We start from the raw sequence: 288358 nt of genomic DNA, 5'->3' as shown, positions 1-288358 counted from the left end.
GGAAGTATTATACTTGTCCCCTTTCACATTCCATATGCATTTGTTCCCCTTCCTATTTCACACAGGATGAGACAACCAGAGCAGCTGAAGCAAAGCTGAGCACCGCAGAGCTGCAGGCTCCGCAGGGCCGGCACAGACAACGACCTCTGTGTGACACAAGGCAGACGGGAGCAGCTAAGAGCGTGACCAGTAGTGATTTATATTACCTCTCTGTAGGTGTCCCGGGTTACCATGGGGCCTTCAAATGGCATGTTTGTTCCTGTACTTTAACCTGCTGCCTAGCTCATGTTTTTCAACGACTGTTCTCCAGTTTCCTGTCCTGGCTCTTATCCACAGGGTTCCATTTCTTCTTTTGAAACACATAAACCTGACACTTGAACTGAATTTAGCAGTTCTTGTAATTATGCAACACTTTTTAACATCCTCTTATTTTTTGTCTGAAACCCTTGAAAGCAATGCTTAGTTTGAAGGCATCAGTTAGTCATGCCTTACTGAGAGGGTTAACGTTTGGATAAGCTGTCTCTGTCCCCATTCAGCTAGAATATTTTGTTTTCCGTGATCCTTCTCTGGAGCTTTCCTATACCTAACCCCACATGTCTCCACTGCTTGTTTTCCAGCAGAGTGATTAGGGGTCAATGATGTGAGGGTTGTTGTCTGTGATGTTGAAATAGCTCTCTTTTCAGCTGTTGCCACGGGGAGACGGTGCATGCAGAGAGGCCTTCCGGCACCCGCAGGGGATGGACGAGGCCTTTCGGCAGCCAGGGCCCAGCAGCGAGTACAAGCACACCCTGCGCACAGGTGTATCTCAGCCTGCAGCTCCCAGGCTTGACTCCCAGTGGGGTGAAGGAAACAAGCTGCCGTCCCCAGGTCGTGCTGACAGCCCAGACTGCCTTGCCGTCCCTGCACGGCTCCAACAGAAAGCAGGATGGGGCCTCTTGTCCTGCTCTACAGCATATATCCCCTACAGCTGGTGCCTGCCTGGAGGATGAATACGTGTCTCATGGTACAGAAGGAGACCAAACAGTGACCCGGTGTCACATCTGTCCTCGCCGGGGCACCTCGTGGATGGACTTGGCCCATGGCTGAGGACACCAGTAAGTTACGCATGAAACAGGGCCTCAGCCTGCAGTGGCAGAATCGGTGCAGGAGGGGAGGGAACGTCTTCAAAACCAGCGTTTGCCTTCAGCAACGGGTTTTGCTGCCTGCAGGGAGCAGCCATGGGAGGAGCATGGGAGTCCCAGCTGCCAGCAGCAGCCTCTGTGCAGCCAAGGTTGGGGATGGCCGGGGGAGTGGAGCAGGGACATCCTGGCCAGGCTCCTTGCTCCTGCGACACCCACGGTATCTCAGGGAAGGAGCTTTGGCCCCAGGAACCCCTGCACACAGCGAGCTCCCCTGGGCACTCCCACAGAGGAGCATTTGAGGAGGGCAGCTCCAGCCTCTGTGTCAAGCAGCTGTTTGTTCACTCTGTTTCGGTGATGCCAAGCATCCGGCTGTACCGCTGCGCCTGCTTGTGTCTTGGTTGCCTGCCCCTGCAGGCAGATCCTCATTGGGAGCTGCCGTGATGCTCGGCCACTCTGAAGCGGCGAGGTCCAATGTCACCTCTCGGTTTGCCATGGTGCAGGCTGGGCACTGAGGCCAGGAGCTCCTGCTCGAGCAAGAGCTGTGTCCTCCCGGCTGCAATGCTGCGGCCGCTTCCTCATGAGGGTTTTTTTCAGCACAGGCAATGGTGCAGGGGAGCAGCCAAGCAGCAGAAAGGCTCAGCCTGGGCCAGGGTGAGGAGCACAGCCCTGACAAGGGGCAGCAGCGGGGCATGCCGACACAGGAAGAAGCGTCCGGTGAGTGCTCTGAAGTGGGCGGGCAGCCGTGCTGTGGTCTGGGGGCATCTGGTAGGGTCAGGCACGCAGGAACACCCCAAACGCATGTGAGCTGAGGACGCCATGCCTGGCTGTCGCTGAGGAGGAAAACATGCCTTGCTTGTGGCCCCTGGTGCTGGTACTAGTCCTGTTGCGAGGCAGATTGGGGCTGGCTCCGCTCCCAAGCTGCAGTGAGGTCTGGGTTGCGGCTGCGCCTCACATCTCCGATGCGCTTGGCTGTTGCTTGGGAAGAAAATGTTTTTGCCTACGGCTTCTGGTTGTGTTGAGTGTCCTGCTGCAGGGCAGCGCAGGGGTGCACCAGCAGCGCTTCTGGGCAGGGACCCAGCTGTGGTGGGGCCAGGCCGGGGCTCGGGGCTGTGCCCCACGGTTCGGGGACCGGTCGCTGCGGGGGGAGCTGAGGGAAGCTCCGGCGTCTCCAACCCACCCACCCAAAGTCCACCCGAAGCCTCTATTTTGGGGGCTGAAAACAGCTGACTGAACCTCTGTTTCCAAGTCCCAAAAAGGCAGCACTTGGGTTTTTTTTCTGAGCCTCAGAAACACAGGACTTAGCCTGCATTTTCAAGCGCTGAAAATGCACGACCTAGTCTTTTTCTGAGTCACAGAAAGGCAGCGCTCACCCTCTGCTTTTGAGTCCCAAAAACACAGGACTTGGTCTTTTTCTGAGCTTCAGAAAGAAATTACTTGGCCTCCCTTTTCAAGCTCCAAAAACGCAGCACTTAAATCTTTTTCTAAGCCCCAAAACACACAGGACTACCCTCCATTCTCAAGCACTGAACATGCAGGTCTCAGTTTTTGTAGAGCTCCAGAATCACAGCATGTAGCCTCTGGTTTCAAGGCCCCAACCAAACCCACTGAGCTTCTTTCAAGCCCAGAAAACACTGCGCTTCAACTGTTTCTCAGGGCTCAGAAAGAAACACCTCTTTAACCCATCCCTGCATGAAATGTCTGGTGGACAGGGGCAAGGAAGAACCACCACCCCCCAACCCTGTGCCTTTGAGACCCTGCGGGCAAGTGGTCAGGCACCGGGGTTAGGGGCAAACCTGGCAGAAGGCACAGCCCTGGTGCTGTGCGGCAGGTCAAGGGTATCACAGCCCTCTGGCCATTCCAGCTTTATTTCTCCTGTGCCACCCGTGACTTTCACCCCACACCCCCTACGAGCCAGGGGCAGCACATGCTTTACCCCTTCCTCCTGAAGCCATGTCCAAAGTATCTGGGGAACAGCGCCTGGCTCAGCAGGACAAGTTCTTAATCCTCCAGCAGCTTGCCCCAACCTCGACCAATGGGACAAGGTCCGCAGATCAACACAGAAACTGCAGCAGGGCCAGACTCAAGTTTCTGGCACAAACTGGGCACACCAGGTCTTGTCAAGGGGGAAGAACACGGACAGTACGTGTTAACTGCACATGCCGCTTACCGGAACTACGCTCTGCCTCAAAGAGGAGCTTTGAAGGCCAACACCACACTTCATGTTTTAAATCACATGTGCTTCAAATTTCCTTCATGTAGCTCCCTACCTTCAATATTTAGAGGTACTTTTAAAGGACAAGAAGGATCTCAGCAGGCTTTTAGTCTCTATTTACTAACTGCTATTGAAAGCAAACATCTTCTGAAATTGAGGTTGTGTTTTATGGAAGTATTTTTTGTGATTTGGTTTCCACTAGCCCACAGCTATTACACAGTTTATTTCCCCCAACACACTTTTTTTAGTGGAAGTGAGCAAAATGCCCAAATAAATGCTTGCACTGATGCTTCACCTCGGCCACCGTTTGTTTAGGTCATGATTTAGACATGTACGCCACTAGAAAATCCTGTAGAAGGGCAGCTCCCAATCGACATGAGATGGCTCTGACTAATGACTTTGGCTGGTTATCTTCAAAATGGTTTAGCACTATCTAGAAATACTGTCAGGCTTTTGGACTATTAATTCCACAAAGCCCTTTTCTTGCCCATTCTCTTTGCCTTCCTCCTTTGTCTTCAGGAATTAATTCTATGAATCTCTGCTTCGGAGAAGCACTAGTAGCACATGGTTGGAGCTTGACCTCACACAGACTTCATACTAACACTGTCGCGCCCTCTCCAAAAGGCACTTCGCTTCATCCCAACTCAGCATTACTCCAGCACAACTCTCATGCTCCAACCTCCCGTGTGCCCAGCTCGGACCACGGGCACCACCAGTTCACACCTCCGCACAATCACTGTGCTGGCACAGTCCCAGCAGCAGGTAGCCCCTGCCTGGAGAAGCACAAAACAGCTGTCGAGAAACAGGGAGTATGTTCTTCACTTTGCCAGAACAAGAAAGCAAACTGAAACACTGGCTCAAGTGATTAGGATTTATGTTAGATTCTATCCATCTTACTACTGATTGCATCATTTTAATTCACTTACACTAAAGCAATGATGTAATATACAAGACAATTTCATTTAAGTCATAATTTAAGCACATACCTCCCCAGCATCACTCTAGTGCTTCTACATCAAGAACACACAGTATCTCAAACAAAACAAGTTTAACCAATTACAACAACAAAACAGTTCTCAACTACAACCAAATCCCGACTTCTGTCAAGCCACTACCCCATCACTCTGCTTGTGAAGAGTGTCAGTAAGCCTACTCATCCAAGTACTCTGAAGGGAAGTCAACACCCCACCAATACAAGGAGATGTCTGCCAGGGACCATACTGTATTTTTAAGAGGCCAGGTGCCTCGCTCCAAGAAAATAATTTCTGAAGCAAAACCCAATGACAAACCCTTGGATGATGCCTAAGTAGTCACCACCTCAATGATCCTCCTGTTTGCTACTATTTTTATTTGATAAACAGACCTTTATCCTCGGGTCTAACAAGTTGAGAAGCCATCAGCAGCGATTCATGGTTTCAAGGCAAGGGGCCCTCTCAGCCAGGCTGGCTCTTGCTAGCATTTCTTCAGCAGCAGCACTGTAGATGCTTTCCATCAGGTGAAAAACAGAACCTCCAGAGAGCAAAGCTTTAACCCAAGTAAAACCCCTCCTGAATATATTCCCCCCACCCCCTGGCAGGAAAGTGGCTGAGACAGCTGCTGCCCACCAGTGGTCATCCATGCAGTCAGTTACACTGAACAACTACTGTCATCACTGCAGCTTTCACCTATCAGCACTCTTTGTCACTCCAACAACTCCTTATCAAATCCTCACGTGCAGGTACCATATAAACACCTCGGGGAGAGCACAGGGCCCGTAGCAGGTGCAGTTGGGAACAAATTATACAAGTGACAGGGGAATAGGAATAGAGACAGAAGAGAAGGCAAAACTAACCCCGGCTCAAGAAAAACAATAGAATATCCTTTGTTGACTCTCCCCTGTGTTAAAAAACTCTCAGCCCCCTCTCATGAGTGGAGTCCTTGCCCTCAGCCAAAGGGCACACATAGACAATCTCTACCAAAGGTTTTGTTGACTAGTAACCAAACACCACCACCACCTGATAGACAAGCTGTTAGGCACCAGCCCAGGAGCAGCTGTGTTCAGCTCACCAACGAGCCCTCCAAAGAGTGGTACAGCCAGCCTCCTCTTCCCCACCACCCCACCCCATGAGTGCCAGGCCCACCTCAACCATTACCTGGAGCACCACAGCTGGGCACTGAGCTGGAGAAAGGTTGGGGAAGAGCCCTTCATCCAGCTCCAGACTTCACAGGAGGATGCTCCCCTGTGCAGGCAGCTCTGTGCTCCACCCTGGAGCTGGCAGAACTCAGCTGCAGAGAGGGCAGGGGGAAGCAGGGGAGGTTTGCTCACAAGCTGGAGACAAACCTTTGCTGTAAGTGGTTCTACCACATACCAAACAGGGGCAAAGTACTCACAATTAGTGTCCTGCACAAAAAAAGCAGCTGAGTGCAGTTGGTTGGGTTTTCTTGGGGGTAGGAATCAAGTTGCCCAGGACTTATGCTTTACTGATGCATGCATTGGCTAGAGCCTCCTTTGGGGTGTAACCCCAAAACCTCAGTCAACTTCACAATTCATTTGTCACAAACTTGCAAACATGTGTCCTTTTGTATAGAGGAGTAAACAGGCCAACTGCCAAGTTTCACCCTTCACCTTCCCCCAGTGCTGACAACAACTACACACAGTAGCAGGTAAGGCTCAAGAAGTGCATGTCCAAGTTCAAGTGACTTACCGCAAGTTAAGCAGAAAATCAGCAAAAGCATCAGACTGGGACATTTTCTTGCTTCCCAGGCAAGACAGATCATCCCTCGAGGAAAAGGGAAAGAGGCAAGCGTTACTCAAGCAATTAACTAATTACCAAGTTTCTTTAGCAAATACCATCATGTTTTGTGCACAGAGGAAAAAAAAAACCCATGTTTATTAATAGTTAAAGTACCAATGGAAGTATTACTGGCTGGTTACAGCAGTGAGCTTCATACAGCCTCACATACTTACGGATTTATCACAAGAAGCAGTTTCGGGTTCATTCATCTGCTCCAAACACTTGGGAAAGCCATTTTTCACCAAAGTCATTGGCAATTTCCTCCTAAGAATAAAAGCAACCACCGGTAATGACCCACAAGTAATCAAAGATTTAAGCAAGCCAGCTGTTTTCTGGGTACATAGAGCAAATTCTGGAGCTGGGCAGCACTCAGTTCTTTCTCTCCACAAGCAATGTTGCACGCTTTTGCTAACACATACTTGTCATAAATAAAGCAATCTCCTGACCAAAGGCCCTAAGTGCTCTCATGCCTGTAATACTACGAAAACTGGTCACAGACCCTGGACTCACAGCTTTAGGCTTCCGCTCCACTGATGGCAGAAAGAGGAATAAACCATCCTCTACTCTATGATGTACTCATCACACCAATACAGCAGGAGAGGGGAAAAAAGCTTAACGCCCACACCCACTCCAAATCAAATCAAGAAGCACTCATGCTTTTAGGCTCTCTAGGATCACCATAAGCACAGCTAGCCAAAAAGCAGACTCCTGACTTCAGTATTTCAAAGCTTCACAGACTCAAAGTGTCATCTAAAAAGCATGAAGACGTAGGTGTACAAGGTTGGATTGGCATTCCCCTGAAAATACTTAAAACTCATTTCAAGCACTTGATGTTCCTGAACACATCGAGAACATCACAAGCTTGCTTCTTTTCCTTGCAGCATTTTGTCTCTTACTTCCCCCTCCCTCCCCAATTCAGTAAGTAAAAGAAAAAAGTTTTTATTTCCCCTGTAGTAGCACTAGTACTGTGCAATGGTAGCTTCTTATTTCATCTCAGAAAAAGATCGGACAAGCACATTTAGGTCTAGCGTCCTGGTTTCGGCTGGGACAGAGTTAACCGTTGTCTTAGTACCTGATACAGCGCTGTGTTTTGGATTTAGTGTGAGAATCATGTTGATAACACGCTGATGTCTGGCTGCTGACTGGGGTTAAACCACAACATCTAGACTCAAACCCACACCATGGGAAAAGCTTTTAATAACCCTATCGACAAAACTTCCTCTATCCCTCTTCCATCAGTGGAGGCAGTGAGATATCAGGCCAACAGCAGGACAGAGGAAGAAGGCTAAGAGAGCCTTTTCAAGAATGGGCAGGACAAAATGCATAGTGTAGACAGACACAGGAGAGACTGCATTACATGGAAAGCACAACCCCAGTCTAAGGGCAGAAGGGCCACCTCACATTGCCATGTCTCAGGCAAAGCAACTTCCATTTATAAATGCCTCTTTTCATGACACACACCTGCTAGGTACGGTTTCTGCCATCCTGCCCTTGTTCCTACGAGGCCACTACCTCTCTCCCCATCTCCCCGACGGTTGACTGCCTGTGCACATGTTCAACCCAAGGGCTGTGCAGGTCCTGCCTCGCCAACTGCTAGTGCGGACATCGCCAACTCTGCACTGCCTCACCTTCTTAGTCCTTACTAGCTCTCAGCACGTGCACTCAGCAGAACTATGATCTGATCCTTGCAGTTGCGATACCCTTACACATTTACAACTCGCTGAGCCTGTAACACCTTCTATGTCTGGTACCGAACAGGGCTGTGAACAGCTAACAAACCTCTCGTGTTGGGCAGTTTCCCCGCAGCGGGGTTGGCAATTCACACACTGCAAACTGTGTGGCAGAGCCGGGCAGGTCCTTCAGCCTGGTCTGCAGGCACGGCCCCCTTCATTCACCTCCGGAAGCCTCCTGGTAGTTCTTCCTCTCACAGGAGCTCCCTTTTGCCTCTTCCTAGTTATTATCCCTCATCTCTCTAGCCAGGTGCCTGTCCAACTAGCCACCTCTCTCACCTCAGTTACCACCTCAAAACATCCTTCAGCTCCTTCCCACAGCCCTCGCACAGCGGTTCTCTGTGTATGTTATTTCCAACACCGATTCTTTTACAGTGGCTGCTCAAATGAATGAAGGCATTTCACTCCGGGAATGGAATTACCTGGATCAGAGACATCCTAGCCAGCAATGCCTCCAGCGCTTCAAAATGTTCAAATAAAAAGTGCTCCAGGATTCCAAGGTATTATTGCTACTGTCATCACGTAGTTGCAGTGCTACCCGAGACAGAGCAGACATCTTCCTGTTCCAGTCCTCGGACATTGGCACACATGGGTGCCGTGACTCCTCGAGAGCCTTTCTCTGGGGTTGCACTGGCTGTGCTTGTACTCTAGTCCAAGCTCTGCAAGCAAGTCCTGCACATCCGCACTGTGCCTACAACAGGGAGCACAGGCCAGTGCCATGCTTTCATTTTCCTCTTGGCCACAAGCCTCTCTCCAGGGTCATTCACTCCCAGCGGGGAGCCGGCCTGGAACCCAGCAGGCCTGTCCTTGCAGGCACAAAGGCCCCACCAACTTGCCGCTGAGATACCGGCCTGGGGAGACACTCTCTGCTCTGCCCCTGTCGCGGCAGCGGAGGAACTCTGCCAGCTCCTGAGCCTCCATCCGCATCCCTGGAGCAGAGAGACCACCCATAACCCTGTGGGACAGGCTACCTCAGCTGCCTGACTGCAGAGAGGGGCTTCCTCCCATGCCAGGGAGCACGAACCTCTCTTTCCTCATCCCTGTAACTTCCAGAGGCAAAGCAGCCACTTCCAGGCTACCTGCTTCAGCCCCAGTGCTCCTCTAGCTGAACCCTCCTCTGCCTCCCCTCCTGCCTTTCTGACAAAACCCCATTCCCAGTCCCCTCTGAAACACAACAGGTGGGGCTTCAGGAACCACAGCTCTTCCTCAGGGCAAATGTTCACAGCTTTTTAGTAGGAAAGAGGAGGGTGTTATCATCTAACACACCCTGATCAAGAGAAACTGGGATAAATGGGTTCTGAGGGCAGCCTAAGAAACTCAGCACACAAAGCAGTAAGATGTGCTGCCCAAAGAGAAAATTTATTCCTACAAGCCTTCAAAAACTACAACACACCGTTGACCCCAGCCACCTACTCTGTAACGATGAAAGTAAAGAACACTTGTTATCAAGGGGCTGCAGCAAATGGATCACCTCTTTCTTTATTGCTCTCCTGCCTTTTTTTGTTCAAGCTGATGGGTTTCACCACTGTGCAGAAAATATCTGGCTAGATTTACATGGACAACTGGAAACAGTCATACAACCTAGAAAGAAGTTCACAGCACAAGTATACCACATGAGGAGCTAAAGCATTTGTTACACAGTCACAACCATGCACTAAACAAAGGCTTTCCAACACAAAAGGCCTAGAATAGATATACATTAACACAAAAGCACAAGGGGCTCTGTAACCCTGCACAAACATCCTCATACCTTCACACGCACACTCTCAGAAATTATCTACCAGAAAATGCTGGAGCAAGCCATTCACCACAGTTATGAAACACACCACATGATAACATGATATGACACGAGGTAGGCTGAGAGTTTTAAGGCAAGAAATACCTTCCCCCCCCGCCAAGATCTTTCAGTTTACAGATCTGCCGTCTCTCCACACGACATGCACCCGGCCAAAACGTTCTCACGCAGCCTGAAGCACGGAACGCTGAAAATGACCAGGGAGAGACCTGCATTTGTCAGCTGTTTGGGAAACTGAACGATTCCTGACCAGGGCTTCTCTGACGAGCACACACACCCCGCCGGCAGGTAACCCCACGATTACCTGTGTCACCATGTGTGCCACACCGCTCTGCCACACAGCGGTCCAGGACAGCCGGCTGGCCAAAACGCTGTGTCTTCAGCAGGACCCCGACAACGCTCCTCCCGCCGTCCCCTCCAGCTTCCCCAGGCCGAAACCAGCCTGTTCTCCCAACGCCGGCCCAGGAACAAAGCAACGCCCTCCCACTCTCTGCTATTCTTTAAGCGAAATAAGGGACAACCCCACACAGCTGTGACCCGTCACCCCCGGGCAGGGGCTCACCCACAGGCAGCCGCCGGCCCGCGGCCACCGCTGCGCTGCTCTCCGAGGCGGCTGCCGCAGGCGCGGCTCGGGCACCGCGAGGCCTCGAGGCGTCCCCAGGGGCTGACGGCCACCGCTGCCATGGGGACGGCTACCGACGGCCGGGCCGTGGCAGCTTCCCGCGGCCGCCCCGGCTCTCCCAGCCCAGCCCCGAGCCGGCTCCGTCAGCCGCAGCGCCTTGGAGCGAGGGGCGGGCTTCGGCCACCAGACTGCCGAGGGGCGCCGGGACCGCAAAGAGACGCCTCACCACCCGTCCTCATCCCGCGGCGGCAGCGCCGGCTCCGGCTCCACAGCGACCGCCGCCGTCCCCGCCCCACGCCCCGCCGGAAATTGCTTGCTCGCGGGGCGGCCGTTAAACGGCGGCGGGAAGGACCGCCCCCCCCCGCCGGCCCCACCCGCCGCGCGGGAACCGCCCCCGCACCCAGCGGTGGAGCGCCAGCGCCCCCTGCTGGCCAATTCTAGCCATGGAGCGTCCGCGGCGCCCCGCCCCGCCCCGCCCCGCCCCGCCTGCCGCCAGCCGGTCCCAAGGGCCGTCTGTGAGGGGCCGGGGCCGCTGAGGTAGCCGGGGGGGCCGCTGAGGTGGCCCCGGCCCCTCGTCTCAGCCTGGCCCGCTCCTTTCATGGTAAACTAGCGGGAGAACGTTGCGGGTCCTGTTCGCGTCCAGGCAGATCTGCTGCGTACCCTCAGAGAGCTGCTGAATAGGACCGCCGTGTGTGACAAACGCTGAGCCGCCGGGGAAGGGAGGGAGCAGAAGAGAAAGGAGCCCGTGGCCGCTGGCCCCCGGCCTCATGCAGGGGAGCTCAGGCCTGTGAGGCCGCCCTGGTGGGTCACTGCCCTGTGCCACGCCAGTCTGTCGGCTGGGGGGCTGACCAGTGCCTGGGGCTAGCTGCAGTCTGCTAAAAAAAAAATCTGAGGCATGAGACATATTGATCTGAAGGCCAATGTATTCCTTGGAAATGTAGGTGTCTGGCCTTGGCCTCCACCTTGCCCGTGCTGGGTCTGTGTGTCATTCTAGGGAAATGCCACTCTCCTTGTGTGGAATGTAGACTGTCCATTTAGCTGTGCCCCCAGCAGTTACTGATATTTCCAAAGGCGCTCAGAGGCTCTAGTTGATTACTGCTGTGATGCCTCACAGTACCAGAAAGAAAAGGTGGTGTATTTTCTCACAAAAGCCCTCCTATGGTCATCTGAAAAAATAACATCTTTCCACGGGACTGAGACTTTTCCTACAGTCCATAGCCAGCTTTTGTCTCTACAGCATTCAGTTTGCCTTCTGTCAAGCTTCCTACCTGCTGTAAAACATTTTGATGTTTTTTTCCTACTTGCTCCACAACTCCCACCCCAGCCACCCGACGCAGCTCCCCTTTCAGCCCCCAGACCTGGGACGGCCCTTACATGACGGCCGAGTTGTTCCAGCTCTCACCCTGTCCGTACCCAGCTGAGGACATCTCTGTCCCTTGGGCGACACCCAGAAACTCCTCCTGCGGTGTGCCAGTCCCCCGCCCCTTCAGTGAAATTTGCTGCAGTATGGGCCAAGTTAAAATGCGTCGGCAGAAGTTGCAGAATACGTAAATAAAGCAGTTGCTGGCGGCTGAGTAGGGGCACAATACAAACGCGTTTTGTCCTACAGGCCTTCATTCCTATGCGGCGTTGAACGGCACCTCGGCCCACCGACCCCGGGGCTCACCGGACTCGGAGAAGGGTCTCTCCAAGGGCACGACGTAAGACAGCACAGGAAGCCCGGCCGCCACACTCACAGTCAGTGCAGGACACTTTCTTACGGTTACACTGACAAGGGTGCGGATAAGGCTGGAAGTAGTGGAAACGCTGACTTTTCTGGCCCTTTTTTTGTGTAAGGTATAGTGCCCAAGACTCAGCAGCTCACAGGAGAAGCATGCAGTGCTGCTTGACTTCTATTTTCAGTTCACATTAAGACTCTCTTCAAAGCTCCTGCCCTGCGCTGTGCCAGATGCCAGCTGATGTGGGCACCTGAACACCTGAGGGAACCGGTTGTTCCGAGAGTGATAAGCATTCACTTTCCTTTGCATGAGGCTTGTAGGAGATTTCCTGCAATTTTTAAGACCTGTATCAAATGTGGCAGACTCAAAATAGGGCATTTAAAAAGGCAGAGTTTTTTTAACTTTACCATCTATAGCCTGGCAAAGAGCACCGTTTCAGTGTCAGTTGCTTGGCTTTCTCCCCTACCGACGAGGTCCCAGCCTCCCGGTGAGATCTCACCGAAGCTATTTCCCTCAAGGACGTGGCTGCAACAGCCCAAGGCCAGTGAATAAGCTGACTCTGCCGTGCCTGAGTCAGCAACACGTACGGCGCGCGGCTTGCAGAGCCCAGGGAGCCCTTGTAAACGGGTCTCTGTGTGTGTGTGGAGTCGCGTCTGCTGCATCAGCCGTGGGAAAGCCACAGTGCAGTAAAACAGGCGGGTGAAACTGCGGTACACGCCGATACATACTGGCGCATGGGGCATCGCTTTGGCTGCAAGTCAATTCAAATGCTCTGTGTAACAGTCAGTTGGAGTAAAGGCAGTAGAAGACTTTCCACTGATTTTAATGGAGGCTGGACGGAGCCCGTAGAGGAAGACACTACGTGTTTTGCTAGTTTTGTTTCCCTGCCTTGTTGTAAGCTGTTGCGGAAACTTGCAGCTAGCGAAGCCTGTGCAAACTGATGACAGCCATACACAGTTGAAGAGGCAGCAGGCTGTGAAAGCAGAGGCTTGCGCTTCAGGCTGTGCACTGGAAGCTGATACTATTTTGCGGCATTAGAGAGTGGATTTTCTTTTCAGGGTTTAGGTGAGCGCTAAACATTATATGTATGTGTGGGCGGGTCTCGCACAGGTTTTTGTCATACCCCTCCTCCCCCCCCAACCATACTCCACGGTTTAGATAATAGTGTTTTTCCATTTTATTTATGAGTACTTACATAGTTTTTTAAAATGCAGAAATAGCAATATGATAGATTTCATACAGCTAGGAAATAAAACATGTGCATCTTTCGAGTGTTGCTTGTTTACAAAGCAACCGTACACCTTAACTCACAGTTTAAACAAATAAACTTCCAGTGCATCGCACGCACTTTGTACAATTACGTTCCATACAGCAGTCCAGATTCTTCGCCCTGCATTGTACTTGCTGTCCCCACGATTCCGACAGGGCTGAGACAGAAGAGGCCATCCTGGGGACAAAGCTGCTCTCTTGCAGCTGAGTCGCTTGCCTGGATGCCCCCACAGAAAAACGATGATTTCCCCACTGAAACTTTTCTCAAATATTTTCCTGTTTCTGCAGGCCCCATGTACTTTGGTTCATTTTATTTCCAGGCTGTATGCACAGGACTGAGGATTTCCAGAAACAGAAGCAGAATCGGATTCAGTCCAGCCTAAACAGTCTTTGAACTAAACTGAACTGCCTGTAATAGATAGCTGTACTTTAGACACCACCTCAGAACCAGAGAAGTTACGCTGTCATGAAAAAAAGGGGGGGAAACAAGGCATTCAGGCTGAGGGGGTTGAACAGCGTGCTGCAGACGGTGGAAGGTTGGAACAAAACAGTTAAGATTATTAGACTGTGCTTAGTGTTGCAAATTGTGCTATTATTTTTAATTTTGAGATCAGTAGAAAATAGATTCTGACATTCATTTCTTGCGTGCTGTGTGAGTTCTCTTCTCAGCATTCCTATGCACCGTCATACCTTTGTGTCGTGTCAGCTTTGCTTTTGTTTTGTAGCTCTCCGAGAAATCCAGTTCTAACTGCGCTCTCCCCCGCCCTCATTGCTCTCTAACAAACTCAGCTCTAACCATGCCTTTTTTTTTCTTTTGTTTTCTTTGTGTCTGCGTGTGTCTGTGTGTGCGTGTGCATCCGCACAGGGAAAAGCCAATACTTTTGCCACTAGAGAACATGCCTCAGGAGGCAGGAGAGACGACGACGCTTCCTGACAGAGGACAGATCTGAGGAGCGGGCCGCCTGGGCTGGGTAGATGGCAGCGCCTTTCCTCAACTCCCGCGTCAGAGCAGAGATGCAGGCGAGCACTGAGGAGAGACAAGCAGGCAGGAGCAGCAGCAGCAGCGTGAGACAGAAAATTCCCAGATGTCCGCTACTTACATCTAGTTATTAGTGCAAGTGATGAATTTTCACCACATCCTTGCAGCTGCCGCTTCGGGACTTACAGAGAAGGGGGAGGCTGGCCACCCAGTGCAGCCCAGCTCTGCTCCTCTGAATTGTTGTACTGTTCAGTTGCTGCCCTGATCTGGCTGGTATCCCTGCAAAGACTTTGGGATTTCTGCTGCCTCTCCCTGCCAGCCACAGACCCTGACGGCATTCATCAGAGCAGTTGCTGAGTCACGTCCCACTGCCTTCCCTGCAGAAACGGTGACCCTTTTTCAGCCCTCGCCCTATTTTCTCAGCTCGTTGGCCATTCATTTATCAGTGCCAGCACTGACCCTGACTCCAGCTCACCCGGTCTCCCGCTGTGAGCACCCAACAGTAGCTAAATGTCTCCTCAAGTATGGGTGGAAGAGACACACAAGTAACCCGGCACAGGCCCTCTGGAAGCATCTTCCATTTTTTTTTCCTCTCCTGACATGAATAGATGACTTAGGATAAATCTTCTCTTCCTACGGCCCCGCTGCATTTCTTCTGTTCTTTCTTAAAACTAGATGCTGCTTTTGGTAAAAGGAGCTGGAAAAGCGTTTGATATGAAACTCATCATTCTTCAGGAACTGCTGACTCTGGAAACACCTGGACTGTCTTTGATAGGTGAAAGAGATAAGGGTACCTTGGCACAGGGAATTTCTCTTCTGTGGGGCTCGCTGAGGACTGAGTAGTTGGAAAGAAAGTAGCTGAGTTATTGAGGCTAATAATATTTATTTTTAAAAATTGCAAGCAAACTAGTGACAATCAGCATGGTATAAAGTTGCCTGAATCACCTGTTAATCACAATCATCTGCCCATAAAAAGGGGAAGAAGTAACCTCAGTGCCCCAAAGGTTTGAATTCCTACATAAAGGGGTGCGGATGTTATAATGCGTCAGCCTGCAAGTTTTTTGTATTGAATGAGAGGAAACAGCCGTCCTGACACGTAGAGACTCCCTGTGATTGCAGGCAGGTCGGATTCAGCCAGATGCAGAGGCGGCGTTTCTCTGTCCAACAGGCTCTGTCTCCCTCCCCAGGCTAATAGCTGCTCTCCCGCTGGAGAGGCCAGCGGGGTCCTGGCAACTTACTCTTGACTGGGGGAAGCAGCAGCAAGCAGATGGGCACCTGTGCTGTGCAGCGGGTGAAATGGGACTGGGTTTCAGGTACACCTCCCCTCCATGACTTCTGCCCGCATGCTGGGGTAGCGTGAGGAAACATCGCCTCCCTTCCTCCCAGATTAGTCCCCCGCTTTCAAGACTAAGGTCAGGTCTTCATCCCGGAAAAGAAATGGATGGGCTTCTCTGTCCATAAACTGCCAACAACATCCAGAGGTAGCTCAGGATTTGACAGGTCTCATTTGCAACAAAAAGCAGCCAAGATCGCTTTCTCCTCCCACTATGCAACAACCTCTCTCCGAACAGACACGGCTTTCCCCTGCTGTGGTCCCCAAGCACCTTGCGGTGGAGGGGGCAGAAGAATTTTTATCGTTACGTGACAAAGCGGGAGCTGAAGTCCCGAGAGATTTAAGCCCCTTGGTGATTTTTGCAGGCTCTCTGGAGAGCTGCGTGTAGCTTTGGGTTTAGACACCTCTGACAGTTCGACAATTTGAGTTCCTCCAGGTGATGCAGCAAGTGTGGGAAGGAAGAGACAAGTAAAGGCAGCCTTCTCAGCTGTAGCGTAGCGCGCTGCTCTAAATTCACCCTCCCTTCCCATTTTTTGCAAGGCAGCACAAGGCTGGCGCTCTGTATCTCTTGAGTTCCCTGTGCTTCAATGTTGTCGCACAGTTATTTTGCTTCCTGACACGGGTTTGAGCATTTCTGATTGACTTCTTTACTTCTTGATCTAGGGCGGAACCAGCAGGAGCAAATCGAGAGATACAGACGGACGCGCACAGCTCAGCATGCCTGTTACCGAGCGTCGCTTCCCAGTTTTGTTTCTCGCCACTGAAGTGGCTGCACATCCGTGCTCAGATAAATGGTTCCTATGGATGTGGTGCTCCTTAAGCGTGTAAGATCTGTTGAGGTGAAAGACCAAGGAAAATGGATTTGCACCCCATTATAATTAACATATTTTGCGCGTGGTGCAGTTTTACAGAGAGAGGGGAGACAGTGCTAAAGAGGTAGAATGCGGCGTGACTAAAACGAGGTAATTCCTCCCAAAGGTGGAAAGCAAGGAGGAGGCTGTGCAGAAAGCAGATGTGAAGATGTGAAGTTAATGATAAAAATCTGACATTGTGGAAAGCTTAAAAAAAAAAAAAAAAAAAATTCTAAATTAGATCCAGCTCTCTGCTCCCTATGTTGTTTCAAAATCCCTTGGAAGTCAGGATAAGCTGGGGCTCTCTAAAAAGGCTCATTTATGAGAATGGGATTCTCTGGTCTGCGTTGCAGGAAGAGAACCTCAAAGTGAAATAGGAAGCTGAAAAGAGGGAAGCATCTTTTCATAAAGACCTCATGAAAATTCCACGTGGCAAGAAAAAACGTGGGGTTGGGGTTTTTTGTGTGCAAGCTTCGTACATCAAAGTCCTATTTCTCCGCATCCTTTGAAACACACGTGTGACCTCCTCGCGTGAGGCAAGACCTAAATTCAAGCTTTCTGGGAAAAGATTGTTCCTCCTGAGAACAAGCATGTAAAATCCTGAGCTTTGCTCAAAAGGAGGAAGTTAGCGATTTTGTATGGAAAGTTTGATTTGTGAAGGATTACCAGTAAGCAACCCCTGCTCGGGTGTTCTCACATGCAACCGTGCTTTCTTGTTGTTCTGCGTAGTGATGGAGTTCAGGTTTACCAGGGGCTGTAAGCCTCTCTTCATTAATAACTAACTAACATCCCTCTAACAGGCAGCAATCAAAACACAAGGTAGGCCTGGAGCAGCTCCCCGAGCTGCAGAAGAAGAAAGCGCACGTGCAAAGCTCAGGCACAAGTACTAATCCTCAAGGCCCTCGGCACCTCTTTCTTTAAGTGCAGCTCGGGGGTGGAGAAAGCAGGGAAGGATGCGCGGGATCGCCGCGCCCGAGACAGGGTCTCCTTCGGGCCGATGTCGCGAGCTCGTGCATCCGTAATCGTGCGCAGCCGCGACCTGCCTTCCTTGAAGCGTTATGTCCCTGTGGCTTGGGAACCTGGGTCACCTCCAGGCGAGAGGGCAGGGTGTTACTCTGAGACCCAGCGCAAAGTTACTTGCGGGGTTGGGCCGGCAGGGAATGCGATCGAGCAGTCGGAAGCATCCAAAAACCCCTCGGGAGTCAGAGTCCCCACTCTTGTCATCAAGAGGCGAGAGGTTATTTCAAGCAGGAGGGCTCTTGCTGCGGCAAGTAATGCCACAACTCGGGGGCAGGTGCCTGCCCAGTGACGCCTTTGGGCCTTGGATCAGGTCCACTAACCTCGGTAGCTTCTTACTGTCATACTAGCTAACCTGTAACTGAATCCATAGCACCCGCTCCCCAGCCACTCTCTACTTTGCTCTATAAAGCCAATCGCTGTTTGAAAGGCCTTTGCAAACAAGCACTTGAGATGGACCCGTTTCCAGAGTGCTGAACACAGAAAGCAGTGAAAACTTTAATGTTCCTGGAAAGACCTGAATACCATGCAGAAAAAAATGGATTTTCATGTAAAAAGTGATTTTATTTTATATTTTCTCCAGAGTTCCTAGTGAAACTTTCCTATTATTGAAGGGAAAAAAATACAAGTCAGGCAAGCTTATGCATCAGTAGTGAAACATGCCCTTCACAGCGTGGCTGCGACCTGTCCTTGCAAACTTGACTACGGTCCTAGCATTTCATCTTTGCAACGACAGAGAAAATTGTATTGTTTAAAGAGCACCGAGATAAAGAAGGAAACATTAAGAGGACAAGATGGCCACAGATATAAAATAAATTAAAAGCATCTGCAAAAGTTTCTTTCCATATACAAAATAACTTCTCTTTTGGGGGGGTAATTTTAATTTTTTTAAATTGACATCGTCTGTACAAAGATTAACCTTTCAACAGAAATGATTTAAAAAGGCTGTTTTTACAAGGAGAAACGTGTCGCTAAACAAAACATCAGTCTCCTGCAGACTGCTGAGCCTCTCCTCGGAGATGAGCATGCAAAGCTTTTGGGCCAGCCCTGCGGCGCAGCACGGTGATTTGCAACCCCAGGGCTGCTCGGCACCTCGTGAAAGGCGCTCTGCTCCTTGCAAGCTGAGGGCCCCCAGACAAAGGAGAAAGCAGAGCCTGCCTTGTGACCCTCCTCAGGGCAACAGCATCATTGCTTCTAGCAGGCGATTCTCCTGGGCCAAGGTACCGCACTGCAGGATAAGCAAGTTTTGTTGTGCACTCTGTATTTTGCACACTTACCACGAGACTCCCTGTTCGGCCTCCGAGAGCGGGATTTTCAAGAGCTTTCTGCAGCGGCCTCCTCACAGTCTGCTCCTCACTGGGGACTTTGCTCCCAGAAAAGCCTATCTGAAGAGAGAGCTTGCATAGCTAGGGACATTCTCCTGCCCATCTTTTGAGCCAGCCATAAAAATAGTGCGCAGGCATCAGATACTACATAATTAGATGGGAAGCAGAGACATTTATCGATCGATAGGATTTCAAAAAACAGAACAGGTGGGAAAAGCCCCCCGTACTGATCTGAGATTAAAATGGTGATTAATAACATGAGTTGGAAATTATTTTGAGGTCCCTACGAATACAAAGTTATATACAGAAATCGTTGCCTGTGTGATTAATACATTACTGATGCTAGACATGGCTTTATGTAGAAAGTTTCCTTTACAGATACAAATGCAAAACGAGTCGTGGGCATAAAATGTCTCACTTCTATATGGCTACCTGAAGAGAAGACTCTTAGCGTAGAGCTGGAAGAGGCAGATCACATTTTACTTGGAAGACTGTACCTATTCTACATGATACGGTTCATGACAAAGTCTGGCTGTATCCCAGTGAAAACGAAGCGTAACACTCACGCTCGTTTTCGGGGGACGCTTTTCAGGTCACTTCCAGGCTGTCTCATCACAGCACTGGGAAGCGTTGCCTATAGCCTGGAACTCGGCTTCAGTCCCAAAGAGCGACTCAGAGCATGGCTGCCCCAGACTGCTGTGCTGGGGAAACACCTCGATTTCGTTAGCGCCTCTGTTCTGGAGCGCAAAAGTTGGGGAGCTTGGCTGCCAGTGCCCTGTTCTGAGCTGGGTAACCCCGCTACCCTCCAAGGGGTGGGCCGGGGCGCGCCTGACCTCTGCGTTTCCCTCTGAGGAGCCCTGTTCCTGGCGCCGCTTGTGCCAGACACCGTTCGCAGACTGAGCTGGGCTCGGCTCGGTCCCGACCTTCTGCGCAAGAGCCAGCCGCTCCAATTCATCCCCAGCAAGCGGGAGGCAGGCGCTCAGCGACTCCTCGCCTTGCGGGGTCCCCGTTCCCCCAGCGTTTTCCTGGAGGACTGACTGGCCTTCTCCGAGGCAGCAGTCTCGTTTGCAGCGGGATGACCCCCCAGCCCTCCCGTGGGGAGTTAGAAAGCCGCGAGGTACTTTCTCCTCTGTGCTGTGTTTGGGAAGGCGCAGTCTGGTGCTATTCTAAGGAAGGAACGCGCTGTAATCCTAGCACAGGGCGACACGAGGAGAAATCCAGCCCTCGAGGGCTACTGAGCAGCTCCCACCTTTCTACTATCTACGGGGATAAGATGTGCGCACCTCGAGAGCCTCAAAAATACTGTGAAGGAAAAGGTTTTGGACATAAGAGCGTTACTCGTCACCAGCCAGCTCACCTTGAACAAAGAAATGGGACATACTAGCACAAAGCTGAGGTTGCCTCGTCAAGCCCTATGAGATCTATTTTGCCACAAGCTCTCTACAAATCGAAGATTAGATTTAGTTAGGTTTATTGTTTCAGCTTGTGTGTTTTTTAACAGTAGCCATTGTCACGCTGAATTGTATGAACGAAGGACTTATCCGTGCATCTCTAAGAAAAAACAGCTATCGGAAACCACTGCATCTGTTTTTGCTTGCAGGGCCTGATGTCTACTGAAAATCCGGGCCTGCTTCCAGCTTAGCCAGCGGAATCCCCCACGTCTCCTAATGACACTGCGCCCAGGAGCGGAGCAGTGGATTAAAAGATGAGCCCTATGGTACGGGCAGCCCGTGCACATCACTACTTCTGCCTGTCCTTGAAGTCAAGACAGGAGCCCACGCAGCTCCGCACCAGAGAGACCGGCTCTTTTTCATTACCAAGACACAGCCGTGAAAAGCTCTTGGTTGTCTGCAACTGTCTGTCTGTTCAGCCAGGAGAAAAGCACAGCTTTTTTCCTCCTGGTTTTAAGTCCATCTGATTTGCACACAGAATGTCTGACTTCTCTCCTGCATATGGAAGCGGATCAAATGAACCTCGGTCTGAGTGTACACAGCTTCACACTTAGCGCTTGGTTTCAATGGCAGTTCTGCTCCTATATGCTGAAGACGGCACGTGGTCTCTAGAAATGAAGACTTTTCTCCTCCAGTTCCAGGGAACAGATCCTTCCAGGCAATATGCTGCTACAGAGCTCTTGGAATCCTAACATACAGCGATCAGGTCGGATAGTTGTGCTAATTAGTGTTGCTTAATTGGAGCCAATAAACCTGTATCCGGTGGCATTTTGGGAATCTGACTGCAGGGGTGTGCTGTTCAAGTAGGGTAAGGGAAGGGCCGCAAGCATACCTTGCATCTGGGACTAATCGGTGGTTCTTTTTTTCTTTTTTTTTTTTCCCCCTGAAGTTAAACTCCTGTCAGTTTCCACCGAGACTTTGTGCAGGTAAGAACCGATTGCCGAAAGGATCCCTAGGCTACCTATTCCACCTCCACACCTCTCTCACCCTTGCACGTGCACATTACTCAGGTTGGTAAACGTGACGGCACCGGTGACCAAATACAGAAATCGACGATGGAGCATTTAAACTAGCCCCAAATAGCTGTGAAGCTGCAAAAAGGCACGGACATAGGAAAACTGTTGTCACCTTTGATACGCTGAGGAATTGCTGACTCCAAAGTAGAAAAAAGTGCTTTAAAAAGCATCATCCTCCATAGGTCGTGCTGCTGGAAATGGAACCGGCGTTCTGTCTGTAGTACTCCTGTGAACATTTACTCCGTAACAGAACAAACTTTTTGCAGCTGTGCCTGAGATTCATTAGATGTTTTCTTTCCCCCTTGTAGTTTCTCAAATGAATTTTTTGGCGGATAAACTCATTGAAACAATGTTTTGTGTTTTTATTGTGCAAAACCTGCTAGTAAGAAATCTTAAATTGACACCATAGGTACAACAAATTTGATTTTCAGAGTAGAAGTGAACTGAGATAAGAAAAAAAAAAAATCTACTATCTGATTAACAAACTCACCAACCAGAGGCAGTTTTGATCAAATAATCATAGTGAAGGCCTACAGATAAGAATTATGCACCAAATAATTTCACGTCAGGTATCAACTACCATGATTTACTCATAGATTATTTGCAACTATGTTCTAGAATATGTTTTGTGAACAAGTCGCTCAGCCGCTTCACTGAGCGTGATACTTTCATACCCTTGGCCTGCTGAGTTTCCATAGTGGCATGAAAGAAAAGTCTTTGCTTTCGATACCACAATTACGCACACAGCAGTAATGTGCTTTGTGTTCTTCTGACCGAGGGCACTGACATCTAATAAGCTGAATTACAAAGACTATGTCAATGGAAATGAATACGCACATGCAGTCGGTGACATGTCATACCAAGGAGATATATGTCTAAGTTGGATTATCTAAGGCTCTTAGGACGTCAGATTTGTTTTTCTTCCTTGCTGCACTACTCAATAACCTAAAGGCAGAAAGCTTAGCTTTAAAATGAAGTATAGTATATATCTAATCTCCCTCCCCAGCAGTCACCATAAGAACGGAGACAAAAAATAACAGCTACTGTTGCTTCCAAAATCTTGTACAAAAATAGATCAGTATGTCCTTCTGGCAGTCTCAAAAATCTTGAAGAGTCTTCTGCAAATTCCTCTTTCATCTCTTGATTTCAACAGAAACAGTCAGTCTCCATTACCGAGACTCGTGTCTTGGTCAAATTCAGAGACGAAGGAAGTTCGTATTCTCTTTCCTTGGAATTGCTATTCAGAATCCATTCCGTTTCCATCCTCGTTGTTTGGATTTGTTTACATTTTTTTTCTTTTTTTGTCCAAAGGAAATGCATTGGCAGTGCAAACAAAAAGTAGATATCATGAAACAGCCACCCCCCCCTCCCCCCCAAACAGCAAGTGATCACCTCAGCATTTCAAAAGGGTCTCCCGAGATGTTATCTGCACGCACAGGATTCCACTGTCATGTTGGGGTACACCTTAAGAACTACGTTCTTATTTTCATCGAAGAATAAGATACTAAGAGAAGACATTTTGTCAGGAACGCAGCAAGGCTCGGGAATGCCCGGGACGACCCCGACGGCTCTCACTATGCTCTGGATGGTGGCATGGTTGGATGGCTTCAAGGCCTGCAAGAGAAAGATACAGCGGAAAATGTAACTGCACCCACGTTAGAATGGACACACATACTCTAGAACAAAACTGGTTTCTTGAAGCAGGGCCCTGTGGAGACCCCGCAGCTGACTAGCTGTAAAACCTGTCTTCTACTCGACCGTTTCCAGTTGTCACCACAGCTGCCCCGAGCCAGCAGCTGGGAACACGAATCTGGTCTGGTTCTTCTGGCCACGGGATGCGAGTGTCACTCCCTCGCTTTCACCTCGAGCGTCCCACTGGGGACAGGGCCTCGGGATCTCCGAGGGACCTGCCTTCCCAGGAAAACACCCAGGCAGCAGACAATGCAGCAAGGCGTACCTATAGGTCAAGGCAGTCTCTTCTGAGTGAATTAAGTAACACGTGGGCTGCAATTCAGTCACAAAACTTGTTCGGCTGGGAGGGAGGCAGTCGACGTGCTAGCAGGCTGATTCATTAGGGGACCAAAAGAAACGTAAGTTGTAGGCTGGGAAGTTTGACTGGTGGAACGCGAGTGTGTCAGGAAAAACAAAAGCTGATAAAACGTGTACAGATGAGAGAACCGAAGTACTTTACGCCACGATGCTAATTGATCCGGTTTGCTCTCCTGCAAGGTTCGGTTGTTTTGCTCATTCTTCCACGCCAAATCACTTCTCGTCTGTAGTATACATAATCACCAGTGACGCTGCTGAGTAACTGAGCCCCCAAATCCCATGCCAGCTGTACCTCACATGAAGATGACATTTTTCTCCACAGGGCAAAGCTTCCTGGATTTATCTCATGTAAACAGGAACACATTTGGGTTTGATAGCAACAAAAACCAAATCTGACCAGTGAGATGACTGTATTTGTTCACAAAACCAGAATACATTAATACACTCATAAAAATAAAAAAGAACGTATTCACAGAAATGAAAAATACTAAGTTTTACCTCTGAACCCCCAAACCCTTCCAAATCCAAATACCTGTACGAAAGATAGGCGAGCACGAAAAATGCCCAAGATGCAGTTTTTAGCCAAAGACTTTTGGTTTTGTAAGAGTGAAACTTTAACAATGCTTTTTAGAGCTTTTCTTACACGTACAACCTGGGAATCACACGGTTCAACATGCTCAGTCAGATGCCACTGAGAAATACATGGAACAAGATCATTTGGGCCAAATGTGCAATTGGCAGTTTTGCTGCGACGAGAGATGATTTGGTTTTGGAAACATCGGTCTTAAGGGTTAGATATCTACCTACCTGAGGTGCAAGTCTTAACGGCCTTGCATGCAAAAAGCACAGGAATAACTGAGATTCTGGCTCATCGTATCGTTTGTGTAGCATGTTAGTACATTGAGGGGTAACTGCTTCCAGTTCTGCTGGCAATACACACGGATATCTCACCTGTCCCTACTTATGGCAATGTAGCTTACGACTAATGCCAGCTGTATTTTCCTTCTTTCTCATGGAGACAGCTGTTCCTTGAATTCCAACAGAAACGGATCAGAAAGGACTTTTTCCGTATCATGTTGTTGAAACTAGTCTCAAGGGAGAACTGGAACCATTTGACACAGAATTGAAAAGGATTCACTGGGGAGCACTCAGCTATTCTTTACGTACACGTTAGACATAATTTGAATGTTTTTTCTTCTTCTCATGAGGAACCTATTTTGCCTGCAGGAAGGCTGAGCAACAAACGGTGCCAATCCTGCACATCCCTTGCTTCTGTTTATCCTCCGAGAGACTCGGAATTTTCTCAAGTATACTCAGGATCCAAGTCCCTTTTTAACACAGACGTTATACGGAGCCTGATCTCTTTCCCCTGTTGCTGTTCAAGTTTACTATCATAGCTTATCAGATGTCGTGGTTTAACCCCAGTCAGCAACTCAGCACCACGCAGCCGTTTCCCCCTCCCCCTCCCAGTGGGGTGAGGAGGAGGAAAGCAAAGGAAAAAAAAAGTAAAACTCGTGGGTTGAGATAAGAACAGTTTAATAACTAAAGTAAAATATAATACTAACAATAGTAATAATGAAATATAATAATAATAGTAATGAAAAGGGATGCAACAAAAAGAAGGGGGGGGAAGGAAAAAAAACCAGTGATGCACAATGCAACTGCTCACCACCCGCTGACCGATGCTCAGTTAGTTCCCGAACCGCGATCCGCCCCTCCCGGCCAGCTCCCCCCCGTTTATATACTGGGCATGACGTTCCATGGTATGGAATATCCCTTTGGCTAGTTCAGGTCAGCTGTCCCAGCTCTGCTCCCTCCCAGCTCCTTGCACACCTGCTTGCTGGCAGAGCATGGGAAACTGAAAAGTCCTTGGCTTAAGATAAGCGCTACTTAGCAACAACTAAAACATCAGAGTGTTATCAACATCATTCTCACACTAAATCTAAAACACAGCACTGTACCAGCTACTAAAAAGAAAGTTAACTCTGTCCCAGCCGAAACCAGGACATCAGATGAATGAGATGCAGGGGTGTGGTGATATTCTGTTTGAAATACAAATGCAAAGCTTGTTGCACCATCCTCTTAATGGCCGTAGGTTTCCCAGCATGGTTACAAAGACATTACTCTCCATCTAGGTAGCTGATCTCAAGAAAGACATTTGTGGTTTTTTGTTTGTTTTGTATTCAAGAGTACCTATACTCCTCAGCAGTAGTTGATGGGGATTTCAAAAACGTCTTAGATTAGTATACAATTCAGATTTCTGTATCATTTCTGCCTGCAAAAGGAAGCGAAAGCTCTGGTAGCGTTCAGGCTTCTTTCCTTACTCAGCCGCAGTGCAGCATTCTCCACAAAAATAACTGGGAGCCAAACAGATCTCCTGAGCCTGCTGATGAGACGTCAAAAGGTAAAACATCTATTGAGACCCTATTTCCCCTTGCCAGTCGTACTGGAATTAAAAACAGGTCTCCGAATATGCCATGTTAAGGTCTCATCGGAAACCCTTCCTTTCAGATGCAGAATCTGTATCACTGAAATACTAAATTGTACACAACTGATTTCAAGTATTGCCTCGGCTGTCAGTAGGAATAGCCCGGATACATTCTGTCATTGTACGACAGAAGAAGTATCTCTATTTGACACGGGTATCGTACAACACCAAACGTCCTCCGTACTGACTTGAAGTCTGTCTTGAATACAATACCCCCGGCCCTCAAGGTGCACTCTTGAGGATAACCAGCTTTGGCATAACTCTGCTTCTGCCAGCGGGAATTTAACTGTCACTGCAGTAAAATCCAAAGGCGTGTGCTTCTCAGAAAACCGAAATCCCCCTCGGAGCACTGAACTGGCATAACGCCCTGCAAGAGGAGGGTGAGTTAGGCCATTGCCTGCGGGCCTCCTACGCTCCGTCCAGCACAGTCACGAACAGCAGGCAGAGATTTTCTTTTAGGAGGGGAGAAGCAGGGGAGGCCGAGAGGAGCAGCGGGAGGAAAAAAATGCCGAGCTGACTCCAAACTGCCAGCTCTGTGAATGAGTCCAGCTGTGGCTCAGGCTGCACCTGCTAAGCTGCACGCATCCCTGGGAGACGTGCTGCCCCGCTGAATTTCATTAGAGATGTATTATGAGCAGGGCAAACGATGTCAGTTAAAAGCTTTCATTCCTGACCTGGGAGAGGGTCCGCCTGGCCTGCGTGCTCTGCGGCATTACGCAAGCCCACCACACGTGGGTTTGACAGCAGTCAAACCGGCTAATGGAAGGAAGGGAAGGGGTAAGGCCAGACAACTTGGAGGTGGAAGGGCGGGCGGGGGGGGAAGAGGCACATCTGCTCTTAATTACCCAACAGGTTGTCAACTTGAGGAGCTTGCCCTCAGCAAGGGAACATTATATACCCATAGGCACAGATTAGTTTGTTAGTGCCTGACGGTTATAGTATCATTTTGCAAACACGGTCTTCTTAGTAGCACGAGATATTACGCATGGCTCAAGAATAACACATGGCTCTAGAAGATGCTCGCTTCACCTTTTTATATAATTTAGCTTTTCATTCTCTTTGGAAAACAAGGTCGCTTTGGTTTTTGCGATTAAAAAAGCTCACAAAAGGAACAATTTGAATTCCAACGTGGACAGAAATCTACCAATTGCTTTCAGGGAACCAGACTCAGAATGGGTTTCAGTAACCTGCTCTCTTAACGAACTAGCTCTCTCTGCAGTACATGGCAGCAAATACTCGGCTTCACAGCATCTAAGTAACTGTAATGCTCTGCTGCTGTAATTTTTCACCCAACCGAGTCTAGAGAGTTTCATGCAGAAAGGCAGGATTAGGCCTTTTAGTAGGAATTTGTAGAAGAAAACTGGTGTCCTAGTTATGGCCTTGCAGGCCTGCGCGACAGGCTTAATTCATCGCAATCAGACCTTCCGCTTCGTGTCAGCAAAGCCATTTAAACTCTGTGCTTTATGTGCCTACCCATCTCTCCTGTTTATTTCTCACCTTTTTTCCACTGCAAGCTTTTTCCAGGGCAGGGACCGCTTCTGACAGTGCGTACGTGCCTATCCCAGGCAGAGCACAGGGGTGAAGAGGAGGAGGAAGAACGCTCCTTTGAGACCGCTAGACTTGGTTACCGTGACAATAGCAGCCAACGCTGCAAGTCTACTTATTGGAGAAGATGGAGCTAAACTACGACATCTCAGAGGCTGATGCTACTATCTGCAGGAAAGCAGAACCCGAATTTGGCAGAAAAAAAATTTGGCTCTACGTTAGAAATTTTTTGATGCCTGAAGTAATACCTCAGGGGAATTACCCAAGACGGACAACTCGCAGACAAAGCTGGAACTCCTCTTTCACCCAAGCGATACCTGTTAACTACCCTTCAGCCGTGTGCACTGTTTGTAGCTTCCTCTCGCGCCTCAGAGTGTCAAACACAAGTTTAAACTTCAATTAAATTTCATTTTGCCGCTTCAGAACCACTGGTACTAAACTCATCTTGGCATGTTTTAGCTGCAGGAGCATTTGTATGGCTCATCGTGTTTCTTTCCAGAGGTTTGAAGTTACTCTGGGAATTAAGCCCTGAGGTTATGGAGCAGGTTAGGGATTTTTCGGTTGCAGGTGCTAACAAAGGCTCTGTGCAAGGAATAGGAACCTTTTTATTACAGTGCTTCTTTATCGTTACTCTACTTTTGGTTTCTGAGAGTTTCTTTATCTCCATGAAGATACATCACGCTTTTTGCTGCTGGAGAACCTGCGTTCTCAAAGTCTCACCTCGACTCTTAAAGAGAGACTTGCTTTCTGTCTTAAATCCGTTATTTCCCATCAGCTCTCGGCAGGATTAGATTTCAGTCGGAGCAAGGAGAGACCAGTAACAAGGGCTTCTAAAACGGCTACATCCAAAACTGTTTTTGAGAAAGCCTCGTTTGCTCTTGAGCGTGCACATTATTGAGCAATCTGAGGTTTGATCCAGACTCTCCTACAGGCAAAGGGGGGTTCTTCCCAGTCTGCATCAGGCATCGGCTAACCCTGAAATATATGCTATGTACTGACTATTAAAAGAGAGCTTTTCTGCCTCAGAGGGTAGAAACCTATTTTGCATGTCTGCCACATGTTTTTAAAAAAAAAAAAAAAAAAGAGATTTCTAGTGACTGGGTTGAAACGGTTATTCTCTAGGCAGCGCTAGATCCTGGCAGTTCATCAGCACCTCGACTGTCATTTACTTCTTTGAGAGCCAAAAGAGCCAGACCCGGTGTCCTGGTTTCGGCTGGGACAGAGTTAATTTTCTTCTTGGTAGCTGGTACAGTGCTGTGTTTTGGATTTAGTGTGAGAATGATGTTGATAACACTCCGATGTTTAGTTGTTGCTAAGTAGCGCTTATCTTCAGCCAAGGACTTTTCAGTTTCCCGTGCTCTGCCAGCAAGCAGGTGTGCAAGGAGCTGGGAGGGAGCAGAGCCGGGGCAGCTGACCTGAACTCGCCAAAGGGGTGTTCCATACCATGGAACGTCATGCCCAGTATATAAACTGGGGGGAGTTGGCCGGGCGGCGCGGATTGTGGCTCCGGAACTAACTGGGCATCGGTCAGCGGGTGGTGAGCAATTGCATTGTGCATCACTGGTGGGTTTTTTTTGTTTGTTGGTTGGTTTTTTTTTCCCTTCCTCCCCCTCCTTTTTGTTATATTCCTTTTCATTACTATTATTATTATATATTTCATTATTACTATTGTTAGTATTATATTTTACTTTAGTTATTAAACTGTTCTTATCTCAACTCACGAGTTTTACTTTTCCTCCCCCCCCCCGCCCTTTCCTCCTCCTCACCCCACTGGGAGGTGGAAGGGGGAAGCAGCTGCGTGGTGCTTAGTTGCTGGCTGCGGTTAAACCACGACACCCAGTAACCTTAGGAAACGGGAACCTAAACACTTTTGGACTTATGACGAGACACCTTTAAGCCTTTCCAAGAAGCTGCTACACATTTCCCCCCCCCCCCCCCATCATCAGAAATACAGAGGAACTTAACTGAAATTGCCCTCCAGTAGAATCACTGATTGTCCGATGCGTCCTTGACTCTTTGCTTTGCTTCTTTTGTAATACTGATGGTAGCCCATAGCAGGCATCTCATTTTAAAGGAAGAATATTTTAGGGGCCAGGATCAGCTGAGCTATAGACACTATATTTTTGTACTCCTTTGAACTGACGTACTTGAACTCTTCTGGTTTAAGTATCACGTACCATTTTCTCCTAAACAAAAATCAGAGCAACACTCTTTTATGGTTGGGATGACGTTTTCGTAACTAAAGCAGCAACTGGAAATGCTAACCCAGTCTTAAGCGGAGGGATACAGCAGGCACTTTTATAACTTATTTGTCCTTCAAGTTAGAATGGAAGTAGTCCAGGTCCGGCGCTTTTAAAATTTCTCACCTGTATGCTGAGTTACTCGTTTGACAGAGCACGGTTCCCATCAACAATAAAGTAAAAGGCCCAGTGCAACGTGTTCAAAAGATAATGACTCTCTCTCCTCCTGTTCCCTTTCATTTTTTCCTTTGATCCGAAATCTGAAAGCCTGCCATTGCCGTTGGAGGTAGCCAGGTAAGTCACCTCCTCCTTCCGAGAGAGACTCCTGCCTTCCTCAGCTTGCCTCCTCTGGGCTCCATCCCCTTCGGTACGTCGCTCCACCTGTCATTTTCACAGGGTGACTCCCTCGGGTCCTTAAGCCACTGGAACGCCACATAAATTTCGGAACTAACTGCTAAGGCTTCACTGTGGCAGGAACAAAGACTCTTGAACGTGAGGTTACAGCGGGACCAAAAGCCCCGCCTTCACTGACATTTCCTGTCGGCGTTATTGGTGCGTACGCCTCGTTTCAGGCCAGCCTCGAATACCGCGTCCCACTTTCAGGTTTCGGTAAAGTCCGGGGGGGTCCATGCTGCTAATAATGCTATCGGGCATTCGATTTTAAGGAGCTGAGTTCACCCACCTAAGTCACAGGGCTAGGAGCGCATCACCCTTTCTTGCTACTCGCATGCAACAATCTCACAAAAACCAGAGGACATTTCAAAAGTCAGTTGGCCAGGATCCATCGCTTTTGGAGCCACTCGGTCTGTCACAGAAGTGATTCATTTCACTCTCCTGCTTATGCTTGGAGCGTCCCAACCGCTCCTACAGCTCCACAGAGCCTCTCTGTCATTGTGACAGTCACGCCTCACGAGGCACCCATTTCTCCTAGAGCGTGCTATGCTGACTGACCCCAGCGTGGGTCTGGCAGCAGAGACTCCTTCGAGGCCTAACGACTACTGTCTAATAAGCAATTTTCTGGATCTGGCTTGTATTATGTTTATTAAACAGGTTAATAACAAGTTCACACATCATAAGCACTATTCAGGAAATGTTTTATGGCGATTTGGGTTCTGGACAAAAAACTAATACCATGTAATATTTTTTTAATTACATTTACAAGCCTGTCTTTTTACTAGCTGTTCTAACCATTACTCCTTGCAGAACGAGCCAAAGATATCACTTATTTACTAGATCCGAACATGTAACAGGTGACCAGCTGCCTTTTACTGACGCAGGAAAGAAAATGCAGAGTTTACGGTAACAGACAGCGCAAAAGAATCAATAAAGACCGTACCTTTGGAATTGGGAACTGGCATTCCCCTGAGCAGTAATAGGCGTCAAAGGATTTAGGGGAAATAATCCACTCGCTCCAGCCAATGTCTGCAAAATCCACCTTGAGATAGCGCCGGGCGCAATACCTTGGCTCATTCCACTGCTTCCTCCTCGCCTTCTTCAGCGTTTGCTCATCGAACTGGAGAGTCTGGCTCTTCTGGTGATGACTCTTCCTCTGCTTTTTCTTACTCTTTGCCCTCTCTGCTAACCGTGGCTGGAAGGTTTTGTAGGGCTTTCTGTCTTCCCATCTCTCATCCTCATTGTACTGGTACTCGGCTCCTGGAAGCTCGTTATTCTGCAACGGCAACAGGACGTTTACGGAGCGTTTTCGCCGCCGCTTCCCGAGGCCGGTCCTCACGTGGTTTTCTGGCCTGGGAAAGACCCTTGCCAGAGGATGACGGTGCCCTTGCAAACTAGAGACAACACTCTCTGGCTCTGAAATAGCAGAATCATTGGCATAAATCAGAATGTAGGGTTCGTAGCGAGAAGGTGCCCTTTTCCAGGGGTGATGGCTGGTCAGATCCATTTTGACACTGATCAGGAGTTCATTGTTTTGTTTTGCTTCGTGCAGGAGCTGAGTGATATCCTTCCACTGCCAGGAAAGGACATCCTGGTAAGCAGTGGAGACGTTTATGAGGAAATGTCCCAGGCTCCGAGTCTGGTTCCCAACAGAAGGAAAGGTCCAAACTGAAAGATGTATCTGAATTTCGGGTTTCCTGTGCCCGTGACGAGAACAGCCTCTGGACTGGGAACAGTTCCACTTAGCATGCAGCAAATCACCAATATAATAATACACCGAAGCTGACAAGACGTTTTCAGACTCGGTGAGTGACGTCAAGTTAAAAACGTACATCTCCTGGCTTTCAGGGCTCCCTAGAAGAAGAAATACTTAGATAAGAATATGGGCATTTCAAAACGTTATAGAGAAAGGACCGAGCGCATTGCTTTCTAGGTTACACATTAAGTTCACGGGAAGGTTTCACTCGGTGCTGCGGGAACAGGTTTAGGCCACCATTCAGAAAAATAACCAAGCCGGTAAACCGGTGACCGTAAATCACACGCTTTCCATCTGGTTTCCTTGTAATACCTATCTCCATCCAGAAATACTCACACGTTTCCTACTGCTCTTCTGACTTCAGGAAACAAACTAGGTCACAGGAAAACAGCTCGGTAACAGATGCGCTAAAGACTTTATCTATCATCCAGAAATCTGAGCAACGCCATAGTAAGGTTTTGCTCTTTTGTAACGTTTGCAACCCCGTCCCTCTCAAATTGCACTTAGGTGACTATGGCTGCCGTGTCGTGACTAAAGAACTGTCCTTCTTTGTCCAAGACAATGGGGACATCAATGGGACATCAGTGGCACTGAACCATGCCTTAGCCCAGACCTAGCTGAAGCTGGAGAAAGGCTCCCACAGGCTTCACTAGGCACTGGCTTGTCTGTAAACTTCCATTATCCTGTCGAGCCACAGCCTCAGCGGGAACGAAAACATTTGCTTCCCTACTAGTAGAGGCTCAACGTGGCAGTGAGGAAGAGGAAAAGCCTGGATTCAAACGGGGCGTGATTCCCAGTGTTGCCACAGGCTTTCAAGTGTACTGCCAGGTAAGTCACTTAAGCTCCGATTACCAAGCCGTTCAATGCAAAAAAAGCCTAGCCGGTTCCTTTAAATCTTCCGCTCCGCTCCACTGTGATCTGGGCCTCACCTACAAGACAGGGGCTTTGGGGCCTGGGTGGCATTTACTCTTAGCTTCTAAAGATGTCAAAGAGACTATTAAAGAGGGTCCCAAAACCATGTAACATTTGGTACAGCTACCTATGTATCTCAGGATGCAAAACAGGTAAGCAAACATAGAAAGCGCTGCACGTTTCAAAAGCTAAACGAGAAGACAAACTGGCATCCTGTGTTACAAAGGATGTTTCCTCTCGATATTAACCATTCCTCCATTACAGTAAGACCAATTTATTGGCCCCTCAAGTGGTCAGCGACCTCTGCAAGCACAGCCGGGTCTTCGTGACCTAGAGCCCTTCACGACGGCAAGGTTAGAGTCGGGCACAGAAGGAAGTATAAAGTTATCGGTAACAGCCTTGCCACAAAGAAGGAATGTGGCTCGCCTCTAAAGACACGGGGAGAAGAAACACCAGGATAGAATCACTGTTTAATCATTTTTAAGGCTTGGATGTCAGCTCTCGAGAAGGAGACGATTCACCATTCATAATGAGCTAAAGACACACAGCAGGTCTGACAGCCTTTTGGCTAAGTCAAAAGGCTAATCGCAACCAAAGTCTCCCTCTAGAATAATCAGGCCCAGGACTGCTTCAACTACACTGGGTAAATTTAGTCATTGCACCTAGGACGCTTCATCAGGTTTCATGCCAGTCACAGTTAGAAAGTATTTACTAGTGTAGCTGAAGGTAGGTGGACAGTACTAGAGCAACCCCAATAAACACAAGAAAGCCAACGCAAAATGTCTTGCTTTTGGGGGGGGTGGGGGGGGTGGCGATGGCGAAACGCACCCGCTTGCCTCTGTGCAGAGGGAAACAAGCCAAGGACAATCCTTCTTCCTGGTCGGGATGTTACTGTAGCGATGAGGAGGGATGTGGGGAACAGTGGGGTTTCCGCAGCTGTGAAATTAGAGAAGTCAACCTAACCGCAGGTATCTTGCACCAACCCAAAGATGCACTCCTAACTCAGGCTGATCTGTGAAAACAGATGGCTGACTGCTTTAATCCCCTGTAGGGTGCAATAGAAAGGCTTGAGGGTAAGGTTTAATTTTTGTTTTAAAATTTCCTGCTTGGACTGCAGCTACATCTGTCCTTCAGAGCGAGAGACGCATAGATCCAAATGTTAAGGTGCTATTGAGAGCTATAAAACCAGGCTGTACGGAAAAGTCAAATACAGTAAAGCAAAGGTATGGTCTGCAGCCTCCCAAAAGGCTGGAAACAACCCAACCCATTTGGAAAACAAGGGCACACAGAGTTAAATGCTTCTTTGACATCACGGCATGCCAAAACCCTCTCCGGAGGCTGACGAGAAGTTGTAGTTTACAGAATTTTGCAAGAGTTTTGCTCTTTCTGATTTTTTTATTCCAAGCAATGACAAGCATAGAGATGCCCGGGGACTAGGGAAGAACAGCCTCCCCGCGTCCACCCTCAAAACACTGTACTATGTCCCCTGCCCAAGCAAGCGAAAACATCAGTTCCAGTACTGATCTTTCACAGATTTTGACAGCTTGACGTCCTGGGTGACATTCTGTAGTACCAGCCGGCATATCCCAACTGCTAACGCCTTTCAGATAAGTCCAGCAAAAGATCGTATTCTCCCTCTGCCTCCCCATCCCCACCTCAACAATCTAAGCGGCTTCTTCTTCTAAACTTTTTTTTCTCATCAATATTCTAACCGATACATTAAAAAAAACAGGAATCGGTCTCACTAGAAAGACAGAACCCTTCTCCCCAATATATCACGTGCATTGCTTCATGAAATTAGAGGAAAAACAACGTACACTTTTCTCATTGAAACAGGGGAAATAAAGGCCAAATCATTTTATGGAAGACACCCTTGTTTACACATTCAGCCCAACCTCACGGTGGATCACATAGTTAAGTTCCCAATAGCTGAAAACTAACGTACCAAACCCATCCAATTTCTAGCTATGACTTATGCCTGGGGAACTAGATTTCCTTTGAATTCGATCCTACTTTTAATTCCTCAAGCCAAAACCGGCTGTTTATTACACTTGTACTAAACACACACAAGGACCCGACCTCCGCTCGGTTTGTAATCACCAATATAATAAGGTTAATATGTAATTTGGCAGCGCACTAAGTACATCAGTCTTAGGAACCAGAATTTACGATGTCTCATGAGCGCCTGTTAAAGAAGTTATTCTTTCAATCTCTGTTGTATGTTGAATGACAAGTTTTGATTTTAATTTTTAATAAGAATTCCACTTAACAAATACTGCCTGTTCTAAATTGGCATATTGTAGCGGAACACAAAACAAGCTGCTTTTGTTTGTAAAGAAACCCTAGATGGCGTGAAACAGACACAGGAGGGATATATAGTTTTGATTAAAAGCAAAACTCAAGAAGCCACTCTGGGTATTTAACTCTACCCCCACGACTAAGTACTTGCAGCAGGTGGTGCTATTTTCTTACTGAATGACCTCCAAGCTCAAACAGCTCTGAGGAGTCTTCCGATCATTCACTCGGCAAAATCATCTTGAAACCAGTCACGAGCGGCCAGCGCAGATGTCTATGGATTTGCTGGCTTCCGGCTCAGAAAAACCTAACTGTGTGACCAGGGTTTCTGTCACAACTTAGGAACACCGTGTCAAATACATCCGTTGTGTGACAGCGATACCTGACTCCCAGATGCGAGCCGAAATAAGCATTCCCCAGGCTAGCCATTACCCTTAAAAACGACAGACACGTCAAGGAAGATTCAGCTTTAAAATATCGACAAACGCACCTTTTCCTCTGGAAAACTTCATTTCACTTAAACGAAACTTCGTCCTTAAACCAAAGAGGACAGAAACCGCTGAAAAGCTGTCCCCACAATAACGTACTTTAAACTATTAGCCAAGGTCAGGAGCATAGTTTAAACTTTTCACCAATGTCAGGAGGTATCGAGTAGCATCTAACCAAATTTCACTGTGATGCAAGAAGCTTTCCATGAGCTTCATCCAGCTTGCTCTACTGACACCAGTGAAGTTTTACTGACTGATGTGAGCTGAGACTTTGGTCTTTGCAATGACTTACACTGGTAACACCTCTCACATAAACAGTTCGATAGACTGATTTCCCCCTTTGCTAATCCCAAAGAACCCCGAACAAAACCCCGAGCCAAATCTAAGTAGGGCTTTAATTCTAATACCTTGTCAACGTTCAGTAAATGGTTTTTCCTAGGATGCTGCCATCAAGAGCTCCACGTTAAACGGAGGGGAGGAGGGGGCCAAACCGCAGGCTGAAGTCCATCAACAATTGCTCAGCAGCCAGCGGACAGAGGCAGACTGACTAAGCCCAGCTAAGGCCTCTGGCCAGTCTGTCCTCTGTAACAAGACCTTTAAGGTCTCAAAGGCAACAAGATCTCCCTGCAACAAAGCCCTCTATTGCTCTAGAAGGATAAAGTCAGCTTTGCAGCTGAAAGCAAGTTAAACACAGGCCCAGACACCTATGCCCTAGAAGATCGTGGCATCACAGTAGCTTTTTTCTTATGTTTTCAATATCAAACAAAAACGGTGAAAACAGCAGCTTGCTTTGTGCTAGCTGCCCAGACAAGAAACGGTCTGTTGCAGACATAGGCAAGGATCTGACGCTGAAGTACGACCCTTCAGAGGGATGCTGGACAGAAGGTGCCCCTCTGCCTGGGCTGGCTCTTAGGATACGGGAGTGGTGGGAAGATCTTTGCGAACCCTGGGTGTCCCTGCACTGCAGGCAGCTGCTGGAGCAAACTCGCAGTCGGGTCCACCGCCTTACTGCCTGGCAAGATTCCGTCTGCTATCTCTGAGCAGCTGTACTTAGTAAACCTCGCACTCATTTGCAGCAGTATACAGCGCTATTCACTGGCAACTCAGTATTATTTGAGCAGCAGTATCTTCCGTGGCTCACTTGATACGCTTCCCAACTCTGCGAGCAGCAGATTTCTATCCGAGCACCACTACTGGAGCTAAGTCTTTTAGTTCCTTCTTACTTGAAGTAAGTTCTGCTAACTCAGAACTTTCCTCTTTTGTAGCACAAAATAGGAAGCGCAGAAGAGTTCTCAGCAACAAAGCATGTAAGGAGGAGAAGATTTAAGAGGAAACAAGCAAAGGAAAAACAGGTGCAACAGAGCTATACGCAAGGTATACACTGCTACCTTCCAGATACTCCGAGGCCAGATTTTAACGGCAACCTCTGCTCCCCTTCAAGGGATCGCCATACGTTGCTGCCAGCCCGATGAGGAATTTTCAAGATCAAGCTCTGCATGACAGACCTCTTCTGAATTGCAATAGGTAAGACATAGCATCGCTGCACTGTTAGCATTGCTCGCTTCTACGGCGTAGAGCTTTGGAGCGGCAGCCACGAGCTGGGCAGAAAGGTACGTGACGAGGAGAACGTCTCCTTGTTTGTATTCACGTAGAATATAATTTGGAAGGGGCATGCAGTTAAATGGACAGGCTACAGATTCATTGGCCTCCTCAGCCCACATGCAAGTCATTATTCACCTGCACGCTCTCCCCTTGCTCGAATGAAACCCAGACCCCAGTAGCACCACGGCAAAGCTTGTACTGGGCCAGCGTCGCTTCCCCAGTCTCCCGCACAAGCGACCACAGAGCTCTCTGGGGTGCGGGGAGAGGGGAGGTACAGTCTCTCCAGGCCTAAAGCAGAAAAGCCTTACACTGCCACACAGGCGGTTGTCGCCCAGATGCCAAGTCAGGGTGTGCCATCGCTCGCCGTTTGGACTACCAGCGATGCCGGCTTATTTACCGATAGCTCAGATGAGAAAGCAACCCAGCTCATAGCACTGCAGCTGGAGTACTTGCACCCGCTGAATCTTCAGAGGCATGGCCTGTGCTTCCTCACCTTCCTGCAATAACCCGCAGCTGTATGGATTGCCTGTTACTGGCATTAAAAAGGTATTTTAAGAAAAAAGCAGTAGGTCTGTGGAGACTGACATCACCGGCATGAACATATTCATGTTACAAGGGGCATTTCCAGGCATCAGTAAGCTGGAATGAGTCCACTAACATGTGGTGTGTTTACCTTTATAGAGGATGCACTGACATTTTTATGGACTGCCAAATCTATCCCACGGGTGAAAAAGGATGCAATAACGAGGACTATTTAGTTATATAGTCATCATTAGCCATCATTTAAATGAGGTATTAAAGCGGTGCCCTTGTGCCAGTGCACAGTTAAGAATGTATCAGTGTTTCCATTGTAAAACTTTGTTTTCATGGGTTCATAGCCCAGCTACAAAAGTTCGCTCAGAGCTGCAAATGGGAACAAGTTCCACAACAGGAACACAAATTTGGAAGCCACATTTCTTCTTTTCTCCCACCTTTGCTCTTACTTGATCGCTGCTTCCCCCTTACCCACTTGAGGATTTTGCAAAAGAAAAACACAGGATCCGGTTCTCTCTTTTTAAAGAGCATAGGACTTGGCACCAAACCGATTTTATTAATTCTTTCAAATTTATTAATTCTTTCTATCAAAGCAGATAAGGTCATAGCAGCTAGTAACTCGATATAAAAAAAGTCCACCGCTCTGATTAAAGCTATCAGCTACTTCAGTAAAGAACTCCAAGAAGCAGCGATGGTGCATGCTCAGGATCTAACTTACATGTGGATTTTATGATATGAAAACCACAAGTATGCACATTGCATACCATAAATGTGCTGCGCAGTGGTCAAATGATCTCTCTTCTATGCATTTTAAGCAGAAAGACCACAGCAGGTCTGAAAACTAAACACAATATCGAACTCGAAGCTAGCACAAGCTAAGCAAGTAAGGAGGTTGCAGCAATGAAGTACACAAAACTGGGAAGGGGAACACGAAAAGCCGACTCTACTCCTTCTCACAGTCACGATTAATTCCGCTTCAGCCGGCGGCAGTAGGTCGGCTGTATGAAAACCAAATCGCGCACAGTCTGTCCCCTCGAGGCCAGAACTCCTCACATTTGAAGTGACGTGCTCTAGAAACTGTGACCGCCTGGGGACTGTGAGCACAGGTCATCCACGTGCATGACAGCACAGCGAGACTGGTGGTAACACAAGCCAGAAAATTCAAATTCCGAGTCTGGTCCCGAGAGGCCGAACCTACAGGTCCTGCCCATTTGCCTTAGAGAAGGTTTGCAGATTTGGGCCCAGCCTGCCCAAATCGTAGCTTAACGGTTTTCAAGTTCCTTCTGCCTAAAAACTACCAGAATGCCGGTGCTTCCATTTTATTTATAAGGGTACAGCAGAAAAAAAAAAACCCAAACCAACCAAAACCCAACAAACAAAAGACCTCCAAAACCAAAACCCCCCCCACTCTCACCGTCTCCTGCCTGAATGTTTTTAACACCCTCATTACAAAAGACCCTTAACGTTACCAGCGCTCAAAAAGGCTAGAATTTGGCCCGTACTGGTTTTCGCAGGCTGATGGCGGCCGGTGACTAGCTGGTTTCCCTATGCAGTACTCGGTTTCCCCTCTTTGCGTGGGCAGTTCATACCACAACAAAGGAAAGAAAGGCGTTTTGAAAAGGAGGAGAACATAGTTCTTAAACCACAAAAATTGGCCTAGGGGCAGGTGTAATACCTAAAATTACTTGAAATTCAGTCAATAAAAAAGAGTTTAAAGTAATTTCTGACTGTATAGCTTTACTATAACATCATTAGAGGGACCCTCCAATTAAAGTCGAGTTTTTTAAATGACTCATTTGCAAGACATGTTCCTTTAGCGATGCTGTGATTAAAAGCGCTTTCAAAAGCAAACTGAAAGTCTTGCGTTCGAGGCTTTTATCTTTCCGCTGTCTTTTATTTAGTCCGCGCTGTATCTTTCCTCCAGATCCTGAGCCTCGGCAGCTGCAGATCAGCACACCTCTACGGGAAGCACTGAAGGTAAGCAGATTTGTGTCAGCTGGAGGTCTGGCCATCCAGCGGTTTCGCTAACCGGCAGCAGAAAGGAACGGTCGCGTGCAGAAACCGACGCACAGACTCGACCATAGTTTAAGAGCACGCTTGCCAGAACTGTCAAAGCGTTCGGCTCTAACTCGCGTATTGTCTGACCTTCCTCCTAGCTGTCTTTTTAGACTCACAAGGGATGGAAAACCACTCACTGTCGTGGTACCCGCAGCTAAACAACTGGAAAAGGCTCCGCCTTAGGATTCTGACTGAAGCTGAGCTCGCTCCGAGGCCTGGCCTAAGCACGACAAGGGCTGCTAGTGTCATCCCAGAAACATCCCACAACAATGACACAGCTGCCACGGAAATCACGGGCTGAACATCCTTTGACTCAAATACATCGAAATAAATTAGAGCAGTTAAGTCAATGAGAGAGAACAGTGCTGGAATGTGACTAGATATACTGTGAACGATGTACATCCTTACTTGACTTGCAAGGGATTTGGGGCCCGGGGTTTCTTTCAGCTTTGTCACGGGCATCAAAGGTTCCTTTTTTGAGTGAGTCAAATGGAACAATTATGTTTTGAGATAATTTAGCAAGATTAATGCAAAACAAATTTGCCTGAATAGCAGATCATATGAACATTCATCAAAATCAAAGGCCAAAACTCCCAGCCCAAACAACAAAACCACTAACAATCCAGCCTAGTCGTGAAATCTGGTGCGCGCGAGAGATTTCAGGGCAGCGTAGGATGAAAACTTCAGAGGTGCCCACGCAGGGCTGAAGCTCTCGTCCTATCCCCTCGGAGGACTGAGCCACAGAAAAAGAAACTTGCATTTAGCACTTGTTAGGACGCTTCTTTTGATTAATCACGTCTTAGTTCTTTCTTGTTGGCTGTCCATCGCAAGACCACAGCTGCCATACGCAACACCGCTTTTCTCGGACTAGAAACAGGGACGAGTTTCGACAAATCCTACCAGTTCCTGGTCTCACCACGCAACACACTGCCTTACAGGGTCTCAAAAATTTGTCTGGCGGGTTATCTGGGCGATCTGGGAAAGGCCTTTCCCGTGTGCTGCAGAAGAGCCAGAAGCCCTCCAGTGGAAAAGCAAGGACAGAAAGGTTTCACAGCCACGTTTGAAAGTCGTGTTTGAGAAAAGAAACAGTTTCTCTCCTGAAAATATACGATTAAATTGCAAAATGTACGGTTAAACTGCAAATGAAATCACTAAAGGTTTCCTTCAAGGCCTCTTGCTGTTGATGCAGGAAAAACAGGCGGATTCTTAGGGAAGTTCTGCTCATCGCAGACAAAAAGCTGTCTCCTGAAGGGGTTGCCAGCAGGGATGGTAAAATGTGCTGAAGGAGTAACGGCAACATAATTTATTAATTTAACTGATGCAGCCACATTAAGGACAAGGGGAAGCCTGCGGGAGACTGAAATTTGCAGCCGAGGAGTGCAACAGTCAGAGCAGAGGATCTGGAAACAAACTACCTCGAAAGGGAAACGCTGTGGATGTGCCGTTTCCAGAGAAAGCCTTTTCACTCCCCCCACCGCCCCAAGGAACATTTGATCTAAGGGCTTTCTGGAAATGCACTTTTTTGCCATCAATAACCACACAAAATGAGGTGCTGCCCCTGCCTACAGCGAGAGAACGACAACAGCTAACTAGTTAAATATTTTGCATAAATACTTATAAAAGTGTCAAAAAACTTATAACCACTTCCAATTTATTGCTTTGGCACTTGAACTGTGGAAGTATTGGAGAAGGAGGAAAGGGATTAGTGAATAGTGTGTTTATAGGACTGCTGCCACCCAATGTCAAGTGAGAGTATAAATATAATCAGAAAGGCCACAGAGATGGGATTTCAACCAAAGGCCTTCTAGGTTTAGAACAATAAATATCTTTAATCACATATGCTTAAAGGAGCAAATATCACTCTGCTGGGATAATACCCTCCCCCCCGCTTTCAGTGAGGGAACTGCTTATTGCAGAACAAAGCAACGTACGTTAGACTTCATATTGCAAAAAAACGGTCACGTTAGAAAGACAAGAGAGTTCCTCTGCAGGAGCGGCACCTGGGGACTCCCAGCTCTCCATCCTCCAAACGCAGGGTATTTATGCCTCTAGCCTCTAAAGCCTCTCTTGCGGACAGAAACACTTGCACTAACATACGATGGAGAGCATTTGTAGGGCTGAATCCCAAGACACCAAAGCCATTCAATTATTCATTGTATTTGATCTCTGCGCAGAGCTATCGTATAATAGACATTGTTGCCTTTGAAGAATCAGAAATAATGACTCCAAAGAAACCTAAGGAAAGTCTGGCACCCAGCTCTCAGTTTTCTGGGAGAGGAAGGAATCAGTGCAGGTCACTGAAGCTCCCAGACAACGCTCGGTTTTACTGACAGATGCTCGTCCGTGAAAAAGCTGCTCGGTCAAACCGCTAGTGCAATGTAAAATAAGAGACTGGCAAATCAGGCTGCTATGTATGTCGTTGCTACACAGGACAGCTGTCATACAAACAGCAAGTTTTTGGGATGCAGTGGATTTGGGAAGCATATCCCAGTGAAGGTCATGTTTGGGTTCTGGCACTTCCATTTAGCCCTGGCAGAGGTCAGATGCACAAAAAGCACAAGAGTGGAATCGGGGGATGCAGCGCCAAGACAATGCCATCTTCTCTTTCTGCTAGGACAGACTTCTTTTGGGATGCTGCCATGTTAAATACATGCCCCCCCCTTAATGAAAAAATGACTTTACATTTTCATGAATCTACCTGTGCACGCCAGTATGTAATCATGGAGAGATCTAAGTGCCGCTGCCAAAAATGCTGAGATTCAGTATTTACCATGCACCAATTACGCTTCAACTAAACTCATTTGCTACTGCCCCTAACTGCCGCTACTGTCACCAACGTCTCAAAATGAGTACTCTGCAGGTAGTCTAAAGGATTGCCAAACCACGTTATTGCTCTGCCACATGCAAATCAGCCCTTGGTTCCAACAGAAGCTACGCATGCAAAACACCGATAAAAGGAGACTCCAGAGAGGATATGTTAATTACTCCACTTCCCTCATATGGTACTCAGTTATCACACGGCAGAGACGCCGCGTACAGAGTTGAAGAGATAAACCCGTAATTAAAACACAGGACTGCTGCTGCAGGAAGCATCACTTTTGTGATCCTTTTCTCATCTTCTTCCCTACATCGCGTTCCCCGGGCACTAAAGCGGATACACTGCTCGATGAGAGGGCTGCCGCGCAGGACTAGCGCTCCTCACAGGGCTACGACCGGACCGTTACCTTCCTTCTCGCAGAACTGAAGCCCGTCCGCCTGCACAGCGTCCCCCGCACACCGAGCTGCCTCGGCGGCCGGGTTAGCCTGCACAGCGGCCGAGCTCCCGCAGCAGAGAGCCCTTCCCTTCCCCTCCCCTCGGCTCCGCGGTGGCGGCGCGCCCGCAGCCGGCTCTGCGGGCCGCGAGGGGAGCGGAGCGGCCGGGGCAGCCCTGCGCCAGCCCCCCGCCGCGCCCCCGGGGCTCCACCGCCGCCCGGCCGGGAAAGCTCGGCGGCGGCCGCCCCCCCCCCCCCCCCCCGCGCAAGGGGCTCGCACGCCCGCGGCGAAGCGTGCGGGGTCCCGCGGGCAGCCCCCTCCTCACCCGCGGGGCCCCGCGCAGCGCGGCGCGGCGCAGCCCCGCCACTCACCTGCCGCCAGCGGGCGGAACCCGCGCACCGTGTTGCCCTGGCGGGGGTGCGGCCCGGGCCAGGCCGGCGGGTCCCGGGGCCGCGCCGCCGCCCGCCCGCCGCTGTACTGGTCGTAGAGCCGCAGCATGTGCTCCGAGACCTTGTCCCCCGGCTGCAGCCGCTCCGGCCGCCGCCGCTCCGCCTGCTCCTGCCGCTGCCCCAGGCCGTAGTCACCTGCCGCGGCTCTCGCCCGGCCGCCCCGCGCTCCTCCCGGGGCAGCCCGCCGCCGCAGCCCGACCCAGCGAGCCTTCAGCACGTCCCCCAGCGCCAGGCACAGGCAGCCCCAGCCCAGGCACAAGCACAGCACCCAGCGGGTCGGCGCCGCCATCCTGCCCCTCCGAGCCGGCTGGGCGGGCTCCGGCGTCCCCCTCGTCCCGGCTGCCCCGGCCAGCAGGCGGGCGAGACCGACACCCCCAGCCAAGTTTGTTTCGGCCAGATGCGACCCTCGGCGGCGACGGGTGCGGACGGGGCTGCGCTAAAAATCGCAGACGGGGTTTCCTCTTTTGCGGGGGGGAAAGAAAAAAAGAAAAAAAAGGAAAAAAGGAGGAAAAAAAGCGGGGTGGAGGAAAGCGCCACGGTATCAACCGCCCGTCCTTCCCGGCGCTGGCAGCGAAGGTGTTTATTCCTCTTGCTGCGCAGGTTGTTTTTTGGCGAGAGGTGGAGGCGTTGCTCTCCCGTGCAGCTGGATGCTCCTTCCCCGCTGTGACCGGTGCAGGCGCAGCCCGGGTGAGTTGTCGTGGGGTGTGCGCGCCTGTGTGCGTGTGCGAGTGAGTGTGAGTGTGAGTCCCGGCGCGCGGGGCTGATCTGTGTAATCGGCAGCCAATCACACCGCCCTCTCCTTCGGCTCCGGCTGCAAGCAAGAGGCAAAGCAAAGGGGAAACCACCACGCAGAGGAGAGCGGACACACACACACACACAGACACACAGACACAGACACACACACACACAGACAGACACACACACACACACGCGGAGACGGAGGCAGACTTGACTCTGGAAATGCAATCACTGGCACTGCTCGCGTCCCTGAGGGCAGCCGGGGAACGGGGTGGTGGGATGTTCCCCTTCCCACCTCCACCCAGCCTCTTCCAAAGGCAGTAAAACAACATGATTGCAATACAACCAAAATCACGAGTCAAACCGCACTCAGCCTTCTCCCCTTGAAAATCTCAAGGCTTGCCTGGACTCGGAGCACAGTCCGTGGCAGGCAGGTGGAAGGGATGCTAACCGGGCTGGGCTGGGGTTCAGCCCACCTCTCCCGAGGGCCAGCCACGCTCAGTGGCACTCTGCTTCCTCCTCTGTCACCCTCTAACCCGGCCAGGGCTGGCAGAGGTGTCCCCAGCAGCCTGGAGCCCACGGGAAGGGACATGCACCATGTCCAGGTGAAAGGAGGACAAGCCCTTTAAGGCACGTAACCCTTCTGCGAGCTGTATGGGATCCGGCAGGGAAATCCTGCCCGTCAGGCCTCATCCACTACAGCAGGGCACAGCAAGGTGTTCCTCGCTCGGCTGAGAGGATTTCACACGCCTCCTGCCTTCGCTGCTTTTCACCACCAGAAGGACAGAGATGTCTCACCCCCCTTGCCCGTGCCAGAGCATCAGACAACACCCCATCGGACACGTAACGTCGTCCCTTCCGAAACAGGCTTTGCAACACAAAGGGTGCCCTACCTCATACCTCTGGTGGGGGAAAACACAGGAGATGGAAGAGAAGCCTCGTTGCATTTTCACGGCTTATAAATATGTTGGTTCACAAGAATGACTTTAGTTCTAACCTGAGGAAGGGAAATAAGAAAATTGGCTTGCAGATTAGTATACGGAGCTTAGCACACATTATTTCCAGCCCAGGGCATTCACATTGTCAGTGGGCTACAGAAAGTGTATCATTATCAAGCACTAAATGTAACACTGAAATACATCACGTATTGAACGTGAGGGTGAACTTGCCTTTCAGATTCCACTGAGTTTGGGATCGGTAACAAATATTGTTATGCAGTTTTCGTAAGCCCATCTGTAACTACAAGAGGCAAGTGCCTACTGGCACGTAGGAAGGAAAGCGAAGGTTTTCAAAAGCAGAGTAATGATTTTCATATGCTTCTATATTCGAGTGCCCAAATACAACCCCTGGCAGTGTCTCATTTTCAAACAGTTTTGAGGCATCGAATTTGCCATATGCATTTAAAAATATTATCCATGTATGTACAAACACGCACAATTTCAATATCAATGCTAACAGCAAGATTAACTACACTTTTCACTTCCCCGTGTAAGAAACTTACATTAGTGCAATATAAAAACAAACTGTACAAGTGAACATACGTAATTAAAACATTAAGGCATGATCGAGTTTTTGGACACGAATAATAAAACCAATGCAGATCTCTGCAGGAAGAAAACAAAATGATTTAAACCGATAGCTAAAAAATTCAGCACAAGCAGCAATCTCTGGCTTATATCCATAGCAAAACTGTCAATCCCAAAGAAGAATCTTTAGGCAACTGAAATACTGGAATTGCTATTTCAGCTTCAGTCATGTTATCTTCTACCGGCGAGAGATGCGATTTAAAAAAAAAACCCAACACCACACCACAACTCTTTAAATAAAACAAGCACAACTGAATCCTCTTTTAAACCTACAGCGCCAAATAACTGGCCACAAGAATGTGATGTTTTGCACATCCAACACATGTTCCAAACTGTGGCCTGACTCTTGAGATTGGACCACTGTAAATCAAGAGCGACTTCAGTTAAAAAAAAAACCAAACTCAGAGACAGCATGTATCCAACACCATACTCAAGCAAAGGAGGATTAGACAAGAACCAACTTAAGTTCAACATAGAAGTTCACGCACCCTATTGCTGAGTTTTTATTTAAGATCTTTTAAGTGTTAGCAGAAAGCCCTGTTTATGCAAAATTAATTCAGCATTTGGCTCCCAGAGCCTTGCCCCGCCACTTGACTGCGGTTGTTTAAGTTAAGTGTCTAAAATAGAAAGTTAGCCCTAAGTAATCCTATTACAGCCAGTAAGGAGAGAGAAGGAGGACACCCGGTGTCACGCAGAAAGGAAAAAGTGACTTCTCGGGGCATTAGGTGCCTTCTCTGAATCCCCCTTTTTAGACGGCCGTTGCAGTTTTTTGAGCGCGCTGCAGAAGAACACGTTGGGTTTCAAGTACCCCTCGCTTTATGGATTGTCCCTGTGACATGGTGGGATGCTCATTACACGCAGTTCTGTGGCTCCCAAAGTTAAAAAATATCCCTAGCTCAAACTGGACGTGAGATTTTTAAACGCCAGAGCGCTGTGACTGCACAAACCAAACCAAACGAGCACATGTAAGGAGTTACTCCTCATTAGTAAATAACGGCTGGCAAACTCTCAGACCTGACTTCTGAGATAACAGTGCTTTTGCGCTTGTCTATTATTTCTTCTCCACTTCTTCCATGGACGCGCTGCAAATCGCTAGCAAGTTTAGCATTGTTCAGAGAACCAAACTTTGACTGTGTCCCAGAGAGCTTACAGTTTAACCCCACAGGTTTCAGAAGAGTTTTGCTGATTTCCAAGAGAAGAAAGAGGCCCCCTGAAGCCGTATATATAACTGTATCGGTACCACACGCAACGGTGAAGCTGTGTTCCTAGCCTGGACAGAGGGGCATGGTGCTTCCGTTATAAACATCACGGAGGTAGAAGCACGCGCAGGCTCGCCCTCAAAACAACGCTTCTGACAGTAAACCTTTTTAACTGCGAGCGTCAGCGAGTGCCACTGAAACGACCCCTTCGTCTTACAGATGCGGTATTTCCAACCAGGAGGCACACTCCGCTTTTTGGCTTTGCTAAAAGAATCTGAAAGATCAAATTCAATCGGTTATTTAGATAATGGTCAGATTCCAGCTGCTTCTACAACCCTATAATAATGTGTTTGCACATAGCATTTGTGGGACAGGACGGGAAGTGGAAAGAAGTAATTCACAAGTGGACTGGGACAGCGATCTAACAGGAAAAGGACACGCTGTGATAAATGTCCAGGCTGCCTAGCTCACCCAGCACCCTTAGACAGAATGCCCCGGGTGGAAAGGACGGTGCAACGAGTATTGCCAAACATGGGTGCGTTACACTGTTGTCCTACCCAACCTTGGTAGGAAAGAGGGACAAGGACCCAGAACCAGTTAAAATAGATCAAGAACATTAAGAATGAGACCCTGGCTTCCATTTAATCTTTCTCTAAATTCTCCATTAATGAGGGACAGCTCAATGACTTGTTATCTCTGCACTCCGTTGGGTGGGGATGCTAATACACGTGACCTCGCTTTGCGTCTTTCAGTGGCGCACCGCTGCTAACTTGCAGCGAGACAGGCCCCGAGTCAGTGTTAGCTTGCTGGGGCTCTGGCAGGAGGGAAGGGGGCTATAAGCTTTACAGCTTCCCACCGCACAATGCGGACAGCAGGGAAGTTCCTTTAGGCACCCTGCCAAACAGGGGGGAGCTGCTCCCCCCAGCTTCGCAGGAGAGAGCTCCCCTCCCTGCAGGTAATCCTCCACCCCTTTATGTTGCTGTCATGGGGCACTGCGGGGCAGATGTCACTGAAGAATCCGCCCTTGTTCCAGTCTTCAGTGACTGTTTTCACAGTGGATGAGATATTCCCTTGTGCAATATTCCTGTCCCCATGGAACCCAGCAGGATGGTTTAGCGCTCATATCAGTATAAGCAGAGTCCAAGCTTGTAATTCCATCCTGCTCCCTCATGCATGCTAAAATTACTCCATAATTCTACTAATAATAAATATCAGGCTTACCATGCAGCACTTCAGCAATGTACTACGTAAAACCAGAGCTTACCCTGAATTGAAAGGACTATCTGTCTTTTTGGGATGGTTTAATCTTCATGACCCCTCTTTTCTGTAAGCTGTCTGCTGTGGCTGACCAACAAGAAACCAGCTAATCCCAGCTGTCATGGTCATTTTGCTGGTATGACTGCCTCAGAACTGGGAACTGTCCCAGTATTACTGACTGAGAGAACATTACTGTTTCTGTTAGGACAATGCACGCCCAGTAAGTGTACTACAGACGTAAGCTTGGACAGCGATGCTGCACGGAAAGGACCCTGTCTACTTTAAAACCCTCAGCCTCACCATTCTGTGTAAGAGACCGGGAAACATGCAGTCTACCAGTCCTGATCTAGCAAGCGAACCAAGTTTTGGCAGGAAAAAGCTGTGCTTAATTGAAACTAAGCAGCTCAAAATCCACGAGGGTGATTGTCTATCCATCTTCGTTTGCAGTTTTCGAAGCACATGTTAAATGCGCGCTCAGCACCGTGCAGAAAATATTGCTGGCTACGACCTCGCATCGCGACTCTTAGTTCACACAGCCAGTACACGGCAAATACGGAAGGAAGTACCAGTCTTCAGTGCAAATCGAGGCATTATTTAAGCAGAGTAAGATTTTTTTCCCCAGCTCCTCTGAACTACTACAGCAGAAGGGCAGGGCGATGTGCCGAAATGGCAGTCAGTGGACCTGCTATTCTCAACCGCTTCAGGTACTTCTGGAATTCTAACAGGGGACTACCAGAAGCACTCCCTATTACGAACGGTGCGTATTTGCGGAGATCGAGACACCTAGCTTTCGGTGTCTGTTTTCTAGCTGGGTGTCCATGACGCCCTTCTCAAGGATCTAAAGAGCTATTCACCTCACTCGACCGTAGGCTTGCAGTCAGCCAGTTCGCTGTCCGTGCAACCGCAGAGAGACTCTTGGAGTTGTACCGCTGTGACTTTCAACTTCAAAGGTCAAAACAGTATTCCTGAGTTCGATCGTGAGCCCCCAAGATGATTCTGTAGCCTTCCCCTTCAGGGGCAGCCAGGTGAATACGTGGAAAAGAGGCTCTCCAGATTAGTGCCCGCTTTTGAAAATATGCATCGTGGCACACAAACAGCAGTCTCTGCATCTGAAAGCAGTGTCTGAATTTGCTGATTGTGGAGAGAACATCTTCTTTCATCAGTTGATGAATATTCATCACTACTGGTTTGCACACTTAATGGCCTTTGATGAGTTGGCAGAAGCAACTCTGCTATCCTGTCAGCCATGGTTTGTTTTCTTTCTACCTATCAATGTTTATTGCTCAGATATGGATGTATTAAAACACTGAGAGGTAGGCAAGGGGATCTGGCAAAGGGAGAAAATGGTTTCATTTAAAATGAAGTATTTCGATTGAAATAAATTGCGGTTGGTTAGTTTGGATTCTGACTGTCCCCATCTGAAATTCTCCACGAGCGTCTTTTCAGCTCAGTTGCTTTAACATTTTACAAACAGCAATGAGGGCTATGGAAAGAACCTGTGGTTTGGTTTTCAGTAGATATTTTGACACTGGCGCTACTTCCAGAATGGAAATGTAGTTCTGCAGTTTTTCTTAATATACTTTGTGGCCTGAGTCCTGCTGCAAGTGAAGGGGATGGGTGCTCTAGCCTGGTTGCACTGATTGGCCAAGTTTCATAGGGCCAAAATACTTAACAACACGATGAAGTCAGCAGTTACTGACACATTTTACTACTGCGCTTCATTCTCTGACAAAATTAATATTAATTTTAATTGAGGCAGCAATTTCATGTGCTTCCAGTCTAGTTCTTCGTTAAAAAAGGAACAAGTTAAACATCTATCTTTCACAAAGCAAAGGGCGAGCTCCTTGCAAGAGACTCCGCTAGCTCTGTTTTGGAAAGAAGGAAAAAATAGCATGGCCATGGTGCTGCTCTGACATTTTAATCTTTTCTATCAAAATGGCCAAGGGAAAAGGTCAGATCTGAATCTCTTCCCAGAATAACGGGAAGTCCAGACTCAGTTTCACCCAGTATGACCTCAGTCTACGCAACAGATCACCGAGTATCGAAACCGATCACCGTCGCCTGTCGGCACAAAGCAGCTCCCTAACGGCTGAACGGTGCCCTTGTATAAAAAAGACAAGGGACTGCCGGGGCACAGGAGGAAAAAAAGTCTCCTCCACTGGATCTGTCAGAGTTACACGGTCAAGAGGACGCGTACCAACAGTTGAGTACCAGACAGTCTCACTTCGGTCTCTGGGAAAATCATGGAGCGTGTCCTCTCCGGACACATTTCTGGGCACGTGAGGGAGAAAAAAGTGACTGGGAACAGTCAGCACGGATTTGCCAAGCGCAAATCACATCTGACCCACCTGATAGCTTTTTGTGATAAATTGATTGGACTTGCAGATGACGGAGACCGGTGCATGACATTTACTTCAACTTTAACCAGGGTTTTGCCACCGTCCCCGACAAAATCACCGTATCCAAGTTAGGACATGACCATCTGGACGGCTGAAAAACTATTTAAATGATCAGGCTCACAGGGTCGACATGAATAGGACATATTCCACTTGGAGACCAGTAAGAAGTGGACACACCTCTTGGCGGCTGACTGATACGAGCCAAAAGCTTGCGTTTGCTTTGTATCGATACGCAGTCGAATCCTGAGGTCTTTTCTTTGGGCCAAATCCTCAGCAGACACAAACTACAGGGCTTCACCGATTTCAATGTTACATGCACAGCCAAGATGCGCCGTATCGTAGTAGTCATGCTTAAAAGATTGGCAGTGTTTTTTTCCCCGAGACTCTTAAGAAGATACTTATTCGCTAAATAAACCAGTATTACTTCACTGACTTAAACTGTAATGATTTTCCTCATGTAACCTTTTGACCTAGGAAGTACAGAAATTGTTAATAACAGTTCTTAAATTTAACATCTCGGCTTTTCAGCTGTCAGCAGAACTGGTCCCAATTATGCCTGAGGAGCAACTCAGGGGACTGAAACACCCGAACTCGTCCCTGAACGTGGGTCCACCTGGTGACAGCTGATGTGCACCCTGATCAGCTTTTTGAGTCTCCTATTGATAAAGGCAAAACAAGTCATTTAGAAAGCTAAGAAGGGTTAAACAACGCGTTGAACCCTAATGTTGATGCAACAGCAGTCAAAATGATTTGTGCAGAATGAGATCCAGTCTGAACTTGGTGCAGAAACACTCTACGTATTTTGCATTTTTAATGGAGATGACTAAATGTGGTGTTAATTTCTTATTTTTCTCCCTCCCCCTTTTTTCTGTCTTGGTTTGCCAAACGTAGCAGCTCAATGGCATAATCATCAAAGCAAATGTGGAATAAAACCTTACCTACCTTTCCTGTGTTTATAAAAACAAGGCAAACATTTCAGTATGATATACTGACAGGCTCCACATCTCAAAACACTGTCCAACTTCCTAAATCACTTCTTTGGAATATCCATATAAACTCATCTGCCTTTCTGCACAGCACACAAATCATTTTGGTACAAGTGTACAAATCAGGTCTTAGTCGGTCTGGAGAGCAGGTCTCTACACAAAACAGCTGCAGGGGCACGAAAAGCTACAAAACATGCAGACAGACAAAAAGAATAACCATCACCACATGGGACAAATTCTGCGTACACACTGGTGTGATTATGGAGCGACTCCATCCTATCCAGTGCAGTCGCTCCAGATTTCCATCTGCGGAGCTGAGATAACCATTTGGACCGCTACAAATAATCTGTATAAATTTTTTTTTTTTTGTTTCTTCCTGGCTCCCCCCTTCTATTAAGAAACAGGAAAAACGCAAAGCGGTTGAATAATGCTGCTCTGGAAGTAGGCACCAAACTCCAGCTGGACCGTGGCTGTGCACGTGTCTGTGTCTCCAGAGGCACTTGCAGGTAGATAGTTGAGGCAAAATCAAACTGACGCTGCCTGAAATTCTAGCTATGCGTAAGACAGCCCACTTGTCTTTCTCCCCTTTAGTGACACAAAAATTACTTGTCTTATAGTCGGACAGGACTGGACTTTCCAAGCTAATCACCCACCGATACTTATTCTACCACGGTACTACAGAAAGAGAGGGTCAGTGGGTGCTTCTCATTTGTTCTCGCCTGCGTCACCGAGGATAAGTTATCCGCAAACATCATCCTTCCGAGCTACAGCCAGTGCAGCTCCAGTCGGGTCTGCAGAGCCCGCTCCCTCCCTGCTGGGCCCTAGCAGCTCCTTGCTAGTACAGCTCCATCACAATCCACCACAGAGTCTCCAGTGTGTGAGGCAACCAAGCCTTTTTATTCCTTAGCCCCGGGCACACAGTAGGCTTCAATCTTAATTAAGTTTATTTAAATGATGAGCAACTCCTGTGCCATTGTCAGGGCCAGCCTCACCACCCTCCAGCAGCCCCTTTGAAAAGCGCTATTTAAAACCTCCACCAAAAACTTCCAGGTTTCCACTTTTTCAGAGCTTGCCATGTAATGCGCATACCTGGTAACTTGACAGTTATTTGTTCCCTCCGCACGAGCATTCGGAAGTCCGGGGGAAGAGGAAACCACAAATACTCCTTCTGGGGGAAATGAAATAATTACCTATTTGCATAACAAAGTGATATTAGCAAAATCTGTTCAGCATGTGAAGGCCAATCCCACACTCCCACTTAGTAGTTGCCTGGCTTTCAGGCTTTCCAGAACTTACTGACGAAAGCAATCTCCGCTGCTGCGGCTCCTACGTTCAGCTCTCCTCGCTGTCGTCTGGTGAATGCCCCCCTGCAGCTTCACCTTGGCTGGCTCGCACCGGCCCTCTGCGCCACCGGTGTGCCTCGGATGGGCTTCTGTGTGTTCTGCTCTGACAGGGCTCCTGCCACCAAGGCGCTGGGTCAGTGACACCACCTTTGCTCCCAGCAGCATGTCTCCGACCCCACAAAGTCACCCCCGCTCTTACTAGACCCATAATCTCTGGCTCAGGCGTGTCATCGCACCCCCCAAGAAGCCGTCGCTCCAGAGAAGCCTCGTCTCTTCTCACCGGATTTGGCCTCGTGACCCAGTCAGCAGAGTCCTCCGCTCGCAGTCAGCTCTGAACGACTCGCTTATCCTAAGCCGTATCATTCCCCTACATCCCTTACCTACACACATTCCCACGTACAACACCGTGAAGTTCATACCCGGCACAGGAGAACGCTAAACAGCACATCAGCCAGCAGCGCTTGGAATCGCACCACACAAACTGCAACGTGCAGAGCCGGCTCGCCCCTTTTCTTTGGGGAGCAAAGCGGCGCTTGCTCTCTTTGAATCTCCTTGCTCTCGGTCTTAGAGATGTGCACAGAAAATAGCCTTTCGCTAGGCAGGGTCATGGTGAGAAACTTGTACCAAACCGCTCCTGCGTACAGCCATTACATATACCCATTATGCTTGCTTTTTTACGCTCGCTAGACTGGGTGTTTGCTCAGGTGGCCAGCATCAGCCTTCCCGCTGGAGGTGCCTTCCCAGCATAATTTCTTCTCTAGGGCCCGGAGATCACATGTTTCTCTCATCACAGAGAACTTCTGCTGTGGGATCTGTAATAACTCTGCTTGGAGTTGAGCTGAAATAAAACATGCCTCAAGCGAACAATAGCCAAATAACAAGAGTGATGTTTTTTCTTCTTGTAAAGAGCGTGTACTGCATACAGGGCTAATCTGCATGGCTTCAGTACATTCAGCACCTGTGTTTTTGTTTTCTTTGCAGTGGGAACAGTGGCTTGGCCTGCACTGCTTGTCCCTGCCTGCCTTGCAGAGAATTGCCCAGAGGTTTTATTCATTTTTAATCTGATTTCTTTTCTCTGTGTGGGGAGTTGGAATTCATAGAGGATCTTCCCCTACAACCTCTTTTGCTGATGGCCAAAAGGAGAACATCTAATGACCAAGTTGTATGCTGCTTGGAGATCTTCTTGTTCTTTACGTGAGATAGGGGTCAGTGATTAAGGTGGCGCTGCCATCCCCCACTGCCTTCTTTCACCTTCGAAGACGCAGCTAGATCGGCAAGGCTGCTGCTGGAATCACGAACTTAGAGTTCAGGAAGCACTGCTGTGTTTTCTGAGCCGATACCTTACTGTACAGCTACCAAATTCGAAAGTGGGGCTTAATTACCGCCATGGCTTGGGTTCCTCAGACAGCTGGCCTTCCACAAAACCACTTTTGGTCAGAGCATGCAAAGCTGCTGATGCCTCTCCATAAAATCACACTGAACTCACCAGAATTTCATTTCACGTAACACAGAAAGTTTCCACCTAGTCAAAGCATGCTGTTGTGACAGTTCAAGAAGAAAGAACTTCAGATTTTGGTGTAAAATGACTTTTAAAAGCATTGTATTTTGTACTAAATAATAAGTCTTCCTGTGATTCTGCTTGTGGCTCAGGACGGAGCTGTTCCCCCCCAATCTCGTGCTACTTTTCAGCTTCGCTCTCTTATCCAAAATAACAACAACAGTTCCGAACGTTGTTGCAAGACCAAAGATCCAGACTCCACATAAAAAGAACAAAACTATGATTTTGGCGGGGAGGTAAAGACATATAAAAGAATCCAAAACATATACAGGCTAATAAATCTGTAGACCGTAACTCATGTACGCAGTTTAAACATGCTTGGAAAAAACACACAAAACCCCCCACTGGTATAAAATCTAGAGTTCTGGGGATCCTTTGCGAGGATGCACTTTCCCATCAATACCTAAAATCAGTTCTCTTATGGCAGCGTGCAAACTCTGTACCTGCAGTAAACGTCATGATGAGCAACGATATCAGAGTCTCTTTTCAGAACAGAGAAATTTCCATTCACCTTACATTTATAGCAGGCAATAATTTCAGGCTGGACAGTGCGCGTTTGTTTCTGCTAAAAAGTCACAGAGCGTAAGAACATAGGCAGAAAGCTTTCACACGGTTATCGGTCCTCGGAAAGCTTCTCTCTCGATCACCGTATGTTTTGCACGTCCACTTCACTGTGTGTCTACCCAGGGCTGAACAGTGACAAGATGTCGGGGAAAAAAACACCGCTGACATTTTAGGGACATGGAGTGTAACAGCACATAGTTGCTTTTAGGCACTACCCCGTTCGCCTAAGAAAACTAACCTTTTCTTCAAAATGCAAGCCAGATGACAGAAGTGTTTGGGGACAGATTTTCACTTACAGCAGAAGCTAGAGTTTCTTCCAGTTAGGATTGGCAAAGGACTGTAACGTGTAACTCGGGAGCTTTCATTTATGGTAACGCTCTGGGGTCCCAGTTTTGAATGTCAGAAGACACAGAACACCAGGAGATTCGCTCATAGGCAAGGATGGGTGGGAAGGAATCAAATGACTTTACTGAGCAGCCAGTAATTCTGTGAATTACTCACTGAATACCATCCTTTCATTGCAGATATTGCAGTTTACTTTTTGTCGCAAATGAGGTTTATCGCCCGAGTCAGAAATAGCGTGAAATTACAATTCCATGGGAGGTCAGCACCAAGCGCAAAAGATGAGGCTTCCGACATCTCTGCAGCCTTTCAGTTACCTCTCTTTAGAGATATACAGCGCGTTGGTGCACTCGCTGACCTGAAAACACGTGAAGCCCACTTAGAGCCAAATTTCCTTCCATTTTCCTGCAGAGGTAGACATAGGATTCTCCCAGACTTCCTGCTGCTCTTTCGAGTCAAGAGCGTTGGTGAATAAGATGAAAACAAAGGAAGCTGAATTCGTGGAAATAACTTCTAAAGTTGAAAATTTACTTCTATTAAGGTCTACTTCGTATTATTTATTTATTTATTTATTATTATTCTGAGATAATGTTCTCCAAACTCCAGGGACCACTTTCCAACTTAGGTTTTTTAACATTACTTTAAAATCCAACTAGATTGAGAAAGAAAAATGACAATTCATTTCTCGAGAGGAATGAAAAACATAATTCATACCCTTTCCACCAATCGTCCCTTCTACCAGCCTTCATAATGAGGGTTTCTCCCTCTCCAGTGCTCCAGAAGGGCAAAACCTCATGTTTTCAAAATGGCTCAGGGGTTCTGATCTTTTTCTTGAAAAAAATATATCCCAAATGCTAAGCTGTACTATACAGGCAGTTTTGCTTTAACGCTACAAAAATATTTGTGAGTCAGTATCTAGCCCTTCCCTTGAGCTGCCTCAAGACACAGAGGCAGTAAAGCAAAGCTGAGTCAAGGACAGAAGCCTAGTTTTCAGGTAGGATTCGAGGAACGATGGAAATCTTTATGTTCGGTACCGCTAAACGAGGGAAACACCTAGAAGCACCAAGGTCAGGAGAAGCCTGCCCCAACAGCGCAAGGTCTTCCCTTTGGAGACCAACGCAGGGCCCTCTGCAAAATCAAAGAGTTACCGCAGTCTTGGGCTTTTGTTCTTTCCATTAATAGCCCTGGGAAGAGGCATCATTTGTCTCTGCCTGTTTGTTCTCCGAGCAGGCTTTTGGCTTGGTATTTCCACCCGCTTTGATGTGAAGGGCTCCAGCGGGTGCTGGGTTTCTCTCTGCCCGCAGCAGGCAGGGAAGCTCCGTCTACGCTAGAGGGCTCTGCTGACCCGGCTATAGAGGCAGAGGCAGAGGCTCGGTGGAGGAGACGAGGCCGAAAGCCTTGGGCAGCCTCCCCATGCTCTGGGTGCTTCCTCCGCAACCTGGCCGCAGTTCAGGGACGAGTCAACTAACCTCCAGTTTGCATACCTGCTGCAAAAATTTCAGGGTGCCATGGGATGAAGTGCTCTGCATGAAAGCAAGATGTTACGGCGAAAGATTTTATTGTATTTTGGAAATAGCAGACCTTCATAACATCGAAAGTTTTATGGGAAAGAAAACAAGGCTTCCAAGTCTCTCCCAAATTACTGCAGCTTTGAAGTAACAACTTTCACTTTGTAATTGTTGGAACACTCCCTCTCCTTGCAGTAAAGGGATCTTTAATGCGCCAACTGCTAAGACGGAGGCTCTCAGCCTTTTCCAAAGGGAACATGCTTGCGATGAGGCTGGCAGATAAACCCCACCCTATAGTAAGCCTAGCAGCGCTGCTACCATCTTTTTTCTCGTCTGAGTTGCCTCACTTGTCCTTTTCACAAATTCACAGTACCGAGGCCAGAAAAGATCATTAAGATCTTCCAGTCCCTTAAAGAATAAGGTCCAGGGAATTTTATCCAGCCGCTTTCTGCCTTTGTTTCCTCTGCCTTCACCTCCACATCCTTTTTCTTTTCTCTGTAATTATTGCTTTTGTTGCCTGCTAGTTCTTTCTGCTGCTTAGCTTTGTGCCGTTTTCCAGTTCTCCGGTAAGCAGACAGCTACGTTGGTGGTTATACCAGCTGGGTCATGTAAGTACGGGCAACTTCAGCAAGTGCCCTGGGAATGGAAGAGAGTCCCTTGGGCCATTGCGTTGCTGCCTGAACTTCTGGCAAGTTGCTACTAGAACAGCAGCGAGAGCAGGAATGGATGAAAAGTGGCCTTCAAGGAACCACTAATGCCATCAAAATGCTGCAGGTTTCTTTACACTTACCAGTCTATTTGGCACAGCTTCTCCCTGCTACCCTGTGAATGGCTTGGTGCACATTACATGGTGTTAGCTGCTCGACAGAGGTCCACACCTACCTGAAAAAGAGTCTCCCCGGAAGAATTTAAAACATCCTGTTGCTGGGGAACTACGGGACAGTAGTTTCTTTTCTTTACTGCAGGAAAGAATGCGGCACCTCTGTCCCAGCCGCCCTGCTGCCTTAGGAGTAGTGGGAAAAGTTGGGTCCAAACCTTCTGTCTTCCCTTTAGGTGCTTTTGCAATTCACATACCCCATGGACTTCACAAGGGGCCCAGATACATGGACGCTACAGCCACTATGGGGTCTTCCTTCCACTTCACTTCCCTCAAGGAGCGAGGCGCAAACCAACTCTAAACCAGTATAAAAATCCCCCTTCCTACCCCTGAACACAAGGTAAAGATCTTTCAACTGTTTTTCTTGCAGAAGACTTTAAAATAGCTAAACAAATCATTGGGAGAAGAGCCACACAGGTGGACCTTAGGTCCCTCTTCTGACGATATGGTCATAGATAACAACATGGAGATAGAGATCTGTTTCAACAGGCGTCCGTGTTGTGTTGTCTCCTGGGTAGGCCTGAAACACAGAATATTACACATAATCAGTCAAGAGAGAGAAAAGGCATGGTTTTTAACGTCATGAATTTTCTTCTTCTTCCCTTGGAACATAAAGTTTGATAAATGCAACTAGCTCTGAGGGTGGGGATTTCTCACTGAAGATTAATATCCTGGTACTGGGCAGTTCGTTTCTCCTGCAATGCTTTTAGCAGACGCAAAGACAGGGATACAGTTCTTTTAGCTAAATACAACTAGGAACAAGCGGACCATCAACTGGTCAAAGAGAAGGCCCGCTTGAAAAGATCAGGCAGCTGGTACTAAGTCTGTTCAAGCTGAACCCCATGAGAGAGAACTCGTGCTGATTTCCGTTTGGCCCATAGCAAGCACTTCTCAAAAGCTTGTTCTCCATCAGTGAGTGTAGCAGAAAAGCCCAAGCCAGATGGATCTCATGGGGACTCACGGGCCTGTGCCCTGCAACCTGTGGGGACACACAACGTACACGCACAAACGCTTCTTAGTGTGGCTCTTGGCACGCGAGAATCTTTCACGTAGACCCTACAGAGCTGGTTATTTGTTACAGATGTTCTGCAGCTGCGGGAAGCTGGATTGGTGGCCCACTTTCAATGCAACCAAACGCATCTTTAGGTATGCATTTTTGAATTTCTAACAAACCAATGCACTTATTTTGAAATGCATATAATGTGATATTTTGTACTGTTACTATTCATATGTGACCATCTTCCATGGGAAGCACATCAAACAAACCATCATCCTAGATCAGTTCTGCAGAAACCCGAACAAATTATTGCCCAGCTTAGTTCATGTTGGTTTTGAGAGTAACCAAAGCCTGGGTGTGTTTGTCACATCCAATCTATAGTCCAAGAACTTCAGCTGTAAAGTTTAAAAAACATGTGGTTGGCACCAGAGGAACACAGTCTGTTTCTTACAGAGGGAAGCTGTCTATAATGTTATTACCCATTCAGCTCTCAACATGAAAGATAAAATACCCATGGCAATTTAATCGGCTTTCAACTATGGCTGAAAATGGGATGTCCCGGTACGACTCAAGCATTTGCTTTGTTTGGATTCAAATGCTATGTAAATAAATGATAGAGACCAATCAACTTCAGCAATAATAGGATCAGAGCCGTTTTTAGGTGAAAGCAAAGCATACGTTTGCGCTGTCAATCATCTATAAGAGACACAGAGTCCACAGTGTTCATCCAGTCTATAGCACGACTGAGGCACAAGTATTTTCATTTCTTATATTCAATTGTAAATCCTTCTGAACCATGTACTGCGTGCCGGAGAAACCCAGCTCTCCACAAGAAGATGCATCTAGCGTCAAACTTCTCTTCTGTGAGGGACAGGGTTTAAAATCCAAGTTTGACCCTTCTGCCAGTGACAATCTCAATCTGCTACAAGAACTAAATGACCTTAATGGGGCCGCTTTCCTTAGGACTTCTCAAATCTTTTGTATCAAGGGGGAAGAATAAGGATTGTGTGCGGTTGGGAAAGGAATTCTGCCAGTTTCAGTTCACCGCTGCGAAAGCGCGGGGGTAGAAGACGGCCCACGCTTCAGACGCAGGAACTGATTCTGCTTTCTGGATTTGCTGGTGTTCAGCAGGCCCTGCCAGAATCTGGGATATTACAGTTCCTGCAAGTTGGACCTTCTTTGTTTCAAAGTAGCCTAATATTTATTTATTTTTATCCAATATTACTTATTTTTATCCACCTGCAGGCATGTTTCATAATAGAGATTTGATTTTTAAGAGGAGATGAATACAGGAACCACCAGCCCCAGGATGTGTCGCCAACATTTTAGCAGTTTTTCCTTTTAGCGAGAGGCACATGTGTCATCCTCCGAGTAAAACACAGCGTCTTTCCACACCAGATGTACCTGCTCATACGCTCCCATGCTTCCGTCCTCACATCTTCCAGTCAGTCCCGCTTTCCTCCTCAGCCTGTTCCCTCTCCCATGCTTCCCTTCCTTAGCACTTCTCAGCAATTCAATGAACAGGACGCAGCCTCAGCCTGCAGCCTATCCGGGCAGTAACGGCGACACTTTCTCCTTCTGGGTGGAAGGAAAAAGGGCAGGGAAAGGGGCAGGGTAGGAGAGAAACCCTGCTTCGGAAATCTTCCCCTTTCATCGGTCAGTTCAACTTCTGATTTTTGTCATCACAAGGGAAAGGCCCAGACACGCTCAGTCATAAACAAGGTAGGCTAAGTTTATCCTGACAGGGACCAGAGCAGCTGCGTTAACAAGGGGAATAGCATGTCTGAGTAAGCCTGAAATATTAGGTGTGTATTGATAAAGAGGCTATTTGCAATCAGACTCAACAGTTTAGCAGTCAAACTCCATTGCATAAAGGCAATTTAGAATACTGAGGGAAAAAAAAAAAAAAGAAAAAAAAAGACATTTACCTTGGGATCCACATTTATTATTTTCCTATCACTTTTGTTCTTGAAGAGCAGTCCACAGGCGTTTTCTGCAATCACTTGGTAATTTGGGCTGGAATTTGAAGTGCTGACATTTCTATCCCAGTTGTAAAAGCTGTGAAAATGTGAAACAGAAATGCTGTACTTTTAATGGATGTCATTCTTTCAGCTTAAAGGGCAGATTCTGACCTCCTTATTCATGCTGAGTAGTTCCTGATTCCACAACAGCCCCTCTGAAAGCCAGACAGATTCACTGAGGAGCAGAAGTCTACTAAATATTAGAAAACCTGTCCAAATGTGGCCCTGCATACCTGATCTCTGGCAAACCAAAGCTGAGGCCCCTAGCTGTCTCCTCATCCATTCAGTACTAGTGTTACTAACAGACTCGGAGCCCGGGTTATAACTAGTGGGAAGTGGTAGAGCTTGAGAACTACTACTGTGACGGAAACAGCTCTGGAGACCACCTGAAAGTGCTTCCCAGACCACCACAGATCTGCAAACCAGATGTGGGAACCGACCGTTTCCCCTTAGGATCTCACTGGAACTCTCTTGCTGCCTTACTGTTTTCCTTTCTCTTGTTTTTAATATAGTTCTGGTAGTAGGGAGTTTCTGGAAGTCTCCTCGCGGGCAAGATGCAGCGGGAGGGGCTGAACTCCAGCTCCCCAAGGAAAAGTCCCAGCTCCCCAGAGAGCTGTAGGTGTCAGCCTGCGATCAACTCTGGAGCAAACCATTCGATCGGCTGACTGTGCTCGCCAGTTTCCAAAATGCCCAGCGCTATACAAAAGTCAAAAGGAATCAGCCTGCCATGTCAAATACAAAATGGACACAGGAGGGTTTCAGCAGTTTATCAGTCCTTCTCCCAGGTCGGAGGTGCTGGAATTCCCCGAGCCTTCTCACACTTTGTTTGTTGACTTCTCAAACTTTTTATCACCCGACTTCAGCCCTTTGGGGCTTTGTGCTCGCCACGCAGCCAGCTAACAGGCTGTCATTTGCACGCTCGCTGTTAGTATTTGCTTAGAAACCTTTTCAGCTCGGATGTACCTACAAATTGCACAATGCGAGGGCGCTGCTACGCGTACCTCGCTGGGATGCTCATTTGATCGCTGAAGTGGCACATTGCATTTCTGCTGCCGATCGGATGAGCCTATCTTTTGCAAAAGACGGAGGAGACGGCCGGAAGCCAGGAAAGCATTCTGTCTGCATGGAGGATTCAAGAAATTTAAAAAGTACCTTTTAATTTTCCTGCCTTCTGCAAGGATACTCCAGTCCTACCAGATACATGGTTCTAGTTTTTAAAGCGCCTTGATTTCTTCCTCGCTTTGAAAAAGCGCAAAACAATAGGCCTCACTGTTACGTACGCTAAACCTTTTTCCATCCTGAACACCTCTGGTAGGAATGGAGCAACGTATGATGACTTGGAGATGAATTCACAACGCCCTTACAGAATCCATCCTGGCATCACTGAAGTCAGTGGGTGATTTGCCACTGGAGTCGATAGCCTTGGATTACAGCCAGATCACGTAAAATGGTGTGCTCAGCACGAAGTTATGTCCTTGAGCAAGCGAGTTGGCGCAAGCAGAAGCTGCCCTCTGGAACTCTGTGCAGCCTAATGCTTAGATGCCTGCAGAAAATGAGTGAAAGGTGGGTGGACACAACTCATTCAGCTTAGTAGTAATAACTGCTTTGCTTTGATATGCTAATTGGTCACATTAATTTGTCATCTATAGAATTCTTTAATGCTCCCGAGTACCCACGTTAAGTGGTAAACAGAAGATTTTTTTCATTCATTGTTTAAATCGAAGGATAAGAATATGCACAAACTTATATACAAATTAAATACGCAGATTCTTTTAAGTCTCTACTCAGTTACCTTATTTCATCCCGACAGCTTTTCCCTGTCCCCCAGGACACAACTTGGTTAACGACTCCAACTGCACAAATAGAGATTGTTTCTGCTGGAAAACCACTACCAGATTACGAAGGAATTGCTCTACATTATCTCGGGGGGTGTGTGTGTATATATGTCTCTCTGCAAAGACTTCCCCACATTCATTAAAAAGAAATTAAAGATCTGAAGGCGGAAATAGTCAATTAGCTGTCGGATAATAACTTCCTGCATTTTGCCAAGTTTCCAACCCCATTCCTTCCATACTTCCCCATTTAAGCCAGTGAAGACAAGATGAAGCTCGGACAGCCTTTCTGCTGGGAAATCAACATCTAGTGCAAACAGTTTTGTCAGGGACTCTTTCACTCCACGACAAATTAGTTTCCAACGTGTGCTTAGATGTGAGACATAAACCCCGCGTCCACCGGCAAAACAAAGGGAATCTCTCTGAACGCTGTACCGAGGGCTAAGAGAACGGGGCAGTGCCCCGTGCAACTCCCCGGCTGCCCTTCCCACCTATAAGCCCCGAGCTTCTCGGCATTCCCACGTTCTCTAAAACAAAGACCAGCAGACAGCGAGATGGCGGCTGCTTTGAGGAAGCTTAGATGTCTGGCCACGGAAGGAAATTTCCCCTGCATACCTTTATTCGTGTTCTTCACTGAAAACTGATGACATCAAGAGATTCAAGCAAGCCTCACGCCCACCTTCGGCAGGTAGGATGAGAAGGGCCGCCGCACCTAGAGGACAGTATTACTGGGAGGACAAAGTAATATATGCTAGCAGGAAATACTCCTAACACTGCCTAAATAGGCAGGAGGTCAGAAGAACATTGTGACCAGAGGAGCAAGGGGTTGCAGAAGGCTTCTCTGGAGCAGCCTCTCCCCTGCCAGTTACTGTTAAGGTGAAACTTGCTCACTGTAATCAATGCATTCTACCACGAGGCTGCTGCAAGAAGAGGGGGCTGGAAGTCAGCACCACGGGAATCCCATCTCATCTGTGTTTCTTTCTCTAGAACAAATACTGAACTAAACTTCAGCAGTAAGTGCTATTTAGGAGTTACTGTAATCCCAATCTAATCAAACTCATTTTTGTTAGCAGAACTCCACGTGGCTTTAAATATTTAGCTTATCCTGAGATGAAAACATCCTATCAGATGAACGTGATCAAATGCCAAAGCAAAAAATTTCAGCGTACGTTTTTTCCATTATTATTTTTTTTGATTACCATGTGTTTTGGAACAAATGTAACAGTTTTCAGCACGGCACTTCAGTACGTGGAGTATGAGAGACTTAGCAGTGCCCGTAGTACAGCTGCAATAAGAATGCATCTTGGGTTTTTGTTAATATTTTTTTTGTTGTCGATTTTTTTTGTTAATTTTTTTTTTTTTTAGACAATGACTTGTTGGTGCAGTGCTATACAACAAGTAGCACACTGTGTCTGGGAATACAGACTAAAATATGTGAGGCGGGTTTTTTTTCATTCATCAGCCAATTCTGGTCTGAGCAGATTTTCATTCTGCAGGCAGGCAGATGCCCTCCCAGAACACAAGATTCTGAATACAGGTTTTTGTATCCTTAAAGTTATCCTTCGGGTACCAAGATGGCAGCACATCAAACCACATGGTGCTTATAGAAAATCTTTCATCCAAAACTCTCTGGGTCCTTTTGTAAACACGCATTAAACCACTTGACATTCTTGTGAGATGTAAGGCAGGCTTTATTGCAGCTCATCCGTGGCCCGGGGAGCCAGGGCACAAAAAATGTTGGAGATTTTTCCCTGGGATACGCGGGCCGATGGCAGAGCAGCGAAGAGCCCCAGTTGCCAGCTCCAGCCAGGAGACGGGGCGCTTTGGTTGGAGTCCTGTGGCTGCTCACCTTCAGGGAGCTGGACAACTGTTCTCTTAGAGGCAAATCCTTAGCAAGGTTACAAACTGGATTTTGAGGCCTCAGTGTGTGACTGTCCCCCTTGTTCCCTTATTCCGCAGTGGGAAATGAGCTGTGATGGACGAACTTCTTACACAGCTTATTCCGGGGGTTGAAATGCCGTGGTGCATCAGGCCTGGGCAGACCGGAGAGCGCTTCAGACCCTAAACAAACTGAGGGTTGCCAATCACCATCTGACCAAAAGAAAAGAAGGTGTGCATCTGCCGGCTGAGAGCTTTGTTGTCCCAACGTACTATTTACTATTTAAACCAGGAAAATCGGGGAGACAGAACATAGTGTAGAGGTGTTTATGTCTGTGTTGGCCCCACCTTTGATCCCATGGGCTTAGATTATACTACCCTATTCTTTCTTCCCCTCAGGATAAGGATTGGTTCCTTGATTCAGTTCTCTACTTTTCTCTTCCCACCCACACATACACAAAGATAAAACCATTCCCTATAGCAGACTGGGACTTCAGTCAAAAACTAATTATAAACAATGATGGCTCAACAGCTTTTTTCAGTTTGTGGTTCTATGAATTTGCGATGCAAACTATCTGGCTTCAGACCCCCTCCTGGTAATTTACAGACCAGCTCGCTTTAGCTGGGCAGCAGCAGAAGGGTGCAGACAAGGGAGATAGGGGCATGCAGGACAACAAAGGAGACTAAAACAGGGAAGAAAAAGAAGCAGCAGCTCCTTTATCCCGGCGTTCTCTTTCTTTCTGCCCTCTGGTAGGAGTGCGCTGGTAATCATTTTAATGGGGGGAAACTGGCATTCTGCATGCGGTTGCCAAATATGACAAAGTAGCAACATACTCGGATGGGATTTGCCCCGTCAGTCCTTCCGCAGCTTTCTGGTGCGAACGAGGTCAATGCCTCGGTGGGACATGACACGGTGTAATACAGCACGTATGCCAGACTCCACGCCAACCGCTGTTTCATAAGACGACGCATGTCACAGACCTCTGGTTAAACAAGAACAAGCTACTGTTTCCACCTAAGAAATTTAAAGATGCCGAGTTTTGCTTTTCTTTTTCATCTTGAAGCAGCTTTGACTGAAACAATTATATTTACCAAATGATTGCTAGGGTAGGGTGAGATATGTTACAGTACTTTGGAAAACCAAGGCAGTTCGATTTGTCCACAGCTACTGTGCACACTAGCTATTTTGGTGATTTTTTCCTGCTTACCTGTGCTATATTGTCGCTACTGAATTAAAACCCTGTAGTATTTAGCTAAACTCACGTGGCTGACTATCTTGCAAACTGGTTGTAAATCAGGAGTAACTCCAATGAACTCTTGTATAAAATTGGTAGAAATGAGCATTTGGGCCATAGGACCAATTCATGCCTTGGTTTCCTAGAGGCAGTGGAAAAGCACAGGACTGCCTGCTGCACATGCAGTTACAAAGCAGGAGTCACCACAGTAGACAGTGAGTGTCTGACACGTCCTCTTTATGCTGCTGGCACTGGGAGTAATGGCGATCTCTGCCTCTAATCTGTGGTCAAGCTTCCCTGCTCAGAACTGGCACGGTGAGAGGATGCTTAGCACTACAGCCAGAAATAATCTTTAAGACGGTTTTGGCCTTGCCTTTGCCATTTAGCTAACGTGTAGTTCACTGCATCTCACTACTGAACTTGGGAAACAGCCCCATCAGCACCGGGGTCAGCAATGACGTTTCATCGTCGCCAGGCAGTTTTACGGACGAACACTGCGCCAGCTAGCACCGGGCGCATCTGAACCTAGCAGAGATGCAACTTCTCCCTCTTGCTCAAATCTGGACAGCTCCTACAGCAGCGCTCTGCGGCCAGCACCAGCACCTTCTCTCTGCAGTTCCTGAACGCAGCCTTTCCTTTGCATCTCTCCCAAGCGATAGTAGAAACCCCGAAATTCAGCGCAACAGAGAACAGCGGCAAAGGTGCCGCCGGTTGCAGGAGGGCTGATGCTCGCCCAGTACGTTCAACAAGCACAGGACAAGAACTAATGCATCACTGCTAGTCATTGGGACTACAACTACTCCATGGCCATGAAGCTTATGAATAGCAAGAGTTTGAAAACACCTCCCTGAGCTGTTGACTCGCCCCTTTTTGTATGGCTTCAAAAACAAACAGTTTTTTCTTTTTCCTTTCCTCCACTTTTTAAAATTTTTTTTAAACATAGGTGACACTCAGCAGGAAGAGCTCTGAAAGGAGCACATCCACGCCGCTTCCCGTTCACTTGTGATTCCACAGCAAAAGGGCGATGACCTCAGCACTCCGTGGGAGGGCCGAGATCCTGACCTGACACCACAAAACCAGCGCTGCGAGGACGCGCAGACAACCGAGCCCCCTGCACCGGAGACCCTGCCACGAAGACCGATGACAAGTGCTACGCACAGCGAGTGCAGGGAAATGTCCAGGGGGGCAGGGAGCCTGGCTTCAGGCCTGCTTTCATTTAACATCGCCAGTGGCGTGCCGGAGCAACTCTGAGATCAAAGGGCTTGCAGAGCTCCTCTCGGCACTGTAACCCTTTGATCTCACCCTCTCCTCCTGATAACCCCCCAAGCCACACGGCTGCTCCACCTCCCGCCCGGGATCTGCCTCTACGATCGCCCGTTTTTCCCCGCATCAAGGAGGAAAAAGGAGTGCGATACGCAAAAACGATGAGCAGCTGCAGCTTCCATTGACCTGATGTCAAACTGTATGCCCGCTCAGCAAGCCTGTCAGCCAGCTCTCATGAGTTCGTGGGCGTACCGTGAAGGGCAACGCACTGAAAGGAGGTGAAGATAAATGCGAGGTGGCTAATGGGAGCGGCACACTAGCAATGAGCTTCACTGAACTATAAACCCACACGGCCTGGGAAACGTACGTCTGGACTGGACAAGAGCATAACACAAATCTCAGTCCTGTGATGTTGGCTACAAGTGCCTCAAGGATGCCATATGTCTGAAGCTTTCCTACTGTATGCAGCTTTTATCGAAGCATTAACTAAATGGTGCATTTGGAGTTTATCATGCCTTGGCATATTTCTCAGTCAGAACAGCAGCAACACCAAGAGGACTTGGAAAGCAATTCTGTTACACAAGAGAGTTGGAATTCCCACGGCCAAAAGATGCTATCATCCTCTAATTCTGTTCTTCAGCCTTTTTCTTGACAGAATAATAAGAACCTCTAATCTTCATATAAAATAGTCATTTTTATATTGAAAAACACAGTTCTATCTATGTTCTCAGCTACTGCCAGTGCGCACCTCTCCTGCCTGTCCCCATTAACAGCTGCTGTACAGTTCATCTTGTTGGTCTGTCTACCAGCATCTAAAACGGTTAGATTTTTCTTCCTCTGTTTCACACACACACAGAGCTGTTAAACAACTTGCTGCACAGAGTTTACTCATCAGATAAGTTTTCTTCTGGTCATGAATTATCTATGAATCAAAGATGACTTCAAATATGCATAACACAACGAGCACATGATACATCTACTCTATCTACATACACACCCCCACATGGGTATTCTACATGCAGCAATGGGATCCAGATGATCATCCTATGCGTCTCTGCGCTGTCTCACCAACTGCCCGCTCTCCCGTCTCGTTATCCTGTTATGTCACAAGCCATTGCACTTCACCTTCCATCAAAGCCAAAGGACTTCAATCGGGCCACATACTTCAGTCCTCATAATCTAGGTGTGTGCCTCAAGTTTGCTGCCTCGGGAGGATGTCACTAAAATCACCAAACCCTTAACTCCTACACTAAGTTTCCCTTTTAATTTCCAACGTTTAGGATTCTTCCTTCTTCCCAAACTCTCCTCACCTCTGGGCAGAACGGTTCTCTACGGGACCTTAACAAGTGCAAAGAAACGTTTCAAAAATCAGCAGGGAAAGAAAGGACCCTGCCTTTGCTCCCAGGACAGGAAGGTACAGATTTTGACAACGTACCATCGTTGATACCACATAGCGTATCGTTGACTGAACGTACCTTTGAGTGCAAAAGATTTCCTTTCCTTTGTCGAGTTTGGACTGAGAACGACAAATGGGAAATTAAACAAGAGAATCGCTACCTGTTTTTTAAAAATACTTTAAAATAACCCACAGAATCCTCCTGCAAAATGTCATTATGGAGAGACTACGGTACTGCCTGTCTGGGACGACCTGTGTAATTCAGGTGGTTTCAGATTTTGGGAATGGTGCGGTTTCCTCAAACTCTGGCCGAACTTTCTATGATAACTGGTGCTGCATATATTTATACTGTATCTCCAGACACTGGACTGCTGCCACGCACTGGAGTTTACAGCACTGATTTGCCCCTGCTGTATGCTGCTGTGTGCTTCTGTGCAAATAGGTACACAACCAAACGAGCCTTTTCATCAGACAGAAAACACGAGGTGAAAGTGAAACCATTAGCTGTGTCGCTCTATCTCTTAAACCCACTCCCACTTCTGTGAGTTGTGTGTCATGGAAGCCCAGGCACTGCCAGACACAGGTTTGCAACCGGTGTCACGGGAAGCGGCTGACGTCCTTTTCGTAACCACTGCCAGGGGGGCTTTTACTCACTCTGTCTCCCCGTGCGCCATGGCCCGTCGCCACCCAGCAGCCTAGGGGCTGTGCCCAGGGCACGCCGTGGGATGCAGCGCCAGCGGGAAGGTGCAGGCGGCTGCGGGCTGGGCGGCAGGACCGTCCCAACCCGACCCCCTCCGGCCCCTGCGCTGAGCTCGGGCCTTCCCTTCGGCACGTCACCCTGGCTCTCCACCGCTGCCGGAGCTCCACTTGCAGGTCCGTCTGCTTTTGCTTTCAGTGGGTGTTCGCGGTCACCCTCGGCGCTGGGGAACTTGGAAACGTTTCTCGCAGCCAAGATGGCTTTTGTGTTATCTGCTCGGTACTCCCAGCGTTGTTTGAACTTTGGCTGGGTACACCTTTTGCATTTCAGGATGAAGGCTAAGATTAATACGAAAAAGAGAAGAAATAAAAGCAATAAAAGGAAAAGAAATTAAAGTCCTCGGGGTTATAGGCCCGATCCCAAGAAATTATGAAACTACTGTCAGGCTCCAGAAGTTGTGCAGTAATCACTCAGAATGTATTATCTTATTAGTTCTCTCTCTCTTTAAATAATAAAACCACCCAACACATTAGGATTTATAGACAACAAAAAGAAAAAGTTTTATCTTGAAGCTACAACAAGGAAGATAAAAGAGAGGCATGTAATTGTTGAAGGAACAACAGGTTGAATAGCTTATACATATTGTGCAATTAATAATCACCAAAGACCTGTTGGAAGTTGCATGTAGCTGATAGATCAACGTACAAAACTAGAGTCCCTGTTCTGTTGCATACCAGTACATGGTGATCGCAATAGCAGTCAGCCAATCAAGTAATTTCTCTTTTTTCCTAATGTGCCTTTTCAAAGTGCGTTCAGATGGGAGCCAAAAAACCCACCCTATAAAAATAAAAATCTCAGTCATAAAAGTTTCCCTCCCAGCCAGGCCTTGGGTGTTAAAACAAAACCAAACCAAACAAACAGAGCAAGCGCCATTTACAAAAATACGCACGCAGCGGTCACTCCGTCCCTGTTCACACCCAGCGGTGTGCCAGCTCAGGTTCTGAACCACAGTCTCTGGAGAACAGGGGACCCCAAGTTCATTCACTACGGATTTACTGAAACCGGTTCCTCGCCGGCAGACAAAGGAGTATGTCATGATCAGCGGTGAGACGGGAGAAGAGAGCACTGAATCTTCCTCAGAAGAGAATCACATCTTAGGGAAAGATTTATTACCTGATTATCTGAGGGGAATTTCTAGCAAAGGCCGACCTAGAAATGCAGAAAGGCATCACAGTAGAGCACTTGTCTGGTTGTCACATAGGTTCACTTATTAGCTTTCCTCTTCCGTTAACGAAAAGCCAGAGTATGATGAACAACTGCAGCCCTGTGATATCACTCAACTAATTGCTTCAGGTGCCAAAGATGCAGGTAAGTGCCAAGACAGATTTCCAAAGCCTGACGGTTTCTTGTAGTAGGCGGGGTGCATTGCAGGGAGCTTCCACGGGTGTTTCAAAATCCCCTCGGGCACCTGCCTACACCTTTAACACTTTTAAAAACATGACCTTCAGATGTGCCGAAGTTGCACTGAAAACAATGCTTAGGTGCTTTGTTGGATCAGAGTCATAGTAAGACGTGACGAGCAGGAAGACCTGGAGGAACTAAATGGCAACTAGACAGGTTGGCGAGCTAGTAAAGGTAATGTCAAAGTATCGTTGCATGTCGATTTGGATATGTGTATTTGTGGAGCTGCGCCAGCTTCTCCAACGTCTTCCCTTCTGAAGGAAGCGGGGTTAACATCCATGAATAAATTAGCCTCTTGATCAAAGTTTGATTAAGCATCTGAGATGAAATGATGGATTTTTCTGAAGGCATGTATTCAAAGCATGCTTAATGTATGCATGTATCTCTCTGTCTTTCTTCCTGTGGTTTCTTTCAAAGGGTCTTCTTCCTTTCCAGCTGTAATCTCCTTAGGCAAAGAGTTGAGTCCAGAAAGAATTCATCTAGAAAACCACGTGCTAACACTTCTGTTTGTCAGCTGAACTGATGAAAAACAATATTTTTATGAAAAATGAACACTTCTTTTTCCTAGTATTTTACTTCAGTGGTGTGAGGTAAAGCCAGGGGAGAGAGCCAACCTTCAAGGCTTGGAAAGGGTTCTTTCCTCCTTCCCAGACCTCACTAATGCAAATCCTTTGAAATTCTAATGGCTTGTGTACTGAGGGAATCCTCAGAGCAACCAGTCTGCTCAATGAGCGAGGCTGCAATTTCCAAGCGACCTGGGGACATTTAGATGCATCTTTCCCACTGGAGCCGGAAAATGGCACATGGAAAATCTCAGCCCCTGAGAAGAGCTCGGTTCCCCTCGCACCTTAGTCTAGAAGACTGTGAAATTGCTGGGTGCTACCTCAGGCGCCGGGGAGCTGGGGCACTGGCCTGCCTTGCTGTTTTTTGCAAGCTGTTGCATAACAAGTCTCATATCCTCCAAACTCTGCCAACTATACAAACATTTAGAACACAAATCTTAAATATTTAGGCACATTTTCAAAACATTGCTCTACAACTCCCTCCTGCCCCTCCCCCCCCACCTTGCTGCAATACGCTCAGGATTTTATCTACATCAGACTGACCTCAAGCTTTTAAACAGACAGGAATAGGAGAGATTAGAATGCATCAGGAGTTTCCAACCTGAGCAACTTAACTTCCCTTCAAGTGGCAAAAATGCCAGCTCTTCAGGAAAGGACTACCCTGTCTTGAGGAAAAACGTCTTTGGCAGAATCACTCCTAAGCTTATTAGATCCGAAGGGCTGTTGTAAAACACACCCTCAGAAAACCTCTGCATTACAAAGTCTGGGTTCAGGATGTAAAAATCGCTGCAAAATGGGCTTTGCAGTTTCCAGCTTGCCAATACTAGTTAAGAAAAAGATGTGTTTCGCTAGGATTTGGTGGGACCAGAGCCCCCGGGAGACTGCTAGATCTGGGGAGAATTACTAACAGCTATTAGTGCAAAACCAAACTCTTAAAAAGTACTTAGTTACTTCAAAAACAGTAGGTTTAACTCCAGGCACCGCATCTTGCAAACACTGGCCTTGGTACGATCCATTAGTTTCTTACGGTTGAATATTTGGTACAGGAAAAGGCAGTGCCTATTCTCTTTGCTGCTAAAAAAACTGATACAACCCATTAATACACACATTTCAACTATTGGTGTGACGCACAGCAATGTATAGCTTGAATGGCTCAAATCAACAGAACTATTGAAAACATTGGTTTTTTAATGCTTTCAAATCACAAACGTACTATCGATCTGGGAGACTGACATACCTAATTTAAATGTACATTTAGCAACAGAGCAAAGAGATGACAGGGTATCAGGCAGGCAGCTTTTCTATTTCAATCCAAACAAGGTGGCAGAGCTGTGATATTAATGAAGCAAAATGGCATATGTAGTATTGACATTCCTTATCTCTTCTCTGCAATAGACTGGTAGCTTGTAATCTGACTGCAAGGCTTAGGCACATGAGACACACACATGTAAAACTAGATAGTCAAACTCTGTCATCTACTTGCACATTAAAATGAGAAACAGTCTATAACCAGAATCTCTTTGAAATCCGGAGGAATAAAAAGGATGGAGGCCCCAGTTCCTCAAACTACATGAAACACATTGAATACAACAGGATTACACAGTGCACTGAAAGCTCTGCACGTGCTCGCGTCAGAAGAGCCATTCCAGGAAGAGGCTGCCTGAACAGGAGGAGGTTGTACATGTTACAGGAGACAGTAGGAAAAGTAGGAAAAAAGACAGAAGTCGAAGGAGAACTTCACGTGGCTGAAGGGGCGCTGCCTACGTGAGGACACAGGGCAAGCGGTTTGAAAGCACTGGCTGGGTCTTGCAGGTGAGGACACAGATCACGGATCTGATGCGACAGAGAGAGGATGCCCATCACGTGTCACGGAGGGAGGGAGTTGGCCGCGGTATTTGTTACTCACAGGAGCTGCAAACCACCTGAGGTTATTTCAATCGCAGGAAGCAAACAAAGTACATGTCCTTATGCAGAATGATAGAATCTGTTCAAAGCAGGATAAACTGATGCGTAGGACTACTGGGGCTGTAGTTACTACAACTGGTCCCAAAAAGACCGTTTAGATAAACAGCTGACAATGTGAACGTTACACCTTTCCGTAAGATTTGAAGACTCAGATATCCAGAAGGTGTACGCTTAATACGGCAGTTTCAACGACTGCGTAATCTGTAGCCCTATAAGGAACAAACCTACTGAACAAACCAAATCAGCAATACAGTTTTTAAGAAAATCACTCTCCCTGTTTGTCTTCAATATGCAGATTTAAAGAGGATATTACTGCATACTATAGATAAAGAACAACTGCAACAACCTCCTCAGCAAGCTACAACTTAGAAACAATTTTTTTCTAGCTTACATTGATGAACCTTTTCTGCTTACTACTCGCAGACCGCAACAGGGGTGCGCTTTACTCCTTGTGCATATATGTCCACCACAATGCATGAACATGCAGTATCAAGGGTATCATAACACTGAAGATGTGAAACTACCTAAAACATCCCAGGCAAAAGGAGGAACAGCGGCACTATGGCTGAGATGCTCCAGTCCTGCAGCTTTAATTGGACTTCCCTGTGTGACGTTGCTGACTTTCAGATTTTTACACTGCCTAATTTCACTAACTTTCTGACAGAGTATCAGGTTGGAAGCTTGAAAATTCCCATCTTTTCCGTGAGATGTTCACCCCAGGACATAACATGAGAAGATTATCACAAATAATGTCAAACAAACAGATTTTGTGATCTGCTTCAAAACCTGCCGAGTCTGATACCACCAGCGTGGCTCCCGTTGAAGCTGTAAATTTAGTCCCACTGGAATCAAGGGGGAGATCTTCTCCCAAGGCTGCTGCGCTCCTCGTTAAGGTCTGACATGGTTTCAAAGGAGGATGAAAAGTTCTTTCCCTATAGTCTTTCACATACGGTTGGGATGTTTACAGCTACTTGAAACACAAAAGTTTAACGGTGTTTGTTAAAAAATAAATCAGCAATCATTGGCATAGATGGTAACGAACGCTCAGGAAAAAAGCCAAAGCAATTTAACTCATGGGTATGGGAAATAAAACCCGAGAATTTCATTAATGCTACGACGGCAAATTGGGTCTGAGGCATCTGGCTGAGACACTGCTCAGTGTCGAACATCAGTGCTGTTAGGAAAACAGATCTGACAGAATTTAGATGCAAGTGCAATGATGAAAAGCCAGAGATGGAAAAAAATACAGAAATAATCACCCGAGTTCTTCACTAACATACAGATGATTTTCACAGGTCAAAAGATCATTTTTAGTGTTAGTTCCAAATGAAGGCATTTTAAGTGAGGAGTGTCAAGCCAATGAACAAGTTTGAATGTTTGAACAAGTTCAAACCATAGCAAGAAAAAAAAACAAACCAGAATAATTATTAGGGAAAACGTTCGCACAGTAATAAGGAGAAGTAAATATCCCATAAAGCCTGAAGTGTAGATGAAGGCTTCCTGGAAACTGGTTCAGTGCCCTCATCAGTTTGATAGTAGAAAAAAAACTGTTGTTTTGAACTTTTGTCCCATGTTTATCGCTTTCACATATTTTAAGAAATACTCTAAAGAACAGAGCGGATTTTGCAGTATTCTGAGAATGGGAGTGGATCGGGAGTGGATCCCATCTCCTGTGCATCATCCAGGACCAAGATGCTTTCATGTCTGAAAAAGACTGTGATTCTAAGAGAAAGAAAAGAAGAAATTAGATAGCCTTGACCTCTGTCAGGTCTAGGACAAAGCTCCAGCGAGAGCAGCCTCACGTGCCTTTTACATATCTGCACACTACACATGAATAAAACCCCGTTCCAGAGAGGTGAATGCAAACACTCCCTTTTAGGCCAAAGCTGCTGCTGCTTTTTGAAAGAAGGATATTCAGAATCATCATTTGCAAAGCCTGGGAAGTTCTCTCTCACTTAGGAACATTGTAAGAACAACTGTCATTTAAGTATGCGTAGCGTTTCACAGCGTAAAAACAGAGACAGCAAAGTCTTTTACATACTTTGCAAAAGAACATATCCATAAAGTCCCTTGACAGCTACGGTGAGATTATTCCGATTTTAACTAACGGGTAGGTAACAACAGTTGTAAGACTGCAAGAAAACACAACCATTGTCATCTAACATAGAAAGGGATCAAGGGACGGGGGGGAAGCAAAAACACGACAACGATGGGGAACGTCCGCCTACCAGGCGGCACAGACAGCAACGTTACAAACTGCGACGGACAAAAGAGAGAGACCAGAACTTAGCAAAACAATTACAAATATAGTTTGCAAGAAACATCTCTCTTTGAAGACAGTACCTGCGGGACGTACACAAGAAAAAATGAAGATTCATTGCTTCCCAAAACACTTGAATAGGACAATGGTTTAACAATGGGAAAATTTGACTTATAGCAGATTAATAACTTTCTAACAGTTTTAAATTAAAAAACATAGATAAGTTGTTCCCCTCCCTAATGTTTTGAGCTGGATTCTCAAATACTGTGATTTAGAACTGACGTAATAATTGTTTTTCCACATCTGCTTAATGTCGTTGAATGTTTTAGAGTACTGGAAATACGATATGTGTCGTATATAGAACAGAATATTGCCATGTGCAACAGTAAGATGCAAAGGGATATTCTCAACCAACAGTTGAGAAAACTTGCCAGTTCCTATGCATCCCAGTAGAGCTATCCGCTACCACACCTCCTACACATTTGTTTTAAAATCTGTCACCCATCTTCTTCAAGACAGAATTTCACAAGTACAGAACACAAGATAATGCATGTTATCCTTCCATATTTCATGTAAAGTTATCATTTTGCACGAAACACACACATCAAAAGGTATTTTTGCAGGCATGTATCAGCGTTTAAGTGGAAACGTGAACATAGTGGAACATTACCGTAGAATTAAAGAAGGAAACCTATCAACACCCGTCTATTAAACATATGCAAACACGCTCTGGCAAAACTGCAGACACCCTGGCAAATCACGGCCCGAAACAGCTCCCAGCTTCCACCGCGCCCCGCTGCCGGCGTGCTTGGAAGCCAAGGGCTGTCACCGTTCCTCTGCCCTGCAGACGAGGGAAGGGGCTTCCAGGGCAAACAGCCTCCACCGGAACGCCCTCCCCGTCCTTCCCCATCCGCGCGCGCGGGGCCATCTGACGCAACGCCAGCGAGACAAACCTCACGCTCTCACACGGAGACTGCGTCTCTTCCTCTCAGACAGGTAGGTCTGAAGCCACACAGGAACTGATAGATCAGAACTAGCACTCCCATTCTTTATCCCTGCTTTGGTGTTCAGTGTAGCATTACTTAAACAAATAAGAGGGCTTCCATTATCAAAACATTTTCTGTTTCCGTGTTTATTTTAGCAGATGTGAAAGGTCTGATTAATCAATTGTGGGTTTTTCATTAAAAGTCTCAAACGCTGTGAAAATTCTGACTTCTGTATCAGGTTTGGGCTGAAAAGCTTGGGATTATATGTTGTAACATTATATGATATATGTGGGATTATACGATGTGAGAAATAATTTGAATGTTCCACTGCAAAAAAAAAAAAAAAAAGCGTCTCTCCTTACCTCACTAATTCTTGTAAGTGCTTTAAATGGTATCATTAGCTCCAAAGAGCATTAAGAACAGAAAAATTACCTTTCCTTCCCCATCTTAAACGCTAGCCCATGCTTCTCCCACCCTCTCTCCTGCTGGTCTTCAGGAAATATTTTCAGTGTGGTTACAACATGTGTGATCTGCCTGTGCACAGAAGGCCATAAATCCATATTACCGAATGTTTATCCGAGCTTTTGAACGTCTTGGAAAGCGTGGTATCAGTATCCCACAAACCTCAGGGTATACCAGCGCAGGAGAGGGAGCTAGCCAGATACCATGTCGTTACAAAGCCCATTTTGATCTGGGGATGTAATGAGAAGCAGGATTGCAGGGAGGTTTCCTCGGTGGCAGCTCCAGCGCGTAGGTGCAGGTGCACTGCCCAGACAGAGTGCTGAAACAATGCATTTCTGGCATAGCGAGGACTCCGGCTTGGCTCGACGCGCGCAGCTTTCACATCCAAACCTTGTTACTAGATCAGCCTGGAATGTCATTCTAAATCCATAGTCTCCAGGCATTAATCAAAACGGGGGCCGGCAGGAGGGGGGATAGCCTATTTAAAAATCATAGCAGAGGAAAAACATACCCTCCAAAAATGCCCTATCAGTGAAAGGAGTTAAGTCACTTTCCTAGCTTGTGGTCATTTTCAGAGACATAATAAAAATAACCTGTGGGACCCATAGAGTACCTGCAGTTAAGTTGTCATCGCGTGCAGATGTATGGTATCTTTACTATTGCAGCGCATTACATTATTTCCTTAAATTGGTCTCATACTTCAGCCCCTGGAAAAGCACCAGAAGAATTTACTGGGGCTGCGAGACTCGGATTGTGCTGAACAAGCCCCACTGGGCTCACTTGGAAAAGCTTGGGAACTCCCTGCCACTCAACCATTAAGCCTGGGATAAAAGGGGAAATGAAAAGCTCCGAGAGTCGTGCCGAGCGGCCACCATGACCCGAGCTGCAAGCTCTGAAACCAGGGAGGGCTGCTCCTACGCTGCCGAAACGACACCGCGGCAGCCCCGGGCAAGAGTCGCACCACAGCCCGGACCAGAGAGCACGCGATGGCGCTTTGACCGCGAGAGGTTCTCGTTTCCATGAAAAACACAGACGCAAAGAATTGTTACGAGGCTTCCCAGAGGAACGTCCAATTTTGTGAGCTCTCGGTAAGCATCTGTGAGCGAGAGGGGAAAAGGAGGCAGGCGGAATTTAGGAAATTCAGAGACCAAGAAAACTGAGAAGAGATTTCAAGCAGAACTAAAGACGAGGAAAAGAAAGTCATACACTTACGTCATGGAGGAAGAGATGGGAGGTGTATGTTGGATGACACGGAAAAAAAAAAAGTCAAAAAGGGCATGACACACTTTTTAACATTCACAGTATTTCACATCTGAGACACATGACTCCTGCTTGGCATACCCCCTGTTGGCATTAAGCAAGCTGCCCTGTCTCGAAGTAGATGAGGCTGAAATGCAACCCTCAGGCTTTCTGCTGAAGGCTTACCAACTCACGAACCAGACTTCCATCTGCTCTCCGTAAGCACAGGTGCCTTCAGGATATTTTGAAAATAAAATCACTATTGTGTATCATATAAAGATTTTCACAAACATAAATATGAACTCTGTAGTGCAAACAAACAACACAGGATCGTCTCCCCACCCCCTTTTTTTTAAGTAATCAAGAGAAGCACAGAGAAATATATTATTTATCCACGCAGATCTCTGCTAGAGGCCAGGAGTTTGGTTTCTTTACCTCCCTAATACCCCTCAAGAGATGCAGATTTGAAGCTTGTAAGTACTGCGATACGGTGGCATGAAGAAGTGATACAGTGAGTGTACGTTGCTTATAAAGTGTGTGCTCCTTTTTAAGAATACTTGTAGAAGCAAACTGAGAATGACTGCAATTACACTGACTTGGTTTTGATGCAGTATCTTTGACGTGACCATTGCGGCCAGAAAAGAAGATCCTACAAGATGCTGTTGATTTTTATGGACATACTTACTTTTCACTGATGTGGTCTAAGGACAAGCAGTGAAATGATTAGAAGCATAAGACATTTCCATACAAAGAAAGATTAAGTGTTATCACAGAGGAGAAAAGTCAAGTACGTGGCATCACAATAATCCAAAAATAAGGGAAAACACAGTGATACTGAACAAGAACTTCTGACTGGAAATACTTTTTTGTACATGATCAAATTACTTGCAGACCTCTGCTGCAGCACAGGAGATAAGTAGATTCAGTTCGGGGTACTGAGGAATTTTTCAACCAAATGTTTATTTCAAGGCCCTGATTGCTCAGACCTCACCAAGGATGTGGGAAATCCAGTTGCATATCCATCCTTCACTGGATCTTTAATTATTGACATAGCTCAGACAGGAGAGCTTGAAAAACGCAGCCACAAACGCCAGTAATTGCCGAGTTATCCTGAGCTCATTAGGGGTCGTTCTCTGTCTCTCCCTGCTCCTTTCCCCCTCTCTTCCCCCCATTCCCCCCGAACATTTTAGAGATACTGGGTTGTTTCCAAATAATAGTCTTGGAAGTTTTAGGGTAAGTTTTTCCAAGGAGTTAAAACAGATCCCTCCCTCGGTATTCATTCTGGTTCCCAGAAGTTAATCATCAAGAACAACCTCTGGTCTCTTAGGCCAGGCGCAGGTACGGGCTATCTATCACAGGGGCCGGGGCTTCACCCTGCCAAGCATTAGGGAGGAATTCTGTTTATGGCAAGACGTAGCGATTCTCCAGTTAAACTTCAACGTTGTCTGCCACAAATGCACAGCTTTACCTACAGCAGCCGGCAACCAAAGCAATGCCATTACTTACCAACACAGCGCAGGAGAATTTTGCCATCATTTTCACTAGGATAGAGCTGGCAACTAAAGAAAGTACTAGTTATTTCATACAACCGTCCATTAAAAAATCTGGACATACCGACTTCAGCCACAGCTATTTCCTGGTCTAACTAGAAGGAAAAAGTGGTTTCTCAGACTCCCGTGTGTGGCAGAAATCACACGCTGCCTCAGGATCACCACACAGTGCTCTGACTGACGTTTATATCTGCGGACAACAAACCAAAAGCACAACGTTTCCAGAAAAGTACTCGCAAAACTATGGGACGCTGCAGCTTCGTTATAAACACCCCTTTGATGTCCATTACTGACGAGCAATACCCAGGTCAGCCACCACAACGCAAACTAAAGCTACGCTTGCAGAGTCAGAGCAGATGTGTTCAGGTGATGCTGTGCTGGCCAGGCCTGCTGCCCTAGATGGGTGACATGCTGCACTTGGCTCTGTGCTGCCTCAGCTCCTCTCTCTCCACAGTTCACACGCTCATTCTTTCTAACAGAAATTTTAAATAGACAGTGCAACTAATCATGGTGCACCGCATTTTAACTTAGGTGCTGCTTAACGTTTTATGTGCAAACACATTCAGTAATGAAAGCCCCAATCTAGGGTCCTTATTCAGTTTTCTTGCTTGGAAAAGCATGTAAATACATGCTTTAAGTGTTTCTCTAAATACGGAAGCAGTTAAGTGAATGCCTGATTAGGTCCCTTGTTTGGGACCTCACCCATTAGATGTTATTGTTTTTAATATTATTAATTACACTGCAGCTATGCCAGGAAGCCCATCCTGGCAGGCACCTTAAAGGGGCCTTTAAAAATGCAGCTTGAGAGGGTTAGGCATGTTCTCCGTACGTGAGACGCGGCTGGGCTTGTGGCACATTGACTGGCAGATCTTACGCAAACAATGGGACGATTCAGAAGAGCCTGATAAAAGCCAGCCCGACAGCACCAGCACACATCTCTTGTCAGCATTGCAAAGATTAATTCAGTATCATTTCTGGTCCACATTAAGAGAGAACTGAGGCTGGTGGGAAGAGACGCGGCTATCTAGTGAGGCAAGAGATATAGGATTTGATCTCGTGGCCTGCAGAGCTCCCCGGGAATGAGTGAACGCACAGGGAAGTACTGCAAAATTGTTCCCTTTATTTTCAGGGAATCAGCACGAGGAGAAAGAGCTATCGTGTTTAGGTCCGCTTGCCTTACGCATCTGTCTGTGCATCATAACGCTGTCTTCATGCGTAAACAGCCGTGAATCATTTCTGATTCTCAAATTGCACACAGAAGCTTCAACCCAAATCACATTCCAGACGAGCGCTTGGCCAATTTCTATTTTCTGAGACGTTTTTCCTACTGTTCTGTTCTTTCCGGTGATAGTACGAGTGATAGTACGACTGCACTGACAAAGAGGGCAAGAGAGCCTTTCCCCTACGTTACAGTTTTTTGTCTCCTAAGATTTTAGCGATTTGTAGTTTCCGTTTTCCCTATTTCAAATGTATACAGTCAGTTTGTTCAAAGCTGTGAAAAGCCAATCTTTCCTCTTAAGAGAGACTTTATCTTTCTTACAAGATTGAAGTTTGAATTGAAAAAAAAGAGAGAAATTAAAAGTGAAAAGTAATATTTGCTGTATTTAAATACAAGCCAGATGTGGAAGCGTACATCTCCAAATTAAACATTTACTGAGTTGGCAGCAATGGAATTTTCTTCTCACACATGCAAACGTCAAGTCTGAATGTACTCTCCTTTCTACCTACGCGTCTATCTGCCACTCGCTCTCCGTTGCCTCGCATACTTAAGCGGCGGTTAAGAATTATCCCCTGGACTTCGGCGCTGCCACTCCTCCTGTCGGCACAACGGCATCGCTTCATCTCCAAAAGATGTGAAGACTATGACGAAAAATCTTGGATGCCAAACGCGAGACAGCGACACGCATCAGTAGGAACCTAACGGGTGACTGGCTAAGCCATAAATACTGCTGAAAGCAACACTAGCGTAGGTACGGAAAATCTTCAAAAATCAGGCCACGCTATCTGTGTGTTCGGACACTAAGTCTGATATATGATGAATACCTTTATACAAGGAAAGGACTCTGGAGTCACAGATAAACAGCGAGAAGAACGTTTCCCCCCCCCATATATATGGCTAGAGAGGGGCTCCAGCCGACACGCCTGGAGTGACACCAGCCTTCACTGGCTTCGCTCTCATCCGGGCTCCCTAGTTTCACGCCCTTTGCCACCCATTTCCCCAAAGTGTCAACAGCAACTGGCTCGGTATTATTGGGATATTGGTCAACAAACACAGAACACAGTTGTAACCAAAGACCCAGATGGTTTTGTAATCATTAAGTATGATGACGAACAACTGAAAAAAACCCCATATCTACTTTTTGTGAACTATAAAACTAAGGATTGCTCTCGTCAAACTGTTTGAAAGCAGTACGTCTTTTCTAAGAGATCCAATGAAATTTACTGTATCAGTCATGGCAAAGTCCTTATGAAATTGGGGTGCTGAAGAGAGGTATTTTTTTCTCAATCCTGAATTCTTTCACACTGTAATATTACTAGCGGTACGGTAATCCCTGCAAATTAGGGGGCGGAGTCTGTCTAAACCTCTCCAAGAGCGGAGATTGCACATTCTGGAAACTCAGGATGTTTCTCCTTTTTTCCTGAAATGAAGCTTGGACTTAACTCGTGGTCTATATCCATAGCGTCCGATCGTTAGAGACACTAATAAGCTTCCGATTCGCAGGCGTTCAACACTACTGAGAAACTGACTTCTCTTGCGTTAGCTGGGGAGTGACACGGCGACAGATGATGAATGAGGTCCGCAGATGTACACCACGAGTGAGCTACCAGAGGGTTTCCCTTTCAGAGCCAACTGAAGTAACACCACCAGGGCAACTGGAGAAATGGCTAACTGTGGATCTTTCAACACAAGGACAACCTCCTGTGATATTTGCAAAAAAATCCCTCCTGATCAACAAAACAGAAAAGACCGAAACAAATGCAGCCTGTCTTCCTCTAACACCCATTCGACGTCCTGCGCTCTGAAAGCTGGAAGGAGATGCACAGTAACGGGTGTCACCCAGTACGGGCTCACGCCGCCTGTCGTAGGTGACCCGCTCCTACCTCTAGCTGCCGTCATCGATTAATTTACAGAGTGTGCCCTGGCTGGGGAGAAACAATTTCCAGAGGCTTTGGGCTGGATTCTGGGATTACCACCACCTCTGCACGTGGGTCGCTGCTGCCTCGCTGTTCCCGGTGCGCAGCTGGGGCGCAGCTGGAGTTCAGTTTGGCTCCTGCTGCCGGCGCCTCGAGGGAGGAGAAGTTCCCCGCACATCTTCTGCCTGGCATGGCGGGACCGCCCCGGCTGCAAAGCGCGAAAACGCGACTTCTTCCCTCTCAGCTCTCGCCTGGGTAAGCGGGGTCGGAGCAGCGCTCTTCTGTGAATTGCTCTCACATCTGCGGGGCACGGGGTACAGCAGGGAAGGGAGAAGTTGCCTCATGCCCCACGCTTGGGAAGGTACTGCTGGCCATGATTTGGCCTACAGGTCTTTACAGATTAACAGATGGTATCTTAGAATATACCTGACAATAAAATGGGAGGGAATTCCAACCCCAGTTAATGAATGACTGCCAAATGCTGCGCCCACTTGCAGCCAAAACAGACCACAGCTGAACTACAAGAGGAGAAGGGCAGAATCTGATGGGATGGTTCTTGCCAATAACAAAGAACAACATGCCGTGTCTGAAAGCGCCCGTGTGTCATGATGCACTTCTATCGCAGACGAGGTGCGTTACCACAAAGCCCTGAATGCCGGACCTCCCATGCTCAGACTGATGCGTGCCGGGGCCAAAACCAAACGAGTTTCACTGCTGATGAGATAAGTCAGTGATTTCAGACCATTAATTAAGGGGAAAATCTAGGACCCGTGTTCTACAGTAAACGGCTCCTTACCTGGCTCTGTTTTAGAGAAGAATGTGCACGCTAGTAAGAAGAAATGAAAACACTGCAACCGCAAGCCAAGTGTGAGGATAAAACGCTACAGTGTACAGTATCAAAAATACCATATCTAGCACGCTGCCATAGAAAACTCATGAAAAACCAGGGCAGGAGTTCAAACAAAATCGAAATAGTACAATTGTACTGCAAGACGTTCATTTCATCCTCCTTCACTAGGCGAGACGCTCAAAGTACGGCTGATCAGATCGAAGGCAGCCTAAACTTCGTCTTTTGCTGTGCTGCTTCATTCAGAGAACTTTTTTGGTATGGTTCCATAGAGTGAACATTCTCCATTTTCTTTGAACAAATTGTATTACACTTGTTTCTCATCAGATTACATAAATTAGCTGAGAGGGAATGGATTCAATTACAGTCCAGATTCCAGACCTCTTAAGAACTGACTGCCTAACACATTCCTTTCATTTAATAAACTGGAACCAAATGAGGATTATATCATATAAACAATACTCCCTCGATAGGGCAATGCAATAAAACGGCAAAAATACTCAGAGGAACCACGTAGATCAAATACAAGAGCCTCTGATATTACCCACCAGATTTAAAGTATGAATATCACATAAACTTAATTGTTCAGTATTTTTACTTTGTATTGTGAACAAGAGTCTGATTCAGAGGGTACATAAGACCAAGTTTAACATCTCCCGACAGCCTCAGACAGCTAAGGAAGAAAATGTCTTGCAGCAAAGTATGGCTTTCCATATTTAAAAGATAATTTGATAGCTCTGCACAAGATACTAACCTCTCCCGCAAAATCCAAGATTTACAATCTCCCAAGGAACTAAGAATAAATATGACGAAGAGTAAGGGCTTCGTAAAGCTCTGAGTGAGGAAGTTTCCCAAACCGACTTATTCTTGAAGAAGGCACCATTTTGGAATAACTTAAACCGACATGACAACTTTCCAGAACAACCACTTTTGACAAAAACACTCACCCAGTCTTTCAGCCTGAGAAGCAGATATGCCGTCTATAGTCGGACGTTTTTATACCTGCCTAAATGTGTAAGTATCCAGGGAAGAAAAATGCGATGAAAAGACTTAGATTCTGAGCTCGACAAGAGATTCAAAGCTGAAGGCACAAAATTATACGTACAGTCAAATTATCCCCATTCACAAACAGCATTCTTGACGCATTTTGAAGAACCTGGATAGAATACAAAGAGGCAGAGGAACAACAATGACAAGATGAGGGATGACCATTACATGTACAATTACCTGAAAGAAAATTCTTTTTAGATTACTGAAGAATGGCTGAAGACAGTTTTGATGACAGCCTAGGTAATTACAACTTGTCTAATCCTAAAGCTGTATTTAACCTGGCATGCAACTACAAATACAGGATCCAGCAGGTGAAGTTCAAATTTAAGACTCCAACCAAGAAACAGGATGTTTTTCATCTACTCAGTAAAAAGGTTTTCAGGGGACATGGTAAGTTCTCTGCCAACGAGAATCTTTAAATCAGTACAGTACTAGCCAAGTCTTTCTTCCTGGGCTTCTTCATACCTGTCCTCCATCTGTCCAATACCATGCTCAGTGTTAACCGTGAGAGACACGGTGGGCATGAAACGCGCTGCTCTGAAGACTCCTAACTGATGCGAAATGGGGCGCTCGACAACTCCAGCGGACCACGGGATACATAAATGCGGTTAGAGATTTTCTGTGACGTGATGGGGCTTTTACGAAAAGCCAGTTTGTACATGTGACGCATCAAGAACCACATCATTTAACATCAAGTGAAGGTTTTTTCTTTAGCCAGTGTACGATGTCCTAAGACTTCAGTGTACGTATAGGTAGAGTTACATATATATTTTTATATATCTGTATATAAACCTCATTACAGTGCATATATATAAATAAAACTAGCCTTCGTGGCACTGCGTATGCTTTATCTTAACTTCCCTTGATGTTCAGCTGGAAAGTTCAAATGCAGTTCTGCATGGGTTACATTCTAGTTATAAACCCCCCTATATCAGTAATGCTCTATTCCCGCCCCCCCCCCCTTTTTTTTTTTAAACAAAGAGGTTAAATGAAACATCACCTGAAGCTATATTCTACCACTAGAAGGAATGAACATACTGAGCTGTCCATGAGGTTCGCAGTGTATCCTAGTTTTGACACAAGGGAAGAAAAAAGAGGTTGAAGCATACATTAAATGAGACTTTTTCAACTCAGAATAACCAGGACTAAGCAGACCCGCTGGACACAACAATGACATTTCTTATTGGATATGACAACAGTGATTTAAAAAGGCTTATCTATGAGTCACTAATAAAATCCTAATACGTAGAAAGGACATAATATGCCAAGCAGACGCAATGTTACGTTCGCCGCTGTTCTTAATCCAGTCATGAACAGCAACTGTCTGTTCGTCCCGTAATGTAAAAGCGTAAAATCCGGATTTTTGCTTCCCACCTCGGGTAGTCCTGAGAGATTTCAGTATCTCTGCCTCATTACTGACATCTGCTGTCCCGGGAACGAATAACACAAAACCTTCACCAGCCCACTCGTCCCCTCCAACACGCATTCCCGCTGTCTCGCTCTGTAACACACACCAGAGTTTGACTGAACAGTATTCGCAGCCATTTGCGTTACAGAAAACCACTCTCAGAAAATGGAGAAAAATGCATTGACTCCTTTGTACTGGACACCTTTCCACCAGCAGTCAGTAACTGCGCGTGACGTCGCAGCTAGTTGTTGGCAGTTCTTACCTTCTAACACGTGGGACGAGGAGAGTCCCATAATGATTCACAACGCCAGCCCACTGAAATTTTTACCACCTCTTCCCCCGTGCCCGACGGCGCCTGCCTGCCGTATCACATACTGCTTCAGCGCTAAGCACGGTCCCAGGCCTCCCTCAGGCTGCAAGCTTTGCTGCACCAAGCCTCTTCCACCTGACCTTCACCAACAGAAGCGCGCAAACATCTCTCGTACATATGTCTCCGGGCACTCAGGCACAGGATGTATTTTAATGAAAACGCATTCTTCGGTGAAAAAGCTCATTGACGATGTTTCTCGTTAGTCGCAGGTAACACGCCATCTTACTTGCCACCAGAGGACCTCTGCAGGCGGCCCGCTTTCAGAGCAAAGCATCCTCCCACGGACTCTGTGGAGAGCGGGCAAAGCTAGATATGTTTTGGCAATTGCTGACTGCAGCTACGTGGCCTGTGGCATCTCCAGAAGCGTGCTCTTACCGATCAAAGCGTGCCGCTATTTACAGTCTCCTCAGGGTAATGAGAGATGCACAGACTGGCGATGGTTGTCACGTCCTGGTTAAGTTTTATGCTCTGGACTAAACAAATCTGAAAGGGAGCCTTCTTAAAGCCATTCGCCACAACTAATTCTGATCCATGGCGTTTGCCTTTCAGCGAAAAACACTTTCATAAGCTATCTTCCTACTCAAAAACATTTAATTCTTTCTCTACGTATTGCCTAAATGCAAATAAATGAAAACAAAGTCAAGATAAATACCTCAGATCAGTATTGCGAGGGAAAAGTCTCTTCTTCCCACTGAAGTAAACTTCAAAATCATCTGTTGTCAGTCTGTGTGCATAGTCGATGTATGCGGACACCTCCTGGCAACGAGAATTTCGGTCACGAATGAAGATTATGGACTGGAAAACACAAAGGCGGCCACAAATGAAGAACAGAAACATACATACGGGCACAGATTTCCATATAAAAACATATTTAGAGAGTATATGAACATTTTCAACTTCACCTGGGCCAGGCTTCTGTTAGGAGTTAAGACATTTAAATTATGGCATATTCCGGCATATTCTTGACGCAAGCTTGGCAGCATTACAGTAAAAATAAATATAAATGCCGTGTCACGCAACATGCCCTCCTGTATTCCCCACGTCTCGTGTCGTCACTTCGGAGGGGTTTTCCCACAGGTCCCGGGCCGTATCTGCCAGCCCCATGCACACAATCCTAAAGCAGTCTAACGCCCTTGGACACCTATTTTTAAGCAAAGGTGGTTTTGTTTGGCCATTCTACAATGCTGCTGTCCATGCACTAATTACTGGGCCGAAGTAGGAAGGGTGAGAATGTTATTTTATTTGGGATGCACGTCTACAGCCAAAGCAAAACTTATTCAACTTAATATTCACAGCAGACTTTTAGCTTTCCAGAAAGATGACGGACTGGAAACTGGTTACCATACACCTCTCTCTCCTGTGCTATGACCAGGGACCAGAGCAGACTTCACCAGCCCTCTCTCTTGCAAGACAACCCCTGTACTGTTTCATTCCTAACATCTAATGAGTTCCAGAACAAAAATCTGATAATTTAAATCCAAGCAAACAAACAGCAAAACGAAATCTCTGCCTAGAAATAAAGCTGACTAAAGCAGGGTGGCTACAAGTAGGAGAACAAATTACCCATTTAGCTGCTGTAGCTCCATGTGTCAGAGCCGAATTGAAGGTGGCATCGAGGCCCCTGGAGGACAGTGACACCTTCAGCAGCGGTTCTGGCTGCAAGGGATGGCTTTGTGCCTGAGGGCTGTAACACTCGGAACACCTCTGCTGCTGCCGACACGCACGTGACGGACAAAGGCGCCGATGGGATGGCTTTCTATACCGCTCATTTACTCTCTGCTCCTTCTCTGCTCCTTTACCTTTTATTTGCTTTATTTTCCAGCTGAACAGAGAATAGGTTGGTAGAAGGCAATTCTTTTTCACACACTACCAACAACACAAAAAGCAAAAAGAACTGGTAGGATGAGTGTGAACTTGCGAGACAGAAGGGTTCTTGCATCCTGGGATCCACATAAGAAAAACTAAACGCTAAGCGCAGAGGTTATGAGGGAGGTGAGGTACAACAGTATTTGTTAGCTGTACACACGTTTGTTTTTACTCAACTGAAATCAAGTGATATTTCTTTCTTGAATGTGGGGGAAATGGAAACAATACCACATGGAACTCTTTCAAAAAACATTTTTTATTTTAACAGCAGCAGGTTTCTAGAGTGTAATGGTTTATCTGGCAAGCCTTTGTTATACTTGAGACATGTTTCCTTTTCCAATTTCATATTTAATTCCATCAAAACATGTGTTTCTCATTTTGCAATTCTGTACCATCAACATTGTTGATAGGAAGAGCCAGAAGAATCTCCTGCAATACATCTGACCATCTTGAAATACGTCTCCTCCCTATCCCCAGCATCCCCGGTTTTGAACAACGGATTTACGTGTCTGGAGAGCCAGGTAAGGGCAGATGTGAGGCAATGAGAAAAATAAAGACTGTCCCTACCACGCAGCAAGGCGACTGTACGCTGCACCCACGCTTAGATACAAGACTAGGCGTATGTCATGCGTCTGATAAAAGGATTCAGCGTCCTTCAGAAAAGCTAGTTTTAAATGAATGCCTTGACTTGCGCAGTACGATCCAATCATTTTAAGAAGCTGGCAGATATTACAGTATTATTTGCAATGTTAAACAGAGGGCTACCTTTCAAGGCTCTTCTGCTTATAAAAGTCATCTCCTAAAATAACATTCACATATTATCAGCTGTAAATCAACACGGAACTACAGACAAGCACAGAGACTACCATCAAAACTGCTTTACGAACTCTAAGAGAGCAACCAGAATAGCTAAACAAAAATGTTCTATGTTAAAGGTACGCTTTTGAGGCCTCCTTCTCATAACTAAAGGCCTTTGATCCTTCTCATCTGTCAACATTCTCTTCTTTCCTCATCCGTGATTCACTTCTAACCACCTATAAGCATTCATTCATTAAACTATGAATCAGCTTGAATTTTCTTAAGTTACTTGAAACTTTCCAGTTTTGTCGCACCTTTTTGCCCCCGAGACGACTTGTACAAATTTTACTCTTTCCTCCCAAAACGATAAAGCTCCTGACTGAAAAGTAACTCAAAGAGAGAATAAAAACACCATAATGCCCACGAACAGGAAAACCTTCTCCTAAAAGTCTCTTCATTACTCTTCTGATTTGTCTCTAACAGAACAAATTCTGTTAAGCACAGAGTTTGTGCTTTATACCCACCTATGAGTTTTCAGGAACATATATGGCGAAAGGTGAAAAAGCTGTCATTTAAGATGGGGTTTGCAAGGTACGCTTACATCTAGCTTTTGGGCCTAACAACTGAACCTACATACAACTGGGGCAAATTGACTTACAATTGCTACAGTTTAGAGCAAAGTAGAATAGAAAAGAACAGAATAGAATAGAACAGAACAGAACAGAACAGTTGGAAGGGACCTACAACGACCATCTCGCAACGTGGAGTTCCTTTTCCCACTTTTCTGGTCAGATGCTAGAGGCACGCCAAAGCAGGGTTTCACGAAGGACCGAGCAGTTCTTGTAGTTTCAATGGCGTAAACACCAGCAGCGCTGGCATGCAAAGGTGTGAGTTTGCTAAAAGCCATGGAGTTGTGCCTAACTGCTTCAGCCGTAACTTTGGCCCGTAAAACCCCGCACAACCGCACAGCAAACAACCAGTGGCACTGATGCTTCCGAGAGCCCCACAGGGAACTCATCTCTCTTGCTGGAGATGAATCCCGTATTTTCCCCGTCAGGAAATGCATACAAGGACATGTTCCTTAGCTATGTGCAACAGTGACACAAACCAATGGATTCGGAAAGCCTTAGCTGTATTCAAGGACTTCGACTCACCCAAGAGAACAAGCAATACGTATTTTCTTCTGAAGTTTAGACACGTCTCAAAAACGCGGCCACGGCACTTGGAGTGAGGTCAGATGTTACGCTCCTTCCAGTACTGATGTTGGAGGAGGCAGTGGGAGAGGCACGCTTAAGGCCAGGGCTTCGGGGAGTGTTAGCAGGTGAGAGGACAGCTACTGGAAATGCTTTGAGAGCCACCTCTTACCAGCTAGGGTTTTACCGAATTCACATCCCGCACATCCAAGTTCAAGGAGGTTATACGAAAAAAGCTCTAACTCTTCACAGGTGGCACAAAGGGAGGTTTAAACCCACAGAGAAGGAAGATGTAGTATTTATAGGTAGGGGATAAATATAAATGTCTCCATATATTTACATTTATTTATTTATATAAATATAAATCTCTCCATGGGGGAGAGGCCGAGGCAGTGGATAAAGTTCAAGATCGGCAAACCACCATTTGGAACAGAATAGGATCCTACATTTCCCTGCTTATCTGTCTCACTTCCATCTCCAGTGATATGTTTTTACAGTAGACAAATATTGTGGGATGCCAATGCTCTGACTATTCCAAAACCATCTGCAGCTGCTGCTTCCTATAGACAAAAGCAGAACATTTTTAAGGAGCTGCACTTGGCTATGCTAAATACGGGGGCACTTTCTTCAGGAGTCTATGTATGTGATCCTTGGAAAAGACTAATACCAACCTGTCATACTTCAAACCAGATTAAAGAAACCCAGCAAACCACTGTGAATAACCAATTCATCCAGGCATTTATTGATCTTCTTAACTACATGGAATATTTGTACAATTCTATTGCCATCACTGTTTGCCTTTTAACGCGCAGCCCCACCAGAGCATTCCAGTAAGCGTGCTTCTCCCACCCAGCGACCATCAAAATCAAGTAAAATTGGCACTGGCTTCACCCAGCCCAAAATCAGGTCCTATGCTATCAATTAGAAACATTGGAAATAGGACAGTTAGATGGGGACAAACATGGAAAGAAGATCAACTTCTGAGTACTTCCAGCACAGGTAGAAACCTGAAGCACTGAGGCATTTGTTTTTGAGTTCAATGCTTATATTCCACCCCCCCCCCCCCCCCCCCCCCCCCCCCCCAAATACTAGAGGTTCAGTTAATTTGGATAATATTTGGGGAATTTTTCTGTACGAAACCTAAACTACAAAACTTTTGCAAGTTGTACACCATGGTACACGCTGCTTCCTATAAATCCATATATTGACAAATATTGTATGTCCTGGGTGGGCCTTGTTCATGGCACACACCCGGTCAGTCATGAAGATCCACTCCAGCCTCCTGCACGCACTTCTAATTTGCACAGCAACCTGAGGGCTGTTTCATCAGGCTCATTCAAACCAGTGAAACAGAAGTGTGTGATCTTTGTGTCATGCTCCAAATCCGTGAAAGGAAAAAAGGAAAGCCAGAAAAGCTGTTCAGGCAGGAAAAATACAAACACAGCTTTCCTTTGGCCATCGTTTGTAAATACTGCGGACTCGATTCTCACATATATTAGTGCCATTATATACAGTTGAGGGAGTATAAAAGGATCTTAGAAGAGGCATGAATTCCATTTACCTCCTGATTACAGTTTGCTTATACATCGCTAGCATTAGGCTGGGTAAGACTCCGGCCCACAACCGGACTGCTTTGGGTATTGGGTTTTCCCGGGTTTTGAAGCACGCTCTTCAAGCTGTGCTTCAAAGGCTACTAAAATAATCTCCTTAAAAGGCAGGATTGTGCAACCACAAAGGCCTTCCACCTTTATCTTTAAAGGAAACAAACTATTCTGTGCACAATTTCCACACGATATCTGAAAAAATATTGTCTATTTTGGGGTCTAGTTCCATTTATGAACTTGTAAGAATAAAAACAACCACCACCTGCCAATGATTCACTCCTATATATGTTACTTCATGCATTGAAACATGTTTCCTAAAACTGGTTTTGACTCCCAACAAGACCTTACCACGGACGACTAAATGCCAGGACTTGCCCATCATTTGGGGTATATTTGTATGCATCGGGAGACAGGTTCAATGTTCATCAAAGACAGAAGACCTACTTCCACTGACACTGGCGAGTGCTGATCAGACTTGCCGGGTTGGAGGAGAATTTGTTTGCATTTTTTCCTGTTTTGTTAACACTACCAGAAAGAATTACATTCCTCACATTAAGCTAAATCTGCCTCTTTGAAATATTCCACACCTGAAGGATCATTTCTCTCTGGTTAGAGCACTAGGGTGGATCCAAGGGACCTGCCAAACACATCGCTCCTCCGTGCCCCACTCTTCTCTTGGAGGAATAAGTACGAGTATCTGCCCCGCGCTGACGTGCTGTGGGGTTAGTCAGGTCCCGTGGTCTTAGTCTGCTGCCGAGTAACGCTGCTTATGAAAGAAAAGCTAGTGATACAGATAAGTCTTCTGAGAAAGACCTCAAATTTGTGATAATTCCCACGTACCAGAAGGCTGTCTTCATTTTTCCATAAGGTGATGCTGCAAATAAGCTCTCCGGAGCTCAGACCTTTTTTCTATCCTAGCAAAGTGTACAGCAAGGGCTAACGTTGTTTGTAAGACTAATGAACATCCCTGGGAGGGGGAACAACAACATATGCTTTTTAGGGATTAGAGGGTATGGGTGTCAATTATCTTACGAAAACGTTTAGCTCTCCCAAAACCCTTGCCTTTCCTCTATCCTTAGAGCAGAACATTCCTACTCTGAAAGAAAACATTTTAATACGGGCTTTTCTTTCAGCACCTCCTCAGCACAGTTTGTGGGCACGTCCTACGCACTAATTACAGCCGGTTTTTAACTGCATCCAAGGGCTTTGCTGGCCTGGGACCTACGAGGTGGCAAACGAACCGGAGCGTGCCATGATTCAGCTTTCTTTGAAATTATTGCAACGCAGACGTGTTCAAGTGCAGCGTAGCTGGGGAGAGAGAATATATGGGAGTATAAAGAGACCAGCCCTGCTGTCTGGTGAAACAGTCTCATAATGTGAGTCCTTTAATAGCATGCCAAACTGAAGGTAGATGATGGGAAAGTAAAGACAGACAACATTTAAGAGTCAATTACGAATTCACTGAGGAAGCTCTTTTCATGTGGACAATATCACAGGTGGGGACCCGGGGGAACAAGCACAACTAGGCTGAAAGGGACAGGTGTAAAATACATTACCAGTTGAAATATATTTTTAATGAGTAGCAATTTATTTTTGTTGCATAGTGTTTGGCCTTATTTGCCACCTGCAGATCATGTTACATCTAATAGAAATACCAGCGGGCAACAGTAGCCAGAGAAAGGACCTCACCTCTGTATCTTTAAACCAGATGCTATTACCATTTCTGCTTTGCAAGGAGGAATAACTTGCTGACCTGTTCTTTTGGCTAGCTGGGAGTGAAAACAGCATAAAACATAGGCGTACAGGCCGGGATTTTACCTTCTGCACAATTTCATTCTGGGTGCAGGGGGCGGGGTACAGCAGAAATATGTTGTCCTTGTCGTAGAGAGACTGAACCACCGCTAAAGCAAGCCTAGAATGCGCTCCGCGTGCATTCCCTTATTTTCATCTGGAAATACCATTCTCTTACTCATGCTAACTTTGAAACGTTTCTAAATCTTGTAATATGTCTGAAATTACTTCAGTTTCCTCCTCCTATGCTCAAAAATGCCAAGCGGGCTTTTGAAGAACACACATCTTTTACCTGCCTATTACTGTACAGAAGAAGAAAAAGCAAGGACCTTGAGAGTCAGCACAGGGTCACAGCAGCCTTTAGTCTGCTTTCTTCTCATCTATCCAAAAGAAGCAGGATGTGGACTAAAGGTAAATGCAAATTAAAAAAAAAAAAAAGAAAAGAAAAGAAGAGATCCTTACACATGCTCACACAAATATAAAATTTATGTTTGCCTCGGGTTTTTTTCCTTACTTAAAGTGTCTTCAAGCTCTGACCATAGGAGTTAGATAGCATCTCTATGCGCGTTCCCTGTTCAGCACCTAAATGCTGGATTCCAGCCCCAGAGAGCGCTGCCTGGTGCTAACCTGGGACACCAGGGCACGCAGAAGTACTCTTGGATATTTGATTTAGTTAGCAGAAACACAGAGACAAAAACTCTGCCGTAATAGAAAGCAAGACATGCTGCACCTTGTACCAAACAGTAAAACTCTTCTGTGGTTCACAGAGACCTAGTTCACGCTGGTGTTGCGGAAATAAGATTGAGAGGAGACCACACAGCTGCTGACATTCTTGCTCAAGGCCCAACACCTCAGTTGTCAGATAAGGCGTAGCTTTCCCTGGGATACGCAGAAGACTGCCGTGCTGAAGGACTTCACGGCTTTCGTTAGCGACCGTCTGTATTCTGTGCATTTATGTGCCAGGCAAAGGGCATCAGATGCAGCATTCAGGGGACGTTTTCGAGGCAGAGGCACCTCAGAAAGATCCTGGGAGTGGGGCTGCTCTCACCTGCCAGGTACTCAGCTCTAGATTCAACCCTAGCTCTGCCGCGCACAGCCTGTACCGTGGTTTGTTTTGGTTTTTTTTTTCCAAAGACCTTTGCAGGTTGAGGATGTAAGAAAAGCAGCCCACTTACCACAATAATTTAAATAAGCAACCGAGATACAGAAAATGTGTTTCTCTGTCACTGGGGACACATTCTTCGAGAAGTCGACTGTGAGCGCCCACTATTTTCATCCACCTAACCGGGCACCTTCACATTTATGCCCTGAGAGCAGCCCCTGACTATTCAAGGCTGCGGAGCCTTTGCACAAACGGGTAGGTACCCTGTCTCACCGAACTCCAGCCTGCGGCCGGTGCAGCAGCACCGCAGAACAGCCAGCGGAAGAGCAGCCCAGCTGCTGCGGTGACGGTCCCCGGGGCTGGCCACGCGGCACGGCTCCGCAGCAGCGGCCGCGGCGCCAGTCACAGGTCCGCAACAGAGCTGGCCTTGTTTAACAGTTCCCTGTGTTCCCCTGGTGCGGTTCTGGGCATATTTCAGAAACACAGGCACCGAGACGCATACACACACACACACACAATAACCTCACCAAGCTTTTTTGAACCTGGGAACCAGCGTTTGTGGGAAAGAATGGCTGGCCAAGAAGCAGATGTTCTAGCTTTCAACTCTTCAGGGGAAAGAAAAAAAAAAAAAAATCTGGTTACCCTTCAGAAGAAGAAATGTTTGCTATGTATGTGAAACATGTGCTTCCCAGTCCCTTACTGTTAAGTGTTCGGCAGCTGCTCCGACTGGAAGAAGCTCTGTGGACTGCGAATTTGCTTATCTATGTAAACAGGGTGTTGCCTCAGTTTGAAAACAATATTCTGGCTGAGAACAGCCTGCTGAGAGTGTGAGTTTAGGTTAATTCTGTTAGCATTAAAATAAAGCAGCTTATTAAAAACAGAAATGCACACAGAACCTAAAATTTGCTCAGACAGACATAAGAAGTCAGCGTTAGCAGCGAGAAGGTAGCCACGGTCTTTGGGTTCAGCTAACATGGAACAAGGCACGATTTCCTGGCAGAGGAGCATTCGCTCTCCGGGTCGATGAGGGATAGTTACTGCAGGTAATGCTCTGAGCAGAATGAAGAGACCTAAGGAGGCAAGAAGCAGAAGTATAAAGGCAGTTGTCTGTATGTAAGGAAATATGGTGGGAAGAAGAATAGGAAAACAACAAGAAACAAGAAAGAAAAGAAAAAAAAACCCTAAAAGAAAAGCCAGTGCAGGACCCTCCACCCCACCTGAATTTAAGTGTAGGACTGGGGAGAGGGAGGTTGCTTTTTAATCAAGACCTACCAAAAAAGAGAACTGCAGATGCTTCCTGAAACCTTTTGGGAAGCAAGCTTTTCTTTACAGCTACTGAAGAACTACAAGCCTTTTAGTAAATTCAGAAACACAAAGCCAAACCCAAAAACCAACTCAGTACACGAAGAGAGAAAGCTGAGGGAAGAACACCCAAGAACGCCCAGAAGAGCTGCCATCTCAGCCTGTTTACGCTCTCTGGAATGAACAAAATCTTTCTGAACCACAGTCTCCACTAAGGTGCTGGCTGAGAGAACGAATCCGCTGGGCCTTGCTGTGCACCACAGTCGGACATCGTATATCACCGTATCACGACTACCACGAGCCCATAGCAGGCGAAATGAAAAACAGGGGGTTTCTAGCCGCTCAGGATGACACTTTATGCCTGCTACAGAAACTGAGTTCCTGTGCGCTTCTTCCAAATCCCTCCGCCAAGCCCCAGCGTACAATTTTTCCATGGCATCCAGCCGAGAGGCAGGATGAAGGATTTAGGGATGTGAGGCCATTGCAGCTCCCTGTCGTGGGGAGACCGGGGAAAAATCGCAGGCTGAGTACCTACTCCAATGCTACAGCCACGGATGGTCTTGCACGGAAAAAGTCTGGAAAAAGAGACTTTAAAGAACAGGGAAAACTTCACAAAAAGGATCCTTTGTCCATCAAAACCTTCCATGACATTTCATTCTTTTAAAATAGCATCCTTGAAACTTACTTTGGTAAAGCAAACTGCCTTGCAGGTAAGTCCCTAGTGAAATCTACTGAAAGTCCTGGATGGTTTCACCATTTTCTCAGTATTTGCCCCATTGCTGAGCTCTGTTTGTATTAAACTTTCACCAGTTCTTGTTTTCCTCAGCTAAAAGCCTTTTTTTTTTTTTTTTTTTTTTGGCATTTCAGTGCCAACATTAGTTTAGCACTGAAACAAACCAGAAGGAAAAAAGCACCACTAGCTTCTCCTCTCATTTCACTTCAAATACGTCACCTCAGAGTGTGTTTGATAGCCACATATTTTACTGTCGGTAGTAAGTTAGTGGTTCTTGCATGTCAACAAATACGTATACACACATATATTCCAAATCATCATTACAGCTGATGCTCTATCATAACAGTAACTTTGATATGAAACCTCAAGCATCCCCAACAGAAAGAAATAGTCTCAACTCAAGAATGGCTGGAAGGAAAGCTGACTGATTCCTATCTTCCAAGTTTTCTTGAAGACGTGTGAGAAAAAGTGTCCTTGTTCCTGTGCCTGGAAGAAGCCCAGACAGAAATCCTCCCGTGCACGCAGTGAGAGCAGCCAGTAAAACCCACCAGCCTGGACTGCTCCAGCTCCCACTGTGCTGCAGGGGGCCGAGGGGCCCAAAGAGATGCCGTTATTAGGACACAAGGCTGTGCAGGAGCCCGTCAAAAGCCACAGCAGGAGCTAGAGAGGCTGAGATAACGCCACGACACACAAGCAACAGGTTTGGCAAGGGCCCCTGGGCTACTTGTTCTCGACACCGATGCCAATTTCTGCACCTTGGAAGTGAATAGCAATAGCCAAGTCTGGCTGAATGAGGCAGGAAAGGCTTCTTTCCTGGGTCGAGACTACCGTGGCCACATGACACGTTCGCTTACACCAGAGAAACGATCTTGTTCTGTACCCTGTCTATATAAAAACCCAGGGAACTGTACGCTAACAATAGGTGCATCCTACCAAGTCTTCACAAGCTCCAGTTCTGCGGTCCATCTGTAACAAGGACACACGAAGGCAAAACACCACTCGTTAAAGGGGACTGGTTGCCTGATGGTCAAGGCAGTGGGAAAGGATCCTGGGAAAGCTCTGTCCTTGGGTCACAAAAACAGAAAACTGGCTAACTGAAGTCCACCAAAATCTGTTCTTGTCCCTGAAGGGATCAACGATAGAAGTCTGGGAAAATACAGAACAACGAGGCAGGTGTGCAACGCTGCCTCCCCAATGCAGTATCCTGAACCCCCTCAACCTGCAGCTCAAGCATTTCCTAAAACAGGGGTTTTTAAAACTAGGCTATGAGGTTTTGTGATTAACTCTTCCCTGCGAGCTAAAGGATGTGTTGTTGGTCAGACAGGAGAAGCTACTGCAAGCGTAGCTTAACATACGGGCAGTTCCGAGTTTGCAAAAGTAATCACGCGTTTGCCACTCACCCATGGTACCATGTAGGAGATGAACGTGCACGAGGAAACGTAGAAATTCAAGTTGCTTTCCTAGCTGATACACTGAAAACATACATTTCTATTTATCCTGCTAAAACGTATAAAAGCTGTGTAATTATTAGACAGGCAAACCATTAGATAAACCAGCAAAAGATTTCAGCGTGGAAAGCACGTGAGAAGAAATGCACCCTTTTTTTCCAAGAATCTCAACTTTCAAAAGTCCATAAATGTTGCTTAAGGCTTTTGGGGTGGTTTTTTTTTTTTTTCAGCTCGCGCTCCTGTACCTGCTCCATCAGAAGGGCATCAAAGTATTTTCCCTGGCAAACACTTAATTTATGAATAAATAAGCAGTGCGGCATGAGAAACTAGAATAATAAGGGTATGCCTTTAAGTCGGTGAAAGGGACTGCTCAAAGCCTGCCCAAATATTGCACCAACTGGATTTCCACGGACGAGCCTGCCCCCGAGACAACAGCAGCGCTGCACAGAGGGCTCCTGTATTCACATCTTGGTCATCCCTGTTCTTCCTCTGATGGAAAGAAAAAAAAAAACCGACGTGTTTTCTATTAATTGGCCAAGAAACCTTTTGGGGCCCCAGACCTGTCCGGCTCGACTTTCTCTTGGACCGCCTGCGTCTGGGCGGACACCCAGCCAGGAGAAGTCTCCCCACGGCGCCCGGCCCCCGGGTCCTGCGGGACGAACAATCCCCCAGTGTTCGGCGTGCTGCAGGTGTCTGGGGGTGTCAGCTGCCTGCTATTTATTATTGGTGTGCTGTGTACAGGGAGGCAGGCCAGGCCATCACTAACAACTCTGTGCAAATGGGTCAGGGAAAGGAAAATAAAGCCTGTGCAGCGGGAGCCTTTCGGGGCTGGGGTTTTGCTGGCAAGGCCTGGCCTCGTTCCCCTTTAGGTGCTACTTAAAAATTGCTACTTGTTTGACTTGGAAGCGACTTCACATAGCTGGGGCTGTGCGAGACATGCATCGCGGGGAAACCAGCTGGAGGCAGGTGTGTTGCTTTTTTATTTCAAGTCGTACCGGAGGAACACTTCCTCTGCCCAGTTCTGAGGGGTTTTCTTTTTAGAAGTCTGTTTATATAATTTGTTTTCCAGTGAAGAAAAATTACTGTAAAAATAGTAAAGGATTCATTTGCATGTCTTTGAACTTGGGGGGTTGTTTTGGTTTTTTGTTTTCTTTTTCTTTTGACAGGAAAAAAAAAAAGAGAAAAGACCTCTTACAATTACACAGAAAAATATAAGCAAATAACTTCCCAAATTCCCAATCTTTTCCTATTTTCCACTGACCTAAGAGTAAAACACGATCCATGCCGCTACTTCGGTGCTGATAACAGTTGCAGAACTTCTTGCAGTTACATCTTTTTTCTTGGGGGGGATTATAAAACGGGACTCACATGTAGCTTCGGGATTAGCCGAATAGCTCAACTTTAGCAAACCAGATGTCTCCAAAGCCGCTGTTTAAGACATGGCCGAGGGAGCGTGCTGGCAGTGCGAACAGAGCCCAGGCATGCTGGTCGCAGGCCTGGGGACTGCAGGTGAGGGAAGGTCACATAGACGGGCTGTCAAAAACAGCCTGGGAAATTAAATGAGGAAAGCAGATCTCCCTGCTTGCACTGCTGGATGAGCAGAGGCACCCCGGCCCGGGTGCCGCACAGGGCTCTGGCCGGGTGTGCACAACCCAGCGGAGCGATCCGAGCATCCTCCCCTGGATCAGGGCGTTGTCTCACGAGACGTGGAGTCCGTCTTGGCCAGCAAATCTACAAAACTCAGCGTTATTTTGTTCTCAACAGACATAACCTGTGCTCAGCCCAGGATGTCCCACTGCCTTGGCAAACGTGATGTTTTGACAACCTGCAGCTCCAGTCGCTGAGGCAAACCACAGGTCCAGGGCTACGCTGGACTCTTCTGCTCTTGGGCAACAACCCCCCAGAGTGATTCACGTTAAGAGACTCTGTTATCTAGTTAAGTCTTCCCCTAAGGAGGTAAATATACACAATTCACTAGGATACCAGAATGTCCTTATTTTGTAGCAGACCACCTAGCTACAGGGGAATCAACGAACACCTTAAAAAGCAAGTTCCGTAGCATTTAACAGCCTTCCTCTTGAACGGCAAGGACTGAAATGAATACATCACTCCCTGTGCTCTAGGGTCGTCTTTACTTCCGTAACAACAACTTCATGGCACTCATCCTGCTGACACAAGCACGTGTTTGCCTTTCCGAAGCCTCCCCTTACTACTCCTTGGCCTTTTGGGCAGCTGGAAAACTAGCTGCGTTTGGCAGGTGCAGAGGGGCCAACTGGTGCTAACATCTACAGCCGCTTTCTTCTCCAAAAGGAGCGGGATGAGCTCTTTCCTGAATTTATTCACACCAAGGTGCAAACGGGCACAGTTTACTAAAACCGATAAAATGTCACTTCCCTTGATGCCAGTTCTGATGAAACCTAGGAGAGACAAGAAACGCAAAGGAGAGAGCAAGCAGAAATCAAAAACCACAGGAGGAACATACTGCAACACAAAACCCAAGAGGGCCGAATCCCAGGTATGATAACAGCCGCTTCTAGTAGCTGCTGTGGGGTTCGCGAACGTTTGCCATGCGATCACATACACACTTCAACTCTCCTTAAGTTATGAGACCTGAAGGACTGCTGCAAAAATTCCTGCCAGATCGAATAAGCATTCACTGATGGCTCCAGGTTTATACGATATGGTTAAAAAACAGCTTTACTGAGGTCAAGCAGAACAACACTAAGATCCCTGGCCCTAGAGAGCTGTAGAAGACTTAAAAAGCAGCTCAAACCTCCACCAAAGGCCTCAAGCCTCCACAAAGGGGAAAAAAAAAACCAAAATGAACTAAAAGGAGAAAGACAGGAAAGGGAGTAAAATCAAAGCAAAGCAAAAGCGTCTTGCTTTTAATGTATGAAAGTTTAGATGCTTTTGATCATATAAAAGCATACTCATTTTTTCCTGCCACCAGGCACAGAAGCCAGTTGGGCTGTTGATTTTGAAATCCTAATTAAAAATAGGGTTTGATGTACATCTGCCTAGCTCTACGTGATCTGCTCAGGGTGTAAGACTTCTCAAAGGCACCTCTCTGATTCCACTGAGTTTTCCCCGACTCGAGGGCAGGTCAAGCCCGACCTGTGCTGCCGGCTCCCGAGCCCCGTCCTGCACACCCACCTGCAGCGCCTCCCTTCCAACCACCCTGCTTCTCCGAGAGAAGGATTTGCAATCCTAACAGCTTTCTCCTCCTCCTTTTTTTTTTTTTTTTTTAATCCTAACAGCTTTCTCTTTTTTTTTTTTTTTTTTTTTTTTTGGTAAGGAGTGACCTTTTAAAACAACCCACCTGTCTAAAGAACACTCTTTCCTGGTATTTGTCAAGGATATTTAAACAGATTTAACTGTAATGAATGTCATGCCTCCAACCGTTGAACTGAACTAGTCGTTCCCAGACTTCCTTTTTTTTCTTTTTTAAAATGCTGTTTACTGAAACATTCATAAAATCCGCTTGGCAGCCTCAGGGCTTGAACCTCAGCTGTATACCCTGTGTGTACTTAACACTGGCACTGCTGGAAGAGACCAGGGAGAATTTTTCACTTTTGCCTAGGATCGGTTACAGGTTCATTACCCAACTTCAGAAGAGAGGGGGAGAGGCCAGGGTCCATGAGCTCGTGGTTCCGCACAGATGCGGCGCAGTGGTAGGCTCTGCAAGGACTCAGAAGTCTGCAAACTCTTCAGGGTAGGGAGCTTTTACTAACACCTACCAGTAAGCTGCAGAAGTTGTTGATGGATTTTAATTAATAAAAACCAACTCTAATGCCCAGAGAAATGGTACACTGAGCGTCTGGCATATTTTTCCTGCCGTTTCCCTTGGGTAGAGCGCCCTGATTCACCTCTGCTCTCAGCAATTGCTGACATATTCTGAGGAAGGCATCTGCAAGCAAAGCTGGCTTTCAGGGAAGTTCACTTCTCTCTTAGCATTCCTGCTAATAAGATTTTTAGTTATGTAAAGCCTATATTTAAAAAATATACTTCAATTATTTTCAACACCACTGAAATCCACCTGCTTCTGTCATGAGAAGGGAGAAACCAACTCACCAGTCCAAATGAGCACTGGGAAATGGTCAAAAGGGAGAATCCCTTGCAGAGGGCACAATCACAGTATGAATAATCAACAAAAAGAGAAGACAGAAATGGGATTGAAAAAAGCAGCCTGAACTGACCAAACACCCCAAAAGCTCACACTGAAAACAAGAAACAAGGAAAAAACCTGAACGCAACCTAATTACTGACTTTGGAAGATGACAATCTGACTTCTTAACTGAACCTGCCCGAGTTGAACTCTGCGGATGCCTTGACCACATAGGTAGGACAGCATGTGGCGCTAACTATTCGGGAACTAACATTAAAATGGCACCAGACATGTAAAAGTCTCTCAGCATGCTCAGCACTTAGGTTAAGTCTTCATTTTGAGGTTGAACTGTTCCTTATCCACTCACCTGTGGTATCTGTAAATACTACACACCATGAAAATTGCATCACAAGCAAAACCTCCTACCCCAGTCTTCTCTGGGTTTGATGCGAGGCTTGTGAAAATCACCAGAAAGATTCCTCTCGCTGCAGAAGTCAGGCCAAACTCAGACGCTCACAGCTCTTCCAGTCAAGTACAAAACGGCACCTCAGGAACACCTTTTTTACCCACCCTTGTGTTTTACACCTGTGGTTTTTTTGACAGAGGACTTAATTACTCTAGGAACAACTCCTCATATGGTGAAAGCAAACCAGACTTCCCCACAGAGCGCTTTCTGACTGGTGCAGGGCAACTACTCCCAGTTTAAACATACATTTTACTCCAGCCAGCGCGGCAAATCCACGCGCCTGGTAACAACGCGAGCTGAGACGTGGCACAGTCATGCAAAGCAGACAGGCTCCATAAAGGTGATAAATCCTTGGGAAGTGTAACGCATCAAACAGCGGCAGAGACTGAATAGATGCCTACGCACTGAAAACGAGCTGCCGAGAGCTAGGTTAACTTAGGGCTGGAGGAAAGTGGGTGCCATTTGCAACAGCGAGAGTTAATTTAAAAAACGTCTCCGTGGCAAAAAAATCCAAAGGGGCTGGCTAGCATAGCCTAACTTACAAAGGCTTCAGGGGCCAGGGAAAGCTCTCATTTGATCAGCCTTTCCCTGTAGCCCCGCAGCAAGCGTCCCCCCGTTTCCCAGTTTGTGGATTTGTTTCACCAAGCTCCCAGTCCAGCCCGGGCTGGTGCAAACGCCGCGTCCCTCCCGCCGCGCTCAGAAGAACGCCCGGCAAGTACATCTACCAGCAAAATCACAAGACGGAGATCCCTTCCCATGTAATTACAGGGTGGTGCCACTGTGCAGATGTCTTCATGCAAAGCTTCGGCAGCCCACAATTAACCAGAAGAATCCTGCAGCACATGCGGTTGGAAAGGAGGGGGGGGGAAGACAAGTTTACCCTAAATTTGACAGAACTGCCTATAAATAGCTATGGGGCCTTGTCAAGCAGATCTTTGCTGTGATTTCTCCTAAAATATCATGTCGGTGGGATTTAGTCCCACGTGTATATTTTCTATCGGAAAATAGCCTCGCTAATACATCTTAAAGATGTCTCATTGCTCTCTGCCTAGCATCTGGAAGGTATGCACGTGGATTTATAAGGCTTATGTGAAGCATAAGTCAGCGGTTAATCCATTTGATTGTAAATCATGTGACTATGTACTGTGACCACATAAAAACTCTGCCATCAATAAAAAAAGGGAAAACTACAGCTAACCTATAATTTTGGTTGACTGAATCAAGCCTATTCCATGGACTCACACGCATTTGGTCCCAGATCTGTCATACAAAGGAGATGCTTGACAGTCACATTTTTAATGACTTACACGTGCAGCTCATGGGGCTGACAGGCTGGAGACTTCTCTCCCCTCAATAGCTATTCACTTGACAAAAGAAAAATAGAGAAAACTGAACGCTGGCATCATGAAGGCTGCCCAAGTGGGAGAGGTGATTTTTATCACAGTTGCAGCCTTAGGCTAAAGACGGAGCACTGGAAATCAGGGTAAGGCTTAAACATCTTTGACAAGACTTCTGGTGACTTCACGCCCCGAAAGAGGGACAACGTTATACCGAAGGCAAATTTCAAGCAAACACTTTGGCCCACTGCTACTACTGTATGCCAATACCCTCCTGCCTGTCAAACCTGAAGACCTCAAGAGGCGGTCTGCTTCCCGTTTTTCCTAGTGTTGTAAGCATCTATTCAGTCAATCGGCCAAATGACCAAGCGGCGCAAGGCCGCCCTGCAAACGCCGGCCTTCCAGCCCTCACGTGCACGATCGCAGCTCCTCGCCGACCCGCGGGAGAAGAGCGCTGCTGGGATGATTTCCCACGCGCGAGTCGGGAAGCCCGACAGGCATAACCCACAGCTGGCACGCTGCGGCCTACGTGATGCAGTACCGGCTCTTCTGGAGACCACAGACCCTCTGGGGCTTGCACGGGGCTCAGGAGATCAAAGCCCAGCCTTTCCATCCAAAGGCCCCAGCTGGACTTTCTCTCCCGTGGCAGACCAGCTCCTTCCCAAGCCCTGCTGGCTGACCCTTCCTGCCACTGGGCCCGGAAAGCCCGGGGGGGCAAGGCAGAGCCAAAACTGCTGACAGCGGAATCGCACCTTGCTGCCCTTGGAAGGGAAAACGAGTTTTTCCTGGGAAACACGTGCAGCACAACTCGCCCCCGGCTTCACGCTGCGGCTCAGCCGAGGCTGCGTGACCGGCACCGCTGAACCGTCCTCTCGCTCGTCCCGGCTGAGCAGCCTGAACTGAAGTGCGCCAGAAACAAAAACTGTACCATCTATCTAATAACTATAAGTTATTTACTTTCAGGTATCTTCCACAAACATTTCCTGCCCCCGTCCAAATTTCAGCACTCCACCTCCCCAGAACCTGTACTTCTAGGCAAGCTACGATCAAAAACTGCAGCGTGTGTTGTGCTGCCAACTGGTTTCACTGCAGAAAAGGAAAGCGAATTCCTCTCTGGAAGGGGAGTGAGGAAGGCAGCAGGAAGTCCTCTCCGGAGAACTTGGTTCTGAGGGTTTCCCCTTCACATCTCGATGGTTTCCTCAGAGGTTCTTCCAAAGACGGCAGTACTCCAACATCAAAGCCGGAGGAAACCGCACTGCTGTGCTTCTGTTTGGCTCCTTTATCAGAGCAGCAGAGCGCTGCAGAATACTCAAAGCCTCGCGTTAATTAAACATCAGTGTCACTAGGACAGAAATCATTACCTAAGACTCTATTTATGGAAACGCTGCTGTTTCTCCGCGGAAAAGACGCATGACTGGAGAGGGAAGAAAGAAGGGAAGAAGAAGAGATAGACGTTACCCTATATTAGGCCTTTAAATACATGGAAACAAATCTTAAATTGATTGAGTCTCCCCATGAAGCGTCTAGCCTCTATCAGCTGTGAAGAGACAGGCTTCTTAGGCGGACACGGGCTTTCAAATACACAAAAAACCAGACCTACACCTCCTCCTCTCACGAACTACACCACAGCCTTCCTTTCTAATCACTTTTATGATTCAGACAAATATGTCGTGATTTTTCAGACTCAGTTAACAGTCATCATACATATGGCTGCGCTGCCTCACTGCAAAACAAGGATGGGCCTGCGTATGTACGTGCACAGTAGCAGAAAAGCGTTTTTTTTCCTGTGATTTCTTCCAAGCTAATTCACAGATCTGGCCCTCCCTTCCACGCCTCGGCCTCATTTGAAAATCCCTCGCTCTCCCCTTGCTTCCCTGTTGCGCTGTGGCTCCCTTTCTCTGTTGGTAGCTGTCATTTGCATTTCCTAGTTATCCACTTCATCTAGAGTACAGGAAATTGGATGCTGGCTCAATAGTGATATTTGCATAGCATCGTTCCCGTTTTCTGACTTCTCTAATTTTACGAGTTTTCCGGGCTCTTTTGACGGTCCACTGGAGACCTGGAAGGAGATACCATGATGCCAGACTTCAGAGTTTTGTGGCGAGGTCTGCGGTACTTTGTGTTGCCCCAGCACCTACAACACTGATTAATATTAAACTCTCAGATTTCATACAAAGGAGCCAATAACCTTCAGTCCTGGAAAGGACAGCTTGGAAACTCAAACTAACGTCAGGGGCTCAGCAGTCAACAGCTAAATTACGATTACAAACCTGTCCTGACCAAGCTCCATCAACGTGCCTCATCCCCGTACTGTTCGCATGGATGAAACAATGCATTCAGCCTGCCTGAATACCACGCATTTGACATCTTCCTAAGTTGTCTTGTGTGGTCCATCCCTTATATGGGAAAAAAGCATAAGTAGACCAGAAATCTTCTTGATGGAAGTATCTATATCTGCATTTCTCATGAAATCCAACTGGTAACTCCACTTAAGTCTCCCTGTCAGCAGGATTGCCAAGGCACACCCTGCTTGCTTGGATCAGTAAAACTCCTCAGTCAATCACTTCAGCATGAAATACAGCTTAAAATAAAAACTATACATCTGAAAAGACAAGCAGACAAAAGATATCCTAAGCATCCTAAGCTCCGGTTTAAAAAGTAGCTGATTTAATCAGAAATGTTTCCAAATGTTCAGTAGCTTACTGAAACACATCTGAAACCATATAGTTCACTTTCCACATGTCCCTTTCCCCTCATGTCACTAACACCATTTGTTCCTGACGGATTATTTTGACTTTGCTTTTATTTCTCATCTGAAATCATAATCCACTTGTTGATCGGTGCGGGCTATTATTTCATGTGAGAAACAGACTGTTTGAAGTCTCATCTGAAGAATCAGCAGTAGCATACAAAAAACTAAGAATTTTAGGAGCTGCTTTTTATGTCAGGAGCCCCACAGAGCAAGCTAAGAGATGTGAGAGATTATAAAATTAACAAAGTAGGACAAAGCGGAGCTCAGGCATATATCGCCTGATATTGAGCCTGATATTTTTCAGAAAGGCAGTTATTCTGTTAAAAAAAGAATAAGCATTTTTTTGTGGTTCGAGTTGCCTGATACTTAAGTACAAACGTTGACGAGACATGCTGAAATAGCCAGAGGGGTCAGAAAGGTGCGGTTCGGACGGGTCGGGGGCCGCAGGTGCCCCAGCAGTCCCCAAACGCTGCTGGCCGCTGCGGAAGGCGCTGGCGTTGCGGGGGGCTGCGTTCCCTGAGGGAAGCCGGGCAGCACGGCTAATCCCTCCGACACTCCTCTAGGCCCTGGGAGGACGTGTCTGCGCACGGATAGGACACGGACAAATTCCCACTCCACCTCGCACTGGAGGCTCGATGGGGGCGGACGCAGTAATGGGGATGATAAGATATCCCCGGAGGCCGAACGAGCAAGCGAGGCAGGGTGTGGGTGTCCAGGGTGGGAATCGCTTGATGGTAACTGCAGGGAATGGGAGGTACCTCGATCTTCACGGGAGCGGAGCGAGTTTCTCAGATTTGCCATGAATGAGAAGAGTACGCCTGGATAGCTGCTGCGGAGTTGCAATTGGACTGCAAACGCCCGAGTGGGCTTCCTTTCTGACGTTTTTTTTCATGCACTCGTGACCGTACATTTGGACCTTTAGGGTGCTTCATGCCAGGCACGAGCACACGTTCAAGTACTGAAGTGGCTTAGTTCTAGCGTAAAGGGCAGTTGTTCGAAACTGAGCAGCCATCACAACACAAGTACTGTAGGGAGTGCAGGAAGCATCAAAATAAATGGCTGGACTGAAATCAAAAGATATCAAAACAGCGCTATTGGATCCCAAGCACTTCTCAAACACTGTCTTATTTAGGTAGAAGTTAAAATTTTCTTAGGCACCGCTTCTGACTGTGTGAAAAATTGCCCCACGTTGATCCTAACAGAGCTAGCTCAGAGCAACTTACCTGATCCTAGTCGCCTTTCTTATAAGAACTCTTTAGCTCTTTGAAAAGTTCATTAACCGCTGTACCTTGACAGGCATTCCCAGCAGTACAACAGACAAGGTGTAATTGCGTAGAGTAACAGCAGGAAATGCCTACTGTGGAATTACACATCGGGATGTTCTTGATGATGTTCTCTGATAGTGCCCTGGCACCTCCTGAATAGATTTTTCACATCAAAAGAATCGCTAACATAGTTTGTTTACATTGCTCCTCAAAAATCGTTGTTCAACATCTTCTAAACATCTATAAATGGCTGATCAGGCCAACTTCTACAACTTCTAACCCATCCGGATTCCAAGTTCAGAGTTCAAAACACATTCTCTGATTCCAGTTAAATCACCACCTCTTAAATCACTGTAATGCTCCAGCTGACACACTGTTGAAGTTTTTAAAAAGAGTACTATGATAGCTTTAAAAGGATTTTAGTGAGGAAAACGCCCAGCAGTTCACGGCTCCTGTAAGTCCTGTAGAGTATAACTAGATTAAATAGTTCTTCAGCTTCGAACAGGATCCTCACAATATAGTGCATTTGACTTAAAAATACTGATGTTTAACTAAATCACGTATTAATAAGAAAAAAGCATTGCAATGCAGCCAGGGTAGGAACACATAACGTCCTGAAACACAACCACAAAAATAAGGAAATGAAGCTAATACCTGTGCTTCCAGCTCTCCGCGATAACTACTATACATTATAGCCCACACATTTTGACCCAACGTTGTCTTCTGCTTATAGCTCTTGAAGACATGATTTTCTTCCTCAGCTATTATTCTGATAGCTTTTGATGTTTAGTTGCTTGTGTTGACAGAAGGTAGTTTGCTGGAAGGTTGTGAGCAGAGTAATAATTGCAGGGGACAGAAGAACATCGCCTCTCGGGGAAGAACTGAACGTCTCAGAGTCGTGATGTAATCTGGGTCACAACCACTTAACAATACGGTCAGCAGCGTATGGTACATATAGCACAGACACACACATGAAGGTCAGGGAACAGAGGGCCTGCCACCATTAAATGATATATTCCATGACTGGTTTTGTGCATGAGTGCTCCTCACTGCTTGAGAGCAATGCATTAACTTTTCATACTTGTAAATATTTAGTTGACTGGAGCCAGGGTGCATCAGAGCAAAAGCACATTTGTTGATGGAAACCATTTTATCTCAGTATACTGCTGCCCCCGACGACGCTGCTGTAGTAAGGTACAACATGGTTATGGACAGAGAAGACACTACATATACTTCCTCCTTGGTCAGGTGTGCCGGCATGGTGTCCCCAGCCCATGATACAAACGTGTGCACCCTCAGCTCAGTGAACAGTGTTTTGATTCTGGAAATCAGGCTATTCTGCAAAAAAGTTACAATGAGAACATGAACTGTGGTTTAAAAGGACTCCTAGTCCAAAAGCAAGAACCCGTCCAACTCAGCTACAGGAGGAGTTCTGGCTAAGCTCCCCCTTCAGACAGCAAACACACACAGACAATAAAGTAAAAGCAAAAAGGCCTCACTGACGGCTCAGCTGCCCTCTTGCTACCGGCCACCTGGTTTTAGACAAACATACAAATGTATTTTGAACTCATTCTTAATCTAAATATGCCATCTTCATCAGGCCCATCCATAGATAAATTCCATATTCCTCTTGTAATAAATCATGTATTATTTTTTACATAAGTAGCATAACAGGTAAGCAAAGCGCTACGTATAATTGAGTTCTTGCCCTCAAATTCTCGAAAGCATAAACACTGACAGACAGATTACTTTTTTCCCCCTCATCATTTTACTTTGAAGGGAAGTCAAGTGTGGCTCTCGATCAAGAAGGCACTTGTACACCTGAGCATATGCGTGCACAGGCCCACAGGAAATGTTAAACACAGTTCAAACAGAAGCGTGGGGATTTCCTCTTAGCAAACTCTATTAGCCGTGCTCGCTTTTCTCAAGACCAATTTTCCAGAGGAACCAAAATGATTAGGTTGTCACTGAGCATCAAAGCCACTGGTCATGCAGCAAATAGAAAGCAACCCTCTCTACAAAAAATTACACTTCAAGTTACAGCCAAAAGCATCTTAAAAATAAATGCAAACTGAAAAAGAGACAGCACAAGCAAAGAGAACTGTAGAAATGTCTGATGGTGCCGGCACGCTTCCTGGGTGCTGCTCAGACAGTAAACCTACCGGAAAATCTGTTGGGAAAAAAAGGGTCATTCCTGCCGTCCTTCCCTACACGGAACTGCCAGAGGAAGGTGGAGTGACCTTCCCACTCAGGAAGGTCAGGTGAAGGAAGCTGAGAGCACTGTTCCGTTGGGGAGAAAAAACCCCACAAAACATTTCCTGCAGCTATAGCGACAAAGCGAAGGCTGGAGCGCAGGCAAGTGCCGTGCCTCGGACCGATCCACAGGAGTTGCATAAGTGGAGAGGGTCGAAGGCAAACGTTAGAAGAAAAAGACCAGTTTTACCATCAAAGTGGAGTTTTCTTGCGTATTGACAGAGTTCACAAACTACAGATAAGGACATTCCCTAAACTTTAACACAAGAATAATCAGCTTGAACTGAAAGTTTTCCAATTAAAAAACCAGAGGTGCCGTTTGCTGGTTTTGTTTATTTTGCTTTATTTTTTTCAAGCAGAAAGACTGATCACATATATCAATGGCACGACATAAAAAATGTGATCTGTTATTTTCACCAGTATGGAGATTATTCGATTTCTTTCTTTGCACTTGCCGCAGCAGTGTTAGGGAACCGGCTACGAGCAGACGCATACAGGCTTACTGGTGCAGAGTCCAGCTCTGACGGTCCTTCACTCTACGCTGACAGCATCCCCCCTGCATCACATTCAAGTTCACATCTCACTCGTGTCCCGCAGGAGCCTTCCAGTAACCCCTGTGTGTGTCTAAGACTCTAGCGGTGAGCACTGCACAGCCCAAATAATGGAGCTATGGGCCAGCTCAATGGAAATGGAAATTTGGACATTTTCCACTTCTTTGCCTGACTTCTCTTAGCTGAACCGTACCATGCTGCTTAGGGTCAAAACAGAAACAAACACATCATTACTATATGAAGCCGGCATATCTCTGCCTATCTGGTGACTGACTGAAGCCTGGCTTCTAATAGACCAAAACAAAAACTGTAAAACCAGTGTTGAGATACTTCTCTTGAAATTTCAGTTCATCTCTGAGGTTGATTTCAGTCAGCTGAAACCAAATTGGTAACCTAAACGAGCAACTGTATGTGCTAGTATTTACATGTTCATTATCTGGATACAAAGTGAAGCTCTTAATATAACCTGAGCTGGCCCTTTCTTCCAAGTACCGGTTAGATGTCGCACATACGAGTCTGTCAAAAAAAGATCGGTAAGAGTTTTCCGCAATGTACAAAAGACTTTGAAATGTCAGTTAAAGATCCCTTCACAAAATGCATTTCTTCCACAAAGCCCACAAATACTAATGCACAGTCACCAAAAATTCTGTCAAACATCCATCCTCAAAAAATTGAGGAGTGAAAAAAAAAACCCCTAAAAACCCCTAAAGCAGCGTGATCTCTGGTTCTGGCAGGAGTTTCTGTGCCGGCTGTGTTTTGCGCAGGTACGCTGCTCGGGGAGGGGAGCGCACGCAGCTCCTTTCCCCCTCCACGCTCCTGCTCACGTCATGCCAAATTAATCACGTTTCCCACAACACCCAGGGGAATTAAGGAGCCTCACGGATGGCGATGTGGAAAAAAGACGGAGCACGCATTTCCCACCCCCAGGCACGCAAGCCGCTTCTTTGGGTGGGCTTTCCTGGCACGCAGCCCGTTTTCACAGTGCAGCATCCTACCCTCCAGGTATCGCTGCCGCCTTTGCCAGAAACAGTTTGGAAGGTCAGTGCGGAAACACAAGTGTTCTCTACATTCATAGCTCTGTCCAGCATCAGCTGAAACTTTCCTCATAAAAACCTCATTAGCTCTTTGAAAGTTCGTTAGCTGCTGTACTCGGTCATTCACACCAATATGACAGAGAGGTGTAATCTCTTAAGTACCAGCAGGAAGTGCCTACTGTCGCGTTAAACGCGATGATTTACTTTGATGATACCCCGCCACGCGATAGGACGCATTTTCACATCAAAGACTCCACGCTCATTTCTCACGTACTAACTCCTCGGGCAGACAAGCCCTAAGCCCCGTTTGCAAAACACAATTCTCGACCTTGAAACCAAGGACTCATTCCAAGGACAGACATGACCAAACTACTTATTCAAGATAAGAAACGGGTTCCTCAGTCCCTACTAAGCAATGTGGTAATCCTAATTAGCAGTCTTTTCCAAGTAATTACACTCTTAGAATAATGATGTTAATAAAAACAACAAATAAGAGGGCTCCTGGGATAGTTCTATCGTGTCTCTGTTGAAATTCTAGTAAAAGCTTCTGGAATTCATACCAGTGCACAGTTTTAAAAAAAAAAAAAAAAGTTATCTTGAACATACTTCACAGTTCAGCTAAATCAAAGCAAGTCTTATTCCCCTGAAGTCTGATTCAATGTCAGTTGATGCAAATGAGCATTAGTTGAATAAGTGAATACCTAAGTGCATTCAGCCTTGGTGCCAAAATCACACACGGTATAACCTGTGGATGAATTTGCCTATGTGGGTCATCAAGAAAATATTTTCTGCTTCTTTGTAAGAATAACACAGGTTATTAATCTCCCCGGAAAAGTTATCCATTAAACAACGATAGCTACTATACAGAATTTAATTCATTCCAATTTTCCTTATCCAGACACATGTCACTGTTAGACAAAAGATCTGGCACCAAAGATTTTCTGGGAAAGGCTGCAACTGTTTAAGGTGAAAATCACATCCACCATTCGCAGTTGCGTTGTCAGGAACGTCTTTTACTCCTTTTGAACAGAAGTCCGCAGCTGGCTCAACCTTTTGTTTTGGCAGCCCTCTTAAAGGAAGGTGATTTTTGGCTACCTTGATAGACTCCCATTTTCCTTTAACCCATACTTCAGGGAAGGCTGTTTCTTTTCGGTATTCTCTCAAACCTGTTGAATAAGCAAGTGTTCCAAGACGCCTCAAGTATGGACTGCCATCTCCACGTGACGGAGAGAACTTGTGATTTCTTTCTTTCCCTTTCCCTTCCTTTCTGTTTGGGTTTTTCGTTTGTTTTTTTTTTTTAAGAGTCAAAAACATGCCTCTCCAGCGTGGACACCGAGCACCACTTGCCCTGTGATCCCCAAGAAGCCAAAGCCACGTGCTTTCCTCACTGGGAACAATTACAAAGCTCTGTTCACTGAATGTATACAGGGTTCTTTAATATCCCAGAAATTCACCTTATCTTTCGACTAGCCTAAAACTGCACCGACGATTACAACAAGATGCCTCGATAAGAATCGTTAAAGCTGGTGCTGCCTGCACGCACGCGATCCCGCACGGAGAGGAGGCGACTTAATGGCCCAGCGGCCAGATGCTTGTTCTCTCTTTCTGCCCAGAGGCAGCCGCGCGCGTGCCGTGCCTCGGGTCCTTCACTCCAGAGATAAAGCGATAGCGGGCCTGACGGTTTCTGCTCCCTCCACAGCGCGAGTCGTCGGCTGACCCAGCTGCAGATGCGCTGCCTGCCACAGCCCTCCATTCCCACCGCTTCCCCAAAGAAAACATACAGGAACCGGCAAGTCGGAGACCTCCATCACACGGTGCCCTACCCAAAAGATAAGGCGAGGAGACTGAGGCATCCCCTCGGTATGCTTTGCCTCGGTATGCTGCTGCCGGAGAAGGAGGGAGCCCGTGCCCAGCCTCGCTTGGAGCCAGCTTCCCCCGGGGTCCGCAGTCAGCGTGGCCCTCCCGGGTGAGGGGCAGCAGCGTGGCTGCTCCCGGCCACGCGGCCGACGGAGCGAGAGGCAGCAGCGATCGGACACCGCGTCAGTACTGGACAAGGGCAAAGGAAGGAGAACCGGTGCAAAATGGCAGGGTCGAGGGAGAGACGGACTAGGTTTTCCTCCACAGGCACGGCATTTACTCGGAGAACCAGCTACCGCAGAGCCAAAGCGGTCAGCATTTACGTCTAGCTGCAGCAACTGCCTACGCCAAGTTTTGACTTTGTGTCTGAAAACCCAGCGCAGAGAGATCGCTCCCTCTTGTCCCTCCGGTTCTTTTGTTCTTCCACGTGTCCTCTCAGCTTGGCGTGTTTTTGTATTTACGGCGGTCATGCAGCCCACATACCTAGAACCTCATTCCTTCGTCTCTTCAGCAGTAAAGTTTGGGGATTGTGCATATATATGGGAATAGCTATAGAAGGAAGGAAGGGGTTAAGAGCTGATTTTGTTCACTGTTCTAATTGCCCCATCTGCCATTGGCCTATTGACCATAAGTACAACAATGAACCCACCATGCCAAATCCTTAAAATTAGAAACATGTGAAATGCCTCTCACCCGCTGAATGGTTTTGGAGAGTTTTTCTATGCGCCAAATAATAGTGCAGTTTCATCCTTTACAACTCCAGCAAAGCTTCTGAAAATAGCTTAGAAACCCAGCTAAGATGAGAATATGCTATTAACCACTGCTATAACCCTGGCCCAACCAAACGCACAAGCCCTTTTGTCTTTGCCAGCTATGCGACAGCTACAGATTTTGTATTCGCCCATTCTAAGCACTTCAAAACATTTTTGTGAGGATCTTGACAATCTTCCAGTAAAAAGCAGCTGTCAAAATGTATCATACAATATACTAGCAGACCTCCTCCACACTGCTGCTATAATTAGGTGGGGTTTTTTTTTTTTTTATTTTGGCTTTAAAGCAGCTTGCGAGAATATAATTTTCAGTTTGACTAAATAAAATGTTCAGAGCACATCAGGTCCATAATTATATTTCAATTTGAGAAGAACGTGTTCAGTTTAAAAGAAAGCAAGCAGCAGAGTTGGTGGCAATTTATTTTACCTTTCACAGCTTCTGAAAGCCAAACCCTCAGAGTAACTACAGTTCACAAAGTATGCAGGAATTTGGGACCTCCTTCCGAAGTGAGCTCGGCATCCGCATGTCCCTTTCAGGGCACCACTTTATAAGTAGAATCTTTGAAGCTTCTACCCTCCAACTCTCTTCCGACACTTTCTTGACTTCAGTGAAATAGAGAATTCAACTCCCCACCTCAACGGCCGTGACAAATTACAGAGCACATCTCCTATTAGGGTTTGGCTGTTTGTAGTGCTCTTGTAACACAAAATACCAATAAATAAGGCTTACCTGCCTTTACGGACGCTCTGTGTCGATGCAACTATGCAAAAGAGCCAGAGGTTACCGGGGAGCTTGGCTCCAAAACCATACAGGAGCACGTTTTTGACAGCTCTATTTAATAGGGCTTCTTTTTCAGAAACCTTGGCCAAGCGCGCCCCTATACAAGCACGCTGAAGGCAAGGGTCGTACGGGAGCGAATCTGACCCCGTGTGGCATGGTCTCGCAGCCTGTTCTTAGGCCAAACGCCCACTAGTGTCCCATGAAGTTTTGCTTGAGGCACAAAAAGAGTTTCAAAATGCAGTTGGTTTTTCGGTAATTCTTTAGGTGCGACATACAACTGAGCCTAGCCAGGATCAGGCCAAGAACTACACTCCGACTCAGAGCTACAATTTCTCCCACCTTCCCCAGAAGAAAAAGCTGCGGGTTTTTGTTACTGTCGTGTGTTTCCTAACATTTCCCCCTTTTCTCAATAATTTCCCCGGTCTCCAACCCTGAAGGGTGCCTGCTTTTACTTGCTCCAGCCCTACCTCACCTCCTCATCTCCTGCTCTCTCTCTCTTTCCCCCCCTTTTCTCCTCCTCTGTTATCTTTATGTTGCTGAAAACACACTTGTTCCTCTCTACTTCCTGTTCACAATTTCATGCTTTGAAAAATAAAATAAGAGGAAGTGAAAATCATTCATCTTTTAAAATTCAAAACCTATCTTTTTTCGCCCTGTGGGGGTGGTTTTGGTTGGCTGGTTCGCTTTTTTTTTTTTTAATCCCTCTGCTTTCCTTTTTGGAGCTTTTCAACGCAAGCCTCTGAAGAACTGCATTTGCAAACTGAAGGCGACATTCTTTTGCAGTCATTTATCAGATAGAGGAGTAGCATGATAAATGGTGAGGACTGGCAAGGCTGCCTTTCTCCATCCAGGCTCTCCTCTTTGTCTTCTCTTCCTCCAGTTCAGCCCACCAAATCATTGTTTCTTAATTGTCAACTTTTATACCCTTACAGTCTGTTTTTTGCTAGGTTTACTTTTCCAGCATTAGAGCTGTTCAAGTCACCGATTTGCTCCTCAGTACCAAGTCTCTGTGCAACTTTGACTGGCTCTTCCACCCACCGATTCCTCCTCACGTGGGGAATAGCAAAGTTCGCATGGAAGTTCAACCCCAAACCGCAACGCTCATCCCACATCAGTGTAGGTCTTCACTTACTTCGGACAGAGCCTGCCGTTTGCTGAACGATCCCAGCTACTGCTGCTGCTATCCCAGAATACTTCCTTTGATTACTCAGACTGCCAAACAAAGGGTTCGTGATTTACATTTGCTTAACAGCATTTATCTTAAGCGCTCAATAACAGGACCCCCACACACTTTAAGTGTACATTTCCAGACCGGAGGGAGGGAAGAAAACCTTACAGTGTAGAAAAGCCCAAGAAAGGCCAGGAGCCAGGTCATCGAGACTGTGAAGAGGGCACTGAACAGTTTTACCAAAACTTCAGAATAGCAAAAGCAGAGAGAGATTGGAATATGTAATTACAGTACCTCTGATAACAGACCCTTCATTTCATTGCCATAGGGAATGCGCAGATGTCCAGTTCTGCAGAAAGCCTTGAACTGGATGTGGCAACAGGCTCTGCGATCAACTGCCTTCCTCCCTCCTTTTTACCAGTCGAAAAGGGGCAGCCGCAATGGCAGCGCTTATGCCAAGACCAATTATTTCTGTTTTTCCTGTTAAAAGGAGACAAGTGGATGAACAATGCTTCCACCCTCCCACTTCCCAAGGACACACTCTCTTAGGGAGCTGCACCAAAGCAGTGACGTCTGCGCACCAAAGCAGTGACGTCTGCTGTCTGCAGTAGTTCTTCCAGCAAGAAAACAGCGCAAGACAAGGGAGATGGAAACGAGAAGGGAACCTGGTCCTTAACAGGCTATTTCATGTTGGCAAAGGAGTTCTGGGTGAGGTTACTGTTGCAGATGTTGCCTTTTTATCCTGAAAAGGATGACTGCTTGGTTAGGATAGAAGAAACGGGGAAAAAGAAATGGTTCTTGTAATAGAGGAAAGTTTGGGAGTTTTGCAGGGCTCTGTGCTAGGATGTGTGCGGTTAAACGAGCAGGTAGATGCCCTGGAAGAAGGGGTAATGTGAAGCAGTGACAAAGTCTGCTGATGAGACCAAGTTGTTGAGGTTAATAGGGGCTCCAGCAGCAGTCACTCCACCTCCCCCCAGTCAAACATCAGGAGATAAATCACAGATACGAAATGGCTTCTGTACAAAGAATACACGAGTAGACTAAGACGATGTGGAACACTGCGATAGAATGAACTAGAAAGGGATTTACATTTCACTACTCCAAGGAAGAACTAGTGACTGTGAAACGAGACTAAGAAGTTCAGAGCTAGCAAAGGGAAAGGCTCCTCATGCAAGGGATAATCCATCTGTAGCACTCTCTGTCACCACATGTGGACACCAGAAGTTTACTTATATTCAAGAGACGGCTGGACAAAGACATGGAAAATAAAGCCACAGGAAGTTCCTGAGTCCCCTCTGTCTCCCAGAAGCCTCTATTTTACCATTCGGATAAAACTGGGGACGGCCAATAATAAAAGAATTTAATTCCCTGAGTATCATCTCCTAGCTGTTCTAGCTGGGCGAGAAGCTAAAGGCACTAAGAAAAAGAAGTGGGCAGTGAACGTCCGTCTACAACTTGAGAAAGCCAGCACCGAGTGACTTGTACTGCTTAATTTTTTTTTCCCAGCTAATTTATTTAAACAACTTGTCTGAAACAATGAGTAACCTTGAAAATACACACAAGAATCCATCCCAAATGGGCTATATAAACATCTTAAAGCAGTCCACAGCCACTCTGAACCTCAGCCTGACCCTAGGTAATACATCAGCACGGTATATTGTACAACTCTCTGATCTTGCCAGTTCTAGGGTGGTATTTTTACGCTGACAAATTGCCCTCTAATAATCTTTCCTTCATATTTAATGAGATAATTTTCTCGTCCATTTCTTCAGTTTATTTTTCATTTTGCATAAAAAAAATCCCTTATATTCACGCTTCTGCTCCTCTGAACTATTCTTACTCTTTCACTAGGCAAAACAGACCATCGGTAACGCATCAAGTAAAAGCTGGTTATACACCACTGCTTTTTTCTTCAGAGAGAGCGTGAATCCCTCCTCAGCCAAGATTCCTAATACCTCTGCTACCCACTCATAAATGCAGTCCTATTTATCAAGGCTATGTTGTGAAGCAGACGTGGCTTTGATCTTTATTTGGATTCATCACATGCTTAGTCATTTCTTTCTGTCAATAGTATTCCATATCCTCAATACTTTTATTTAGAAATCTGATCTAGTTTTGAGTTAGGTGGCTTCAAAAGTAATTCAAAAGTCCTCAACAGTAAGGAGACTCACGAAAGTTTATGTCTTGCTTTAGTACATGAATATACAAAATCAATAAAGTATTTTAGTAGAAAGAGGGAATTTTCAGGTGATTACAAAAGGCAGACAGCCTGTCAGTTCAGGGGGAATAGAGGGACCTTAACTCTTTTTTGGTGGGCTTGGGGGTTTTTTGGGTTTTGGAATTTTTTTGTTTGTTTTTTTAAATGACAGCCTCAGTATATATGTTGTATCCCTCCCCATGGCAGAGGGGTTAGAACTAGATGATCTTTAAGGTCCCTTCCAACCCAAATATATAATATCTCGAGAGGCGGTCTTGTGGCAAAATGTCACAGAAACATCATAAATAGACCCCTGCATTCCAAACCCATCTAAAAACGTGCCCAGGCTTATCTCATAAGATGCGATTCAACTCTCCTGTTTCATAGCAGACACATGCCAGCAACAGCAGCTTCCTTATAGAAGCCTCATACTTCTCTGATGTGCTGCCTCATCACTGGCATAGTTTGTAGAAGCTCGAGGCTGCGACATTATGAGCGGCTCCGAGGCATTAGGAAGACCACGGACACCTGCAGCCACAGGCATTTTCCTCATCGCTGCCAGAAGGCTTTCCGGTTCAAAATTACCGTGATTATTTCTTGAGCATCAAGTTGCAGGCGAACACAATCACAACATCAACTCTGAGTCGCCAGTGATCGTTTTGCCCCGGCTGCTGCTTACACAGAAACGGCAGAAAGCTTGACTAGAGCTGCCTCAAAGGCAACGCACCACTTTTTACCAGCTGAGTCACTTCTGCACCTCTTCTCCAAGTTATCGTTCACATGGGGTCATTCTGGAAGTCCAGAAGCAATATAAATCAACAGGATGTATTCAGCCTAGTAAGGATCCGTCTAGCGTACAACAGTGCAGAACCATCAGACTCGCAAATAAAATGCGTAAGGTACAAACTGCTGTCCTTAGGGTACAATGCATGCCTATTCCTGTTAGTCACGTCTACTTGTTAATCACCCGTATCACCACGCACGTGTCACGCGCCCACCACCCTTCGACACACAGGCCTGTCCCCGCGGTCGGCGTACGCTGACGCGATGCTGTCCGGATCGGTGGAAATGGGCCAGGCGACAGCGACCGTGCCCCGTCGGCGTCCGCTCGGCTGCAGCGGACGGGTACCCGCACCGTCAGTGCTGTTCGTTACCAACCTGGAAAAGCCCTTCAGAGTTCCCAACCCTTTCTAAGGCTCATGCCCTTTTGTTGGAATAGGATCTGTTTACCATCATGTACTGGTGGACACGCTGGGCATTTCTGATATTTGAATTCCACATGGAATGTGTTCAGACAACTAATCATGGCTAGTTACTTTCTTGTCTTCACTTTTGGAATACAGATATACACTTAACTGCAGAACGCTTAAAATGGCAAAATATACCTTCACAGCTTTCCTATGAACTGGCTTAACGCAACCGTTTATCTGTAAGAACCAGAAACGGCAAGAAATGACACAAGTTTTGTAACAGAGATTTTTAACTGGAACCCGGTAACAAATGAGCCTGTGTTCTGTCCGTGGCCTGACAAGTATGCTACATTTCTATTACTGCTTATGTATTTTTCTTTTCAATTAGAAGCTTTCTTTTGGGGGTGAGGAGAAGACAAGAAATACTTGCTCACTGCTGCCAACAAGGAAAAAAAAATAGTGCTGGCTTCCCATTCAGTACTAACCCAAAACAATATTGAGGGGACTGTCAAACAATAATTGAGCTGGATTTATACCTCTTATGTGCTCCTGAAAGGTACGATAAACAGAGAGGAGGGCCTCGCAGCACAGCAGTACTAACAGAAACATCCACTTGATAATTAACTGCTGTTTTACTAGACCATTTAACATGTTTTTCCTCAGCCCCCTCGATCAGTGCTGTCCAAAGTCCCAGCCAAGTCGGGCAGGTGGCCCCACACCAGCAAGGGCAGCCAGAGCGGTACCCGGCGGGGATCCACCGTGGTGTCTGCAGTCCCGGCGCTCAGCTGCCCTGCGGGGAGGGAGGGGGAAGGCGGAGGGTACCCGTTTCCCAGGATCAGCCCTGGAGCTCTTGGACATCACTGTAAGGGGAAATTCCTGGGGTCTCTGCAGGAGGAAGGTAAGAATTTATCTTGGGTTTTTACTAGCATAGCCCTAAAGCTACAGCTATTTTATGCCCATGGAAATTGAACCACACGCAAAGTCTAAAGCACTTGATGGATTTTGACCCTTTCTGGGAACGCTGTTGAGAAACTAGCACCTGCTGCAAGCGAAGACCTCAGGACTCGTTCCACGGGTGAATGTGGCAGATGAGCAGAGCATGAAAATAAAAGGATTCGCATCATTCAGTACCCCCATCCCTACAACCGACAGCACGAAGGCTGCGTCCCCTGGGGAAACGGAGCACCGCAGCACAGCCAGGACGCCCTGGATGAGAGGAACAGAGCACTGAATACTGCAGGATCCGGTCACACAATTCCTACCCTGTTTTCAGGGCGAACAGAATCTCCACCCTGGTCCACATTTTTCACTGGACCCAACCTGGCTTTTTTTTCTGCCACGAAAACATATTCATTAACTTCAGTATTTTGCAACTGTTGTACATATATATGTGTGTCAATATTCCTGCTACAGATTAATTTGCAAAATAATAAAGGATTGAGTACTAAAGTTTTAGTTCCACTGAACCTAATGAGAAATTTCCTTGAATAATAATGGAACCCACTTGATTTAATGTGTGGGCTTCACGATGAAAAGCTCAAACTGATGTCCCCCGCCTCACTGTACATATGCATCGTGGCCAGTCCTTCAGCTTCATGACTTGGGGGTGACTCAGCACAACGCCCGACACAGGCCCACCGGATACAACAGGCACCCGGAGGAGCAGGCACGGGTCTCTTTGGGGTTAGGAGAGCCCTGTCACACCAGGATCAGCTGTTGTTTTCAAGATGCTTAGGACTTAAATGACTTGAGAATCCGCAATTACTGAGCATGAAATCGCATCTTCACGCTCGGGCTACTACAAGGATTCCAGTCGGGTTCCAGGAAGCGAACGCTGGAAAGGCAGGAGTGGTTACGGTGAGCTTCACATGCCATTTGCAGGGCCAAATTCACCCTTGTTATCATTCCGGCGACTTTACTGTAGCTACACCAGAGATGACTTAGGTTCAGTGAATTCCACAGATGCATGAAATAAAAAGGGGTTTTATGCAAATGATGGCAATCGTGCCCTGTGTCTACCTCTGAGCATTTTCCGAGGCCAGGAGGCCAGGAAGACATAGCAAAGGCTGCAAGGAGCGTTGCTAATCATGCATGCGGCAGAACACCTCGCCAGCTCTCATCTGCCCAGAGCGAGAGCCGAAAAGGGAGCCCAGGAAGCTCAAAACAGGGAGGCAACAGAGGCTGCTGGGGTAATGGCTTCCCTGCCGGCTGCCATTTCTGCTTGTTAAAGGGAAGGCAAATTGCATGTCACCCATAGCAGCGACACCTCATCATTTCAACTTCCCTGCCAACTCACTTGTTGCACCACAAGCGGGGGCAGAGAGAAGATCCGTCCGCTCTTCGCCAATTCCCCTCCAGGGAGTGCGGGGAGCTGCCGTCCCCTTCTGCACCCACCCACCCCTCTGATGGATACGGGCACCAACTCGGTCCCTGCCACTGCAACAGAAATAGCACGTGTGCCTTGCGGGGGGGGGAGGACGGAGGGATGACACGACACAAGTTAGGTGTCGGTAACTCACTTGGCATCATCCTAAACGCAGATGAATGCAAATCTCTGACTCGTAAGCGAAGCGCAAAGATGGGTAAAGGCAGATTGTACCGATAGAGCTCTTTGGCGCACAAGTCACGGTGCTGCGTAGCACACCAGAAGGCTTTAATTATGCAGATCTCTTTCAAGGTCTGGTTTGAAAGCAGACAAAAGCTTATAGGCAGTGGGGAGGTATTCTCTTTCTGCAAAAAGTGTTGATAGTATCTGAAGCAAGGAAAACATTTGACATAGAAATTAAACCAAAACAGCTAACCCCACAAGTTGGATCTTTTCTTGCCTATTCATTTGTTTCTTAATCCCTTTTTTCCCCTTTCGCATCTGCCTCTGACTCACCGTTATCCCTTTGCTTCCATAACACTTTCTTATTTTTTTCCCGGAGCTTCTTTCTCCGCTGCTTTCCTTTATCTATTTTAGATACACACGCTACGGCAGTATGGCAGTCTTTTGTTTACATTAACTCCACAAGTTGAACGCACCCTTCTCGTTCAAAAGAACTAACTTCCAGTATGATTTTGGAAATGCTCAGGCCTCAGCTCCAGGTATGTTGCAGCACTTCTTGTTAATTTGAATTTCTAACATATTGTCACGGAATATTATGGTTGGCAAAAGCAACTTGCGGATGGCAGAAATGGTTTTGACGGCAACATTAAAAAATAAAGACAAGCGTCCCCAGCCAGAACCATCATCTACGTCTACAAGACACAAATTCTTTCATAGAGCGCCAATGTGCTCAAATGGCATAGATTGTAGCATTTCTTCTGTTGAGTCAGTGTGTTCATAAACTCCCAGTCAACTCACTTACCGGAATATTTTGGAGTGTTCCAGTAATAAAACTGCACATTCAAACCTTCTCTTGCTCTCCTGCAAGCAAGTTACTCACACAGGTATGCTTAATTATTAGGAGCAGACACTAGAATTCACCATAGCTTCTACCCCTGCTTATGGGCAAGCCAAAAATCTCTCTCGCAGAATGCGGTGCCAAAGCATTAAGCGGCTGGAGGAAAAGAGAAACAAGGCAGAGTCTTTCTCCGCCGGCCAGCCGAGCAGAGCTCTTCAGAGCCCTGATCCAGAACAACTTGCTTACGAGCCCCACACTGATTTCAGAAGTCCTCTTAACCTGAACGGAGTGCAGTTACTTAACCTCACAGGAACTGCTTCTCTGCTCTCCAGCCTGTATATATACAGATATATTTTCATGGGACATCTGTTCTCTGAGACCGGAGAGCCGTTTCTAAATGTCAGCAGACTTGATTGTAACCTTTTTCAATGAGTTATGTGAAAACATACAAGATAACTTTTAAACTTAAGTCCGTCTTGGAGGAGATACCATGGGCAGCAGCAGCTTTGATATGTCTCGAAAGAGAGAGAAATGAGCAGTGATTTCCTGGAGGCAAAAGAGGAAAACTCACAGCTTACGAATGTGCTTCTGTCCTCACGATCACGACCAGAGTCGAGTTTTCGAGAGAACAGTCTAAATAAATACTTGGTGTAGACCTGGTTCCAAAATCCCCTGATACTGAGAGGCTAAGGAATATCATAGACCAGGGATAAAACGCAGGTGCTCGTTGGGCTTGCAGACTGGCACGTACACTTGAAAGGAGTGGACGGCAAGAACGGAAACGGCAGAAGGCAGGATGCTCTTTATGGAAGGAATACCTCTTATCTGGCTGCGTGGAAGCAGGATAGGAAAAAGATGGCTTGAGCAATACGTTCTTGGCCGCCCTCTTTACTGGCAAGACCAAAATGATCCAGCTCAAACCTTCTCTGTTCACAATTACTCGATCTCATGTACTTTTCAAACAGGTTAGTATTCCAGGTTTGCTACAAAAACCAGACTCCTAACACTCAAGGAAATCAAACATGCCGTAAAACGGCTGGTCAGTGGGTAGCCTGTCTCCAAAAATCACAAAGCAAACTAAACTTACAAGCTACAAAATACAAGTATCAGTGTGTGAATGACACTCAGTTTTCCATCCATACAGCAGAAACAGAAGCTGGATTTGATGTTTCAGGGTGGAGTTTTGCTCATCTGCTTGCTTGTTTCCTCCCAGAACGGATCTCTCCCGGTATGTCAGATAATACCTTTTGTTGTACTATAGTACCACCAGGAATGAACTTCATAAGTTTAGTTCATTGTTATTCATCATAAGCATAAAGAATGGGTGAATAAGAAGAACTCCTCTATTCTTTTTTAAAAAAACACATAGATCAAATCTTAGCTAGTGTAAATCAGCTTACCAAAGGCAATGGAAAATCACCTTACACAAGCTGAGCCTGTGACTCTGTTCCTAAAAAGAAGGAAAGAACCATACCTGTTATTACTACAGAAGTGCTTGTTTTGAAAAGCATTAAACTCGCTTACAGACACAGGGGTGGTTCCCCCCCCCTCTGGAAACAATCGCATGAGCACATGAAAAGGCACAGGTACCAGACTTCAAAAAGGAAATCCCACAGGAGGTTACTCCCCTCTGCTATGGAAGAGGGCAACAGAGATGAACACAGTTGTCCCTGCTTGACTCAAAAAAAAAAAAAAACAACAAAAACCCAAAAAACCCCACCCCAAAACCAAAAAAAACCCCACCAAACCAAAACTGCTCCTGTTTTTTCATAAAGACTCTCCTTTTTCCTCCACATCCACATTGCGCATATTCAAGGTAAAGCAGAGGTAAAAAGTCATGCCTGCTCCACAGCAATCTGTCCTGAATGAAGCTGACCTGAGTAAGTCAGGCATAAATAGGTCCACACAGCTGGGCTAGAAGCAAGCGAGATCTCTAACTTTATTGCTATATGCAGAATTTGAATTAAATCTTGAGACAGACATCTTGAGACAGATTTGCCTTTCAAGGAATTACCTGTTTATTCACAAAATCACCCATTACCAAACCTATCCTTTACATTCTACAAAGTTATAAAAACTACCAGTCTAGAACTAAATCTCACTTCTTTTTTTAATAAACCACCATTTTCCCATGAAGCTAGGGCATTTTTGTCCCGAAACACCTTCCCACTTTCACTTACTGTACATAATCAGCTTCCCACTTTTTTTTAATTACTGAACAAATAATTTTTCTACAGAGTGGCATCTCACAGCAGGCATGAACGCAGGATACACAGCTCAATGCCACAACTCCTGAATGACAGACAAGTGTCAGAAGCGTTACCAAAGCGTGTAATGAGATAACCGTACTGACGTGGGTGCTGTGCCTTACACCGGTCCGTCCCTTCCCTGCATGCGTTTGTCTTTTCTGTCCGTTCCCAACTCAAACGTAAGCTGCGCACAAGCAGAGCAAAACTTTGCTTTTAGACTTTTTCAACTAGACACGGTATTTATTCCATGTCTTTTGATTAATCCTCCCAAGAGGAGTTAGCAAGCCTACAGGTTTAAGTTAGAGCTCGTGCCAACCTCTCAGATGCTGTACCTACAGCTGATAGCACAGCTGCTCGGCAGGAGCATCTGCCACGGGGAACTGCGATACGCTTCCTTTTTTTGGCGAGGGGGTCAGTGTTCAACATATGAGTAGCTACGCTCCACAATAATTTATGGTTCTAAATGCCTAACTATATGGCGTACAGTTAAATATTGTGAATGCCTGCACTTACTGTATGTGCACATGACATTACAGGCATCTACTTTGGAGGAGATGAATGAGTAACTGCTGAAAGATCACATCAAAAGAAAGGAATTTTCAGTCTTCCCAATGACAGCAAACGGAGAGAAGCACTTCAGCAGATCCCTTTCATAAGCAACTTGGTGCCAAGCGAGAGCTCAGATCGTAAACACACATCAAAAGTGGTAATGCACATCCTCTGTCAAGGGCGGAGGTTTAATTCTAACCCATTGTTTTCTCAACTTCCCCAGCCTGAACTCATTCAGGACGCAGCGTTCTGTCAGCTGCAGTCCAGTCTTCTTTCCTCACAGACATTGTGTCATTCAGTCTACGGCAGCAGTAGAGATAAAGAAGTAGTAGTATAAAAATAGAGTTGGTTAATATCTGCAATTAGTTAAAGCCTCAAACTTTGAAGACATGAAAGAAATGAACTAAAAGCATGCCCTGAAATGAGATGATCACAACTTATTAGGTATATCACATGCTACAAACTAGGCGCAAGACCAAACTGATCTCTATCTCTCAAACCCAGAAGTACGCAACACCGATAGGCCCCACGGCCATTCCTCTATCCCAGCACGTTACCAGGACCGACTGCATCTCAAAGCAGAGTAGCACCTCCAAAAATGGATTTGATCTCACCGGGTCCAGCTCTGAGATTCAGAAGCCCTAAACCAAAATGGGGACAAGGGGGGTTCACACTACGGCACTCAGGGCGGCTAGTAAGAGTGGATCTGGAAGGACTCATCAACACTTCTGCTATTTCAAACCCAAACAGTAAATGCCATTATGCAATGTGGTTTGGCAAACTTCAAGCACCAATATTTAGGCAGGTTGGGTTTTTATTAGAACCATTCGCATGGCACCGACCCAAACCAGTGTCTGAGTTTGGGGGCACTGTCATAGTAGATCCCCTCTTAAAACGGCCAAGATTTTTCTAAGAACTACCTCTGCAGGAGCAGCGATTATCTGTCCGGCAACTTCTGTCCTTGTTGAACGGAACGGTTTTCTTCACATTAAAATTTGTCCTGCAGCATCTCTCCGTTCACGGGGATGCTTGAGGTGGAGCAAGCACGGAGGGATGTGGCAGCAGCATCTTTTAGGCCAGTAACGCTGACAGCACGAGGAAGAGCCTTGGCTGTTTTACCCTGAAACGAAGTTCAACTCTGCTTATCTTGACAGAAATGAAATAAGATGGGTAGGGACTGATAAGAAGTAAAAGGCATAATGCAGCTTTTTATGGACTTCCTTTCAGTATTAAAGGACTTAATACATCGTATTTGCCATCCGTGCTCAAACTCAGAGTCCTTAGCCCTCACAAGATGAATGTTTCCCCCTTCCTTCAAGTAAATTTTTCTTGGTATTCTGAAACATATCCCAAGTCGTCACTGTAACAACAGACCGAGTTTCTTGTGCTGACCACAGGAAGAGATGGACGACTGCAGTAAGATAGTTCAAACGTCTTAATTGTAAACAGGATTCCATTGTATTCTCATTTATATAAGACAGCTCCCACCATATACCCCACTGTATAAAAACACCCAGTAAGTATAGTGACCACCCAGAAGTGAAGGACTGAATTCCAAGAGGTTGCGGGGAGGAACACAGCTTAGTTACACACGTGTTCTTGTTTATATAATTCTTCAGCAAAATTAAATTGAGCTTTAAGAAAATAAAATTAAATATTGATGTCAACAAAATGCAAATTTCAAGAACATCTGTGTTGGAGAAATGTAATCATGCTAATCAGAGCACTGGATTAAGCTACAATTATAGTAGTGAGATTTAAACAGAAAGGAGATTTTTTTTTTTTTTTTTTAAAGTGGAAAGTCCTATAAGGTATGTTACAGAAGTAAAAGGTACTGCTTTTAAGTAAACCAAAACTACAGAGTAGCTTAGCCTGATCTCATTACACCAATCTGCATGTGCATTACCGTTACTCCATTAAAGACAATGGATTTTGTCTCGTCTGAGTGGGAAACGGTTATTCCCTATTGTTTGCTATACGGTCATGTATTGAAAAGACCTCTTAAACATAAATGTTTTTAAAATCTCATAGACACAACTGAAAAGATAAATACAGGTCATCCCATTTCACAGATAAAAGCGGTTACCCATTAATACCTATTCAACTGAAATAGCTATAAACTGATAGAAATCCACTGGCTTAAATGCAGTGCTTTCAAATCATACCGCTTGAGGAAAATCACCTTCATCAACCGGCCACGAGAGCAGTAGAAAACTGGGATCTGTTGTTAGACTCTAGCAGATGAACCCAGCTATCCTGTGGTGAGAGGACTGAACCAGACATCAAGACCATATTTTTACTTCTGATTTGGTCCAGTGGGTCTTCTAATTGCATAAAATAAGAAGATGCCCACACTTTTATCTATCAATCACTCGGTCAAACAACAAAAGAAAAAAATCCTGCATCTGAATTTCCAATGTCCTTGAACTCCCTGCACTTGTCTGGAAATGAGCTATCATAGATACCTTTGTTGACCCCGTCACCAGAGAAGCTGAGAACTTCTTATTCCTTAACTTCTTTATTGTCTAAATCACCCTGGTAAAAACTCACCTAAGGCAGAGAGAGGTTATTAATGTCTCATTTTAGAGATTAGGAGAAGAGAATATAGCCCGGATTAACGTTCCTAATCCTTTTACCCAGCCTGTCGTTATCTGACACAAAATACTGGAGAGGGAGCTCAGTACTTTTACAAGCTAGGAAATTAAGAGAAAATGAGCTAACGACCGTACTGATATGTTCAGAAGGAACACACAAGTTTCTATGAAATGTTACTTTGGTAAATGCTACATTCTCTTGTCAGTACTCCCCGAGATTACGGCGACGGAGTCATCAACGGCAGAGTGGGTGAGCAATTCTCAGAGCACCAGAAGGCTGGCAATAAAAGCAGGCTTCATTCACTCTTCAGGTGTTTATCTGGAATTACCTGTGAACGCTCACCTTGGCCTCAGCATCCTTCCTCTTCCACTCAGCTCCTCTCCCCTCATCAATCCCTCAGACATTTCTATCCTGCTTGTCTTAAAAAGTAAGCCTATCAACTAGTTAATCCAGCCTAGTGCGTTAACAGCTCTGTTCGGTTTTCGCACGGTTTCTTCCTCTCGGCCACACAAACCCGTGTTTTTACAACACACGGCTCTCAAGAGCCCCGGCCCTTGACGGGGTGCCACAGTAACACAAACAAGAAATAAGACACCAGCATTACCGACCCTAAACAGAAACCCAACCTGTGACGCTCTCCTAACATTCACGCACTTGTCCCATGTCAGCAAAAATGGCCTTTACCTAAAATATGACACTGTCAGGAGAACACGTGGGGAACGCTTTGTTTTGCAGCAGAGTTTATCAAATGCTCCCGTAATGGCAATACTGCAGCCATGGCATCAGGCCTGCGTGAGACCACGGAAGTTCGGCGGCTGCGTACACAACTTCTCACCGACGCTCGGAGCAGAAAACAGCACGGTGGTTCTAATCCCACATTCAGGCAACATTCCCATTGACGTCAAACGTAAATATTGGAGAGTTCAGCTGTGTAAGCCTTCTGCAGTGTTGAAAACAAGTATATTTTCAGCACTTAAATGCTTGGCATGTTCTTAAAGGGAATTCAGAGGAAGCCTTAAAAGCAGGTCCTTCCAAACAAGAACTTGCCGCCGTACCAACCTTTCAGCTGAACGACGTTCCTGCCTACGTCAAGACACCAGAGCACCAGGCCAAGGCACAGTACAAGCAGCATCTCACCAGTCGTGTAATCCTTCTCTAGTCAGCTATCTCGGCTGTTGGCTCTGTGGCACACAGAGAAATAGTAACTACGTGCGAAGGCACTGCAGGTATGGAAGCAGATTTTGGGCGCTACCTAACGGCTTATGTCTATGTGCTCCACAGAAGACATGACCACCTGCCTCTCTTCTGTTGATTGCATTAACTGTCACATATTTTTACATGTCGGAGAATAAAATCCCGTCATAAACAAAACACACATCTGTCACGTTTCCCTTTAAGTCACAGAACACAGCAGAATTCTAAGCCAGGGCAAACGCATTGTGCACGAGCAGACCCTGCACCTCTGCCACGTCCCAGGCTCTGCATGTGCGTGGACGTGCCTGTAACAGCAGCCAACTAGAAGAAAACACTTCCGGGCTCCTTTAGGAGAATTCGGTATAGACTGTCAACAGTGTACAATTTTAAGGGCTCATTTTATTTTTTTTTCCCCTCTGCTCATTCTGATTTTCCTGGGCTAAAATCAATACCAGAGAAGGAACCTTCCATTACAGCAGGAATCACCACTGCTGAGCATCTGAGCTGATCAGGACGGCGGCATAGCTCAACTTCTGTCTCTGGTGCAATGCAAGCGGTGGTAGCACTGCACATGTCTGTTCCAGCCAGGGTAGTTTATATTTATTAGTGTAGAAGTGTAAAAATATTTGGTGGTAAAATGAACCCAGTGGATGTTTTTGCTGGCAGGAGACTGGGAGTGACAACTGTACTACTCATTGTGAAAGAGTAACAGCTGAGCATGTGTTGGAGTTGGTTTCGCACTGACAAAGAGGCATCCAGTACTCTGTGATTAATTGGATTATAGTGGCTTTCCACTTCTCACCCCGATCAATTGGCATTTTAAGTTATTCACTTATCACCCTGGAGGGTGAAAGGTTGAAAGGAATAACTTCAATAACAGGCCGTTTGCAAGAGTTGAAAAGACTTCTCCTCCTCCCCCCAGCCCCTGCCTCCAGCTCATTTCTTTGCTGCTTTGCTACATTTTCACTATGCTCAACTGCACCATTTTTCTTTGGCAAAACAATCGATTAATATGACAAAATAAAACATCGCGACATTAATATAACTTCCCACCCCCCTCCCCAAGCTAAAGCAAAGAAAACATTTTGAACCTTGTTTTATGTGAAATCAGAAGGAACATGCCCCATGAAACCAATTTCCAGTACAACCTGAAGCAGGATTTCAACAGTAGCATGAAAAGCAAGTCCCTCCCGCAAGATCTGTCTAAAAAGTAGCCTTCCTGGAGAGATGTTATTTTGCCCCCGCAGGGGTGTTTCTTATACAGTTGGAAATTAAGAGTCAATAAATCCTTTGATCTTTCTTTTTACTTTCTGTAAGAACTACGTGATGGTTTTCAATAAATTCATTTCCTTGTAACTCCCTGGTCTCGACATTACCGTTTGGCACATTCGTCAGCATTTGAGAGGGCAGAGTCGTAAAGCGGGAGATCACAGACAGATATTCCTAGAGTCAAGACAACTTTTCAGAGGGCACCTAAGAGGTACAGGGAAAGAATATACAACCTGCCCTCACATTTCCCTACGAAGAAAATCGGAACTTGGCCTGAGGCGTACGCAGACTTTCAACGTAAAGGCAGCGCAGGTTCGGCATTTCTCAGAAGCGCAGAACGAACTCGTTTGCCACGTGGAATGACAGCGCAACTCGTTCGCAAGCCAGAAGGGGAATGGGCGCTTTCTTCAGCGGATTGATAAAACAGAGATTGGCGCTTCAGCACAATGAAACGTGACTGAAATAAGTAAGAAGTTACCACCTTTTTTCTTTTAAATACAAAAGAAGTCTAAAAATAACACAAAGTCACTTTCTTTCTTTTCCCTGTAAAGAGGAAGGAAACGTAAGAGCGAGTGAGAATAAAGTGCCAGTCGGGGATCATCCCAGGAAATAAAGTGCCTAGTACCAAAATCTTCATCAAGAAGGCAAATTATATTCTGTACATTTTACAGCACAAAGCTTTCTACCTCAAAACTGTAAAACACGTAGAGTCACCAAGGCATCAGCGATGAAAACTATAATGAAACTAGGCTAAGTGCATATTAGTTGCTTTGCTGAGATGTCATGAAACTCGGTAGGCTAATTGTGCGTGTCCTTTGTAGGTACAGAGCGCTAATGATCGTTTTCACAAAACACGATGTTTAGGATAAGCCAATCTTGACAAACACTGTCATTCTGGCATGCCTAAGACTTTGTTTTTCAAATGGTGGTGTCGACAGCCCACTCTGTCTTTTATGTTGCCAGCATGATCAAAGCCACATTTTATTGGCTTGATCAATGTTTAGCATTTCTTACATAGCTGGTGCACAACCCTGCGCTGTCAGCACACCAAAGGCAGCCATCATCAAGCTATCTGAAGAATTAGCCTTAGCAGAGCTATTGTTTAGACAACCTCTGGTGTTTTCTCTAGCCTACTGGTACTGTGCTAGCACCCCTTGGCTCCACTGAGTGATGAAACCGCAACCTCTTGCCAACGTCATTCACAGAGGAGCCTCAGCTATTTAACATGACCAAACAAATCACAGGCAAAGCAGCAAGTCAGCTCTATCAGGCTTAACAGTTCCAAACCCACAGAATGCAGAAAACAAAGGACATAATTAATGTTTACTAGGATTTTTTAAATCTTATGGGACAGGTGCTCCCTTTCTGACTCCTACTAATAGCGGCTGGATGCCAAGTGCACAAAGCCACAGGTGGAATCCAACTAATCCACAATTTTTGAATTCCAATAGCTGAATCAGTGCTTGTTGTTAATGCAATTGGACCGGCGATGCCAATAATTATCAGTCTCCAGCTGAATGTTGTGCCAGGAACTGAACGAAGCCAAATGATCCAAAGGGCAAGTTCAGAGGGCGAGCAGTACGCTCCGTCCACCCGAGCTCTGAATGAGCCAGGGACATCCATTCCAGTGTACAACTTAACTCAGAGACAGCACCTTAAAACAACCAAGGCCCAAGAGGACATCAGTGGAAATTCAGAATACGGCTAGCTGTCCTCAAGTCAAATAACGCGTAGCTCTTCAGACAGCTATCTCCGCAAAAGAACTTGTCATGGAGTTCACTAAAAACCAAGAGATTTTGTTACCTCCACAAGTCGGAATTACTTTGTCCTGTTTTGATGCTCAGACCCACACTGTCTCGCATCCTGGTTTGACTGCCCACAACGTGACAAAGTTCTCTAGCGAAATACTTTTTTTCCCCAGGAATTAAGTCCTCACACCTGATGCCGAACGAGCAATTTCATCAGATGTCTATGAAAAGTTCACATCTCCTATGTTTATTCTTCTCTCCGCAGCAAGCAGATTTCTACCCAAGAAAAAGCAATGTACCTTAACTTTCGCAGCTCAAGAAACCCCCAGCAACGTACCCCCCAAGAAATTACTCTGACTCTCGTTGCCAGATGCTACCAAAGTTTAAGGAATCACAAATGCACCTCTAAGAAACAAGAGGATCTGTGCCTGTTCATTGGTTTGTGAAACGCCTGTTTCACAAAAATCCAAGTAATTGCTTCAAAATCCTGAGATGCTACTCAGAAAACACGCAGCAATTGCAGTACTCCTTCAAACACAAAAGACAGCCCACAAAGTTGAAGAACAAGAGAAATAGCGAAGAACTAATTCCTCATCTGAAAGACTGGGGTTGACTGCACGTACTTCCCTCAGCTCAGCTGCAAGGAGATGAACATGGCTTCGAAGACCACAGCACGGGACACTGCTGCTCCCCATCCCAGCATGGCACGCGGTTACCCACCCTCAAGTTACTAATTAATCTCTCAATTACTTTGGTATCATTCAGGAGAAACGCCTGGCAGACTAACTCCCTCCTTTTCACAACCTCAAAGAGCACAGGGGGTTTCTATGTGCAGCACCATCCGTGGTTTGTCCAAAACCACCAAACACACGGCCTTGAAGTCTTGCTCCCACTTCAGTGCAAGCGAACCTAAGAAAAAGGCTCAAAGAGCAATACTGACGTTTGCCATCAAGTCAGCTCGTCCTCTTACAGACGACAGCTCCGAAAAATGAACCTTCCCCCTCAGAGGGATAATCAGCTCTCTGGATTTGAAAATGTCATGCTGGAGTTAGTGTGGCTACCATACGGATCGCGTGCCCTTCCCCTTGCTCTGTAACCACCCGTACACTCGCTTCATTTTTAATAAAAAACCTTGGCTTCTGATCATATGGCTATTTTCTGAAAAAAAGTTCCGAAAAATCAAAATAAATTACTTGTTCTGAGTCTACTTTATCTACAATTCTATTAACTGAAAGGTTTATGAGGCATGATTTTCCCTAGGAGAAGCCATCCGAGTCTGATCCACCTGGAAATACTTAAACAAATGTTATTCTACACTATTCTACACTCGGTTAGAGTTTTGTTTATTTCTTCCATGCAGCTGAATGGTGCGTAACTCCCAGAATTCTTCTGTCTCACGCTTCAAATAAGCCTTGAATAAGCCTTTAAGTGAATGTATGCAAGTTTGTTCATCACTTGTTTTTCTGTTGATGGGCTTTCTAACACTCTCGTATTTGAATTCATCTATGTGATCCTGAAGTAGTTCTACCTTCCAGAGCTGTATTTAAAAAAAAATAAAATCGATTAATTGTAAAGAAAAATGATAGTTCTAGTACAGACCGATCGTAACTGTTTAATCGGGCAAATTCCCATTAACTTACTGGAAGCTTTGGTTCATTATTTCATTTACGGAACTGGCTGACATCCTTGAGTCATAATTGCGCAGGGTAGGACTTTAATTAACTGAAGCTTTTCACCACTGCAAGTTTATACAGGTTGTGAGTGAGCTGCCAAGCACTGGAAGTCTAATTCTGGAAATCTGTTCTAGTTTCTTGATCAGCTCAATATCCTCAAATGTCCCTAAATGACCATTACATCACCTAGGAACCACGTCAGACAACTCAGAAATGCCACATACGCACAATATTATGCAAAAATTCATCAAGCCGTGTCACACGTTAGTATTTCAAATCCACCCTCTCAGAAACACGGGCTCTCACAGATGAAGATCCTCTGAGCGACAGCTCCTTGATATGCTGCTGTTGTTTTACATTGCAAAATGATATTTAATGGAAAAGAAGTTATCTACCCAGTGCAAAAGCAAACAACTGAGTAAATTAATTATGACAGCATGTGTATTATGACCATTCATATTTCTTCCACGGAAGAAAAGCAATACTGTTCAGGCATGCCTTCAGCATTTGCTTTCACTGCAAAGTAAGCTCATTAATGGTATATAAACTTTTTTTTTGCCTTAGGGATTTCAAACATGAATCCCAACCGTATAAATATTAATTTATTTAGAAATTATTTTTTAAGTCAACTTTAAGTTTTAATTTTTTAAATGATTTTTAAAAAACATTATTATTGGCTTCTTAATTTATTTATTCATTACATCAAGTAAAATAATTAAACTTAATTTTCTGGTCTAAATCATACACATGGAACATATGCAATATCTGTATTAAAAGCTGTAATTGTTATTAGTTTTTTCTACGTATATAAACACATATTACACATTCACCATTTGTTCGAGATGTATTTCTGTAATGCTTCCCATAATGGAAACCTGGCCTCTACGTTTCAAGGTAATTGTACCTAACACAAGCTGCCATACTGGACCAGCCAGAAATTTTTCTAATACAGTTTGGGGTTTTTTTCCCCCTGAAGACACTGATTCATAACCTTTGACCCATAAATTCACACCTCAAAATACCAATTGCTTTTCCTCCACAAACATGATACCTTGCTACACTTATGGGGCATATTTACCTCTTAGGACACATGTGGAGAGGCCGTAATAAGATCTGAATACTTAAATGCAAAATAAAAAAGTCACAGGTCAGATTTATACCCCAGAGTAACTTAAAAAATTAAGGACGTGTCAGTAAATTATTCCACCGGTGCTTTGCAGGCAAAGTAGCAGCTGCTAAGGGAGAAAAGGACAGGACCGTGCAGAAGGGAGAAGCGAATGTTACAGATGCACTTGCTGAACAGGAACCTGACGGAAAACATGCTTTCCACATCTAAAGCTGCTTTGAAAGGCACAAAAGCACTTTCTGAAGGCTGACACGCAAAAGCCCAGCCCCACAAGTCGGAGCGGGCAGCTCCTGGTTCCCCTCAAGTCCGTTCCCTTCACGTGCACAGTCAACAAGGTTGTCAAGAAAGCCGTTTCCTGCTAAAAGGCATCCTGAGCTTCCCCGGCTGTTTCCTTCACGGCACCGCAGGGTGACAGAGAGACCTTTGCACACTTTGAAAGTGCCACTACATGACAGGTAACGAGAGCATCTGGGACAGGGGGAAGGCCGCAGACAGACAGGTCAGAGCTGATCGTCCCTTAGTTTATAACCCCAAATCCGAAACGCGAGGAAGTCCGAGGCTACGGCAGCTCTGGTTACCCCTGGGGCTGGACTGGTAGGAAACCCCGACTCTGCTGGTGAGCCTACCTGGGGCTGGGCTGCTCTGTGTCAACTTACTGGTTTGAGTATCTGGCAGCAAAACTGATGTGCTTCTGTAAAACAGTCTGGCTCCAATAAGTGGCATTTATTCACAGCAAAAAGTGTTGTCAAATTTTTTTTAATAGGCTATAGTGATCAAGGCGACGGTGGTCTTTCACAGACAAAGCGCTCTATATCAAGAAAGCAGTTGCGATCCTATCTTCAGGAAACCATAGTCTCAAAGCTTGGTCCTGCAGAAGTTGATCCCAATTATGGCAATCTTCTGCAGATATACTGGAAAAGGTGTTTAATATAGCCGAGGTCTCCTCTCATTCTCAAAGCAAATCACTGTGGAAACATGCCATACCATGCCAGAGAGGGAGTTCAGCCCTCTGAGACAAGCGGTACTCTGTCTGAGACGGCATTTAAAATAATCATCCAAGTAGCAATGCTTCTGTCACTCAAAGTAATAGTAAAAGCAAGGTTAAATGCTTTTCTTTGTGTGATACAAAGAACAACTTGCTTACTGTCCTATTATGTTATTACAAGCTATTATCTGCTGCACTGTTCAAGACAAGCAATAATCTTGTATAGGAAGGACCAGATAATTTACAAGGAAGTCCACAGCTCGCAGCTAAGTAAATATTTCACCGCTTCATTGAGTAGCTCTATCATTTATACAAAATACTCCTTTGTTCTGTCATCAAAAGCCATCTAACCAGTGATCAGACAGCCATAAAACAGACCCTGCAGGTCATTACCTATCCTTGTACCTTATCCATTGGTAAGAAACGCCTGAGGTTACGGTAGCACGTGGTCTGGCACTTCTCTTCCACGGCCTCACCGGGCTTCACTGTATACTGCTCAGCTGCATTCAATGAACAGCATCCGTTCTCTGGTGCAATTGTTGAGAATTTAATTAAATACCTATGAGAGCCAAGGAAGTCAAGTTTTGTGCTGAGCCGTGCACGAGATCCCGGCGCTGATGGAGAAGCAAACTTTCTTCCTGACACCCCCCAGCCGCTTTCCCCACGTGGACAGGGATCCTCGCTTTGGGAAGCACTGCCATCATCAGATTTTCATGAGGATACAACTTCCAGTTAAAGCAATTTCTCTACAAAGGAAAATCTTGGCAACCTCCATCCAAAAAACCCAAGAATGTTCTGGAAAAGAAACTAGACAAACTCCCAGAAACACTTTTCAAATGTTTTGAAGTGCGCTATCTAATACGAACATTCATATCAAACCATAAACTTTATGGGACGCAAAGTCCTTCTTAGTTATCATTACAGTAGGCAAATCAGTTGCTACAATACCACACAAAAGACGATAAACACTTTTCTCCACGCACTTTCTTGTTTGCTATTACAGAATTTAATATAGCATTGATAATATGTAACTAAAACAGATGATAAAAACTTGATAAAAAAAGTGTCTGCTTTGCCACCTTTCCAGCAGGAAGGCTGGTGTCCTATTCCCACCTGGCAAGCCTGTGTCACGAGTGACAGTCCGGAGTCAGATCCCACCCCAGCGTACGCCCTGGGCGGCAAGGACCAGTCTCGGGGTGGTTGGAGAGTGGAAGTCGGAGGAAGCTATCGTCCTCACACTGACTGTGTGGGGACCATCACATCCCACTGGCCGAAGCAGTCAGCTCAGGCAGAGATGCTGGCTGGGCAAGGACACTGTCCTGGTTTCAGCTGGGATAAATTAAAAACTGTATTAAAAAAACAGCGATGCACAATGCAATTGCTCACCACCTGCTGACCGATGGCTGAGCAGCGATCCGCCCCTCCCGGCCAACTCCCCCCAGTTTATATACTGGGCATGACGTTCCATGGTATGGAATATCCCTTTGGCTAGTTGGGGTCAGCTGCCCTGGCTCTGCTCCCTCCCAGCTCCTCGCACACCTCCTTGCTGGCAGAGCATGGCAAACTGAACAATCCCCAACTTAGGATAAGCACTACTTAGCAACAACTAAAACATCAGTGTGTTATCAACAGTATTCTCACATTAAATCCAAAACACAGCACTGTACCAGCTACTAGGAAGAAAATTAACTCTGTCCCAGCTGAAACCAGGACAGACAGGAAGATGAGCAGCCCACAGCTGGGCCGTGCCCTGGCTGGTGAGGCCCCTGCCCTGCATGCCACGGCATCCCCCCGTTTGCTGCTTGGCTCCCCAGCCATCAGTGAGCACCAGCCCTCGCTGTGCCCTGACAAGTGCCATCTGTGAAGATGCACGGTATCATCCAGAAGTTGATAAACGATGGCAAAAAAGAGAGGGAAATGTCAAGAAGAGCCACACAGATAACAATAATTATAATAACCTTTTTTCCCTCCTGATCGACTACGGAGAATTCAAGAGTCTCAAAGTCTCTTTCACATGCAGTCCTGATTATTTACCTAAGACAGACTGATAGACGTTATCTCACCCTTCTATTATCTGAGTGTGTCATAATCTTCCTTTTATATGATGTTTGCGAGACAAGGGTGTGAGGCTGGTCATATTTTACAGAAAGCACAGGGATGCTCAGAGACACGGCGGACTCTACCTAGGCAGTGCCAGAGGTCTAGAGAAACAGAGAATTTGCCTTTCCAGTCCCACCACTGATACCTCCCTTCCTGTCTTCCCTCGTGACATCTGGAGACTTGCATATTTCCCAGCAAGGATCTGAACTTCGAAAATGGCGAAAACAAGTCAACAAAAAAATGCCACAAAGGAAACCGAAACCAAAACTTTCCTTATCAAGAATTATAGCACAGCTACACAAATAAAGCTGCTCATGACAACTGCAGTACTAAGCCCTTTTAAAACATCAACAAAACATCCCAGGGATCCAGCGCAACCATTTCGGCTCTGGACACTGCCGTTTAACTGCTGACCATTTAACTGCCAGCAGAAGGCCTGACAATCGTCATCTACCTGAATTTGTGAGGAAGAACTGCTTGGTTTGTGGCTCCAAGGGAATAAATGGCAGGAGACACCCTGCATCTCTTAAGAGCGTATATAACGGTACAGCCGAGGTGTCTTGTTCTTTAACCAAGTCCTCTGAGTGCCTATGGCAGTTCTCCAAAGCAGCACAAAGATTTATATGGAAAAATCCTGAAACTGAATTATTTCCTTCAAGTCTTCTGCCTCTTTTGGCCCTTTTCCAATCCGATGAGCCTTCTTCGCAACTTCCTGCTCTGAGCGTCTGTGCGCCACGCACCGCAGGCACACGCGGGGCTGTAATGGGCCGACACACGGACATTCCTGCATAATCAAAGCATTTTTAATGAGTATGTTACAAGAAGGAAACACGATGTGGAGGCTCTTTACGATAAAGACAGCAAGATGCTTGCAAATGGGAGATTTAAAAGTGTAATAATGAAGTGAAATCAATCAGATGTTATCAGTCGCACTAGCACACACATCACCCAAAAGGATGTTGGCTCACGTACAAAAATATGGTTGACAGCACTAAAAAAAAAAAAACAACAACAAACCACCACCCAAACCAAAAAAAAAAAAACCCAAACAGAAATGCTACACGGAGAATACAAAAACTTATGCTTAGTTGTGTCTTTTGAATCACCAGGCACACGAACCTAAAAATACAGGGTAACGACCTGTCACTGTTTGCTTATTGCGCATCCAGTGACTATTGGTTTTATCACTGCAGCTGTAAAAAGACTGGGAGGATGAGGCAGAGCCGACGAAGGGAGCTGGCATCTGGAAAAGCCAGTGGTGAACGTTTCAAGTCAGACAAAAAAAAGACTAGTCAGATAAAACCTTAAGCCTAAAGGCCTTCAAGTTTAGGAATGGTACACAGGCTACTGAACTGGGATCACTGGAGTTTGAAAGCCATTTTTTTATAAGCCACCATTGTGTAAGTCTTATGCACCCGCCTTTATGCCCCGGGACATATTCAAGTGCCAGTGAACATTCAGCTTATGTTTACTTTTTTCTTGTTTACATGTTCAAGAATTTTTATTAGTCATGTTCATTTAATCAGTTGCCTTAACTGCATTTCACCGTGTGACACGGTTTTTAACAACCAGAGCTATTAAATATTACTTAAAGTGCTGAACAGTAAACAGAGTTTAATTATTAAACCCAGGGCTACAACAAACATTGATTTTCATGAGGAAAGTAATTCAGGTATTTTTCCACACATACAAAAACGGGTGCATCTCTTTAAAGAGCAAACAGTCGTGGGGAAAGACCGGCAGATTGTAAAGACAAAATGAGACCAAACTAAGATAAAAAGAGAAAGAAAGTATGAAGCTGGAAAACTGCTCTGCAGGCTGCAACGAATATTTTACAGTTAACCTCACACAGGTTGTTTTACGTAAGGGAATGCATTTTTCATGTTGAGCGTGATTAATCATATTGTTACTGCCAACGTTGTAAAACACATTACCTATAATATGGCCCGGCTTTATGCACAAAACCATAACGTGTAGTTTTCGGGGAGCTGACTGTCTGCCACTGGTCACCAGTACAAGCTCCACAGGCAAAGGCCAAAACGGACCCAGCCAAAGCACTGGGTCGAGGACGACGTTTCCAGCAGCGCTCGGCACCGACTCGCTCTGCTCTCGCCGACATTAACGGGACCTCAGCGGCAAGGTCTGCAGGCTGATCAGTCTGCACGGGCCTTCGCTGTTGGTAACACCCCAGCAGCGAAAAGGAAAGGCAAATAAATGAAATGGGACTTAACAAATGCTGAGAGTAAACATTCAGAGACAGAGAGAGGGGAAGGAACCCTCAAAAAGTTCATTTCCAGAGACTCCTCAAAACGATGCCAATACTGTTCCTTCAAGGACATCCACACAATCTTCAAGGAAAATGAAAGCATGAGGAAAGCTCTGAAAAAGCCACGGGTGAGGGTAGCACGTGCAGTACATCTTTGCAACTGAAGACCACGGCAAGGGACTGCCTTAACAACAGTCTCAAGGGCGTGTACATCGGATCCTGTAATATTCTCGAGCAGCAAGTAAACACAGAATAAGCGAGGTTATTATCAAAGTGAGCTGGGTCACCCTTACCGAAGCTTTAAAAAAGTTCTTTTCACCTCTGCAAGGTAAAAATTCTCATCACCCTAAAGCTAAAACCAGAGATGACTAATACCAGAGGTAAACAACGCCTCTACTAGGTTCAGCTTCCAGCAGCATCGCACAGATTTCTCTGAAGAGATCAAGGTTGATTATTTTGTTTTTCTTAATAGTCAGCGTTGAAACAAAGTTGTTCATTAACAGGCAGTAATTTGTGCTTCCTTGTACTGGACTGTCTAACCAGTTAATATAATCAACCTTCAGGGATGCCATATCTATAGAATAAAGTTTAAAACATTCACGTCCTAATCTCGGCTGATCGGGACATCTTCAAAACATCTGCAAATTTTGGTGCAGTGCCCAGGAATCATAATTATTTCTGAGGAGGAGAAATTGAGGTTGATTGAGTAAGACAGAGCAATACCTGGAAAATTACGAATCTTAGGGAAGATATGCTATTGCTAATAGCATTTCAAAACTTGATGAGAGTCAGCACTGTGGAATGGTGAACTCCAGGCCTATTTTTAATGATGTTTTTGATTACACTCTATTTAAAAGAATCAGCTGTCAACACTGATCATTTCCTTTTGTATAATTCATAAAGTGGTTAATTTCAGAAGCAAAAATATTATGGGTTTGAGTAATCGGCTGCTGAAGCACAGTAGGTACTAGATCTCCACATCTGGTGACTGGGAGCACGTGCTTAGCCTGCTACGTCCTCGCTCAAAAACGTACCGTGTGAAGGAATGTGCTTCCACAGGCAGGCTTTCTGCCTGAAGCAGAGGGAAGGAAAACCGCCCCAGCGAGCACAGAGGCCTCGCAGTAAATACACTGCTCCCTGTACAGCGAGCGCGATGGCCCTGTCCTTCTCTAACGGCAATGTATCTGTCGAGGCTCGGAGCAGAGCGTGCAAGGTCCGTGTTACGGTGAACAAAACTGTACCCGTTCGTGGGTTGCAGTGCTCAGGGTTGTTATTTAGAGCGGGCCCGCACCATGCCAGCCAAATGCAGTAATGCTCTGTCAAGAGCGTCAATCAGCCCGGTATTACCCCAATTTTATGCCATTACACAATTCAGAAACCTACACCCATGGTCTCTGAGGTGCTAATTTTCAACTTTTTCTGTTTCTGAGCATCTAAAAATTTCTCCAGAGGAGATGGAAAATTCACTTACACTCACAAAATGGGAACTTTCATTCCCATTACATGGTTTGCAAACATCGCCCCAAGGGCTCAGCCAAGCTGAAGACGATGGTGACCGACGTGATCAGCACTGTACCAGCATGAGGCCTCACATCTGCAGGCTGTTCTCCCCAGCATCACAGCCGGCGCAGAGCGGTGACAAATACGCATCCCAACAGATGAGCTGAGAGCAGCGGCAACCAGTCCTTCCCAACCTTCTCGCCTTAGAGCCAGGGCCTGGTCTTTGCCAACGACACGTAGGGATATCGTGACCGTGAGCCTCCTATTAACCATGCCCCCTTCATGCTATTAGAACACACTTAAACACTGATTCTTTGCATTTAACAAATATGTTTAATAAAAGCTTTGATTGCTGTGGTCGCGCCACTTAGTATTCCTGCCAAATAGCTAGGCTATGTACTGATGGTTGCATAAATTTCTGATCTCAAGTTCTAAAGGCTAATGCTGATACAGCCAGAGGGCTATAAATACACAGAGGATACTTGGTCTATCTTACTCTGACTTGCTAGTGGCACACAACACTGGAAGCCAGAAACAGAGAATACACGTGAAGCATGCAGATGAGCATTTAAGAGTCATTTTTAAACACGCTTCGTGATTATGTGCTTGGAAACTGGTCTTTGTAATCACAGTCATTTGACAAATAAAGTTGTAATGTGATTACTTGAGGATTTTCTTTGTGTTTGTGTATTTATTTCACCATAAAGAGAAACACATGACTGAATTCTAAACACAAAGAATCGCTACAGTTTAATGGGGATAATCTCTCCTATACTACTCCTTACATTAGAAAAATAAATAAATAAAATCAGGAATGCAATCTTTCAAATATCTATCTGTTTATACAAGTATGAGAGAAAGGATTGCATTGGTCTTCTGCTAAATCCCTATCTGCTAATAATTCATTCAAGGACAAAAAATAATAAAAGCAAATCTTTTCTCATGCAGCAATGGATCTTGCAACTTTGAAGCGAATTCTTGCTCTCACCTCCAGCGTTTTCCATTTTTTGGTGGGCACTCGTAAAACAAACGCATGTCCTAATTGCCAACCCATTGCGTGTGCCTGTGGTGGGATCTGAAAATCAAACTGGGCCCATTTCATTGTTCACCAGCAACAAAAATAAAGAAACCAAACTTTGCTCTGCGCAATTTCAACCATTTTGAATGGATGGCTGGGATTAAGAGCAGAAGTTTGTCTTCCAAATGTAATTTAGTTAACAGTTCAGCTGGAGATCCAAGATACGGAATATTTTCCAAATCATTTTCTCACAGAAGGCCTTTGGAGGATTACAAATAAACGCTATTTAAAACTTACTTTAGTTATGACATGAAACAGATGGAACCCCAAGTTTCTTCCTCTGAACTGTAAAAAGAAGTTTTGCTCTTTTTAGCGTGCTTCAGGAACTCAAACTTGATATTTGACTTAACCTCTGGACTCGGTTAGGCTCCTCGCACACCTTACTTTCCATGGCGGCCCTTCCGTGCTGCCCTTAAGTTCCTACTTCAAGCCTAATTTTTGAAGTATTTCACTCCACAAAATATAAAGGCAGCACCTTTCCTAGCAGTAACTCTTTGTGGGTGGGAGGTAGCCACTTCTGTTAGATGGCTTAATGTCAATACAGATACATCTTTTTCAACTTAAATCGGCATCATATAAAATCACTATCTCAAAAAAAAAAAAAACTATCTCAAGTTTTCAGTGAGAGAGATGATTACGTTTTGAAACTCATCTGCTTTCAGGTACTTTTCTAACACGTATCGATTTCAGTCTCTTTATGCAGCACACTGTAACCTTTACACTTAAGAGTACAGGCAGTAGCGTACGCTCTTTAGTAGGTATAAGTCGCAGTGGTATTATTTGGAGGTCATTGTGTTTCCTAGTGCTGCTGCTCTATAACCACAGCATTAGGCTGTCACTGTGCCGGCAGTCATACCCGTGCTCCACTTCACGCCCTCAAGGAAGCAATTCCAGTCCTTTTAGCGGAGCCGTTTTGAGCATTAATTTAGGTATGTTGTACGCTTTCACAACAGCAAAAACTGTGCCTATTTTAACCAACAGAACCATCTAATCATCCATTCCTTACTCGATTTTTTATTACTGAGTAGGTCAAAACTGATCACAATTATTCACAGATATCTCAACAGTCCCTACAGCTGTCTGCCCGGTTTTTGGTGCCTCTCAGCCAGGTGTAGGTATCAACTACAACGCTCGCAGGCCAGTCCTTTTTCTATCTGGCACAACTGAAATTCTTCCTTCCCGTTGTCACAAAAATAAGCAGATTTACTGATGCCAAGTGGCAACGCGGGATGCCAAGGTGGGGAGTTTTCTCCACAGAAACACCTTTTTTTCAGACTGGTCCTCCCACTGGAGGGAGATTCAAGACAATTTGGCTACATACTCATCTTTTCATACCCTACCATTTCGCATCACCTGTTTCCTAAAAATACATCCTCTGACCCCAAGCCTGCCTCATAAACGCTGCATCCATTGCTAGCGTTTCCTCCGTTATTTCCTACACGAAGTGCTCCTCCCAAAACGCCATCCGTTACCAGAGCGAAGCAGACGATGCCGCAGGACCACCACCTGCCATGCCCACGGAGTGACTGAGCGGAGAAGAGCAAAGCAACATGCCCGAGAGCCGAAAGGAACCACACCGTTTTATCTACAATGCTTTTCCGAGAACTGGAAAGAGAGCGAGCGTTACTACCCTCCTCATACTGAATGTAAAATGCTGTCCCTATGGAGATTGTTCATAAAGCCAGGCAGGAATTTCTAATATTTTTATGTTCTGAGTCTCTGAACTTAAGCAATTAGGAAATGGTAATTAGTTAATTATATAGAGAAGTCTAACATTTGCTGCCTGCAAGTAGCTGTCACCACTGGTTAGTGCAGGACAATTATTCTGAAGAGAAAATCATCGACCTCAATTTCCATGGGTATGTGACAACAAACGTCGTCATAACAGCATTAGCCCAAGACAAATTAAAGTCTCCAGCAAGGTTCAGTGCCTTTGGAAAATATTGCATAAGATACCAAGAGTTAGCAATTCACTACAACGTTTTAGTAACCGACAATTACTTTTCCCTGATAATTAGAGGCTTGGGAAGAGGCATGCTGCTTTCACCATTTCAGGAATGTTTGATCCGTATCCAGCCGCAGCGCCGAGTTACATAACTCTGCTCATTAGCGGCTACATCAGTCCTGAAAGCCATCGTACACGGGAGGCGAGACGAGTCTTTAGAAATAAACAAGTAGAAGGAAGTAAGTTAGACAGGACTGGAGAGAGATAGAGATGCTGCCCCCAAATCGTGCTTGTCTTGTGAAGTTTGAAAATTCTTTCACAAACATTAAGGTAGTCATCTGATAACGCTCTCCCGGGGAAAAAAAAAAAACAACAACAAAACCCAAAACCTAGAAGCTCTTTCAGAGAAGGAGCAACTTCTGGAGAAAGAAGAATATCCTTTTGGGAGCATTGCCTATTTGGTACTCACCTTGACTGACTTTCAAGTGCCAGGAACGCACACGGCTGCCGGGAGTCAGGGCGAGCTGCGGAGACGGGCACTGCTGAGCTGCAAGCTCGGAAGGGGCCACCTCAGAACGAGGCATCCCTAAAAAGCTGGCACTGCGTAAAATGCAGCTCTAAACACCTCTGCAAAGCGATACAGATACCAAATTCTTTGCTCTGATAACACGCTAGCGAGGGAGGTAGTCATCGTGACTTGTAATGACACTAGTAATCGTTGTTACTTGATTCAAATAGGTGCCAAAAAGACTGCGGCAGCCCAAAGTCTGGAAATGCACAAGACGGGGAGACAGTAGGAGCAAGCCCCACAGCTCCCTTCTGAGATGATCCCCTCTCCTCAGACAGCTCGCTGACTCCTATTCCTGTTGGACCGCCTGTCCTCTGCCTCGGCACCTTTGCAGAGCGGGAATCGCTGTCAGCCCCTGAGCCCAGGGGACATTTCCGAAAGGAACAGCAGAGAAGCAAACATGCATTTTTGGAAATCATTTTGAAACTGCATGTTTCCAAGTTATTCAAGCCTGCATCAAAATATTAAGTTAAAAAAAATCTTTGAGCATTTCATTCTTCTAAGTGAACAGAGTGATTCACAGGAACTTTCTGGGGTTGGAGGTGAGGGGGCAAAGAAAATCTGACATTTTTAGTCGCAGAAGCCAGCAAACAAACAGGATGAAACTAGAGGAAGAGCAAGCCAAAGTTAGGACCCATGCTGCCGCAGCCATAAATTATGCTACAAGTAAATCAGCTGCCAGGAAAACATTTAAGTTGTCAGCCAGAGCGAGGGCAGAGGAAACCAACCCCAAAAAAAGGTATCACAGCGCAAAACAATGCTTATTCCGCAACAGCTCTCAGTGGAAAGGGGAGGTAAAAAAATTAAGAGCTCTGAATGAGTGCAATTTCCAATAGGGCCCCAGCAACTTTTCAAAGACTTGTCACTCATTTTGTTAAACTCCTAAAGCCAGCAGCATAGTGGGTCAGGGGAGAACTGGATTCCCCTTCTGCAGGTGCAATTTTGCGTATAGAAAATTAATTCCAGATGCAAAACAGAGTACTTGTCCATCTCTGTAATACAAACCTGTAGTATGACTGACGTTTGCTTGCTGAAATTCCCACCTGCAGTTCAACTGCGGGTTAAAAATGGGGGGAGCCCTCTCTTGAAAACCTGTGCCAATCTGTCTTTGTTCCGTCCCATTGCCACACATACAGCGATACACTGGGGCATGAAGAAATAAACCTACATCTTGACCTGACGCAGAGTGTTTTAGGCATATAATTCATGTATGCCAATTATTTGTGGTACATGAAAATATTTTTTCAATTATAAATTAAACTTAAAGGGAAGAAAAACATCTGGAAAGGTCTTTTGTGTACTTGCAAATATGAAATTTTGAAAAAGTATGAAGTCTTTGGGGATGTCAAACTGTTTTAAATTCTTGATAAATCACATTTCCAATTACTTTTCTTTTTTTTTCCCTGGTATACACAGCATTGGAATCTGAGAAAAGCTCAAGATACAAAACTTCCGTAGAAGTAATCCAATGTCACAGCTGGCTCTAAAACGGTGTAGCAAGCTATTGAGGTTTTCTGCCTGGGATCATTTCAATTAGTTTACATCATTACTACACATCTAACACTTCCCGAATCGACGCTTGGCGTGAGGAGCGGGATCCGAGTGCACTGACACACCAAGTGTGCTATCTTGGGCATATACATCACCTGAGGCTGGATTTTTCAAGGAGCCAGAAGTGCCCTGATCCCGGCGGTCACAGCCCTGGGCACGTTCCCAAGGAAAGCTCCACGCTCAGCCACTGGAGCTTGGACAAACATTTTCTCTAACAGGCTAAACTTTTTGATTTAATTTTTCACAAGATGAAGCTGAAAGAGGAAGCGGTGAGAAAAATTCGTTACTAGCACTCGTAACTGCAACAGAGTAAATACAACCGATCTTTTGTTTTATGTACAGAACGCTACCAAAAAGACAGGTAAATCACTATAAATAGGGTCTGTATTTGCCGCTGTCTGAAAATGAATGGCACTTGGCAGCAATAACAACTCCCTGCAGTTTATTAAGCCTCCCTGGCCGTATTCTCTGGCGCTTCAGTCCAGTTGTTCTGGAGAGCAGAGGGACGCTCCACAGGGAGTCACGGGCATCTGCTCTGCAAAAAAGGAACACTACAGTCTCAGTCACCAAATCTCCGTTTCACGTTTGCTACGTAAACGTACCAAGAACCACAGCAAGCCGAAAGAGCAGCTAAAGTATCTCCAGCTCTGCTACATTGCTCAGGCTGTGCTCTATTGCAGGCTCTCAGCTTCCACAGACTCACTGCTGGCGGTCAGCAACACATCCAAACCCCCCATGAACTCACCCCTACCTTGCAGGGGCTCTGTGAAGCAACTGAGAAGGGGGCAGTCGACAGAGAAAAAACGGATTTCCGATGTTGGAAGGAGGATTCAGAATCGAGACTTGAGAGACAAGCGCAGGGAAGCACAACTTCCCCTTGTGAAAACGGATGGCTCTGACTGGCAAGCCAGAGCACTTTGGTGAAGAGGACAAGGATTGCTGTTCAGAAAGCCCCTCCAGAAGACCGAGAAGAGAACCGATTTCTTAAATTGAAGGAGTCTAAAACAGATTAAAAGGGCTAGCAAGCTAGAATAAGACTCAGGCTAAGGAAACGATAGATGTAATACAGAGAAACAGATCACAAGTTGCCCACGATAGTGCTTCTCCTGCAGGCAAGCTCTGTTTGTTCTGAGCACGGTAAGGAGTAAGGAAGACAGTCAGACAACCGTTTCTGTCCGTATCTCCTTTTCCCATCTGTTTAGATGTGCTTCTGTCGCAGCACACCTCAGTCCAGCTACGTCTGACTACGTTCCAGCTGCAGAACACTACATATCTTTAGGGAAAGAGATCCTGGTCACACACAAAGAAGGGAAGAGGTTTTCTCCCCCACGGCAGCAGGTATCAGGCACGCGAACTGACAGCCCGGTTTAAACACGCTGATTAGAGCAGTATCATGCAGACGAGCACACTGTTTATTGTCATTATAGACCATGGACTTGAAAAAGCTGCAGCCCAGGCTCGGTGCATTGGGAACTCAGCGGGACTTAATGCGTATTTCTTCCCACCAAAACACAGCCTAGCCAAAAAGAAGGTGGGAGAGAGGAGGTGGATATTGGAATTACAGAGGCTTTCGAGCCCACCAACACCGCTACAAATAAGAGGTTTCTGCTAACAATTATTCGCTCCATTAACCATATTGTTTTTTGTGGACAAAAGGAAGCCGTATCAGCAAATCTCATGTTTCCTGGCTTAACTCTGTGCTGATCAAACAGGCCCACAAGTAACAGCATACCACTTGGCATTGCATGACCGGCAGCGAGGTTCCTTCTCCCGAAGCTGACGAAAGACACAGTTAGCTCACACGGCTTCAAGAGCTAAGTACCTCTTTTTATTCCTCTAAACGGAGCAGAAATCACCCAGCGCAGCGACAGAGAGTACATTTAAGTGACGCCTTCGGGGCTGGCTGCAGTGGCGATGTGATGCTGGAGGGAATGGGGAGAGAGGGAGGAGGAGGTGCCTGCACTCATCAGTAGATGCTCTCCCATGTGAACAGGTCAACTGCTACCGAGCGATGCTAACGGGGATAATGGGGAGCTACAGTCGTCCCCCGCCACGCTCCCAGTGAAGCTGCTCAGGGGTCCAGGGCTTTTACGTGTACTGTCTAAATAAAAGAGATCGCTTCCAAAATTAGCAGTTTCTACAGACACTGTGGTTATTAGGCAAGAATATCCGAACTATTCTGGGAGCCATTATGTGGTAGCTTTTGGCCAGTGGCAACTTTTTAAAAACAAAACCATTCTAAACAGATGGTACTGAAAGCAGCATTCATGTTATTTGAGGCATATTGTGTGTGTGCATGTATAAATATATCCTAAGAGCCGGTTTTCACTCCAGCAAGCTTACTAACTGCGTCGGTAAGACAGGCAAAGGGCGGACGGGGAGCGGAAGCACAAACCTGCGAAGCGACTTCCCCAAAAATCACAGAGCAGCTCAGCAAAACAGTCAGTAATAAAATGTTGGTCTCCCGATTCCCCGCCAAATATCCTATCTGCCAGACCATACTGCTTCCACTTGTTTGGAAACACTATTTGCATCCGTGGACCAACGAGCTTATTTACCATTAGAAATGTGCACAAGGTCTGACAGGCTGTATCACTTTTATGTTTACTAAAAGGAGAAGCAGCATTTTTTGAGAGGACTGACTTTGGAGCTGCTTTTCCACTGAACAGCACTCCTGTCGAATTACAGTGTTACCGAACAGGCAGCAGACTGTTTACATTCTCATCTTTTTCATCGACTTCAGGCTGTGAAATCACTTGAGCTCTCTGTGCATCACTGTGCCCAGGGATGATAAAGCCAGGAGAATAATATTTGCCTGTCAATTTTAAGCAGCGGTATGCCTGTAAATCCAAGGCTGTTTTTAAGTCCTTTGAAATTCTTAGGCGTTAACATTCTTCTTGAGCCTGAGAACGATGACTGAAAAACCGAGAAAAGGACTAGGGGCAATCACCTTGGCCACCAGGTCCAGCCCCTCGGGATCAGAGACGAACACACGGTGGGCAAGACAGGCCGACCCGTGGCTGAGCCAAACGCAGGCCAAGAGTGCTTCCAGGGCAGCTGCCTTGCTGAGGCTGGGACACATGGCTGCCCACTAAATCTCTTGGCTTCTGCAGGGAAATATCCATCTCCAGCTGCAGCTGGAATTAAGCCGGCAGAAGCTGCCCAGTTTGACCTCCCAGGCTGCCCGGGCATCGAGCTCCACGACAGCCTTTTTCCCCGTGGAGTTGCGTCCTTGCCGGTGAAACCATCGCACGCTCGCCCCTCCACCAGCTCTCAGCAGTGCCGAGTTTCGTGGCTCCAGGCTCCGTGAAGACCTTGCTCTGCACCTGGCAGACCCAGGAGGGCCCGCAACGCCCGCAACGCGTCTGCACGAACGCACCGGGAAGTACATCCCTGTTCCCTACGACGACGACGACGACGCCTCCCGCGCCATCGCACCGACTCTGGCCACCTCCAGCCCGACTGACAGAGCAGCGGGGCTGACGCCGGGAACCTTACCGTTCTGTCCCCAAACACTGCAGGTCGGGGCGCGGGGCTGAGCGCGGCGTGCCTGCTCGCCAGCCCACGCAACCGCCGCGGCCTCGCCGTAACGCGGGGTGGAGATGGGCTGGGGAGGGCTGCGGTCACCCCCCCAAGCAGAGGCTACGCGTACCCGGGAACTGACCTAGACTGGGACTTCAGTTGCAGCCCCGGCTCTTGCAGTTTTGCTGCAGCCATTAAGATGCCTAGTTCAAAAGATCGGCGCCTCATAATTCCCACAGCGTACCACCCAAGGAGACCGGGGGAGACCGAGGGTATTTCCAGCACGTTCAGAGCGTGTGCTGGCTGCACGGAGACTTGTAAAGACCAGGTAGCGTTTCCTCCGCAGTCATCAACATCTGCGATCACCGACAGAGACGCCACAAGCATAACACAATGCACACTTATACACAGGAGACTACTGCTGAAATCTCCCCGACCCAAACGCTTGGGCCCGTAATGGCTGGGGCTGAAGGGAAAGCTCTGCTTCTCCAAAGCACAGCTACATTCTTTCCAAAGCGCATCCAGCCAATTAAAAGCAGTTTTCAAAAGTTTCCTAGCCCTATTTCTGGTTAAAACAGAAAAGATCAACATGGAAACCCAATCTTCAATGGACGTTAATAGGATCAAGATGTATCCCTGAATTGCTGCAATCAGTGACAGCAGAGCTGAAGCCCACATATACACAAGAAGTAAATTAGCAACTCTCATCAATTACAGTAAGTTCTTCTTAAAACACAGAGCAGATTTGCAAGCTTTTAAGGATGCGAATTCAGAATAACAAGCCCTTGTCTTTAGATAAGGGGAGACAAAGTAGCATTAGATCAAAGCCAACGTTTGAAAGTTGGGTGATTATTTTTAATAGTCTGTAACTCTAAAATAACACGAGCATTTTAAGACATATAATTCGCTTTAAGTGTAGCAATTTTCAAGCCAAATCAATTTTTCAAGCTGAAGTTCTAGAAACGTCGATCGGGGGCACCTTCAGTCGGAAGAAACTACTGCCTTTCATAACACGCACATCTGATTTCAGTGACAGCGGTCACTTTTTGCTCGTGGTCTTTGGTTCCAGAAGAGAACCCGACACAGCTGTCCCTATTTTCTGTTCAACTGCCCTTGCTGCTTTTGGAAAGCGCACATTTTCTGGCAAGTTTTCCCTAGACATGCATTTAAATCAACACTGGCAGATGTCTCAAAGAAAATCTGCTAACAAAACATCTCCCATATAGTGGATTTCAACAGGATACTCTCTTCACTCGGTAGCACTCATGCTAAAAACCAATTTTCAAAGCACATCATGTCACTGATTGTCAGACCTGGCCTCTCCTTCCCTCTCTGTCCTGGCTCACCTCAGGACACCTCCTTGAAGGTCAGGGTTTTGCAGCCTTTTTGTCTACTGGCAGCTCAGAGGTAAAAATACAGCTACACCAGAACTCGCTCAAAATAAAAGCATATTTTTGAGGAAGACTGTTGAGTGGTATCAAGTGCTCTCATACTAATTCAAATGAAAACAAGGTATCTCAGGAGGAGAAAAGAGGATCTGCTGCGCCAGGGAAGCTTCTCAGCAGTAGGTCAATTAACATTATTGCCTTTTATTCTAAGTGAGTCTAGATTAATGAACATGCAAACCAGAAATTCACACAGCTGTCAGCTGGGAATGGCAATGGCAATGCCAGACACACTCTGAGGATATCTCAAGGGGGAGTTCAACACGGCCTGTCGGATCACAGAAAGGCTTTCTGTGAAAAGCCAGAGCAACCCGGGAACCGCAGCTCCTTCGGAAAGTACCTGCGTACTTTAAACCACATGCTCTGCGGGCTGCAGTATTTACACTGATCCTTCTGGTCAGAGACGGGGCGTTACTGCTGGCTCAAGGGACAGGTTGCTTTTCTGTCCTAGAGCTTCAGACGCAGTGGGGACCAAGAGCCTATGCTAAAGCCCACAAACACATGGATAAGGTATACATTTAGGTTAGTAGAGAAGCCACAGATGGTCAAAGAAACGCAGACCAGTCCTGCGTGAGTATAGGCAACATTCAGGTGGAAATATAGCATGCTTGTGTGTATTTGCCCTGCTTTCAGGGCCGACGCAGTAAATTTCTATACATCAGGTATTAAATATATCAGAAAATAAAAATTTGCCAGGGCAAAGCCTCCCACTACGTCTTTGTGTTGCAATAGTGTCTATGGAGGGGTCCTAACCAACAGAAGTCATTGCACTTTGTAAGGAGCAAAGAGATACCAGAAAGGTGGTGCCTGTCAGAAAATTGACAAAGGTAATTCGACATGACTGGGGATGTGACGATCATGAAAGTCAAGGTAAGTCTCACAGCATCAACCACCAGAGGAAGGCAAGATAGAGGGGCAGATGTAAGCGGACAGGCTCTCGCATAGATCTTTCTCTGAGCATAGGTGTGGGGAAAAGGATGCTCAGGAGTGACCGAGGTACGACACACGAGTCGGAGGGAGAATTCTACCTGTGTGAACGCACAGGGAAAGCCACAGCTCAAGGATGTCAGGTGAAAAGAATCTGCAAAGCACGCTGACTGCGAAGACATAAAAACAGGGCCAAAGTCCAAGACAAAGCCCAGGCCACCTACGTACACAGGCCACTGTGTAGACAGGCTGCCGCTGTAACCAAGGGGAAAGAAAAGTTCTCTCAGCAAACCTTTGGGGGATTTTTATGTACAAGACAGACACATACATACACACGGGAACAGGTAATAAATCACATATCTAGCAACAGTTCTAAATAGTGGTTCCCCCTCAAGAACACCAGTAAAATACCTATTTTTCTATAAATATGTCATTGACTGAAGCCACCTAAACAACTGGCCAATTGTTCCCTGACTTGCTGTAGCTCTTGCGTACCAGGAGCACTTGCCCCGGGCACAGGAACGCAGCTGGCATTCCGTCTGCACCCGGCTCCCGCGCAGCTTCCCCAGCACGTGCTGCCAACAGAAACCAGCATGCAGAACCTGAGGTCTTGTGCTGTCTTGATCAAAAGGTGAATTTTACATTTATTCCCACAAAAATGATGCCCTTCAGTAAGGATGGAAGATTGCTGAGTTTCACAGCTCCGTAACACAGAGTTAAGCAGCCAAGTGCTTGGGCAGGCTCCGCAGGTACCAGTGGCCCACCTCAGCCACAGCATCTCCCTCCTGCCTACGCAGCCCCGGCAGCGTGCTCCTCCTTTGGAAGCTCCCTTCTTTGCACCCCTTCCTGGGAACCCCACCGAGGAGGAATTGTCTTTCCTTGTTATTTCATTCATGTTGCTGAACCTGCTCACCTGCTGGCAGACCAAGCACTGATACAGTTCAAAACAGAGAATTCTACACCCATCTCTGACCAAAAAAATTTCAGTAAAAACCAAACAAAACGTTAAAACAAAAAATCCCCAGAACACAGACACCTTTGTGAGCCAAGAGCCCAGTGTCAGGGCACCCACGGACCCTCATCACCCCGAACAGAGCCCAGCAGCTCCGGGCTCCCCGTCTTGGCAGAGACGCTCCCGACTCCTGCCGCTCCCTGACAGCTACGGGAAATCACAAAGGGGAATTCGCTAAGCTTGGAAGTAACCCTACTTTGAAGTTTCATTAACAGCTTTAAGTGATTCACCCAAGGCAACAAGTGATACCTGTGGCCGACCGGGGAAGCCAAACGCGAGCTTTTTCGTCCCGAGCTCTAACACATGCCTTCTGCCCTCCCCGCCGCGCAACTCCCTGCTCTTCCTGCTGTCACCCCGAAGCCTGCAGAGCTGCCAGATGTTCAAAACCACAGCAGGCTTCACGGCTGCAAACTCGCTAGGGATAATTACTCGATTACAAAACAGAGTTGCATTTGATTTGAGACTGTGGATTGGAACATGATCTGTGTATTTTATTACGCTTTTTTCCTTTCTTTTTTTGGTATGAGTTCTCTGTGCACGCATGATATGTAAACACAGTATAGTTTGCAAATTCCTTAAACAATTGTGTAAATTGTGTCTTTCCAACAGTAAACATCATACAATCTGATACCACCTGTTTCTCTCAGCAGCAGTTTATATACTTCTTTCAGAGAAATGATTTCAACAGGAAACTTTTCAGTAATTGAAGGTAAACTGTAAGCTTCCATCTGCACCTATGAATCCCGCCACTTAAAACCTCTCGCAACTAAATAAAGCTTCAAAATAGGCAGCCAGCAGAAGCACGCTGCATATTCAGATGGGCACGCTAGAAGCAACAAGTCTAGTTCGCAATCCGCACCCAAATTCACACCCGAGAGAAGTTTCCTCCAAGTTTACAGACACGTTAGCCGCTATACAGCAAGTTTTCTCCCCTCCCCTTTGGGCTCTAAGGAGAAAAATCCGCAAGGACTGTTCAGAGATGATGCACAGTGTGGCACATCATCCCTTTCCATAAACGTCATATTATCTGACGTAAGGCTGCTCACTACAAAACCTGAGTGCTCTTGCTGAGGTGAGTCAACGATACAGCGCACGTGGGTCTGCGTGCTGTCAAAAGGGGACGGCCGGAGGAAAGGGGAGCTCAGCAAAACACCATGTAACGCTCGGGGCTCTGGATCACACGCTCCGTCTGCTTCCAGGGGAACTGAGCATTGCTAGTGCTAAAGGAGCCTTTTCTTCCTTTCCCTTCACACCAGGCAGGACGTGAAGCGATAAGCTGCTGGATGAGAAATCCCAAGGGCTGCAAGCAAGGGACACAGACTGGGCAGGGGAGCGTTGGACCTCGCGCAGCTCACAGCACGGTGTCCCCTCGGCGACGCTGCAAACCAGCCCTGCCCTGCAGATGGAGAGCATTTCAGGCTCTCGGGAAGAACTCGCCGCCCGTCCGGGTTCCTAAGCGAGTGACGAGACCTAACAGGCCAAACCCTTCTTAATTTACAGCTGATGGGAGCCATCTTGCTGGAAATTCATCTCCTTTCTTACTCCCCCTCAGCCAGGAATTCCGGCATAAGCACCTTTTAAACCTGTAGTTTTTACTTTGTTATTTTAAAGAATTTAGCATTTGATGAAATACTATGCTATGTAAACAAAAGAATTATCCCTAGCTATAAAACGTAAAGTCCCTTGTTTTGTTGAAGAAATACCAAAGGCAAGTACAAAGTCCCTAGATACGCCTGCAGGATATTCCAAGCGATTAACCCCTTTGTCAGACCTCCCTGACCTCCAAGATGGACCAGACACGTTTCTGCAAGCATTTCTTCAGACGTTCTGGCAATATTAACGCTCTGTTCGCACCCGCAGGAGTGGAGTTCTGTGTCTGTTCCGGGAGACGTGCAAGTTAGAAGCTAGGATAATAAATTGCCCTTTAGCTTTAGAAAAGTCGTATCACTTGTCTCAATGCTGCCCACCTGCTGGAGACAACAATGCTGACCACATCGATTTTACAAGCGTCTTTTTAAGATCTTTTAGAAGCAAACCCTGGCTACGGTTCCCAGTCCAGCTCCCAACACAGTCGTTCTGCGATGTTGCATATAAAAGGGATTATTCAGGAAACCTGAAAGAGCCCTCAGAAACTGAGCATAAAGACCCCAAATCCTTCCCCAAATGCAAATACTGCAGAACACGTAAGAGAGAAATCCTGGGCCCTCCCTCTGGAGAAACTGTAAACTGTGTAAACTGCGTTTTTGATCGAGGAAACACTTATGTTCATACTGCTCCAAAGCATAAGACAGCAATGTCTTCAGGCTGAAAAAATGGAATCTAAAACTCAGAACTTGGCGGGTAGCAGGATAAGGGGACCACACCCTCAGACAATATAAATCAGCATAGCTTCTGGGCAACAGCTTCCAGCTTTAAATATATCTGCAGATTTTAACCCGATTGCCTGGTATGTGGCCGACAGAAACGCGTGCACAGCCTGAACTCCAAAACCGTGGATGCAGTTATCCTGACTGGAAATCGTTCTCAGAAGCCATCGGTAACATCCAGCTGGACAGCAGCACTGCCCAACGGCTACGTCCGTCACCAACAGCGAATGCACAGATCAGTCGGGCAGCTACGCTTCTGCTAGCGGGTTTAACCTGTGCTAATGGTCAGGTAACATCATAACTTTCATCTAGACTATGTGGCAGCTTAAAAGAGCTGCTGGTTAAAAGGCATTGGGAAAAGCTTGCTGTCCTTGAACATCGATTCTACTTCTGGCGTATGGCAAAAGGAGATGATCTCATGCATTCCTGAAAGAAACAGGCTTCAAAGATAATCCTCAGAAAGAAACACAGGACCAAAATGAATTCTTCCCTCCAGCAAAAGCTGCAGTACCTTCAGCGAGAGCTCAGCCTGGGCTCAGGAATTCAAAATCTGTCCCACAGTGGGGAAACAGTCTCCCGTACCTTGCAGCGTAACAACTGCATCTGGTACTACAAGTCTTCATTGTGTACTGCCAGTCCTGATCGCTGGTCCAGATTTGGAGGCTACGCTGCTGCTCTTAAGAGGTTCCTCGTTAGTGAGATCATCACTGAAAACAACGGGGCTGCACGTACCAAGTCTTGCCATCGGCAATCAATGCAGGACGATAAATCATTCTGCTGCCGGGCTGCAGCGATCCGTTTGCCAGAATTCTGAGCTCTGCTGAACAAATTTTGCCATGTTAACAAGCTCTCCGCTCTTGGTGACCATTAAACCCTCTGGGACTTTGCTTATGCCTATTAAACTTGTGATAGCCAACAAGTCTTAAATAAATAAATAAATAAATAAAACCAACTTATGATATTTGACAAGTCTGAAAGAAATAAATAAATAAATCCAAAAGCTACATCACAAGAGCCAGGCAGAACCAGAAAGACTTGCAGGTGGTACGGAAAAGTACTAACACGTAAGCCCTGTGATCCCCCTGCAAGAAGTGGTCAGAGTTTGAGTTTATGTTCTCCGGGGCTGGACTTTATGCAGTCATTTAAAAAGAAGTCCAAACAAACTGATATTGCCACTTAGCTACAGGCTTGTCACCGTGCGGGAGGCCGCTCCCAGCCCCTGGCAGCGTGCAGCAGGTGCCTGCGAAATCCCATACTGTTCCTTTGAAGGAGCGTTACCGAGAATGTTTTTATCCCAGAGAGACATGGCAAGATGTTCGTTTGTCTCAGAGCAACTAAGACAGACCTGAGGTGAGGAACGACGCCTCCCCTTCCCCTTCTGCTCGTAGCTACTCTATCCTCTTCTGCTAGGCTGAACCTATAGACAGTAACATACAGGTCTGCGAACGGGTTTACAATAACCTCTTACTGTCTCTGCACAGGCATTTGACCTGGTTGAAGGCAGTAATTTTGAGACTTCTTCCACAACGCTAGTGTGCGGGAGGTGCAATTTCATATTTTGGCAATGTATCCTGCCTAGCACAAATGTCTGGTCTCCATGAGAACAATGTAGGAAAAAAAAGTTTGGCTCCTCAATCAGACTTCAGCTCAGCAGTAGTCAAATCATGTAAGCCCCAAAAGGCTCCGCAGCCAAGACCATGGAAATCTGGCTTTGGTGTCTGCTCAGACTTCTAAATTAAAGAATGTACTTGCAGAGCAGCCATGGTGAAACTACACAAGGAGCGTTTTTCACCCAAACAGTAACAGTTACTCAAGAAGAGGGGGAAAAAAAGTTTAAAAAATAAAAAAAGAGAGAGAGACCTGTAGGCAAGACACTAGGAATGATATGGAAAACATATTTCTGAAATCACACATTTCTTATCATTCTAGGCAGCTGAGAATAACTTCCAAGGAAGGCACGTTGCTGTATCTAGCGGCCACACGGAAATGACAGCAACCAAACTATAACTGTTAAGAGCTGAAGCTTGTGCACTTGCTGTGAGCCATTTCTATCTTAAAATATCAATTAAATACCATTTCCATTTTGCAAAGAATAATCTACTCTCCCAGCCAGCAAGCAGAAACTGGCAACTACGCTGTACACCTGTTATTATGCATTACAATGAAATTAAAATATTTAGAGAATTTGGCAAGTCTACGCTGCTAAAACTATGCTGGTAGTTGTAACTGTGAACTGCGTAGATGAATGCTGTTCCTGCTTGCTAGAAAAATATTGCTGCATAAAAAACTACTGGTGGCCAGCAGCTGGCCTTTCAAGATAAGTATCAAAAACATGCACTTTGTGACATTTGGTCAGATGGCACCGGCGCCGAGGCTCTCGTTATTCGGCCGGAGCAGCGGGGAAAGAGCCGAAGAATGCCCCCCTTGCAAGCCACGTGCGCTGACCTCAATGGGTGAAGCGCAGAGCACTATTTATTCAGGTGCAATAATACAAATCTTTGTGGGTTGTTCTGCAATGATAAAACAAAGAGGATTCCAAAGAATGCGCTCCATGTGTGACTTCCCGAGCTCCACTGTAAGCACACCGTGTTTGCAATATCAAGTGACAGCCAGAAGCAAAATTATTATCGTTTGGGGCCGCCGAGTGCAGAACTCGAGCAGCTTTTCAAAATCGAAAAGTTTTATGGTGCTGCAGAGTATAACTGGGACGTGGGGAATAACACTGGGACCCAGTGGAGATAGGCTTTTTCTCCCCCAAGTACTTATTTCAGCTGTCCTAACCTTTTCATGTGAAAATAAACAGGACAAGCTGGTAATAAAAGGCAATTTATGTGCACTTTGTCTCCACGAGCTCGCTGCACTATTAGAGCATAGGGAAATGTGTGCATCCAAGCACAGTCAGTGACCGTAGCTTGTGTCATTAATTACCGGTTTTGTTTAAGATCAGAGAATTTATGCTCAATTTGAAGCACCACGAGCATACGTGGGAGTTAGAATTCTAGTAATTTAGGGAAATGTATTTCTCCTCACGAACAACAGAAAGCAGTGCAGACACCTCAGCCTCAATAATACCCTACATCTGAAAATTAGTCCAAACGTAAGCTTAACGCGCGGAGGCCGCACCACATACACACACCTGATGCTACCTTTACGTAACTGATCATTCTCGCATTTCTGACATGACCAAATGACCTCAGTTTACAGCGTTACTAGGTTATTTTAACCTCATCCACATGTCAAATAACATCCTTGTCCCAGGGTTTTGAAAAGAAAATACCTAAAGGACCTGTGGTTTCCAAACAACACAGTGGTTGTTTTGTAAAGAATATGTAAACGGAATCATCACCGATAGTTTTCAGAGAAAATTATGGTCAGTAATCTTAGGCAGTTTTTCTATAAATAGATCAGAGACATATACTGGATGCAGGTAAGCCCTTGCGCTACACCTGGCCTATTTCAATAGCACGGAGAGAGACGAGGTGAACTGGGGCCGACTCCGTGTATCCTCACCCATGCCCACCCACGGGGTGGGAGAGCACGACTCTCTGGATGCTTCCACTTTGATTCCCAGTCTTGGAAACTGGCCATCACTGGTGGCCACTAGTGTGGCGTTTCTGCTCTTTTTGCCTACGTCACGACCTTCGCGTACCTCTTGCACCAGATCCGTCACGGAATTAAAAAAGAGGTAACAGATTGTTCAGAGAAACAGCCCGAGCCAGGTACCGAACAGAACCCGTGTAAGTCACAGAAAAAGGAGCTATGAACTGAATGAACAAGGTACGTTGAAGGTACACAGTAAAGGACCCCTACTCAGAGCACACCAGCATTTCTGCAATGCCTGGATTCTTCGACTTTCAAAGCTATGCATCTAAAACTATCCAAGATCGATACGGACAGTAAATACTACCACTGCTATTTCCTGACCCTGATCGTTTTAGATGCCATCTGGCCAATTAGCACCGTTCTTAAGGATGCAGTTAATTGGAACTCCGATACACTGCTGGCAACACTTGACTCCTTCAGGTCACAGCTTTTCCCACGGGAGCCAGGTGCTTCTGTAGACATTCTACTCTCCTTCTGACTCTTTCTGTGCGGGACACTCGTCCCCCACCAACACTGGTGTACATCTCTGCCTCGGTGGGTATCTTAGACTTCCTCATCAATACTTGTCGCCTGCTTTTAACATCTCTACGCACAAGACCCTACGTAAGATTCTCGGCCCCAGTAAAAATCTCTAAGATGAGCAGGAAAGGCTCATTGTCAACCTAAGACATTGATTACTTGCGGAGACATTCACTACTTACAGAGAGAAAAAGGAGAATTTCACGTTTCATGCTCCATTTGTCTTCTGGATGCACACACACCTCCCAACCTAGAGGTCACTTCATTCATTGCTTCAGCCCAACCACACAAAGCAAAAGATATATCTAAATCTCAGCTGTGAGTACCTCGTTCTTTCCAGTCCTGCTAAGAATAGGAGGGAGAGACATCCTCAGATGAGGAAGAGATCAGAAGAGGATTTCTTCCAAGTGAAAAGGGAAAGTTGAACTGGGAGTCTTTTTGGGTTCATTTAAAGGGTTAGAAGCAAATGCCTGCAATCCTCAAAAGTCTGAGGATCAAAGGAGGAACAACAGATGAACTATTTTCTGCCATCAACTTGTCTTTCAGCAGAGGGAGAAATTCAGGCCAAAGGCATCCCAAGCTAGCTTTCAGTCAGAGCAGACTCCTTAAAGACTATGCATGAGGAAGTATTTACTCATTTTCAACTGTAACGAACGCCGGTTAACTACCCAACCTCCTTCTGCCCTCCAAGAACAGAGAACAGTCTCATCCTTTATACCACATCTTTTCCAGCTGTGTGCCTGAAGTACGGTGAAGAAAGATCCAGCCGAGAGGCGTGTCTCCTTTTTCTCCTCTTCAGGAAAAGAGGTCGTTCCACCTCTGACTTTACTTCCTCCAACTGAAGGCAAAGAGGAAGCAAAAGAAGAGCTGATCCTACGATTCCCTGTGCATCCTCCTCAACTAAGCACAGCATCACACTGAGCTCTTGAGCGAGCCAGCACGCTTCCTCAGAAAGCAACGTGAAGGCAGGGAAGGATGTTATCCCTGTATGGAGAATGGATCAGTATTTTGGAAGTGAACGAGTAGTCCTGGAAATCAAAAAGACAGACATTTTCTTAAACTTCTTTGTTGCAGCATTACAAGGATCGCATTTTTAAACATGTGGGAAATCTGCAAAACAGAAAACTGCTTCTCAAGACTGCTGAGTCGTTTGGCCCATTTGAGTTTAACGATAACGCCAACAGGCCGCTGAAAGCACAGATCTGCCAACCAGCTCTGGTGGAACGCAGAAGCAAAGCATTAACACCCTGATCCGAGATCTTTTGGACAAAGCGCTGCTTGGCCAACATCTGTTTTTCTAGAAACGCTACAGAGTAAGCTAATAAGTTATGCATACCTTCGTTCTGCTATATATTTACCCCAGACATTTCAACTCACTTTTGCAGATCTTTTTTTTTTTTCTTTTTTTCTTTTTTTTTTACAGAGGTCTGGTGTTTTAGTTTCTCCTTTCCAAACTCCGGTTGAGTTGTCTCCACAGAAAGTACAACAGAAAGCTGTTTTCCCTACAGTTTTGTTTCCAGTTTGAGCTGTTGGGACATAAACAGATACAATCCCTTAACGTTGGGGGTTTTTTTCATTAGTTCTTTACCATAAGCTTCAGCAAAAATAAAAATTAATATCAATTGAAATATGGTGAGGTTTGGGGTTTTTTTGTTGTTTTGGAGGTTTTTCCCCCCCTCAAAAATTACTAAGGACGTGACAGAGACTGCAATTAATGTAAACTCGCAGAGTCGACTGCTTTCTCTTGGTTAACTTGTTAAGTAGGGATTGGATTGAAATAACTACATTTAATTCAAAAAACACTACTGCAACAGACATAATTTTATTAAAATTGTAATTCTGTTGAGTAGCCATCTGAAGAGATAGCTATAAGCCCGCCATATACACATGCTTGCAAATTTGAACGGCCTTTGATGCCAGTACCTGGGAAGCCAGGATCACTGTCGTTTATGTGTGCAGGCAATACGGAGACAAGCTACATGGTTCCAGTTTCATCCCCGGCTGATCTACCAGTTAATGAAGCTATCCCAGTAGCTCAGCTGGAAAAGGACTGGGTTGCTTCTTACTTCCGCATTCATTGCACTTGATGGTGGAGAGCTGTAGAAGGTTTTTGCATAGATGGGGCTTGCTCCACCCTTAGATTTAAAAACAAATGCCATATACAAAATATCTGCCACGTTTTCATAACCTGTACTCATATTTTGGCAATAGTTTGGAGTTCTCTTATAAACAGTTTGCACATAGGAAGGCATCTCGGTAAACTGTACATTTGAGGATAGCTGTTGTTCGAGAAGAGCAGATATTGATCCCTGACTCTCCCAGTCTCCTGCTGCTAGGGAGAGGGGCTTGCAGTCAGAGGGTAGGACAGCCACACTCCCCAAAGATCAGCCAGGGACTCCAGGAGCTTGCTTAGGACTAGGGTAAAGCCCAACAGATTTCAAGGTGAGGTTAGAATACATTAAATAAAAGAAAAGCAGCATAATTAGCTACAGGAATTGCAAACACAGCTACTTCTTGAACAGGGTCCTGAACATGCAGTCCTGGACGATACTAAAATCAAGTCAAGTTGCCACCCTGAAGAAAAAAGTAAACGAAACACTGGTATAAATTCTACGTTAAAATACTCATGAAAGACGTTTTCCTGTTTGTCTATGCGAACCTGCCTTTCGCCTCTCAGCAACCGATCTACTGCATTTCTGAGTAACAGTGGAGTTCAGGCGCATCCATCTATCCTAATGAGAAAGAAAACTGCAGAGACATTGGACGCGGCAGGACACCGTGATCCCGTTTTTGAGACGGAGCTTGTAGGAAAGCTGTCAGATGGACTGGGTGTTCCTTTGTCAAAGCCAAGAGGTCTCAGTACTAGGAACAGATGTCTCCAGCTGGAAGCTTTTAAGAAAACTTAAGCCTTCTCCTGCCTCATCTTCTTGATGGCTGTCAGAAGTAAGGGCATTTGAAGAAAAGCCCAGAGGATACGTCTGCTCATATCCAGTATAAGGAATTTGTCAAGGAATCAACGTCTCTCTTCCATCAGGAAGTTTTCTGATCTTACTTACTCCACTGTCAGTCTAGATCACGAACACCAGCGGGGGTAAGTAACATCAGCATGGGGCTTGAGAGGTAGCATTCTGTGACAAACGTTCTTGAGGTGTTCCTCAGGCACAACAAAGGTTTCGAAAATTATACCTGTGCTGTTCCTGCTGGAGTCTGAATTAAGCCGTCAAATTCAGTATGTCCGTGTCCAAAAGATTAAAACAAAAAAGCAGAGGTAACAGGGAACTGATACAGCAAGTTTCAAAATACACTTGCATTTTGACCGATTTCAATTAATTCCTTCTAATAAAACAAGACAACTCTTGAAAACACAAATCGCTGATTTTCATTGCTTTTTTTCATTGGGAAAGAAGAAAGAGAGGCCCAAACTCCAATTCTATAGCGGTCAAAAAAACCCAAGAGAAACAAGACTGAAACATAACCCTCTCTTTCATTTAAACTGGTCAACTGTATGGTAAATACGTTCATTATCAAACCATTGTTCAGACATCAAATGCGTATACACACCTGAGAGCATTCATCAAGATAAACTCTGCTAAAAAAGCCCACAACAAAGCAGGTTTTGAAAGACAAGAAACTGCGTACATCTCCCTGTGTAAATCATACTGACACTGGGAAAAGATGACTAGAGTTGTTTGATATGAATCCAAGATGCAGACATTTTAATAAGGCTGTTTGGTAAAAGTTTACCTGACCCACTACATAGGCATTTCGACTTTATTTCTTTCAACTCTAGTGCATTGAGGAGGAAAATTATATAGATCAAGAAAGCAATAGAGCTGGCAGAATTCAAAGACTGGATGTTATAGCTTCGTAGCGCTATCGGCCCATGTGGAAGGTGCTTTCTCTACATCTGGATATATGAGGAGAGGTAAATCACAAAGCTAAAATACCTTCCCATTGATGGTTTGAATAAGCGCAACTAATGTCGAGCTGAACACATATTCTATCTTCATTAAGTTCATTGGCCTACGTATAAGTTACCAATTACAGTAAATTAAAAGCACTTGCATTGCCAGCTCTCACCTCATCATTCAGCTTTTAGTTCTTACAATAATCGCACTGAGCGCGTGTGACAGAAATAAAACTAGAGATTCCACCCTATTAAAAGTGCTTCCTTTTGCCTATGGAAATGTCAGGTTCTATCAAGTGCATCTTCTTCACCGAAAGAAACCAAAAAGGGCAAACTACTCCTAGCAGAATAACCTTCACTACTGTCCTTAGCCGCCTCCTTGCTATTTTAGGTGACTCGGCAGAAAGTCCGATTCCAAGGAACTACAGAAGAATACAACTTACATTTCAAGCTCACTCTTTCATACTTACTTGCTGGTGACTGACACATCCCTGGGAACTGATTAAAAACCACCTCTTGGCTAAGATGTTAACTAGGATTTCAATGCTTCTTTTGCTTATTCTTATGCAAAAAAAAGTACACTCAGCACCAATTCTGCAGGAACGAGAGCTTCTGGTCCTGACAAAACACCAAACTGAGCCTCTGCAGAGAGATGAGGGTACAAGCTGATGCCAGCTGAGACGGCAATTCTCTAGTTACTAGGGGAGAGCTGGCAGAAGTGCAGCACGCAAGGCAAGCGAAGGACTAACACTCAGGAAAGCAGAACGGTTTCTCACTCGATAGCTATGATATCACCAGAACCACAGCGGCTGCCTCTGCCTTCAATATTAAAAAAAAAAACCAAAAACCCAAACCAAAAAACCCAAAGAGATCACCATGGAACACGAGGCATCCAGCTCGCAGCCTGAACGGGACAACCAGGAAATTAAAGGCTTGCATACAGGTGTGCCGTTGGATCGGCCACAAATTATTGTCTGCAATCCCAAACTCAGAGAGGAAGCTGAGGCGCTGAGGAGTGACTCAGAGCTCAGGCAGACAATAAAACAACCTCCAGAAGGTAAAACGGAGCTTGAGCCAGAGACAGGTAAAGTGCATTCAGGCAAGTGAAACTTGTACTTACGTTGAAAACTGGCATATGAATATGGCAGCAACTTACTTAATTTTAAAAAAAGAAATGCACAAAGGTTTTGCCATCCTGACGTCCACCAATATGGTAATTGATACTGCGGCATTAACTTTATATTAGAAGTAACTATGTATTTCAGACAAAATACCAATGTGGCTTTTTCTTTCCTTTTGCTTTTTTTATTTTTTAAAATACTTTCAACTACTAGGTTCATCAATTTTGGATATAATGTGGTGCCTTCAGATCTGCTCACATACATTTTTGGTTAAATTCCCCAAGTGCATACTTTAAAGGATACATTTTATTCTAGCTACCCATTTCTGCAAGCCTATTTTGCATTTCAACATTTTAGCTCCAAGTTGATTATTTTTATATTATCACAGCAAGGCTACTTCTATCTCCTGGCGAAACTGATTTTCACACCATACAGTAAAATCACAACTATTTTAAACAAGTCCTTTACATATGTCTATGATTTTGCTAAAGGCACTAACAGCAGCTCAGTTCCAAACTACATTAACTGCTGTAACTCCGCTGATTTGCTCACTGCAGACCCATTTTGGAAAGCAACCTTGCTATTTTTAATGATTCCAAGCCCCATAACAGACTCCAAAATGAGCACAAAAAAGGGATCAACAAAGTTTCGTGCAAGCATTAGCATAGTTCTTGCTATTATGCTACATAGCAACAGCAAAAGAACGTCCCTAGAATGCACAAGTATTATGAAGCAGGAGAAAAAGAAAAGATGAGCAGAAACCCAAGAGAAGCAAAGCACTCTACTGATTTTGATGGGTTAACATTCATTAAGAGTACAAAAACCTCTTAATGAGGTTCAAACTCATGAGTATGAAAAACCTCTTAACCTGTCATTAAGCCAAACTACAGCACTGTCCACCCAGACTCCACGTGTGAAAACGTTGCCCAGAACGGTCACGTTGAAGTCTTGCTCCAGAATTTCTGTCAATAATCAATCTGCACGTTGAACACTTCAATTCTCCCATAGCGCCGGGGAAGGATGGAATTGGCTAAACTCAACAAACCATGAACTTGATTCAAAACAAAAATGCCCATCTGCGTAAGGCCTCACGGGCCACCAAGAGGCATTTTCATCGTGAAGCCTGCAACCTCTTTGCTCCTCTGACACAGTCGTTACCATGATGCCAGGCCTCCCACCTTTAAAGCTCTGATGTCTAAGTTGCCCAGGTTCGCCAGAGGGAACGGGTCACTCAATGTCATCTCATGTTACAGCACTGACAGATCCAACTGCAATATAGGAAACATAACCCTGAGCGTGGCGTAACCGGAACGTGTGGAAGTTGGTCTTCTCCCTTTTCCCCGTTAGCTCAGTGAACCTGGAACGCGCTCCTGGACTGGCCACCTTTGCAGACCAAAAGCCACATGCAGCTTTCTGACGCAGCCTTCTGTCTCTCGCATGCGTTAACTTGAAATACAGCAAATCACGCAAATAGTCAAGATCTGTTTCCTGCTGTGTGAAGAGAAGAATAAGGGAGGCAAGAGAAAACTCTTCATATATATAAATTCCCTAATCGGGCACTATGATAGTGCTATTTATACAGGAGCTACATTTTAGATGGGGCAGCTCTCTCCGTATAAAATTGAGGTACAAGTACACAAAAGGTAGATCCATAACGCAGCACCACCTACTTTGCACTAGCACTTTGTACCGCACCACAGTCCAGCGCCTCATGGAGCTGCTCCTCTGTCACTGCAGGGACTAAGAGCAGCAGAGCCGGGACTATCTCAGTCCGCACACGGCACTCGGCGCGAGAGCCTCTCTATACCATAAACCCTCACCTCAACGAAGAGACACCCGCGGCAAATGCCACTGACTCAAGGAGGAGCAGCATCTGGTTCGGTCAAACAACCTGCTGCGAATTCAGTACCGATTCAACCTCTCCCAGAAATGTTTTCTCAAATAAAATAGTATCAACGGGGCTTCTGATTGATGGGGAAAATAGAGGAAGATAATTTTTTGAGCAAAACTGAAATAAAGAATTCAAGCAACGTAACACATGGCTACCTAAATACTTCAGTAAATAATGATTAATCTAAAACTAGCCTCCTTCCAGCCCCCAAGAAATGCAAGGCCATCATTTCACTGTGGTGTAACAAACTTTGGCTTTGGCCTCATGTACATATGGTTCAAATTAGCACCTGCATACCTCAGTTTTTAAATAAAAACCATCGCTCTCTACATGACCTGTAGAGTTCTTGTATACAAGAACTTATCCAACAGCATTATGTCTTCCCTTATCAGATGTGTGTGGTATGACATAATGAATGTAGAGCTGCAGCGCAATTGGCACTAGTTCAATTCCCAAGCATTGGGTCACGTTTCCCAACGCATTGTTTTAAAGTGGACGCTACGGGCTTGGTGGCTAATGGATGGAGCCCTGGAATTTTACCTCAGATCCTTCAAATTTAACCTAAGTCTGATGAACTAAATTCATTCTCTAGGGAAAAATGCATCTGTCAAAACCACCGCTTGCAGCACATGGCTGAATCGAGAGGTATGCACCAGCAATTTTTATCTTGATTTGTTGCACATAAGTTAAGGTGTCTGCTATGCAAGCAGGATTTCAAATGAAGAGTTGCTGTTCTAGATAGTTTTCCAAAATAGCGCTTGGGGATTTGGATGGTGGAAAACAAATTGTTTTATTGTTAAAGCACATATCTTGGTGTAAAGGAAACCTAGTTTGTATTTCTGACTCTCCCAAGCGTACCACGTGAGCCAACACGATTGCTTTACTACTGTCTCTAGATCTCATCCTTAACCTAGCGTACCGGTGCTCACGAAAACAGTGGACTTGCCCCAACTGAGGATAAAACTGTTGACTTCTTACTGCCCTTGTATACAAACAACACTTGGCTTAATAACATGCAGCCACGTTCACTCACAACCGTCAGCAGATTCCAGAACTCGGGAACTTCTTCAGGCGATGCACCCGCCGCCAGCGTCCCGAGACTCCCGGCGCTGCCTCTGGGCACCGCACAGGTCAAGCCTTCTGCAAGTCCTTTAAATAGCAGTCAGAAACTAATTGCCCCATAGGAAAAACACCTTCACTGAAAACAGGCTTTACAAAAGGAAAACAAAAAAAGGGGTGGGGGGATGTATCTGGCTATTTTTTGTTCAATATAGCAGAAACTGTTGGGGCAATAACGTACAGGATCACAAAGTAGTATGTATTTATACATTTAGTTGCCTATTAAAGCATTCTTAGTCCTGTCAATAACTGTTCATTTTCATACATTTCTCCAGTCTTTCAATAGGCTGCTGTAGGCTACTGCCTGACAGATTTCCCTAAAGACCGACTCAATTTCTCAGAAAGAGAGCTGTGAAAGTCCACTTCTAGCACAGAGACGCCTCCTCGCATTCTGAAGACCTTGCAGCGACCGCCCCAAGCAGAAAGCAACGGAGCAGGTTAAAAGGAACTGTGTCGTAACGACTTTCAGGAACCCGAATGCCTGTCGGCTGGGTCATGTCTCAGGCTGACACAAGCTAGACTTGGGCCCCCGTGCTGAGTTGTGAACTCACTTCCACTCAGATCTGAACTGCCTTCGTGCCTCGACGCAGGCTTGAGTTATCAAAATTGACCTAACCTAAAAACTTTCGATCTAGTTTTCATGCATTTCATGAGGCTGATGTTCTGGTCTAAACCACTGTTTAACAACAACAAGTTGAAGCAGCTCAGCACTTAATTCACAGGGGTGAATTTCCTCAGATACTGCTCAGATTGATACTTAAATGCAATTCTGAATAACAACATATTTTTTCCTACTTACTGTAGTCTACGGCAAACAGCTCTTTAAAATACGCCTCAGGAGCTCCCTAGCAGTAGTCATCCTCAAAAGGTCAGTCAGTGTCGAACTGTAACACTCATTTGTTCTGCACTTGCTCAAAGGCTGCATAAAAGAAAACTTTCAAGTGCAAACACCGAGACATCCAAGCAGATTAGATTAAGTGTCTCCCTTTTCATCTCAGCTGAACGCTGGCCAGTAAATACTCTAAATGGTGTCGGACAACTTTGTGCAGCTGTTTGTTAAGCGGACAAGAGGAAATCATTAAAGATAGAAACTTCCAGCCACTTGACTTCCACACCAAAATAGAAGAAGCCAGTGGACACGTCCACGACCCGATCTGCACGCTCACAAGCAAACTGCCAAGCAAGGCTTTGCCTTATAACGCAAAAGAGTATTTTTCTCCAATGTAATTGAGAGCTTTCCAGTTCTGTTCTCCCGGGCTCCCATGCTTACAAATCCAGTAGCTGGAATTTACATAATTGCAATTTCACTTTGCAAATATTGTTGGGCTCTTTTTATGCTTGATTTTCTCAACAGCTGCTTCTTGGAGTTGAAGTCTTTACTAATTATTTCAAACATTTAACGGAAAAATGCAAACCATACTTGATACAATTATTACACAAAAAAGAGGAAAAATTCTCATGGTTTGGAAGACGAGAGGACTAAAGGGTTTTGTGCTGGGTTTTTTTTCCCCCCTTTCGTTCTCCTTTGCTCTTTAAGAACAGCACATGCAAAACATTTGTGAAGCCAACACAGCTGCAGGGCCCGCTCACCAGACCAGTACTGTCTACTCAGTATCCTTTCTAGCTTTTTATAGATACAACTTGAAAACACCATGAAATTTATTTCCTGTAATAACGATCCCCAAATATTTTCTTTAAAAGTCGGTGTTTCAGCAAAACTCTCCCAAGAATGTGGAGTTATGCCTTTACATTGTGTTAATGTAGTCCTTCCCTCCCAGCTTCCTTCATCGTTCCCTCTTCAGACACTCTTCGGCGCTTTATTTGACCTGCCTCAGTCTTCGCGGTCTACGAGTCCAGGCTGGCACAAACGTCTCCATACGTAGCTTACTGAGAACTCGCTGGAGAGAGCGTGCAATCCAATATAGAGAACGCACATAGGGGCTTCAGAGGCTCTTTTCCTAAATCTCTCTCTTTCCTACCGTAAATTCCTGGGCAGATAACTTTACAGCTCATTTTCCTCTTCTTTATTTGCTTCAGGCTGCTCCTGGTCTCCACCTCCGCATTTTCAGTGCCTGGCCTAGCCTCAGGAAGAACCTCTAGAAGCTGTTATCAAGTAAATATTATTATTTTAAGCTAATAAATATAAGATCTCCTGGCCTGCATACACAATCCATTCCAACACGCTGATACCATTTCCTCACACAGCACTTGTTCTTTGAACAATTATACGGACTTCCTTCCATAACAGCAACTCTCTTCACGGCAGAACAGACACAAGCAATATATACCTATACACATCAGAACACAGACTCTGCCGTTCACGAGACCCTCTGACGTTACTTGAGGCCACTGGAAAGCTGACACGGAGAACGGCCTAGGACGTTGCTCAGAGTCCGTCAGTGTTTGGTTCCAGAAGCCGGAGGAAGCTCGGGAGCACTGCTGTGCGCTGCTCAGTCAGCGTCATACAGCACGGACGGCTCCTGTACCACCTTCGCTGGGTCAGACCAGCAAAGCAGCTCCAGAATTTGCTACAGGCCGAACTGGATAATGAGTATCCCACAAAACAGCGGAAGGAAGAAGAACGGCTTGCATGCCTGAAAGCTTACTTGCTTACGCTAAATACATCCTTCAGTCTAATAAACGACACTGCGTCTCGCCACATTTAGATCCTTACCCCACTGTGGCTATAACAACATGAGAAAACAATATAAAAATACTCCCTCCCATGCAAAGGCCAGTTAATAATGGCTGCTCTTCTTTACAACCTCAGAGTTAGACAGTGAAAGCGTTGAAAGCATACGCATGAACCCAACGTGGACGGAAAGGCGCTCCAGTTCCCGAGCCTGGAGCGCACGTCCAGGTAAGGATGCAAGGAAGAAAGAGATGACGGAGTGTACATAACAAGGAGTTTAAGAAAGGCAGGAACTAATGTTAATTCTGCCATTTTTTCCTCCTTGGAGGACTTTGCTTTACAATATTAGGAGTACCCTTCTAAAACAAAGTTTCCCTATTGCTTTTATAGATAGCAAAGCTATGGTTCATAGCTGTTGCATAATATGGCTCTACACAGAAAAAAAGCCCAGGTCCTTGGGGCTGCATCCTACAAGAACCTACACAAGCAACTGGCGCATCGGCCCTAAGATACTTAGCACAGGTTTTGAGCTGTTCAGAGGGTTTTGTTTTTGCATCAGAGGCAGATCATTACTTGTATTTTGCTGATACCTAAGCACACCCAGGTGGCTCCTGTACGAACAAAAAGAAAAAACTCGAAATCACAGAGCATTCACAGCATATCCTTAACATCACGAACACAGAAGTAAGGATACCCAACCTCAAATAAATAGCTAGGCACTATTCAGAGAACTGATGCGGGTTCGGTTGCAAGACAAACTCTTTCTTCTGTAGTCTGTGCCCAAGAAACAACTCACAGACAGTTAAGACTGATCTAGACCGTTTAATTGCTTTAATTTTATATAGTCACAGCATTACTGTAAAATCTTTCCCTACAAAAGCCACTTTGTGGCTTTACAGCATCATTAATATATCCTTGTGATCCCAGGTAAGCCTAGGCTAGGGTTTGGGGTTTATTTAATAAAAAAAATGAAAGGGTGTTAAAGGTTTCATGTTACCTTTTCTTCATGTTTGACCCAAATATCTGGATTTGTTTTTCTTAAAAAAAAAAAAAAAAAAAAAAAAAAAAAAAAAAAAAAGGCAGGTGGTCATCATTCGCCCACGTACTCGCCACCGAAGTTTAAGGCTATACGCCCTTGCGGGGAGAGACCACGACATCAGGGCAGCGCAGGGTCCTGGTGTAGCACACTATCTGCCTTCTCAAATTCCTTCTTGACTGTGGCCGTTTGGGATGTTCGCTGCGAAGGAGGAGGAGGTCGTCATCTTCTACTGTGATTTACTGTACCCGCTGATATTTAGGATCTGCAGTGAAAGGCAATTTGTCATTTCACTGCCTGTTTTTCTATTCTTACCCCATTTAGTTCCCATCTTAGACAACGGTTCCTATAAATTTACTCTGTAAATTTTGGTGTGACAGTAACGTCTATGCCTGATATGTAAAAAAAAAAACAAAACAAAAAACCCTGGCAATTTGTACAAATGATTTCAGGACTGGAACTGGAAAGTGTTCGTCTAAGTAAGTCAGCTTATTATTCTCCCGTCTTTTGGCAGCTTCCAAGGAACCTCCTGGGAAAGGCCAGTCACTAAGCCCGATACGTCAGAAATATTTGCTAAATGGAACAAGCAAATCTTAGCACCCAAGACTGCATTTTGATCCCTAATGTTTTTGCTCCTGACCTGCGTTTTGATGTGCGTGGCATGCAGCTCTGACTTGCTTTTCTGTGCAACCGAAGGGGCTGATCTGCCCGGAACCTCAAGTTGTGTTCATAGTCTGTGTTACCCGAGGTATTGAGCTATTGAGATGAATGGTCTTCAACGTTCCGCAATACGGGAGACCTGAACTCGGTGGTGATTCCCACGGGCAATACTCCTGAAGCGTGTTCACCCGACAGCAGTGCTACTTTTTTGACCCAGCAGTGTTTCTGTGAAGTACTTGACTTCAATCTGTGCTGGATGCTAGGTTTATACACGCTAGATAGAAAAGAAGGGAACAGAGCACGCAGGGTCAAGGAATAAGCATAATCTAATTCAAGGGACACAGCTTGATAGTCTTTGCTTAACACCCAAGTCAATACCATTTACTTTGGCAGTATCTACTATTCATATTTATAACTGCTAAGTTTCAGCTATGTTCAGAGCCAAAAAAAAGGGAATCGGCCGTTATGATGAAAAATGAGTGACCCAAGAAATATTATAAACAGATCTATCTAAATTCATGTGTCAAGTAAAAGATAAAATTAGGTTTATTTTATCCCACCTTATTTTGATAACTCTGGTTGTCAACACTAGTTCAGAGTCATATGATAAACAGTATTTTTATATTGATTGCCTGCAAGTGCCAGTTGAAGAAGAAGAAAAAAAAATCCTACAACTGTTACAGTTCTGCATGGAAAACAGAGGCTGCTTTGTTTGCAATCGTATCGTTTCACTACTGCTGATCGCTAAAAGCAAGAGTCCGTTCCCAACATATTTACAATGTTTAGTGATTCCTATTAAACAAAAAGGGACGAGTTACCAGGAAGCACAGCATACGTTATGGAAATCCCCTCTGAGCAACTCAAGGGGAAAGCCCTCAGAGGAAGGCACCTGAAGGCAAGCGCTGATTGCCAGTGTCAGTCCTGGGACTGGACTAAGTGCCGTGCTTTTCAAAGGTAAGGGTCAGAGGCTGCAGTGTTACTGCTCTTTGTCTTTTCTAATATCTTCGCCCTCCATCTTGTTCTCCACAGTGGACCCCGAGTAATTAACTGATGTGAGAGCAGAATCAGTCACAACTAGTTATCAGTTTAAATTGAACACAGGTGGTCAGGAATAGTTACTGAGCACTGAAACCATGGTGGAAGCATTTCCAAGCTGACTAAATATCCCATCTGTATGAAGCATATCCAATCCTCCCTTTTTTCTTTTATTTCACAAATATTACACGGGATGAAGGAATGTCAAGGCTGAACTCTCTAGTACAGATGTAGAACACATGTATTTGCATCAGTTTAAAGCAAGATTACAGACACTAGAAAGCAATTGTGGTTTGGCACTAGAAATCTTCCACTTTAATGAAGTTACGGTCCAAATGGTTTCTAGAAATGATTTCTAGAAATCATCTAGAATCTTCCTCACGTAGCAGGAGTAGGATGACTTCTGTCAGGACAGATTTACCAAACAGGTTTTCATGAGGGAAAACTATGAGAAATAATTACTTCAACTCATCAAACTCAGTGTAAGACAAGGAATCAACTCATACATAAGCAAGTTCAGCAAGTTCCACAGGTCATGCCAGCAATAATCTCAAAACTATGTGTGTGACTGAAGCCCTCAGAATATTACCCACCACACGCAGACCACCGTCAGGTGTGCTTCGAGGGGATCTTTCCATACCTTCCCATTTTCCCGAGTTGTCTCCTGTACATCTTGTGCATTTCTTCCTCGCTCAGCTCAAGAATTGAGCTCGAGGTGGGATCAACTCAGTCAATGAGCAATCGTTACATTAAATCTCTCATCAGGATCATCATTGGTCAATAGGAAAGGCTTTTACTCCGACACTTGGACGTTGAACAGGGCTACTTGAGCACCGAAAGAAGAATTCGACTAACTCAATTTTTAAGAGTCTTGAGATTGAATCCTTAAAAACTCTAAACGAGTCATCCTTAAGATCAAATCCATGACTATGCTGCTGGAAACAAGACCCCACAAAGTCCGGTTTACTTTTTCTCACTAACAGGAACAGACTGTTGGCTGCATTAAAATTAATAACCGGGTTAGTCTGCTACTGAAATTTGTATCGATTAAGCTTTGAATATTAAGAACGTAGAACAATCTCCATCTCAAATGTTGTATTTTTAGTAAATGCCTATTCTAACGAACTTTTTCTGCATATTAACGCTCCCACACCACAATGATTAAACACAGGACTAACAAGCTGAGTTTCTAGATTAGCGATATTTTGCTCCATCCTGAATTAGAAGGGGAAAAAAAAAATAACGAAAGGCTCAAGTAAGAAATACAAAACTACCCAATACGTTAAAGCTTGCGTATTGTATTTAAAACACTGTTTTTCTCTTGTTGATGGTAAAATTCATGCTAATTTACTGCTAAAATGGGATTTGATTGATGGATTTTAAAAGCAGTTATTTCAGGATTATTTTTTTTTTGCACACAACACACCTAAGAACAGAAAGAAAACAAACTGCTTTATGCAAGATGTTACGCTGTGATTTTAGTTTTGAGAATATCACCTTTAGCTTTGAAAATTTTAAGACAACATTAACTTCTGTAACGATAACACACAGAATTAGCCACTTGAGAATTCCAAATCTGACTTTTTGGATTTCACGTTTCAGAATAAACCAGACACCTTATTTTTGGTAACTGTTTTTAAAATATTAAATACTTAAAATTCTAATATCTTTTTTCCTCTTTCTAAGTGTATTTATCCATCCTGTGCTATATCAGAATTATCTTTATTGTAGCTACAGCAAACGCATTTCTTCCTTCAAAGCAGAGGTAACTCTTGATAATTTGATGTATTAGGATGAACAATACATGCAAGAAACATACTGATGTGGAAGAAGGCTAAAAAAAGGCCAATCCTAAAGCTATTTGGAATTAAAGGCCTGGCTTTCGAAACACACGAAACTGCTTACAGACAAGCTTTGGAAAGCCATCAGAAACGCAACTTCCCCTGGAACGACGCATGACGTGTTTAAGCCAGCGGGGTTAGGTTACCTGCTCCTTTTTCAGTAACGTAATGAGAAATGACAAAATCTGCCCGAGTAATAAATTTACTTTTTAAGGAGTAAGAGAGCTTCTAAAGTTCTTGAATGAAGTTATGCACTCAACTGCCGTTGAAAATCAACTGTTTTCCAATGTATTGTATCCATGAAACCATAAAAATCCTGATGATCAGCGTGTGTAATATCAAAGACCCACTACCCAGGCTGTCATGTCATTGTCTCCCAGCTGGCGCACGAAACCCAGACGCCTTCAGCAAGCAGAAAAGAGGCAAGGACCGAAGGTTATCTCATGATTACCATGGCCAGATTACAGGCATGCAAGCAATTCCTGCCTGAACCAAAGCAAATGTACCCGAGCCAGAAGTACCTTCCCGCCGGAGAGCCAAAGCGATTGCCTGAGCAGTGGTGAACCCACTATACGTGGCAGTGCAGCTGCTCACCCGTAAGCTAACGGGACCCTACGGGAGTTACACCAACTAAGGGTCTTATTTTCTCCACATTATTCAAAATTTTAATGAACTCAGTTTTATTTGATAGGAAGTATTGCTTCATCTGCTCCTTGTTTAAAATTGTTTCTTCCCGAAGTTTAAAGAAAGCAGGTCTTTCACTGGGAAGTATGAATGAGTCTTGAGGCCAGAGTTAGCTCAGGACAAGATACCTTGTCCAAACTATTCATGTGAAACACTGATGACATGTACAAGTGCCTGAAACCATCCTGAGGCTCTGCACAGAGACATTGCAGGGACAACCCCTGCAGATCTCGCACGCTGGGGTAAGCCGACAAGGCTAACATGCCAATAGACCCCCGAGGGAAGCTGTCCACGGCACCCTGGAGGTAGGTATAGTTCCACATAGCCTACAAACGCACCAGAAAGCACTCCTCCGGAATAACCCAGACGTGGGCAGCGAGTTCACGTGGCTGGGATAAGGACAGCTCTCAAACATAAGTAAACAGTACAGGAGTAGGAAAAAACAGAAGAGTTTTGGGTGCATTTTAATTGCACATAAACAATCACTATTAAGTATTCCTAAAAACTTCAGTGAGAATACTGCACTTCCAACACCTATTCGGTCACACTCAATACAGCAAAACACACCTAAAATGCAAGCTGAAATAATACTGTGGCCTGCTGTTTTGCTACTACGACATTTTCCATTCCATTAATTCCACTCAGTTATGCAAACTTTGTATGGCAAAATCTGTACAATGAATTTGTAGAAAAAATTATCTTAATGCAAACACATTCCATGACGCATGACAGTGGGCTAGAATACGGTGTCATCACTTTTTAAAGCCTATATTCCCCCTCTTTCTTTTTTTTAATAAGTAGACTAAGCTACAAGATCACTCTGACAGGATAAAGCGAATACTCAAAATACAACATGCAATGCTGTCAGAGGATGCCGGACAACCTCTGAAAAAAAGTTTATGTTTTTTTTTAAACATCAGCTGCTACCGATGTGAGCAGCTCTTCCGTAATCCACGGAAGAGCAGAGAATACACTAAAAACATACAGTTCTGAACTTCTGAAAAACTTAATTCATCTCCAGTCTCCAGCCACAGAAAAATGCAGTTGCAAGAGGCAGGGTTACTTAGGGCTGTCACAAGCCTGAGGGAAAGAACGTAACACATGTAAATCACATTCGCTCTACAAATATCCCAAGTTAATGACAGCGCAAGTCCTGCAACCCTGTTTTTCATGCACTGAATTGTCTCCCCTTCTCCCTGGCTGATGGCTTTTCCACTCCCCTGCATTAAGGGAACCTCAGTGCAACCTTGAACACTGTGGAGTGTTCCTGCCCCCTCTTGTCCCAGCTCCATTACTACCACGCTACATTTCTATTTCCAAAGGTAATTTTACCTCTAACTGATAGTCTGTCCGGTTGTACCCTAGAAACTTAAACTGCTTAGGGATCCTCCTCTTCCTAGACATCCTATTTTTAATGCAGATATCCCTTCTTTACTTTGCAATTCATAACATCTCATGCAGCCTTTCTGTCTGCTCTTCCTGTGTGCTTCGAATCAATGCATAGTTCCCAAGAAAGACAAGATGAGACTTTTATAATTGTTGTTTATACTGTTGATAATTCAGGTATCTTTTCTCTTTCTAATAGCAAGAGCTCCTCAAACCTGTGCGACACTGTGTCCTGGTTTCGGCGGGGACAGAGTCAATTCTCTTCTTGGTGGCTGGCACAGCACTGCGGTTTGGATTTAGTGTGAGAATAATGTTGATAACGCACTGATGGTTTAGTTGTTGCTAAGTAGTGCTTATCCTAAGTGAAGGATTTTTCAGTTTCCCATGCTCTGCCAGCAAGCGGGTGTGCAAGAAGCTGGGAGGGAGCATGGCCAGGGCAGCTGACCCCAACTAGCCAAAGGGATATTCCATACCATGGAACGTCATGCCCAGTATATAAACTGGGGGGAGTTGGCCGGGAGGGGCGGATCGCTGCTCAGGCATGGGTCAGCGGGTGGTAAGCAATTGCGTTGTGCATCACTGGTTTTTTCCTCTTCTTTTTTTTGTTACATTCCTTTTCATTACAGTTACTATTATTATCATATTTCATTACTATTCTTGTTAGTATTATATTTTACTTTCAACTGTTCTTATCTCAATCCACGAGTTTTACCTTTTTTCCCCGATTCTCCTCCCCATCCCACTGGGAGCGGCCAGGGAGCGAGCGAGTGGCTGCGTGGTGCTTAGCTGCTGGCTGAGGTTAAACCACAACGCACTGTTAGGAAATCTATATCCTTCACTGCAAAGCCATTCAAACGCTCCCCAGTTAGCACGACCTCCCAACTGGGCTCCTCGCCCCAGCAGGGCATCGGCCCCACGGCGTGCTCTGCTCCCAGCACCAGCCCTTGCAGCTCTGCCCGACGCAGCAGCACGCTGGTGCGGCACAAGGCCACCTTGCTCAGGGACAGCCTGGTGCGCTACGTGGCACTGCCCAGAGCCGACTGTGGGGAAAGAGAGAGGATGGCAGAAGGGATTCAGCTCTAACAATATACTAGTGAACATGTCTAAACCGCAGCAGGCTCCGCGGGAAATAAACTGTCCAAAAAGAGCAAAAACTTCCCAGGGAAAAAGGCCTGCATAGAGGAAGGTGGCTGCGGCCGTTCAAGCTAAGGCAGAACAAAAAGTGAGAAATGTGAAAGACTTCTGTTTCCCAGAGAGAAGTATGGACCGCACATTCCCTTTTATTTAGCAATTTTTTATTAGAATTAATATCACCCTGCCTCAGAAGAAAGACCTGAAAGATCTGGATACAGGAATTTTATTTCTACCCGGTGCACATACTTTTCATCCATTTCCACTGCATCATACCCGTTATGCTTTGCACGTGAAGACGTCACGATTTTCAGTACATTTCCCTTTGCAACGGGAAATACCCTATCTCTGTCTTATCAACAGGGAAACAGGCAAACTGATGATGTGATTTTCCAAAAGCATCTGACTGCAGCTCCGCTTGCCAAAAGAGGTAAGACAAGGCTGTGGCAGAGGAACTCAGACCACCTAAGACCAGAAGACAATAATCACTTTTCAACGCCCTTCCTCTTCTGTGCTTCTCTTCCCTATCAACCTCTCGGTCCCTTCTCAGGCCTACCCCTTTGTGCAGGACTCTGCTGAAAGGCTTCTTTGCCTCCCTCTCCGTTTTTCATTTGTATAAGGTCCAGCGAGTGTGCAACACCACCAACTGTCAAGTGCAACCTGATCAACTGAGGCTCCAAAAATCCTGGTGGCTTCCTGTAGCCTTCAGGAATAACGAAACACGTGCACATCTTCCCAAACCATATCTTTCCTGCTGTTGCCTGTGCTAGTTTTTTTTCTTTTTGTTTTTTTTCTTTTTTTTCCTCTTTTTTTTTTTTTTTTTGGCAGTTTCTTTACTTCCTAGTTCAAAAAGCTTCTCTGTGCAGGTCTTTGGGGTTGGAAAAATTTCTTGTCGCTACCCATAAAACAGCATCTTCCTTTAAACCTCAAGTCTATTCCCTGCTCTGATGTCACCTTTTCGAGTAACGTTACTCATAAAAGTCCTTCTGAAAAAGTTGTCTGCTCAGAATCTGGCTATTTCTGCACAAGAACTTTACTGATAGCAGGGCAACTCCCAGATGTAAAGATGCTCGCATTCCTCCTCCCAATACACTGGACGTGTTCTAAGGGCCAGGGCACCTCTCGTGCGACTTAGCTAATCCCAGCTTCACCTCAAAACCAGAGCCCCGAGAGGTTGATTTCAACATGACAGCTCAAATATATTCTAAGGGTCCATTAAAATAAAGAAAAATATTCCAATTGACTTAATTGACTTTAAAGGCACCTGAATCAGGATGTAAAAGCTCCTATACCCCTGTGTTTCACCCGAGACGTTATAACGAAATCCTCTAGCCTGGCACTGGACCAAGAAAAGCCTTTGTGCTCCGTTCCAGCCAGCAGCAAGACCAGGAACGTTCCCGAGGTCCTGAGGCACACGAGGAACGGCCAGGCAGGTGCCACTGCGGGCTCCCAGCACCCTGTGGCACGGGAATTCCCTGTCCTCCAGCCTCTGCCTGCCTGGCACAGTCACGTCTGCTGGGTGGCACAGCTCAGAAAGGCTGGCCGTTGACGCAGACAAGGCTCCACTGCAATGCAAACGCTCAGGGTGACAAAGATAGTACGTGCATGGCATTTAGGTCTAGCGCTGCAAAGCTTCCTTTGCAGAGGGACTTCTCCCACACAAGTCAGTTACAAAACTCCCGTCTCCCAAAATAGTACATGATCAGACCCAAAGTGAGGCTTTCCTTCACACCTTTAGGAATAAAAATGCAAATTTTGGAAAGGGATAAGGTAAAAACATATCTCAAGAAAAAACAGCAGTGCCCAAGACGCTCTGTTAAACCTATCTTCCAGTTACATCATTGCAGCTTGTAGCAACGAGAACTGAAGATAAAACACAAGTTCACAACAGACCTCACATTTAGGCGGAACCTTTGAAAAGGAAAAGGCGGGGGGGATGTGTGTGAAGGATCAGATCCTTAGTTATGTGACGTTTGGTTTTAGGTCACCTGAAAGGCGAACCCGTACTCTGTTTTCAAAGCTGCCTTACAAGATTTAAGAAAGCACCCATCAAACTCCCCTCCTGCCTTCGGTGCTCACGTCAAGGGCAAGTGGTTGGGCAGTGGAAGACTTCACATGAGGCTGAAACACAATAGTGCTGGGAATTCTTCTTAATTTTTACTTTAAACTTGATCTTTCAGCTGCATGACTGACCAGGTTATTACCTCTGCTGAGCTAGGTCTGCTCAAGGCAGAACGTTCTGGGTCCACAAACCAGAGACAAACACAGCCATTGTGTGGTGTGTCAAGGAAACGGAGAGGCATTGACAACCATTGCTTTCCAAGGCCGAGGAGAGAAAATACTTGTCTATCAATTCCGCTTGTTACTGTATATTACACTGTATCTATTACCAACTGCTGACAATGACTTTTTAACATTTCCAGTTTGATTAGATGAAATAAAAAGCAGGTAAGAGTCCATTTTCATTCTCCTGATGTCTACTGTGGTATTTCTGTCTTGGAGAGCACGAGACCACTTTCATTCATCATTATTTATGTAAGACTACGGTTCTTTTCGCTCTTGCAATCCATCTGCTTTGACATCTCCTAATGCTGTACAGAACCTGTGGCACCACAACTGTACCAATATCAAAACCCTCACTTGTAACTCAGAAGAGCGGCTTCATCGCAGAAGCAACCTAGAAGAGAAGCCAAATGCCCTTACCAGAAAGGAAACAACCTGTACATCTTTGAACAGACATTTTACCTTTCTGCTGCATTTCGCACCCAAACATAACTTTGTTCCGCTACAGCTGCCTGCCTTCTCCCTCAACTACAGACCCGTCTGATTTCTCTCAGCTGACTTCTGCTAACATCCAACTATCCTGCAGAAGCTATGTCCTCTTTAACCGTACCGCTGCCCAACCTAGCACGTCCTTTCTCCTGCAACTGCCGTTCCACGTGCACGGGGCCGCGCAGCACGTGCTGACGCGCTGCCTCGGGAAGCCCAGGCAAGAGCCGGTCCTCTTTTGGCCGTCTTGAAGAGACCGGAGACGTAGCACAAAGCCACGTCCTACGCTCTTATTCCACATGCCACCTTTAATCTGAATAGCCCACACAAGTTATATTCCCCCTTTACTCCTCTGGGCAAGTTCGTGAGCTAGGCCAAAAGCTGGGCCTACACTTCTGTAACTGATGGATATACAATTTCCTATTAACTAAGTATTAACATCACCCAAAAGAAAGTCTTTGTTCCCTGTTACAATTAATTCTCTCTTTAGTTTACTTAGCATTCCGGTTTTGAACAAGTGATTGTTCCAAGGAGCACACAGAATTATTCCACGAGCATAAACTTGCTCTTAATTACAGAGAAAAGGAAATGCAGGAAGGAAAGAATCGATATGCCTGATTATATCTCCCCATATATTAAACTCAAAAGCCCGTGATATTGTTCATTCGTTGCGTCCTCAGCATCAGTCTTCAGGAATAGCAAATTAGTCAGAATAAGTATCAACCAATGACATTTCCATTTAAAAAAAAAAAAGACAAAAAAAGGAGACAGACCTCATCTTTTGAAGGGAGGATAAGAACCAGCTACTGACACAGAAACATAAAAAGTTTCAATTTCTTTCAAGATTATACTTACGACTATAGAAGAAAAGGAAGAAATTACATGAAGTCGGATCAACTGAAGTGACCTGAGAACAGCAGCTAATACGTTACGGAAGCTACCCATTCTACATAATCCTCCCTAAGAACCATGCTGACTATCATTCCCAATGCCAATCCCACCAAACGGGCAGGAACCTGCCCCGGATTTGACTTTGTCCAAGGAGAACAAATCCGTTCCCTCTCCATTTAAGTAGCTACCAGCAAATATAGCAGAACACTTTTTACAGTCCATTCCCTTTCTCGTTTACAATGTTTCAGCTGCCGGGAACTAGAAGGCAGCGAGTTATCATCGCACCGCTTCCTGGGTCCTCTCCATTCAAAGGGATAGCAGGAATTTTCTTGGCGATAAGGACCACCGGCAGCCAGAGAACGGGACAGGATAACTTTCATAATACGTATCACCTATCTACAAAGGAGCGTGATGCTTATGCACGTGCCTATCTTTAAGCACACGTACAGAGCTGGTGGCATACAAAGATCCGTGTGCGCTTATAATTTAAGCATGCTTCTAGGCGCTCTGCTGAAGTTGTGCTTAAAGTTAAGTATGCAAAAGCTTTGCTCAAACGAAACCAGAGACATTCAGCATGCTTTGATAAATGTTACTATTTATAGAATTTCCAGTATTCTTTTACTGTACTAAGGTTTCATCCTTTCTCCTTCGTTCATATTTTCCATAAAAAGCAAACTTCACTGCTCCACAATTAATGGATAGGTTCTGAGGGAAAAATGTAAGAAAAAAATAACGTCCCTCGGAGTTAAATCAAAGGAAGGGGAAGTTTTTCCTGCTGCGTTCTGGGCAATGGAAGACAGTCCATCATTCTGATGAAGCCAGAAAATTTCTTCTACGTACACCAGCGGTCTCAGTAAACCTACCCCTAGCTCTTTGAGTTGTAAGGTTTATTTTATAAAAGTTTAAATCTTACCTTATATTTTGTCATCTTCTGCTAATAGCAAAAGCTTATGCAATAGCTACTGGTTAAACAGCAACAAGAAGTTCCTTTTATTTTGCCTAAACATGATGTGCAGTCATAAAAACAAAGCAGCCCTTCCGATGTTTTTTATTAGTAGCAGTAAGTAATACTGTTTGCAAACCATCACTCGGAGTGACCAGTGTTCTTTAAGGGCAACTCTCATGAGAAAACAAGAAGGGATTGCAGAACGTAAACTTCGCCTGTTTCATTCTGACGCGTTAGCCAATTTAGCAAATCAAATACTGTAAATGCATCCCATGGATCGGCTTCTTGCATTCGCGACGGGAAATACAACTGAAAACAAAAACACAGGGTAAGAACTTGTGGCTGATGTAAAGCAGCTGAATACAGTGCTTCTCTTTGTTGCAAAGACTTTAAGAAACGTGTTTTGCCCTACAGTGATCTGAGATTTTGCATGCTCGGCTTGAACTGCGTTTGGCCCTACCTGCCAACGCATTCTGCACATTGTGCCAGAGATGTTTGGACAGCTCTTGAAAAATCTCCCCCTACGACACATAATTCTTAGGTACTTCAGAGTCATCGCTTTATCAGCTCTTGCTGACAACAGCTATCTAATACTCGATCAATGATTTTAAACAGGAGCGGAGTCCCATGGACCAGGCAACAGAAAGCCTGAGCATTTTCTTGAGCTTACTTTTGGCAGACAACCTGAAATCGGTGGATCTAATGGTTTTATAAATTCATAGGAGGCACTCGTGCTCATTTTCCTCTACGGACGGAACCCATTTCTGTGCAAACAGTGCATTTTAAGACAACTCTTAAAGAACATAAAAACACAGCCAAAAGCAAGCCAACATAAGGCAGGTCAGGACTAGTATGTCCTTATTCCTCCAAGTCACACCTCCCGAGCCTGCCGATGCGGCGTTTAACTTCGTACTAAGCGATTCAAGAGTCCTAGTCCTTGGTTTTTAACTCTGTAATTGCTGCATCTGCATCCGACGCCCCATCAGGAGCTCTGAGCTGGCCTGCCAGAAACAGCACCCTCAGTGAGCCTGCTTGGATTGGAGATGCCTTAGGGCGTGCTGACTCAGCACAAGCTCACTGGCTGAGCAACAGCAGACATGACGGATGCTCTTGGCTTCAGCAATTAAAAAAAGACTTAAATATTTACAAAAGAGACAAAGAAGACTGGAGAAAAAACAGGCAGGAAAAAATGAGAGAGGGGTAAGATTTCTAAACAACAGAAGTCTTCAGAAAAAGTTCAGTTCAGCCAACCTTTTATTCAGCTCGTTCTTTCTAGCAGCACCAACACTGAGAAAGTGTCTTGTGGTTAAATCCAACAAATACCGACCACACAAAAGGCTGCGTATCCAAAAAAATCTCTTCAGTGACCAGAATTTCACTTGCTCTGTTGCCAACAGCATGACGGTTCCCCTCTCAGCTGCAGCAGAGAGAAGCATGACAAAGACCATTTTGATCTCAATTTCCTTTTTCACCTTTTTTTGTAATCAGTCTGAACAATAATTCAGGTTACTGCAATTTAGCCGAGACACGCACGAGCTACTTAAACAAGTTCTTCTACCAAAATTCAAAATCCCCTCCACTAACCTAATTACAGACAGATTCAACAGCGTTTTTCCGCACAAAATTAAGCAGAAGCTATGGATTAAAATCCTAACATCAATAAAAGCCAAGTGTTTTAAAACGCTACTTGAGAACAGGTGTTACGCACAGTACTACTAAGACTTTAAAAATTCTTTGAACGAAAATAGATGAGCTTTCAGAAAGAGAAGCAGCCTCTTGAAGCATACTGAAATGCTACAGACATCGCTGAGAGATAAATGAAGAAAGTGAAAAGCAAAAAATGAAGCAGGCGCTAGCCTGGAAACCACAAGACTGTTGAGCGTTGAGGCAAGTCAGAGCCATCACGGAGAAGCGTAACACGGGAGGAAATGAGAACCATTAAAATAATATGGCAAGAGGCACGACTGCTGAGGGTTGCCAAGACCATTGGTGAATTTACAGCTTGGCTCACCGTTTCTCTGCCACTGCCCTCTTCTAAGGAATTGTGCTGACAATAGGAAAATGTAGCTAAATACAAACTATTTTGATTTGTGGAGCATCCCCAGTCTTCCACGAGAAACTTCTGTGCGCGTACGAGCAGAGCAAGAGGCACTCCCAAACGACTTGCACGCTCAGCAGGCAAATAAAGAGAAGGCGAGATGAGACACATGGAAGACAGTGTCCCTGAGGTGCTTTCTGAGGACGCAACAGTCTCTTCACCAGAAATCATTTTTAACGTAGCTTTGTATCCACTCAGGAGGAGACTAAGGCCTGAGCCCTATTCAGATATAACGTGAAAACGGGAGGGGGAAATCAAGTGAGGGGAAAAAAAATAAACAAGATTCTCTTGTTTAAGAAGCAGGGGCCTTCTATCTTTCAGTACGTACCTTCACTGGACCCCAACAGAAAGGGCATCAAGACTATGCCTTGCTCTGGCAGAAAAGGCTGATAAACGACGGTTTACTTTGGATGACAGCACTGCCCAACTCCCAGACCTGCACACTGAGTTTGTCTGTGTAAATATTACAATGAGCTTTTACACCTCCCCCAGCACCTACGGCTTGGCAATTTCTACTCTTCACTTAACACTTCTTCCCCAGCCTTTCGGTTTTTTCTCTTTAGATCCCTGCTTCACTGACTACCTACTGCAGTGTGTGGGATATCAGCGCTGCGTCACAGACTAACATATATTCCGTACATACTCTATTAAGTGTTTTCTCCTTTCTGTCACCCTCTTCCCTACGAAAATCAGTGTACAGTTATTATGTCGCATGGGCTACGTATTCTCCCAACACAGACTTCACGCACAGGGATGCAAGAGTCCTCTGCAGTCCTGGCAAGTCAGCTACTACGAGCACTCAACTAAAAAAAAAAAAACAAAACCAAACCAAAACAACAAGGTGAAACAAACCCACAAAACGATGATTATACACACACCCCCCAAAAACCCTGTCAGCCAGTCCTTCAGGTGTGCCTGACTGCAGACCCAACTGACACCAGCACAGACCTTGAGTTAAAAGCAATGCATCTATTTATGTGTTCTTTGCTAGGTTTGCACTGCAGCTTCTCTGCGGATTTCAGGGAGAAATTAGTATTTTCACAAGGTACCTTTTCCTTTTTTTCTGCTTTATTTTGCTAGCAAAGTGAAAAGAGCATTGCAAACGCTCTAGTACTGTTGCACCCTTTTGGTCAACTGCGTAGAAAAGTGTTTATTAAAAGAGTTTGTTACAAGTATGATAACGTAAGTTATCAGGAGTACTAATTTATGGAGAATGGAACAAATACATTCCTACATGATAACTGAAGCAGCGATTACGAACTCAGGCTTTTGGTTTACTTCAGAGCTACTGGATATCTGTTTCCTTTTTAATTTAGGAGTCCAGCGCTCAGTCTCCCACCTGGTTTGCTTTCCACATCCAACAACCGCACAGCAGCTGACACGTACTTCCATTCTAAGTATGGATGCTACTTATTCTTTCAGAAACCACCTTACCAATACATGTTTCCAGGAACTTCCCAAAACGGTGATTAGAAAATACATTTGCCAGGTCTGCAGATTTAGTTAAACTCTCCTCATGCACACCTGGTTTGTAAACCAACTTAAAAGCAATATAACATGACTCTGTTAAACAGCGATACACTTGGGTATCTGACAGGTCAGTCTACAGACACCTGTAAATTTAGATCAGGTTTCCTTTCCTGTGTTCTCCTTTCTACCTTGGCAGCTCAGTTTATTAGAGCAAACATTTCAGAATAGGGCAAGTACTTTGGATGCATCGGTGCCAGCTGAGACATTTTGCATCTTCCCAGCAACACGGGCTTGACTCCAGCGCTCCTCGTACCGCCGAGCGTTACATTTCAGACTTGCAGTGAGGCTAAAGGAGACTCTCCGAAGTCTCCAGACGCCTGTGCTCCCCCAGGCTGGCAGGTGACAGAGAGGGGAGGCAAGGAGCTGGCCCAAAGCAGGGCCCGCAGGGCTCCCGGCTGGAGCCGGGCGCTGGGGCTGCCGCCCTCCCGCTGCTCCGTTCTGAACCTTGACCGTCCTCCTGACTCCCAGCAGAGGTGTGACCTGCACCTGGTAAAGCATTAACTTTGTTCTCTGTGTTAACAAAACAGGAGCTGCTCGGGTGCACCCGTTTGCGCGAGGTTACTGGCACCACAAGGCTATCGGAGTATACCTAAGAAAAAGACCAACTATGCTAAGGGGTAAATTCTCGGCTGGTATCGCAGTCGAGTGAAGCGATACTCAACGAGTCGAATTTTCTCATGTCAATTAGCCTTTGTTGTGGTGGATTTCTTCTTGCAACACCTAAGGTCTGTTGCTCAGTTCGCTTGGCCGTCCCTGATGTAATGTGTTATCTATTAGACTTGTAAAATTAATTTTTTCTAATGCTTTTGAAGCTTAATTTTTTCTGGGTTTTGTCTTACATCCTCTTATACACAAACTGTGGCCCCATCTTCGGGGCGTCCTCAAGTCCTCAGCAATCGATCTCAATTTCGGTGCGCTACCTAAGAAGTCAGTGTAATACCTGCTGACTCCTCTTGGAAAGCGAGGATTTACTTTATGGCTACCTACATATTCTTCACGAAGCAAACGCTGTGTATATTTCAGCTCAAGGTGAAACAAATCTGAATAAAAGGTGTAACGCAGAAACTACAGTCAAAAAAGTTGACTGTTCCTCCTAGTGCGTTCTATGGCCTCTCCCTCGCAACCTGGGGGTGGGAGGCAGACCCGCCTAGCACACAGCTGAGCAGCAGCAGAGCGCAACAGCTAGGTATTGCCGACGATGTAGTTCTGCTACGTGACCATGCAGACAACGTACACGTCCAGTCCAGAAGCACGTTTAGCACTGCAAAGAGATGCAATTAATCGTTCTTGCAAACCAAATCTGAAGGGGGAATTAACAACTCCCATCTCAAGCACTGGAATTTATCTATCTTGTTATCATGCACAGGAAGAAAGAATAGTTCAGAAAGATTGTAAGAAATGCTATAGGAGATGTCCCTGCTCATTGCAGGGGGGTTGGACTAGATGGCCTTTAAAGGTCCCCTCCAACCCAAACTATTCTACGATTCCAGTCTATGATTCTATAGACTTAGCTCGTATTTTGCAGATTAAAAATAATTCCATTACTGAAAATATGTATCTTAATAGGCCAAACTATGAATCTTCAACTCAAATGTTATTTACGCCTTAAATCATCGAGAGATAAAACATGGAAATCTGTCAAAGATGCAAACGCTTCAGAAGACATCTAACCTTTTCTATTAAACAGATGCACCTTAGAAATTCAGTAGAGTGCAACAACCACTGTCTCTCACTCACGTCATTCAGGAAAAAAGCTGTAAATATTTCCAGCCTGAGTTAAGAACAAAGTCAGATCCTTGGCAGGAGTGCTCCTAGGCAATCGGTGCAATGTATGACAAAAAAGGACTCAACATCTAAGCGTCTCCACCCCACACTCTTCAAAAGGAGAACACTTAAGAGTTTTACAGATGCAGAAAACAAGAAAGAACAGTCTGGGACCGACAGGAACGGTGTAGCCTTGTTCGGGCCTAAAATCACATCTGATAGCACGGGAAAGATTCAGATGCAAAATTTAGTCTTTACATTCAAGCACTGGCAGAGGGATGAGAGATTACTGTGCACCTAATTACACAGGCACGCGTGCATCGCTCCTGCCTGGTCTTCCCATATGGGCGACATCTCTCATTTTTACCATGGATAACAAAAAAGAAGCTATTGAACTTAGCCCAAAAGAAAGCGAGCGTTGGCTGGTTTGTATGGCAGGACATAGCTCCAAGTAATTCCTTTTGTCAAAATGACAGAATGATGCAGTAACAAGAACATGCATTACTTACCGGTGTAATTTCACCCCTGCTCAAACGGCCATCGCTTAAAAGGGAGATGAAAGCCTCAAACTGCTGAATGGGGATGGAAAAAAAAAAAAGGGGGGACAGAAATAACATTCGTGGTCTCAGGGGAGCTGAGTCACGTGGTTCATGCAGTTTTCCATTCAGCTAAGGAATCATACTGATTTACAACGTGCTCTGAAACGACCTGATCGAATTTATTTTCATCCGCCTCCGGAGGGCTCCTAGAACACATTGGGGCATTTATAAACGCTACCAGGGGCATGTCCAGAGGACTCCACAGCAACAGCATGCCCCCCTCCCATCAGCAGCAGTAACTACCACTAAACAATTCTTTTTAACTCATCTGATGCTAACAAGCTTAACCCAGATCCCACTGTGCTCAGTGACGGTTTCACAACCAACCTCTACAGCACCAAAATTCAACTGTCCGTGAACACAGACTTCTACATGTTATTAACTGTTGTTAGTAGAGTAATGACAGTCAGCTCCTGCCAGGGCCCTGCCAGGACCGATGTTATACAGTTACCTCGCAACAAAGTCAGTGCCTGATTTGAAGGGAAGGGCAGAAATCAAAGGTAGGTGGGCAGGTTTCCGCTCCGGAACTGAAGGCAGCCTGGGTCAGCGAAAGGAGGGGAGACAAGGACCAAGGGGAGAAGCGGGAGGGAGGAAGAACCCGTGTATCGGGTAATAGTAACGTGCGAGGCCAGGAGAGGGAAAGAAGAAAGGCTACCCCACACGGACCGTGTGTTCATCCTTCCCTACCAGACAAAGCACAAGAGCTGGAGCATCTCATAACCATCATTCAGAGCACCCAGGGACCGACTAGAGGAAAAAGGGGGGGGGGGGGGGGGGGGGGGGGGGGCGGGCAGGGAGGGGGGGACGGCGTGCAGAAAGACAGCTTTCTGGAGGAAAGATAAAAGGTTCACAGCATCAGGCTCGCACTCCCTGGACGTGGGATATCAGCAAGAAGTACTCCTTAGAGCTCTGCTTACTGTTAAACAAGAAAACCACTGTGACCGATGGAACATGCACTACTATTTTTTTCTATTCCTGAATAACAGAACAATGATCTCCATTCGTTTAGATTATATTCCTTGACTGGAGTTGTTTATTTAATCATCTACTGCTGTAAACTTACATAGCAGATAGCACCTCACCGCTGTAGATTATTCACAGCAAGAACCTTTGCCGGAGCCATTTGTGCATATCAGCTTCTAGGCTGTCCTTTCAACCTTCTGTAGAAAGCCCATTATCATGTTACAGAACATGAGTTAACAGTCAGTTGTCTCCTTGCGCAGGTGATTACAGAATACAAAAGGAGAGCTGATCCCTCATGTTAAGAATGTAAGTATTACCAGAAGCACTAAAAGACAATTTTTGTTTACAAAATAAAAAGATGTAAAAGACTAAACCGAGGTCACCACCAGTAATGTTTCTGGTATAGCCCTTTCTGCAATGACTGGATCCAAGGTCCTGTAAGTGCTCCAAAGTTTACGAGCCCCCAAGTTGATATTCGTTAAATGCTATCGTACGTTTTCCAGAGAAGTAAATTCTCACAGCATTTTCACAGTGCAAATTGTGACCCTTCCGGTTGCAGTGATGTGAAAACTAGGTAACTTAGAACATCAAGGAATGTACACATACGAAGCAAGAAAAACAGCCAACTTAATGAAAAAGATGTGGTATCTGGTTCTCTCCTTTGACTTATTTTCAAACCAAGGAGGAGGGAGGAGGACTGTTTTACCTTTGGTATTTTAGTGTATTTTAGGTTAACAATCTGTGTTCTCTTGTATTGTTTTAGTTGGCATTTGCGGGACACTCACATAGTTGTTAGGAATATATACGCCAACACATACGCTTCGAAGAATTTCAGTAAGGCAGATCTGACTCCCAAGTGTTTGTTTTTGTACGTTGCAGTTTATGATCCAGGAAGGCCAAACTGAAAAAGGTTATTAGAACAACAATGCTGACTGAACATGACAAAAATAGACAACAATAAAGCAATTAAGCATGAGAGGGCTACATCTATTTCAGAAATGGTCTACAGGCTCTGTGAAAGCAAAGTAGGGTAGAGTTTCTCATATGCCGTCAAGAGCCAGTACTCGAGCACTGCAGAAACACAGCGATCCCATGATCAACATGTCTGAAGAGAAGTTCCTTCCCAGCACTGCTGCTAAGTGCTTGCGGCACGATGCGAAAGAATTTTCTCTGTCTCTTAAAGGGAAAACTGCATCCCTTCTCCTTACTTACAGGCTGCTGGTCCAAAATCTTTATGATCTCTTCTAACTGTGCAATACCTAGTAAAAAGGGCTTCTGTTTGCGTTCTGCAATGCTATTTTAAGTACAAATAGACGGATACTTACAAGTGTTGTTGAAATTTACATTAGCTTCCTTTAGAAGCTGATCTGTAAACGATTCCGTTTCTCACAGTTCTGTCCCACACAGCTCATCACACTATGTAGTTCTCTGATTTTGCTGTTCACAGTGAAAATGGTTTCCCAGGTAAAGACACCAGATTGGAGATGTGAAAAGTATACTCTTCCCCCCGACCCCCTGCTTTTTTTTTCCCCCCAGGGGAGCTGGTCAAAACTTACTCAGTGGTGAACAAACAGGCTCTGCTGTCTAGAGAGAACTGCAGTTTAAGTAAGTTTCAGTTAGAATGAAGTACGTAACTTAACCACTTTTGAGATGCTTACATCTAACATGCCAATATAGCTCTATTTATCTACAAGCAACACAAATTTTGCTTCAAAACAAACATGGATCAAAACAAACTTCTAAAATACCCACAAATGCTAATCTCTCTCTCTCGCCCTTGCTTTTTCACTCACATTGAGATACGTACATGGTACTCTCCCACATTACTGAAAGGAAAGCATTTCATTTTCACACAATAGCATCCTGCCTGCTGCAGAGAATTTTCTGGACTGCCTGCCTTAATACGAGTTTTCAGTTTCAAGAAAAAAAACACACGTAGATTTCTCGAAACCCGTATCTACACTTTCCCTCCCTCATCAAAGACGGTGCGTGCCATGGCCCCGCTATGACCGGCTTTTGTCCTAATGCACATTCCCTGATCTTGAGCGTCAACCCTCAGAGCAGCCCCAGGAGCAAGAGCCTTCTCCACAGAAAAGAGCGGTGGGACGAAACAGGCACAACGACAGTCCAAAGCTCTTTGAAGATAGCCAGATACCCCGAAAATGTTCCTTACAAGTTATTCGGGACTTGCAAAACCTTCAGAGACAGCAAATCTGCTAGAAAAGCAGCTCTGCCACACTGGAGTACCCTCTGCCAGGAATCCTCTCTCTACAGAGATTTTGGCTAAGTAGGAAGGTCGGCTACTGTACAACAGAGTGCTCTCATATTCCAAGTGAGTTTTCGAATAACTGTAGCATATTATTTATAACATATTCTATTTCAGCTGCATCAATGTGATTTCCACACGAAATGGAACATCTCCCACGTATTGCAGCATTTCAAGTTCCTGTGAGATAAAACCAATGTATGTTGTCTTTGTCATTCATGGAGGGTTTCAACTGATGCATGTGGTTGACCTCAAATGTTTTCTAGGCCTACAAGAAATTACCTGTAAGCGTACTTTAGGCGTGTGCTAGGGTCATTTACTACCCTACAATTCAAAAAGTATATATCATAGTGAAAGCATATGCTGTATTGGCTAGTTCTGTAACGGTTCGAATTAGGACGTCACTGGGTACTTGGCAAGAATCTGTATGACCATCCGATGACGTGCTGATTCAACGTCACGGTACCAGGTGTCTGTCTCTGTAAACATTCAATCACAGTGAATCGCTTTGTCGAAAAGCAACAATTTCTCCTCGTAACAAACTCTGTTCTCAGTGACGTCCAACAGTCCACAAGCATGCACAAAGTACAGCTATAAAGTTGTTCACATGAACAGGCAAGGTGACCAAGAATGTCACTCAAACGCTAAGGCGGGAAATATTTGGGAATACTGCGTATAACATACGGAGCCCCCTTAAAGCCCGTTAGTTCTCATTCCAGTTGTCGGCTTATGTTTCTTTCAGTAATGCTTTGAATGTCTTTTCTTACAGCTGGTTTTCACTGAGTCTCACTTATCAGGCCATTAGTTAATTTGACCAAATTAAATGATCTGTTGACAGAATAGCTGTTTATTTCATTCATTTCCACTAAAAGCTGTCATGCATCAGCTCTTTCCGCCTTTCTCCATTGCTTCCTTTAGAGGTAATAATTTACAATGTGAAAGTCATTGTGTTTGGTAACATTAGGCAGCCAAATGCTTGGGGTTTGTTTTCTATAGCTAGGAAAAGAGAAATACTCCTATTGTAAAGGTTCAAGAGCTGAAAATACTACTAAATACATGTGGGCATAATGATTTTTAAAAGTCAGTGACCAAAAAAAGAAATTGTTTTTGAAAATGTCACCGTTTTTCTATCAGTACCATCACATTTCACTGAGCTTACCCAGGTATCTCTTTACCATGCCGCTTACGTGTTTTAAACTAATGTCATAGAACACATATAACCTGAAATACGATGCCTAAGAACAAACACTGAAAGGCTCTTAAAAACACGCACACACTATTTCAGAAAACCCCAGTTAAATCACATGTTATTACTTATTTACTGAGAACTGACCACACATTTCACAAAGGCATTCACAAAGGTTCCTTTCGTGCGTGCCCGGGAGCGATAAAGAAGTATCTCCGCAGTTATGTGTACCGACTTCCAATCGGGACCTTGTGTGTAACTGGTTTTAACTTCTGTAACACCCACCGGGCTTACATTTACACTTCTAAAAAGCTACTGCTGAGAACATGAAGCAAACTAAAGATCAAATGCAGCTTCCCGTTCGATACAGGACGAACCCAGCTGACAGCAGCAGAGAAATACAGAGATCAATGTGGAACCCAAGCTCCTCATGCACACTGAAGAATTTTTTTTTTCCCCATAAAATAGTGCTGTCTCAAGGAAGACTGTGACTCAGTAGTACACACACAAGGAGATGGGGTTCTGGCTCCATTTAGCTCAACGGTGTCAAAATAGCCACTGACTCCTGCAGAGGCATGACTTCAACCTCGATTTCCAAGCAGACAAAACACTACATCGACAGATGTGGTGAGCAGCCAGCTAGTACACGTTCTCTGCTTTGTACCAGGATCCTACAGAAAAATATCCCAGAAAACAAACACACATCCTTAAGGTAAACTTGCCGCTTTATGATCTGAATTAAAAGTTTTCAAACTGATATTTTCTGACTTTAAACATAGCATTTTTCTCAGAAGACTTAATAAGCAAAGGGCTACTGCAGAAAGCAAATTCACAAACAAATTCGTGAGCAAGCCCATGTCAGAAAGCAAGAAAGTTAGCTTTAAAAACAAGACAGATTAGCCACTTGAAGAACATTTAAGTATATGAGACAGAAAACTGCAGTGGTTCATCCTGCGGCAGCCACAGTGCCATTCCTCGCTGCGGGAAGAGGCCAGAGTCGTCCTGCTCTCAAATCAGGACTTTCACTCCACAGCCATCACGCTCGCCAAAATCCCTCCAGCCCCCAAGTACGAGTAAACCCTGGGATCGCCGTGGAGTGCAAATCACATGTTTGAATCACTTAACAGCCACTTGAGCTTCCAGAAGACAAAATAAACTCCCGGGAATAAAAATGAAAAAGTCCAAGAGACCCGGTCAGTTGGAGGCGAGAGACCCTAAAGGCATGCCTCAGGAAGGTGCTACCGCCAAGCTCTCCTGCTTTTCCTAGAAAGGGTAAGAGGACGGCTCAACCGCCTTTCCCATGGAAAGAGGAAATGATGGACAGCCACTGCCCACCTGGAGACAGCCAACACAATACATGACAGACTCCGGCTTGTTTTCCACATGCCGAGAGAATGTCTAACAACAAACTCCTGTAACACTACCTGAACCCTCCAATTCTTGATGTCTTTGCTAGAGGGAAGGCCGTGTCCCAGAATTCATCCATACCCCTTTTCAATCCCTTAGAAAAGTGCGAGTCCCACGCGAGTCTACTTCAAGACTGAAAAACAGAGTTCTTCTGTTAGGTAGGAAAGACAGTTAGCTCTTTTTTTTCCCCCGTGTGTATTTTAGTCAGTGATGTAACCTGAGTATGTGGCATCTCCAAAAACATATATTTTCTAGGTAAGGCGTTTATATAGTCACTTATATTTACATTGTTATCCCTCTTTTTTTTTTTTTTAAATCACAGTTTGTGAACGAACACGACAAATTTCTCCCCATCAACAACTTATGCACACAACTGACATTCTTGGAAAACAAAAGGAAGTCTTTAGAAATATTTCTTATACGGAGTTGTTAAATTATATTCACGCAAGTACCCCGACATTGAGAATCCGTCTTCTGAATTGGCCAACTATGGCTACTTTAGGAAAACAAAACAGTAGGTTTGGTTTAATTTATTTATGGTCTGTGATCGCCTGTTTGTCTGTGTTTTAGTGATTCTCTTGGATGATTCAGCAACGCATTACCCACTGCAAGGAGTTCTCTTCCTATCGAGAATTTTATTTCTTCGAGCTGATAGGCCACGACGGAAGTTTTCCATTGCATGTGCCAATGTTTAACACATCCTACTGTCACGAATACAGTAAGCTGAACTGCAACATACATTTGCTCTATATATCTGTAATTGCATTTGTAATGCCACCTATTTCCCCACTAAGATTAGTATTCTTTACTGGGTTGGCTGTATTTAAGAGATCTACTAAAAAGCAAAAATTTGGCACTCGTCTAGGTCCTATTCGGGAGAGACCTCAGGCTACCTTTGCACTGGACAATCATGCAACACAAAGAGCAGGACTTCAGGAACGAAACACTTAGAGCCAAAGACCCCGTGTCCCCACAACGTACACATTTTGGGATCTTTACAGCACAGTAGCGCTACTCTGATCCCAAGAACTGGCTGTCTGTAAGAGGGTGGTGCCCCTGGAGCCCGGCTTCTTGTTCAGTGTCTCTTTTTTTCCAATTAAAGCCACTAAGAGCATTCCAAGATTGCTCTGCGATGCAAGACCAACGTGTGGTAAGCGGGGACCACCGAGAGAATTGTTTCAAAATCGCTCTCCTCATCCCAACTCAAATGCTAATGTAGACACAGCGTCACATACATGTACGCAATCACTCATCGCTCCCTCTCGAGCTGTCTTTATAAGGAACCCAAAACTCCTGCTGAGACAAATAAAACCAACTACACGGTCTTTAAAGGGAGCTTCATCCGTCTTCAATTAATAGCAGTTAATAAAATGATGTATTTTGACTGGAACTCTAAGTGAACCTTGAGGTCTCTGATGACAGCTAAAACCATTCAAATAATGCGCCCCATGCCTTGCTGTCAGCTGGTCTGAAACATGACATTTGCCACAGCACAAGCAATTTGCAGTTATTCACAGCTGTTATGTCACTAAAATGATACAATTCACGTATTCTGTAAAACGTACTCGGCTCTCCTAACTTTTGCTTCACTTCTGATAAATTACAGAACAGAATGAAGAAATAAAAAATGCTCTATATTCCTCCTCTTTTTCCACACGCTTTTCTATATGGACTATCAGTTTTGCAGCCTTCCGATGGAAAACACACACTACATCTAATCATGCAATTTTTAGGCATTTAAAATAATCTACGATCACATATTACAATTCAACTAGAAAGAGTTTTCCGTGATACTGCACCTACGACTGACAGAGAAGGAATCTTGGGAGGAGGAAAAAAAAAAAAAAGTATTAACTGGTGCTTTTTAAGATATATTTCTCCAGAACAGATTTGATAAACACAACGAAAAATCATACTGAACTTAAGAGCTGCCTTAGCGTGCTGTATAACATTTTAAGTAACATTCTTTGCTTGCTTTCTTATCCCTTTTCTGTTGCCAGTACTTCATGATCCTGCAAGTGAAATAATAGAAATAAAACCACACCATAAATGTACAGCCAGCTCCCTTACAGCTCTTTTTGAGGTTCAGAGGACTCTGGATCCAACGGCCCCGTTTCCAAGCATTTCAAGTGCTTTTATACTCCATTACACCTGTTGGCAAACGCGCATCAGCATACAGTACACGAACAGGAGCAGACAATCACGCCTATGATTTCTGGAGATAAGACATAAGGAAAGAAGGTTCCCCTTGTCATCTGCACAAGAAGTCTCAACGCGTAACATGACTTCCACACATCCCTACTCCCTTTTAACTGGGAAGAAACGCACACTAAGCCTTGAAGAGATGAAATGAAAAGATTACATCTACGTCCAGGAAACACACTTTCATTTCTTTCATACTGCACTCTTTCCAATGACACAGAATTTGATATATATTTTGTATTTCAAGGGCAGAAGTGATTTGTTTGAAATTAAGTTATGATTACCTGCATGACTCATGCGACTTCCAAAGCGATTTATTAAACAGACAAACAGGGGTTCAGTTGAAAGAGAAATAAACATTTCTGTAATACCGTGTTTTTCTTGAGGGGGATCCCTTCATACATGTTGGGAAACAGTAAAGGGAAAAAAGATCGTGTCAGCACAATATTGTTGGCCATATACAACGCAACAGGTGTATCAGAAAGTGCCTAATTCACAAGTTTTTCTGAGTCAGCTACAGCGGCTGCTTTGAATGGCTCTGAAGGAACAAGCCGTCACCAGTGCTTTCACACAGCTTCGATAATACACATTTCCAAGCCAAAAAGGCCCAGCCATCTGAATGCTTTCACAGCCAATACTCAGTGCAGAAAAAACTAAACCAGTTCCATTCTACTAGGCATGAATTTCATCCGATCTCCTGGTCGTAGCTCTCACGCAACTGAGGACAGGAGCATCAGGGGTTTTGTTGTTCTTTTTTTGGTTTGGTTTTGGGTTGGGGTTTTTTTTGTGGAAACCTTTTTTCCCCCCAGTCAGTGGAACAGAGGGAGAAAGGATGAATCCTTAGCTTACTAATGTCCCCGATTTCCATCAACAGAGTCCACCTAATTATTTGAAGTGCCTAAACACTTTTGATGCTGGCACCGATGCCTGCAAGGACGTAACTATAGCTCGTCCGGATCGCCGTGAAATCCAAATCCAGGCTTACAGGGTACCTATGTCTTCAGCTACATCAGTGTAGCTGTAGTCTTCCTCTCTGCCCCATCACCCCAAGCCTCTCCCAAAAGATCAGCCTCAAGGTATGCACACAGTAACTGAGAGACTTGCTCTGGGACACAAAAGGAGTTCCTGAGTATTGTATAATTTCCTAAGGCTTTTGTAAATACAAACCATGATATCCACAGAACCCTTTATCACCTTGAATAAACAAGTAATATTGAATGCATACCAGGGTATAGGTGAGGGCTAGATAGTGTAAACATACACCTGTGTAAAGAAGTCAAGACCTGTCTGCCTGCTGAGTTCATCTGATCATAAGACTTGCATCGGCTTTCAGGTGAATTCTCATTTATGAGAGCACAGAGAATTCACCAGTCCTGCCCAAATCCATCAGGAGCCCGCTGTTACCTTACCCTGCAGCCCCCGCTCATTTGTTAAAACTATCTTCTACCTCATACATCTTAGTTCTCACACAAACTTTTCTGGATCAAGTTTTTGAATGGAAGCAAATATATGCAACACTTCTGTCATGACAGGCTCGCTTTAGAGAATTAACCTCCCAGATCAACTTGACATACGGATGACCTGCAAAAGCGGGTATGAAACGGAGAGGAGGTAGGAACCTCAGCTAATCAAGCCACACAGAGTGACCGAGCACAGCTGAGAGAGGCTTTTTTCCAGGCACAGTAAAGTGCAGGTTTCGAGACTGGATGTTTTTCAGTCCTCTTCCTCCTACTCTATGTGACAAAAGGAGGAGACATTTTTGCTTTTTTGTTGCTTTTTTGTTTTGGTTTTGTTGGGTTGGTTTTTTGGTTGGTTTTTGTTTAATTGATTTTGTTCTGGTTTTGCGGTTTTTTGGTGTTGGGTGGTGGTTTTTTGTTTGGGTTTTTTTTTCTGTTGTTGTTCTTGGGGTTTTTTGTACAAATAGCATAGGCTGGCTGTAAATCTAGAGAAGACAAACAGAAAAGGATCTTCTGGCAGAGGCTGATTTGTAAGGGTCCGGACATAGCAGCAGAGCTCCCACCGGCAACGTCAGGTGAGAGCACTGACACCATTCACTGCATCTCCTAGCTGGAATATCCCTGTCACTGTGACATGCAGAAGAAGTGCTGCCAACCCTTAAGTAAAGGGCTGAGCCTTGCTGTGGATAATGCTAAAGCAAAGTAAGTATTACAAAAAGCTTGGTCAAGATCACACTCATTCAACTTCTGAAAAGTTTTTTAGATCCTTTTCTTCTTCATCTCCCATTTCTGCAGTAACCCTGACGTCTAGCTCTAAAGCAGGTCACCCCACCACATAGCATTAACTCTTCTTGTGCCGAGGACCACCACGGCAGATAACCTCATCCTGACAACGCTGTCACATGTGTGCGGTGATTTTTGAGGTAGACCACAAAGCCTTATGCAGGCTTGTCTGGATGGAGTGAGAAAAGTTAGTCTTACGTTGACCAGTCTTTTGTAAGGAATCCCAAGGACGTAATTAGATTGCTCATTGGCTCAGAGAGACCCGAGCTGCCGTTGTCACGCGGTGCCGGTCAAAGGAGGATGGGAAGTCATACGATGACTCCCTGCTGTGTCTGTCATTTTTAGTAGTCCAACTTGTGTGAGTCGGAAGCAAGCCCCATGGCTTGCGCCGCCTTCGTCTCAAAAGGAGGAGCAGGTTCTAGGTATCACGTACCGAACAGAGAAGCACAGAAACCGTGCAAGTGTCTCACTCACTGAGCACAGAGAGGATCCTGCAGCGTAAGCATTGCTTGGCAGCACTTTTAGCTTTCCTAAGAGGCAGTGTTTTCTTTGGGTAGGCTGGTCTTCTCAGCAACCAGTGTACATGGTCTTAGAGCCCAAGTGCAACCCCTAAAAATGTACAGAATTGTCTATAGCCCTAGTAATAATACAGGTGGCACTCTCCAGATAAAAAAAAACCCAGTGGTTTCATAAGGGAATACCTTCTCTCTGTTGGTTCATTAGGTATGCAACAGTAAAAAACAAACATGTCTTTTGTGTGCATTTATGATTGCAGCCAACAGGTTTATGTTCTGAATCGCTATTTGAAATGCATTCCCACACTGAAGTGTATTAAGAAAACATTACGGGGTCTCCTGTAAACCAGCAAACCGCAGGAGAGTCAGACTTGAGGCTGAAATTGCACTCTTGATATACTTCATTATATCTAGGTATGTACTGAATAGCTTGTAATAATACTCAGCGTTCCAAAAACTTTTGATACATAACCAGAGGCTGTTTTGGGGGCCCAGAAATCGTATCACTGCAGGAGGCCTGGGAACTTGGGAACTGAGACCAGCTGTCTTCATTTTGATGGGACGCTTACTATTTATTTTTTATTTTAATTTTAAAGGGCAGCCCATAACTTATCTACCTTCATTTTTTAAAGCCCCACATGTAACTCGCCAGGCAGAGCGCTAAAACCTTACTGGTGCTGTCTGAATCCAAGCTCTGCTTCACGCAGCTGCGGTGGCTCCCGCCCGCTTGTTTCGATGTCCTCTGCGACAGCAGCGTAAGGATACACAGCACCAGAGCAGAGAGGGGAACCAAAGTAGTCCCAACATAGAGACACATGCCTCAGAGCCTCAGAAAAAGGAAACAAATAAAAAGTTCACACCAAAAACTCTTTTGGTTTAGTAAACCCAAGGAGTTTTAAAAAAAAAAAAAAAAAATCATTTTAAGCATATGAACCTATTCTGCCTTTTTCTGTCCAGGTTTCTCAGGGCTGAGTTTCACCCAAGGAGGGGAATCTCCAGCCAAAGCTTCCAGGAGTTCCCCGACTGCACTGGATCCGCTTCCAGGTGCTCAACGAGCGCTACTGCCCTGCGTCCACCAGACCGACAAGCCTATTGCTGACCTCCGCTCTTCCCGCTGCCCTCTGTGCTCCCAGAGCAGCACGGTTCATGTCCCACCCCAGATGCGTGGGGCACCCCGCCGGCACAGGGAGGGGACTGCAGTGGATCCGCGGGGAGGTCTCAGCTGCCCGAAGCGCTGGGCTCAGCCCCGCTGCCTTTGCAGAAAGCCCGAACTAGCTGTTGGCATCAACTGACCGCCCCGCCTGCGCCGAAAGGGTTCTGCGTAACTCGGCAGTGCCCACAGCTGGAAAACGAAGAAGCTACCTTTCCTTTACAGCAGGCTCTGAAAACTACAGCCAGAGAGGGAACTGCAAGAGTACGGTGCTACAAGTAGCAATTGCCTTTTTTGGTTTGGTTTTTCTTTTTTTTTTTTTTTAACATTACAGTAAATATGTGGAATAAGTCACAGAGTGCTTCCGTTTTCAAGGCTAAACCATCATGGCACTGTTCCACCCTACCTCATTTCTGCCATATATTTAACCTTTTGTGTTCTATTTCTCCTGTAGAAATCCCTAAATATCCGAAGAAGCACAGCTCCCAGGATATTTGTCAGGCAGCTGAAACCACAAGGTGTTTGAAGCTTCATGAGAAAGGTTGCTCATGTATGTTGTGGAACCACACTTGAGGCGGCATTTCCTCTGCAAATTCTAGAGATTGATTAGCTAGCCATAAAAGAATAAATATAGACTCCAGAATTATGGCAGGGAGGGAGGGAGTTATGCTACTACTTCAATTAGGACAGTTGAAGGAAAGCAAAAAATCATTAGGTTATGCCTGATCGACTTGCTAAGCACGCAGAACCAGGACAGAAGATCACGATCACTTTTGACTTCCAGAATGCCCAGCGCTGCCTTTGCAGGCACTTTGATTATTCTTCTTTAACATGAGAGGCAATCTAACAGACAGAAATCCAGGCTCCTGCTAGCCCATACAGAAGGCAAGAAACAGCACTATTCTATCTAAACACAGCAGTAAGACCAGGATGACCGTTCTGGGCTCGTTTTCAGTTGTGTTATGAAGCTTAAATGGAAGCAGACTGAACTTAAATCGTGAAACTCAAAACCTCCCTCCTTGTACAGCATGCGGGCACAAACTCTTCTTTGTGCAAAACTAAAGCTATTAAAAAGCCAAGGATATAGGACCATCCTCCCTTTAAATTGAAGGATACTGATCTAGCTGTATTTACAAGTGGCAATTTAAACTTCAGCAACACTGTCCCCCAAGCATACCTTCGCGAAGGTGGGGGAGTGACAGACAAAGCAGGGGAGATTCCCAAGTGGCCTCTGCCAGCGTTATCCTGGTCAAGTAAAGCACCGGCAAGCACAGTGCACTGACAGCTTTGCTAGCGTGTGCGAGCTGGCTGCGTCAGGAGGCACTCGGCTGTAATTCTTAACGCTTTCCTATGTTAGACCCAACATAGCAAGCATCCCACCAGAACTCAGCAGGGAAACTCCAATAGCACCAATGTTAATGAGTTTCAAAGAGATTCTCCCAACGATCAGGCCGCATCTTCCTCTATTTAAAGCACACATGGGAATGAATTCTGCAAGACAGGAATCTACAATTTCTTATGAAATCAAAATACACTTCACTAGATGTTTTTCCCTCTTGTATCCTTCACTTCATCACTTACCTTTCGTAGACTTCTGGGCAGTGTTTTCATATGCTTTGCTGATTTAAAAAAAAAATTAACATCACAAATTTCTAGGTTTCAAGAAATCTCTCCTAAATCAAATAATCTGTTTCAAATGTTCCACCTGAACTTTTCCTGCAAAATACGTCATTTTCATATTGAGATTCATTTTTAAGCTGTTAAGAAGATTGTGATCTCACAGGTACTCACAGAAATTCTTCCAGTACGATTGGCTTCCTCTCTTTCTGCCAGGGCCCGCAAAAAGTTATCTTTCAGTTCTTTTCCTACACTTGCTAGTGACCTAGGGAAAAAAAAAAGGTACAATTATTACTATTAATTATTGCCACAGACTTTGGGTTCACTGTTGGGTTAAGTGTTCTGTAAACACAAGGAGACAGTCCTCACCCTATCGTAGCTAATTTGTCTATTGCCTGTTCTGCTTTTACAAACCCTTAAACTACTCTTCAAAATGCATCACTACGGCAGATGTACAATATAACAGTAGTTTATCAAAAGGTGACTTCTGCTAACACACATTTTCAGTTATATATCCGGAGTAATCAAAGCGCTTATTCTGTATCTCCAGAATTATGGCCAAAGTCATGTTTACATAAGAATACCAAATTTTCACAGTGTACCGATATAAACTTAAACAGATTTAACTTATTCTTCAGCCAGCAACTAATCAAATGAACTACTATATACTTCGACTGCTTGGTGTCGTAGGGTCAGTATAGTTTCTGTATCCTTAAGTACAAAGCATGAAAAGAAAAACCAATCTTGCTCCACAAAAACTGACAAAAAAAAAAGATACCATACGCTAAAAATTACTTCTTAGCCTTTGAACATAGCGCCCTAGAAGTCAAACAATCATTAAGAATAGAACACATGCATCAGACAGACGAAAGCACTGAATATCGGACAAACCCTTCCACAAAAATGTGATTCTTCAAGATGGTTTCTACAAGTCTCTAGCCTAATCTAAAGCCCTTCTCCATGGGCAGGGGTCATTGCGCTCGCTCCGGTGTACTTTGCACGCACGACAAGGAAGCGGAGACTTCCCAAATCCTGCACTGAAGTGGCTTCACTGGGAACTTTTCTCCTTTTAATGTCTAAAGTAGTGAATGCTGACTGGAAAGCGCTCTCTCAGGCAACCCAAGGCAAACCAGCGCCTCCGAGTTCAGCACAGATCTCCCTGAAAGAGGAAGGATTATTACGTCCCCCCGCTATCTCGATGTGAGTATTTCAATAAAAAGCAGTAGCATTTGTCAATCTAAGTAGACAGATTACAGCATCAATAAAGATCTTTCTATCAAGTATATAATGTATCAAGCTTCAAATACAAGACTGCCACAAAACCTGAAAAATTCCCTTTGGTGAGTTTTTAAATATAGACATGCATGGTAATGTCCTTAAACTGAGTGAAAAGCCTGCAGCTAAGCTTCACAGCTCTGATGTAGAGCTATCGGGTCAATCTCTGGCCACTTTACCAGCTGCTATCCAGAAGTACATCAGTTCGAAGCTGTTTCAGAAGTGCATCTGCTGCACTGTAAAAATAAAAAATGAAAGACGAACATATGGATTAAAACACCTCAATTAATTAGATGTAAAAGAGGCATAAGAAATGGAGTATCACATTTTCCTTTTCCTGTCCAGCTAAGAATTCTAGATTCCCAAGGTCTTCCTTTCTCTGACAGAGGTTAATAAGAAATCAACAGTAAAGCCACGTTCAACAACTATTCTAGCCAACCTCACTTGAAGTTTGTGGCTCCTATTTTGAGCCAGAAGAAGGGTGTGGGCGCCTGAAAGATTATGTGTTTTTATCCACTTAAATCTTATGTTCCAGTAAGAGACTTCACCTTTCCTTAAAAACCTTGTCTTCCTCCCATCCTTCAATCACCAGCAAAATAATCACTGACACGCTTGCGGAACACTAAGATGTATAACACTTCTTTTTTAGTAAGTATCATTACTTCTGCATTAGAACACACCGAGCCATGCCTGAAATCAAGCTGCACTGTTTCTGAAAAATATGAGATATCACTTGGTGGCCCTGTCCAGGTCAAAAACCACCGAGTGCTAAAACACAGAGCTAAAACATCGCAGGTGCATCACAGGTGTAAGGCAGCAGCTTCTCACAGTCCTTGAGGTAATTCCAAAAGGGCATCGCTGTGCCTTACTTGCTGTGTTGACTACTTGGGGTCTATTTCAGCAAGTCTAACTTCTGAAAGACGCAAGATGAGAAAAGACATCACTTGATACGTACGTATTTTCTATACGCTATTCTCAGTGACAAAGCCCCCCTTGCTCTGTAGAAGACGCTTCAACGTCTACAAAATGGGGGGGGGGGAAGTAGTCATTGTCTGGATTTGACTAAAATAAATTCATTCTCCTATGGCCCGCGAGAAAAACCATCAACAACAATATTATGGCTAACTAAAACATTAGGAATGCAACACCTCATGGTTGAAGTGACACAGTGTCGTGGTTTAACCCCAGCCGGCAGCTAAGCACCACGCAGCCGCTTGCTCACTGCCCCCCCACCCCTGGGATGGGGGAGAGAATCAGGAAAAAAACTCGTGAGTTGAGATAAAGACAGTTTAATAGGACAGAAAGGAATGAAAAACAATGATAATGATAATAATAATAATATGACAATAGCAATACTAAAAGAATTAAACTATACAAAGCAAGTGGTGCACAATGCAATTGCTCACCACTCGTTGACCGATGCCCAGTTAGTTCCCGAGCCGCGATCCCCCCTCCCAGTTAACTCCCCCCAGTTTATATACTGGGCATGATGTCATATGGTATGGAATAGCTCTTTGGCCAATTTGGGTCAGCTGTCCTGATGGTGTCCCCTCCCAGCTTCTTGTGCCCCTCCAGCCTTCTTGCTGCCTGGGCACGAGAAGCTGAAAAATCCTTGACTTAGTATAAACACTACTTAGCAACAACTAAAAACATCGGTGTGTTATCAACATTCTTTTCCTACTAAATCCAAAACACAGCACTATACCAGCTACTAGGAAGAAAATTAACTCTGTCCTAGCCGAAACCAGGACACACAGAAGCAAGATCACTTGGAGCAGAGCTTAGTATTAACTGGCTGCTTTTTTGTAATAAAGAGGGGGGTGGGACATAAGACCCTCCCCCAAAAACCCCAAGCAAAATTATTCTTGAGTCATATCTGAGAAACGTATGAAACATTTGTTCATTTAGAGAAACGTATTTAGAAATATATCAACATCATTTTACCCTCACGACAATGTCCCTAATGGCCTAAAAGTATGGAAAAAAAGTTCACGGGACCAGTGAGTGCAGAAACAAAGAATGCGATGTCCCCGCTGTATCAGATTCTTAACCTCTTTGAAATCCCCTGTTTTAAATATATAATATTGCTCGATAAAGAATAACAGAAGGTATCGCTGTTAAATTTGAATCACAAAGAAAGCAGAAATAGGCTCAGGCTATTCTGAGGTAAACCTTTATAAATTTAGAAAACAAGAGTGTTCGAGAGAACGAGGAGCTTAACACTTAAAGCCTGAATTCTAAAACTCCAGGAGCTGGCAGCATCCCCCAGCATCTAAGCAAGTATTTCCTCAGGCGGAGACAAAGAGCTACTTGGTAGACCTTCCACTTTTTTTTAACTGGCAAGGATCTACTCCTTTATTTCCTGCATGAATGTGTATGTTATTTGTTTGAGTCTCGGTCTTTTTTGCTTCTTTGCCCCTTGGGATGCGCATCCTCCGCCTCGCTATCCCAGCTTGCAGATCCATCTTTCCTCTCGGGGCTTGCCCACGCAGGAAAAGCGCACCCGTTTACCTTAAGGGAGATTTCAACTAAGGTAGTTAAAACAGTGCGAAAGGTCACACGAATATTCTTAAGACTGGCTTAAATCAGGCTCATTTCAGTATCAAACATAATCAATTAGTAACTGACCTGACGTAAACTGTCCACAAGGAATTGCAAGCTTCTGCAGACATATACTTGCATTGAACTGGTTTAAAAAAATCAGTTTGAATTTCACAAACTGTACATAAAGCATTGCAAGCTTCTGGAGGCATAAGCGTGCACCGAATTGGTTTAGAAGAGTTCCAATTATACATGGTTCTCATCTGAATAAGGCCACATAGTACTAGGAAGATGCAGCATTTACGGGAACGTTGTACGAGCATTTGTTACTAGCCAGTCTTTGAGAAAGAAGGGAGATGTTTCTCTCCCTGCCACAGCGGCGTGCACATTCTCCGCGCTCCAGTTTACCATCACAGCAGAAGACTGAGAAAAAAAGATCAAGGCATTCCACTCTGCAGAGTTCCCCCCCACATAAACAGGCTGAAATCTTGGGGTGTGACTAGTTAGGAATTCACAAAGGCCACGTAAATGTTTGTTCCAGCTTCCTGCCAGGAGAGACGAGGGAGTTCTCCGAGCAGGGAGGAGCGGCGAGGAATTCTCTAGCGCCCACCAAACACTTCTCCTGTTTCATGAGGGTTACTTAACTTGCCATGACCTAAAAATTGCTGTTTAAATGAATGTTTTAAAAAAAAGTTACTTCCTAAAATCTGTATTAGATCCTTCACAAAGCTAGAGGATTACAAATTGTATACGAGTATAGAAAACACGCTTGCAGGTTACAACAGCCCTTGAAAAGGAGAGCACAGAATATTTCATTATTAGCATAAATTTATGCATCTCCAGCATCACACATGTAACCGTAACGTTCATTCACTGCCCGAAACGACTCCTACCATTCAGTTCATGGCTCGGCATACTGACTGAAGGATGCTTTAGAGTGAAAGGCCAATTTATGAGGCAGCGTTATCTCTTTACAAGGCACGCTGATGCTAACTGCAGTCATCTGTACTCATCACTGTACATGTCTGACCGATACTTTTAATTATTATCTGCATCTCATGGGTAGAGGCCCACATCGAGAGCAGGACGTTACTGTGCTAGGTGCTGTACAACCCTCCTGTCCTGGTGAGCTTTGAAACCAAACACCCAGACACAGAAAAGCCTGGTGGAAAAAGTAAAATACAGGAGAAGGTTACTATTCTCATTTTTCAAATGGGAATCCGAGACATGCAAAGATTAAGCAACGTATCCAAAGATAACACAGAACGTTTCTTCAAACATGTTGTTATGGTCGCCAACCTGGTGGCAAATGCTCCAAACATGCTTCCGTTGTGTTGAATATTAATTTATATATTAACTTCTCCCCTTCTGAAGATAGACTTTTCCTGCACACACGGAAGAGGAAGCATTAACAATGAGCAACACTCCTCACTACAGTGTCCTTCAACAGAAGCAATACCGAAAAGAAGCATTACAGTTTAGCAAAACTAGAAGGGTGACTTTTGTAGAGGAACTCGTTTGGGGACAGAAACTCCTAGTCATGTTAACACTATTAACTGTTGGTTGCTGGTTTTAATTCCATAAATACAATTCCTAGTTTATGAAGCTCCAAGGTTCACTTATGAAACCGTACATTTCCACCCTGTCTTGTTCCTTCCAAGCTGCTCTCCTCCTTCCAAGAGCTCCTAGTATCTTCCACCATCCCACACACCCTTCTCACATTCCCAGTTCAGACGCCTTTTGCTTGCAGCATGCTTTTTTGGTCTTCACTGATAGGTATTAGTGAAGCAGAAAGAAGGAGAGCTCTTTTTGAACTTGGGTTAGGGCTCCTTGATTCTTATTTTGACAGGCTACACTGCTTTTTTTTCCATTTTGTTATGGTTCCCTAGGGCTTCGTTAACTTTATTTTCCTACATCTTCTACGACGCGGGCTTTTCCTGAGAGCGCTGGAGTCACAGTTGGAAACAGAACAACGTAGTTCAACTTTTAGAGAGCCCTGTTGACCTGAAGAATGTTTTTTATCAAACTGAGATAATGGGAAGAACATCTAACAGTCACACTGTTATTCTTTCAAAAGTACGCTCCATGTTCCAGGTCAGCAGAAAGCCGGACTGGAATGCACATTCTCGCCTAACTTGTGCAAAGCAGCTGTGTTTTGCAAACACCTGCCCCAGGATTAGCGGGGAGACAGGCCTAAGAATTCAGTCCCAAAGTTTCTCCCTCATCTCGAGACACGTAATTTTTATTTTAAAACATTTGAAGTTTCAACCTCCCAGTGCCGCGCACTTAGCGCATTGTGTCCTGAGGCAGGACTATTACTTGAGCGCCGTTCCAAGACATCAGATGTGTATTTGTTTTCTCTACGTGAGGTATGCACGCTTTCAGAAGGGAGGGACTACAGCACAAGATGATACCTTAGAGACCAGGGTGTAAGGCTGGAACTGGAAAGATTCAAGTTCATCATCTCGCTCTGTCACAAATACGCGGCGCAAGCTTGGCGATTTGCTCAGGTTTCTTGCGCCTTGGTTTCCAGTCTGAAAAGCTGGGATGACTCTACTTCTCCAGCTCAATACGGCCAAACACAGTAAGGCCGCCTGTGACTCCGCGAGAGGCATAGCACTTAAAAAGGCATTGGGAAGCATTCAGACGTTGTAGTAATGTGAACAAATACTCGCCCGTTTATGTTCAGTCACGTGAATCGGAAGCTTGGTCAACCCACTTTTCATTAGCAAGTCTTCTCTGCACGGATGAGAAAACGTACTGCCCCCACAGTAAAACACCACTTTCATCAAACATCAGTGTGGTTCTGCAGGCTGCCTTGTGGGAGCATCAGCCTGGCTCGAGACCTATTAATTCGTGTTCTCAGGCCTTCCTCCCTTCCCGACAGACCTAACGCTGCAAGCGTACTTGCCCCTTTCAGCTAACTCGCCTCAAACAGGATGCGAGGTTCAAAAAAAAAAACAAACAAAAAAACCCCCAAAAAACCAAAACCAAACACTCATGCAAGGGTAGCCAACATCCATCAAAATCCTAGTCAAGATCAGCAAAGTAAGAAAGCAGCCTCTGGCTGACCGACCACATGCAGCCAGGGTAAGATAGAGGAAGAATGAAGGCAGTATATCGGTGTTGCCAAGACCGATATGCAAAGATATATGTATGGCTAATTTTTACTGCGTGGTGCCATCTTTTTTTAATTTTAATGCAACAATATGCAGAGTGTCTTCAAACTGCAATGACACCTGATAGTGAGAACCCTAATCCTTTAAATCATCATCACCTGAATTCATCTGCAAGTTTGCCTCCATTTTAGAAAGGCGAAACGAAACAGGGAAAAAAAGCAAAAAAAAAAAAAAAAAAATCACTGATGTACAACAAGCTGTCAGAGTCTGACGCTCAGGGTCCAGTCCTCTACTCTCCAGCAGTACTTCCACTGTGTTTGAGCGAGAAGGCAAAACCAGGCACCCACGACGTCAACTGAAACCACAAGCTGGATTTGGACTGCTGCACACACAGATGTCTCTACCTAGAGATAAAGGGAAAGCACTTCATTTCTAAATAAACATGATCTGGGGCTGCTTAAAGGGGAGGTCTAGATTTTAAAAAACCACTTCTTTTGGTTCAGCTTCGTAAAATAAAGCCTGCTGACCCTACTATCCAATTCGACATATTGCATTAACTTGCTTATAGCAGCTCCAGGGAAGTGCAACACCAAAAGGTAAAACCATCATGTGATCCTTCTTATATTTTACAAAGACGACGACGCAAGGAGAAGACAATTATTTAACTTTCTTTGAACCTAAAATAACGGCATCAAAAGGCACTGGGCAACAGCATTTGTATAAAGACCCTCTGTCTGTCAGTGTGCAATTTTATGACATAAGGCGTGTAGCATCACCAGAGCAGAGGACCTAAGCGGGAAGGCACAGCTAAGAGTAAAACACAAACTAACTTAAAATCTGTTGTATCTGTCTTCATGACCTTGCGCACCGTCAAAGCGTCACATCTCTAAAACAGTGTCAAAACTTCTCAATTGCAGTGAGAACAAGCTCTGGCTGTGAGGGCACGGTAAGCGAGGAGCTTAATGCTGACCTCAAGAGAAGGGAGCGTATACATGGGCAGAACTGGGTCCAGCGTGACCGTGCCCCGTTTCAGAAAGTCCTTTTAACCGCTTTGGGGGTCTCCGCAGCCTAAATGCACTCCCGTGCAAGCCCTCTGCAAAGCTTCCACTGAGCCTCCTAACCCCAAGACCTTGATAGGAACAGATCCCAGGGCACACTGACAGTGAGGTGCATGGTACGTACCACTTTGTTAGTCGTGCAACTTCATTTTAAAAATATTTTTACTGCATGTTTGTCTGTGTTAAAAAAGAACCGTTCCTGACATCAAGGAATTAAGTTAGAAATTATACGGAAAGAGAAGATTAAACTGTCAACTATTTGGACATTTTGGGGCATATAAACATTTGTAAAATCTGCTATAAAACTTTTGACTGCTGGTTACATAATTGAACACACAGGAAATACCTTTCTAAGGACCTTAATACCATACATTTCATTGTTTAATAAAATGAATAAGGAACTGTAACAACTATACTTATTACATGACATTTGAAACTCCATGGAATAAATGATTTAAAAAAAAAAAAAAAAATCTGAGTTGCTTATGCACTTCTCTGGAACGCTTTCCAGAGCTATCGCAGATTTGGCTTGCGTTGAGAAGCCCACACCTGACAAAACACTGGCACCAGTATTTCAAACGGTCCAAGCTACCAGTAACTTATCCAACATTCACAACCTTAAAAAAAAAAAAAAAGTTCCTTTAACAGCTCTCGTTAAGGCCCTAGAATACACACACCGCGGCCTGTTTAAAACAAGGAAGGGAGGAAATTCAGAGGTTTTTCCTAGTGCCACTGTCATAGCTCACCATCTATGAGAAAAGACAACTATATGTCCTATACGTTGTGCCTTTTGCATGAAAGAACTGGACTTGCAGTCTTTTAACTCGAGACAAAAGCTCAGCTGACTTTGGGAGGCACACCGAACACTTGGGCCACGGCTCATGACAAGGAGATGCGTTTCAGCCGGGCTGCGGGACAGCTTTTTGTGCCTTCAAAGCTGGACTAGCAGCAGGCCAAGCCAGTCTCCTCACGTAGGTCAGAGCAGCCGTGAGACTTGGATTCAAACTTCAGCGGCTGCAAGACCACGCAAGAGAGTCACGGGGAGAAATACGATCAGCTACTCCGGTATCACGCGGGGAGCCATTAGGCCCATATTGTTGTCAGTATGTAGTGCAGAAAGGCATCAAAAAGCTATGAGAGAAACACAGCCCCCCTTTTTCAGCAGCGAGAAGGGAAGCTGGCATCTAGAACCCTTATTAGTAAGCGTCATGACTGTTGAGGAACAAAACTGGATTTTTTTTTAATTTTTTTTTCCCCTGCACAGGCTCAGCTATCTCCGTGACCAACAGCTCCTCCAAAGCTCACATCAAACCGTTAGGCTCGCAAGGCAGAATGAGCCACAACACCCAGATGTAAAAATGGGAGAAAAAATTCCCTCTAACGTCTTTGTGAAAATGACAAGACCTTAGGGAATTACATCAGAGACACCACAAAAGTAATCGTGCTCCAATCTAATTGTTGCTTTTACTTACTACTGAGAAACCGACCTTAAAATATAGAATTTACAAGTAACACAGAAACAGAGGAACATTTTGTAATAGGCAAAATGGGAATTACGCATGGCATCTCACAGAATGACTCTGTCAAACAGGAAAATGATACTTGTAGATAAGAAAAACAAGCCCTTTTTCCAAAAAAACCCCAAATTTACATAGCATCGCAGGACTGCAGAACCTTTCAACAGCACCCATGTCAAAACCAGACTCCGACTGCAGAGGCTACTATACTGCACCGCTGTTACACCCTACTCTTGTACTCTACAGATGCCGCAGCCGCTACTACTACAGGAAAAAATAGTGCTTACGGCTCCAAGTCTTCTGCTTATGAAAGTAATAAGGAAAAGACCCAGGTTCTTCAAAAAATGCATAGAAGTAATTATATTCCCCACAAGAAAAATGTTTCTTTCTGATTTTGTGTTTAATGAGTAAGACAAAAGTGAGGGAGGTTGTCCACATATACCATTATGTCACGCACACAAGCTACCAGAAAAAGGGGGTTGCTTAAGGTATGACTGATTTGGCTTTTGGTTTTTTGTGGGGTTTTTTAATAGAGTCAAGATGATGACTGCAAGGATTCTGCAATATGTAGTTCAGCCTCCAGGCCAAGTAAAACCCTTCACAGGATATCAATTTCTAATTTATAGTATAAAGATAAAAGCGGCTCAGCAAGAAATCTCACACCTAAGCTTCGAGCCCGATCTGTAGCTAACTCCTACTTGTATATCTGTGTAAATTTTCACTACCTTTTCCATCTGAAGAAGGACAATCCAAGCACTGAGTGAGCCCTGAGGGTGCGCAGATTAGCGGGGCAATGGCTCCAGCCATGACAGAAGATGCCCAAGGGGTTCTCAGGAGCTGGGGACAGCTGGGGCACACTGACGCGCCATTTGTACACCGTTCCGCCGAGATGCTTCCAGCGCTCCCAGCACTGCCGCATGTGGACGTCCCTTTCCTACGCTACAGGGAAGACTGGGAGCCGAGCAGTACAGCAGCTAGCCCAGAAATGCCCAGCACTCAACGATTCCCCCTATGCCACGAGAACTTTTCAGAAGCCAGAAAAAGCGCCAAAGCCTTGGCGCTGCTGGGAGTGTCCCGGCTAACAATGAACGGCCTAAACGGCAGAATGACCTCGCCAAGCCGTCGGCGAGCCCCGGGAGCGCCTTCGAAAGACACGCGGCTAAGGGAATCACCTCCCACATTTGTGCCTGTAGTTTTCAAGTCACATGCAGAACTGAAGATTTCCTGTTTAATAAAAACATGTTTAGAGGTGGTTGCGGGATGTCTAATGTCACAAAGAATTATTTTTTCACAAGTGACTACAGAAAAGGAGCCGAGATGCAGAACTAAGCAGCTACGGTACCAGATGTGCCACTGTACAGCAGAAACACCTGACCAGCTAGGTAAGACATATATCACAACATTTACCTTTTCTGGTCACAAAAGAACTTTAATTCAGTGTAAAGAAAACAAAGCATCTGTAATTGTTAAGCATTTTATTGTACGCGACTACATTTCTGGAAACCCAGCAGAACTTGGAATTGGGATGTTATTAGTAATAGAAAAACTTACATACGACAATAAAGATACTTATCAAGAGGCCATTCACTGAATAGGCCAACAAAGTAGATTTAACAAGATACCCCGATGCATCTACAACCTTTCTCCGGTGAAGCCAAATAATTTAACTATCTTAAACTGTGAACACTGTGCCCCAAAGTTGCAGTTTGTAGACAAAACTCTTACTTCCAACTCTGAGAAACAACATCCACCTCTCAACCCTTTTTACTCTTTGTATCACAGTCCAATCCTTCATTTCCAAATGGGGGAAGCGAGCTCTGAAGAGCTACTGCCACTTAGCAGGAGCCACACAGCACCGAAGCGACAGTCGCTGAATTCCCTCGCCTCCCGGCTCGCGCATGCCGCTCTCCTTGTTCGACGGCAGTACCTTCCGCAGAGAAAGGGAGCTCCCGGGACACTTCCAGGGGTCGGAAAAATAGGTACCTAAGTGCACAGACGGATCGGGGTCATCGCAGTCAAGATTTGCTAGCCATTTGCCAGGAAGAGATGGCTTTTAAAATTGATTTCATGAGAATCTATAAACATTTTACTAACAGGTGCAACAGTACGGGTGAAAGGCAGATAATCTCTGTTTCCAGTACAACACAGAATTTGCTATAACAACCAAATGAAAAATCTGCTTATGGACGAAGCAACAACAGAGAAATAACCTTTAAAGAAACTGCTTCCACTCCACGCCTGGCCCCACAGTCTGTCCAACTTTTGCTGCTGACTACCATCACGTTACAATTACCCAAACATCAGGCACGACTCTCATCTGATTTACTCTTTTTCACTGGACCCATTCTCCATGCCTACTCTACTAACTGAGGACAAAAGTATCACTCTCAGCTTTTCCCATAGACTAAATAAGGTCCTCTGTATTTGCTGCTTTTCAATAAACGTTAATAGCCTTGCAGGTTGAATCAGTTCCCACCAGCCCCAGCCGGCGCTTTAATATAACACCGGTTGAAGACTCCTTGTTGCTCCCCTTCTTCCTTTGCTTTCTCACCAAAAAATAGCTGCTTTGGACAGCGAGATGTCACGCTGGGGAGCGGGACGCAGGAGGGAGGAGAAAGGGTTCAGAAACACGAGCGACGGCCAGAGGCTGCTCCCGGGTTCCTCAAAATCACTGACAAAACCAGAGTCTACTGCTGGGGATACGGCTGGAGCAATGGCTGACGGACACAAATACTTGGCAAACGCAGGTTCGAGTGGAACGGGGAGAGCCAGCACACACCTGCTCGCTCCACCTCACAAATGCTCCATTTTCCATGACCAACTTTTCTGAGGGGAAAAAAAATATACTTCTAAAGCAAAAAGATTTAAGGCAGCCCACTTAAATGAGGGGCTCTTATCTCTTTTGCGCTTGGCTGCCTGACCATTCTCCACTTCAATTACTTGCCTGCCATTATGCAAATGAGAAGGAAGCCACAAGTTTGCACCTGTGTTTGCCCCCGTATTCGATATTCCGAGTAAGTCCTCAAGCCCTATCATGTGGTCGACAGGCATGCGGGATTGCTCAACTCGGGTTACAGCAGGGCAGGTGAAGGGCTTTTCAAGCTCAAACAATGGTTACAAAGAATTCGAGACAACACAGTGGTTAGACTTGGTCTTACACCTGAGAATAAAAAAAACCACTGAATACTACTGAAAACATAGCATTTATTACAGCTGCTACTACGCACCCAGATACTTTACGTGTGAGAAAAGAACAAGCAAGGTCCAAACCCAGCAGGCCCACCGTCAAAGACAACAAACAAGTCCAACTCAGACATTAAACTAAGCTTACGTACAGTCTGGTTTGTAGTATCAAGTCTTTACACATTTTCTAGTACGGTCCATAGCGTCAAGAGGAACTTTCTTCTTGCATTTTGGGAGATCTGCTTCACTGTAAAAGTTGTCACAAGGCTTGGTCTTAGCTGTTCTGATTTACTGTTCTTAAAAAAGCAGCTTCCACTTCATCACAATCTGTCTTTTCAACAGGCTTATGATAAACACCGATTTTGCCCCGGGCATACAAGTTATTCTGCATAGAGCTGAAAGTCTGCAGTAATAACTTCCCAGATTGGAGGAAACAGTGAGCAGTATACACACACCATCACACATATCTGAAAGCTTCTGAAGCAGTGATTAACAGCTGTATGTCTAAAGATTAACTTTACAAGTTACCGTCTTAAAGAAAAGAAAAAAAAAAACAACAACAAAACAGTAGAGCTGGAGTTCCAAAGGACTATCAACCTGACTCTCCCATTTAGTGGGGAAAAACAAACAAACAAACAAACAAAAAACCCCAACTTTGCAAGAGACACCTTACAGATTATCTGTGCCAAGACACTAATAGAAAGGCTTTTGGGAAAGACAGAGGTCAGAAAGCACTCAGATAACATAATGTGTTACCACACAGTACTTTAACTGTAAGTGAGGGAGTATAAGACACTTCACTGAAGACTTGCTACCACTCGAATCGAACAGGCAGGAATGAACAAAACATCAGGTGCACCAGAGCTGTATCATATAATATATCAAAGAGAAATTGAGATAATATGAGAGAAATTAAAAAAAAAAAATGTGGCTGTGCTGCTAGAAGGCTAGTGAGTATGGACAGAAAGTCATGGGGAGAGCAGCAACGCCCCGGCAACCAAGGAAAATCCCCGGCTCAGGTCTTACGAGAAGCTCCCCGCTCACAAAGGAAGGTCCTAAATGGTAGATACAACTGGCAGGCACGTCTGTTGCGTCCGAGTGGTACCTGCCCAGCAAACCAATACCCCATCAGCTGTTTCTCTAGGCTACTCTCAGGATTGGGGTTTTGGGGGAGACGAGAGGGGACAGCCTGTTCTGTCTGGATCCACCTGAAAACTTGCTAGCAAAAAAAGACCAGAAGCACGACCACCAACATGCAGCACCTCCGCTTTTCTGGGCGCTCAGGAGGTTAGGCAGTTCCGCTTGGCTGCAGAGCTGTCGCGGGACTTCCTTCTGAGCGCTGGTACCAGGGCAGAGTTTAGATGGACACGTATTCCTTTTTCTACTAGCTGACATTCCTTTAGCTGTATTCCTTTAGCTGTTTGTTTTCCTTTGAGCTTCGTTAAATAATCATTTTGTTTCTGGAGGAATTCTCACCTCTAAATTACTAATACGTTGCCTCAACTTTCACCTATGTGCAATTGTTTGGCTGTGAATCTGATGATTTCACCTATGTGCAATTGTTTGGCTGTGACTCTGATGATTAGAAGACTTCTTGAAGTCTAGCGATAGAGAAAGAGATGAAGAGGTCTCTGGAGAGAGCGAGAAAGAAATGGGCTTTAGCCCAAACTTAAGGAAACCTTTGCTAACATCAGCAAGCGCCTCCTAAGCAAGACTAGGCTGAGTATCAACCGAGCGTTGCGAACATTTCACAGGACCTTATTTACTTGCAGATTCCAACTTCCATTGCTCTGAACAATTTTATTTCTCAGGAGCTCACTGATGCTTTTGTCAAGATGACCTGCTTTCATAACCATTTCAGTGGAGAAGATTTAAGCTGTCAATGCTAATTAATATTACACATACGGTTGCACTGATTTACTGGTGAATTGATATTTTGTTATTGCTACTATTAAGAAAAAAAAAAACCACTAACTTATGGGATAAAAAATAAAGACAGTAGTGACACACTGCTGTGTACTGAAAAACCAAAAAACCTGACCTTTTAAAGAGAGCTCCCCCCTCCTCCTCACTTCCAATTTGCCACGGAAAGCAAACAGTTTCTAGACTGAGGAAAGTCACTGGCTGAAGTCCAGCTAAGGTCCTTGATGCACAGAAACTACCTCACCAGCACCTCGGGATTTATGAATTTGATATTAAACGTACCAGCAAAGTTGTTACGAAGTTTACTGTCTGGAGAGCTGGAAGCCATTCCTTTCTCTTGTCTTCTGTTCTTTTTCATATAATGATGAACAGAATTTTTCAATGTTTCTGCCAAAAAAAATACTCCACAAAACTGCAATTACTAAATATTTGAGGTGTGGGAATTGGGAGGGAATATTGTATCATCATGTTTAGGGCAGGAAAAACCAAGTGAAAAATTCAAATCGCTAAGAACAACAGGTCTTGATTCCCTCCTTTTCGTCCTCACTTCCAACAGGAATACTTTTAGAGCTACTTTAGAGATTCTCTCAGCATGAGGAACTAACAGAGCTGGCTTAAACCAAATCCTTTGTACACAGGTGCTACACAAAACTTCCTACTGACCTCTGCCCATATTTTACAGGTCATGCCCAAACATCTTTGCTGTTTCGCTCTTTGGCCTTTCTTACACGGTCAATCGCCAATACCGGCAAAACAGATAAAGCTGAAGGGTATTACCACGCCGAGGGGTTCGCAATCACAGCTTCCTTGCCACACGTCTAAAAAAAACCTGCACATGAGCTGCAACAACCTGCACGTCGCCCGTCCCCCCGGGACATCAAGGCTCCCTCGCCTGCGCTGGAGGCTGGCTGGTGGCAGCCGGGGCTGCAGCGGGCGGCTGCGGCGGTGCTGATGGGGATGCCGGCCCCGCGCGTGCCCGCAAGCCTCCAGCCAGCCGCCTGCCCTCGGCACCCCGCAACCGCCGCGGTGGGGTGCCCGGCTGCTCTGCGGCAGGCAGCGGGTCGCAGCCTGGGCACGGCCGGCAAAGGCGGGGTGGCTCCAACAGGTCAGAAGCTCTCCGCTGTCATCGAACCTTGGCATACGGCCTATGCTGAAAACGGCATACACCACTGGTTATTCCTGCGCCCTACCGGTCACACAATCAGCTGGCAAAGACAGGAAATTACTTGGAATCCACCTCGGTAAGCCAAAATTAGGTTGCCAGACAACAGCAAAGCCTCTCTTGTCCTAACATATACGTAGGATCACAGCCTAAGCACGAGGGTGGGAGTGTAACTAACACCAAGTGACAGCAACGCACAGAACGTACAGCGGTATTTAACCACAGATATTTAACACCCAAAGAAATTATCACTAATGCAACACGCGTTAGCAACGGGGTGAAATGCGACCGCCTAAGTACCGAGTCAAGCCCAGACCACAGTGATGCCGAGGTAAGGAAGGCGTTCCCTAAAGAACGGTGCGTGTGTTTGCAAGCATTCATCTAGTTGTTCACCTGAAAAATACCTAACGGGCCAACTCGAAGCTGGGTAGAGCAAGGCACAGGCATGTTTCTTTACAGATAAAGAAGTTTCATTATGGGTAGTGTAGAACAAAATAATTTTTAAAGGACTTACTAGCTGATGAAAAAGACAGACCTTCCAGGTCATCGAAAGAGGTAAAAAATCCCAGGGAACTGCTCAGGAGAGGAGAAAACAGACAAGGATGAAATCGCTCAGACTTTGACTCCTGACTTTAAGAGAGGCAGTCACCGGCACTGCAAGTGTCACAGATTTGAGGCCAGACAGGACCCGCAATATCTACGCTGTGCCTCACGTGCCTCACCCCTCTGCGTAACACAGGATGACCCCCCGATTCCTGCATTTACCGTAGCGCCTCACTCAACCTTAACTGCATACCATAGACAGAAGCCTTTTTCCTTTAGAAAGTGTTCTCCATTTCTTGTATGGATTGTAATGAATGAACAAGGGCGATGCTGGAACCGGCTGACTGCAGGCTCTCTCTACTATTACAACACCAAGTTTTCCAGCGACACTCTTGTGGAAAAGAAAAAAAAAAAAAGCTTTTAAGGCAGTGTTATGCTTACATTTTCATCAGCACTCTTACACCACTGAGTGAGAAAACCAAGCATCATCTGCGTGTGGCTGACTAAAATTAAAGCAGTTTGGGGGTTTCCTCTAGCTATAACTCACCCCTCGGAGTGTCCCCGAGAGCCTGCCTCCATCCTGACCTAACGTATAAAGCCACCACCCCGTTCTTCCACGGCTGCTGCAAGATTTCAAACAGAGATGCCAGAAGCAGTAACAAACCTTGACAGGATTTGTTTTCAGCTGTCTGCAAACTCTGATGGGGCTCTGTTACAACCACTGAAACCATAAGCACTAAGAAAGGACAACTGAGATGCTTATCCAGAAGCCTAAAGGAAGATGTAGGGAAGCCACCCGTGCATCAAGCGTACCTGGTCCTTACCCGACTCTCTTGTTCCGGGGCGTCCCTCTGCATTACCACCGAGGGACGGCAAAGCGGTCTGGAAAAGGCAGGTCGGCGGGCAGCTCGCCTGCAGCAGCGTGCCCCCCTCCCCATGAGCAGCAGCGGCGCGGGCGAGCCCGCTGGAGGAGGACGCTGCCCCTACGGTGAGCTCGGGCCTCGCGCAGGAATTCATACTTTGAAATAACGTTCTGCAGCGCTTGATGTATGTACACGTACGCACTCTTCCCCTCCCCAAGCCGCAGCCCCAAGACAACAGACAAAAGTGGAAATAATAATCAATCAAATAAATTCCCCCGATGTTATGGACTTACATCATGTTTTGCTCAGGTTTTTCGAAGATTATGTGTTTATATGAATTGGCCTGTGTTTTTCGTGGGAGTAAAATCATCTTGACAGAGATGAAAGGGGCGGGGGGGTGTCCATTGTGGAGGGGACGTAGCAGCTGGGTTAGCATTTACCCTTGAGTAAAAAGAAGAGAGAGTTTCATTTTGAAAGGCTGATACTGATGTTAATTAAACACAAATAAGTTCTACGAAAATATTAATATTTACTACCTCACTGTAGGTATCTCCCCCTAGCAAATGAAATTTACAGAAGTGAAAATAAACAATAACAGAAGTAATACCTTTATAGGGACCTGCAGAAAGTGAGGCAAGTAAACGCAAGCAAACCCCCAGTGTTCTGGGGACAGATGGCCTTACAGCGTACTTTTATTGGGTTACACTGACATAGCCAGTTATTTGCAAAGTCTTAGCAAGTATACCATTAAAAAGAGACTGAAAGAAGTCTAAAAGCGAGATATGCCATGCATATAATTTTCTAAAATGATAACTAACACAATTAGGCCTCACTTGGGCTGAAGTTCTATTTATTTAAATCCAGTGGGATTTGCAATGAGACTACAGGGTCTTACCTAATTGATAATACTTTTGCTATTTTTACTACCTTGCTTCATAACCATTAGCATATGTCATTCTTTTTTTCCAGTATTATGCTGTACTATTAATTATTTTTATTATGAAAAATCTAGGTAACCTTTTTATGCAGCTCTGAACTGGATTGATTTTGTGATCCTTTCAGAGACTTACTGCCTCCAAGAAAAATGACCACAGAAATTGTCACGGTCAATTAATAAGCTAATTTTGCACGTTCTCTCCAAATCTCCAAGCTATTCCTTAAGCAAAGGTTAAAAATAAACACTCTCAGAGGCTACAGGAAGGAGACGGCACTTTTAACAGCCTTCATTTCTGCCCTAACAGTAGGAAATAAGACAAAAGTGAGAGCAGACATCTCGCTTTAAGACCCCAGCCATCAGCAGCCTACACGCCTGAAGCAAAGTACATTATTTTGCTCTGGATCATCCAGCCTTTGTTTCAGCCCCACGCACCTCAGCTGTGACTCAAAGACCCCATTACAGGACGTCCCTCTGGGCAGCACAGAGATGTTTCTGACAGCAATTGAGAAAATGCAAAGCACTGTGCACAAGAAGATGCCTTCATATAAAACGTCTGCTATGCAGCAGGCTTGTGCGCTGTGAACAAATGTTACTCATAACATTACGTAAGCTGACTTTAAAATCCTAAATAACGTTGCACTTACTTAAAAACAACAAATCTAGTTATCTTTTGGCAACGTGCTTGGATTTAAAGGTACAGCAGACAACATAGCGGCGTACATTTCCTGAAGTGACTACAGATTGTTAACTCAAGTTGTTTCTTTTCAAGTGACCCTGATTTTCAACAAGTGCTGAGCATCCACCGTGTAAAAATCAAAACCCATGGCCCAAGCTATAAAAAAAATTCTGGTCGTTTTTAAAAGAATTTAGGTTGCCAAGCCTGTTCACAAAATTGCATTCAACACATCCATCTCCACGGCTTCTCAAGGCCAAGTTCCATACGACCTACCTAGCACAGCAAAAAAGGTAACATCCAGCTGCTCACTTTTTCCAGCCAGCACCAGGCACGTCAATCCTCATTATTTCACCAAATGGGTATTTAGAATGGGGTTTCTGCAGATTACTAGGTTATCTCTGGACTTGAGCACTGAAAGCCCGTGCTTCTGCAGTCTTATTTCTCTAATCCATCAACACTGCGAGAAATCTGTCTTACATACTGAAAACCATCAAAAGACATCAAATCTCCTTTGTACCACATTGAAATAATTTGCTATTTGGAAACTGGTTCTCCACCAAAGCGACAGAAAAAAAATCTGACCTTTTATTATTTGGCTCAGTAACCGACATATTTGCTAATGGCTTAGCAATAAAACACCACTCTAGGGACTGTCCCTTCCACCTACAGTGGAGAAGCGTTCAGTGAGTCTGCTTCCCAACATCAGTAGCCTTGTCCATATAAGCAAAATGAGAGCCTGCTGACAATATGCAAAAGGGCTGGAGCCACTCCTATCTTCTCCCCCTTCCTCCCAACATGTTGGGGGGGGGGGGTGTTCCCCTCTTGGAAAAGACAAGCTTTCAGATTCAAAAAAATTTCATGTTTTCATTCTAAGCCCCTAAGGCAGATGGAAAGTGTAATGGCCTAGTCACCGAGTGACTTAAATACAAAAGTCGCAACCCAAGACTACACAGAGTTGAAGTAGGCTCAAGCACTGTAACAAGCTATGAAGAACGCTGCTCAAAGCAGCAAGCCAAAAACGCAACACGAAGAGCTGGAGAGCAGCGTGCCGAGGCATCGGCAGGAAACAGCCCCAGGACCTTGTCCGGAGTTCTCACCCGGCGGGGCGGGGAGCGGGGAAGGAAAAAAAAGACCAAAAGGTGATATCCGTACTAGTAAGCAAAATAGTTCCAGTAGTTCAGCTGGTACAGTGACGCATACCACCACTGAATCCACGTGGCTTTAAGGAGTGGGTCGTTGCATCCAAGCTGCCTCCTGGGACTTGTTCCAGGATCAGCTTAACTCCAGAACTGCAATCGGTAGGTCTTTGGGCCAAGGACCAAAGTACCGGTACCAAGGACCCGTCTGACATTTTCACTACAGGATGACCAAATTTCTGTGCCAGCATGCAGGCTTTGGCCCTGCTTGATCGCTTAGCACAGAGATAACCAAACAGAGACGGGGCCACATGGAGTATCCCGAGGCACGAGGATGCTAACGCAAGTTTGGGCCGCCAAAACGCAGCAGAGCTAGACCAAAGCAGAAGGATCCATTCCCCTTGCCAAGAGGTCCCGGGTCCCCAAAACACACCGTAACCCCTCTAATGAGCTGGCATCATCTGAAAGCGCCCAGGCTGCTTGGAGAGTCTCAAGGCTGCCTGAAAGCCTTGGCTCCCTACTCGGATGCTTTCAAGGACAATAGTTTATTCGATGAATTCTGGCCTACCCAAACTTCTTCTAAGGCCAGTGGACACGCTGACACAGATAAGTTACGGCAGTCAGGTGGCAGCGAGTAAGAGCATCTGGAGCTTGTCTAGAAACGCTCAGGACCACTACGAAGGGTGGGATATGCCCCTGAGGCTTCTGAGAGAAAATGTTGCGGGTCTTCGCAATCTGCCAAGTGGGAAAAGCACGGATACCCTCAGCACGTGGACTTAACACCATACCAGCAAAACAGATTATATATTTCAGACAGTGGGCTGAATCCTGACCCCATATACAAATAATTCCATAATAAATTCACATTTTAGGGCTACGAGCAACAAGAGATTTTTCAAGCACTGCATCAGTTAACAGCTAAAGCAAAAAAAAAAAAAAAAAGAAAGGAAAAAAGAAGGGAAAAAAGCAGTTGAGACCTTTTCTGCTGGGAGAGGGGGCTGAGAAGGAATTGAAAATTGCGAGCTACGACTTGATATAATTACCACCGCTACTCGAGGCTCACAGCTGCTGCCCAAAATGTTCCAGAAATTTCTGAAAGCTTTGAGACTGCTGCCAAAGCAAATGCCATACACTGCAAGGCTCGAGAGTGGATTTCTACGCAGGATACCTATCATTACAAGGGAATTCAGAGCAGCCTGAGGTTTCTTTGTTAATCTTTTTGTTTAGATCTGAATTCCAAGGTACAACAGAAAAAGCTTTTGGCACAAACTGACTGAAGAAAATATGGCTGTGTGGGTATTTGAGAGAGTAAGTTTTTGCTCAATTATAGTTACTTAGCTATTGCAGAAAAAGTTTTCCTCTGATTGCCAGAGAATGCTTTGCTTACGGTAAAATAAGGCTTTGTATTTTCTCTTCTGCTGAGCTATCGAATCACTTCTTTGAGTTAACTCCGCTATGTTTCCAAGGGACAAAAATCTCATTACCTGAAAAGCATACTGAAGTTAGACCAAGTCAGAATCGTTGCACTAGAGCTTTGTACAACCAATTGACCAGTCAAAGATAACGAATCAGTGGGCATCCTACCCGTATGAGAGCCTATGGAAGTTATCTTTCTCGAGATACCAAAGCCAGCGAATTCTTCGTTGAATTTAAATTTTCAGGGTGAAGAAAGACTAATTTTTTTTACACCATGGAAAACTGGATTTAAAGGTAAGAAAATAAATAGATACTAGCTGAACTGACAAGGTAGGAAGACAAGGTAAGCATTGCTACGGCCGTATTTGAGGAAATATGGATGAACAGTTTTTGAAAACATGTCTGCAGATACTGAAGAAGATTTTTAGCAGCTAGCAGAGGAAGGCGCAGAGCGTGAGTACAATCTTTTAAAGAAACTACCAGTGTTCTCTTAAATATAATATCATCTTTACCCTGGGTAATCAACTCCTTAACCTTTGGCACTTGAGTTCATTTAACTCAAGATACAGTAATTATTTCATTAACAGAAAACACCCATGTTGCAACTCACAATTTCTAAAATGCTTTTAGTCCTAACCACACACACAGGGGAGAACGTGAGCTGCACTGGCGGGGGGGGAGAGTAAACCCCATTTCCAGCTCACAGAGACACGTACATAGTTATGTCATGCATCTCAGTTACAGCTTCATTAACCTCAGTATAGCTACACAGATGACAACAGTTGTGGGCCTGGCCCAACATCTTAAATATATAACAATAAAAAAAGAAGACGTTAAACTAAAATTCTATTATTAGGAGTTTACGTGCTGCTACGTGCGTGCTTGCAAGTATAAAATAGTAGTTTTATTACATTTGATGAAAGGTAGCACAGCACTCAGCTTCCATGCTTATCCCCAAACAAGCTGACTGGCAATTGGTTAATCCAAGAAACTGAAATTTTGCCAAGAAGTAAATCTTGCCCTAATATCATACCTCATACCTCATCCATCTTACTATGACCGTAGTTCTGAATTGCTAATTAGTAGTGAGAAGTGCTCTGTAATTTAGAAAACCTGCAGCTTTTTTAAAAAGGAAAATAGAAGTTCTAAGTTAAGGCTTTGTAGCATATGGTTCCTGTTTACAGGTCTTCAGCCTTCCTGGACCCGTTTACAAGAACCATAATGAGGTTAAAATGTTTAAGCAGAAAACAAACAAATAAGCATTGCCCAGACAGGCACTGTTCTGCTTTGTTTTACTCTTAGGTTACTCTTTCTTTCAAAACCTAACCTGATATTGGAAGCTGCACAATTTTATGATGAAATCAGGGAAATTTGTGCTCTGGGAGCCATACAAAGCCAAAGGTAGCCACTGTCTGTTCATTCACGTAATTTCTATGAGCTTCTCAAAGGGCTGGTTGAAAAGGAAAGACAGGTTTCCGCTGTGACAGAACTGAAGGACGAGCCAAGGAGGCAGTTATACTTCTAGGGCCTCGCCGACCGCCGCAAAGCACAAGAGAAGTTCTCCTAGCACGACGCGACTCCTGCGCTGACGGGAGTTCTCTAGCAGGAGCCGCACACCAACAGCTCCTCGGGGTACCTGGGCACTACGCAGGGATTTTTAAGAAGAGAGCTTTAACTGTCTTAGCAAGCCCAAAAAACAGCAGCTGGCAGTGAGATTTGGGGTTCGGAACTACAGCTTTAGCTGGGCCTGTGAGAAGACAAGTTGAACAATTGCTTTACGCCTTCCCACGTTTGTCTTGAAGGGCTAGCTATAAAATCAGTTAGATGTGCCAGCTACTCGTAACCGCCTGATTAATCACCCTTCAAAGCAGGTTACTGATGTGTGCGCTGGGACTTAATATTGACAAACAAATAATTGCCGGATTGCCTGTGGAAAACAGGCCGGAATCCTGCCCATCCCTTTATCAAATACCTGAAAACTAACAGTCTTATACGCCGTTACACCTGCAGCAGGAAACAACGTCGGCCCTGCAACTTCCAGAGGTGAGAACAGCATTAGATTATTTTTCTCTAATAAAAATCAAGTGAAAATATAGACATAAGCGTGTTATTTTACAGGTGGTTTGAGGCAGAAAGTTTCCCACTAGATCTCAAAGCATCTTAGAAACTCTCATTCCCTTTTAAGTTGAAAAACCATCCACAAAAATCACCTAAATTAAAGATGTAATTTGAAGGCAAAAAAGTCATTTCTTATATCTTGCTGATGTAATTGCGTGCAGTTTGTACTTCCTAAACTACTTTTGAAAATTACATCAAAAATCAAGTCAATTATGCTGTTTACTTTCATTATGTCATTAATTATGAGAAAAATATTAATGATTTTTGAAGCTTCCAAGTAATTCAGTTAAGATTTTCCTTTGAAGAGCTTTTGAAATAAGCCTCTTATTTCCTTTTCGTAAGTGCTTTAGCGTTTTGGTAATGCGCTGCTTTTTTTTCCTGTGTATTTTAAAGTAAGTTTGAGCTTAAAGTAAGAAGTAAATATGAAGACTTATTGAAAATCTGGAAAATCTAGACAAAAGAGAGAAAAGATTTATTTGATTGCGAAATAATTAATTTCTTTAAGCAAGCAATACCACAACTGATGTTGCAAAGTCATATCCATTAATGCATCTAGTTATATGAGAGTTAAGGCCACAGAGATCTGCAAGTATTTTATTTATAAAACGTGCTATACAGCTAAAAGTGCACGATTACAAAGAGTCTGCATTTCAGTTGCAGTTGCTGACATAATTCAAGTTGTGAACCTTGACCCTTGAGTGTGAGTATTGGTTCAGAAAACGGTTCATCAGGTCATAAATAATTGGAGGGACATTTAATTCTATGTGGAATAATATTAATTACATTCCTTAGAGAAGTACTGTTGCAGATGTTAATATCAGCAAATCAGCTACACAGCACTCTAAATATTTTGAAGGAAATGGAAAAAAAAAAAATCTGCCAGTTCTAGCATGTACGTTTGTTTACTTTACGACAGAAGATGGCTTGAAATCAGAACTGGGATGAAACCCCCACAAATTCCGGGACCTTCCAAAGTTTTGCTCATTTGCCTAAGAAATTATGAGCTAGGTGTAAATTTGGATTTTAATATTGCCCTGATGCCGAATGGCAAGGAGTGAGAACATCTGAGTTTATGCTTCTGGAGCCCATCTCCAGCTTTCGCACTCAGCCCTCTAAGTGCTTACGCTGCAGAAAGGACTGGTTCACAAAAATAGTTTTAACAGTTTCGTGTTTCAGTACAAGGTTTTTTGTGCATGTAATTCCCCCTCCCCTTTTTTTTCTTTAAATCATGTGGCTCATACCTTGCACAATCCAAAAAGCATTATAATGAGTAAGATCTCTGGAACTGTACCAGCATCATTAGATCCATAAATCAAGCTTTACAAATCTAAATAAACAAACAAAGAATAATAGTATTTCCCAATGGCTCCTAATATTTTTATACAGTCAGATATTTTAAGGTGCTGTAGCGATTGCTCAGAGTATTTAGTTATGCCTAACACTTTCCAACGTGTCCCTTCTTTTCAGCAGCGTAAACATTTCACAAACAACATCGATAGCTGTATATGTTTTCTCCCTCAAGACTAATTTTTGAGCATGTCTGATTTGAAGAGAGTCAGTTGTTTTCCAGAGAGCAGTTAGTGAAAAAGACAAAAGCTTTTGTCGGTTGGGGTTTTGCTTATTTAAAACAAACAATAGCAGAGGGGGTTCCAGGGAGGGGGAAACGCTATCAGAATAATTGCTTTGGACAGTATCCCGATAATTATTGCTTTGAGGTGTATTGCACTTACGAGAGTATGAGATGTCCTACGGTAAGCTTCTGAACGAGAATTTCAGGCCTGAGCCCGTTAATCCCTGCAACTGCAGAGAAACCGACAAACGCTCCCATGTAAAAAAGCCGCACCCGCAAAGGGGGAGAGAGAGATCACCGCTGGGAAACGCACGTGCGCCCAGCCTTTCCCTGTCTCGAGTGGAAAAAGAGTTTGAAAAGTGCCTAGGTTGTGCCAACCCACGTATTTGGTCAGAGAGAGGACTCCCTCCCCGCCTAACCGCTGCTATGGCTTGCAGCGGCTCTGTCTTATAATGGAATAAGCAAAAAAGAGGCACTTGATACTAACATAGCTGCTGAATGCCGGACCTGACAATTTGTCATCGTTACCGCGAAACTGTCTTCTTCCTACACACCGGCAAGTGGGAATTTTTGCATTGGCGTTTCCTCAGTGACTAAAGACACTAGATGTGTGCAGACAAGCAATATCAGGTCTGAATTATCTTCTTGCTTCTCCCGCTGGTTGCTTTCCCCCATAGCACGTGCACTGACTTGCGGCGTTGGGCTGCATCTTAGGATAATCTCAAGCCTCACATCAGTGAAGGAGCGGGGCCCAGGAGCAAACCTTCCCCACCTCTCCCCGCTGAGGAAAACAGAGCCTGTTTAACACAGGGTGTTCCCTAGCCCCGGGAGAAGGTGCTTGTGTTATCCGTTCCCTCCGGTTACACAATCGGTCAGGTTACTCCCGGCGTGAAGTTTTACACGAGGAAGCGCGAAACGGACTGCAGGAGCCAGAACCAACACACGGAAATTTTCAACCTGAACTGCAATACGCAGCAACTCCAGCACGGATAGATGCGACGTAAGCGGGTCCAGCCATGGCCCCCGCGCTGACCTGCAAAAACCTCACCGCACCTCGAGGTGAAAAACAGTTCATCTCGCACGATAGCTCCATTAAGTGCCTTTAGTGAATAGAGATCGCCAATTGTATTAAACTGTGCCAAGCCACGCATGATGGTTTTGGGACAACTTCTAGAGATGATAAAGACCAAGTTCTGGCCGAACTGTATTTACAGTAAAATTGCAGCAATTTTGTTCTGCATCACATTCTGAAATTTCATGTAATGAGATGTATAAAATAGAAAGCCTGAAAACCATGAAAAAACCGCTCAGATTTTTATCCTGAGACTACTATCAGAAACCCAGCTCAGGAAAGTATTTGGATTGAAGTGCATACTAAATTAACTGTTTTCCTAAAGTGAAACCGCACCACTGGAAATGCCAAAATGGAACACATGGCAGCACACAGCTTTGGTGGGGAAGAGCATAATTCAGTTTCTATTTTGCTCACTTGACCGAAAAGCGATGTTTCTGGGCCAGATTCACCCACCCTGGCTGAACAACCTTAAATCCCCTGCAAGTGCTCACTATTCACTGCTTTTTACACGATGTTTTCTACATAAAACTATTTGGAACAGTCACCATACAAGTGAAAACCTTTTCTAAAAAATAAGATAAAAATACAGTTCTCAGATAAATAGGCACTGGATCTAAAATTTCTTACGTTTTCAGTACTGAAAACACTTTCAAATTCTGAGCAGGAGTTACAAAAACGACAACAGAAAAACACAAAACAAGGCAGAAATCCTCTTCCCCCCCAATATCCTCATTCAGTAAATCAACAGAACTCAACAGTTCTATGTGAGGGCAAAAATCCATGTGTAGTTTTAGCTAGCGCATGGGAATAGCTTTTTCTTCCCGCTTTTTGGAAAACACTATATAAACAGTAGACGCGCTACGTGAACCGAATCACCCTAATTTACGCGGTTACCGTTTTCTTCAAGTCACTCTGACAAACACGTGCGGCAGGGTTTCCCCGTACGAACACCACGCTGCTTGCTCCCCAGCACGCCACGCTTGCCCATACCCTCTAATTCCATTCTTCGTTACCATTTCTAACAATTTGCCTCGCACAGTTGTCACAGCCGTACTAGGGAATAGTGTACTGACTCTCCCCTAGAATATGTTTTTAAAACTGTCGTCATATTTAACACCTTGCAGTCCGCAGGTACTAAGGTAGTTTAAGCAAAAACATTCCCAGCAATATAAGCAAGCTAGCGGTTTTGTTAAGAATTTCCTTGAAAAATTCTGGTAGAATACAATTTTCAACAGTTTAGCACACAAAACCAAAATTAAACAAGCCACCTCTGGAAAACGCAACAACAGCTGTCACTAAAACTACATTGGAAATCTCATTTAGGCTGAGTCTAAATCATTTCTGGCCCCATGGATTCAAAAGAAAAAACAAAACAAAATAATCCCTACCTCTAATAATAAAACAAGAACAAAGAAAGACAAGACAGCATTGACTGCAAATATTTGTGGTCGTGTGTCTCTGAAGTTGCCACATTCCAAACCAATTTTCCTGTAAGATTAAAATGTAAGCCCACGAGCAGAATTTTTATCTGAAACTTACGGAAGAAAGCACCACAGTAGCCTCAAATGCACCAGAAAGAAAAACCCACGACTTTGTGAAACAGGGCAAATGGAGGAAAGCCGCTCTGGTCCCTGACTGCACCTAATCTTCTAGCAGCAAGTGAGATCCATCTCTCAATCACGAGGCCTGTTAAGGGACAAACCTCTTCACCTGCACCCAACCGGTGAGCAGGGTTGTGGTACAGACTTCATGTACCCGATTATTGCCTTCAGAGGTTCTTGAACAAGACCCACCCTTTTAATAACAAATCTAGCATGGGTAGATAACAAGTTTAGCATGGGTAATGAGAAATTAATCCTAAATATAACATGGTGGTGGTTTACTGAAAGTTCATCTATCACTAAGACAGCCAGGCTTGATTTAAATTATAAGAGTTCATTGCATATACATTATTAAGCCGCTAAGAGGTCAATTATCCTTGTTAAAAACTTGTCCAGATTAAAATAGATTCCTTCCATATTCTAGTCACTGAGATACAATGCTCAGAAGCATATCGATAACAGTTACATATAACACGCTTTACATAAGCATACTGTCATCTACCACTTAGACTGAACTGAACTTTTATTGAACTTCTTCGATCTGTCCCATACAGTAGCAAATTCCCAGAGACCGTCCTATTCCTCGGCAGCCGAAGAAGCAGCAAACTCCAAAGGGCATTTTCCACTGTTTCTGTTTACCCTCTTCTTTCCTTTTTCCCAGCGGTCTTACCATCACATACAGCTACGTCTTATGTGTAGTCATGGGTCTAAGAAGTCAAGGCTGACAAGTCCAATAAAGCTATCACAGAGAAGCTAAAAATAAAAGCAGACCCCAGACGCGAGAGGAAAGGCTGTGAAGCTTCTGTATTACATTAGCTACAGACACAGTCATTGCTTGTATCAGCTGAGTTGCATCCCTTCCTATCACAAAAGGAACTAATTACAATCACTACTGCAACATCATTAGTCAGGCTCCGAGTGCAGAGATCTGCAAATCCCAGGCATATAAAAAAAGAAAGCCAACTAGGGTCCAGTGCCTATAAGTTACAGAAAGCCAACTAGGGTCCAGTGCCTATAAGTTACAGAGGGGGAAAAAAAAAAAGCAAACGCAATAAAGCTTTGGCCCTTGAGACATCCTGAGGATATCAACATATGTATCTTTTCACCAACGCTTCTCTGAGCAGAAGCTTAGCAGAAAATTCCAGGGCAGGAATCTTATAAATTAAGAGCTATGTGTTAAGAAATACCACCTTACTCAACGAACTGGCCAGAGAGCCCAAAACAAGTCGGAGGCGCGGTGGTACACCAGGCAGCTGCCATTTGCGTGCAGAACGCTCCTCGCGCTCCTCCATCAGGAAGCGGTTGCTCTCTGTACCAGCAGCTGTGCTCACCTCTGCGCGGCACATGGGCGATGACAAAACCCTCTCTCCAGTTCCCTACTGCTAAAAAGGGTCAGGGATTAGATGATACGAACAGTCAACAACCCCCGACAGCCAGCAGCGTGGGACCAAAACACTCCTTTCTCATAGAACCGTATCACTGCTGTTTCCAACAGCGGGCAGTTACAGTGAAATCTGCAAAAACAGGGGTGGTAGCTTCAAGGATGTTGGCTACTGAAAGTTAATCACCTTCACAGAGCAAACATAAGGAACCAAGGGAGGAAAAAACCAAACTGAATAAGGACTGGCAAAGGCCCTTCCTCAAGAAATGCTTCCTCCAAGTTTAACAACCAAGTCACTGCCTCGGGGGAAGGAGAATAGGACTGCCTTTCTGACATCAGGATTGCCACCAAAAGGCTCAGGACCGTTGAAGAATGATGCTTACAAACCGAGCAAGGATAATGTGGCGGCCTCACGAGCAATACTACTATGGTGAAACCCAGCGTCCCTAAAATGGTTTCGGGACCCGGGGCTGAACACGCTACTGAATCGCCTTTCGTCTCCTCCCACCTCTTCGAACGCAGGCTGAGGATCAGGTTCAGCCTTCACAGCGGGTTCAGCCGCTACCCGCGGCTCATGAGCGGTCCCTGCTCGCTTATGAAGACGCTGCTCGATCTAAGCCAGGCCCAAAGCACGAGTCAGACGCACGTGAACAGACACGGCTGGTACAGCGGAAGGAAATGATTTCAAATCGGTATCCAAAAAAGCATTAAGGGACTTAACAAAACAAATACCCTCCCAGAAAGCGAGCGACTTCTATTATACGGCACAAAACTTCTGTAAAGGCCCAGAGTGGTTAGGGCTTAAAATGTTAAATAAGGAACCCAAGTCCTAACAATAAGTCATAAAAACTTACCATCCTCTCTTGAAATTGAGGACTGAGTAAGCAAACCTCATCTTACAGGTAATTCTCTGCCAGATGTGATTAAATTCTCCGATGTTAAGTTCCGCAGAAGCTTTACTTCATCATTTAAAAAGGGAATGATGTTACTGACAATAACAAAATACTGGTTCACATTTTTCACCGCAAATTATTAAACCGATTTTGTCGGCTTGTTTTCCCCAAAATACAGTGAAAATTTACGCTATGTTTCTAAGTTCTCCACAGACAGCAATGAAGGAGCCAAGCGTATCAGCCTCCTTGTATTTCAGCCTACTGCAGCCAAAGGAATTCCCCACAAAGCTTTAATTCGGGGAACTCCATTTATTTGCTGGAGAGGACCATCCAGTAGAAAGATGCTGGTCGTCCAAACGCATACAAAACATGTAGCCAGTGACCGCCTGCATGTCTTAAGATTATGAAAGTTTAAGTTTGACAAGATAATTTGCGATTCCCAAAAGCTGCCTCTACTTCCCCTTAACTGTTCTTAGGGACTTGATTCTGACTCTCATGGAAATTTTACCATTGAACTTGTTGCATAAATCAGCCAAGAAGATAAACCTCAACCGTTTTTTTCCCCCTGCTATTTTTGCAAGTTAAAGGTTAATGAATAGCTTCGGCATAAAGCACAGGCCAGCCGCTTTGTGATATCATTCACCCGACTCTTTGGCACAATGAAATACACGTTTCTGATCCCACTTACTCTGCAATTGCTGACAGCTAAAAATTTACTATCTAAATATTTTTACTCATAAAAAATTTATTAGTACCTCTATCAGAGTATTTGTGCATATATACTTTAGCCCATATGGTTATAATGTGAAATTCCTTTTGAGTACATGGAATGATTACTGAAAGAGATCTAATTTTATCATAAATAAATGAAACTAATCATTCTAGATTCTGCCCAGCTGACAGTCAGTTTCATGTTTTGACTAGTAAAGCTCCGTGGCTTTGCAAGGCTTAGTTTCTTTAGTAAGGAAGGACTCCACAGCTGATCTTTCATCGTTTAACTACAGACTCCAACATCTTAAGGCTGAATACCCACACGCGCAACGTGCAGCAGCCCATTTTACTAAATAAAGGGTAACACTTGCTAAAGCACCACAAATCAAAACCAAGGGTTAGAAATTATTTTACAACCAGAACTATGTCACAGAATAAAACCAACGTTTTCAAAGTGCGTATTGTGGGTTTAACACCACCTCTGTTCTCACCTGCAAGTACAGAGTACCCATCTTTCACCTAGGTGTTTCCATACTTGCCCTGACGCTCATCGCTGCAACACAGGAACGCTGCGCACACGAGACCTTTCGTAACCACAAAAGCTCCGGCAGACCCCACGCTCTTGGACTGCGCTGCTGCACTAGACTCCCTTACTGTTTCACAGTTTGAAATTTGATTATACCTAAACGCAGGCATACAGTGCCATTGTAGATATCCTGGAGCGTTTAAAAGACATGAGGCTGTGAGATACGACACAAACCTCCCAGAAACTTGAACCCGTCTGGAGCAGCAGCTCGAATCCAGAACCCAGGCAGGGACTACCCCATGAGCAGACACGGTGGTGGGAACTTGCTATATGACAGGACTCTACCTATCACCCAGCTTCAAAACACTGGGCAAAATACTGCCCGTTCGCTTCACAGGGCAATCCAAATATTTGTAGGATAAGAAAAAATTACCGTTTTTTTAAACACATGATTTACGCAAAACTGCCGGAGCCCTGGGAAGTTCTGAGCATCCCTTTGACAGCGGGGAGCTTGCGGGTGAAGCGGCTCTTTGTTTGTCACAAACTGGGAGCAGGCCCAGTTTAGTTTGTAAAAAACAAGCTTCTCCGCTGGCTTCATATTAGAAGCATTTCCTCGAATTATCATTATTATTATTATTATTACACGATAACTAAGCCAATCAACTACTGAAAACAACAGAAAACCACTGTGGAAGTTAATGCCTGTTATTTCTATACCGGTGACAAACTTGAGTTGTGCCTTCTGCCTACCCGAACAACTCAATTAGAGCGGCCATTCCAGGCCCAACAAAGAAAGGCGCTGAATAAAAAAGGGGCTGATCTTAGGAAACAAGTCATCATTTATTTCAGCTTCAGCGATGATCGCTATACGGGGTGCTAACGTTTTTGGAGAACTGCTGTGAAGCACTTACTCTACGCTTTTTTAACTCTTGGGAGCCTTTACTTGAAACGTACGCTACAGAGACGGTCAGATTTTCCTCCAGGCTGGGGGGGCTTTCTACGAAGCAGGCAGCCCGAGGAGAGCAGAGGACCCGGCACACCCGTGAGCGGGTGGGGAACGCAATTCTCCAGCGCCGAGCCGCAGCCAGGCAGGCAGGCGGCACGCTCCCTGCGGGCACGGCGACCGGCAGGAGCACGCCGGCAGATCTCGGAGGCCAAGTTTCTCTGGAGCCGCTGCCGCACGTTTCAAGCTGCGTTCCCTCGACGGGGCGAAATCTGCTAGCGCTCCAGTTAACTCTGCTGCTGCTCCGAGCCTTCTACCTCTGCTCTCCATGCTTCTGTGGGCTCAACGTCTACGTTTCTTTGGCAGACCGTTTTCAGTACTCCCACGTGTACTGTAAACAGAACTGGACAGCTGCAGTGTCATTAGCAATTTTCCTGTTTTCTTTAAAGTCACCGAGATCCATTTTCATTCGGTTTTTCAGAAAAACTAAAGGCGGCTTTAAAAAGGAGCTCCAAAACCTAATGCACCACAATGAGCATGTGGGCGGGTTGGCGGGAAAAATAAAGGGGGGTAAGGAGGGGGCTCAATTGCTTCCTGTGGTTAAGATGTTAAAATCCATTCCAGAAGATTCTGGCTTGATACTGTGGGTTTCGCCGGTATCTTATTTATGACCGTCGGAAATAAACTTGCATGTGTGCCCCACTTTCGGTAGAAAGCACATGTTAAACAGATGGAACTCGGTTATATTTCCATCAAATACAATTGAAGACTCATATTGAAGATGCTGCCAGATGCCACAAAAACTAAACAGTTTCCAGAAGAACAGAATTTGCTGTTGCAGTGACAGCACTTTCCAACAAAATAACAGGCTATGCTAACAAACTGAAGGAATTTGGCTTATCCACAGAGATATTTCTCTTATGCAAGTCATTTATAACTTCTTTTTACAATCAGACGTCCATTTATTCCAACTAATTTAGGGCAGATACATTAATAATTGGGTATACGCTAAGCCAGATTTAAGGCTTCTTTAAACACTTCCAGAAATTCTTTCTTTAAAGAACAGTCGGAAACAGAATATACTCAAACTCGGACGGTCTGACGTTCACGCCGACTCCGCACTGTGTTATATACCTGTTACCCGGGCACACGTCAGCCAGCGTTACTGTCAGACTCAGATATTTCACATCTGGCCTTATGATGCAATAAACACCTCCCTCTTGGCTTTTTTCATTTCTCATTCTTGATCGGACATTGTCCCATTGTTTTGTACGTTGTTTATATCTTTCCTTATTCATGTTACCCGACACCAACGAAAACGGTCAAATGTAATGCAATTTGCACTGAAAAGGAAGACTTTAGCGATTTCCTAGAAGTACAAAGAGAATAAAATCAACCCCCACCAAAAGGAGTTGGAGAAAACCAAGGTTATTTCTTAATTATAAATGCTGCATGTGATAAAATGCAATGAGATATTAACGAGAGCTGTGGAAAAAAAAGACAGTAAAACGAACTTTTTTTGTGGCACAAATATAAGTCCATGGTAGCGAATCACACGACTGCAGAGGGAAAAAAAAAGCCTACTGCTTGTGAAAGGGAATAAAGCACATTCTTCCGTGTTCCTGCGTAACCACACGTAGGTATCTTGTCAGGTCACCAGTGCCCTCACTGAGGCGCCGAGGCAGGGGATAAGTCTAAGGAACCCGGCTTGCAGCAAGGGAGACGCTCCCGGCAGCATCTTCTGAGTAAAAGCATCCTTGTCTGCTAGAACCCAACTTTCTAAACGTACTGTAAACGCTGCTTCGTTCAGGTTTTTGACAGAGAGGAAAACGGATGGAGGATACAACCGGAGACAAGAATGTAACACCATGATACGAGAAAGAGTCCTTTACCATTACAACGGGCAGATATTATTATATATATCGGGATTAGCCTTTTATTCCACGTCTTGTAAATATTCTACTACTATTTAAGATTGTAAAAACATCTGGGCTGAGGGAGGTAAGTGGACCTTTATAAGCATATGAAACAGCACAGGAACTCATTATTAATTACACGACCCTAGTGAGTACTGGATGAGTGCTGAAGGACCCCGATAGCCTCCACGCTTCCTCTCTCCCTATAAACCCCACTGACAAGTTAGCAATGGTCAAGAATATCTCACTGCACTGCCAAACTAGGAAGCATATGCCTCAAAGATGTACTTCAAAGCCTGGTACGTGGGTATGGTTGGAATCGCTTATCAAAAAGATGAAGAGGTGATGGAGTTATAAATATCTTCATGCGGAGAAAATACCGGATATTACCAAGCTCATTAATTTAGCAGGGAAGGACCTAGCCAAAACCAATGGCTAGCAGCTGAAGCCAGACAAAGCCAACAGCGCTTCAACAGTACAGCAAAACATCTCACCAAAGCCACTCACGTCGCTTTCATTTACGAATGTGGACGCAGAGCCACTTGTTTTCATGCAGTGTATTTAGCGATGGTTTTTACAAGGCAAATCGCCGTTCTCCCATCGAAAAAACTCAGATTTTCTTCTATGAAGGATAGGGTCCAAATGCACGGAGACAGCAGACGGCTGATCCTCAGAAGACTCAGAGTATTTTTCACCAACGGAGCAAAAAATTCCTCAACTTATGGAGTAGAAAGAGGTTCAACTTCTCCAGGCTTAATGAACATGCCATTCCATTACAGTCATCAGTATTGAGTTCATACTGCATTTGGTACAACAATAACTGAAACTCTTTGTGAGAAAGACAATTATCACATAACAGCATTGATATTAAATGACAAATTACTCAGGCTGATGAGTGAATAAGAATTATTATTTTTACTTAGGCAGGTGTGAATCCAAATTTATGTTTGTCAGCCTTTAAAATACTGGTATTGAGTATTCACACATCCCCAGGCTGTGAATGCAACCGAGAGCTTTAAAAAGCAACTTGCTGAATCACTGAAAAAGCAAAATGCATTCCTAATGCTACAATAGGTAAATGTTGAAAGTCCATGTGTCCAAACATCCTTCAGTCTTACAGCTTGTCTATAAATCAGTCCTCCCTTATTCTGCTAGAGTGACATACTGAGTTCTGTGTAGAACCAGACAGAAAGAAATCATGTATCAAGTCTGATTATCAAAACAACAAGTTTATGGACAGGAGGTCTACATGAAAATAAACCTGTTTATTTTGTCGCTGTTTTGTTTATAATTCTAGCTAAAATGTTCCAGGAAAAAAGAAAAAGCCTTCTCAATATATTTTCAGTGGGACTCTCTTTTCCATGCAAAAGGCCCATATTTCCTTCACAATTTCTTTTTTCTCCCCCCGCCCTCCCCCCCCCAATTATTTCCTCCTTGTAAAAGAATGGGAAAAAGTTAAAAAGGCAAAGTAACACTTTATGGAGTGTTATTTTTCACTTTTTAAAAGTAACTTTTCACCTTTAAGTGCTAACTGAACGCTTGAAAGCTAAATGAATACAACCGCCCCATGGCACTTGCAGCACAACAAAGTCGACTGCTATTAAAAAAGTAATACTCCTGTGGCAGAGTCACGAAGGAAAAGCTGTCACCTCGAGTAACCCGAATGGTACGTTGGTAAATCCTCACAAACAGGGCACCAGTAGTTGAGCGAGGACTTTTCCTAAGCGTGCGAGGGTAAAAATTGAAATCCAAACCACTGTCACTTGGAAACACCCAAAGATTTCTTGCAAAATTTAAAATTATGTTTACGTCGATGGCTAATTCAGAATCAGAGAGAGATTTTATCGCAACCTGAAAGCGGATGATCCACTCATCTGCTCGTATCAGACTAAACCATTGCGGGGGGCGGGGGGCAGAAAAAGCCACTAGACTGTAATGGCCATGTGGCTTGTTTGGCGCTTGCACCCTTCATCTCACTGCAAGCTCTCTCTGCCTCCATCTTATTTGAGTCTCACAGACATATCTCTCAAAGCAAGGAGTTCAGAAGGAGCACTCAGAGGAACCCCCGGGCCTGGCCCACGCAGAGGGCGTTTGCCGCAAGCGCTTGGCTTCGGACCGGCCGGCGCACGAGGACGCTGACTGGCGTCCCGGGCACCTAAGGCTGCGTCGTTACGTGCTGGTGCCTTCCTCAACGGACCGAACGTCACCCTCCACGTACGCGAGCGGTGCGTGGATGGAATCTTATACCAGTCGCGCCGGGAAACCGGCGTGAAAGCCCGTAGAGTGCGTAGATGGTCCAAGCCCTGAGACGCTGTCTACAATTAAAACAACCTCATCATCATGTTGACCGTTCCTAGATTTAATGGTCCTTCTTGTTCTGGAAGATCAAGTTATTGCCTAAGAATGCAAGTATAGCACAATGCGTACCTTTGCAGGTATCTTTCTGTCATTAAAACTGAACTTGGAAAAAGCACATGGAACATCTTAATTTAGCTTTATATAAAAATTGTCTTATGTGTTACGTTATAGCCTGCTTAGAAAAACCAGGCCAAACCCAATAACACAAATGCTTTAAACAAGGTATCAGGTGTTGTGGTCATGAAATAAGACTTCTTGGTAGAGAGGAACTGTGGCTTTTGATCAGAGCTGAAACCTATTAAAAGCAAATGTTAGAATGTGAATAAAAATTTAATATTTTTACATTGCCTTTAAGCTTCTATGAAGGAAAGAATGAAATGTCTGATTAAGTGAAGCCATTTGGGGGATTACACGGCAACGCCGAGTGGCTATAGTTACACACGGTATACTGTATCTACCCAGTTTTGGAGATTTGCCACCACAAGAATTCAAATCCAAGCCACCTGGCTATAAAGTGCAAGTGCAAACCTCTTGAAATTCAAATATTTAAGCTGTGTCTCCTAATAAATACAACATAAATGCTTAAGGAATGTGTGACCATCATTTTGTCTCTTATTATTCTGTGAAATCTTCAGATAAAAGATTTGATTTTCTGATGTTTCAGGTAGTCCGATCAGTAACTTGTCTCTTGACTTTGCACAATCAGCTAGCTATATGCACCATGCGACATAACGGAAAAATGAGAAAGGGACATTCTAGGGGTAAGCTAAGACAGGAAATTATTCAACAGTTCCCTAGAGCTAAGAAGCAAAAGGAAAGACCGAACATTATGACAAAGACAGTCGTATATCTGACATTACCAGGCAACGCATTCAATTTCAACAGGACATGAGAGCTAACAGCAAACGGACAGACGCTGACCCTTCACAGACTAGTCAATAACTGGAGGCAAAAATGACCTCAGCGAAGGAAAACCCTTCACCTTCTTCGACGGTCAAATCCTGTGCTGGCCCTGCGATTCGCACAAGAAGAAATGGAAGATAATTCTGACGCCTGTGGCCAGCTCAGCAAAAAACCCAAACAACCGCAGAGTAATCATAAGTTTGTACGAGCTATAGCAGCGCTCACAGACTCAGAATTCCACCAGTAAATTTGCATCACACTGGTCTCTCATGGTTGACAAAGTGAAATCATGCACGTACAGAATATTTCATGGCTATATCGTATCTCCTTTTTACTAACATGGATGACTGAGGGCCAGGAGGCGAGCGTGGGACGGGACGTCTGCTGGCAAATTTCTGCTTTCAGAAGCTCAGGGCCTGGTACTCGAGCGGTGCGTGCACATTGGTACCTATTCACCCTGTCAACAGTAAGCATCAAACGCTCCAAGTGCGGCAAGGAATTCCCAATTCAGGAACCAGGAGAGTCACAAATGCATTTTATGATCAATTCTATCCCCAAATAAAGCTCCAAATCCTCGTCTTCCCCCAGACACATCTCACTAAATCTTGCCCTCTGTCTCGCAAACAGCATCTTCCACAACCTTTCCCTCGATCATTTTTGCCGAAGGAATACAAATTAAAAGAGATCAAGACCCCAGGTCTCAAGACTGCACCTCGCTACTTTTCTTTAAGGCTTCATCTTATTAATTTGTACTTAATAAGGGCTTACAGTATTTCCGTCATTCTCATGAACATTTTCAAAAGCTTTCTTATAAAGAAAAGGCAGCTGCTAGAAGAAAACTGTTCCTTAAATGATGAAATCTTTAAGTCAAAGGGTAGAACTGCCTTCAGATAGCTTTGCTTGCACGTCATCCGCTCTTCTCACGCAGACGGTCCTAAATCTAACTGTAACCGGCAACATCTTCCAAGGATTCCAGGTGACCGTACCATCAACTTCTACTGCATTACAATATCATCTGTATTATTTTCTTTCAATAAGTGCGTGCACCAGAAGGCAAAAGCTTCAGACCAATGACCCATTTGACCTTACATCCTCCTTGCAGTTGCATTTCATGCTACGCCCTGTCCTCTAAAACCCTGCCAAAGTTTGAGTATAATCCACTTACTGTGCCTCACACCACTTACTGGTTTGCAGCTTACGCTGGTTTTACGGTACTTCTTGACTGTGGCTGAAAGGCTTTCAAGCTTGTGATTTCCAACTGCATATTGGTCAATTTTTCAAAACAGAAAAGAAGGCGATGTCATCTTCAAAGATGCAATGATGCGAATTTTTGTGGTTTAGCTTAATTTTAATATATGGATTTCTGACACAGAAACCAAGGCAATCATAAAAGCAAAGATGCCCAGGTAATACTGGGAAGACAGAGGGAAAAAAAATTTGTATGTATATAAAAAAATTATCATATAGGAAATGTTGTTGAAACACTCCACACTGTATGCAACTGCTTCCATTTCACTAATACAGTTAACTTGTAATAGTACTTAATCCTTACAGATGCTGGAGATAAAATCCTGGGCTCGTGTCTCTTCACAGATATTGTTGCTTATAAAACCTCTACATATTTTTCCATACATACGCAAGATTCAAAATGGCAACAGTTCTGGTACTACCTGCCTGTTGCAGTATGATTAGTCATAGTTTTCTGACGATTTTAAAACAAACAGCTACAGTGCCAGAGGTTTCGCTTTTTGATTTACGTTAACACACAACAGGAAGCGTGTTGGTCTTCGTTTTCCAACTGAAGGCCTGCAACAAACTCCGGAACACAATCCCAAATGTTCCTTTGGTGCCATCCGTTAGATTTTAAGTGAAATTCAAGTTTAGGGTTTTGCAAGGTCCCAAGCAAACTGCCCAGTGCTGGGCTTTTTTGCATAAGCCTCTCGGGAAGCTGATGTTCCTGGGGCTTCTGTAGAGCTTTTGACTGCAAACGAAATTCATAAAAGGTCCAGCTGAACACCGGTTCCCTCCTTCTCTTCACAGGATCCGGTCTCAGAGGAAGACACCTCGCGTCTGCGTTTATCATTTCATCCTTCTTTGACTAGCTTTGCTTTCTCACTACATCTCTTCTCCATGACTGTTCCCGACACTCACCTCAGCAGGATCGCTTCACTACACTGGGAGGTTTTAATATACATTGTCATTGAACTCGCGCGCTTTTAATATTACCCGGTGTCAATAAAACAATTCTGGACTAGTCTTACTCCCAAGGAAACCGGCTCAGTGCAGCACAGACATACAGATTTTCTGTCTCTCAACTAGAGCTGCGTTTCCCATTTCCAACGCAAGCCAGGGAAAAAAATCTACAGACGGAGGATCTAAGCGAAATCTGGAGATCACAACTCAGCTGAGGTACCTGGCGTAGTCAACTTCAGTGCAAGCCTAGCCCACGGGCACATCCAGCCACCCACACTGAAGACCCTAAAACGTTCTAAACTTAGTGACGCCGAAACCTCTGCAGGACTGTCTGTGAACAGTGATGGTCATAGCTCCAGAAACGAGAGGATAACAAAGGAAAGAGAGGATGGACAGGCTCAGACGAGAGGGGAAAAAAAAAAACCAAACACCAAAAAAACCCACACGCAGCCACAGAAGATGGGACAGACTTCACAGCGCTTACTTGCTTTGTCTCACCTGCCCAACTCTAGAGCTCTTCAAAGCAGCTACCAGCTCGTGCGAAATTTTAATACAGCATCTAGCCCAACGGTGATACTAACTGGATGTAAAAATTCACTTAGCAGGAACCTGGAGTTATCAGGCTCAACCAGTTTGTCATGACAAGCTGAGCACCGTTTCTGGAGCGACTGCTGTAACAAAGTGCTGCAGCTACGCAGTCACTTATTACTGCCCTCGGACGCCAAAAGCGACGGAAACCGCACTGGGCCCGAATTCGCCAAACACGTCTGATGAAAACTGCCAGCCGAAGCAACCGTGACAGGCCAGAGAGTATCATCTCTGTCCGAGGGGCAGAGGCAAGAACAAGCTCCACAGCAGGTAAAACAGTGAAAACACAGTTCAGACAAAGGGTTAATGACGTGAACAAGGTATCTGAACAACCAGAAGCTACTAGATGTTTATATTTTCTTCAGTTGTTCACTGTACTGTATCAGTTACTTGAGCTTCAAACAGAACAATTAAAACACATCTGAGAAGCATTACAGAATTCTGGTGCCCCACACAATTACCTCCACAGCAAAACTTGGGGCTAATGTGTTGCAATATGCTATTCAAACACCAAACACTTCCTTTCCTATGATAGAAGATAATCCAGGAATTTAATTTGTGAACTCCCAGGTGGCTGTCTTCCACATTACACGTGCCTGAGGGCAATGAATCCTTTAATACTTTTTACACCCTCGGGTGAATGTTCCAGACATGTTCCAAGAGGAGCTCCCCTTCATGTAACCACATCACACAATAACAAGCAAGAATTCTTCCTGAAGCCAAACTGAGATTATATTAAGAGTTACCTAAACACATTATTGTTTCAATATTTCACATGCATTTGGTAGTCTTTCAATTTCTTCTGAGTATGTTTGAAAAACTAAAATGGGTAAATTCTGCAATCTGCTCCTACAAAAAGGAGGCTACTGCAAACAGCAAAGCAGCACTTCAGAAACGCCACAGGAGCCAATACGTGGTGCTGGAGAGAAAACCGCTCAGTGGAACAAAACACCTTGCTCCATAGAAGGGATTTTGCACTTGTCAGGTTGGCATCATTTGCGGTACTGTAATGAGCCAGGTCTCATCTAACACCACAAGTGCAAAGGATGCTCTTAAGTTTATCACCTAGCTTTTAAGAAAATCATCGAGTCCAGTCTGGCCAAAAGGTTTTGATATTGGTACAAAAAGAAGCAAACAATGAAACAGCAGCTTTAGCAACGAAATGTACTAAAGTGCAGAGTAACGTTTTCACAAGAGATCAAAAGGTTCCTTAAATGGTTAAGGCACGCTCAAAGGACCATCAAATGTACGAGGCCTTCGGTTAAAAAAAAGTCGGTGGAAGTAAAAAATGCCACGATTTTTAAAATAATCCTTTATAATGGATTGACAGAACCCCAGCTGGGTTTTTTGTTCTTTTGGGTTTTGGTTTGGTTTTTCTATATTATTCAGAGTGCAGCCCTTATTTTTTTCCAGTAACACCAGTGTATCTAAGCTTTAGGTATTTTTTAAACACACGCACCTATTCATGCTCTAAAAATAGATACCAAAGAGGGAAGCTACCCTGCTGTTCATATTTAATACACCTACCTTCCATACATATACAATTACTCATTCCTGCAAAACTAAGCCTAGCGCAGACAGGCACAGTGTCAGTACTCAAAGGAGTTAAACGGGTACGTTGAGCTCTCTGCTGGAAATTTCAGTCGGGGGCAGCTGCTGACCTCCCAAAAGAGCAAAGACAAAAGTTTCATTTTTCACGTGAATTTCCCGGGAAACCTGAGTTAAATACATTCCACGAGTCCGACTGTTGCTACGCGTGTGCTGCACCTAACCGTGCTGGGCAGAGCTCGCACAGCTGGCCTGGGGCTTCCCGGACTCTTCGGACGCGCCGCCCAGCTTGAAGATCGACCTGCACATACAGAGCTGCCAAGAAGGAAAGAAGGAAGGTCCACAACGCTCCCTCTACCCGGACAAAACGTCCTGCGAGAGCGAAATGGGATACGTGGGACACCACACTCTACAGCAGCCCTTGCGCCCAGAGAGCATCCAAACCAGAGCTGCGCTAGAGCAGCAATGCCAGCAGAGCTCACTAGTGCAGAGAGAGAAAGAGCTGCCGCCTGAACACTAAAAGCTTATTTCTGCCCCCCCACTGAAGTGTCTACAGAAGTCATCTCCCAGACATTGCTGTGTTCTTTTTGAGACTTCTAGCCTATACTCTCAAGCTGTATCGCCAAATTACCCAGTTTAGTGCAAGCCTCTGTCATTCCAAAACAGCTTTTAAAAGCCTACCCTGAACATTCTGGCAGCCCCAGAGAAGAGAAGTTGTGTTACACTGTCCGTCTTCAGTCTAAGTAACACTCACACACATTACGACGTCAGCTGATTTCACAGGAGTGGCAAAAATAGCCCACAACAAGCGGTCCATTTCAGGTGCCCTGAGAAGAACCTTTGACCATCAGCTAGAGGAAGATGAGATTTACCAAGTCTGTCATATTTGCAGCTCTCAAAGAGCAAACAGCCACTGAAGACTGCAAAAACCCTCGGACTGTGGTAACACAATGTGCATGTAACGCCCTAGCACTCTTCTTTCTTTCTTTCTTTCAAGGAACTACCCTTCACAGCAAAGTTTAATTGACAGTTCATGCAGCGGCAAGAGCCTCATTAGATGCCAATCTCAACTGGAGACACAGTACTGGATCCACTTCAGCCTGCCTTTAATTGAAGTGCTGCGGCAAGAACTTCATTTTTAAAAACTCTGAGGTTTTTCTGTCTTGTGAAAATGTTGCTGAAACAGAAAAAAAGCCCATAACAACATCTTTTCCATTTTTCACAATGGTTTCCTAAAAAGGCAACTGACAGAAAAAGCTCTGAAGCGATTGATAGTAACTATCAATTTTTCCTTATTTTTTCATTGTTGCCCTCACACATTAGATCTAAAGTAATGCGGGACCTGTTCTTCAGCCATACTGTCTTATTTCACATGTACATTCCTAGATAATCATATATACAGAGAGATGATAAGGAGATTCAGAGCTCCACGAAACCTCCCATACGCAAGAGAAAGTTGCCCAAGTTGGGAGTAAGGAAACCTAAAGTCATTTCTTAGATTCAGATACTACTTAAATTTCCACGCAGGTCACTACCCTTCTTCTTGTCTACGGCCTAACACACACACAAACTGCATAAGCAGGCCTGTACGTTCCACGCATCGCCACGGATGTTACCAGTTTGCATCAGTTCCCTAGTTTACCCCAGCAGCAGCTGGAACCAGCTTTCTTTGAGTCAGCTTCTCTCAAGGTTACCGGAAGATCTTCTCTTCAGCGCAGGACCCCACACCATCGCTCCACCTTGGTCACCTCTGGGTTAGTTTGGCTTCGTGGGCTTTTCGTCAACAATCTACTGAGCTGTCTCAACTCACAGCCTTGCGTACAGGGAGTAAACAGAACGGGATTCATCTGAAGTGAATGTGAAGTTCACATCATCAGGTGAAATCCAACCCCAGTGAAAATCAACGAGGTCATCATTTCACTCCAGAAACTTAAAACTGGTTCCAGGATTCGTTCCTGAAAGCTGTGTCAGGGTGGCGCGAGGAGAAAGTTAGTGAGGACTACAATAAAAAAAATACAAGACAGACTTCAAGAAACAACGCGGACACTCTAAAAGTAACAAAAATGCTCACTTACTGCAGAAAAAAGGACTGCTTAACCAACTGTCATATCTGCTATTCTCAGGATCTTACTGTACAGCTATGAAGAAAAAAAAAAGGCAAGTAATAATAATTTGCAATCATTTCTTTAAAGAAGATGCAGGTCATTTATAAGCTTCAAGAATCTATATAGTGTTGACTTTGCATGTGACAAAGGCTCATACCTATACCTTGTTTCCTAAAAGGGGATTTAGGACCTTTTAAAAAAATCGTTTTCCTCTTTCAAATTTTATCTGAAGACTGTGCAAGAAGCTTATTTTTACTGACCTGAAAAGATCTTGAACAATGACATCCATAAGGATGAACCTGGCTCTTTCAGTTAGACTAAGCACCAAGTACTTCAACAATTGCTGAATTAGTTAAATGAGAAGAAACAGGTCAATTCTAACAAATAATAAACAAGTCATATAGAAAAGTCACCTTTCTCATGGATGAAAACTGAAACATGACTTTTTCCATAAAGTTCAGTGGAGCAAACAGACTCAGCTTTCAAGTCCTTCAGGCGAGAACTACTACGCTCTGTTAAGGTTCCGGGATGAAACACGTCTTTGGATTGCAACAGGGAAAATCACCAGACTTGCAAGGAGTTTTGCAGATATCAAAAACCCTTTCCAGTGACTAAAACCAAGCGGCAGAAAGAGGCTTCTCTTCCATTTTCCTTACTTAGAGCAATATATCGACAATACCACTCTTCTACAATGCACACAGTAGAACGGTGCATAAAGCCGCAATACCACCATCTGTGCCCTCAGAAAGGATGTTTGCACTATTTTTGGAAACTACTCAAGAGCCAAGAACTGGATCCGCAATAGCTCATTCCACGTAACCATAGGACAGCTGGGAGAATGGCTCTGTATTCCTGTCCGGACTTTCTGTACCCACAAGAGCTACATTTGGTGGACGCCACAGACTGTGATTATGCCTTTGGCTGACTGCGTTCGCACACAGGCGTACGCGTTGGCATTGTGCAGCAGTAGCAAGTTAAGCAGTTGCTGCTTCGGTTTGCTGCAGGCTGGTGCAGACTCACCACCTACTTAGCAGCTCAGCACGTGTGTTTCGGGGGGGGGGGAAATATCATTCTCAGTATTACAAGTCCGCCAGAGCCCTTCCTGACACCACAGCAGGACCCAGCTAGGGTTAAGCAAGGATGCCCACATGCAAGTTCATCTAAAGACTAATTAAATGGCAGGTTGATAAAGAAATAGTTTGCTTCTCTCGAGAATAAGAGAAACATAGACTCTGTAAGAGAAAACAGGGAAAAAATAACGCATGTCCATTCTCTGTGCGTTCGTTTCACCTGCAGCTTGTCCCTAAGCGGCAATAGTTAGAAAAAAATCAACCGGTTTCCATCTGCGGGTAGACCATAAATACAAATAGACTGGCACAGCTGGCTGGAGCTGCAATAGGAAAGAACCTGGAAATGACCGCTGACAGATGGCTGGCAAGGACCCGCAGCCCCCACAGGCTCCTGCTTACAGCCTGCCCACCACTGCCCGTGGCCCGGCCCCGTTTGCTCCTGTCAATGGTGTGCATGCTGCTGACAGCCCAACACCTACGTTCAGAGGGGGCCGGTCGAGGGGCTATTTCTACTGAAACCACAGCTAGGTTCTGCAGTGACGAGCTGTGCGCTTCGATTCGGATCCATTCTGCCAGAACATCTGTCGAGATCCAGGCTCCTGAACATCTCTCTGACTGCCCACTCACACAACACCCTGCAGCACCAGCAAACCAGCGCCATGTAAACGTATTCAGGCTGATTCGTGGCACTGTATTTGGGAGGGAAGGGTGCAGATAGATGGTTAAATTCTTAAACCGCTACTATGTTGGTGACCAAGTGAAAGGAAAAAGCTATGCAGCTCACAGAATAGCTATACATCAAAGTAATTTTTGTATGGTTTGTCTTTCCTATCGAGCTCAATGTGACAGCAACACAAAACCAGGGACTAAGAAGATGAAAACCTCAGAGTCAGACAGCCAAGTCAAAAAGACAAACATGGGTGTCCTGTCCAAAGACCTTGGAATGCCAAAGGAAAGAGACCCTGAAATTGTACAAATGGTAAAGTAAAAATATTGATTATGGAAGATGAGAACAGATATGGCCACTACTTGTTTTACCTAAAGGTAGTTTCTTCTTTCATGTTCTCACTCTAAATCTGTCAGGTAGCCATGCCTCATCCATGCTGGAGAACAGGGACTTTTAACCCCTGCCTTCCGATTCCCCTTTCCGTGGAGTAAAGGAGCCTGCGGAGCGGCAGGTGCCAAGGGTAGCTGCATTCGTCAGAGCAAGTCCACAGGCGACGAAGAGCAACTTCCCTTCTTACAGAGCCTCCCAGCCCACCAGCTCTGAACACCCTAACCCATCCTACTCCTGTGACGAAGCCAGTACCCCTCTGTCATGGTTTAACCCCAGCCAGCAACTAAGCCCCACGCAGCCACTCGCTCAGTCCCCCCCCCGTGGGATGGGGGAGAGAATCAGAAGGGTAAAAGTGAGACAACCAGTGGGTTGAGACAAAGACAGTTTAATAGGGAAAGCAAAAGCCACCCATGCAAGCAAAGCAAAAGAAGGAATTCCTTCACCGCTTCCCATGGGCAGGCAGGTGCTCAGCCGTCTCCAGGAAAGCAGGGCTCCATCACGCGTAACGGTGACTTGGGAAGACAAACGCCATCACTCCGAACGTCCCCCACTTCCTTCTTCTTCCCCCAGCTTTATATGCTGAGCATGATGTCATACGGTCTGGAATATCCCTTGGGTCAGCTGGGGTCAGCTGTCCCAGCTGTGTCCCCTCCCAACTTCTCGTGCACCCCCAGCCTCCTCGCTGGTGGGGTGGGGTGAGGAGCACAAAAGGCCTCGATGCTGTGCAAGCGCTGCTCAGCAATAACGAAAACATCTCTGCATTATCAACACTCTTTTCAGCACAAATCCAAAGCACAGCCCCATACCAGCTACTGTGAAGACAACTAAGTATCCCAGCTAAAACCAGCACGCCCCTGCAACACGCAAAAGCAAGGAGAGCAGCAACTCACGGCAGCTTGGCCACTGGAGTTCCCTGTTTCAGTTATCTGTTCTTTCTTTTCTTTATCCTCCCCCCCCTTTTTTTTTCTTTTTTTTTGACTGATAAGGAGGAAGATTTGACCCATCTGTATTTCTTTTACTGCCTTTCTATAATAGCTTTCACTTTGTATCTTTCTCTCCACATCAACCTGACAAATGTTGGGGAAAAAAACCCAAAAACACACAACACAAAGGCTGTCCAAAGGAATTAACAGACAGAAAGTCCCATCTGAAAAAAAGGAATAAAGTTTAACACTAGTCCTAAGGCATAATGTAAGCATCCAGCAAGTTAATTTACGTTACCTCCCAAATCAAAAATCCCTAACTCACTAGTTTAACTAGTAAAAACGTGGGAAGAGCGTTTCTTGCGATGGCTGAAAGGAAACCACGAAGTCCGTGTGAAGGATGGCTGCAATGGCATGTTCTGCCAAGGGTTCCAGGTAAACGCAGGCGTCACAGAAAGGAGCACGTCACGCTCTGCTCCCTTGCAGCTAACTTAAATCAGTCAACTGTGCTTTTTGCACTCAGCTCGAAGAAGGGAGACCAAGGGAGCAGGGGGAAACACTGGTAAAAACTCATGTTTTCCTATACGTTCAACACAAATCATTTAACGATCTTTTATTTTAGTAGCAGTTTGTTCATGTTCTTATCTCACTTTTCGAGTGCTCATGAATAGGGGGAGGAGGCAAGAGGTACGGTCAGGAAAGAAGAAATTGAGTTAAAGGCTCCTCTTCCACAGACTGCTTTTCAGGCAGCTACTACCTGTCAAGGACTGGAATTTCATAAGGACTCTCCTTTCCTCTGGGAAGGGAAACTAATATTTGCGTCTCCTTAATGTTTAGCAACCAATTCTCCTATACATGAGAAGACGTAAAACTTGAAAAGGCATATTTTAAGGACCTACATACAGACCTTACACTTGTAACTTGCAAGAACCTGTGGGGCAGATTCTACTCAGCTTAACCACTTAAAACAACATTAATGAGCCGTTGTCAATTTTATTATTAGCATGCACTCATGGATTGTGGTTTATGGTTTTTACTCCAAAGTATTCCAGGAGCAGGAGTAAATCTACGTTATCGGACCAAAGTTTTTGGGGTCATGATGGCCTGCTAACGGCACCTTTCCCCATATACCAAGCGCTGGCTACAGCTTTGCAAGCCATGATGAAGAACGGGCTCTCCGAGCAACAGGCCTGCTCGCCTTGTAGGCAAAAGGGGTGATGCAATTCTCTTTGATCTCCAAGGATAAGGCTCGGACCTTAGGCCAATGTGGTACAGGTCAGTAAGTAAAGACAGCTGAAAAGGGCAGTAGCTAAGAGCTACGGCCAATCCCTGTTTCGTTTTATTGGAAGATAAAGATATGCAGGCAAAAGCTGACATCACTATTAACTTTAAAAGACAGTTTGCAAATTCAGAAAAAAGGATGTGATCCAAAGATCAAAAATAAAAACTGGGAAAACTTGTCATTTGGGGTTTTTTATTGTCTCCAAAGTGTCAACCTTGACCCTCCCTTTCCCGTGGCAGATGTCTCTGGCTTCAGAAATCCTGAACCACAAAAACAACCTAAGTTCCACTGACACCTTTCAGAATGAATTTCACTAAAAGGAAGCCACATAGAGGAACGAAGAAGGAAAAAGGTGGTCTACTGAGTACTCCTGCGCTTTGAGCCGTTATTTTATTTCTCCCTTAGCATCCAGTGTTACAAGCAGTGGACTATTCCGGTTGCTTTACTATTTGAACAGAGCTTTGATTAGCTTACAAACATGTAAACCCTATTCCATCAATAGATGAAGATATCCAAGGAACTCCAAGCTTTATTATAAACAATTGATTCAAAAAAAATTCATTCAGAGCAACGCTGTTCTTTAATTAGAAAAGCACACAAAAAAAGAACCCAATTCCAGCCAGATGACTGTTGATTTTGGCTGCCTTCATATCGCAAGCAAATTGATTTTGACATGACTCTACTATATCTGTGCAAGGCAGTGTGTGTGTGTGTGTGTTGACATGTATGATCACTAAAGCCTGAAAATACATGCTAAGGCAGAGGTTTCAGCAAATTTCATGGCTCAGGTCTAAGTCCCCAGAAAGGCCCACCTACAAGGCTGAACTGGCACAATGTTAACTCCATTCCCGCTGTCACTTGCTTCTCCAAAGCTGGCCCTATGAGATGCAGCGCCAACTAACCATCTGCCTATGTTTTGGATATGGAGGATGAATGTTTTTAATCATTAATTCTTTTATCTAGGAGTGATTAAAAAGTGGAATAGATAGAAGAAACATCCTAAGAGGTAATATTAAGAAGAGAGAGAAAAGCTGGACCTAACTTTAATATTGTTTCATATTTAAGACAAAGACTAACAGCCAGTTTGACTCCATCTCCTTCTTTGTGGTGTAAGCTCCTAAGGGATAATGGCCCTTATTCCTAACGCTGCTACTCTGGTATGAAAAAAGAGCAATGCTGAAGTAGTTACCCAAACAGGGGAAGGAATCAGTACAGCAGCGCTGGATCAACCCACTAGAAAAGCAGGTAACAATCAACCTGTTGAACTGACCGAAGAAAAGTAAAGAAGGTGAAAACCCCAGAGGGTTACAATAATACAAGAAAGAAAGAATCTTATCAGCAGCAACTTTGGCAACAGTATGCCTCTAGTGTTTACCCTTTCCCTGCAAAAGGGAAAAAAAAGACACAAAGGGAAAAGAAGGAACATAACCAAGTGTGCAAGTTGAAGCAGAACAACGGTCGAATCTGGAGGGGCAAAGAAAGAAAAGCAGAGGAAGTGCGTTGGGATAGGTTTGATCAATGTACAAAAAGGGGAAGAGCACTACAGCGTTTGCTTCTGTCGAGGCTATCTGCTATGGTGTGAAAGGGGGCGCGGTTCTATTTAGTCTGCCTCGGCTGGATGCCTTCCTGAGAAACAGAAAATTTTCTTGTGTACTTCATTGGTCTCTGTCCTGGTTTTGGCTAGGACAGAGTTAATTTTCTTCCTAGTAGCTGGTACAGTGTTATGTTTTGGATTTAGGATGAGAATAATGTTGATAACACACTGATGTTTTTAGCTGTTGCTAAGTAGTGTTTATACTAAGGCAAGGATTTTTCAGGTTCTCACGCCCAGCCAGCACGAAGGCTGGAGGGGCACAAGAAGCTGGGAGGGGACACCGCCAGGACAGCTGACCCCAACTGGCCAAAGGGATATTCCATACCTTATGATGTCATGCCCAGTATATATAAACTGGGGGAGCTGGCTGGGAGGGAGGAATTGCTGCTCGGGGACTAACTGGGCATCGGTGGGCGAGTGGTGAGCAATTGCGTTGTGCACCACTTGCTTTGTATATTCTAATTCTTTTAGTATTATTATTGTGATTTTATTATCATTATTATTTTCTTCCTTTCTGTCCTATTAAACTGTCTTTTTCTCAACCCACGAGTTTTACTTTTTTTTTTTCCCCATTCTCTCCCCCGTCCCACTGGGTGGGGGGAGTGAGCCAGCGGCTGCGTGGTGCTTAGTTGCCGGCTTGGGTTAAACCACAACAGCCTCTGAGAGGCAAATCCATTTGTAATCATCTTTTTGGCTAGAGTAGGAGGTTTTTCACATATTTTCTTCAGAAAAAGGCTTGTTTTGTATCAGTACAAGAAGAGAAAGATAATTCCTTGTAGCTCCACATAGGATTGTTAATGACAATGGCTTGCAGAATTTAACGCTACAGAAATCTATGAACTGGACTTCAAAGTGCAGTTATCCTTAAAGAAACCAGCACTGGAAAACCCATTTGTCTTTTGTGCAGGCTTGAGCCAGAGAGATAAGTTAAAGGATCGATGAGTGTTCCCATCTCCCTTGTAGACTATAACAAGCCTAGAAATTTTTTTTATAATTAGAGCTTCTGTGTAAGGGCTAGAGGGTCTATCCTGCATCTTTTGAGCAATCGTCGGGGATTTTTCTTTTTTTTTTTTTTTTAATCACCACATTTGGACGAATGGTGCAATTATTTAAAGAAAATCCAACATTATTTCAGATGTCGATAAATTGCTTTTAATCCCTGTTAACAAATGAACTTGCTGTGGCAACTGCAAAATATTCTGTAGAACATGCTACCGCTCTACAGTGGCAAGGCCTGGGTCTTGCTGCCAGGTTCAGCTCTGGTAGAACAGTCTTTCATCCTGTATGGCAAAATTGCTCAAAGACATTTCTAAGAACACTGATCTCTAAGTCAGTCTTGGAGAAATCATGCTGGCCCCTGCCAGTTGTGGCCCTGACCCAGTATTTCATACTATTTTGAACTGAAGAGTATAAAACCATCCGATGCAGATGATATGGCCTGCTACAGGAAAGAGGGCGTGAAAAGAATTATTGACAAAGGGATCTCTAAAAGGAAGATCTCTATCTTTCTCCACCCACTAGTAAGACCTTTTCAATTTTTTTTTAGATACGAACAGAATCTTCATAGAAGTTTCTATCCCAGTCATCACGCCAGCTCTATTCAGTCACAAATTTAATCTATTCCCATCACAAAGAGACTGTATTATCAAGGTATAAAGCTACAAGAAGCCACGAAGCGTGGCTGAGGCTTCAGCATTAGGTATGTAACACACAAAAAGAACGTCCTTGGCCAAGGGAAGACAGATGTCAGTAGTCTTACATACAAACTCCCTGCTTCTTTCCATTACAAGCTCGCAAATTTTAAGATGAAAAATATGTAGGTATTCTCCAATTGTTCTCCAGTTATGCTTCTGAAGATGATGTTTCTCAGCTCACATAGTACACTAATGTAATTCTGAAATAAATATAAAAACAAAACCACAAACAAACCTGCAGACCCGGGAGCTTTCATCAAGTATTACTGCATTTCTTGCCACAAAATTAACTGGCACCTTCCTGCTATAAGGGAGCGTATGCTTGGCCCTACTTTACTGTTTTACATTTTTGCTTTTAACCCACAGATTCCTTTGTAAGCCTGAGAAAAATCAGCATTTTCTCCATATATGTGAATTTCTCTTACTGTTCAAATATTAACTCATCACTACAGAAATTCTGCACATACTTCCTTTCCCTGCGTCCCCCCAAAGACTCCTGCTTTTCAAGGTAGCATATACTAATTTTATACCTTCTGTGTCTAATCTTGCGACAAGATTATTTATTCAGGTATCTTCCCTAAGATGTCCTCAAGCAGAGGAAAAGGTGGTATTAGATTTGTGGACTTCCGCCAAAACTCGTTTTAAACAACAGAAAAGATGCAGAAAGTTTGCCACTTTTTTATTAACTTCCCCCTAGATACACACACAGGCAGAAATGCAGCCTCTTTTAAATTCAACAGGACTTTCAAAAAGGTTTTGAAAACAAAGCTATGGAAAACATTACCATAACCTATCCAGAGGCTACGGATCAACAATACATTGTCATTCCATGCATCATAATGCAAAAATTATGGTTTTTTCAAGGTAACTATAGTACTATGACACACATTGGGGAGGCGGCGGGAGATAATTCATTTAGGTTACTGTTCTATAGTGACAGGAGTCAGAAACACGCTTCCAACTTCTGCTGGTTTCTAAGGGAACTATTCCCTTAGGAGCTGAATTTAATCCTGTATTTTCAAACATCAAGTCCTCGAGCCTGATGAGGCAATCCAGTCTCTGAACACATCTCTTGTGAGAAGTCACACACATCTATAAAGGCAGAAAGCAAGCTCCAAGCACTAACGCCTCATGGATACGTTCTCACTAGTTCCTAACCGAAGAAAATTTGTCTTCTTGGTCTTACAGACTCCTACGCAATCTCATGCGCTTTAGTCTCTGCATCATACATCTGAACCTTTCACAGACTCTTACACAAGCTTCTGATCTTAGAAGCTGGGAAACCTTCGCCTTTTCCCCTTAATTTTGGAAAAAAGAGGAAAAAAAAAGGGAAAGAAAAAAAAAGCTGCTGGCGTCTCATATTTTGCCCACAATCCTTTCGCATCTTCAGCGATCGCCTCCAGTGAGAAAGAAGGAACTTCCTGCGGGACAACTGCCTCCTGCAGTCTGTTTCTGCTATTGCACGTGAACTGTCTTCCTATTACAAAAAGCTTGACCTGTCCAGTTCCCATCTTTTTGATTGCTTTCATCCTACTCATAACAATAAGCAATACATACTTCGCACACAATTGCAGTGAAGCTTCCTATTAAACAACTCAAGCGCTTCTAGGTGTAGCGGCCTGTAATTCAGGGGCCAGCAGTCTTTGCCGCTAGCGACTTCTGAGATCATTTTCTGTAACAGCACAGGACTGCAGCTATCACACGCTTGATTCATTGTGCTCAATCAAAAAAAAAAAAACCAAAACAACCAACCCAAAAGGAAAGCCCATACTATTGCTAAAGACTCCAAGTTTTACCCACACCTCCGTGAGCCATTGCTAGCAAATACTGATTTCACACGTAAGAGCAATTTTTGCACAGCTGTATTCTCTAATGATGTTATTTCTGGGTAGAAGACACAACCACCCCAAAGCAACAAGCATGTCTTTTCAGCATATCTGGAATAGATCCGTGCCAACTTTGAACCATATTCTAAAGTTTCCATAACTGTCTGACCATCTCCAACTTGTCAAGTTTCACAATCCTTAGTTTTTTTCCTCTGGTGTCTGTGTTCTTCCAAGACCAACATAAATCAGTTGCAGGTCACCTTCTGCAGAGTCCAATTCCTAGGGGTCTTCATGGAAGTAGTTTCACATCGCTTGCTTCAAAAGCTACAGGAATAACAGCTTTTGCTGCTTGTTTCAATTCACTTCTAGAACGGACATCTACTACTCTCTTTTCCAAGCATATATGTGGAGGCCGCATGTCCCCATAGTCCTGCAGTTTACTAGCCAAATTGACTACAACGTTGTCTTGTTTCTCCGCCAGCATTTGTGATCTGCTCCGATTTATCCTGCAGCTTGGCTAGTTTTCTTTTTTCCCCTTCCTCAGTTAAAAAAAAAAAAAAAAAAGTATCTGCCAATGGTCTTTCCTAACTTTGAAGTTGGAAGTTTCATTCCTAATGCAAGTCTGCTCTTTCATTAAGAATCCAGAGGCCTAGATAAACATTGGTTGTGTTTGACACAGCTGGACAGATTTCTTTCTGTAGAAACCGTTCAACAGCTTTCTCAGCTCCTCATTCTTATCCAAGTCGTGTTTTTCAAAAGCTTTGCGCCTCTTTGGGATGCAAAACTCTTTACATACACTACCATTTCTGGTAATTGCCTTGGTCTTTCTCACTTCATTCCATACTTTAAACAAGTAGAGTGCTTCTATTCCTGCAGCAGTCAAACCAGCTGCTTTGTGTTCTTGTTCTACCTCGCTTCCGTCGTGAAGAGATGAAGTTCATATTTCAGCTTCCTCCAGGTGTCCCCAGCTGGACTTGGTAGTTCCTTCCGGATATTTTTCCTTCACCGCTTCTTCCTTAGCCTGCATCTGCAGTGTTGCTGTACAGGCTTCACTGGCATTCCTTAGAGAAGAGCACCATACCGGGATTTAGTAACTACCTGGAACTGATGATGTTGCCAGTGCAAAGCCTCGAACACAAGGGAGAGATTCTCCGTGAGATGACCCACTTCACACATTTCAGCCTTTACTCCTGTCCCATGCAGACCAAAGGCTTTGTTGGTTTCTCAGTTCAGGTGCAACACTTACTTTAGAAAACAAAAAAACAAAAATATTTTTTTCTTCTCCCTGCCGAGTTTGATACTGTTGTTCTTGTTCAACCTTCAACCAAGCACCTGTCCAAGCGAGCAACCAAGTGGTATTTTCAGTGTTAGAATTGGAAGTAAAGTATTTCAAGATGATTTCTACTAACTCTTCCTTTTTAGCCCTATTTATAACATTCAACTCTTTCACATGCTTATTTAAATCAGAATCTTTAAATTATGAGAGGGATACTCTCTTCCTATCCAACAGAAGGAGCTGTCTTCCTCAAAGGAGGAAAACAATGGAAAACACTAGCATGACATACCCTGAAAAGTAATTCCAAATATAATTCCATTAATACTTCGTTAGGACACAAAGTTTAAATTCTGTGATTTAGAAAAATATACCTCTAAGAACACATGACAAAATTTGTCCTCGCTAATCTTACGTTCTTAGAAATTCACGCGTAGCCCTTTTTGTATTAAAAAAGGTTTTAGGAAAGATTAGATTTACCAGTATCACACCAGCCCTCTCTAATTGCAAACCCATCTGAGAACAAGTCACTTGTACTGCAAGGAAACAGTCCTGTCTACAAACTTTGTCTGAAGTCACCGAATCACAAAAACCCCCGAGCTACCACACTGGAGGAGATGTGAAACACACTTGGCAGGAATCTACTACAAGTGTTTTCTTTTAAAATAAAATTCTTAGTACATCTGGCTACATGATTAAAATAAATACATGTATTGACAATCCTCAGAGGAAAGCTTTTTAGGGGAGAAAATAGCAATCTGGGTGGCTCAGCTTGGTACACTTTCGGAAAAAGCAAAATTATCACCAACTCCTGAGAAGATCCCTTGTGAAAAGCCAGGTCCTTCTAGTGACACCTAACGCGGGAGTCATTTGAAAAAGACGACAAGAAAAAAACCCAAGCTTGCAGTGGATCAAATAGAACACTAAAAATACATAAGCATTTAAAAATCCATCACATTTCGAAAGCAGGAAACAGTGTAATTTATCGTTTTACTTAATACTGATGTAATCATAAAAAACAAATGCTAACTAAACAGAATCCACTGAAGATAGAGCTCACATTTTACACGTCTTCGGTTTGGAAGTTTCGATGAAAAAATATTTATTCCTGCATTGACACCCGTCACAGTTTAAATCAGTACTTATCCTTACCCTTATTCACCTCCTACCTCCCGTTTTCCACAACTCTTTTCAGGACTTTGCACTTAACGGTATTTTCCTATTGCAGTGGTATCGCATCATAACACGTCAAGATTTTGGCTTGAACTCACGGTCTCAAGGCAGATTTTATAAGAAACTGTTCTGCTTTTCAGTGCATTAGCCATGACAACATTTTCTCACTAAAATAAATATTTTCCACAGTGAAATGCAGGTGCAAGGGAAAAAGTCAAGTACAGCACAGGAATATTTTTCAGGCAAAGGACAAATATAAACCTTTTAAGGTTTAGGTCATATTCTAGCCCATCAGAACTGGTTTTGGGCTGTGCAACTGAAAATGCTTTATTCCTCTGACAAGTCTGTCTTTGTCACAGTAAGTCATGGCTGTAAACCTGCAAACCCAGTCTGTCTGTTTTGGCTCCGAACTAGAACATCAGCAACACACAAACCAAGCTGCCAGCGTGAAACGATCTCGCTGTTCGCACATCCCTCTGAACCAGAAGACAAGGTCCTTCCCGCAGCGCGGCGTTACACCTGCACGGACCAGGTGCAGCACGTCCTATCTTTGCACAAACACCCGTACTTCAGATAGCTCGGTCTCATGCCACCGTCAAAGGCCATCGGCCTTCTCTCTCGGAAGCTGTGGGGCCATCCTGCACTAACATACTGTCTTGTGCTTCCTTTTAAAACTAACTCCTCCACCTCATAACATACATCGATGAGCAAGGGCTATGCATTTGGAGGTAAGGCAGTTTAAAACCCTAAGCTTGCAGGTCCATAAGCCATTTCACCAAAAGACAGGTGAAGAGGGAGTTCTCAAAGTACCTAACTGAAGAACTCCCCTTGATATACATCAGTTCGCCGCCTGTGGGATTTTCCAAGCCTTTTTTCAGAAGTCCCACAAAGTTTCTGCCTCATTAGGCATTACACTTAGGGCTCCCACAGCATACAATGCGAAATTTCAGTGTGCCCTCTCGACTCGGGTGCGAGATGAACGTAAACTCTTCCCCCGGCGCACCACTCCAGAAGCGAGGAGGACCACAGGCAGCATCCTTCTGCAGCCTCTGTGAGTTGGTTAACGTGGCAAAGACCGGAACAAAACAGTTCTGTTGCACTAGCAGGAGGCAGCGGCCCTGAGCAACGCAGGTAATCTAGTCACACAGCTGTCTCTGGCTAGAAGTACTCCAAACAGAATCGCTCACTGTTCCTCGGATACTGCTTTATTATGTCCTACACTGCAGCGCTACAGATTTATGTGCGCATCAAGATTCATCCACAGGAACTGTCACACCCATATCCTTGAATATTCCAGCTGTAATGCAATATTGTATTAACCTTCTTGATTTCTTTCTGTAGTGCAATGACAAGACACATTGCTTAACCGCTCTGTGTATTTATAAAACAGAGTGTAAAGTTTCAAACAAGCCTCCTGGTTTGAGGTGCACTGTCTGTCCAAAAAGAGAAACTTTGCGCCCGAGAACGAAAAATAGATGCACGGACTGTTGTCAGCTTGTACCTGCAATTAACTCCATTGCTGGCGCTATGTTAACACAGCAATCAAAAAATTTGGGCTGAAGATCTCATTAAAAGAGTGCAAAATCTAGTTAACACTGTTTCTAGAAGGCTTCAGTATCATTATTTAAAGGTGTGGCTCAAATAAAAATCAAAACCAATAAAGCCCACAGATAAAAAGCTGGGGGTTTGGTTTGGGTTTTTTTCCTTCAAAAAAAATCTCAACTGTCTGAAATATGTTTCTGTCATTCAAGTGAGTTAATTTCCCGTTTCTCCGGAAAACGAATCAAGTACGTCTACGTTCTACGCTATTAAGAGCAATATTAAGGAGGTGGGACACACAATACCGTTTTCAGGATAGGTTTCAGGCAGAGTATCAGCAACGTTTTAAAACAAAACCAAGAAGTTACTCCAAACGTTGCTTAAAAATAATAGTTGACCGGAACCTTCAATCACGTACACACTAAGTACTAGTAGAATAATCGACAGCTTTGCTAGCTTAAATTTTCCACACATAGATCCAATTTTGTGTTGGACTCCAGAGCACTGAAGTACTTGAAGCTGCAGCATGAAGCGTATCTAAGGAGAGGCCAACACCCAGGCCTCTCCGCAGCGCTATGACCTGTTCAGTTCTCTCTTGCTGCGCTTCTTGTAGCTAAACAAAAAAGGCAGTTTCAAATCCAAAATACTTTAATTACTTCCAGATGGCAGATTTGTAAAAATAAATTTGATATAAGATCTATTTTGTCTTTCAGAAGTATGTCATTAATTTTTGAGCATGATAAAGAGTCCTATCAAAAACAAACCTTATTTAATCCATTTGCGAATAATAATAATCCTGCACCTTGCCTTCATTCTTCTACACTGACAACATACAGCTTTGATGCCCTGATTGAAAAATTAGGCAACTCTCTTCAACTTCTGTTAAAAACTCTTTAACTTTAATGTGGTAAACCCACTGTGTTTTTCTTTTAACTAAGGAAAAAAAACACCACCACCACCACAGGTCAAAAGCTATGAAAGCTACTCCAAGTCATATGAGGAAACATAACGAACGTTTGAAGTTTTAAGCAGATGCCAAATATCCACACAGCTAGTCGCACTGTTTTGCTCCTTTGCACGGGAGCTAGTAAGCAATGCCTCGTGGTGGCTCTTGCAAACAGCACCTTCCAAAGGCCTGCTCCTGTCACCTATGCCGCTTCCTAGATCTAACCCGCTCAAAGGCGTTTGCCCAACGCTGGATACCACCGTATCATCACTGCCCTCTCAAACAAAAGCATTTAAGCCATGAACGACCACTGTTCCAAGAACCACAGCTGTAGATTTTCGTGGCTATCGGTGCAAAATGTGGCAGCTGAACAGCGTCATCTGTCTTGTACCACGCAAACAAGATCCTCTTCTCTCTAAAAACAGTGACTCAGCATGCAATGCTGCTGCTACTCAGACACATGCTTAATTTCAGCACTTAATTAACTCTTAAGCATTTAATTAAGTCTGTGGGAGTACTTACAGGGCCTGAAGTCTCATGCCATAATGTGGCACACATACAGCATCTCACTTTGTGTCTACAGAAAGCATTATGCTACTATGGAATGTTTTCTTCTAGAAAACCCACCCATTACGCTAGTTACACATCTGACAAAAATGCAGCAAGTTACCTCAAAACCCATTAATTATCCACTTTCTCTCACCACATCCTTAACTTTTCCAGAAGAAAAAAAAAAAAAAAAAAGAGTCTACAGCTGTCGGAGCAGTTCTTGGAAATACAATAAGACACCCTTTCCTTGGAACGCGCGAGGGTAGGTACTGAGGGCACGACGCAGCTCCTGCCCGAACCCACACATCACAGCCCTAAAAAGAGCACAGCGTTCAAACCGGGTAAACCCAGGCAACGCCATCTCTGCGACCGATTGCACGTAGCAGAGGGCTGGCACCGCTTGCTCCTGACAAACAGCCAAGCGTGACTCACCACGTCTTTCCCTCTAACACACCCCAGGAAAGTCTGGCCAGGCAAGCAGCCTTCAGCAACTTCAGCGCCTCAGCATCGACAGGACTTCCAGCCCCGCTCGCCCGAAGAAGGACCGGTCTCTTCTGCACGCAGGGTATTGCCGTGCCTCTAGCGCATCTCCCCGACAGAGCCGACCGGAGAACTTCCACGTACCACTCAGCGAGACTCTCGCAAAATAACCAGCACTAATGCCACATGCAACACTTCTGCTCTCTCTTCATTAAGGAGAATTGCCTGATCGCTACAATCAAAACAGCCCCTTGAGTTCAGCGAGAGCTGAATCAACCTCTGCTGCTGCGGAAGTTTATCTGTAAATATCCTTTAAATACTTTCAACACCTGCAGCCTTGGGGTAACAATCAAGTTAAGAATTGCTTGTACCCTTCTGCAATATTTCTCCTAAGCAAGCGATTAATTTACAATGATGTCGGCGCAGTCAGAGGCTTTTCCTTGATTCTTCTCTCTGGCATCCTCTATTTACATGCAGGATCTTTTGTGAGTGCACGTGTATAAACAGAATAGCTTCATTTAATTGCAGTGTTGCCCATAGCATGTCTCTGATCGGCGGCTGTTGTGCACCTGCAGCAATAAAATACCAAGAGAGATAATGTACTGAATTTTAATCACATGTTGCCGTGCTACATATTATGCTGTTTAAAAACATTTCCTTTACTCCTGAGCTGTTTGTAAAAGGGTGTTACCAATTAAGCACGAATAGCCTGGGGAGCGATACTACAGTTTACACAATTTGGTTACGGTGACTAAGTGGAGAAAAGCAGCTTGATAGCAGCTGGTATTTTTCTTAAACGGCTAACATAATAACAGGACATTTTTTCATGAGCTCTTGCAAGGGGAAGGGAGCTGAGGTGGTTTAAAAGCTCTTGCCGCATTGTAATGTGATATTATTGTGTAGCCGCAATGATTCACAGTTCAATATAGAAGCTAAAAGGAAAACAATCAGTGTGCAGAGAAAACAAAATTAAGAGGCACATTAGTGGCAAGATGTTCCCAGAAAAACAAAGAGAAATTTCAGTTCTGCTTCTTTGTATGTTCAGGGAGACAGCCTGTGCCACTGGATACAGACATGTAACCTGAAAGAACATGTCAAGGGGAAAACTACACGCTGGCTTTAAAGGCATTTCTTCTAACATACCGCCCCATTTCTGCCAAACGCTTTTTTCCTGTCAACACCAAGTACATGGACTGAATTTAAGGAAATCCGAGTGTGCACTGAAGGCCTTTACTCAAAATAAAGCACAGAAGGAGAAAAGAAGAACACGCTTTCGCATCTGGCCGTATCTAACGGCGATCCCAAGCTCCGCACATCCTCTCGGTTTCTCGGTTCACTTCCCAAACCTCGGTGTGCCCCCGAGGAACGGTACAGCTGATTTCGTCACGCGTTGGCAACTTTGCTGACTGGGATAGGAGCTTGGGATCAGCGCAGGTCTAGCGCTAGCTCCCCAACGGCAGGAGAAAGTGCTATCGCCAACAGCCTGTGGGCGAAGGTACTCGAGAGTAAACTCCCAGCACCCCATTTTACTCCTGCAGTGTCACAAAATGAGGACCGTTACGCATTGCTCTTCCGTCTGGTTAACCTGCAAACCAGAGCGTAAAATGAAACGCACTGTGCTCCTCTTGCTTTCCTGCAGGTAGATGGTGAGCAGGTACACGTCGTTCATCCGCAAATGGATCCACACAGGACTCGGCATGTGCGTTAAAGAAAAATCAAGACAGCATAATCCAAATGAGAGACACTCTAATGCTTGTGAGACTAGAATGCCATAAACAGCAGCCAAATTGTAGAAGAATCGGTGCCCTCTTCGACTATTACAGTGCCAAACGGAACACAATTCCCGTAAGGTCCCCATGTCTCGCATCTTCCTCCACTGTAATGTAACTGGTAAACGTAGTGTCACTTCTAAACCCGCAACAGCCCTTGAAAGGGCTTTCCCTTCAATGACTTGGGTCATAAATGCAAAAATAAAAGAGCTGTTTGATCAGAACTATCTATTTGGACAGCAATTCTTGAACCACGTATGCCACTCACGACAAAGCATGGTAAGCAGAGGCACGTTCACGGGCACGTGCTTCTATCCCCATGCGTGAGGACAGACGTGAAAACAACCTATCGCCATCCGCTCCCTTGCGCTGTTGCCAAAATACAGTCGGCAGGAAAAAATGACTAAGAACGCTGTTGGATTTACAGTGCCCCTTATTTCCTCTATTGGGGGCTTCAGAAGAGGCAAACCCAAAGGTAACAACTAGGAAAGCATGTTAAAAACGAGCACCTAAGTGAAAAAGGACAATGAATACTGGCAGCAATGCAAGCAAATACTTCAGGAAACACCAGATGAAGTAGTAAGAGATTAGAAAAACAAATTGGCAGAGAGAAAAGCGCATAATCTGGATGTCAAGTCAACGCAAAGGCATCCATTCCCAACTCGATTATTCAGAGAATAATGACAAAAGACACTCAAGAACGCATTTCTCAGAAGCATCTTTCTTAACTACTGCCACAGCGCGACAGCAACTTGGGAAGGCGGGGGAGAAGGGGAAAAAAAGCTCTTGCACACTAGCAGCCTGCTTTATTAACACTGATTTGGGTGCGATTGGAGCTACCAATAGAAATCTCCTGATGGGTCTAACGATGGTGTAGAAATAGGTGCTAATAATAAATTACAACCTTGCATTCACCAGAAAATGGGAAACTTCTCCAGCTGTAAGGTTTCACTAGATACATGTGATGCGTGATTCTTCGTCACAACAAAAGGTAGACCTGTTCTGCCCTCGGTTCCGTTCGCTCTGGATACGATGCAAGGCCACATAACGGTGAGGACACCTTCATCAGAAACACCAAAGAGCGATCAGCCCAGCGTGCTAGGAGGGATCACAAAATGATCAAATGTGATCACAGTATCAAATGTGTCCAACCGAGTTCCTCATTTTCACCATCACTCTTGCCCTTATGGTCACTGGGTTTCTCTTCTTATTTCCCGGGCCAGTGTGCACACGACTATTGTTTACTTACTTCCAGACGTGATACAATCTTTTCATATACACCTACTACAGCAACTCTAAGTTAGCTACTACAGACAGTTAACCTTCCCTTCGTACAAAAGACTTAATGCTGTTCTGCACACGCTCTTTAGACCGAACTACGCTCTGGAAGCTTTAAGGTTAACTTCGACACAGGGTAGCAAAACTAACTCGCTCTACCAACAAAGGCTGTAACTTATTATCATCATTATTTTTAATCAACAACCTAGAACTTACCCCTTTTAAGGGCATGTAATGTATAGCCCATCATGTTACTCCGTATCACGGAAAATCATCGTCTTAAGAGCACTAACACTCTCCCAAACGATGTCTTTTTACTCCTGTCATTTGTGCGGCAACATCACATCGTTCGTTGATTTCAGTCAGTGCCTGGACGGCATATTAAGGAACTTGAATCTATATATAATATCTGTACCTCACCCAATACAGTTGATTGCACCGTCTAGTAGATCTAGTGACAACTTGGTCCGTCGGCAAGGGCTAATGGATACGTACGGCGATTAAAGGTATCTCTAGCATTTCTAGCCTTCTCCTTTTCTTTTTCTTTCAGGACTTCAGAAATATTTCTGCTGCTGCCCGCAACTTGGCATTTTTCAGCACTGAATTTCACCAGTCAAATCCATATAGTCTAGTTGAATTCCTCAGAAGTATTCTAAGCTTCACAGTAACTAACAGATGTAAATAACATTGATCTGAGGAAGGACTGAGCCACCATGCTGTTCACCTTTTGCCAAGACGGAAGATTCTTACACCTTGGGGGTTTTTTAAGCTGGTTTAATGCGTACCAAGACAGTCACTTACTTTTTACTAACCCCGGGGAGAATTATAGTGAAAGACATTGGGAAAGTTGAAGCGCATTGTGTCAGACCGTTTCTCTTTTTTCCCCTCTTAGCAATGTGTTTGAAGAGTGGCAAGAGATTAAGGAAACATAACTTGTCGTTCGCCAAAACCATGTTATCGTGATTTTCCAGGTGTTTTATTATTTATTCTGTCACCAATTAAACACACTCCTATGTAAACACTCACTAATCTGCAATTCTCTGCCTCTCCCTTAAAGCATTTTTTTAAAAACGCAGTATTTACTATTCCTCCACGGATGCAAGATAGAAGCAGCTTTTAATGATGGGTGCCATAAGCTCCATTGCTTCTTTACTGACTACTCTTGGACTCTGGGGAGTACACGGACGGGACTTCATGACACTGCTTGGTAACATTTGTCACTTGTTTCCAGCACATTTCTCAGTACCATTGCCCCTCTTCACTGCCAGAAAAAGAAGACATCTTTCCCGCTGTATTCTGTAGTGAAACATCAATGGAAAAACATCACCTGGCACCCGAAATGTACCAGTTTACAGCATTATTCACCCTGTACTCTTCTGTAGGCTTACTGGTTTTTTCTGTGTACTAATAAAACACATTGTTTAATCTTGGCCTTTGGCTATTCTCTTTTAAGCTGTATCAGCCTTCCTCTGACATACCGACTACTGCAATTAAAGCTTCCGCTCACCAGCTTCACGCATCCAAATTCGGATGATTCTCCCTGTACTGAATAAAGCCCTCAGATAACAAAGTACAGCAATTTTGCAGCCTCACAAGAGGCTTCAACCAAGTCCAGGGTCTTCTCCAGCTGCTACTTGTGCTACTGACAATTCCCTGGGTCCTAACGTGAAAGAGCAGAGTCTTTCCAAATATTCCCCCGGCTTCTGTAACTTCTCCTCACTTTCGAGCACATTCCAAAGGTAGGTTATTGCAGGTCACTGGAGCAGTAGATTTCTCCTTGGCAAAAAGGCCAATTACAAAGCAGACTTTTCTGATGCCTGCTGCAGAGTAAAGACATGTAAATGCTTAAGTACTCATTTCTAAGTCTGAGGTTAGCATACAAATTAACGGTACTTGTAAAAATACTCAAAAGCCTTCTCACAGCATTTAATACGAAGACATATATCCAGGAAGCTCCTGAAATACTTGACTACGTGGCATAAAACACGAGCTTGCTGCGCTGTGAATATACATGGATAATCTATATTAACCAACATTGCCACAACAATACTCCTGCTGTTTAAAAGGAAATACTTCATCGTTAATACCAGTGGGTCAGCTGTTAGCTCCCAGAGCACTGGGAAGGACAGCCAGCACCACACGTGGTCCGTTCATACTGTAGTTTTTGGGACTCAAATCTAGATGTCAGGTCTTTGGGGGGAAAAAAAAACAAAAGAAGAAAAAAAAGAAAGAAAAAAAGAAAGATAAGAAAAAGAAAAGAAAAGAAGAGCTATTCCACCTAGCTAGTCACCAACTAGTTCCCTCAGGCAAACATTTCCAACTCAGCTGCTTCAATCCCAGCACAACAGGAACAACATCAGAGAGTTGCAAGTAGTACGTAAAATTCACATGACTTCTCGTAGACAGCATTTAGTGATACATACACAGACTGACATCCCTCTGAACCAGCACCAATCTTAAATGGGAACAGATGGCTTGTCCCAACACTGAAAGATGAGATCCACAAACAGGCTTTCCTGAAAGATAGCCACAATCAGACTATCTCACTCTGACTTTTGCATAGGACCTTCCTTACTCATTACTCGTAGCTCATGAGATTATCTAGCACTTGCAAAGAAATACCATCAAGAGCTAAGAGAGAGAAGGAAGAATGTTTGAAGATACGTACACAAAACAGAATTCAGGGCATGCAAACACTGAGCTACAGAAGAGACTTCTTGCTAGCGTCCCTGATTCCACATCACAGTGGAAAGCATGCTGAAATTCAGGTGTGACTGGTAGGTAACTGCGATGCAAAACTTGGCACGACAAGAGAGCGTACACGTTTGCATGCAGAGCAAGGGGGAAGAAAGCGGGGTGCGCCAGGACGACGCTGCACGTAAAGCCACCCCGTAACAAGCGTGAAGTCAGGCCACCCGTCCCATCGCACCAACTCAACTCCCAGCCTCTTCACAAAACCCAGCATCCTTTCAAAGCTCACCTCCCGTATCTCTGTCGTCTTGTTTGGACCTTCTCACAGTGACACGTAAATAAGTCCACCTACAGTCCTTATCTTGTCCAGGGTTCCCAAAGGGCTGTCAATCCTGTCACTAAGCAGACTAAGCATGAAGAAGCTCCTGAAGTTTAAGGACTTCCAGACCTGGGAGCACTGTTACCTAAGCTACAGCCAAAAGCTGTTCAGCTCATTTCCTCTAATCAAACGTATTCCCCAAGAAAGTACTCATACAGAATTTATAGCGTCCCGATAATTCCTTAGCAATCCTCAGATAATGGCCAAGCACTGGAGTTGTGACCTAAGGAGATGCAGAAATCACCGGGCTGTGAGCTTACAGATTGGAGGCAGGAAAATACAAAGGTATCTAAGTTCAATTACCTCTCATACACTGCCCTGCACTGAGAATTATCAACTGAAAGTGAAAGCCAGTACACACGCACACACATATTGCTTGTATTAAAAATTCTCTTCATCTCATCAGGTGATTATTTAACAGATGAGCGCTATCTGTAAAAGCTACCTCTAGGAAGACGCTTAGCAAAAAGCTTGAAGATGGGTGCCTCTTGCTCCGTAACAATACAAGGCTCCCATTAATAAACCACTCTCACCGAATATCAAAAAGAAAAAACTAAATGTCAAGAGAGGCCTCCTCTGGGCTAAGTAGCGCTAGAAGTTTCAGGCTAACAAGTACTTCCTCAGGGTCTGAAAACCTGCACAGGCAAAAGTAAAGCCCGTGACAAGTGCTTTTAGAAAACGTACCATTTTAAAACCAGGGTCGAGTGGACACAGCAATAAAGGGGACAAAAAGCAAGCATTTACAACCAAGTGGCACACCGCAGAGAAGCAGGCAAAGGTCTCTAGCTAAGAGTCAGATCGGTACACGCGCAAGTGAAGAATTTGTGAACAAGCGCATGTATACGATCGATTTGAAAAGAGCCAACGCAGCTTCTGTGAGGGGAATCCTGCCTTACAAGCCTCAGAGGTCTCTGAAGCAGCAACAAGCATATGCATAAAGATGATCTGGTTGCCACGGTCTGCTTGGATGTTTGAAAGCTCATCGCTGAAGGCTTCTAAGGAATCAAACTAGTAGTGGAGTACAATGAAAGGCCCTTTCTAGGACAAATGTCGCAGAAATTGATCATTTTCTTCTACCCTCTATTTTCTGTCTTTTAAACAAGGGGACAACAGTAGAACACTGGCTGGAGGTATGCCGTTAAACCTAGCGAAAAGGGAAAGAGCGATTAGGAGAGAAAGCCTGATGATGATCCGAAATTATTCAGTGTAGGGATGAGTCTGACACCCTAGCTAACAGCAAGCTACAGAATGACCTCAAGAAACCTTGCGACTGGTTAATAAAAGGCCAAAGGACAATCAATGCAGAAAAATACAAACAGATATCTACGGTGAAAAAAAAAAAACAAACCCCTACCTTCACAGATGAAACAATAAGCTTCAAACTGACTATTATTGTTCAGGAGCGAGATCTCTACGTTATAATACACAGTGTGGGCCGTTGCAACAGTCAGTCCTGTTTGTTTGTTTTAATTGTTTTCTTACAAGTTTTAGAGAGTTATTGCAAAGGCAACCTAAAACAAAGAACTCGCTGACCGCTGCGTACCACATCCTTAAGAGTCCAAAGAATGCGCAACTCAGCTATTTACAAATTTATTATCCTCATGTAACACGCACGTTCGTGCCTCATTGCTTTCCAGTTACCAAACTGAACTGTAATTCAAAAGAAATGTACAATATAGTCTGCAAATACCGTAACTAAAAAAATATTATGAACACAGAAGAAATAAGCTAAAAATGTTTTGGAATTTAAGTTGTCTTGCTAGAAGAGAAGCACAGCATTAATGCTACGGACAGCTTCCTATACTTAGGAAAAAAAGGTAGCAGGGGACGTGGCTTTTCCATAGCAATCTTCTGTGACGTGATTCAAAGAAAAACTTAAAGTGTTTGGAAATGACAGATTTACTCCCTAAACCCCAAAGACTTAAATCCCTCAATTACCTCCTGTCTTCACTGAAAAGGGCACACCGAGATCCCAGGCTTTTAACGCAACACCAGAGAGAAACTAGCTTTATAACACAATCCTGGCCTGGATTCAAGGAGAACAAGAAGAGTGACAAGGATTGAGAGCAACATGACTAGGCAAAATTCAGCTGGGGCACGGGGACGTGCGAGGAGGGAGAACCCAGCTGTAACAAACTCCCTCGCCTCGGGAGGAGGCCGATGGCTGTTACCGCTGTTCGGCGTGAGGCGATCGGCGTGCTAGCCCTCAAACGGCAGCAAGTGCCCTGCAAGAGCATTACAGACAATCTCTGTGCAGCGCAATTTAAAAAGCAGGAGAAAATCTAGCCGCTGAAGCGCTAGAGGAAAATGCTCCTCGCGCTGTTCTGCGTGGAAAACCACACAAAACCCGAGTTCAGTAGGGCTCCTAAACCACCTAGGACCAGCTCGTCTGCTACGGCTCGATGGTTTCACACCCATACCCTAGCTGCTCTTTTCCTGTTTGTTTTTATTCCAAACAGCTTTAACAGCAACTTTTGGGTTTCTTTTTCAAGTCGTTCATCATAGTACCCTTGTTCTTTTACTAAGCTTAAAGGTAAGAATCCACATGCTGGTGCCAAACCTGACGCTTGCTTAAGAGAAGCTTGCACACAGCTAAATCTTGGATACGCAGACAATTATTACCATTTGCCTTTTAGAAACTAACAGACTGAATTCTGTGACGATTCAGGTACTTTGGCGGGAGCGTAGAGAACGATACTATGGGAAAATAGGGTGTATTTGCGGGGCACGGTGCGTCTCAGGTTCCTACAGAGACTAATAAAAATAGTCTCCATTTTGATGTTACCATATAATTCGGTACACGCGTCTTCCACACGCGAGCCAGTCCAAGCTGGCGGTTCACGCTGTTCCCACCAGGTCTGCAGTCCTCTACAGGGGTGTAAGCCAGAGAAAAATTTGGCCTTGTTGGCACGCCGCGCACACACACATACAGTGTAAGAAACGCACCAGAATGTCTGGGAGCAGACTCAGATCCTAGAAGATGAACTAGACAAACACGTTGCAAACGGTCCCAAAAGCACGCATAGCTGCATTAAGAGATGTTTTCTGTGTCTGGAAAATACATGAAAACACAATGCAATTCCTCTTCCAGTAGGCAGCACCGACCAACAGACTGAGTTCTCAGGCGAGGAAGCACTGTTCAGCCCGAGCGCTGCATCTGTTCCATAGGAACCCAGCGACGCTGGCTGCTCTAACTTTACAAGGATGTGCCCCAAACGGGTGCCAGCTCCCGCACAAGAAGAATGCGAAAATACCGTCAAGCTTCACACATCAAAACCTCTCAACATGAAACGCTGAGGTCCCTGCTATCCTTAAGCAGATTTGCACTCCAAAGACATTCGGGGTTTGTGCAGCCAAGACAGCCAGACATTGAAACATTTCAGCAAGTAGCCTTGGCAGACATTTCGCTGCTGTACGTATATTTGTGAAAGCCGCTTCCTTACCACAACAGAGCTCCTGACAAGACCTTTTTCACGACTTGCCATTCACTGCGTCGGAGGTGGCCAGGCAGAAAATTCTGTCTAGTCCTTAGCGCGGGCCTGCGGTTCTCGCTTTGCTTTGGTGCAGAGAAATATTTCGGCTCAGAACTACTGTTTTGCAAAAGATTGCAATCCCTGATATACTTCAGAGGAGGAAAGCTGCTTTGTTTTTCACTTAATATAGAACAGCCGAACTTCAGCGCTTTGAAGATGTGTGTTCACATGGCACGTTAGCGGGAAGAAGCTGGAAGAAGGCGCAGACGTTTGAGCATCCCTGCCTTAGGCAAAGTTATACCAAAAGGAAACAGATATCAAATTCTTTTTCAACCGTTTCTCTTTTCTAGGTATTTAGCTCATCTTAGCTAGAGTTTGCACTTTTTTAATACCTATCTTGTCCAAAAGCAATCTGAACCAGCAGATTATGAACTGCAGGAATCCACAGGCAAATCCATTTCCCAGACTCGGGTTTCATGTGCTTGAAGATTACTAGCAAAATAACAAACCATCCCTCTAGAAAGGAAATACTTTTCAGCACCTACTTAAACACATTTCATTTATTTATTCCAAGTATTTTCCCCAAACTATCCACAATTTATAAAGAAAAAACAAGTAAAAAGATGAGGACCAATTTATTCTTAGGCAAAGAATGTTGATTATTGCAACACACTTCCAGGTGAAAAAACATTTCTGCTAGTGTAACAAATTCACTGCCTAGGGTAGAAAGCTACCCAAACACACCTGGACCTCTTCAAAAAACATTTAATATTGTATTAAGAACATTAAGAACGTAACACTTGGAATTATCAAAAACCGCTCGGGCTTGCGTGCTACTTGGGGGACAACTTTCACGCAGGGTGAATTGAATGGTCCCCAGATATAAATATATACCACTCAAAATTTGTATTAGGTATTTGTTCAGCTACTTAGCTTTTTCAGAAGCCTGCGTCATAGCCTGTATAGTCAAGGCTGGAAATCCTGACTTAATCTTTCCACGTCGTATTTTGATTTGCTGGAAAGCACGTCCACACACTTATTTCTGTGAAACGTCAGTCGGAAATCATGTGACTTATCAACTTGTTCCTCACTGTACCGCTTAAAAATAAATTTTAAAAAAACGGAAAAAACCCAAATCACAAAATAAAGAGCTTATTGCAGTACCCTCTCAGAATTCTGCCCAGCGATGGACAGAAAGATGGAGAAATCTTCTTCTTCCAGTTTTCCCAATTCTGGACTAGACAATCTAAAACAGACAACATATTGTCCTTGCCTGCAGCCGTCGAGGCTTCTCTCCTTCCTTCAGCCGTGCCGCCTGCCTTCTGAAGGACCAAAGGCACTAAGCAACCAAAACTTTCAGTGCTCACGCCCCCAGTATTAGTATGTACACCTTAACGTTATATCTTCAGCCAAACATATCCACGGAGATGTTTTTGTTTCCCTGCCAGGTTTCGGAAATTTCGTTTACATTTCTCAAGGCACCCGACTTCATACATCATACGCAACCAGGAGAAGTCTGTTGAGGGAAACAAAAATTCATCATTTTCTTGCTCGTGATGGCCCAAACGTCTCCTAGGCCCACCCTCAGGAAAGGAAGTTATTCTCTACCTGTTCAATAGCCTTACACTGAAGGCACCACTTGGCACACCGGTTTCCTACGGTGTTAGACACTCAAGGGGAAGCGGAAAGAAACTGCTCGCTGAACTGACCTCTACAGTCTCAGAGTGCCTTTCTGGGTCTTTGAATACGTAGCCATCACAAGTTCGGGGAAAGCCCAGAAAGAATGACTGGAGCTAAGGTAAGCGTCTGCGGAATCCCCAAGAAGCTTACGGATGCCTGCCCTATCCCACTCAGCTTGAGGCTAATTAAACCAAAATAAGGACAGTCAATAAAGCGTCAGCAATTATTTCTTTCCTTACCAGAACACGTAAGAAAAGAAAAAAGTGGCATTATGGTTACATGACCATTTACAGATTTAGAGTTATGCTTTGCACGAAAGCGAAGACTGGAGGTAGGTGAAAGAGGTTTTGTTTTCCTAAAGAGACTGAGTTGCTAAGAGTGTGGGAAAACGCTGACCGAGAGGCAGGTGGAGGTGGCACGACGTAGCAGGAAAAGCAGAAAAGTTTTACGTGTCGGAAGGGGAAGGGTCCGGGATTATCGGCACCTAGCGTCGACGCTACCAGCTAGTACAATTCTAAAACTTAACTAACTAATACGTCTCCTAGCTTTTTCCACAAAATATCGCTTTGTGGGTAAGAAGCGATTCTCAAGCCCGCTCCTTTCTATGGCTGGATCTCAGGAGTTTCAAATCACGACAGAGGCAGAAAGAACTACCAGATCTCTGTATCATCAGCAAGCGACGGTCAAAGAGTCAGTCTTCCAACAGGAGCGGGAGTTGCGTTTGTCTCCTTCCTTCATTAGTCTGAGAAAGCCCCGCTTCACACTGCATTGCTGAGAAAAACATGCTGCTCTTTTAACAGTAGAACAAGCAATAAAAATTCAGAGAGGGGAAAAACCTGGTCCCAATCCTGCTATTAGGCTTAGGGTAAGGAATGCGTCATCCTCCCCTTCCCACTAAGGTACTGGTTTAAAAGACTCCAAGGGAAGGTGTGGAGAAGGAGGAGAGAAACACAGAGAACAGGAAGATGTCCAAAAAAGCTATTTTGCTGGGCCAGAAGGGCCACCATGAAACATTCTTCAGGCTGTTCCAGTTTGCTCTGTTTACCCAATCTTGAATTACCGAGACATGTGCAAGCTTCAAAAAATTCAGCTCAGAAAAGCCTTCCAACACTGATATCAATCTAAATGTTATCTATACATTATGGGCTTATAAAAAGGGGGAAGAAAAGAAAAGCTCTAAGATATTCCTGCCGTGGATTTTCTTGCACATTCTCCAATTCTTACTCATTGTGGGTGAGCCAAAAAGCAGACTGTCAGGCACATGACTCAAGCTGTTTGGCCTCTCGTCCCAGCAAGTGCTAAGAGCGCAGAGGCACGTTGATATGAAATATAATTAACCATACTTTTTCCATAACATCACAGAAAAAAATTCTGTCGGAGCTTAGTAATAGCTCTGGGGGATATTTGGCAAGGGACAAAACCAGGAGCGGCTCTACCGCATCTGCAGGGACTTGGTTCTTCAAAGCCTCAGAGGAAGTTAGCAGGTTAATTCACTGGAAACCGGGCACCCAGCTGCCTTCAGCGCCTTTCAGCATTGCAGCCTAGGAATGAGTAGGCTCACTCCGTATTTTTAACGCTACCTAAAAAGCCACAAGTCTTTAACACAGCTATCCCTCGATCCACCCTTGGCCACGAGACACTGGCCCACCCAGCAAACTGAGAGCATCACACACTCCCCACATCCTTCCGCTGAAGCAGTTTGATGCGCTCGCTAGTACAGACCGTACCTTTCCCCCTTCTCTCCTCAGTGAGGGTATAGTCCATGCCAAAGTCGAAATTAATTTATGAGCTACAATGGGAAAGGCAGGGACTAAAATCATGCTACTTTCCTCCAAGATCCTTAGGTGTATGAAGAGAAGGTCACTTCCTACGCTCCTTCAAGAAAGAACAGATTCATCCCTTCGGGCATCCTCCCCGTGAAGGAGCACCCATGTAACACACAGCCACAACTTGATTCCAACTTGACTCGTACAAAGAAAGTACTCCCAAAGAAATTTCCACCCACAGGTTATCATTTAACTGTTGAGAGTCTTCCCTGCAGCCACAGCAGAGTCCACGCAGCCTGCACTGGGTACAGAGCCACTCGAGCACAAGAACCAGACCGCAGATTTGAGGGAAGAATCAAACCGCAAATTCAAATCCTAGATGCTGAATGAAGGCCTGCTGTCGGCAGATTTCTTTTTTTCTTTCTGCACACAAGAAAAACCTTCAGACCATAGGCACACACGTGTGAAAACCCCTAACCCATGATTTTGTTCTAAAGATGTTGCACTTAACATTACAGACATATAATTGCTTTGGGATTTGGCATTTCCTGCATCTCCAATCACTGAAATTCATTAAAAGAATTAGGCCACCAATAAGTGCAGAATCCTGAACTTTAATTCTTTTCCATTATATTTCAGTGGGATCACTTGCAGTACCGAAATCCAAAGCAATACTTAAGGGGGAAAAAAAAGCAACATTCCCTCCCTCACTTTTAATGTTTCATTTTAGTGGCCTGCTTAGGAGCAAGCTAAAGAAAGAGAGGACAGCCAAAGACCTGCTATTGACTCACGTACCAAAATACCCGTTTTCCGCACGGTTTGTAAAAAGGAATACATTTTAACTAGACCCGATTGCTTTTCTAAGAGAAACATTTCTACGCACAACAACACGTCCAGTAGACAGAGGTGTTTCTGAGCCCACACCTCCTGGGTAAAGGATCAGAGGAGCAGCACAAAAGGATCAGGTGCCAAAGAGAGACAGGTTCAAGTTAACTGTGTTTGGCAGGACGCTCAGGGAACATTTGAAAGCAAACTGCTCTGCCACTGTCTCAAGCCTAGAGTTTGCAGAAATGAAACGAGCTCCCCCTTCTGCTTCATTTTCGCTTTCTCTGGCAAAGGGGCAGCCTGTACCGTACCTCCCCAAATCACGTTACCCAAGAGAGAAAAGAGAAGATGGTAACATCCGACAGCAGCTTAACCCATGCTCCAGGGATGGCTGGCACCAGGGTTTCAGTCCCTCCTCTGGCTGATGAAACTTAAATCCAGGTTTTCTACCACCCAGGAGCAAAGCCCAGCTTTGCCATTTGCTGTTCCGCTCCCACCCGCGTTTGCACAGCAGAAATATTTCTGGGTTCCTGTCCCTGCTCCAAAGGCCACTGCTCTTGTCTTAAGCCACAGAAAAGCAGCCCTGGGAGTGATGCTGTGCACCCTCCCCTTCTCAGGCACGCATCCTGATCGATGGGCTAACTAGTCACCCTCGTGCTCCTCCTAGGCCAAAAAAAACCCCAACCCCCACCAACCAACCAACCAACGGGTATTTTACACAAGAAATGGACCAATTCCAGAGGACAATGATCCAGCACTCCATTGCAGAGCAGCTTGTAGCTGGACATTATTGTTGCATTTCCCGGGACATGGTTGTCAATACCCCTGCACAGAGGTAGCTACCCAGCATTTCTAACACCTGCCTGAGTGATACAACCCTCAGCGTCTGCATGCAAGTAGCAGCCTTTCCTCCAGAGGAAAGCCTCAACAAGGATGGTTCCAGTTCTTCTGTTTGGGGTTTTCTCCCCCTCATCATAATCTACTCATACCACTAAGCACTCAGACGAGAGCTCAAGGGCTGTGAATCTTAAGTAGAGGGAGGCCTCTCCTGGTTACATCAGGTAAGGCACCAAAACCCTGAAGCACAGAGAGAGGCACAAGATCCCTGTCCTGAACGTCCCCCCATTTCAGCTACTGCTCCTTTGAGCGCAGGCTTTAGCAATTCCCTGCTCCGGGGGCACAGACCGCTCACAGCCACGGAGCCCGTGGCCGTGACTGGGGCCGTACCGCAGACACCGGCTCAGCGCCGACGCCGGCAGAGCAGGAGCCGACGTGGCAGCGATTTACACTTGTGGTGTTGCTCAGTGCTAAGTCTTGTGGGTAGGGAATATTCCTGTGCCATTCAGAGGTCACTTCAAATCCACGTGAAAGGAGCGTAGCTGCCTGGGAAGCAGAGGCCACAGTAATCCCACAGTAAAATACAGGTGTAAGTGCCGTGCAGATGTCAGGAATCCCACGCAGCCCGGACCCAGGCTTTGAAATACAAAAGCAGTTACGAACTGCTGCTGCCTCAGATTGTTCCAGCCAAAGAGGAGCTTAAAGCATGGCAAGGCAATACTGTCTTTCCAGTTGAGACAACTGCCAATAAGTTGTTTCCTGTCCTGATGTCAACCAGAGGCTTTTGTATTCCGTGCATGCTCAGCCGAAAAAACACGGCTCTTCTTAAACATCGATACTACGCAAGTTACAGGACGCTTTTGAGGAACGTGACACTTTTCCACCTCTGTCACTCTGGACAACAGAAAGAATAAACTATCTTGCACGCATTTAGAGATGACCTAATACCAAAAAAAAAAGAGAAAAAAAAGAAAAAGAAATTCTTTGTTTCCAATTTGCTTCTGTTAAAGAACATAAAAAACAACCCTGGGCTCAAGCCCCTTAATTTCACATCCCAAAGAAACACACATACATCCTTGACGCAAAGAACAGATGGCATGTTGTGCTTTTATCTGCCTCTCAAAGTCTGCGGTTCACTGTTTTTTATTATCCCGTTTCTTTGTTCTTAGCAAAAAAAGCCCAAAACCAGCTCTCTGATGGTGCCCCTTTTTGGTGGAAAAGCGCAAAGTATTTTAAAGGAACTAGTCCTACTTCTATTCACTTTCCCCTATCAATTTTCACTTGACTTCAGATGTGACGCTAAGACCAGAAAAGTTTAAGACCGCTTCACAGCGAGAGGCAATACATGTGCTGCCTCCAGCCCACCCAAATCCATTTTCTGCAACATGTACTCGACTTCTTTTTACCATTTGTAAAGGAAGTCCTACCAATCCTACTAAGTACATGCCTTAACTGATAATGCGATTTAACTAAGCAAGAGGCATTCAGAAGGCAGAGGTGAGGATTCAGAAGAAAACCACACTACCATTCTAGACCTTTGAGGGAAAATATTGGCCCTTCTGATCAGAAGCAGCTTTGCAATGTGGTGTAACACATAGCTACTCTGAAGCTAATTTTTCAAATATTAGTCGAGGCGCCTTCCTACACGTGAAGACGACGCCTTAGTTCTTGACCAAACCCCGACCGTTACATTTAAGCAACGACTACAAAAACAGAGAAGTGTGGTAAGAGTGACCGCCTTCTTTGTGCTCACCTTTACTACTGCTCTAAATCATCTGCTGAACTCTGTCTTGCTGATTTGTTGCTACTCCACAGGAACTGCGCTTGGAAGTATTTCGTTGTGGCTGAGAGGACGCTTCTCAGTTGCTGATCTTTCCGTAAGGCTTTACATTTCCAATAAATTACAGGTTCCTGTGATTGTTCTGTGATACAGTTACAGCAGTAAAAGGCATTGCAGTAAAGGGTTGCCAACTAATACCCACTGCCTGTGTACATTAAGTGTTTCTGACCGCTGACAGACAAACACTAAAAATAAAATGGGAATTATGGAAGACAGCAGCAAACACAGCAGCTACGCATAATACCCGGCAGCACACCACGGAGCTGAAATGCAGCAGAGGCAATATATGTTATGGCGGTTGACTTATTTCAGTACTTTTTAGCAAGTGGAGCTTGAAGCTGTTGTTGTGCACTACCAATGGTGTACACCATTCCTTAGAGCTTAGTGTGTTTATGTCGGTAAGGCAGACGGGAAGGGCTCTGGCTGTGGGAACCCCTTTGCTTTGAATATCAGCCACTTGCAGATATTTCCAAAACCATTAAACACAAGTTTGTTTCCCAAAGAGAACACAACAAGTCACTTAGCAGCTAACTCCTCTGTGTTTTGATCCAAATAACCCCTCACTGTATGAGCCTCCCGAGCCGTATCTCCCAGCTTTGACTCAAAAGACTCACATTGTTTTTCTTTGATGGAGAGATTGTTGTGGATGGGAAACAGCCCTGTCAGCCCTTTGGTATGGGACCTCGGTGTCCCGGCAGTGGGTGGGGGGTGGAGAGGAGCATCAAAGCACAACTCCTGAAGGCACCTGCCTCAGGAGTTTGCTCTCATATGCAAAAATTATCTGGGCAATCAGCGTTCACAGTGACAGTTCCTGAGAGCTGTGCAGCCAAGTCCAACTAGTGGCATTTTTTTTTCCTGCTTAGAGAAAACCACAGCATATTTTTGCAAGCAGACCATTCAGAAGCCCTGACAGCAGCAACTCCTGACACAAACTTTTAGATAATCGGCTCAACCAAACGAACTTAAGATAGGCCACTTAACCCTCTAACTGAGCCCTGACATCTCCACCTACAAACTAAGGGGAAACTAAACAAAGAATAACCAAACAAAAAAGGACAGTAGGACAGAATACCCACTCAGGATGTCAAGGAGAGAGAAAACTGCGCTGAGAGCTCTGGCTTTAGTTCGTCTTCCCTCATCTCCGCACACGGAATCACTCAAAGAGTGAGTAATAATGATCAGCGGTTTAGAAACATACTTGACAAGAACATTACACGTTCAACCGGTAAGCCATTTGAGTTCAGTTCTCACTCTCCCGATGCCGTCAGCACTGTCACCGTCGGCTTCTTCTGGCTGCAGACTAGGTCTGGGCATGAGCCACAGCATGTTACAAGTCTAAATGATAATTTCACTATGGCACGAAAAGGGAAAAGCACCACAGGAGAGTAAGACCGCTCAGTGGCTCTACTATTCACTAACCACGTGGGCAAAATAAGTATTGTCACAATGTTATTTAGCTTCTCGTAGCAAGGCACCCAAAAAAAGTTCACTATTTACAGGGGTTTTTCATTTATTTTTCTCGGGAGGCCAAGAAAAGAAGAAACCAGAAAAGTAAACAGCTACATGTTTTAAGATTGCAGACCGGTTAAATGGAGCGGAGAAGGTGCAAAAATAAAGAGGTGGGGGGAACCAGGCACAAGATACGATAAAGCTTTATTGCAAAGCACTGAATTCTCAGCATGAGTTTACCTGGAAAGCGCATGGTGTAGCTATACACGCTCTAACAAGTATGAGACGGCAGAAGTCAAAACAAAACAAAAGCCTAAAAACAAACCTGCATATGCACTGCTTGAACTTCCTTTGTCAGAGACTTCTGGAGAGTAAATCAGCTCTCCCCGCAAAGGCTTTTGAAAATGGAAGTAAAATAGCCCACATAAAAGAGCAGACACCTTGTGACAACATCCAGAGAGCCCCTCATCCAGTGTGAGCCATTTAAATCTCTTCCCACATGCTAGTTCTCGTGGACCTTTGCGTGATCTGCTTCAGCTACCCTATGTCAAGGGAGCACTCCCACGGCAATCCCAGCCTCTCTGACCCCGGGAAACACTCGCAAGGAACCAAGACGAGCTTACCCACTGCTGTTGACAGGAAAGGAACTCCAGAGCACGTTACTCAGTAAACTCGGTCCTCGAAGCCTAACAACTCATCAGCAAAGAAAGGATATTTTCCCTTCTCATACGCCACCCCTGTTCCACCAGTATGTTCCTTGTCTTGTAACCATCAACCCCAGAACTCTGAAGCGTTCGACAACACACGTTTCGTGGCTGCAACTTTGCAAGGGTCATCCAGGTATTACAGGGCATTATTTTGTAGCCAAGGAGCAGTATCAAGGTGTCTCAAGCACATCTACCACCCAAGAAACGTTAGCCTCATTTCTCTCACGCGGGTATTTGAGCCGAAGGGAGGGGTGACAAGGAAGAGCAGCAGGCGCACCCCCCGGGGCAGGTGGCAGCCCCCACAGCCAGGACCCAGGGCTCTGGGGAGGGGCAGCGGGTGTTACGCCGCCCGTTTGACCAGGGGGAGGCAATCAGCGGGGGGCTGCCAGGCGGTGGTGCAGACGTGCTCCATGTGGAACACAAAGCTGGTGCCTAGCGAGGGGGCCGGCGGGCACTTACTTCTGGGGGGGGGCCGCCGCCGTCAGCCCCACCGCCGCCCGGGCCTCGAACTCCTGCCGTGGCAGCGCGTCCCCGGCGCCGCGGAAGCCCAGCTCCACCAGCTGCCTCCCCACCGCCTCGCTCTGCGGGAAGGGAAAGACGGGCGGAGAGCCCGGTTAGCGCCGGGGACGGGACCCCCCCCTCACACCCCCCCCACACCGCCCCGGACCCCCGCCGCTCCCGGGCACCGGCGGCCGCAGGGCGCCACCTGGCGGCGGCGCGGAGCCCCCGCCCGTTCGGGGCTGCCCCGGCGGGGCGGCCGGTTCGCCCCCCCACCCCACCCCGGCGGGATCGGGCCCGCCCCCGCTCTCCTGCAAGCCCACCTCCGTTCCCAGCCGCGGCTGCCCGCCTCTCCGCGGGGGCCTGGCCCCGACGCGCCGCGGCCAGCGCAGGTGCCGCCGGCTGCGGGACCCTCCGGGGCGACCGGGGAAAGGGGAGGCCGTCTGCCTAACGCCTGCCCGCAAGCGGCTGCGCTGGGCAGCCGGGGGGGAGCTCCTCAGGCGGGGCTGCGGACCCCCCCCCCCGCGGGCTCTGCCCGGCTCTGGTCCGACGGTGGAGGAGCGGCGAGCGCCGGCCCGCCCGAGGGGTCGCGGAACTCGCGGGGGTTCTGTGCCGCCACGATACCCCAGGCAGCGGCAAACTCATCTCGGCAGCCGAAGCGCTGCAGTTTCTTGCCCACCCCCCTCTGCCTGCACCGCACCTCGGCCCCAGGAAGGGACGTGCAGCTCCTCTTTTTACACCCCCAGCTGGGAACCAATCCCCGAGTGTAAACATCCCCGCGGGGGAGTAAAACCGACGGGTTGAGCGCTGGGGCAGGAGGCGGCGGGGCCGGGGGCGAGGTTATTTGCTCCTGCTGAAGCCGGGGCACCTGATGAGCCCTGAGAGGCAAAGCACCCCAGGAAATACCCCCTGCCGCGCCCACCCCAGCCAGGTGCCCCCGCCAGCTCTGCCCCGGCTGCCACACTCCATCCCGATGTCTTAAAGCCAAAGGGGGATAGGTAGCTGCCTTCTGAGAACAAGCCTAGAAGCAATCCCACCTGCCTTCTAAGTTTGAGACAGTAAAACCTTTTCTGACTTTCCCCAAAGCGTTCTCCACCGGGCAGCGCGCACTGCCATTTTTAGAGGTCAAAATTTCAGCAGTCAGCACCCTTCCAACATCACCGTGACGTGACTTGATTGACCGGACACATCCCTTGGAATGATTCAGCCTAAAAATTGGGCTCCGTAAGCACTGGACCCAGTCAAGATCTTCTTCCCAGTTTTGGTTAAGAACCAGGCCAGCAGTAGCTTGGAGCTGCCTTTGCACATCAAAGCCAGCCCCGCCGTCTTCATCTCATCCTACACCGTCTTCATCTCATCCTACACCTCCAGACAGACAAGGTGTTTGTTGCCGCATTTTGGATATCAACAGCAAGCACCACAAAACAACCAGCCGCTCACATGAAAGGCTTTCTGGTCCAGGGCCACACTTTGAAGCTCGCCTGCGAGCAGACCCCCCGTTTCGGCTGGCCCCGCTGCACTTCTCAGGCCCCCCAAGACGCCACGACCGCCGCCATGCCCCTGCCCCTGCCCCTCGCTTCGCATCCCCCCGGCCGCCCTCTTCAGCCCAGTTCGGGGGGGCTGACCTGCGCGCAACACCCCCGCCACCTCCCTCCTGGGCAAGAGGGTTTCTTCCCTGAGGGTGGGGGCTCTGCTAACGAGACCCGGGCACCGGACCGACACCAACAGCTTCGCAAGCCGACACCGAGCCCGGCTGCCCGCGGGAGCCGAGCCCTGACCTACCCCCCCCCGGCTCGTACCTCCCGCAGCACAGGCCCGGAGCGGGGCGGGGGGGGGGGGAAGCCTTCCCCACCGGGGCCGCACCGGCCTGCCCCCCCCCGCTACCCTCACGGAGGGAAGCCGGGGCCGGGCGGGGAGCCCCCCCGGGGAGAGGGGGGAGGGGGGGAAGGGGGGCGAGGGGGGGGGGGGTGTCCCGCCTCCCACTGACCTCCAGGTACTGCAGGTCCCGCGCCGTCAACTGCGAGTCCAGGTACTCCTCGTAGGTGCGGAACGGCGGCGGAGGGGGGCCGGCTGCCGCTGCCGCCGCCATCATCCCGCCGGCCGCCATCCCGCGTCCGTGGCAACGGCCAGGCAACGACCCCGCGCGGCGGCGCAACGGCTGCGGCGGCACGTGCCGCCCGGCCCCGCCCAGCCAGCGCGCGCGGGGCGGGGAGACCCCGGGAACACCCCCCCACCCCCCCCACCCCGGGAACACCCACCCCCACCCACCCACCCACCCACCGCGGGTCAGGGCGGTGCGCGGCAGCCCTGTGTCCCCCGGGACCGGGTGCTGCTCGGTTCTTTGCTTTTGGGTTTGGTTTTTTTTTTTTTTGGTTGCTTTGGGGGATTATTTGCGGGGGGGGGTGGGGTGGTCAGAGCGGTGCAAACCGGGCACCGCGCTGTTGGGCGTGAGGGTGCAGGTGGCTGGGCCCCGGCCCCTGCGGCGCCGTTGCGTGGGGCCAAAGGGCTGGGACGGAGGCGTGGGTGCCGAGCAGCACCCTGCCCACGCAACAGCAAGCCCAAGTGGAAACAACAGCTTGCCCTGCACCCCCGTTTTCCCCCTGCCCCGTTATCGCAAGCACCTGCAGCCTCCGCTGGGAACCGCTGCAGGCCCAGCACGCTGCACCTCGTACGCTGATTTTTTCAGACACGTGGTTGCCTAATTTTGGGCCGCTGTTCCAGGGCAGGTTTTTTTTTGGCCATCCCAGTTAGGAGAAGTGGAAATGGAGCCCTCACGGGGCTCTGTGGGAAGGCAGGGCACAGCAAGGCGCGCCTGCAGCCGGCTGCCCGATAGCTCCTGCACCCACATCAACAGGGTCTGCTGAAGGGCCCGCAGCTGTGACATGCTGCAATCCGGGAGCATAGGCCCTAAGCAAATACTTCTGGGGATTTGGAAAATGATGTGCCCCTGCCGGGAAGTCTGTAGAGGTTAAAAACAAGATGTGGTGGGGAGAGGGGGAATGTGGGGGCTGTTTTTCATTTCAGAATTTTAACAAAGGCACCCCACCACACGGAACTGGGGCACGGCCGGAGGCTCAGCGCGCTCCACCGTGCTCCCTGCAGCCCCCTTCTCAGCTCCACATGGACTTGCGCCTCCTCTGAAGGCGGCAGTTGTTTGGAAAGGAATTTGGGAATCCCCTTCGTTTGTTTCATTTCCAGCTGCTTCTCCCCTGCACCACAGAGGTAAGTCAGAGATGGTAGAAGAGAAAGAAGAAAACCCACAAACCAAAAAATGACGCACCACGCCAACCCCCAACTTCTCCAAATCCGCGGGGTTTAAGCCAATGTTTTCCCCACAGGGTGGTCAGTTCAGGTTGGAGTTACTCCCTCGGGGGGGAACACGCCAACGCTGCAACCCACGGCACCCACCAGCCCGGCCTGCGCCGGGAGAGCTCGTGGCGAAGTGAGCCGGCTGGGGTAAAACACCAGCTTTGCAGAGCAAAAAGGAAGTCATGTGCTCCCGGGAGACCTCAGGTTTGTTCCAGTGCTTGCTAACGTCGTGCTTGGAGCTGAGCTTCCAGAGGCACCGCGCCTGTCCCCATGCGGTACTTCAGCTAATCGACATCTGAGACTTGTTATAGCTGCAAAGCCTGCAGAGAAAGGATGACTCAGAAAGCAAATGGGAGAGGGAAAAAAAGGGCGAATTTTAGGTATCAGTCCACATTGTGCAATCGCGCTGGTTTTAGCCTTGCTCCCAAAGAGCTCGGAGGCATCGTGCTGCTGTCCCCGGACAGCTAACTTCATACGTCCGTGTTATCTTCATACGTCCTGGCTCCCTGGATGGCACCCGCCACCGGGCTCATACCAGCCCTGCTCTCAGCCTGCTCCGTGACTAGCTTGCCTGAGAGGCCGCCAGTCCCTCACCGAAGGCCGCCCAGCCGGCTCATGCACAACCCTTCTCCCTGCTTGCTTCCAGCAGCCAGACCTCCCCGCGGTCCCCAAACGCAGAACCCCTTCCGCAGCGTGCCCTGCTGCCCTCAGCCCCCCAGAAAGAGCGGTAGGAAAGCCCCCCTGCCCTTGATTTTCCCAGAAGGTTTTTCCTCTGAGTGCAACAAGATTTAAAGGCAACATGAAGAGCTTTTATGTAAAATAAGTACAAAAATCTGGTTGAGTCCAGCAATTAGTGCTGTCGCTGTTGAAGCCAAGACGATAAATCCACTCGGATGAAACAGGAGCGGCTGACAGGATAGTTTATGTCAGTGTCTGAGCTGCAAAGCCAAAGCCGGAGCCTTTCTTCTTTTCCTGGACTGTCATAGCAATTTTCCCTCCCTCACGTCACAATACCGAGCGTACTCTTGCTCCTCTTGATTCTGCAGGAGCAATACTTCCACCAGCGTGGAAGACGAACCGCTGCCCACAAGCAGGAAAGAGGAAGAGAAGCGTTTTGGTCTCGCACCCTTTCTCCCAGTGCATCCCCACCTGCCGAAGGGCAGGGAGGCTTCCCCTTGCCTTGGGAGCAGGACCGCAGCTCTGCTGCAGGTTTTGGGGGCTTCTCGTCCTGCTCGGGGAGCAGTTGGCCAGTGCCACGTGACCTCCGCTCTGCTTGCAAAAGTGGGAGCCAGGAAGGTTTAAATGCAATCAACAGCTGTAAGACAACACCAAAACCACTTTTGAAATGCAAGAAACATAACACAATGAAAAACTTACCTTTATTCCGTAAAATTCTCTCAAGTTGTCCACAGGCTATTTTTAAATTTAACAAAAATATTTACCCATTTTTTAAATGCCTTCAGTCTCCTCCCGATAAGCAAACCTACTCAATTTCCTTGCAGAAGAGTGGCCAGAAAGGAACAGGAAGGGTTTGTCAGTCCATGCCACTCGCATTAGGCTCTCTGCTGAGGTTGCTAGCGGGCTGCCGTCTGCCACGCCACAGACCTCTTCGTTGCAACAGCACGACTGCATTTTAATAATTCCTGTAATATTAAAGCACCAGCCTCCCCCCGCAGCTTCCCACACCTGCTAGCACCCCTTCGCTGCGTGCTGTGGGGCTGCTCCTGCTGCCAGAAACCCCCGGTTAACACGTCCACGTTCCAGCAGCAGCCCTCAGGTGTGCGGCGCGGCAGCCCCCAAGCCCCTTGGGAAATGGGGTGCGAGGGGGGAAAGCGCCTGCACCCCCTCAGCCCACCCCAGTCCTCACCCGCCCCGGGGAGGAGAGCGCAGGTTGCACCGGGCTGCTTCCTCCGCCAAATTTCACCCGACAGCTCTGAAATGCGATAAATGCTCCTCTTCTCCTCGGTGGGAGCAGCGAGGGGCATCAGGAGAAACAGGATTCACAGCCAGACCCACGAGCACAGCGGTGCTCATCCCCTGCAGGCACGGGGGCTGCAGGAGGGCTGGCTCGAGGTGGAACCCCACCGCCGGCAGCACCCCCTCCCGTCCTCGGGTGAGTCGCATCAACCAGGGCCCCCCACGCTCCCGTCCCTCCCGGCAACCGCAACGGAGCAAGCAGCACTTCCCGGTAGTTGCTATGGCAAACACTGGATGCTGCCATCGCCGCTCAGTTCGGGATCAGTTTTTGCCCAGAAACAGAGGGCTCAAAGCATTTTTTTTGTCACACAGGCTAGTTATCGACAATAATTTTCCTTAAAATAAGATTAAAAAAACACCTTTTCCCTCTGAGGGAAAGCAGCGGCAGCAAGGGACCGGCACGTTCGCTCTTCTCTTACCTGCCCGGGGAGGTCCAGGCACCCACCCTGGGCTGAAGCTGAGGACGGCACCCTCCTGTGCAGCTCCTGCCAATGTTTTCAATCAGTTAGTTCATTTAGGTGGCTCCATGCTTCCCTGAGCATTAATTACCCCTCATGATGCCTGGCTGCTGAACAGCAGAGAAGCAGCGTTATTTGAATTTCGTAAATCTGCGGTCAGGCTGTCACACTCGACATGGCTGGGGTGCACAACGTGCCCGTGCATGGCTTGCGCTCCCCTGCTGTGACTCAGGCCCAAACAGCGGCCCCGGAGCAGCCGTCGGGAGCTTGGTCTCGGCACACAGCACGCGGAGCACGGCATACAAAGGAAGCACGTGCACCGGTTTTGCTCCGCTCCGCCCTGTCACCGATGCCACGCCGGCCAAAGCCCCCGACAAGAACATGCGTCACGGCTAATTTAGCAACGCTCAGTTTTCTCCTTCGGGGGAAGAAAAGAAAAAAAAACCGCACGGACAGCAGGCAAGCAAGAGATTACACAACCAGGTTATAAAATGAAGCACGATTATATTTTATTCCGGCGTCCCCATCCATCCCCGCACGCGGAGCACGCGCCTTTCTGGGAAAGCATTTGCTGCCGCGTGGAGCGGATGCGTCCGGCCAGGGGCTGCCCAGAAGGATGACGGGCAAAGAACCACGATTTCCATGGAAATGATCATTTGTACCGTGA

The 288358-nt window shown here is 45.5% G+C and overlaps 2 protein-coding genes and 1 long non-coding RNA gene across 3 annotated transcripts in view; all 3 read right to left on the bottom strand.

Moving 5' to 3' along the window:
- Positions 1-6366, bottom strand: part of LOC127016150 (uncharacterized) — a 14872-nt gene extending 8506 nt beyond the window's left edge. Inside the window, exons 1-2 of the long non-coding RNA XR_007766437.1 lie at positions 6281-6366; positions 6018-6092 (exon numbers count right to left, since the gene is read on the bottom strand). This is a non-coding gene — a long non-coding RNA (uncharacterized LOC127016150). The remainder of the gene's footprint in view (positions 1-6017; positions 6093-6280) is intronic.
- A 16233-nt stretch (positions 6367-22599) lies between these two features.
- Positions 22600-43661, bottom strand: BMP3 (bone morphogenetic protein 3). Its single transcript, XM_050895889.1, has 3 exons — positions 43197-43661; positions 30872-31782; positions 22600-22827 (listed from the first exon to the last, which is right to left on the bottom strand). Exons 1-3 carry the CDS (start codon positions 43561-43563, stop codon positions 22636-22638), a joined length of 1470 nt encoding a protein of 489 aa, XP_050751846.1. The 5' UTR covers positions 43564-43661; the 3' UTR covers positions 22600-22635.
- A 14014-nt stretch (positions 43662-57675) lies between these two features.
- On the bottom strand, positions 57676-284831 carry CFAP299 (cilia and flagella associated protein 299). Its single transcript, XM_050896427.1, is given in 8 exon segments — positions 57676-58151; positions 60557-60686; positions 86899-87041; positions 203746-203836; positions 281909-282030; positions 283935-284054; positions 284057-284105; positions 284794-284831. Coding segments are annotated over 8 exon segments (789 nt in total). The 3' UTR covers positions 57676-58055.
- Positions 284832-288358: the final 3527 nt, after the last annotated feature.

The sequence above is a fragment of the Gymnogyps californianus genome, chromosome 4, assembly GCF_018139145.2.
Source record: "Gymnogyps californianus isolate 813 chromosome 4, ASM1813914v2, whole genome shotgun sequence".
In the NCBI taxonomy this organism is placed as follows: Eukaryota; Metazoa; Chordata; class Aves; order Accipitriformes; family Cathartidae; genus Gymnogyps; species Gymnogyps californianus.
This window is presented reverse-complemented; position numbering and strand designations above follow the sequence as displayed.

Excerpts from the sequence above, each read along its gene's own strand:
- BMP3 (XM_050895889.1), bottom strand. The coding sequence starts at position 43,563 with ATGGCGGCGCCGACCCGCTGGGTGCTGTGCTTGTGCCTGGGCTGGGGC. Across the intron at positions 31,783-43,196 it reads GTTCCGCCCGCTGGCGGCAG|GGAGCCCTGAAAGCCAGGAG; the intron begins GTGAGTGGCGGG and ends TTCTTCTTCTAG. Across the intron at positions 22,828-30,871 it reads GCCAGTTCCCAATTCCAAAG|GCCTTGAAGCCATCCAACCA; the intron begins GTACGGTCTTTA and ends TTTCTCTTGCAG.